We start from the raw sequence: 288,358 nt of genomic DNA, 5'->3' as shown, positions 1-288,358 counted from the left end.
AAAGAAATAAGACTCTGTATTGATCTTTTAACACATATGCTTGCTAACAGAGGAATTAAGGTTACTCCCAGTCAGATGGAACATTTTATACAAGAAATACGTCCATGCTTTTCTGAGGAAGGAAAGGTGCCCAAAAGGTAAATGTAGAGGCATGGGAGAAGGTAGGCCCAAGGAGCCTTATCCTTACCCCCACTGCAGCCTTTCCACCCCGGGAAAGTGCAGGATTGTCAAGCTCTCCCTGGGGTGATAGATCAGGACTCAGGTAATAGCGGAAAGCGCCAATCCTACTCTTAAAATGGATACAAGAGAGAATTTGGGGTTTTTCTTTTTAATGCCTGCTTTTAAAAAATAAAAAAGGGGGAATTTGCAGGGAGCCGGTCCATGCTTGCTGTTTCAAAGGACCTGGACCCGCTGGGGTTGGACCCCAGCACTGCACCTCAACTCCCCAATCGGCCCTGCTCTGAGCCCAACCAGGGGCTGCACCTAGGAATTGGGCCTGCCCTCTGCCGCCAGGGAGCAGGCCTAAGCCAGCAGGTCGTTATCTCCCGAGGGGTCCCAGACTGCGAGAGGGCACAGGCCGGGCTGAGGGACCCCCCTGCCCCGAGTGCACAAATTTTTGTGCACCGGGCCTCTAGTAATTTTATAAAATAAATTAAAACAAAACTAATGGGTTATCTTTTTTCTTTCTTAAAAGAATCAATTACAGTCCTGCCTGGTTTGGAGAATCATTCCATGCACCAACAGGTCACTGGTCCCATCCTGGTCAGGGCACATTTCTTGGTTTCTTTGTTTCGGTTAGATCCCAGTGTAACAGGAGGCAGCCAATTCCTGCATATCTCTCTCTCTCTCTCTCTCTCTCTCTCTCTCTCTCTCTCTCTCTCCCTGCCCCCCCCCTTACCCTCTCTCTATAATAGGTAGAACATATCCTCAGATAAGGATTTAAAAAAGAATCAGCCCAACTGGCATGGCTCAGTGGTTGAGCATCAACCTGTGAACCAGGAAGTCAGGGTTCGATTCCTGGTCAGGGGATATGCCCAAGTTGCAGGCTCAATTCCCAGTGGGAGGTGTGCAACTTAGAAACTATGGTTAGAGCAACACTGAATATAGTTAGATAAATTATAATCCATCTATATATATAAAAGCCTAAGCAACCAGCTGACTGGCTGGCAGCTATAATGCACAATGACCACCAGGGGGCAAACACTCAATGCACAGGCATGGAAACATGGGACAGACTGATGAATCTCAGAGGGAAGGAGGGAGGGAGGAGGGAGGGAAGAGATTAACCAAAGATCTTACATGCATACTAGAGGCCTGGTGAACAGATTCATGCAGCTGTGGGGTCCCTGGGACTGGCTTGTGGGGATCAGGCTGAAACTGGCTCTCTGACATCCCCCAAGGGGTCCCAGATTGTGAGAGGGCTCATGGCAGGCCAAGGGACCCCACCAGTGGATTAATCCTTGCACTAGGCCTCTACTATATTATAAAAAATAATGGGTATGGAGACTACACTTAAAAATGTATATTCAATTTAACTCAATAAGTATGTATTCCACAGTGGGCATATAGTAGTTAAGAAGTCAGATACTATCTCTGTCCTTAGGAAGCCAAACTTTTCATGAAATTGTAAATTGTAGCTACAGTGTGATTTCAGCAGGCAAACTTTGTTAGCATGTGTGCGAATAATTAAATGAAAAATAAAGGAAAATATTTTGTGCCTGAATTTTAAGGCAGTGAGTAAAATTTTGAATGATTTTTTTTATTTGTGTGTTTTCTACAATATTGTTTAGGCAATACATTTAGAAATGATAAATTATGACTAACAATTACTCAATCCATTGGCACTAACATATTTTTGAGTTCTATTAGGTAACAGGTATCATGGTAAATATTTCACTTATATTTTCTTCTATAATCTTTATAATAACTGCATATGTTGAACTTTATCTTTAAAAAAATCAAGTTATTTGTCTAAAGTTAAACACCTAATAAATGGCTACATCCAGCATTGAGTGCCTATTTCCAAAAGCTCTGCTCTTAATCACTATTGCTAACTCATTGGAGAAGGTCCCATTTTCTCTGTGGATGTTCTATACCTCACTTAATTTCCTGTTGCTTTCATGCTGACATTAAACACTTAAAATAACTACCCTTAATCTGGCTGTGACCAGTGCAAGGTCTCCAAAGGGGTTTTCTGGCCCGGTACCAGAGATCCCAGATGGGAAACCCACACAAGCTGCCCCCCCAGGCCTACTTTGGCAGCATGTATTTCAGTCCCAGATGGAAACTGCAAGTGAACAAAACCAAACTTAACAGCTCAAATATGCAGACTTAATTCAATTCAAATTCTTTTATTTTAAGTTAAATGTTTTAAAAGTTAAAATCAAAGGATGGATAATTGCTTGGTTAAAATTTTTCCATGTTGCCTTTTGACTATGAAATGTAGCCCTCTAAATCATAGCGACTAATTGAAAAATAATACTGTTTTGGCATACATCTTCCCCCTTTAATAAGCCACTTTCATGGGTTTTCCCTTAAGTCTTTGTGTTTTCCTCATTTATTAAATCCTTATTTCACCTGATCATGTTTGATACACCATGTACTCATAATCTGATAAGAAGGCAAAAGATTTTTCTCCTTTCAATAATGCGGTAAACCCAGATGGCCACAACAATAAAATTATATATTTATATTTTAACCTTAGCTGTAGGGGTTAGGTTCCCCCTCATCAGTTCCTGGTATTCAAATTGTAATATTCCCAAGGATGTAGCATTAATATCAGCACTAGGAAATGTTCTCTCTTCCACAAATGGAAAAATATACTTTTTACAGTAAAAATGTTCTCAGCTAAATTGTTATGCCATCAGTCATCGAGTTGAGTAACTTTGGGCAATTTATATAATGTCTCTGACTTTCAATATCAGAGTAAAGGGACCAAGGGTACAGATGGTTTTATGGATAAAGATCAGCTTATAAATGAATTTTTCCATTAAGCCAATAGCTCAGATTTTTTTTCTGCAGGAGAAATTCTGTCTCAGTGGGAGGCTTTGTTCTCTTTCATAAGCCCTGACATTGATGGCTATATCTATGTGATGCGCTGTGTCTGTAATGACGACATGAAAATCTTTGTTTTGCTACCAGGAGCTTTATGTGTCCACATATATGGTCTATATTCTCTTTGATAACTTCCCACTTATTTGATACTGAATGATCCTCCTCTGGCTCAAAAAAGTCTTACTTTGGGGTTTACATTTTACAAAAAAAAGTATACCTCTATTAAATAGAAACTTAAATATATAATGTAAAGTAATTTAAAATCATCTCTCTACCTCATGTGGCTCCATTCCAAAGTGCAGGATGCCCCACTTGTCTTACTGTAGTTCCATATAGTTATTTTATGCACATGTTAGAGATCATGTGTGAATGCATGTTGAGAATGGAGACCAAAAATTACCAAGTAGTAAATGGAAGAGGTTAATATTCACATTTTAGGAGGATTCACCTAAAGCTACCTTTAAGAGGCATTTCTCAATATATATACAAGATGTACTGTTATTTCAAAAATATTTTTAAATGATTCTTCCTGCCCTGCACGTCATGCTGTTACAGTAAATCTAAATATTAAACTAATTTGGAGGAAGAGATTGAACCTACAGGAAGAAGTAAATTATGGAAAATGGAAGTTAAACAATATTTGCTGTAAGTTTAACTCACAAACTTTATCTTTTTAAAATATTTTTATTGGTTTCAGAGAGAGGAAGGGAGAGGGATAGAGAGATAGAAACATCAGTGATGAGAGAGAATCATTGATCAGCTGCCTCCTGCACACCCCTCACTGGGGATCCAGCCCGCATCTCGGCATGTGCCCTTGACCAGAATCGAAACTGGGACCCTTCACGCCACAGTCCGATGCTCTATCCACTGAGCCAAACTGTCTAGAGCACAAACTTTATTTTATAGGGAAGATATAGAATTCTATTTCTGTGAAGAGTTTCATTGAATTATAACGTCTGACTCTAATTGCTTAGGGGAAATTAATAACTTCTCATGATTTTAATTGTCTAAGAAAATCCTTATCCAGGTCTTTGAGGAAGGTGTTTAGCTGAAGTTTCACCAAAGGGGAAGGAAAGAAGGAGACAAGTACTTGGACAGTGAGAGAGAAACAGCCAGAACTGCAGGTTCAGTTAGATTCTCTGAGGGTAGAGTTATGGGAGCGTCTGAGGACTTACGGGAACTTGAGCTTTACTTCCACAGAGAGAACTGATTGGGTAACTAAGAGAGGTCAGGCCATTGCACCTGCAGGATGGCTATTCCGTACAACTCTTTGCAAGTACCAGCAATTGTGCCTTTGGGTTTTAGCCTTTGAGCAAAAAGGGGCCCAGGATTAACATTCAACAGTGGCATCTTCCAGCGGAAGGAGCAGAGCTAGTCATGGTGAGCGTACTAGCAAAAGAACCATGAATTTTCCCATTATCCTGAAACCAAGTAAGCTAGCAGAGCACCATAATGAGTAATATTGGGTATTCTTCTAGGTTAGCTAAAAGGGCCTTATTCCAGGTTTAAGCTAATCTGGGAAAAATGTAAATGTGGCATTTCTCACTTAAAGATTTTATAGAATACATCTATATATACTACATGTAAAATAAGTTCTACTGTCACTGAGAAGCCACAAGTATTTTTGAAAACAGGTTACTTTGATAGATTTATAAAGATTTAAGTAGAAATCTTGTTTCCAAAGATGAAGCATTTTTGGTTTTGAATATTCAGCAAAAAGTATGTGATGTCTTGCAGGAGAAGGATTGAGGAGAATATAAACAATGATTTAAATATCAGCAGCAATTTCAGATGAATCTATGTACATGTTTGTTACATGGCAGAGTATTTGCATAACCACTCACCCACCCAACCACTGGGATTAAATCTCATCATATTTTCAGTTTAACAAATTCTCAGACCACTTTTTCTTAAATCTTTAGACAGATGTCAAGACAGTTAGGTGCTAGATATCTAAATGGAAAAAAATATGATTTCCTGAAATCTGTCAGCTCCTACTTTCGTATAATTCATCATAAATATTAATTATCTCTACAGCAGCAAAAGTGGTAGCAAAAAGATAAATCACTGTTTAGACAAAGCGAATACTTTATAACAATGTAGAAATATAAATATTTAAGTAAATATATTCTGAGTGTGCTACATGTAAAATTTTACCAAAACATTATTTATATACTTTTATTGTACAATTAGAAATAATCCCCATAATAAATATTTGTACATTTGAGACTTGTAAAAGATACCTCTTCTCTGGTACTTCAGAGCTTCTTGGCCTCATCTGTATCTTGCTTGTACCCTCTGCTATGGATATCAACTTTGCATAAATATTTATAGCACCGTTCCTATTCCTGTGCCATGTATCTCTTATTTTCTGCTCCCAAGACTCCCATTTATTGAAAGGCTTATGAAGCAATGGGACTTATGAAAAATATTTGACTATTACCTTTCTTGGATAAAACTCTGATAAATGGAAAATAGGAAGTACTTGAGTAATGTTCCTCCTCACCATCCCCAAAAGAGACTGTCCTGAGATGCAATTTATGTAGCTTATTAGTAGCTAGAATATTAGTAATCAATTGCATTTTGCAGCAGCCAATTCAATAGCATGTCTAGTAATTGGATTTTCCTTTTTCTCTCCTTCACTCACCTCTTTCCCTCTTTCCTCACCCCTGCTCCCTCGTATTACACTTCGCAATAACATGGTCTTAGATAAGCCCTTCACCTCAGGCTCTGCTTTCTGTGAAACCCACGTTAAAACAAGACCTTCTATATAGTGGCCTGTGAATTGTTTATCCAGTTATTATATATTATTGAGACAGAAAATGTATTTTTAATCTATCTTTAATTTTTAAAGGTGCTATATATTCACATTATAAAAGAAAAGGTGGATTATTTAATTAAAATACATATGTACCTGTCTCTTGATCTGTTTTTGTTCATCAGTTTATGTTGTTCATTATATTCCATAAATGAGTGAAACCTCAGAGGGAAGGTAGGGGAGAGTGGGGGTAAGGGGGGAGATCAACCAAAGGACTTGTATGCATGCATATAAGCCTAACCAATGGGCACAGACAACAGAGAGGTGAGGGCATGAGTGGGGGGTAGCGGGCCAATGGGGCAATAAGGACACATATGCAATACCTTAATCAATAAAGAAAAAACTTATAAAAAAAAGAAACATTTTTTTTTGCTCTTTCTATAAAATATGCTATTTTGTGTAAAATGATAATCAATCTATTTTATTTGGAAGAATAAACAAATAAATTTTTACATAAAATATATATATGTATCATATCTTTTTAATTGTCAATGTATTCATATTATGTGCGCTTCTATAAATGAGGATTGTGTTTAAAAAGTGTATAATTTTTTAAAAAGCATTCCGTGCACATAAAGCAAAACCTATATAAAACATCACAAAATGGAAAATGAACAAACAATTAATTACTAGTATTAAATATTTTTGGGAGTTCTAGTCCACAATGATGACAAGGAAAGCTCCTGAATGGAGAATCACATCTATAGCTACAAATGGAGCAATTTTCTCAAAAAGAAATCCAGAACTAGCTGAGTAACTTCTACAAATTGAGCAAACAAGAAACTACTAAAAAAAAAAGAAATAGAGCGTCGAAAAGTCTGAGACACACTCTGTCACAAGCCCCAGCCTGACCACAGCAACATGCACAACTCCCAGCTTCTCCCTCAGGGGCGAAGGGTTTGGGCACAACATCAGTGCCCCAGATTTTTAGAATTCCACCTGAGAGAGGAACCCCTGAAATACTAGCTCTGAAACTTGATAGTGTTTGTATCCACAAGAACCAGAAGAATACAACAAACAATGAATGAGTTCTTAATGGGCTCAGGAGGACTCGCCGTGGCTATCTCCCCAAGGCTCAGTGCAGAGGCTAAAGACAGAATTTACCTCCATAAATATCAGCTTTCCTTCAGAAAACCTCGACACCTTCCATCGCCTTGCAAGCAAAGTTCCTACTCATCATCAGCTCAATACTCATGGTCTTCTACAATATATCCCCAACCCACATTTCTATTGTCTACATTTATTTTATTTAGCTTACAATGACTTCCCACCTCTTATTTTATGCACTCATTCTAGATTAATGATACCTAAATAGAGAAGAGACATAAAATAATATTTATCTCCTTTTCTGTTGTACACTGGAAGCTTCTCCTGCCTTTTGTTACTCTAAATTTTTGTTGATTGAGTGATGAGAGAGAGAGAGATTTGTTGTTCCACTTAGTTATACATTCATTGGTTGTTTTCTGTATGTGACCTTTAGGGATGACATTCTAACTAACTGAGCTACCCAGCCTTTTGTAACTCTATAAAGAATCATCTATGGTAACTTTCAGTCTGTTGTTAGCTGAACAATATTCTTTACCCCAAGGCAATTATTTCCTGATTCCAAGAATCTATGGATGCCACTTCATAAGGCAAAAAGAGACTTTGAAAATCTGATGGAGTTAAGAAGTTGAGGTAGGAATTACTGTGAGATTCTGGATTATGCACATGGCCTGATGTAATCACAAGGGGTCTTATAGGAGGGGTGCAGCAGGAGTCAGAGCTTGAGAAAAAGAGCCTGTGATGATGAAAGCAGAGATTGGAGTGATGCACTCTAATGATGGAGGAAGGAGCCCCAAGCCAAGAAAACTAGATGGCATTTAAGAGCTAAAAAAGCCAAAGAAGTGAGTTCTCTTCTGGTGACTCCGGAGAGAAACAACCATGTGAATACCTTGACTTGGTGTTAGCAAGTCAAACTGGTTTTGGACTTCTAGCGTCCAGAACTCTAAGAGAATGAATTTGTGTTGTTTTAAAACACCAAGTTTGAAATGCTCTGTTACAGCAGCAACAGGAAACTAATGTGGACTTTCGTACTTGGAAATGGGGTGCCATTGTAATAACGTCCTAAATATGTGGAAGTGGCTTTTGATTTGGGTGAGGAATAAAAGGTTGAAGCATTTTGAATATCATGGTGTAGTAAGGCAATATTATTTTAGAAAATACTTAAGTCATTGTAAACATACTATTGATAAAAATATGGATTTTAAAGGTGCCAATGGTAAGGACTTAGAAGCAAATGAGGCACATGTGATTAAAAATGGTAAGAGCCCTAGCTGGTTTGGCTCAATGGATAGAGCATTGGCTTGGGGACCAAAGGGTCCTGGGTTCAATTTCTGTCAAGGGCAGGTACCTTGGTTGCAGGTTCCTCCCCGGCCCAGGCCCTAGTCGGGGCTTGTGCAGGAGGCAACCAATCAATGTGTTTCTCTCACATCATATTTCATTCTGTCTTTCTATCTCTCTTCCACTCTCCCTAAAAACCAATGGAAAAATATTCTCGGGTGAAGATTAACCAAAAATAAATAAATAAATAGGAGGACCATTTTTGTATAGTGACAAACACTTCACTGAATTGCATTTTACAATTATGGGAAAAGCAGAACTTATAAGCTATGAATTTGGATATTCAATAGAGATGTGCAAGTAAATGTTAAAGGCATAGCCTACTTTGTTCTTCCTGCTTGTAGTTTAATGTGACAGGAAAAGACTCTTAAGCAAAAAGAAACCAGGACATGATTTGGTATCCTCAGCCTATCCTAATTGCAAAAGATGCTAATATTAGGTGATTCACTGTTAGGAAAGTGTTCACAGGAAAGACAAAGTGCAGTTGAACAAACTTTTGCTAGTGACTCAAAAGAGACAAAGATCACAATGTAGTTAGTCACACTGAGGTCTATTTGAATAGATTAGTAATGTAACCCATGAAACCTGTCAGCCCTATCAGAGAAAGTAAAAAGATAGAGATGGTTTATCTAGGAAATTCCTGTAGAGAAGCCTCCTGCCTATACACATGAAATACACAGGGGTTCACACAATTTTTGAGAACACAGAAGCACTGCAAGCTTGCCTAAATGGGACAGGGAGGGACTGAAAGAAGACTGTAAGGCCCTCAAAATTCCACAAGAAAAGAAATAAGATAACAAAAATAGTCAGTTTTAAATATGCTACCCTTCAGGAAAAAGGAAGGCTGTATTCCCAGTGTCCAGTTTGGCATGTAAGAAGCTGTCATTCTATCCTAACATATCTAAGAACTTGGACAAACTGAAAAATTAACAACTCTTTCTGGACCTGTCAGGAACCTTACATCACAGGGCCAAGCACTGTGCCTAAAATTGAGGAGACAGACAGGCAGATACAGACAATCCCACTTAATTGACAGAAATTTATTAGCAGTGGCAGGTTAGAAAAATCTAAACTGTTATTAAATTTATGGAGGCTCAAAGTGGATAATTCTGAGTTAAAAACCACAAGAGAACCCAAAGAGCCTACACCTTTTGAAAATTTTAGCTCCAGGAACTCTCTTTGTGAGGTTTTCATAGTAAAAATCAGAGAAAAATCCCTACTACTTCCAGCAGGGGGCAGAGAAAAGTAACCATTTTGGAGATATGCAAAAGCATTTTGTCCTCAATAAGGCCTGCCCCAATAAAATAAGTAAACAAAGAAATATAATCAATATGTTAGGAAAGGAAATAAAATAAAATCCCATTAAAAGCTTAATCAATAGAGAAAATCAATTAAATCAAAAGCTACATCTTTGAAAAGGTCAATAAAATCAATAAACCTGTAGACTTCAGACTCAAGAATGATATATTAATTCTTGCCTGGGACTCAAGCCTACCGGCCTGCTCTGAAAATTTTGAACTTAACCTCCTCCACAATTGCATGAGCTGATTCCGTAAAATCAATCTCAATCTCTCAATCTCTTTCCCTAATAAAAAGGCATAAATTAAAAGCATATGTGGCCTCTAGAAACATATTATCTAGAGCAGGGGTCCTCAAACTTTTTAAACAGGGGGCCAGTTCACTGTCCCTCAGACCGTTGGAGGGCCGGACTATAGCTTAAAAAAAAACACTATGAACAAATTCCTATGCACACTGCACATATCTTATTTTGAAGTAAAAAAACAAAACGGGAACAAATACAACATTTGTCTTTGCATGTGTCCTGCGGGCCGTAGTTTGAGGACCCCTGATCTAGAGACTCCATAAGGAACTGGAGTCAGCTGTGTTGCCACATTGAATACAGCCCAATGAATCTAATTTTGGACTTCTGGTCACCAGAATTGTAAATGAATACATTTGTATTGTTTTAAGTTTATGGTAATTTGCTAGAGTAGCCATAAGAAACTAATACAGGGTCTTATCCTTACTTAATTAGTAAAATATATCTGTCCTAGTATGTTGTTTTAGATAACAAAACCACACCTCTTTTTAAAGGACAAGTGTAATTGACTCAACCTGTGTCTCACTTTACATTATTTCAGCCCTCCTTTTCACTCTAGTTTTTACTATGTCATTAAGTGTACAGATCCAATTCATGGCAGCTCACCTCAGCTACACAGAGTAGCTTCACTTCTCTGCTGAGCTTCTCTTCCACTCCCCGTAGGTCAATGTCCAGAAAATTGTCAGCCATTGAGGGAGTTAAACCCTATGTGTCTACTTTTAACTAGTGTGGATGGCTGCTAGTGGAAATTATTTTCTTCTTCTGAAACTCAAGGACAGTAAAGAAACACTTTCTACTTGGTTTCTCTGAGGTATCTAGCAAGATGAATCCCCAGTTTTCCACTGTAGTTAAGACCTGATCGTTTATTTTTGGATTGGCTTTCTTTCTTCCCTTTTAAACCCTTCCTACTCCCACTTCTATCCCTTGGGATCACTTTCAAAAATAAACTAGCTGCATAAAAGCCCATACTTCGTGCCAGCTTTATGGGGAAACTAGCCTACATTGGTTGGCAACAGAAATAACCTTGGAAATCACACCATGAGAATAAGATTCTAAAACTAGAACACTCACCAGTCAGAGAGCAGTAAGGATGTGTTGCTGGCAGTAAGTAGAATGTGATAAGCCTTGCATGATATAGCATCAGAGTCACTAAGGATTTTACCAATTACAGATTGAGATTAGGTCAATGCAGGTAGGAGGTAAAACTTTAGCTTCTGTGGTAGTTTTAAGGGTTAACATTTTTATCAGTAGGCAACTGTACGTATAAAGTTGGTGATTTGACTGTTTTTTATTTACAGCTCCAAAAGCTTTAAGAAATAAAGTGATAGACTCGGGTAACTATGCTTTGAAAGTAAGAAGGCCTCCGTGACAACATTTTAAAAGGGCCTCCTTTCCTACAATTGCAAAGTAGAAGTCCAAGACTGACATATAAAGGTAGCCGCTAATTCTATACCTTGGTAGGTCTCTTATGCCAAAGACAAGGTGCTAATAGAAAAAAGAAAAGGGACTTGAGGTCTGCACTATTCGTTGGATTGTATAAGCTTGGAACCTTGAACTTCTAGATTCGCTTGACTTCTCAGACCCAGCACAGGCAGTTTGATTTGCTTATAATAGAAAAGATGCCTCTCATTCCCCGAGGTTCCTGCAAAGGCATCAGAGGCAGCTGCCTTGCAAGGTCACATTTGTTTTCACTAAAAAATGCCCCTGCCTCTCTTTTTTATCACCTCCTCCATAACAAATACAGACAGGAAAATAAGGCCCCTTATCAGGAATAGGTAGACAGGATAGGCATGGGGAGAGGGACAAGGGAGGGAGGGAGAGAGAGAATGAATCATTAAGCGAAACAGATAAAATGCTAACAATAGATGAATATACATGAATGTATATGGGTTTTCAATTTGCGATTGCTATTTTTTGGTAAGTCTAAAATTACTTCCAAATAAAAGAATTTAAAGTAGACATTTTCCAAAATGCACTTTAAAGAAATGAGGAAAAATAAGGCTCTTCCTCAAGAGATCCCTAAATGTTACATCTCTAAGGAGAGCAAGAGTTCAACAAGTATTCTTTGATTTTAGAATTTTAAGGGAGTTTAAAATCTTTTTAAGTTTATACTCAACATCCCAAACACATTTCAGGAATAAGTCTTAGATGATTAGGTGGATGGGTAGCTTTTATATCCAATAAAACATTTTTGTTAGACATGCCAGAGCAAGAGGTTGTGAAATTGCTGTGAGCTGGTTCAAAAGTAATCCAAGTCCTTGCTTGCATTCCAAACAAGCAACATCAAAAAGGAAGCCCAAGGAGCAGGTTGTTCTTTAAGTCATTGACTCCTTTGACCCTCAGAAATAGCTGAATCTTAATGGACAAAATAGTATTCATGAAATTGAATTTTCTAAAACCTTAAAAAGTAAGAAGCTTTGAAAATCTCCATAACGAATCACCCTTCTAACTTTAGCTAAACATTGATAGGAAAGATGTATACTTGTGATATCTGACAGGAAAAGAAAATTTAAAAATATGACTGAGATTATTTGTTTTGTTGTTCCAACTGATGAAATATTTCACCCACTTTTATAATTTACTGTTCAAATACAAATGGTGCCCTGGCAAGTATTATTCAGTGATTACAGAATCAGCCCACACACCAAAGTTATTCGGGTTTGAGCCCTGACCCCAGTCAGGACTGTATGGGAGGAAACAAATCAATGTGTCTCTCACATCAATGTTTCTCTCTCCTCTCCTCTCCTCTCCTCTCCTCTCCTCTCCTCTCCTCTCCTCTCCTCTCCTCTCCTCTCCTCTCCTCTCCTCTCCTCTCCTCTCCTCTCCCCTCCCCTCCCCTCCCCTCCCCTCCCCTCCCCTCCCCTCCCCTCCCCTCCCCTCCCCTCTCCTCTCCTCTTTTCCTTCCCCACCCTGCCTTTCACTCTTTCTAAAAATCAATGGAAAAAATATCCTTGGGTGAGGATTAAGAAATTACAAATGGTAAAATTCTTCAACTAATGCCATCATATTGGAACCATTTAGGATGTATTAATCTTTACTTCTCTAATCTGACCTTAAAATCTTTAGCAGCTCTTTCTTCTTTCTCTCACATTACCGAAGCAACATTTGGATTGAACCCACACAGAAAATGGCACCAGAGAATGCATGCAGAGTAAGGGGACAGAAATAGTTTTCAGTACTTATTCTCAACACAAAATCATTGATTATGAAAACAATGCATGCATGACAGTAACTTTGGAGGAGTCCAAAAGTTCAGTGGAGAGGGCCAAGCACCCTGTTAGAGGAAGAAAAATACAAGAATGGATACATCGGGGAAGATAAGAAAGTTTCATATTACCTGTGACATTCTGTCTTCAAAGCATCTCAGTGCCAAGAGAAACCTTTTGGGCCCCTGATTTTTCCATGGGGTAAAGTGAGATCATGGTGAGTGCCCAGCTTCCCCAGCCATTTGGGACACTGCCACTTCTTTATTGCCCTACCCAGGACACTTAGGGGATAATCATAGCTGAAGAAACTAGGGGTAGGTAAGATCACAGAAAAAGTGGTGGGGATTCACAACAGCCACAGAAAACTCAACAAAGGACACAGTTTCTACTTACTGATGACTTCTCAGCAGATGCCTTGCAGGCCAGGAGAGAGTGGATGACATATTCAACATGCTGGGGTTGCAAATGAAGAAAACTATACCCAGAAAAAGTATCCTTTAAAATGAAGAAGAAATAAAGGCTTTCTCAGACAAATAAAAGATGAGGGATTTCATCACCACTAGATTTATCTTGAAAATAAGACCAAAGGGTGCCCTTCAAGTTGAAATAGAAGGATGCTAATTAGTAATGGAAAACATGGAAGTATAGAACTCCCTGGTCAAAGTAAGTATATAGTAAAATTAAGAATACTCTAACACTATAATATTGGTGCACAAAATACTTTTAACTCTAGCATGCAAGTTACAAGGCAAAAGTACTAAAAATAATGAAAGCTATAATATTTTGCTGCATACACAATTCTAACAGATGTAAATTTTGACATCAACAACACAAAATGTTGGAGGGGAGTGAAAGTATAGAATTTTGTGATTAAAGTTGTTATGAGCTTAAAATGGACAGTTATAAATAGAAGATGTTTTATGTAAGCTAATAATAACCACACAAATGTGTAATATATATATATATATATATATATATATATATATATATATATAATATACAAAAGATAAGAGAAAGGAATCAAAGCATACCACTAAATAAGTCATAAAATCACAAAATCACAAATCAGGACAGCAAGACAGGAAGAAAAGAACAAATGAACTATAAAACACTCACAAAACAATTAACAAAATATGAATAATAAGTCTTTATCTATAAATAATTAAATATAATTAGATTAAATTCTCCAATTAAAAAACATAGAATGGGTGAATTTTTTTTTTTTACCATGAAACAAAACTTTTATTAACATTTTGAACAGATTCAGTTATTACTGAACTGGTAATTTCTAAACTTAAATTGGGGCAAATGGCTAGAATGCAGAGTAGTGCCATCACTGGCACTATGAATGCAAAACTGAAGAATTAACAGCCACCCCTCAGACGGAGGACCAGGTGCAGGGTGGACTCTTTCTGGATGTTGTAGTCAGAAAGAGTCTAGCCATCTTCCAGCTGCTTGCCTGCAAAGATGAGCCTCTGCTGGTCAGGGGGGATGCCTTCCTTATCCTGGATCTTGGCCTTCACATTCTCAATGGTATCACTGGGCTCGACCTCCAGGGTGATGGTCTTGCCAGTCAGGGTCTTCACGAAGATCTGCATACCACCCCTCAGACGCAGGACCAGGTACAGGGTGGACTCTTTCTGGATGTTGTAGTCAGAAAGAGTGCGGCCATCTTCCAGCTGCTTGCCTGCAAAGATGAGCCTCTGCTGGTCGGGAGGGATGCCCTCCTTATCCTGGATCTTGGCTTTAACATTCTCAGTGGTGTCACTGGGCTCCACCTCCAGGGTGATGGTCTTGCCGGTCAGGGTCTTCACGAAGATTGGCATTTTGACCTGTTAGCGAGTGCGAAAATACCGCAAGTCCAAACCCGTCAAGTCTCCTCAACAACAACACAGCCCCTACAACGTCTTAAAAGATCCAACAATATGTTGTCTACAAGAGACTCATTTGGGCTTAAGAACACATATAGGCTGAAAGTAAAGGGATGAAAGAAGATATTCCATGCACATGGTAAACAAAAGAGAGTAGAGGCAACTATACTCATATTATTTAAAATAGATTGAAGCACTGTGACAAGAGACAAAGAAAGTCATTATCCACATATATATATAAACTAGAGGCCCGGTGCACAAAAATTTGTGCACTCGAGGGGGTGTGTCCCTCAACCTGGCCTGTGCCCTCTCGCAATCTCAGACCCCTCAGGGGATGACCACCTGCTGGCTTAGGCCTGTTCCCAGGGGGATTGGGCCTAAGCTGGCAATCAGACATCCCTCTGGCAGCCCAGCAGCCCTTGGGGGATGTCCACTTGCCAGCGGGGACCAGGCCTAAGCTGCAGTCGGACAACCTTAGCACTGCTGAGAAGGCAGGAGAGGTTCCCACCACCACCGCTGTACTGGCAGCCATCAGCCTGGCTTGTGGCTGAGCAGAGCTCCTCCATGTGGGAGCACACTGACCACCAGGGGGCAGCTCCTGCATTGAGCATCTGCCCCCTGGTGGTCAGTGTGTGTCATAGTGACCAGTCATTCCCAGTCCTTCTGCTGTTAGGGTTAGTTTTCATATTACCCTTTCATTATATAGGCTAGAGGCCTGGTGCATGGGTGGGGGCTGTCTGGTTTGCCCTGAAGGGTGTCCCGGATCAGAGTGGGTGTCCCGCTTGGGTGCCTGGCCAGCCTGGGTGAGGGGTTGATGGCTGTTTTCAGGTTGGCCACACCCCCTTTAGGGTGGGGGTCCCCACTGGGATGCCTGGCCAGTCTGGATGAGGGGCTGAGGGCCGTTTTCAGGCTGGCTGGTGACTGAAGCTCCCAGCCTCTCCTTTTTTTCTTTTTCTTTTTTATATTCTGGGGTTTGTTTAGCTTCTATAATTGCAACTTTGTTGCCATCACTGGAGCTAAGAGCCGGCTCCAGCTCTGTGGCCACGGCCTGCTAAAAGCAGGTATCTGGGGTTTGTTTAGCTTCTATAATTGAAACTTTGTTGCTTTCGGAGCTCAGAGCCAGGCCTCGCCAGGCGGGGAACCTTGGCTTCCTCCATCACTGGAGCAAGCAAGCCTCCTGCTCGCTTCAGCTGCGTGGCTGCTGGCCGCCATCTTGGTTGGGTTAATTTGCATATCATGCTGATTAGCCAATGGGAGGCATAGCGAAGGTATGGTCAATTACTATGTTTGTCTATTATTAGATAGGATATATATATATATATATCATATATATATGATATATATATATATATATATATATGATATATATATATATATAGCCAGGGGCCTTCACATCCAAAAAAACTGAACAGATGACTGAACAAGCTGAGTGGGGTGACCAGGCTGGCAGGGGGGTTAGTGAGGGATGACCAAACAACTGAACACCAGGCTGCGTGTGGTGACCAGGTCAGCAGGAGAGTTAGTAAGGGATGACCAGGCTGGAGAGGGGGAGCAGTTAGGGGCGACCAGGCCAGCAGGAGGGGAAGTCAGGGGAGACCATCCTGGCCAGGGGGGGCGCATTTGGAGGCGACCAGGTTGGCAGGGGGGCAGTTTGGGGCAACCAGGCTGGCAGGGGGTGGCAGTTAGGGATGATCAGGTTGGTAGGCAGAAGTTGTTAGTGGTGATCAGGCTGGCAGGGGGTCCAGTTAAGGGCGATCAGGCAGGCAGGCAGGTAGCAGTTAGGAGCCAGCAGTCCTGGATTGTGAGAGAGATGTCCGACTGCCAGTTTAGACCCAATTCCCAGGACATCCCCCGAGGGGTCCTGGATTGGAGAGGGTGCAGGCTGGGCTGAGGGGACAACACCCCCCCTCCCCGCATGAATTTCATGCACCAGGTCTCTAGTATAATGATAAAGTGATTGACTCAACAAAAAGATATAATAATTGTAAATATATGTGCACTCAACATTGAAGCTAGATATATTAACAGATGTAAAAGAAAAAATAGACTGCAAGACAATAATGGTAAGGGACTTAACTACCACAGTTTTAATGAATGTTAGATCATTCATGGGAAATATCAATGAGCTAACAGCAGACTTAAATAACACTATAAACCATATGCACCCAACAGACATATACAGAACATTCCATCCAACAAAAGCACAATACACATTATTCTAAAGTGTGCATGGATTTATCCTGTATTGATCAAGATTGATCATATGTTAGACCACAAGATAAGGCTTGCTAAATTGAAGAAAATTGAAATAATACCAAGTATTTTGTAGGACCATAATGGATGAAACTACAAATCAATAATCAGAAGAAAATTGAAACATTTTTTAAATGTGAAAATTATACTATACACTCCTATACAATCAATGAATCAAGGAAGTCTTTAAGACAAATGAAAATGAAACAGAACACACAAAAAAACTTTTGGATGTAACAAAAGCAGTTTGAAGAGAGATTTTATAGTGTAAATGCCTACATAAAACAAATTTAAAAATCACAAATAAACAACCTAACTCTATACCTCATGGAACTAGAGAGAAAATAACAAACTAAGCCCAAAGTTAGTAGAAAGAAAGAAATAATAAAGATTAGATTAGAAAAAAATATTAGGAAAAAATAGAAAATAACAAAATTGAGTTGTTTTTCAAAAATGTAAACAAAATTGACAACACCCAGGAAAAAAAGAGAAAAATCAAAGAAACAAAATTACAAGTGAAAGAATAGACATTACACTACTACAGAAATTCAAAGAATTATATTAAACAGCTATAAAAATTATACAACAAATTGAATCACCTAGAAGAAATGTACAAATTCCTAGAAACATAGAATCTGCTAAGACTGTTCAGATTTGTAGAAGAAATGGAAAATCTGAACAGTCCAATAATGAATAAGAGAGTAAATCAGTAATCAAAAACCTTTCCACAAAGAAAATCCCTGGACCAGACTGCTCCACTTGTGAATTCTATGAAACATTTGAAAAAGAATTATTTTTTTTCTCTCAAATTTTCCCAAAAATTGAAGAGGAAGGAACACTTTAGAATTGAAAACTCATGTTCTGAGAAATATATGTGGGACATTTTGAGGCCTAGGTTGATGTCATATTCTTCCAAAGAGAATTCGTATTTGCTTCTGCCTGGTGACCAGGGTTATTTTCAGCCTGGAATTTTTTTTAAATAAAATTCTGAGCTTATGTTTTGTTGGACCAAACAGAGTTATAACTCAGTAACATAACCATACGAGAGCCAATTTATGTTTGTAACTTTCCAGATTATTTTTTCTTTTCTTAACACTCAAAGTATAAAAAAGGTACATTTTCTTTCTATTGCTTTCTGAACATTAACTTTTTTCCTTACTCATTCTGTCATTAAAGCTGTGATTATTTTTAGTCTCAGCCTATGGTGGTGTTTACTATTTGAGTTTCTACTTCAACAGGCCCTGGACTTTATCTCATGTGTCCATCATTCCACACAGTCTTCAAAATGGCAGTCCAAATGTCTTTGGATAAAAGTCCCCTCTTGAGATTTCTAATCTCCCATGATTCCTGCCTTAACTTTGGTTTGGGCCTTTGATTATGTCTCATGATATTATAAACTTGTCAAAAATTCACATTTCAAAAATCATAATTTATTTGCTTTTATTAGAAGGATTATTAATTGTATAGTATTTACCCATAAATAAAATAATATATTATTCTAACCCCAGATGAATTTAAAGCTAACCTATATATTGATAAGATTTATTTATTTATTTATTTATTTATTTATTTATTTATTATAACATTATACCACATACCATTCTAGGCACTGGCAATACAGAGTAAATACAAACAATTCCCAAACTTTATGACTAAATAAATAATAAATAAATAGGTCTGGGGGTTTCCCTTTATAAATTATTTTTATCTATATCTTAAACCATCATGAACTTTGCTTGGACCCTGACAGGAAAAGTAAAGAAAATAAAGTAAAATGGTGAAGGAATTGACTTGTAGTTTTCTTAAAATAAATAAATAAATAAATAAATAAATAAATAAATAAATAAACAAACTTTGAGTAAAAAAGTTAGCAATACAAGCAAAAATGTTAATAAATTATTATTCATCTGAATAATAACTTCAGCTTAAAAAATCCTATCTCCTCACTTTACCAATATGAAAAAAGAACAAAAAGATGACATCAGTAAAGAAAACATGTGTTTTACATGAGATAAATAGCAGTACATTTATTGTTTGGCCACTGAACTATTTTACTTCTAATGTTCGTAGTTGGTAGGGACCCTGATTGATAAGAACAGTCATGGTATATCTTGAGATGTTAGGTTTGTGTTTTGTTTTTGTTTTCAGCTGATGCACGTGATATGTCAAGATACATTCCCTCTGCCCATGTGATTTTACTGTGACTATGATGGATCATCCCCTGCATTTCTATGTTCCCCATCAAGAAGGTGCCTCAAAGACCCCCACTATGCTTTCCACAAAGCCAAGGAAATTGCTCTGTCATGTTCAGACACAGCCTCTTGGTACAGGGGAGTTAGTACTATTGAAGGAAACCCTCAATCAACAGAGCATAGAAGTGGGTTAATTAATGCTCCCAGGATTTTCATTCATTCTAGGGGCAATTCTGAGGCACAGCCAGGTTATTTTCTTACATAGGCTCAGAAGAATTATGCCCTGATTCCCATATTGATAATGGTTTTTTATCCCTTCTCTGTCTCACTTTTCCCACTTCATCACTTCTGATTCCTGGGATTTCAGATGCTTACTTTATGGTTTGCTTTGGAGAAAACTCAAATTGAGGGACTTGACAATGAAAATGGCCCTAGAAATCAGATTCTCAGGATGAAATTTGGAATTAGATCACTCACCAGGCCAATGACCATGATATTGTTGGAGTTAAGGGGGTGGTAATTACTTCTCACATGCTAAGAATCTGTTTCTGTGGTGGATTGGGATATTAGAGAAGCACTGACATATTCAACAACTCAGATACCTAAAAGATATAAGGGCAATAGTAATTTTTATTATTATGAAGTAAGCTGGCTTTTGATCATTCCTAGAAGCCTTTAAGAAAGAGAAAGACATGATCAAGTCAACCCACAACCAACCCAGGGAAGACTGTGAAAGCTGAAGGCCTCCACAACAGCATTTAGAGATACTCTCATGAACAGTAAACTAACCTTAAACACAGGTCCAGAATTTATTACAGTGACAGAATTGCAAACAAGGTTCAATGTGAAACTGAAACAAGTGCACTCTGATAAAGTCCAGGCCATGGTGGAGAAGGGGTTTGACCTTGAGACTTGGGAATTCCACATCTTAGGAAAAATTGTAGAGGTTAATGTTATCATCAAAGATTCTAAGTATGCAGGAGTGGTGATCCCCCATTCAATTAAACTGTACAAAGCCTACAAAATCAGGTGGACCACGGCAGATAACAGAAATAAGGTAACTCCCACCACATGGCAGGATCCATTCCAGCTATAGCAGCTATAGTTCCTTACTGGAAAGGATCAAGATAGTTTCTGACACTTGATTTGCAATTATTTGATTTGGACAATGTATTTTTCTCAATCCTCATCAGTAAAGAAAAATAAATATTTTACACGAGATGGGTAGTAGTGCATTTATTGTTTTGCCCCTGAACTATGTTTGTTCTCTTAATCTTCATAGTTGGCAGGGACCCTGATCATCTTAAAATTCTATGCAATATGATGCTACTCTACTATATTGATTCACCATGCTAATTGGATTGGGTAAGAAGAAATGTTCGAGCACTTCTGTAATTTTTCTGACTTCAAGAATTACAAAATACCATGGCTTCAGAATACTAACTGCGTTTCTTTTTATGTATTTGACTTTTAAACTTATACAATTTTGGTACATTTTGAGATGTTAGTTTTTTTCTGAATTTATAAACATTTATTCTAGAGTTATTAAACATACTAGAAGTTCTCTACTTGAAAATGTCTTCACAAATATTTTATGTGCACACCTATTTTATCCAGTACTATATGTTTTAACTTATAAAAACATAATTAAATGTATGTTTGATTATTTAATATCCATTGATATTCTTATATTTATACTAGTATTTCTTGATATTTATCATCATATCAGAGGCCCAGTGCATGAAATTCATGCACGAGTAGGGTCCCTAGGCCTGGTCATTGATCAGGGGCCTTCCTCTGGCTGCTGGCTGCCAGCCAGTGCCTTCCTTCATTCCGTGCCACCCCCTGGTGGTAAGCGTACTTCATAGCGAGTGATCAAACTCCTGGTCTCTCAGTTGAATTCCCGAGGGGACACTTTGCATATTAAGTTTAAAAGGGAAACTATGATAGATTTAATAGTGAAATCACATCAATTGTACAGATTGATTTGAGAAATTTTAATAACGATTAGACTTTATAATAAAACTTTCTGCACCAATTTTATATATTTTTAAATGATTATTTTACATAAATTATGCATATTTTCTCATTGGGTTAATCACTAAACCTTTTTTATTTTTCCCTTTGTAAAGACAATCTACCATCATTAATAATATATTTTTGTTAAAAATATCAATAAATGAAGCACACCAGGAAATAAATCCTGGAAAAAAGGTATTGCATTTAGTATGTAAAGCTGAGCTTTATAAACTTTAGTGTGTGGAAAAGAAAAGAAACAATAACAGTGAGGGTCCTTGATATTACCTAGAGAAGCAATGGAGAAGTAATAGGTTTATTTGGTCTGGATAGATGAGAAGTTGCAAATTCCTTCCACTGGAAAGTTTTTCAATGTGAACAGAATAGATATATCTGTGGTCATGAGAAATACAATTGCAGTGCAGATAGACATCTCAAGGTAAGAGATGTTGAAAAGCATTATTGTAAATTCAGTTAAAGATAGCACAAGCTGCCCTAGAAGGTACTGAATTAGTTCCCTGCCGTTGGCAGTTGTGCAAAAGTTGGCTGAGATTACTTGGAAGGGTGTATGTGAAAAAGATGTTAGTGATAGTTTTAATTTCTTCCAGTTGTAAGTCATTGATATTGTGGAATTTATAATGTAGTTGATTTATTCTTCACTTTGATGTTCTCCTAATTCCACGGAGAAAATTTATGATCTTAAAAAAATATGGTGTTCATCATTCCCCTGACAGCACTGCTTCGGTTCTGATTCAGCAGGCATTTTGTGGGCCTGCATAAAATTGCACCTGTAATGTATGATATCCTTTGAGGACACAGCCCTTATTTAAATTCCTTTAGGGTTGATGTTAAAGGGAATGCTTTCAGCTGATGTTTTGGATTTGATTCATATTCTTAAATGCTCTGATATAATTTGGAAAAGCCACCTTTACATTCCTTTGCTTGTAAGCAGAATAAATCCCTCAAGACAAAAACCAAGAAGGATGACTGACCTAGCTCAGCTTTTGTGCCTTTATTTGTTGAGGAAGTTGAAAGTGCAAGGGGACTGATTAAATCAAATAAATAGGTTGGGGTTGACACTTTGGGTAATTTGTCCATTTCCCTTTGTTTGGTCCTTCTTCTAAACACTGCCAAGACTGTTGCCATGCAGACAAACATGACCGTTTGCTGGTAAATTATCACTTTTTGGAAACTGAGCTAACACTAGTTCCTCATTTCAAAAAAAAGTGAAAGTTAAGTCCAATGTAAATACTTAACAGCCCACTCCTGTTTGTGTTTCGGTTGGGTAGTTTAAATGCCTTATGAATTTTGTTTTCCTCACATACAAAAACAGCTGATACTCTTAGCCTCCAACTCAAAACTAACTTCTTTTCTGTTGAACACAGTGCAATTTTTGGCACAGATTTTAAGAAAACATTTATTTTTATAATTACCATTAACCTATACATTTCCAAGCATTTCTCTGGGTGGCATGGTGAATAAAACAAATCACACTTCAGCTTTGTTCAGTAAATGCAAGTATTTGTTGAACTCCCACTGCACTCCAGGGCCAATGCTGGCTTCCAGGGAAAGAGAATAAATCTAGTTTCTTGCATAAAATTGCTTACAAATTAATTGGGGGTAAAAATAAAGAGGCATAATTCATTATCAATTCAAAACCAAACCTAAGTGGCACAACAAAGGGATTAAATGCCACAAGTTTCCTGAGAATGAGCCCCTTTCATTAGGAAAGATTTTGTGAGCTCAGAAGGTCAATAAGGTTTGAATCAGAGATCAGAGACGGGGGTGGGGAATGAGGAAGAGGAATCAAAGCCCAATAATAGACAAGTAATATGCTTTCTAAGTGAGTCAAATGCACTAATGAATTTTAAAAGGCATATGCTTTAGTCTACTGCCAGGTGAATATTGCCCTTTACAGCAATTATTTTTATAACTAAATTAGGTCATCTATAAAGGCTTGATATTTCGGGACACTGGAAGCACATATCACTACATAAATCTCCAGAGAAGCCTGACCTGATACTGCATATAATTGAGACATTCTCATTTCCTTTAGGGAGTAAATCAGTTGATTTTCAACTATTTTATTCACCTCTAATTTAAGTGTCCTCTTTCTAAATGGTAATTTGACCCAGAATACCTCTGAAATGTCTGAGATATTATCAATTCCTCAAGGGGCTGTTACACCTGCGAGTCATGATGAATTCAGAACAAGTTAATGACTTTTGGAAAAAAAAAATGTATTTGATGTGGTAAGATTCACTTCCAGGAAATCACTTAGCATAAAATCTAAAGGTCAGGAGGATGGAAAGTAGTAACATGATTGCTTAACATGGTTTTCTTTAGTAATAAATAAAGGAAAGCTTCTGAGTACAACGAAGAGATGCTTTTACAAACTAACATCAGAAAGACAGCATGATACAGTTCAAGCAGGACTGGGGCTGGAACTGGGAGACCTGGAAGTCAGTTCTGGCTTTGACACAGATGTCCTGTCTGACTAATCATATTACTCCTCCTGGGGCTTTCAAATTCCTCCTGTACTTGTCCAATGCAAGGGTTGGAGAAGATCAACTCTAAAATCATTTCAAGTTCAAACAGTGTTATCTCACCTTATCATGCATTTATCTTTTCAGAATCTTAATAGTGAGATTTAAGATTGAGGCCTGATTTGAGTTTATGGGCTTGAAAAGTTTGGAAGCAACTCTAGTAGTGAATTGTGCAAGTCCAGATCACAATGAGAATTGCATTAGAAATGAAGCTGAGAATATCAGGGATAAATCACTTGGCCACAAACCAATGTCTAAGAATCTGGTGCTGAAAGAAATAGTAACATAGAGATTTTGAATTAAATTTGAGGCTCTGTTTAAAGCCTTGAACTAGTAGCCAGGATTATGAAATCACAGGCCTAGCAGAGACTACTAGGGAAATTAACTGAACAAAGACTATAAAGTTAAAAAACAATGGAGTGACTAATTGTTCTTATTTTAATGATAACAATTAGGTTGATAACAAATGACAGTCCAGAAAATAGATTCAGCACCTAGAAATATCAGGATTGGGTAAAGCTTTCTAAAATATTTGGCTGACATATTCATTTTATAGATGGAGACACCGAGGGCCCACAGAGGTGTATATATATATATATATATATATATATATATATATATATATATCTATCTCCCCCCCAAATTCTTTGGGTAAATATCATCATCCACTTTTCCTTCTAATGGGTTAAAAAACTGAACTTTAATTGGCCTTAGATTTGTAGTGCACTTTCTCTGAGTTTTCTATCAAATTTCAATAACATTTTATAAATTTCAGTCTCAAAGAAATATCAAAGATATGATAATATTCAAAGTACACTATTAATGACAAATGAAGATAACAAGCTGTCAGATGAATCTGTATGTGTATTAAATACAAAAAAGAATGCAAAGAATAGACCCAAATCAGGTGTGTTTAACCTTAGGTAATGAAAATTATACATCATATCTATATTATTTCTTCCTTCAAAAATTAATTGCATACTTTAAATTTGCTCTGAAAGTATAGTGTGTGTGTGTGTGTGTGTGTATCTTGAAAAAAAAAAAAAGAGCTCAGATTGGTTTCTTAGAAGAGTTACTGTTTTTGGTGGTGCCCCTTGGGTTTCGCTGTTGAATTTCATGCGGTCCTCTAGTACCTCAGTCCAGCCTCTCTCAGGAGACTCTTAGTTTGTTCACTAGCCAGACTAGCAGAAATGTCAGGAGAAAACTTGTCCACAGACACATAGATCTAACAAATGTGAAAGGTCTAGAAAAACATTCTAAAAAATCATAGAGTCTAGCTAGCTCTTTGATTTGAATATTACTGAGTAGAGATATTTGTCTTCCTGGTTTAAAATTAAATACATGTAAATTTATGACACACTGTGAAGTTTTAGGTAAATTCCAAGGATGTTCTTAGTATATGAGCTTTTTAAAACGTATCTGTGTTTTAGAAAGAAGGTTCTGTTGTTGGAGTAACCTTACTTTCATTTATTTAAATTGGAATTGTATTGTCTCCCTGAAAATTGAACTTCGCTATACGGAACAGAAAAACACAAATGTTATAGGGATAATTCCATGAAGCTTCACAAATGTAATACTGAGGATTGGTTTGTAACCTGATTAGGACTTTACCAGGCATATAAATGAGGAAGGACCTCCCGGAATAAAACAAAAACAAAAAAACAAAAAACAAAAACAGTTGCATGTGGCAAGACACAAAATGCTTAAGGGTCTCACTTATTTGAAGCACAGTGAGGAGAGAGGTTACAGATGAGCCTGGAGATATAAGGTGCTGTAAGAAAAATAAAAAGCTCCTTTGATGAGTGTTTCCATTGTCTTGTTAGCAATGGAGTGGTAAACAAGGATTTTAAGCATGGGAAAGAGAGATCAACGCTGATCTTCAGGAAGCTAGTTTTAGAGAAAAAGCAAAAGACAGAGTGAGGATAAAGGAATCTGAAATTCAACATGATGTTGTTGTTGTTTTTTTCCAGAAGTCCAAGTGAAAAGTTATCTTTTTTAAGTAAGTCAATGAAAGAGTAGAGAAGAACAGGATGCCTGAAATATAACCAGTCAGATTCTATACTCTTTGGCAAAAATCTCTCTGGATTTGGATATAAAGGCTGGAGCGTCAGTAATGACCTTGAATTTTCTAGTTTGGGAAACAAGTGGATTCTACACCTTTATTCAAGACTGAGGCAACTTGATTGATGATTGTCAACAATCAAATTTGCACAAGTATATTGTCTGTTTTCTTTTATCAATTTAATATACTTATTGCTGTTATATGCTGGGTACAAACAGACTTGTAGGAATGCAGGTATTTCTCCACTCTAAGAGACTTAAAATCTACTTTGGGAGATAGATAGCAATACAGTGACACAGAAAGCATGCAAAGACAATTATGAGATCAGTAAAAAGATATATGTAGTGTTCAGAAGAAAGGCATTGATTCTGACTGCTCTGTAATTAAATTGAGGTCGGTGTCTCTGCAATTAAACTGTGAGGTCCTTGAGGTCAGGAGCTGGGTGTTATTCATCTTCAAATTGTGAACTTAGCACAGTATCTGACTCCTACTTGACATTCAGAAAATGTTTATTAATTAGAATTGGTTGTAAATAGGTTATTAATGTTCATTATTTAGAATTGATTGTAAATAGACAAGCTTGCTTTATATGAAACTTCAGTAAAGAGTAACTGTTAATCTCAATTAATTTCCTTATAGTCTAATAAAGAAACAAGGTGAGTGAAAAATAATTCAGTGTCAAAAGAATATGGATAAAAATGTTAATGCATAAGCAAAATAATTCAGAAGAAATGTATTTGTGCATGGGTACATCTGTGAATGAAGAGCTCATTTAACCAGTTATATCTCTTGGGCCTTCCCTCAAACATTTTGATAAGGAGTTTTTGGGATCAGGGTCTTAATCTCCTTTTTATTTTTTCACCAGTGAACCTGATATAAATTATCTAATTGAAAACCAGTGTTCAATGTAATTATTAGCTAAGTTAGACAGAATCACTTTCTCATTCAAACAAATAAACAAACCACAAATATATAAGGTTCACTGTCATGACCTACTTGGCCAGTTACAATCCAGTATGTCTCCTAAAGTTCTAATGATTCTGCCTTTGATTAACTCTAGCAAATTCATCACATTCTTGGAGTTTTTCATATAAAGGCAAACTCCCCACCTTATCATTACATGTGCCATTTTTATGAGTTAATTAGCTCACATGAAAAATACTCGAAAGAACTTGATGAGAATAGAACATTTTATTTTTTAAATGAGATACCCACAGACACTTTTGCTTACCAGTCATTAGATGAACTTTTTTTCTTTTATATCTGTAAGATGTCTGTACCTTTTTTCTGCTCCTATTTTAAGAGCTGAATCACAGGTCATAAACATATACCACTAACCCCAGTCTGTGTGCCTGTCATTTTTGCTTAATCCTATTAAAGCACCTCTTTTGGCTCTGGAGTAGCCAAATAGCAGCTGTTGCCTCCTAGGTTATTCTTCAGAAGAAAGTTGGAAAGAATCAGCTCTTTAATTAACATCTTCCATATCCCTGGTTATTTTTACATGATTTACTCCTCAAGGGTCTTGAAAATGAAGCCACACATTTCAGATGTGATGTTTGCTCACTAGAGACAGGCTGCCAGGTCCTTGGATTGGGATGATGTGCTTGCTGGGACATCCAACCAAGCAAAAGACTCACTCTCTTTGGCTGTGCATGATTCAGAAGCATTGGGATTTGAACAAATTGGGCTATGAAAATACTAGTCTTGGATTTCTATGGCTCAACTCTATTCCTAAAATAATGGGATTTCTCAGCAGGCATTGAAAAATCCTGTAAAAACACTTTAGACTTCTGAGCTATATTACTGTTATGGGCAATGTTTTCTCTGGGCTAGGTTCTTCTTTTGACGCTAAAGCAATTTCAGTACAAAAAAGAAGGGGAAGTCTCTCCATGCATATACCTAGCTTCTTCCAACTCAATAGGTATGCATTTCTTCTTAATGCATACCTTAATGACAGAATAACTGTTTCACCCTACTTTACAACATCCACAAGAAAAGGTATGTGTAAAAAAAATATTTCTCACTATGTAAAAAGCCACACTCTTAGAAAAAGTGATTTCATAAGATGTAAAATGTTCAGAGGGTGATTATCCCCAAAATATCATGGCATCAACATTATCAAAATTACTATTATTATCTAATTAAATAGGCTGTATTCAGGTGAATGATTTCTTCTTGTTAAGGCAAATATTGGTTAAGGCTCAAGCTTAGGGGTAAGTTCATGTTTTGAAGCTACTTTAAATTCAAAATTGCTGGCATTTTACTTAGAACGCTGTCCCCTATTCAAGGACAAACATCTGGGTTTCTGTATCTTCCTCAAATCCTTAATTTATTTTCTGAAAAGTGTCATTATCATCAATATCTCTTGAACTTGAAAATATTTAGAGATGTTTAAATACTTCAGATATATGTTTATTTAACAATAATAAAAATTCTGTTAAGCAGATATTATTATTTCTATTTTATACATCGGGAACTAAGGATCAATGGCATTATATATAAATCAGGGAGTAATATATATATTATATATATATTATATATACATATATAATATATATATAATATATATATATATATATATATATATATATATATAATGTCACAGGGTCAAGTCACCTATATATATTGACTTGAGTGAATTTATTAAGAAGAATTTATCCAAAGCAAATACAAATTGTACAATGGGAAAATAGGTAAATAGTATGAAGCAAAATTGCCCACTTCGGCCTTGTTAACTGACTGACACTATAGTTACCAAGACCATTTATTGCACAGTCACCATATATCTCTTGAGACTCTACAGCTCTTTACAACACAAAAGGCTATTTCAACCTTAGATTGTTTTGTTTATGAACTTGAAATTTTCATTCCAGAGTAAGGAACTCTTGTATATCAAACTATTATACTAAAACAAAAGAAAATAACAGAGTTGGGACAGAAGGTGGAAGTAAGAATGCAGAACTTGTATCTTGAGGAATCACAGTATGCTATTGCTGGAATAGACTGTTATACAGATACTAGAGGCCCAGTGCATGGATTCGTGCACTGGTGGGATCCCTCAGCCTGGCCTGTGCCCTCTCACAATCCAGAACCCCTCAGGGGATGTCCAACTGCCAGTTTCAGCCTGAACCCCGCAGGTCAGGCCTGAGGAGATTGGGCCAAAACCGGCAGTCAGACATCCCCTGAGGGATGTAGCAGTGTGAGAAGTGGCAGGCAGCTGGGGAGGAGCTGAGCCGAGGCCCCACACTGCACCACTCCCACTCATCCTAGCCCCACTGCACCTGCTGCCACTCAGTAGCGCTGCTGCGGAGGCAGGAGAGGCTCCCGCTGCTGCAGGTGTGCTCAGCAGCCATGAGTCCAGCTTCTCGCTGAGCGGTGCTCCTGACGTGGGAGTGCACTGACCACCAAGGGGCAGCTCCTGCATTGAGCATCTGCCCCCGATGGTCAGTGCATGTCATAGCAATCAGTTGACTGGGCATTCGGTTGACCAGTCATAATGGTCACTTAGGGATATATATATATATATATACATATATATATTCAAGGTCACAAAGAAAGCTGTCAACAGTGTGGGGACTTCTAAAAGATCTCCAGGTTCTATATAGTGCTCTTTCTACTGTCATACTACTTAATTTAGTACTCTTTCCACTGTCCTAGTATATAACTGAGATCCCTAAACTCTAAGAGTTAGATTAAAATATCCTTGCTCATTTCAAGCTGAAATCATAAAGTGAACCCTCCTACGATAAACAGTATTAGAAATAGATTTTTTTTTCAGCCATATGAATCTAGAAGGGCAAGTTTCTCCCTTCTACTTTCATGAGAGAATTCATCTAAAAATTTATCACTCTTCACCATATGATTACTAGTATTAATATATCACTTATTGATAGTGCCAATACTCAAAGACAGGGTTTTTGGGAGAAAGGTCTACTAGTGATTTTGTAAATAATAAACTTGTGTTAGCTGATAATCATTTCAGTCCTTACATCCATCATCATATTTACATTTCTATAATTAGTTGAAACTACTTTCATAAAGTTAGGTTTCCAGTTTAATGAAGTCATTATTATTAGTAAATTATAAACTTGAATTCTACTGATATATTTAGAAAGCATTAATTTTAAAAGAATACCTTTCTAATAGAGCCCTAATCTCAACCCATCGATAAGTACTGAACCCCCACTTTTGTCAAGTGACAGGGACTGTGAAAAGGTGGAATTCATGGACTTCACTCTTAAACAGCTAATGTATAATGATATATGATAATAGATGGCAATATATTACAGTTCAGGTAAATGTTATAAATTGTAGGAGCTCAGAATAAGAAGAGGTTGCTGTTAACCAAGGAGAGAAAGACTATGAGAACATGTCACTTTTTTTTTTTTTTTTTTTTTTACTAAAAATAAATTTCACTGCATATAGTGAACTTTACCTGTAAGAGTGAATCCTGATTTAAATGAGGACTTGAATTTGGGCATCTGAGTCTTAATTTCATTTCCCATAATACTTAAGGTCTTATTAGTCATACATTTATCAAAAACTTTAGGATCTAAGTCTCTCAAAAATCTATTTTTTCTCTTTGCTTTTCTCTCAACGTTATTTAGAGTCTACAAAAGAAATTGTATTCCCTTCAGTATACTACATTTGTTTTAGAGAATATATGAGGACCATAAAATATTTGAATTAAAGTTTGGACTCAATGTCACTAGCTCATTGCCACACCATCATTTTCTCACCTAGAAAACCAAAAGGTGAACACTTTAAAATTGATATCACTTCCCAATGGAGGTATGTTTTCTTCACAGTCCAGACATCAGTTCAAACATTTGCTTCTTCTTACTGAAGGGTAAAGCCTTTAGCAATAGTTTAACTCTTACTATTTACAAATATTTATTTAGGAAAGAAACTCAACAAATATATTGGGTAAGAGATCCCCCTTGGCTCATTCAATAGTCAAAGTTTCAGAATTCATAATGCAGAGATTCCTAATGATTCCAGAATAATCCTTGGAGAAGTTATTCCAGTATTAGTTGGGTTGGTAGGTCCCTTAAGTAGACAGCAAGCAGCTTTACCACCAAAAAAGTAAAAATTTTAAGGGCAAAGATCCTCACTGTTCACCCTGCTTCAACCTGCATGTACAACAAAAGCCACAGGCCTTAATAGCATAATATAGAGTAAGAACACAGACTTTGAAATTGAGGCCCATTACTACCACTAACCAGCCATAAATCTCTGAGTAATTAATTGTATAGAGAGGTAGAGGCAGTGCAATGCAGTGGAAAGACAATGGCTCTGGGAACCCAATATCAGCAGTCAGTCCCAGCTCCACCTCTTAGTAGCTGAAAATTAGAGCAATTACTTTACTTCTCTGTGCTCCATTACCTCATTTAAATATTGGAACAAGTGATAATATCTATTCAGTGGTTTTTGGATGGATTGAGTTAATATGATTGTGCTCTTAAAACCAGGACCTGGTAAACAATAAGCATTGGATAGTGTTATTATTACCATTACCAAATTATTTGACCTCCACCTTCCTCATCTATAAAATAGAAAAACAGATAATATACTTACCTCATATGATTTATATAATTAGAGGAAATGATGTAGTGTCAGCACACAGTGGGTCCACATTTTATCTATCATTATTGTTTTTGTTATTATATAAACTTTATATGATAAATGGGGCATGCGGCCCGCCAGCCGTGAGTTGACATGCTTGATATAAAGCATTCATTTTACTAAAATATGATATTTTAAAATATACTTGGTTGCCTGATGTAAATAATATGCATGCCAGTAAGTTCAGCGTTCTCTAAAGGTCTTGAGCCTCTTTCTATAACTAAATCTGGGTTTTCGTCAGAGCTCTTTCTGATAATTCTCTTTTCTGAGTAGCAAAGGAGCCTAAAGTGTCATTCAGAAGTTTAAGTGTTCTTTAATAGTACAGCTGGGCAAGAAAAAAAAAAGTTTACCTTAGTCTCAAAGATTGTCATCACATATCTCACCTCTATTTTGAAAGAATGACTCTCCTGGGTAACACATTCATGAAGGAACATTCAATGAAGACATTTCCTGTAGTGGAACTATGTAAGGAAGTAATACAAGAAGAAAAATGTAACAATTTGATTCATAGGAAATGTTGTTTGGATAAATCCACAGGGAAAAACACCATTTTTCCCTTTGGGGGATGGTCTTTTAGCCCTTGTAAAATATAGTTCTAGGAGTAGCCTTTTGATGATTGCTTTTTACTCCCCATTAGTCTTTAGTAGTAGAGTTTGTTTGTATAGAAATAAAATGTGACAGGGGTCAAAACAAAGTACTTTATGATAGGAAGGCCAAAGTCTACCCAAGGCACTAGAAAGGTTGATAGCCTTGCTTTTCAGTGGTTCTCAACCTTCGTAATGCCGTGACCCTTTAATACAGTTCCTCATGTTGTGGTGACCCCCAATTTCATTGTTACAAATTGAACATAATTAAAGCATAGTGATTAATCACAAAAACAATATATAATTATATATGTGTTTTCCTATGGTCTTAGGCGACCCCTGTGAAAGGGTCATTTGACCCCCAAAAGGGTCACAACACACAGATTGAGAGCCACTGCTTTAGATGGTAAATACTCAAATTCAGCTTAAGAAAAAGAGCCATCACATCTAAAGAAATGACGCCTGCGTACAACAGGTAGCAGAAAAGAAGGAAGCAATATATTTGTTCTGAAAGGATTTTTGCCACTTCACTGAAGTGGATACACTTGAAACCAGATAGTCATCTTTGCTTTCTGACAGCTTAGGTCAGGCAAAGAAACATAAACAGTGGGTTTAGGATATTCTAATGAATTTTCTTTCTTCTTAAATGGTTCAATGTGTATTAATTCATTCAGAGTTTCTTAAAGCAATAATAAATAAGCTTAAATCCACCACTTTTTAAGTTTGTGTAATACTTTAGTGTGATTTACTGACCAAAAAAGTTGGTAAGACATTCTATTAGGAATATAGATTAGACTCTGGCTCTTTTCAGGAGACACCTCATGTTTATTACATCAGCACTTAATCAATAGACTCTTGAACTAGACAATACCTATTTTCTCCAAATTAAGAAAAAGATGCTGACATTTTCAGTGAACCATCTGAGCCTAGGTTAACTAGAAGCTTATATGTATGCAAATATCAAATGTGGCATTTCCAGGTAATAAATTTGTAGTGGTATATTGATTAGTGGTAGCTTAATAGATGGAAAAATTGTCCGCATAGTGTTAATAACAGATTGAAATTGGCAAAAACGTTGAGCTTCATTTAACATACTGTGTTGGATTGAACAAAAACAAATATTAATCTTTTGGATTAATTTAACTGTGACTACTAATTTAGTTGCAACAGCATACTTAGACCAAATTTCCCTTTGACTTTATAGTAAAAAATCAGAAGATAAGCATCTTAAATGAAGGAATGAAATTGGTATATCCCCCCAGCGACATTTGGAGGACTTTTCTTAGGAAGTTGGACACATTCCAACATCAAACTCACAGGTGGAAGAACTGGGTGGATTCAACCCTAGAATTTTAATACACATCACAACAGAATGCAAACTTATTTTCTTCTTCCTCTCAGGTAATTCTGGGAAAATAAGGCACCTAAATCCCAATCTCAAACTGTCGTTACTAATCACAGACACAGAGATCCCCCAGGTATCCCAAGATGACACTTTAAAAGAGCAACTGTTTGCCCTCTTGCTTCATATGGCTAACACCGAATAGCTCAAATATTATTTTAACATAATGTTGCACATTAACTGTAGCGATATCAGTCCTTTTTTCCTTCGTCCTAACTTATAACTTTTCATGTCTCTGATGAAAATTTAATATAACACAGGGATATTTATCATATTTCATGTTAAGGAAACTTAAATGAGTAAATGTTATTAAAAAGAATGCACTCGCTCTCTCAAACAACATTCTCCAAATTATAAAGATGCATGCAAATATAGTCAGAGTTGTATCTCATGACAGGTGGATAAATAAACCTGAGATCAAAGAAATTATTTTTGTAATTCTTTAAGAGTTAAAAATCTATAGCATGCTGAGATTCTTTAGTATGAATGCTCACTTGCCTCCTTAGGAAATCTCAACAATCCAGAATGCCAGACTAATGAAGACCACTCAACTGAATGTCAAACAGTATTCAACAGTGTAGGGGTGAGGGAAAGCCACCATATGGAATTCTTTTCGAGAGGAAAACATAGATGTTCTATCTTTCCAGCAGCATAAGAGATAACTGTTCTAAAAGAGAAATGTGAAAAGGCATATTTCAGTTGACTGATTCTTTTTAGATAAAATGGCAGGAAGTAGACATGAAGCCTGTTTTAACTATAAAATATAAATTAAAGATCACAAGAATTATTTATTTTTTGCTTATGGATCTCTTGATAAGGAACATTTTGAGAGGAGAAACTATGCATAGTCATGTTTGGATTCCTACATGGATTGTAGGGAACCAAGTATGTGGTTACTATTCAGTAAATATTTGGACTTAATAATGTTATTCATCTTGATGTTCTATCCTTTAATACCGCATCTGACTATAATACATGTTTAAATGCTTAGGTTTTTTTAGAGAATGAATGATGACTACTACACTGCTTTTCAATTGCATATGCATCTATTGAACATTGTGGACCCAGTTTTATGATAATCCCTGGGTATTAAAAATATGAAACCAATCCCAGTGATAGAATAGAATCTCCTTGGTTGTCAAAGCCTGCTATATACCTGTTCATGATACATAGCTATTCCAGTCTTGCCCCTTCCCATCACTGAAATATGACAGAACTACTACTTGGCTTCCTCCAGAAGACAGTCTCAGCCATTTAAGGGGATGGGGAAATAGGCAGTAAATAATGGAAAGTATTTCTACCATTCCATCCTACATACAGGTTGGGTCAAAGAAATGCAAGACGATAAAAGAGGACGAAGTGTCAGCAAACAATGCAGGATAAGGGAAACATTACGCTTGACTCCCTCTGGGAGGAGAGCAAACATCAGAGCTCATGCTTGATTGCTCAAGCGTGACAGAGTGTTCTTTTATGGGTGAGTTGCCCTCCTGGTTGTATAGTGCAAAAGAACCGAAGCTCCAGGTGACAACATGACCTCCTTGCTACAGGCCCCTTTAGCAAAGCCCCCTTCGCTGAGGGAGGTCTTGGAAAACACACTGTTGGTGTGCATGTCACCTGTGTCCAACATCGTGTCTCAGCTATGGAAACATCTCATTGAGAAAAGAACAAAATATTTTAATGAAACATATTCATGAAAATAATATGTCTTAATTGGCCTAAGATATAATAGACACTTATTGAACACCTATTTTGTACTTGGCATGATGCTTATAATTGTATGTACAATTTCTCTCTTAATCCTAGTAACAGCCATATAGAAACAGGTGAAGAAAATGAAGCTTAGAGAGAAGTAACTTGTCCTGTTATATACCTAGGAAGTGGCAGATATGTTTTCCATTTTAATTGGACCTTTGAAATAGTCTCTTTCAGATGATGATTCTGCTGTTTTTTATTCTAATCCTCCCTGCTAGCACACACACACACACACACACACACACACACGCACACACTCACACTCACACTCACACTACTGCCAGAATGATCTCACTAAAGCAGAGATCTAGCTATGCCCTCATTGTTCTTTAAAAATAAAGTTTAGTGATGCACACTGCCACACCACTACCTGCTGAATAACCGTCACAAGCTTTCCACAGCTCATGAGAGAAAGTGCTCTGTTTGAATTCCAAGTGCTTCATAATATGGCCTCATCCTGAAATGTTTCCTTCTCAAAGATTTCACATGTCTCCCATGTATTTTCAGTAGTTTACTGCCTTAGGACTTTGTTCACATGATTTCCTTCATTTGAAGCACTCCTCACCCAATTCTACAACTGGAATACAAACCCACTTATCTTTTAAGACTCAGTTCAAATTTTACTTCATTTAAGACATCAAAGAACTGAGGAAAGATCCAAATACCTTCCTTAAGCCTTAAAAGATATAACCTTGAGGTGAACACTGTAAAAAGTTAGAGGGGTGGTCTCTGTAGATTAAAAAAAACACACATATACACAGAACAACAACAACAAAAACTGAGTTATACCACAGTGTATTGATAGTAAAAGCTAATAAACAACTGAATTCTGATTTGGGACTGTTCTCTATCTATCCATGTAAGAAATGTATGTTGTGAATCAATTCTTAGAAGTATCATAATAGTGTTCAAAGAAAGATATGTATCCTTTGAAGTTTCATCTCTGTAAATTTTTATTGACCATTTCTCTTCCTTTCCCCTCCTCAGGATTTTATCATAGATCCTTAAAGGCTAAAACATCAAAGAATATAGATCATGTCATTTTCCTAGTATCAATTAATTAAGGCACCCTAGCTACTCACTGAAACTGTTTCTAGATATCTCGGATTGTAAAATAATATTTGCATATATGCCTCACCTAAATTCTGTGTGAATCAAATTAATTTATTCAAAATGCTTATATATATATATCAAGCATTATGTCAAGAAAAAAAATATATAATTTAGACATTTTGTACTTTATTTTAGCTTTCACAATATTGTTAACTGTGGGTGCAAAAGCCTTTTGAAAACTCTAAAATGTTTCACATGTTTAGGGAATTATTATCATTACGGGTGTATAAGAAATACTTACAATACACACATTAACCTTTGAGGTTACTGCCCCAGCACCTCCATATTCTTTCCAACTATTTGTCCTTTAGAGAGGCTTCTGTACATGAGTCTATACAATGAGACCTATTGATTATTAGTCTCATTTACAATGACTTTCTTAAAATTTTATGTCTGCTTTGTCTTAGTTTCAGTAGTGATATTTTTTTCCAGAATATATGATTAGTAACATATCACTTAATACTCAAGGTCTAGCCCTTTTTGCTTTTGTAAAATTTTAAAATAAGTATGATTGCTTTTTATAGTTTGCCAAAGAGCTCTTTAGATTCATAGTTAAAATGTGATGGATCTGATCCACTCATGATATCCTTGAGGATAGCTTCCCATGGTGTTATTGCGAGAAGAAAGAAGTCCTTAACAGACCAGAATGATCAAACACTGCCATCTGACTGCCCATAAAGCTGTCAATCACTGTAAATTAAAAGTTAGACTTTCTTCACTAGTGTATTCATTCAGACTGAAGTGTTAGCATCACAGGTGAGGCAATAGGCTAATTAATAGTGTTTCTTTTCAATCATTAATTTAATATTGGTCTGTGGCAATACTGGAGTCTACCCCTACACACATGTATTAGAATTGCATATTTAGAAAGCATATCTTCTTATACTTTTGGGATGTTTCATTTCCAGTCCTTTCACTGAACCTATTATAACTCTTACAATGGACATTTAATTACCATGTTTTCATTTTCTGTTCTTTGCTTCCTGTGGTACATTTAAACTACACTTCTCTCACAGCAATTGGTATGCATTCTGGAAACAGAGTTCAACTTTAAAGTTGAATTAAAATCAAAAGAAAAACTCTTATGAAAGCAAATCAGCCTCCTCAAGGAAGTTAATTATATAAAAAAAATAACAAAATTTAAATGACATGTTTTAAGGTTTACTTTACATTTTTGAAAATTTTATCAGGGCTTTTAGAAGTGTTTAAAAATCATTTAAAACCCAAGTTTTAGAACAGAGGGCCATAGAATATTAAGCCAGAAATATCTAGAGAAATTGTTCTAGTTCGATCTCTGCACCTCAGAGATAGAGAAAGTCCATGGAAGCAACTTGACTTGACTAAGGTGACTCATCAACTTAGTGCCAAAGCCCAAGACCCCTGATGCAGTATTAATTCACTTCACTGTCTCATATCAACTGGGTTCTTAAAACCTCACTTGGTGAATTCATAAGAGTACATTCTCATGTGATAATTTGCTTCTGACATTTGTGGTTAAAGTAAGATGCAAATACACACAATGAAAAGTATGACATTTTAGATTCTCTAGATTCTTTTTCTGACCACCTAGACATTTATGTAGAAAATCTGAAAAATTACAAGGAGCAAAAAAGATCCAATTGGCATGGGGATTACACGGTAGACCAGAACTCTTGGGAAGTGATTTAAAATTAGTTCTTAATGATGACTACGAGGTAGTCACAAGTAGATGGTCATTCAAGGAGAGAGAAGAGTATAAGCAAAATCCCTAAAGCAGGGAACTCCTGGCACTTTCAAGGATCTGAAATAAAGTCATTATGATGGGAGAAATGAAAGCAACAGCTGGGAAAACAGTTAGAAATTTGCCTATGCAGCTCTTGTGGACCATGTTACGGGTTTATATTCTACTTTTTTTGTTGTTATATTTTAAAATTTTTTTAAAAAAAATTTAAGCAGAAAATGACATACTACAATTTTTATAAAATGTATAGGTTCCTCATGTGCATTATGTGTAAAGAGTGGACCAGAATGGATGTGAGATCATCATGTAGGAAGCTACTGTGATAACCTAGGAGAGCATGAGTGTGTGAAGACCAGAAAGGTGGCAATGGAGTAGGAGTAAAATGCACAAACTTGTATTTTAGTTTTGATATAGAACTAACATATTTAGAATGTGTTTCTCTGGCTTAAAGGATTGAAAATGTTCAGTTAAAGTAATGTACTCAGATAATGTTGTTTCTTAACTTTGAAGTGTTTTTTGAATCATTTCCTTCTTTATCCTATATACAGGGGTGGGAAAAAGTCGGTTTACACTTATAATACAAATAAATAATATAATGATTACTAAATAGTAATACAAGAATAAATTACGGTTCATGTACTCACAACTATAAACCTACTTTTGCCAACCCCTGTATATGTTGGAAGCTGTCATAATCTCACAAACTATCAGAGAAGCTGTTTTCTAGCCTTTTATTTGCTTTCTGGGCCACAGATCTTTAGTACAGTGACAATGGAATTAACCTCCCCTGTGTTCATATCCTGACGTATCCACTCAACAGTTATGAAAACATGGGCCACTTATAAAACCCCTGAAACCTCATTCCCACAAGGATGCGATTAAAACTTTCCACTCACCTACTCCCATTTTAGTTTGCTCTGAGGCTTAGTAAGGTAACATAGACATTCCAGTTTTTAAAAAAGTGATCACACACACCCTCCAATAAAACCCACTTAAAATACAGCAAAAAGATGTTTAAAGATATTACACACAAATGACAATATTGGAAGACAGTTTTCTTCCAATTTGACCAAAATAAAGAGAAAAACTAACATCATGCCAAGTATCTAAGCAAGTCACCTTGTAGGTAACGAACCCCAACCAAGTACACAGAGAATTCAGTCTGCTATGGGGGTCTCCACTACTAAACAGTAACAGACAACTGCCAGGGGTAGGCATATAGCTGAGGGAAACCTCTACCATAAAAGAAAAAAAGAAAAAAAAAGCAATTTGAAAGAAACAGAGCTTTTGTGAAGAGAAGCGACTTTGGGGAAAAATATAATTTTCACCTTTAGAGCAATAAGAAAAAGATTTTTAAAAAATTAAAAATATGAAATAAGGGAATTAAGGATTTCAACATAAAAGTTGAAAAAACAGACCTAGCTGGTTTGGCTCAGTGGATAGAGTGTTGGCTCATGGACTGACGGGTCGCAGGATCAATTTCAGTCAAGACACATGCCTGGGTTGCTGGCTCGATCCCCAGTAGGGGGCATACAGGAGGCAGTGATCAATGATTCTCTCTCATCATTGATGTTTCTATCTCTCTCTCCCTCTCCCTTCCTCTCTGAAATCAATAAAAATATACTTAAAAAAAGTTGAAAAAACATGTTCAGGAAATGGCCATAAAAAGAGAGAAAGAACAGCTTGAAGAAGAAATAGAAAATGGGAAAGAATTTTTAAAAATAGAGAATGAGTTCAGGAGGTCCAATACAAGTGAGAGGAATTCTAAAAAGAGACAACAGAGGAAAATTATCTGGAAATAACGAATTAAATTGACATTAAATGGAAAAAAAATAAATATAAATTAAATAAATAGAACTCAGGATACAAAAAGAAAAATCCTATAAGCTTCCAGAGAGAAGAAAAATTATACTAGATATTATTCACAATATTTGGATTCATAATAGCTTGGGTTTAATAAACAACACTGATGGCAAGAAGTAAAATTGAACAATGCCTTCAAATTCTTAGTTAAGTAATGAAAAATCTATAATTTTGTTCCAGCCTAATTGAAAATTAAATCTAAAGAGAAGATAACCATATTTTAGTTCACAGAAACTTTTCATGAACCATTCTCAGAAAGTTTTTCATTTTGTCTTTCCATTTGTCTTCACAGATTCAGGTGATCCAACACAGGAGACAGGTAAGGGGAATACCAGAATTATCCTGAAGGGCAATCCCAGGATGACAACTGTACAAGAGACAAAAAGGGCAATCAGCCCATATTAAACAATGTGACCCAAGAAATGGACACAATAATGGCTGTTACCACCAACATACTTTCTGCTCTGGTGGGACTGATTCAGATTCTTATCAACATAGACCATGTGCTGATGTCCTGGCTCTGACTTCTAGTCACTATTGTCAACTAAAGACATACACTGTACCTATTAAAATTTCCTGAGAGCTAGTAGTTGGCCATGGTGAGCTTAGAAGGAAAAAAAATAAAAAAGTCCACTACCCTGATTACATCCCATATATAGCTCATTTTGTAGATCTGCCTAATACCAGACTGTGAAACTTGCTTTATTTACCAAAGCTCATTGATTGTCTTTTTTACTGAATTCCCCCAAAGAAACACGTATAACCTCAAAGAGAAGCTAAAAACCAAATTATTACTCAGACTCCACCTGAGTTATCTTCCGCTAGGCTTCTTGATCTTATGGAGATGTGGCTCTTCTTACAGAGTTGCTTATGCTTCCTAGTCATTTTCTGTATGTATAAGATTTCATAGTTACATGAAAATAATTTTAAAAATAAATGTAGTATCCTAGAGAAAAAAGGTATGAGATATAAAATGCTTAGCATAGTGGATATATTGTAAGCTACCAATAAATCACAAGTAAAATTGTTATAATTTTTTGTAGTCCTTCCCTTCCCTGATATCAATTTTTTTCTAATACATAGTTTTGGTGAAAAATATGTTAAATAGTCATATTATGTAGCACATGTGCACAGAATGCCCTTTTCCTACCTCTGAGGAGCATAGCAAATTCAAACATCTTTGAAGTGTTAAGACAACAAAAAACCACTCAATTTCATTAATGTCCATACATAAGTTATATGTTAATTTCAATAAAAATATTTGAGGAATGACCTTTATAAAGATTTTAGTTCACATTCAAATAATTGTGTTCATGTTCCATACACAGAGAGATATAAACTAGACAAAAGATGCAGTAGAAAAAATGTACTCTAGCAACCAAGAGACCTTGAACCTAGATCTGAATCTGTCACTACCTAATTTATCACACTTGGCAAGGTCACTTTTCTCAGAGCAGCAGATTTCTTGTCTGCAAAATTAGAACTTTGGGCATTGTGCTGTATTGTGCATTGTCAACTTTACTAAGGCTGGGAACTAAATTTCGCAGCCTCCCTTTCTGTGTTTGGTCTTAGGCTAGAGTTCCCCAAAGAGAAACTTGTCTGAGATTTGGAAGGTCAGAGTGAAGCAGGTGCCATTACTTTTGGAAGGTTGCCTCAGTCTGGCATGGTATTAAGCAGTTGCAAAGGTGCCCAGTAGACCTCAGTGTATGTATTTCTTTCTGTTCTGCTTGTATCTCACCTTCCCTGCTGCCAGCCCTACTGCCCAGGCCCACCAGCAGAGACTTGGCTGCAGATTCACAGAGATGGCTGCTACACTGAGGCCTAGATTTCCAGAGACAGGCAGATTTCTATTCAGCTCAACACCCCCCCCCCCCCCGGCCATCCGTCGACACCCCCCCCCCCCCCCCGTGCTTCCCCCTGTGTGGTCCCAATTCACAGACTCAAAGTGTTTGCTATCTTGGATTAACATGAAGTTTGCTATCTTGGATTAACATGAAGTTTGTTATCTTGGATTAACATGAATATTTCTGTGTGTCTTCTTGTATCAGTGCTTAATGTGAATTGGTCAATGACCTTTTCTTGGATTGTTCAACTCTCCTCTAGACTGTAACGTCTTTAGTTCTGCCCACATTTGGGTAAAGTCTAATTTCTATAATAAATCCCCTATTCACATAATAAGTGATGATGAGCTCCAAGGCGCCTTCGGAATCAGATATTCTAGGGTTCTCGAATTCCATTTCAGACGTTATTATGTGATCCATGTATATCTCAGTAAGGAGCAGGAACAAATGCAAGCCCATTCACCGATTTCTAGCAGAAAACAGAGAAGTGAGATGTATTGTGAGTTTTCATGTGACTTCCCAGAACACCAACAGAGGACCGAGTGCTCGGATTTCAAATACTGGTACACAACCAATGAAAGGACTTACAATGCCTGCCTGTGGATTAAGCCAGCATACAGGCTCACCTGCGTAATATCATATACTTAGAGCACAAGTGCTAAAAAAAGAAATTAAACAAGACATAACAAACACTCCTATTCATGTTTCTTAAGTTACAAAGATAAAACGGAGACTAAAGATTTGTTCAGTGTCCAAGGCCACAGCTCTGTCCCCACCCCCAGCTCCTTCCCATTAGTCCTCAACTGTTGCAAAAGTATTTCACTTGTACCTAAAAGAGAACAATACCTCAGAAACTATTCCAAGACAATAAATCAAGAAAGCTGGTTTGTTCACATTTTTCTTCTTTTCTTTCCATTCTAAGGTAAACCTCCCACAGAGAAAGTAATGCCATGTGAGGGATTCAGCCAAATGAATGAAAATATATTTATTTCACTCATGGATTTCTTTTCTGTGGCACAGTTCCAATCAACAGCCCTGATGCGGGGAAAAGTGTGTGTGTGTGTGTGTGTGTGTGTGTGTGTGTGTGTTATGTGGCATGGTTCCTTAACTTTGTAATTGCAGCTGTTCAAACATTTACCAATTCATGTTACAAATAAGGAACTCACTGAAGCACAGAGAAGTAGCATATTCTTCCATCAGTTTACCATTTGTTCTGGGATTTAAACAAAATAAATTAAGAATGCATGTGGTTTTCACATAAACTACTTTGGCTTCTTGAAATCAATTCCAAAATTAATCCTTTCTTTGCGGCCTTCCTCTGCTAAAAGCATTCCGATTAATTGTGCATGCCACATTAATAATAAAAGTTAATATTGGCATTATTTTACAGTTTAGAAGATGCTTTTATGGACATAAAATAAATCAGCAAGGTATCATAACAAAAGACACTAGCTTTGGCATGCAAACATCCTTACTATTTGTACAACAGAATGGGTTTGCAGCTATTCTGAGCCTCTCTAGGTTTCTTACAAAATTTCTGTAAATCTTAAATGAGATCATACATGTGAAAGTGATTTGTGAAAGTTCTGGAATGAGACAAAACAGGGTATTAAATCAATTTGCATTTTATTTTTTTTTTTTAAATCTTTATTGTTCAGATTATTACATTTGTTCCTCTTTTTTTCCCCCATAACTCCCCTCCTCCCAGTTCCCTCCCCACCATCCGCCCTCACTCCCCACCCACTGTCCTCATCCATAGGTGCACGATTTTTGTCCAGTCTCTTCCCGCATCTCCCACACCCCTTTCCCCCCCAAGAATAGTCAGTCCATTCCCTTTCTATGTCCCTGATTCTATTATAATCAACAGTTCATTCTGTTCATCGGATTATTTATTCACTTGATTCTTAGATTCACTTGTTGATAGATGCATATTTGTTGTTCATAATTTGTATCTTTACCCTTTTCTTCCTCTTCCTCTCCTTAAAGGATACCTTTCAGCATTTCATATAATCCTGGTTTGGTGGTGATGAACTCCTTTAGCTTTTCCTTATCTGTGAAGCTCTTTATCTGACCTTCAATTCTGAATGATAGCTTTGCTGGATAAAGTAATCTTGGTTGTAGGTTCTTGGTATTCATCACTTTGAATATTTCTTGCCACTCCCTTCTGGCCTGCAAAGTTTCTGTTGAGAAATCAGCTGACAGTCGTATGGGTATTCCCTTGTAGGTAACTGAGTTTCTTTCTCTTGCTGTTTTTAAGATTCTCTCTTTATCTTTTGCTCTTGGCATTTTAATTATGATGTGTCTTGGTGTGGTCCTCTTTGGATTCCTTTTGTTTGGAGTTCTCCGCGCTTCTTGGACCTGTAAGTCCATTTCTTTCACCAGGTGAGGGAAGTTTTCTGTCATTATTTCTTCAAATAGGTTTTCAATATCTTGCTCTCTCTCATCTTCTGGCACCCCTATAATTCTGATGTTGGTACGCCTGAAGCTGTCCCAGAGGCTCCTTACACTATCCTCGCATTTTTGGATTCTTTTTTCATTTTGCTTTTCCGGTTGGGTGTTTTTTGCTTCCTCGCATTTCAAATCATTGACTTGATTCTTGCGCTCCTCTGTTCTGCTGTCGGGAGTCTGTATAATATTCTTTATTTCAGTCAGTGTATGCTTAATTTCTAGTTGGTTCCCCAATATAACATCGAGGGTCTCATTAGTTTTCTTGTAGATCTCATTAAGTTTATCGGCGGCTTCTAAACAGTTCTTGAGAGACCTTTAAAGTGTGGTTCTGAACTCTATATCTTCCATTGACAATTTTGTCCTGTTTCTTTGTCTCCGCATTTTGTTATGCTTCCTTGGTGCACCCCCTAGTGGTCTTTGTGCGCAGTCTTATAAACCTTGATTGTTGTAGCTAATTCCAGGGAGGGTTTGACCTCCAGGCCAAGTGGCTATGAGAATCAGCTGTGTCAGCAGTGAGAGAACTTCTGTCCTCTAGGGAGGTGCTAATCTGGCGTTTGCCTGAGGCTATCCGGCAAATGCCTCTGTGCAGGGCTTGGGCGGGGCGGGTCGCACAGGATCAACAGGGTGGGCCGGAGAGAGCAGTTATGGAGGCTCTCAGTCCTGTCCCCAGGGGCTCTGCCTCTCTGAGTCCCAGCACCCGCTGCAAAGCTCGGAGAGAAAGCTGCACTCGCTCTGACCGAAGCTAGGCAGTCCCGCTTCTCCCGTTTGCGTCTGGGTCCCTAAAGACTCGCCCGGATCTGGAGCTCAGAGTCTGCGACTCCCTCCCGATTGAAAACGCCAACCGCGCCCTCCGCTGCCAGCCCGCTCCGCGCACTCCGCACCTCAGAATTTGACTTCAGCACTGCGCCTCCTCTGAGTGTCCGTATGCGTTTCTCTTTCCTCCTAGTTGTAGGACTTCCACTCAGCCAGCGTTCCAGTGGTTTTGGGTGATGTCCGTTCCGTCTTTTAGTTTCACTTTTGAAATAGTTGTTCAAAGCAGCAAACTCCGGCGTTAACCTATGCCGCCATCTTGGTTCTCCAATTTGCATTTTACAAATGAGGAACAGCCATTAAAAAATTCACCCCAGATTAAATAAAGGTTTATCAGGGCCATCAATCCAAAGTTTTGACTCTGAGTATATTATTCTTTTTACTCCTTTTCACGGCCACTTATTTGTTAGTATTATTTAAAAACAAAAACTTTTTCTTGTTTACATTTTAGTGTGGACTGCATTGTTTCATAAACAAACTTTATTTAAGTAACATATTTAAAGGATTAAGAGATTAAAAGCAGGAGATTGATGCCCAGCAGGTGTGATTCAGTTGTTGCGCATGGTCCCATGCACCAAAAGGTTGCCGGTTCAATTCCTGGTCAGGGCACATGCTTGGGTTGTGGGCTCCACTCCCAGTGAGGGGCATGCAGGAGGGAGCCAATTGATGTTTCCTCTCATTGATGTTTCTATTTCTTTCCCTTTCCCTTCTTCTCTCTCTCAAAAAAAAAAAAAAATCAATAAAAATATGTTAAAAATAAAAGCAGGGGATTGAAACCAAAATTTTCTGAGTTTAAATCTGAGTTTTCTCTCTCTCACTAGCTTTGTGATGGAGTTCTTTTAACTTATCTGAGCATTACAAAACTTCCCACCCTTAAAATTAGGATACAATTAGCATTAACATCATAGGACTGTTTTGAAGGGCCACCCCATGTAAAGCACTGAAAATAATGCTTTAAGAAGCAGTCAATAATGTTAGCAATTTTTATGTAAATAGTCCTGTAAGGTGACTATGTTAATGTGATCAATTACCAGACTTGCCATTTATAGTTGCTGTGACTATAGCAACGTAACCGGTATCCTAGCATCCCAAAGAGCATTGGGTATGAGATGAGGAGAGCATGTGTGGAATAATGCTGACCTTATCACCAAAGCCTGAGCAGGACCTCTAGGGAGAAGCTCCAGCTTCAGGATGAACAATACCACCCATTGCTAGAAAGACCAGGATTATATTTGAATAAAGGCATGCATTACTTATGCATTCCCTTTTCAGTAAAACTGGAAGATCCTTGAAAGGGCTAGCAATGACTGGAAAATATACAAGATGAACTCTTTTTTACACTTAGAGCTCTCTAGAAACTTAATAAATGAGTCCTTTGATACAATGTATCTAATAGTAAATGCTGTGTAACAGAAACACAAATCCTAGAATGTGATGGTGGGAAGAGAGTTTAGTGTCCACCTAGGCACACCAATCCCCATCCCATATATTCTAATAAAAAGGTAATATGCCAACTAGACCGGGTAGACTGGACGTCTTCTAGACATCCTTCCGGACAAAGCCATGGTGGCAGGGGCCGAGGCAGAGGCAGTTAGGGGTGATCAGGCCAGCAGGGAGAGCAGTTAGGGGCATCAGGCAGGCAGGCAGAGGCGGTTATGGGTGATCAGACAGGCAGGCAGAGGTGGTTAGGAGCAATCAGGCAGGCAGGTAGAGGTGGTTAGGGGCAATCAGGCAGGAAGGCAGGTGATCGGTTAGGAGCCAGCGGTCCCAGATTATGGGATTGAGCCTAAACTGGCAGTTGGACATCCCCCGATGGGTCCTGGATTGGAGAGGGTGCAGGCTGGGCTGAGAGACCACCAACCCCCCATGCATGAATTTCATGCACTGGGCCTCTAGTCCAATAAATAACTTCCTCCCCAGCATCACCTATAAGAAATCTTCTAGCCCCTACTTAATGATTTGAAAGATAAGAAAATTCTCATCTCCCCAAGAAATTATCTTGCTATCTAATAATAATACATTTTTAGAAAGGTGGAATTTTTTGTTTTACTTTGAACACAATTTTGTTTCATGATAACTTCTAGCAATGAGAATTAATTTATAATGCAAATAGAATAATATTTGCAAATAATAAGACTGTGCAAAAGTACTATAAAACTTGTTTTTCTTTGGTGAGCAATATTTAAGCATTATGAAATAAGCTATATTTGGGCATTGTGATATGGTCCTGAAAATAGACTTTCTTGTCATTATCTTTTCCTTTTCACACTAGATATGACCCATATTTGTTCTCATTTTTGACCAAATGTCATGAGTCTAATTTATACCATTCATAAATGAGCCCATGGTTTGAGTGGACATTTATTTTCTCCTGCTCAAATTCATTTGTTGATGACAAATCTGTTTCTGCTTTATCCCCACTCTGACCTATGTTTTTGTTACTATTGAAAGCAGCCATCGAATAGACATGACCGTCTTTTGATCTGTGAACCGGACCCAGGTGATGGAAAGCTCCTCGCCCCATCCCCACCCTTGGAATGCACATGCTTCTTACTGTTTCCATAGCCAGAGCTGTTTCCAGAACAAAACCTTGAGTGTCATGTATTTCTGAGACAATCTGGACTGTAATATGTGACTGAACCCCATTCAGGCCTCTGTACAAACATAAGATTCTGGTGAATGGGTATGAAGATGTACTCATCTTACAGCTGCCTGAGACATGCCTCATATATAAATTCTCTACTTATCAAAACTGCCACCAACCAGTCTGGAGTGACCTGCCTCATTCTTTGGTCTCTCTTTGCCTCCATGTGTGAGGACCAGTTACAGATGTCACCCAGGGAAATTACTAGGTTGTGAACCAACAATTGGTGAGCAAGCCAGGAGATCAAAGAAGAGGTCTTGGGAAAATATTTCAGTTGGCCATCAACTTCTATGGGGCCAGGTGGCCCATGTGTTAGACACCTGTGGACTGCTGTGTGAGTACAGGGATGTCCCTCAAAATGCCACTGTTGTAACGTGTTTGTTTGAGGAACTTTATATAGTGCACTGTGGCAAAGGGAAAGGATGGGGTGCTGCAATGGACTGGCCTCTATTGTGGGCAGTTCATCTGGCCCCCAATGCCCAACTAAATGCTGCAGATACAGTGAAAGAAGAAGAAGAGCTGAAATTAGGGAAGGACCTGCAGTTGTCCATCACTGCTGGCTTTGGAGCTAGCAATCAAGGTGGGAGAGCAGAATACTAAATTGAAGACCTTAGCATGTCATTTTGCAAAGCTAGGAGGGCACGAGCTGCTATAGATGAAGCTTGGACCACTTGTAACAAATCCTGATTTTGATGCTTAGAGGTGTAATTCCTGGGTAAATTAGGAGAGCAAAAGGGAGGATGTTATGGGGATTGACAGTGAAATGGACAAATTACCACATGCTATCTGACCATTAAGATAAAGGAAACATCTAAATAGCAATTAACTCAGACTTCTGATAATAGAGAACTAGACCCTAAAACTCCCTAGGAGAAAAACGTTTATTCTTTCTCTGTCGCTTGAAGATGTAAACCTTATTACATCTTTAAAATGTAAATACCCCAGGAGATAACTAATATACTACCCACAGAGACTGAAGAAAAAAATAAATGTGGTGAAAAGAGGGTTTTTAATATCCAGACTGACTTTGGGTGGTGAGCTCACAATGAGATATACAGATCATGTATCATAGCAATGTACACTTGAAACCTATATGATCCTATTAACCAATGTCATTCCAATAAATTTAATTTCAAAAATAATTAAAATAAAATACAGACTGCTGTAGAAGCCTTCTTCACCTAAATCTGTCACAGCTTCCATAAGATTACTTGTCAAAGGCAAATGCAAATCTTAAAAGTCTCCTCCACAAAAAGCAGTGAAAAGCTTTAGCCATGTGAGTTGGTGACCTTAACTTGACACAATTTGGATTCAGTAGTTACTGATAAACTAGTCAGTTTTGTATGGTTGAACCTGATTCATAGCTAAAATTTTGGAATGGAAGCTATTAGATCTTTGTGTCTGTCTGACTATATGTCTATGGATGTATGTTATGTATGTGACATTTTTTTTAACCTCAAGATGGTATTCCCAAATTAATGTGTAAAGGAGCTCCAATTAATTGGCTTAAAATAAATGCTTATATAAATTAAGTTCTCCTAAAACTCTCAGAAATAGAGAAACTAACCCTAATGCTTTTGAGCTAGAATAATTCAAGAACTAGAATAATCTTCAGTAAATAACAGCTAGTTTTAGTTTGTTACCTTGATTAAATTAGATATGACTTCTGAGTTATTATTAAATTTAATGTAGGCATACAACTATTTTTTTTACCTGGGTTGACTAGTCATATAAATTCATATTTATCTCTGTTATAAAATGTGTCAGGAAAAATAATTTAAGATGATGGCTAGGTGTTTAAAGCCTTATGAAAATTTCATGAGTAACCTAAACTTAATTGTTAAGAACAAGTGAATTAAGTAGATGCATGAGGGTATAGAAAGTTGAGGAAAGACACTTACCTTGTATAATTAAGCTGGCTAAAATAGGATGAATTTGCTTTAAAAGATTTTAAAAATAAGCTTTACTATCAATTGTGTACTTACTTAAAACTAAAATTCAATTTTGCTTTAGCTCCTAGAACAGCGATTTTCAACATTTTTCATTATATAGAGGGCTCACAATGAAATATACAGATCATTAGTTATCACACTAATTACTAAAATTCTGCAACACACCAAAAATATAATTTTTGCCGATCTGACCAAACAAAATAGGTATAATTTTATTCATTCACACTGGATGTCTATTGTGCTGGCTGTTGTGATCTTTTTATTTAACAATCTAAGGGAAAAGCAGTCAGTCCCAGGACCAAATAGTTAGGTATCGCATGTTTTAAAAATTCTTGTGGCACATTGGTGCCTGCTATGGCAGACTATTTGAGAATTACTGTCCTAGAAGAGCAGGTATTCTTGGAATATTCGTCAACTTCTGATAAGAGATCATGAAAGGGTTTTCTTTGCCTTTTAAGTAATCTGCTTAGAAATAAAAGATTTTGTGTTTTATCAGATCTTTGAATATTTTAGAAAACTGAATCTTCTCAATATTAAAATAGTTAAGTTTTATTTATACTATATAGCCTTCTTTTTAAGTATTGGCCTTAAAATATTTATTGCCACTGTAATTAAAAACATAATTAAGTACTGTTTCAAAAAGATCTGTGATCCCAATTAGTTTGATATTTTTTGAACTCCCCCAAAATCAAATTCTACATTAAATGTTTTACTTTCTATAGTTGTGACTTGTTCCTCTTCTCAAGTTGAAAGTACAATTGATTTATTTTTAATCATTCTTTTTTTCCTAATTAATGAATTTTTAGCAAGATGGGGATAAGGACGCATATGTAATACCTTAATCAATAAAGAAAAAAAAAAGATGTTTTTGACTGCATCCTACATTTTTCCTAAATGATAAGATCATATGTCTAGATAATAGTCAACAGATCTTAGAGAGATGACCAGTAGAGCTGTAATGCAATGTAATTACCTTAACCTTAGTTTTCAATTCTTCTTTAATCAAACTTTTATTTCATTTGTCTTTGTTAACACTTTGTATATCTTTGGTTACCCTTTTACCTTTAATTATTATATTATGGTCAACAAATCTGATCTATAGTATTTTTAATTTTTTTAATTTATTCAAATTTTATAAATAATTTTTTTAATTTATTCAAATTTTATAAATCAGGTGGTTGCACTCTTTTTGTTGACCCTATAAGCTTAGACAGTCTTTAGCTGTATTCATTCTGCTATTTTAACTATCTTTTTTATTTCAGCAATCATGTATTTTATTTTTAAAATCTGATTTTTTGTTTCAAATAACCTGTTCATTTTTTTAAAAAAAATACATCTTTTTATGAATTTCAGAAAGGAAGGGGAAGGGAGAGAGATAGAAACATCAATGATGAGAAAGAATCATCAGTTGGCTGCCTCCTGCATGCCCCCTACTGGGGATCAAGCACACAACCCTGGCATGTGCCCTGACCCTGACTGGGTATCGAAGCGTGACCTCCTGGTTCATAGGTCAATGCTCTACCACTGAGCCACACCAGCCAGGCCAGCATGTTCATTCTTATAAATGCAGTATCCTCAAAAAATTAAAGTCATTAATTATACCTAGCCTTCTTCTGATTACTCAATTAGACCTAAAGTTTAGTTATTTTATTTTTGATGTACATATTTGAAAATCTGATTGACAAATATTGATAGTAGATGAAGAATTTTCCACTCCACCAAAAATCTTTACTGACATGAGTAGAAAGACATATCTGAGAAAATGCATACAGGAAGGTGTATTTCTCCAGACATTGCCAAGTCTGCAATTAAAACCTGGAGTCACTGCAGATATCTTGTAACTATGTAGGGAGGAGCCATGACAACATACCAATGATGTCAGAATAAAAAGAAAAAATGGCGAGGATCCAAGATGGCAGCCGACAGGATGGCAGACTGCAAGATAGTGTATGAGTCAGAGAGCAAAAGGAGAGTGCGTGGACGTGGGGGGAGTGTCTGTATTTGTGAGTGAGGGGCAGTTATATTCCACAGGACTGTTGGGGACTAGCAGATCAAGCTCCCCTGATCACGCAGCCTGTACTACTGCTGAAATCTCTCCTGGTGTGGCTGGCTCTGCCACAGAGACCATGCCATCTTGAAGGGGAGAGTGGCTGTGATCAGAAGCCTAGCCTTACCTTCAACCTGGGAAACCTCAGATACCTCCCAGGACCCTACAACTGCAATGACCAGGGACCAGCTGCCTCAGTTATAACCCCATGAAGACTGAGACTCCAGCCTCCTCAGCCATGGATGCCTAAAAAGTTTGTTCAGGGAGAGACAAAGTGGCACCAAATATGCGGATGGGACCTGTGCCTTCTCATAGAGCAGATAGAAGGAAGAGCTGAATCAAATAACATCCACCCAGAATTGGCAAATTAAACACAGCTGGTGAGGCAACCCATGGATGAAAAGGTCAGAGATTGCCTAGAGCAGTGGTTCTCAACTTTGGCTGCACATTAGAATCACCTGGGAATCTTTTTAAAATTCTGATTTCTAGGCCTTATCCTCCGGAAATTCTGTTTCTTTGTTACCAATGTTGTGGCCTCACCCCATAACAAAGAAACAGAAATTACGGAGGATGAGGCCCAAAAATTCAGGATTTTAAAAAGATTCCCAGGTGATTCGAATGTGCAGCCAACGTTGAGAACCACTGGCCTAGAGAGAGCTCTGATTCCTCAGATTCAGCTCAATATTTCTTGTTTGGGTGTTTGTTGTTTGCATTTTTTTGGATTGGTTGTTGTTATTTTTTTGGAGTTTTCTCCCATATACATATATTTTCCCCCTTCTTTTTTCTTCTCTTTCTTTTCTCTCTTACATTTTTTCCTTTTTTCAGTATCGTTTTTGCAGTCTTTTCTCTCTCATACCTCTATTTTCCCTGGTGGTCACCTTTGTTTGGGATTATTGGTATCATGAATACATTTGTTTTTTTGTGCCCTGTGCATTGTGTTTTGTGGCTTTAAGTCAACACATGAGAAAGACAGCTACATAACCAGACACCCTGAAAGGAGTGAACATAGGGAGACAATAGTACCCATAGGAAACAAAAGGAGGACTCACCAGAAAAGGAAATAGATGAAATAGAGGCAAGAAATATGTCAGAAAAATAATTCAGAGCAATGATTATAAGGACACTGAAAAGGTTGGAAGACAAATTCAACAACATGTCTAAGAACCAAGAGGAAATGAAAAATGACATTGTTGCAGTAAAGAACTCAATAGAAGCATCAACACTAGACTAGAAGAAGAGGAGGACTGCATCAGTGAGCTAGAAGACAGGGTAGGAAATAATAGCCAAGCAGAAAAGCAACTGGAAAAACAAAAACAACTTAAAAAACAAAAGGAGAGACTAAGGGAACTTTGGGACAAAACAAAACAACATCGCATAATAAAGGTGCCAGAAGGAGAGGAAACTGAGCAAGGAATAGAAAACCTGTTTGAAGAAATAATGACAGAAAACTTCCCTGATATTGGGAAGAAGAAAAAACTCACACAAGTCCAAGAAGCTCACAGAGTCCCAAACAAGATGAACCCCAAAAGACCAACAACAAAACACATCATAATTAAATTGGCAAACACCAACAACAAAATAAGAATCTTAAAGGCTGCCAGAAACAGAGAGAAAGTTACCTACAAGGGATCTCCCATTAAACTATCAACTGATTTCTCAACAGAAACACATCAGGCAAGAAGGGAATTAAATGAAATATACAAAGTCATGCAAAGCAAGGGTCTGAATCCAAGAATGCTGTATCCAGCAAGACTATCAATCAAAATTGAGGGTGAAATCAGGAGCTTCACAGACAAAAAAGACAAAAGGAATTTATTGCCACCTATCCAGCAATGCAAGAAATGCTAAAGGGACTGCTGTAAAAATAATAAATAGAAAAGGAAGAAGGAACACAGGCATAAAGAACAAAAATGGTGACAAGACAGGTACCTATCAATAATAACTTTAAATGTAAATTAATTAAAGGTGCCAATCAAAAGACATAGGGTAGCTGAGTGGATATGAAAACATGACCCATATCTCTGCTGTCTACAGGAGACCCACCTCAGAACAAAGGACTCACACAGACTGATGGTAAAGGGACAGAAAAAGGTTTTCCAGGAGAATGAAAATGAAAAAAAAAAAGCTGGGGTAGCAATACTTATATCTGACAAATTAGACGTCAAAGTGAAGGCCATAACAAGAGATAAGGAAGGCCACTTCATAATACTAAAGGGAGAATTTCAACAAGAAGATATAACTCTGGTAAACATATATGCACCCAATACAGGAGCACTCAAAATACATAAAAACAAACAAACAAACAAACAAACAAAAAAACTTCTGGAGGATATAAAGGGAAAGCTTGGCAGCAAGACAGTCATAGTAGGGAACTTTCATACCCCACTAACACCACTAGATAAATCCTCTAAACCAAAAATCAACAAAGAAACATCAATCTTTTTTTTAAATATATTTTATTGATTTTTTACAGAAAGGAAGGGAGAGGGATAGAGAGCCAGAAACATCAATGAGAGAGAAACATCGATCAGCTGCCTCCTGCACACCCGCTACTGGGGATGTGCCCGCAACCCAGGTACATGCCCTTGACCGGAATCGAACCTGGAACCTTTCAGTCCGCAGGCCGATGCTCTATCCACTGAGCCAAACCAGTTACGGCAAGAAACATCAATCTTAAATATCTCACTAGATCAGATGGAATTGAAATCTTCAGAATGTTTCACCCCAAAGCCACAGAATATACATTCTTCTCAAGTGCACATGGGTCATTTTCAAAGATAGACCACTTATTGGGACACAAGCAAAATCTCTTCAAATTCAAGAAGATAGAAATTATATTAAGCATCTTCTCAGATCACAATGGCATAAAATTAGAAATCAACTACAATAAAAACAATGAAAAATAATCAAACACCTGGAGGCTAAATAGCATGCTACTAAACAATGACTGGGTTACCAGAGAGATGAAAGAAGAAATAAAAAGCATCATGGCAACAAAAGACAATGAAAACACAACAATCCAAAATCTATGGGACATAGTGAAAGCAGTCTTGAGAGGGAAGTTCATAGCTCTACAGGCCTACCTCAAAAACAAGAAAGAATGGTAATAAATTATCTAACCCTACAAGTCAAAGAGTTAGAAAGAGAGCAATAGGAAAAGCCCAATGTAAGCAGAAGGAAGGAAATTATAAAGATCAGAGTGGAAATAAATGACATAGAGACCAATAAAAACAGTACAAAAGATCAATAAAACCAAGAGCTAGTTCTTTGAAAGGATAAACAAGATTGATAAACCTTTAGCCAGGCTCACCAAGAAGCAAAGAGAGAGGATCCAAATAAACAAAATCAGAAATGAAAGAGATGAAATAACAACCTATCCCACAGAAATGCAAATTATTATGAAAAAATACTATGAACAACTCTATTCCAACAAAATAAACAACCTAGATGAAATGGACATATTCTTAGAAAAACGCAAGCTCCCAAAATTCAATCAGGAAGAATTAAAAAAAAAAAACACACCTTAATAGGCCAATAACTACTGAAGCAGTGATTAAAAATCTTCCAGCAAACAAAAGCCCTGGTCTGGATGGCTTTACAGGGGAGTTCTACCACGCATTCAAAAGAACTAAAACCTATCCTCCTCAGACTATTTCAAAACAATGAAGCGGAAAGATCAATTCCAAGCTCTATCTATGAAACCAGAATTACCCCAATTTCATAAAAATCCTACAAGACTGCATGAGCAGCAAAATATCAGACATATGTCAGTGCAATATCTTTACTGACACAGCACCTATGGCAACAGAGACTAAGGAGAAAATAAGCAAATGGGAGTATATCAAAATAAAAAGCTTCTGCACAGCAAAAGAAACCATCAACAAAACAATAAGAAAGCCCACTGCATGGGAGAACATATTTGCCAATGATATTTCAGATAAGGGTTTAATCTCCAAAATTTACCAAGAAATCATACAACTTAACAAATGGAAGATAAATAATCCAATAAAAAAATGGGCAACCTAAATAGATACTTCTCAAAAGAAGACATACAGAAGGTTGAGAGACATATGAAAACATGCTCAAAGGCACTAATCATCTAAGAGATGCAAATCAAAACAACAATGAGATATCATCTCACACCTGTCAGAATGGCTATTATCAACAAATCAACAAACAATTGCTGGTGAAGATGTGGAGAAAAGGAACCCTTGTGCACTACTGGTGGGAATGCAGACTGGTGCAGCCACTGTGGAGAACAGAATGGAGTGTCCTCAGAAAGTTAAAAATAGAACTCCCATTTGACCCTGTAATCCCACTTCTAGGATTATATCCCAAGAAACCAGAAACACCAATCAGAAAGGATATATGCACCCCTATGTTCATAGCAGCACAATTTACCATAGCGAAGATCTGGAAACAGCCTAAGTGCCCATCAGCAGATGAGTAGATTAAAAAACTGGTACATCTACACAATGGAATAGCATGCCGCTGTAAAAAAGGAACTTTTCCCATTTGCAACAGAATGGATGGACCTGGAGAGCATTATGCTAAGCGAAAGAACCCAGTCGGAGAAAGATAAATATCACATGATATCATTCATATGTGGGATATAATGATCAACATAATTTGATGAATAAAAATAGATCCAGAGATAATGGTAGGGGAGGAGGGGTTAGAGATCAACCAAAGGACTTATATGCATGCATATTAGCATAACCAATGGTCACAGACACTGGCGCTGTGGGGGCTTGCCCAGGGTGGGAATGGCTGGGGCACTGGGGGGAGGGGGTGTCAACTGGGGAAAAGGAGACATGTAAAACTTTAGAAAAAAATAAATAAATAAATAAATAAATAAATAAATAAATAAATAAAGGCTCTAGTCCTTGATGTTGTTACTGAGTAACTGAGTAAAAAACCCTGGAGATGTTCTATCTATGGACTTGTCATTTTATGAATTGACTTTTTTTCACTTTTATATCCACTATGACTTAGGTTTTCTGTAACTAGAGCCAACATAATCTAAATCAATATGCTACCTCCTACAACCCATTTTCTAAAAATGAACTACAGAAGTTTTTAAAAATCATAAATTACATCATGCTACTTTTCTGCCTATACTTCTCCAAGAGCATCTCATCCTATTTAGAATAAAATCTAAACTCTTCCCTGATTTATAAATCCTTCCTGATCTGGCCTTGGCTTCCCTCATGGCTTACACATTTTAAAAAATATTTTATTGATTTTTTACAGAGAGGAAGGGAGAGGGATAGAGAGTTAGAAACATCGATGAGAGAGAAACATCGATAAGCTGCCTCTTGCACACCTCCTACTAAGGATCAAGCCCACAACCAAAGTACATACCTTTTACCAGAATCGAACCTGGGACCCTTCAGTCCTCAGGCCAACGCTCTATCCACTGAGCCAAACTGGCCAGGGCTATGGCTTACTCTTTTACCATCACCCTACTTTCTTTTATTTGGATCTTCAAATATTGTAAGGTCATTCATGTCTTAGGGCCAGCACACTAGCTCTTATCTCCTAGGAATGTCATTTCTCCAATCTTTAAATAACTTGTTTCTTTTTGTTTATCTCTCAATTAAAATATCAGCTTTCTGAAGAGCTCTTCCATTACTATCCAAATTATAGCAACCACATAGTAATTTTTCTACCATATTATCTTACATTAGTTATTTGATTTGCATATATCTCAATTAGATATATTGCTTCCTTCTTTTAATTGCCTGATTTTCCTTTTAATAGTGTAGGTTCCATAAGAACAAAGACATTTAACCACTTGTTCACTACAAACAGTATTCATGTCACCTAGCAGAGTGCCTGGCATTTAATAAGTCCTCAGGAAATAGTTGTGAACTAGATGAATCAATCTACTCTTATCTCCTAGAAATCCTTCACTGCCCTAATCAATGGTGGTACATTTCTCTAATTATTCCCACTGCTATGTATGTATTTTTATATCTGTTATATCATTTCATTAGGATTTGGGAGGGAGAAATATATAAATGCACATATTCACCAGCACAGGTTGATAACCACTGTTCTAGAGACTCAATTTCTTTATTTCTACCTAGCTAGGTAGAGAAAGTTGAGGACCAAATAAAATAACCATCCTTAAAATATTTTATAAGCTATAACTCTTTTTATATAAATTATAGATTTGATGTAAGGTCTGAGAGAAAGAGGCATGAGGACTCTATTCTTTTCAACTGAGAAACTGAAAGTTGCTTCAAACTGAGATAGAAAAACTAATTTAGGAGGAAAGACCAGCAGTTTAATTTTGGATGTAAGTTTAAGGTATCCATTAGATACTGAAATGGACATGTCAAGGGGACACTTGGATATAAGAATTTGGAGGATATGAGAGAGATTCAGCCTGGGGATATAAATTCGACAATTGCTAGTCTGCAGGTGGTTTTAAAGGTCGTGAAGCAGGAGGAAATTTCAAGGAAATGAGGCAGACAACAGAAGTTAATAGGTTCAATGTATGTCCCCTGGACATGCTGTTGTTCTGACATTGGGGGAAAGGGGAAAGTAAAGGATGCTGAGGAGGAACAGTCTGATAATAGAGACAATCCAGGACAGCATTATGCTGAAATCCAAGTAAAAATTTCTCCAGAAACATGAGCTTAGAACTTTTTCTTGATGCCCTTTGTAATTTAAGCAAGTGAACTAACTCAGTACCCATTCAACTACATCAAATATAAAACCAACTAGAGGCCCAGTACACAAAATTTGTGCATGGGGTGGGTATCTCTCAGCCCAGCCTGCACCCTCTCCAATCTGGGACCCCTTGGGGGATCAGGCCTAAACTGGCAGTCAGACATCCCTCTCACAATCTGGGACTGCTGGCTCCCAACCGCTTGCCTGCCTACCTGCCTGATTGCCCCTAACAGCTTCTTTCTGCCAGCCTGATCACCCCTTAACCACTCTCCTGCCAGCCTGATCAATGCCTAACTGCTCTCCTGCTAGCCCAATTGCCCCCAACTGCCCTCCCCTGCAGGCCTGTCCCCCCCAACGGCCCTCCCCTGCAGGCCTGTCCCCCCCAACTGCCCTCCCCTGCTGGCCTGATCGCCCGCAACTGGCCTCCCTTGCTGGCCATCTTGAGTTGGCCATCTTTTGACCACATGGGGCAGCCATCTTGTGCAAGGGTATGATGGTCAATTTTCATATTACCTCTTTATTATATAGGATACTTGCCACTGAGTTGCCAGGAATAAAAGTTTAAATGTTAAGTTGCTTACATAGGTAATCCATACATAAGCACACTAACATAAATTCAAAAAAGCCCCCTGCAGATTTTAAGTCTGAGTATTCCAATACATGTCATAGGACAGTAGAATTGAAATGTAACAAGGTGCAGGCTTTGACAGATACACAGATTTAAGGAACTCGAGGAAGCGTCATAGTGGCTCATGAGTAGAATCAGTGGGTAGGCTAAGTCACTACTCAGAGATTTGGAAATTTAATTCATATTTTGACAAAGATCTAATTGGATAGTGTGTCAGTCTAGTACAGTGGTTCTCAACCTTCCTAATGCTGCGACCCTTTAATACATTTTCTCATGTTGTGGTGACCCCCAATTTCATTGTTACAAATTGAACATAATTAAAACATAGTGATTAATCACAAAAACAATATGTAATTATATATGTGTTTTCCGATGGTCTTAGGCGACCCCTGTGAAAGGGTCATTCGACCCCCAAAAGGGTCGTGACCCACAGGTTGATAACCGCTGGTCTAATAGCTTAGCAATGTGTCACACTTTAAGTCAACTTAATAAAGAATTTGCACGTGTGTTCAAATGTTCAAGTAATATTTTGCTTTCCTACAGGAATCTTTCTTATTTTGAAAAGACCTGCTTATGCCATATTTTAATAGTGAAATCACCCATCACCATTAAAATAGGTTGTGAATTTCAGAAACTGAATTGGCAACAAACTTTTAGGTACATACAGATGACATGATATAAGACAGATACAACCATAAAGCTCTACATCAATTACACCATCTATGTTAAGTGCGAGAGGAGAAAAAATTAAATTTAAGGCCAACACCCACCACATTTTAACAACTCTTTTAAACAAAAATTCAGTCTCAATTCCAGCAAAATCTTGCCTTGCAACACTGGGTTATCTATCTTAGTTTGCCCTGGTGCTGACCCTACTGATATAGCTCACCATTTCCCAAGTACCAATTTGCTATTTACCTCCCTCACTACTGGCTGGCAATGCCCTCCAGTGGCGATTATGGAAAATGTCCCAATTCTCCAATGGACTATGAAGACTATGAAGAGATAACTGTACTGAAAGACTGTTGCCAAGATGTTTCAGCTGGAACCACTTTTCTTTACTTCCTTTCTTGTTTTATGTTTCTTCTGGCAATCTATCTTTCCTGGTATTTTTTCCAAACATTCTATCTTGACTTTATTTCTAAATATATAAATCTGTATCTCCTATCAACACAATCTTGAAAATTACTTACATGCCTAGAAATAATTTATGGCATATCGGGCAAGCAAAGTCAGACAGTATGAATGCTATTTTCAGCTTGTATAGATCCTAGAACAAAGCAGAAGATTATTTGAAGAAATTTTTATTCTTGAAGAATAAATGCCAAAACCGTATTCACAACATTCTTTTCCTAAAATATGTTGCCTAGTGACCAAGTTGAATCAATTGACAATTGATCTGGTAGGCATCTCAATAGACGGTCTGTTTGACTACCCTTTAGGAGGAAGAATAACGATGGGCCTGTGAAGCTCTGTCTGCCCAGGGGAATGGAGGCTGTGGCAAGGAGAAATCAGAGAGGAGGAGTGGAGCCAAAGATGGGAAGGAGCTATGTTAGAAAAATTAAGAGAGCAATAGAAAGGCTCACTTTAATTTGTTGACAAAATGATTATTTTTATGCACAAAACAGGAAGGAATAAGATAAAAAAGTATAACAGTAATCCATATATATATGCATATTTGCCAGGTTTTGTAAAGGTTGTAGGTAGAAAAGGAAAGAAAATAAAAGAGAAGAAAAGAACAATGAAAAAACTAGTTTCTGATTCTCTCTTTTGGCTAAATGCTAGAACTTCAATGCCTCCTATAAGACTACATGCATTGAGGAAGGGCCTTATGTGGTTGAAATATTGCATAGTCCTGTGGTAACAAAAAGATTCTCCTCTATAAGTGACAAATTGCTGACATTGAGGCTTTGGTTTGAGGAAGACTCAAAAGATGGAAATTAGCCATATATGTCAACCAAAAAAAAGGGGGGGGGCATCATGTAAATGCTAATATTTATGTCTAACCCCTTAACAATAAAATAGGAATTCGGAGTGCAGGAATAGCCATTCTCCTTTAATAAACTCTGAATAAATGTATATTGCACATGATCTAACCCCTACTTATTTTTGAAAATTTATCTCTTACAATGCACCTCTCTGTCAATATACATTTTTGTCTTTTTTGTTGTTGTTGTTCATCCTCATTAGAGGATATTTTTCCATTGATTGTTAGAGAGAGTGGAAGGGAAGGGGAAAGAAAAAGAGAAACATCAATGTAGAGAGACACATCAATTGGTTGCCTCCTGCACTTGCCCTGACTTGCATCCAAGGTACGTGTCCTTGACTGGAATTGAACCTGGGACACTTCAGTCTGCACACCAACACTCCAACCACAGAGCCAAACCAGATAAGGCCTTTTCTTTGTTATTTCAGGCATACTGAGCAGCTCATAATACTCTAGATGTTATCATTGGTTCTTACCTTTGCTACCTAGAAAGACTGTCACTTTCTGCTTTCATTGAGATTACTTATTCTATAAGTTTTACTTTTGTAGAGAGGCTTTTTGAACTGTCTAAGGAGGCTTTGCTTCCTTTGTTGCCCCCTCATGATACTTTATATAACCTTTACTTTTATAAAAGATACTAGAGACCTGGAGCATGAAATTCATGCACGGGGGGAGGGTGTCCCTTAGCCCAGCCTGCACCCTCTCCAATCTGGGACCACTTGGGGGATGTCTGACTGCCAGTTTAGACCCAATCTCTGTGGGATAGGGCTTAAAACGGCAGACAGCCCTCTCACAATCCAGGACCACTGGCTCCTGACCACTCACCTGCCTGCCTGCCTAATGCCCCCAACTGCCCTCCCCTGCCGTCCTGATTTCAACCCCAATGACCCTCCCCTGCTTGCCTGATCTCGCCCCTAACTGCTCTCCCCTGCCGACATGATAGACCCTAACTGCCGCTGCCTCAGCCCCCACCACCATGGCTTTGTCCGGAAGGAAGTTGGACGTCCGGAAGAAGGCCGGTTGACCCGGTCTAATTAGCATATTATGCTTTTATTACTATAGATAGATTATATAGGATAGGATTGCTTAAATGGGGAGGGGGAAGCCTTTTTCAGTAGGAGGAGATGCTCTTGGCAGACAAAAATACATAACCCCTATATCTGGACTGATAGCCAGCCATATGCACTATACTGCCAAACTGGTTATTAAAAAATTAAACTGCTTTCTTACACCTTACACCAAACAGCTATTGCCCTTAAAACCCCTCTTCAGTGCCCACCTTAGGTTCTGCCTTCGCAGTTCACACAGATTAGGTTCTGATTGGTTGGTTTCTATGCCAGTAAGCATCAAAAGCTCCGCCTCCTAGGCAGCCATTTGTTCCTTGCAGTTCACCCAGATTTAGTTCTGATTGGTTGGTTTCTATGCCAATCAGTGTCAAAAGCTCCACATCTTAGGCAGCCATTGGCTCCTCTGGGAAATCCAGAATGGCGCAGCCCTTCAGTCATGCCCCCAGTCTGCTACTGAGTGTATCTCTGGCTGCTCTGAGAAGTGACACCTCAGATATATGCTGGTGGCAATTTTGAATTTACATCCCTGACCTAACCTTCTTACAGTGCAAGCTCCATGAAAGCAAGCATTTGTCTTGTTCGTTCTTAGTTCACTCATAGACTTTATCTGTGTCTATGCATCTATGCTAGCACCACATGGTGACTGGTTGAATGTTCATTTCGGTCACTGCCTTTATATATAGATAGATACTAGAGGCCTGGTGCACAAAATTCATGCATAGGGGGCAGGGGGAAGGGGGCCCCTCAGTCTGGCCTGCACCCTCTCCAATCCGTGACCCCTTGGGGAATGTCCAAATGCAGGTTTGTGCCTGCACTTTTAAGAGATAACAGCTCCATTGTTGTTTCTTTCTTTTCATGCTTAAACCCATTAGAATTAGTAGGTATTCAAGGTGTGTATACATTTTGGGAGGGACACCCTATATATCTCTAGTCAGCGGTGAAAGGATTTGGAGCCCCCAGACAGGGAATCTCGCTCACTCCCTGAATGTCTCCCCACTCCGCTTTCCACCTTTGCAGGCAGCAGGAGAATCAATGTTTTTCTCTCATTAACTCGGAAAAGCATGTCCTGTCACCCGCTGCCCGGAAGGAGTGCTCTAGGCCCCAAGGGAGTGAGGCCCAGTCAGGGCAGCCTTCATTAATGGGTGCTGGCACCCAAAATGCACATTCCTCCTCTGCAGTCACCCTGACTATCCCACCATTTCTCTGAGAGAACAGAACTCCTCACTTCCTCTGGGTTCCTGATCTTGAATGCTGACTGAAGGCATCTCAGTGAAAGCCACCTGTGCACAGTAGGTGTGTCTGTCTGCACCTGCTCCTACCTCAGCACCTGCATTAGGCCCATTGAGGTAATCTTGTTGCTGTACTGGCCTCTGCAGGAACTGGGCATCACCACTCCACCCTCTCACTGTCATATCACAGGCACCTACCCTCAGCACCCAGAACACCCAGTCTCCAAAGGACATGAGCATGCTGGAGGGGATGTAGGCATGCTGGGGTTGATGGAAGTACAGCAAAGGGGCGGGGGGAACTTGCACGTACCTTTGTCCAGGACTGTTTCAGGTATGCGAGGGTGACAGTGGGCTGGGGGATGTTTGCACACCATGGGGGGAGGAGAGGATGTGTACACCAGAAGCCTGTGTCTTCTCAGATCTGCAAACCCCCATGGTGCAGCCAGGAGGACGTCAATCCAGCCCACCACGGTGGCTGTCCCTGTGATCGTGCACATTCTGGGCCAGGAGGCAGGACTTGAGCAGCCACTCCTCGGCACTGATGGCCTGCAGGTGCTACTTCAGCTCAGCCTGCAGGCTCTGCTTGGCATGCTCACGGCTGCCACCACCACCATGTGGGGAGTATAGGCTGCCCTCCACCAGCCCATCTCCCTTGCCCAGAGGTTCTTCGCACACGCTACCCACAGGCCCGGAGTAGCCTGGATGGGGCAGGATGCCAGCGCATGCTGCTCACCTGCCTGGAGTGACCAGAGCTGGGCGGAAGCCAGGCATCCTGCCCCACCCTGGTTGCTCCTTGCCTCCGCGCATTGCACACTGGCCTGTAGTGGCTGGGAAGGGGTGGAAGCCAGGCATCCTGCCCGGCCCCACCCTGGCCACTCCGTGCCTGTGCGCACTGCCCACCAGCCCGGAGCAGCTGGGGCTGGATGGGACAGGATGCCTGTCCCCAGCTAATCAGCGCCTGTGCACATTCACGCTGCCCATGGGCCCGCCATCTTTGTTGGATTAATTTGCATACTAACTCCTGATTGGCTGGTGAGTGTAGCGGAGGGACAGTCAATTTACATGTTTCTCTTTTATTATATAGGATTAATCACACTGTCTTAGAACTGTCTGGATATACAACTGCAAGAATATAGTGGCATGGTTTGAAGTTCACTTGAAAATTCCATGGGCCAAGGACCTGAAGCATGCATCCTAAACTAACCCACCCTTTGCCAATTACGTTGACTCGATGACCAAACCATGTCAATTCTATTTCATAAATGTCCCTAGAATCTGCGTTCTATTCTACCTATATTGCTACTGCCTTAACTCAAGTTGTTTTCTCACAATCTTTTACCTATAAGTCTTTGGTCTCAAATTCCTTCAGTCATCAACCCCCTCCTCCCCACTCCACCTAAAATTCCATACTATGACTAGATTTATCAATTAAAAACAAATATTGTCATCATTTTCTTTTTTAAATATGTATTGGATCTTTTTGCTAATTTTTATAGAAAAATAATTTATATAAAATGTCACAATTTTCTTTAGTAATAAAATAATACTAATTAATAAATAATTGGTAGTTTTAAATGATTTTTGTAGTGGCTATTGTTCCTCATGCACCAAAAATTGGTGGAATTCATAGTAAGTGTCCTGAAAATTATTTTAGAAACTACTTTGGCTCTAATATATTTTGCTGTTACACTGAGAACCTGTGATAGCTAATCTTTGCCTATAAGTTTCCAGTTACAATTCAATTCAGAGTAAATTTTTATTTAGAAAATGCAATGAGGTTCTCAGCAACATGGGCACTCTATGGTGTCTGTTCACTGTACATGTGTAGTCACAACTAGAATTACTGTCAGGATGATATCCTTTTTAAAAAGTTGGGGGTGGTGAAGGTAGAAGAGGTCATAGAGGGGAAAATGGTGGTGGAAAAAATAAATAAAATGAAATATGAAAATTCAGTTAAAAAATAAAAAGAACAATTAGTGTTCTGAAACTTGTGTTTCAAGCATCTACCACTAGGTGGAGCTAGATAAAACTATTTTTTAAAGCTATTTTCCCCACACAACCTCTATCAGAGAGTATTGTCTTTCTGTTCTGAATCCTTCATTTTAGCTGTTTCTTAGTAATTCCAGTAGATTCATCTCAGTAAAGGTGGTAGCCTAACATATTTGGGGAGTTCCTTTAATTTTCTCAGTTTCCTTCAAAACTTCCTACAACGCTGGAATGCCTCAATTTGAGACTGTGTATGTCAGAAATTAAGCTAAGTCTTTGTTCCTGTTGTAATAAAATAAATAATAAACAAACAAATAAACAAAAACACTCCTAGAAGAGGTAGCTAATTTGTCAAAGATTTTAGTCTAAATTTTCTCTGCCAGGGAGCTAGGGCCAGCCTATCCCATTAATTGGCCATGCAAGTTAGTAGGTGAGATTATGTCCCTAAGGGAAAAGCTAGCCTGGTTTTCTAGCCCAGCCTGGTATCCAGGACCAACAGAGCCAAACGGAAAGTGTAAGTTCAAGTCTTGGGAGAATTTTGGGGCTCAAAGTTCCTGGTGCCTTGTATGATTCCCATGTACGAATTCTGGGGTAGGACATATGCAGTGTTTCAGTAGGAAAAACTGGAGAATAAGTAGAATAGGAAGGGTATTAGATAAAGAGAATCCTGGGAAACATAAAACATTGCTACTGGATTGGTTATTTCATAGATTATAAGCCTGAGCAGCTAAAAGATATAGGGTCAGATTGACTCATGAATACCAAAAATTGAAGTGATCTTAGAAATCATATAATGCAGTGCTTTAAAAACAGGCTATGAGATTGTAACTTCTCAGAGTTTATTCAAATAGGTGAGGGTAATGAAAAAAGGAATGAGTGACTGGGTCTCTGGTCCTGTCCCCAATTTAACTAAGATGAGTTTTCTTTTATTTATTTAACTTACTCTGTTTCCATGAAAGATTGTCCTTTTGGGGGGTGGATATTTATATGTATGTATAAATTGTGAAAGCATTATATATTTTAGAAGCATTTATATATTTGTAATTATTTTACATAATGTTACATATTACATACATATAATAATATATAAATAATGATTTTAACATATTTTATATAATTTCAAGAGAGAAAGAAAGATACTAGGATATACAACTATAGGATGGTGAAATATTTTGAAGTTTGTTTTGCTAGTTGGTCAAACTCCTCCTCTCAGAAAAAGATTGACTTTTCCCAAAGCATGTAATTAGACAAAACAGTGAAGTGAACTTTGATGTTCTTGAAAAAAGAGTTTACTGAGGAAAACAGACAAGAGAAAGAAAGATATATTGGTCCCAAATCCAAATGTTGACCCATTTCCTACCCAAGGTGAGCTTTCTTGTGTCCAACTTGTGTTTTTAGAGTATTTTTTAAAATATATTTTTATTAATTTTAGAGAGAAAGGGAGAGGGAGAGGGAGATGAGAGAGAATTGATTAGCTGCCTCTGGCATGCCTCACACTAGGAATCAAGCCTGCAACCTGGGCATGTGCCCTGATATGGAATCAAACCATGACCTTCTGGTTTATAGGTCAACACTCAACCACTGAGCAACACCAGCCAGGCATTTTTAGAGTACTTTAGAGTTCAAAAATATTTCACACCCACCATCTTATTTAAGACCAATAACTCTTTGCTGGTACTTATCCCACTTACTTACATTATCTTCCCCCCTCCTCCAAGCTTTATTGAAGTATGTTTGATAAATTCTGTACATACTAAAGGTATACAACAGTATGTTTTGATTTATGTATATATTGTGAAGTGATTCCAACAATCAGCTTATTAACATAGATTATACTTCACATTGTTTGTCTTTTGTATCTGTGTGTGCAGTGAGAACATTTGAGGTTTACTGTCTTAGCAAATTTCAAGTACACAATACATTGTTATTAACGATTAGAGGCCTGGTGCACAAATTTGTGCACAGGTGGGGTCTGGCCAGCCCGCCCCGATGGGGGCCGATCTGTGGTGGGGCCGGCTGGGGGGAGGGTCTGTGGGTGGTTGGGGGGAGGCTATTGGGGCCCCGATTAGGTCGGTTGGCTTCCACAGTGTATATCATAGTGACCAGTCATTCTGGCATTCGTCACTTGGCTTTTTATATATATAGACTAGAGGCCTGGAGCATGAAAATTCATGCACTGGAGGGAGGGGTCTCTAAGCCTGACCTGCACTCTCTCACAGTCAAGGAGCCCTCAGAGGTGGGAGGTGACCTGGCAATCAGGGGAAGGCGATGCCCCCATCACACCTCTGCTGCTGCCACTGCTGGCAGCGCAAACCTTGGCAGGTCCTGGGCCTTGGGCGGCCCTGGGCAGCTGGGTGGCTGCCATCTGAGGCTTGCCTGTGCTTCAGGCCCATCCTGGGCAGCTTGGTAGCCAACATCCAAGGCTTTCCTGCACCTCGGGCTGGCCCTACACAGCTGGGGGACTGAGGGCGTGTCTGGCCACACCATGCACCTGCCACCACCCCTGGCTGGACTTAAAGCACTGTGGTACTAGGTGCCGCCATCTTTGTGACAGTGTGACAGTCAATTTGCATAGTCACTCTTTATTAGATAGGGTATTCACCATCCTGTACATTAGATCTCCAGAATTTAATTATCTTGAAACTGGAAGTTTTACCTTTTGACCAACATCTCTCCTTTTCCCCACCCCTCACCTAGCCCCAGTTAACTACCATTCTATTCTCTATAAATATCAGACTGTTTTTTGTGTGTTTTTTTATATATATTTTACATATAAATGAGATTATGCAGTATTTGTCTTTAGATGTCTGGCTTATTTCATTTAGCATAACACCCTCATGGGTCATTCATGTACGCAAATGGCATAATATAATATATATATATATATATATATATATATATATATATACACACACACACACACACACACACACACACACACACACACACACACACGTACATATGATACATATTATCCTATACAATAAAAGCCCAGCAACCAAATAGTGAAATGACAAGAATGACTGGTCAACCAGTCACTATGACATGCACTGACCACCAGGGGGCAGACGCTCATGCAGGAGCTGCCCCCTGGTGGTCAGTACACTCCCACAGTGGGAGCATTGCTCGTCTGACCAGGATGAGCAGCTTCTCCTGCTGTGGGCTGATCCCCGCAGGCCACACACCCCCAGTAGTGCACTAATCCCATGCACCGGGCCTCTAGTATACATATATATGTTACACTTATATATATACATGTAATATACATATTATACATAGATGTATATATACCTGTTTTCTTTTTCAGTCACCTATCATTTGACAGTCTGTTTCCATATCTTGGTTACTATGAACAATGGTGCAATGAACACAGTAGTGCAGATACTTCTTCAAGGTAGTTATTTTATTTCCTATGGACATATACCCAGAAGAGAGATTGCTGGGTTATATGAAGTTCTATGTTTAATTTTTTGAGGACCCTCCCTCCTTACTGTATTCTTCAATGGCTGTACAAATTTACATTCCTACCAAAAATAAACAAGAGTTCCCATTTCTTCATATCATGGAGATTTGTTATTTCTTGACTTGTTGAAACAGTGAGTCCTTTGTCTAGTAGGTGTGAGTTGATACCTCCTTGTGGCTCTGATAAGTATTGCCCTGAGGATTAGTGATGTTGATCACCGTGTCATGTATCTGTTGGCCATCTATATGTCTTCATTGGACAAATATCTATCAGGTCCTTTTCCTTGTAAAATAAAATGTTTTGTTTTTACTATTGAGTTGTTTGAGTTTCTTATATATTTTGGATATTTACTCCTTTCTCATATATATGGTTTGCAAAATTTTTAACAATCCACAGATTACCTATTTTTTTTTTTATGTTTAGAAACTTTGTAGTTTGACATAGTCTCACTTATTTATTTGACTTTTGTTGCCTTTGCCTGTGTTCTCAAATCCCAAAAATCATGATCTAGACCAGGGGTGGGCAAACTTTTTGACTCGAGGGCCACAATGGGTTCTTAAACTGGACCGGAGGGCCGGAACAAAAGCATGGATGGAGTGTTTGTGTGAACTAATATAAATTCAAAGTAAACATCATTACATAAAAGGGTACAGTCTTTATTTATTTTTTAGTTTTATTTATTTCAAACGGGTCGGATCCGGCCCGCGGGCCATAGTTTGCCCACGGCTGGTCTAGACCAATATTGAAGAACTAGTCCCTTGTGTTTTCTACTGGGAGTTTTGTAGTTTCAGGTTTTGTTTGTCTTTGATCTATTTTGCATTGTTTTTGTGTCTGGTGTAAGCTAAGGGTCCAATTTCATTCTTTTTCATTTGTATGTCCAGTTTTCGCAAAACCATACAGGGAAAAAAACCTTCCCTGTATGAATTCTTGGCTCAGTTGCCAATATCAGTTGATAGTGTGTAGGTGGATTTATTACTTCTAGGCTCTCTATTCTTTTCCATCAGTTTATATGTCTGTTGTTTTTCATGCCAGTATAATTACTGGTTTAATTACTATAGCTTTGTATACAATTTTAAATCAGAAAGTGTGATGTCTTCAGTTTTATTTTGCTTATTCAATATTGCTTTTTCTATTAGAACTCTTTTGTGTTTGCATATGATTTCTATACTTTTTAATTTGTTTCTGTGAAAAATGGCATTGGAATTTCGATAGAATTGCATTTAATCTATAAATCATTTTGGATAATATGGACATTTTAATAATAATAACTCATCTGATCCATGCTCATGGAATATCTTTCCATTTATTTGTGTCATCTTTCATTTCTTTCATCACTGTGTTACAGTTTTGAGTACAGATTTTTTTACCTCCTTGATTAAATTTATCTTAAATATTTTCTTTTTGAATCTATTATAAATGAGATGATTTTTAAATTTCCTTTTTTAAAATTTCTTTTTGATTAAGGTATTACATATGTGTCCTTATCCTCCCATTATCCCCCCAACCCTGATCCCCCCACTCATACCCTCCCCCCCTGTTGTCTGTGTCCATTGGTTAGGCTTATATGCATGCATACAAGTCCTTTGGTTCATCTCTCCCCATTACTCCCACCCTCCCCTACCTTCCCTTTGAGGTTTGACGGTCTGATCAATGCTTCTCTATCTCTGGATCTGTTTTTGTTCATCAGTTTATGTTGTTCATCATATTCCATAAATGAGTGAGATCATGTGATATTTAACTTTCTCTGACTGGCTTATTTCACTTAGCATAATGCTCTAGCTCAGTAGGTTAGAGCATGGTGCTAAATCTTTTTTTTTTTTTAAATAGTTTTTGTTAGTATATAGAAATGCAACTGATTTTTGTATGTTGATTTTATATACTGCAATTTTGCTGAATTTATTTACTAACTTCAAAAGTTTATTAAAGGAGTCCTTATGGTTTTCTCTATATAAGATCATATCATCTGAAAACACAGATGATTTTATGTCTTCTTTTCTTATTTAGAATCCTTGCTTTTTCTTCTCTTGCATAATTGTTCTGGCTAGGACTTCCAGTACTATGCTGAATAAAAGGAGTGAAAGTGGGAACCCTTTGCCTTATTCTTAACTTTGGTGGAAAAAAACTTTTAGTTTTTCAACATTTAGTGCAATGTTAGCTGTGACTCATTATATATAGCCTTCATTGTGGTAAGTACATTACTTTCATACCTAATTTGTTAAAAGGTTTTACCATAAAAGAATATTGAATTTTGTCAAATGCTTTTACTGTCTGTATTGAGATGACATGTTATTATTTTATCTTTTATTTTTAATGTGTTTCACATTTGATTTAGCCTTTTTACTTACGTTCTGTTTAGATTTTCTATTTTGTTCATGATTTAGTCTTGGTAGGTTGGTATTCTAACCTGTTTCTTTTATTTTGGATTTGATCATTGCCTTCTTATAACTTTAGAATTATTCCTCTTTTTCTAGTTCCATGAGGCTATAAAATTAGGTTGTTTATTTGAAGCTGATAACAACTTAACTTTGATTGTATATAAAATTTAAACCTTCAACTCTATGTGTTTTTTATTTCATTATTTATCTTTTTATATTATGCATTCATTTACATTATTATAGTTATAGTTATTTATAATACTTTGTCTTATATTCTTTATACCAGAACTAAATGTGATTTACACATCAGCGTTACAGTATTTGAGTATTTTGAATTCAATATATGCTAACCTTTATCAGTGTTATTTTATTTTATAATGGTTTTATGTTATTAGTGTATTTTCATTTCAGCTTGAAGAAGTTCAGCTTTTTTATAAGGTAAACCTAGTGGTATCAAATTCCTTTGGTTTGTGTTTGTCTGGAAATGTTTTTCATCTCTCCCTTATTTGCTAGATGTGGTATGCTTGGGTCGCAGTTTTTTCTTTTAGCACCTTGAGTATATCACCCACTCTCTCTTGGAGTGCATAATTACTGCTGATAAATTTGCTGATAGCCTTATGAAGGTTTCCTTATATGTGATGATTTTCTTGTCTTTTGATCCTTTCACAATTCTCTCTTTGACTTGGATTTTTGACAGCTTGGCTATCATGTGATTTGGTGAAATTTTCTTTGGTTGAACTTGATTAGGGAAACTTGAACTTCTTACACATGGATATCCATATTTATCTTCTTATATGAGAAATTTTGAGCCATTTTTAAATAAATAAGTTTTCTGCTCCAATTTTCTCTCTCTTCTCTTTCTGGTAGTTTCACAATATGTATGTATGTATATTCATCTACTTGATGTTGTTCCATAAATTCCATAGGCTTTCTTCATAATTTTTTCTTTTCATTTCTTCAACTAGGTAACATCAAATGACCTATATTCAAGTTTCTTCTACTCGATTGAGTTTGACATTGACATTCTCTACTGCACTTTAATTCATTCAGTGTATTCTTCAGCTCTAGTGTTTTTATTTGTGTTTTTTAATGATTTCTATCTTTTTATAGAACATCCCATTTTGTTAATATGTTATTTTACTGATTTAATTGAGTTGTTTATCAGTGTTCTGTTGTAGCTCACTGAGTTTCCTTAAAGTAATTATTTTGACATCTTTGTCCATCAGTTTGTAGATTTCTATTTCCTTAGAGTCATTTCATAAAAAAAAATTATTGTGCTCCTTTGGTTGTGTCCTGTTTTGTTTTTTTTTAAAATATATTTTATTGATTTTTTTACAGAAAGGAAGGGAGAATAGAGAGTTAGAAACATCGATGAGAGAGAAACATCAATGAGAAAGAAACATCGATCAGCTGCCTCCTGCATAGCCCCCATTGGGGATGTGCCTGCAACCAAGGTACATGCCCTGACGGAAATCGTACCTGGGACCTTTCAGTCCGCAGGTGGACACTCTATCCACTGAGCCAAACCGGTTAGGGCATGTTTTCTTTATTTTGTGCATTTTATAGCCTTGTATTGATGTCTGTACATTTAATTGAATAGTCACCTCTACCAGACTTTAGGAACTGATTTGAGTGAGAAAGACCTTATATCTCCTTATAAGACCTTATATCTCCACTTGTGGATCAGTGTGAGAGTGCTGGTTGGGTAGGATTCCAGCTCAGGGATGATGCAATTGTACAGTCTCCATGCAGCTCCATCTGCAGATTTTAGCATCGCAGAGATTGCAAGAATCCTCAGTAGCCTAGGCTATAGCTGAGGGCTTTTGTTGATGTTTTTGGTAGTGAAGAATGCTGGGGTCTTCCTGACATTTTTTTTTAACTCATAGGAGAAATGATGGTGAAGAGGATTTCCCTTGGAACTTGGTCAGTTTGTGGGTACACTCACATTTGCAGTGGCACCAGTATCGGATGCATAGTTTCCCAGAAAGTGGTCTGAGAGCTGGAATCTGAAGTATGGGCATGCTTGTAGGAACTATGACTCTCGGGATTGGTGCTGTGGTGGCTTCTGTGCCCAAAATAAGGTGTCTCTGCCACAACATTAGTGTGAGAGACACACTAATGTGAGAGACACAGGCACTTAGGGAGACGCCACATGAACCTGGGGCTGGAATGTGGGTGGGGGCAAAGATCCAGTCACTCTAGGGCCTGAGATACAGGCACTCCCACTCCAGTGGCTCCAGTGCCCTTGGTGCCAGTGCTGATGGAACAAGGTCCAGGAGAGCAAGTCTGCATGGAGCTGCCACAGCCCTGAGGGCTGGGGCATGGGCACTATTGCTGTGGTGACCGCTCTAGTGTCCTAGGTATGGGCACTCACGGAACGAATGTAAAATCAGGGTCTGGAACACTGGTGTGTGCAGTCAGTGTGACTAGGACCTGGATTACGGGTGTGCATGCAGTGGCCACGTCTCTGGATACCTGGATGGGTTGGAGTTAGGGGCAGTCCAATCCTATGGTGGACAATAGTGATTTCTTCTTGTGGGATGCAGCCAGTGATGGCGAACCTATGACACACGTGTCAGAGGTGACACACGAACTCATATTTTTGGGTTGATTTTTCTTTGTTAAATGGCATTTAAATATATAAAATAAATATCAAAAATATAAGTCTTGGTTTTACTATGGTTGCAAATATCAAAAAATTTCTATATCTGACACGGCACCAGAGTTAAGTGAGGGTTTTTCAAAATGCTGATACGCCAAGCTCAAAAGGTTGACCATCACTGGATGCAGCACTGTCCCCTTGTCAGGGGGTTCTGAGGCAGTGATGGTTGCTCATTACTTCAACAGCATAAACCTGCAGGTTTCCTCTATGGAACAGGTCATTGGGGTCTGTGCTGACAAACACTACTAAATACACTTCTGTCCTTTTTTCCTAGACATTCCAGATGTCTTAGCTATGCAGATCTCCCAAGCAATTCTTTCAGTGTGGTTACCCTGTTTTGTGCTCAATTATGTCCCTGCAGGTTCTTAGTTGGATTTGTGAATCCTCCCAAGGCTATTTTAATTTGTGACTATCTAGTTGGTTTGGAGGAGGGGCAAAAGCTGGCATCACCTGCTCAACTATCTTGCTGATATCATCACTACTTACTCTAGTTATTGTGATTTTGGGGTTTGTTCTAGTGCACTTATTATATGCTCCTTTTTTATTTATATATATTTTTTGCAGTTATTGGTTCACAGTAGAGTTCATGAACATTTGTAGAATATAAAATATCTAATGCCTGGCAAATAGTAGGCCCTCAAAAACTTTTTGTATATAATTGGTTTGGATAAAACATTATAATTTACAGCAAAGCTTATCCTTTAGCCTTCAGTGGCAAGAGTCATTTTTTTTTTAATCTCCTAAAGCTGTTTTAGGTGAATATGTATGATTCAAATATTCACTTCCATATAGGAATAGGGAGTCTATTCCTGCAACAAACTAAATTCATAGGCTTTGTGAGGGCCATTGCTTTGCCTAGAGCACCTCACTGACATGTATTCACAGAAGGAAACCACCCTAGCATCAGAATGAGCTAAGCAGGCTGTAGGTGTTGCAAATTAGGGCTCTAGTTGGGAAACCCACATGGCCCACCCCAACAAATAACCTCACAGCTAGTTTTAGTTAAATGCACAGATGTGTGTGGGTATTCCTTAAATAGCAGGGGTGGGTTGCAAGTTTAGACTGTGATATCTTGACTGTATGCTTTGGGGGAGTGTATAGGGAAAGAAAACTAAAGCAGAAGTGAAAGACATTTTAAGTTGGGATATGAGAGTAGGAGGAACTGAATATACAACAGTTAGTGAATATCATACTTCCCTTGCCATAACATTTAGATAGACAGAAATATAGATAAGTTTGTATGTATACCACACACACACACACACACACACACACACACACACACACACTACGTATATATTACATTATGCTCCTTCCCCTGTTCTGAGTAGAAAAAGAAAGTTGAATTTATTTGGATTTCCAATAAAAAAAAAAAGAAATCACAAAAGTATTCACAATTAGAACTCTAAAAACTTTTTATTTTATTTTATATTTTATTGATTTTTTACAGAGAGGAAGAGAGAGAGATAGAGAGTTAGAAACATCGATGAGAGAGAAACATCGATCAGCTGCCTCCTGCACATCCCCCACTGGGGAAGTGCCCACAACCCAGGTTCATGCCCTTTACCGGAATCGAACCCGGGACCTTTCAGTCCACAGGCCGACACGCTATCCACTGAGCCAAACCGGTTTCGGCAGAACTCTAAAAACTTTTACCTTTTTTTTTTTTTTTCTTTAAGAGGAAAACTTAAGGAGAGTAGTGTTATGGGAGCTGGAGCTGCCTGATCAACATTACAACACCACAAAGCACCGAGTCTTCATGGCACAGCCCACAGGGTGATAGCCAGTGGGGAGCCTGGCCAAAATTGGTGAAGTCCTGGGCAAGAAGCTGGAAGAAAGGGCTTTGACAAGGCCTGTGTAGTCCTTGGCCAGACCTTGTCCAGAAATGGCTATAGGACACATGTGCCACCAATACCAATCAGTACTTAGACTGCTTCAGGTGCCTCTGAGAGTAGTGCAACACCTTCTTGTAATGCTTTCTGGGGAGCTCCCAATCTCTAATTCCAGCCTTCAGTCTCCAGAGTTTGCAGCTGAGCTGTGGCTCGTCCCTGGTCCTCTACAAAGGAAATTATTGCTGTCAACTCACCTCCAACATCCTCTACGTTCTTTGGGGGAGTTCTCTCTCCTAACCATTTCAACTTTTTTTGAATTCTTCCTCTTGTATGCATCCCCCTTCTCCTTCCCATGCTAGTTTCAGGTCAGTAATTACCAGCTTTTCTGAGTGGATTCCTGGCCCTTTCCCACACTACTCCCTACTCCTGCCCCCCATCTCACCTCTGCCTGTTTTATGCCATCTGCCTTCTCTTTTGGCAAAACACTATCCATATAAAGTTCTTTAAATTAATAAAGTCAGTGGCCTAAAAAAAAAAAAAAAGGAAGGAAAACTATATATATATATATATATATATATATATATATATATATATATTTCTCTATCTGGTCTCTCTCTCTCTCTCTCTCTCTCTCTCTCTCTCTATATATATATATATATATATATATATATATATATATATATATATATAATAGAGGCCCAGTGCACAAAAATTTGTGCACGCGGGGGAAGGGGTCAGCCCGGCCTGTGCCCTCTTGCAGTCTGGGACCCCTCAGGAGATAACGACCTGCTGGCTTAGGCCTGCTCCCTGGTGGCAGAGGGCAGGCCCAATCCCTAGGTGCAGCCCCTGGTCGGGCTCAGAGCAGGGCCGATTGGGGTGTTGGGGCGCCGCCCCCTGTCATGCACAGAGCAGGGCGGATCCAGAGGTTGTGATGCCACCCTCAGTCACACTCAGGGCAGGGCCAATTGGGGGGCTGGGGCACCGCCCCCTGTCACACTCAAGGCAGGGTCAATGGGGAGGTTGCGGCGCCACCCCATGTCACGCACAGAGCAGGACCAATCAGGGGGTTGTGGCGCTGCCCCCTGTCACTCGCAGAACAGGGCCCATCAGGGGGGTTGGGGAGCTCCACACTGTCACTCACAGAGTAGGGCCAATAGGGGAGTTGGGGCACCGCCCCCCGTCACACACAGAGCAGGGCAGATCAGGGGGTTGGGGTGCTGCACCCTGTCACACTCAGGGCAGGGCCGATGGGGAGGTTATGACTCTACCCCATCGCACACAGAGCAGGGCCCGTGGGGGGCAGTTGGGGCACCGCCCTCTGTCACCCACAGAGCAGGGCCAATCATGGGGTTGGGGCGCCGCCACTGTCACACTCAGGGCAGGGCTGATGGGGAGGTTATGGCTCTACCCTGTCACACACAGAGCAGGGCCCGTGGGGGGTGGGGGGTTGGGGCACAACACCCTGTCACACACAGAGCCGCAGGGTGATCAGGGGGTTGGGGAGCCCCCCCCTATCAGGCACAGAGCAGGGCTAATCAGGGGGTTGGGGAGCCTTCCCCTGTCACGAACAGAGCAGGGCCAATAGGGAGGTTGTGGCTCCGACCCCTGTCACACACACAGCTGCAGGGCGACCAGGGGGTTTGGGCGCTGCCCCCTGTCACACTGATCCCAGTGCCGGGAGGCCTTGCGGCTCCGCTGATCCCAGTGCTGGGAGGCATATTACCCTTTTACTATATAGGATAGAGGCCTGGTGCACTGGTGGGGGCCAGCTGGTTTGCCCTGAAGGGTGTCCTGGATCAGGGTGGGGGTCCCTACTGGGGTGCCTGGCCAGTCTGGGTGAGGGGATGATGGCTGTTTGCAGCTGGCCACACACCCTTCAGGGTAGGGGTCCCCACTGGGGTGTCTGGCCAGTCTGGTTGAGAGGCTGAGGGCTGTTTTCAGGCTGGTGGGTCATGGAAGCTCCCATCCGCTCCTTTTTTTCTTTTTTTTTATTCTGGGCCAGCTTTAGTTCTGAGGCTCCAGCTCTTAGGCCTCTGCTCCTGAAAGCAGGTATCTGGTTTGTTTCGGTTCTATAATCAAAACAATGTATAACTCCAGGTCTGAGATCCCGGCTGGCTGAAAGCAGGTTTCTGGGGTTTTGTTTAGCTTCTATATTTGTAACTATGTTTCAAACTGCAGGCTCAGAGGCCGGCAAGGCAGGCGGGGAACATTGGAGTCCTCTGTCACTGAAGCAAGCAAGCCTCATGTTAGTTTCAAGCTGCCTGGCTGCCGGCCGCCATCTTGGCTGGCAGTTAATTTGCATATCACCCTGATTAGCCAATGGAAGGGTAGTGGTCATACACTAATTACCATGTTTCTCTTTTATTAGATAGGATGGGTTGGCAAAAGTAGGTTTACAGTTGTGAGTGCATGAAACAGAGATTTTACTTATATTGTTATTTATTTATTACTAGAGGACCAGTGCGCAAAATTCATGCATCTATAGGGTCCCTAGCAGCTGCCAGCTTCCAGCCAGGGCCTTCTGTCATTCCATGCCACCCCCTGGTGGTCAGCACATGTCATAGTGAGCAATTGAACTCCCGAAGAGGACACTTTGCATATTAGGCTTTCATATATATATATATATATATATATATATATATATATATATATATATAGTATTATTTATTTGTATTACAACTTTAAACAGACTTTTGCAAGCCCTGTATGGTTCTGGGAACCAAGGGGAGGAAATAAGTTCCATCTCAGTATTTCTCCCTGCACTCCAATTGCATAATTGGTCCTTCCTGTCACTACACTCTTAGGCATTACCAAATTAGAGTTTCTAGTTCCCAGAGAGGTAAACACTTTACCAAGGGCTACAATAATGTTTCTCATGAACTTGAAACTGTACCTATCACCTGCTTTCTCTGGCTCTTCATGCCAGTGGATCAATAGGCAAAATAAGAAATTAATGTAATAAAGGTGTGATCAGCCCAGATTATCAGAAGTTATATTTTCTGCTGTGTAATGTAGACAGGAAGGAGTATGATTGGAACTGTCATGTTGCTTATATACCCATTAATACTAGTTATTGTGACAATAGCAGCAACCACAGTCCAGGAAAGCAACTAAGGGCTTCAACCTCATGAGGCAAGCAACTCAGACTAGACAAGATACTGGCGGCAGATGAGGAAACTCTAGAATTAATACATGGAGAAGAAGAAATTATGACAAATATGAGTTACAACCTTACTACTGTATCAGGGTCTGGAGTATATTTAAGTACCTATCTTACCTTAAATCTTAATATCTCAGTGGTAGTAAGAAGCCAACATCTATAAAAAACTTGGTGACTGACTGGAGAAACATAAATGCATTCTATTACCACCAAAGTGGAGACTCCATATTGAGGTATGCAAGTCCATCACATCTCATTTATGGATCATATCAGAATTTGATCTCAGCTCTTCTATTCTATTATTATAATTACCACTAAGTGGCTCCACAACTTCACACATATAACATTTGACAGTACTTTGCACTTTTTATGCCCTACCTTGAGGCTTCCCTATCATGTTGGAAATGGGAAGCTGCGGGACCCAGAGGTGTAGGGAATTTAACAACTTATGGGGAAAATGCCTAATAAGAGTAAAGAGTTGGATATAAATGAATCATTTTTTTTCTTAACTATGATGAGGCTGTCCTGATTTTCAGCTTATTTGGCTTCTGGGAGGATAGTCTCTTGGGATTAACTAATCAGTCACACGTAGCAGTGTACTACTCAGTAACACATCCTTGTATTAGATCCCCCTCTTTCATTTCTACTCTCCCCTTGTCATTTATTCCTATGCCATTGAATCCCCTATCCCTGATAGGAAATATGATATAAGCCTTTATATTTGTCTCAGTTATATTTGTCTCAGTTTCCTAAGGAATCCAGGCTAGGACACATGGACAGTGCTTTTAGTCAATTTCCAGACAGTAATTGAAAGATGTTCCCATCTTGTCTGAAGACAGAGAGTTTTGAAGCCCTTCAAAGGGCTAGACAATAAAAAGATTTTCGTTCAAGAATTTCAGAAAAAATGTACACTGGAGTTACATCTGATACAGTACCAAGTTCCTAACCTGCCTCTAACAGCTGTCCTAGTTTTTAGGCTGCTTTCCTTTCCCCATATTAAAAGGAAAATAAGACAGAGGAGCAGAGACAGATTCAGAAGATGGAGTGGAGAAAGGTGAGAAAAAGGCCATTCTTTATGAATACCTGTGCAGGTGTTGATGATATGTCATCAGGGTCATCCCTTTCTGCCTGAGACACCTGGTTAGGTGAGTATTTGAACTAATTCATAGAATTCTCAGACTAGACCATCATCATCATCATCATCATCATCATCAACACAACAATGAAATGCCATTGAGTTAATGTAGAAACAAAAGATATTCTATGAGAAGAGTTTCATAAAATATAAATATATCTGTAGATAAAGTTACTGCTATTATGACTTCTCAGCTGAGAGATTCTTACCTTGTTTCTGTGGGCTTTTGAGTGAGGCAATATGAGATTAGAGGGAGGCATGGATTTTGAGAAGACTTGTGTCTCTACTACCTGCTTGATCTATATGCATGTCCCTTTATTCCTCAGAGCCTCAAGTTCTTCAGGAGTAGAATAATAATAATAATTCCCATTCAAATTCCCTACAGAGATGCTGTGAATATCAGTAAGATCATGCTGGTGAAAGCACTTTATCAACTATAAAGAGCATGATAAATATTAGATTGTATTAATATTTCCCCAATTATTCTATTAGGGCATTTTCCTGGTTGAAGAGGCAATTATTCTATATTATACTTAGCCAAGCAAATTACAAATATATAATTGCCTCCTTGAGCTATTAACAATTAGGTTGAAGTAAAAACTTTATCTTCTGAAAGTTGTCAGACTGAAAAATCTTTCTACATTATCACCATGGACTTTAAGATCACAAAGCCTTATGAGACATCTCTAGCCCACTAAGAACATATAGATGTAGTTATTTATGGGCTACTTCTTCAAATGCCAAATTCTTTAATAATAATAAAAACTCTTGCCCAGAGATGAAGTACAACTGATTTTGAGCTGAGAAAACTATTAAAAAATAGCTTTTGACAAAATAGTTTTAGCTTCTGTATATTTCAGTCTTATTAGCTTGAAAACATGAGTGAAGATAGAGTGGGGATTGACTGAAAGTAATGGAGTAGAAACAGCACATCTCCCTGCCCCGTCCCCCATGCTATTCTTTCCAATGACATCAGAAAGTAACTTTTAATAATGCCAAAGTATCTTCTTTCCCACAGGCATTTAAAACAAAATTTAATTTGATCTAAAATATATACTTAAATAACTTTTCAAAAACTTAGCTTATGACTTCCAGTTTCCAGTTACAAGTGTAAGGAGCTTACAAGTCACCACTCTATCCTAACAACAAGTAAAAAGTTGAACAGATTGGAAGATTAACAACTCTTCTTAGATCCATAAGAAAAGAGAGGCCACAGGACAAACTACTTCTTCCCCAAAGTTGAGGGATCGACTGATGTGTACAGGGAACTATAACTTATCAGAGCAGAGACTCCTGAATGGACACTGCCCTGAGAACCAATGCCAGGTGGGAAAACCTGAACTGTAGTTAATGAATTGCTAGAGGCTATGACAACTCTGAATTGTTTCAGTAGCAACTCTGAGAATTAAAAATTTCAGGGGACAGTCTTAGGAAGCCATCACAGTGTTATCAAACTTATATCTAGAAGTTCAACCAGGTTCATCATAGTAAATGTAGCAGAAAAATCTTTTAGGATTTTTGGCAGGCGGAGGAGGAAAAAAAAACATTTTGAAATATCCCAGAAAACTCTGTTCTTCTTAACAGACTCTCAGAAGGAATTAGTAATCAGAACTTAACCTTCTGGGATATTACCAGAATATTCCCTTAATTAATCTGGGGAAACAAACACCTAAACTCAAGCCCACCCCAGCCATTAAGGGATAGGAATAAAGTGAGAGACACGTGTAAAGTTCACAGTGCAGAGGCATTGGCTCACCAAAAGAGTGAGACCTAACTATAAGACAGAAAACACTTCCTCTCCCCCCACTCCTTCCCACCATGTAACTAAAGGCCCACTTACAGCAGTCCCTTTTACTTGGTACCTGATGTAAAGCCATGTAGGAAAAATTACAAGGCATTCCAAACAGCGCAATGCAAAAAGACAAAATAAGCATCAGAACCATGCATGGCAGGAATGGGGGAATCTTCAGACTGGGAATCTGAAACATTTTGCTAAGAACTTGAACAGCCAAGATGAAGAACAGTCTAAAACAGTCTAAAATGTAAACAGAGAGATGGAAATCCAAAGAAATAACCAGTCAGAGACATCAGATTAAAGAAAAAAACACTGTAACAGAAATAAATTATCCATTTTAAGAGGTCAATTGAGGAGGAAAAGGAGACATCTTTAAAACTTTCAAATTTAAATAAATTCAAATTAAATAAAATTAAACTAAAAAAGAATCCATTTTATAGGCTTATTAATAGATCAGACATGGCTGAGGAAACAGTTTTATTAAGGGGATATATCAATAAAATCCTCAAAAATGAAAAAGCAAAGAGAAAAAAAACACTAAAAAAACACAAACAGAACAGATATATAAGGAATATGGGACACCTACACATTGTAGCATATGCATAAATGGAAATAACAAGAAGGAAGAAAGGAAGGGACAAAAAAAATCTATACTAATAAAAGTGTAATATGCTAATTAGACCGGGAGACCTTCCAGACATCCTTCTGGACAAAGCCGTGGTGGCGGGGCTGAGGTAGAGGTGGTTAGGGGAGATCAGGCCTGGAGGGGAGGGCAGTTGGGGGCAAGCAGGCCGGCAGTGTGGGGCAATTGGGGGCAAATAAGGCTGGTGGGGGAGGGCAGTTGGGGGCAAGCGGGTTGGTGGGGGGAGAAGTTGGGGGCAAGAAGGCTGGCAGTGGGGGGCAGTTGGGGGCAATCAGACTGACAGAGGGGAGCATTTGGGGGTGAGCAGGCCAGCAAGGGGTGGGGGAAGTTGGGGCTGAGCAGGCCGGCAGTAGGGAGAGAGCAGGCTGGCAGGCAGAGTGGTTAGTGGCAATCAGGCAAGCAGACAGGTGAGTGGTTAGGAGCCTGTAGTCCCAGATTGAGAGAGGGATGTCCAACTGCCGGTTTAGGCCCGATCCGGTCGGACATCCCCCAAGGGGTTCCAGTATTTGAAATAATAAAGATCAAGACTTTGTCCCCAAATTAGTTAATAGAAAACTTATCCCTGGTATATATATATAACAAACCACAGATCCAAAAAGCTCCAAAAATACTTAGCCAAAAAATCTATAGCTCAGCATATCATTTTTAAACCACATAAAATCAAGGCTGGCAGGGGAGGGCAGTTGGGGGCGAGATCAGGCCGGCAGAGGAGAGTAGTTAGGGGTGATCATACAGGCAGGCAGAGGCAGTTAGCGGTGATCAGGCAGGCAAGCAGAGAGGTTAGAGGCAATCAGGCAGGCAGGCAGAGGCAGTTAGGGGCAATCAGGAAGGCAGGCAGAGGCAGTTAGGGGCAATCAGGCAGGCAGGCAGGTGAACAGTTAGAAGCCAGCAGTCCTAGATTGTGAGAGGGATGTCCAACCACTGGTTTAGGCCCGATTCCATAGGGGCACATTCCCCAAGGGGTCCCCAATTGGAGAGGATGCAGGCTGGGCTGAGGGACGCCCCCCATACTCAAATTTCATGCACTGGGCCACTAGTTATTAAATAAAAGACACTGATTCATGCTCACATAAGGGGAAATAATTTTCTCCTCCATATCCATATCATTTAAGTTCTAACCATTTTAAGATCTAATGGTCCCTTAAATCTGTGCACTTAAATCTGTGCACTTTTAATTTAGACTAGCTATTTCAATGTAAGTAACAGCTAGTATAAATTACCATCAATTCTCATCTGTATTGTTACCAAGATAGCCCCTTGACTGGTCTCTCTTCTATACTCTTGTCCTTTCCATAAATACTCTTCTTCCTGTAGCCTAAAAATCTTTACACAATAGTCATTTCATCATGTCCTTTCCTTTTTCAATAATCTTTTCATGGTTTTCCACTCTTAAGCTAAAGACCAAAATACTTACTGCAGTATGTATAACTCTGCATGATCTGGCCACTTTGATATTTTCAGCCTAAGTTTTAATTTGCTTCCCTTCACTCATTCTCTCTTGCCATACTGACAATTTCTAATGTGTCCTTGAGAACAAAATAATCTCTCTCACCAAAGCTTTTTCACATGCTATTTCTCCTATTAAGAATGCATGTCAACTTTATTTTCACCACTCTTGTACAAGTTAACTCATATGGAAATTCATAATTGAAGTTAATTGTAGCATAGTTAGGGAAGTTGTCTCTGAGTTCCTACATTAGTGAGATTTAATTTCATGAGACTATGCACATCCTCTTATAAAGCACTTGAAACAATTGTAATCATACCATCTACGCTAATAAAAGACAAACATGTAAATTTACCATACCTTCACTACACCTTAAGCCACACCCACCAGCCAATCAGAGCGACTGTATGCAAATTAACCCAACCAAGATGGTGGCCAGCAGCCACGGAGCTGGAGCAGGCAGGAGGCTTGGTTGCCCCTATGATGGAGGAAGCCAAGCTTCCCGCTTGTTGCAGCCGGGCTCTGAGCTCCACTCAAAGTTTCAATTATAGAAGATAAATAAACCCCAGATAAATGGCTTCAGCCGGCCGTGGCCACAGAGCTGGAGTGAGCAGGAGGCTTCCATCCCGCCTGCCTCAGGTGGCTCTGAGCTCTGCTTAAAGCAACAAAGTTTCAATTATAGAAGGTAAATAAATCCCAGAATAAAAAAAAGAAAGAGAAAAAAGGAGAGGCTGGGAGCTTCCATTGCCAAGGGGCTTGGCTAGCCTGAAAATGGCCCTCACCCAGACTGGCCAGGCACCCCAGTGGGGACCCCCACCCTAAAGGGGGTGTGGTCAGCCTGAAAACAGCCATCAGCCCCTCACCCAGACTGGCCAAACCTCCATGGGGTGAGGGTCCCCGGGTGGGGGGGCTTGACCAGCTTGCAATCAGCCATCAGCCCCTCACCCAGGCTGGCCAGGCACCCCAGTGGAGACCCACACCCTGAAGGGGAGGTGACCAGCCTGCAAATAGCCCCTCACCCAGGCTGGCCAGGCACCCCAGTGGGGACCCCCACTCTGAAGGGGGTGTGACCAGCTACAAACAGCCATCAGACCCTCACCCAGGCTGGCCAGCCACCCCAGTGGGAACCCCCACCCTGAAGGGGGTGTGACCAGCTGCAAACAGCCATCAGACCCTCACCCAGGCTGGCCAGGCACCCCAGTGGGACCCCCACCCTGATCCGGGACACCCTTCAGGGCAAACCAGACAGCCCCCACCCATGCACCAGGCCTCTAACCTATATAATAAAAGGATAATATGCAAACTGACCCTAACAGCAGAACGATTGGGAATGATTGATCACTATGACACACACTGACCACCAGGGGGCAGATGCTCAATGTAGGAGCTGCCCTCTGGTGGTCAGTGTGCTTCTACAGTGGGAGCTCTGTTCAGCCACAAGCCAGGCTGATGGCTGCCAGTAGAGCAGTGGTGGTGGGAGCCTCTCCCACCTCCTCAGCAGCGCTAAGGATGTCTGACTGCAGCTTAGGCCTGCTCACCGCTGGCAAGTGGACATCCCCCTAGGCCTGCCGGGCTGCCAGAGGGATGTCTGACTGCCAGCCTCGGCCCAATCCCCCAGGGAGCGGGCCTAAGCCAGCAGGTGGACATCCTCTGAGGGGTCCCAGACTGCAAGAGGGCATAGTCCAGGCTGAGGCACCCCCCTGAGTGCACAAATTTTTGTTCACCAGGCCTCTAGTAATTAATAAAAATAAAGATGAAGGGAAGTTTGCTCTTAGTAATGATAGAGAAGATTGTATCATTCTATCTTGCAGGTAATAATTATAAACATTGGACACAACTAAGAAAAAAACAATAGAAGACACTGAGGAGTGACAAAAAGTAGACAACCCTAGAGGTGAGTCTATCCCTGAAAGAAGGGGAATATTCCAGGTGAACTTTGTAGTAAGCAACTTTCTGCTTAAGGGAATGCTCCAGTTTGCACACAATCAAACAGTTAGAGTCAGACACAGAGTCAGTATTTGAAGAGCAAAGGACACTGTGTTAGGATACTGGAGTGGCTGGAAAGTGAAGAAGGGCATTTTTGAAAAGAAAGTTCTACAGAGGGAGAACTACAAAAATCTGTATATTATTCTACCCAAGTCTTTCACTGACCTCTACACCACATATATCAGGACAGAATCCAGAGAGCCCCAGGAGAGCAATATCTTGAAGGAGGAAAGTACTAAGCAGAGATTTTATGTGATGCCAGAGACAGGGGAAAATAGTTTGAACTTTGACTCAAGCTAACTGTTACAATAAAAATCATCATGTTTTCTTGGAAGATATGAACATTTAGTGTTTCTGCACATATTAGAAAAATGCCCAGTATGGTATAAAAATTATCAGACATATAAAGAAACAAGAAAATATGGTAGATAGATTTAAAAATCAGTACATACAGACTCAAAGATTATCTAAATTTTGGAATCAGTGGACAGAAACTTTAAAGCAGACGTTATATTATAAATATGTTCAACCACTTAAAAATACAGTTATAACTAATGAACAGATGGCAAATATTGGCAGACAAATAAAGACTTAATAACCTGAGTGGAAATTCTAGACCTAGCATTACAATATTTGAAATAAAATATTCACAGTATAAACTTAACAGCAGACTCAAGGTAGCAGAATAGTGTGTAAGTGAACTTTGAGATTGATCAATAAGAAATTCCAAGTCTGAAAAACAAAGAGAAAAAATGATAGAAAAAAGGAACAGAATGTCAGTTATCTATAAGAAAATATCAAATAATCCAATAAAAATATCACAAAAAAGTAAAGGCAAATTGGATGGAAAACATTTTAAAATAATGGTGGTTATAATTTCCCCAAATTTTCTATAATACACAAATTTAAGTCCAAGATAAAAAAATTCAAAAAAAGTCAGCAAATCTAAGGATGACAGATACAGAGAAAGCATACATAGAAATGTCATAGTCAAACTATAGTACACCAAAGATAAAGAGACTACTTTAAATGTAGACTGAGAAAAACAACCCATTACATATATATATCAGAACAATATGAATGTCGCCTCTCTTTGGCTAATACCACTGAAATAACTATCTCTATATATAAAAGGCTAATATGCAAAGTGTCCCCTCAGGAGTTCAACTGGGAGATTGGGAGTTGGATCGCTCACTAGGACGTGTGCTGTCCATCAGGGGATAGCGTGGAATGAAGGAAGGCCCTGGTTGGAAGCTGGAAGGCCCTGATGGGCTCTGATTGTCAGGCAGGCCTAAGGATCCTACCTGTGCACAAAGTTTGTGCAGTGGGTCTCTAGTTCTATATGAGGGGTAATATGCAAATTTACCTCACACAAGATGGCCACCACCATGTGTTGAAAGATGGCTGCCACAAGCTGGCTGGCAGGGGAAGGCAGTTGTGGGCGATCAGGCCAGCAGGGGAGGGCAGTTAGCATGACCAGGCCAAGAGGGGAAGGCAGTTAGAGTTGACCAGGCCGGCGGGGAGAGCAGTTGTGGGGGACCAGGCATGGAGGGGAGGGCAGTTGGGGGAGACTGGGCCAACAGGGGATGGCAGTTGGGGGCAATCTTGCTAGCAGGGGAGGGCAGTTGGGGGCAATCAGGCTGGCAGGGGAGCTGTTAGGGGGTGATCAGCCTGGATTGTGAGAGGGATGTCTGACTGCTGGTTTAGGCCCGATCCCTGTCAGTCCTAAACCAGCAGTCGGACATCCTCCGAGGGGTCCCAGATTGGAGAGGGTGCATGCTGGACTGAGGGACACCCCCCCCTCCACAGTGCACAAATTCCACACACCAGGCCTCTAGTAGTTTTATAATTATGATATGAGAGTGTGCAAAGTAAAAAGTGTTTTAATTATAATGTACTAGAGGCCCAGTGCAAAATTTCATGCATGGAGGGGGGGTCCCTCAGCCCGGCCTGCACCCTCTTGCAATCTGGAATCCCTCAGGGGATGTCCGACTGCCAGTTTAGGCCTGATCCCACAGCAGGATCTGGCCTAAACTGGCAGTTAGACATCCCTCTCATAATCTGGGGCCTCTGGCTCCTAACTGCTCACCTGCCAACCTGCCTGATCACCTCTAACCATTATGCATGCATGCCTCATTGCCCCTAACTGCCTCTGCCTGCCTGCCTATTTGCCCCTATTCACTCTGCCTGCCTGATCACCCCTAACCCTCGCCTGACTGCCTGATTGCCCCTAACTGCCTCTGCCTGCCTGCCTGATCGCCCCTAAACCCTCTGTCTGCCTACCTGATGCCCCTAACTGCTCACCTGCCTACCTGATCGCCCCTAACCGCCTCTGCCTCACCCCTACCACCATGGCTTTGTCCGGAAAAAATGTCCGGAATGATGTCTGGAAGGTCATTCAGCTGTCTGGTCTTATTAGCACATAACACTTTTATTATTATAGATGCCACATGCTGAGAACTTCTTTCTCAGTCTTTTAAGTGTAAATAGTCATGTACAATGAAGAAAATTTTACCCTAATATAAGGTCAGTATACAATTGTAATTTATTTAGAACCCTTTGGGAGTATTCTTTCTACACCTGACCTACTTGAACATAGTCCTGCTAATATTCTAACCAGTCAGGTTACTGTTCCCACAGTGCCACTACATCATCCCACATGCTCCAGGGAGCACCAACTCTGGCTAAATATCAGAATAAAAAACTGAAGATGTGTTTGAAAATCTTAACATCTCCATGTGGGAGGTTCATATTCTAAACAGTGGTTTTAATCTCTCTTTTGATTTTTATCACAAACATGAGAAATTGGAAGATGAAATAGCATCTCTAAAATATCTATTAACAAAATTTTATATAAAAATGTTTACATATAAAGTATCCTTCAAAAATAAAGTAAAATAAAGAAAAATTAGATAAACAAGAATGAGAGAATATCCTTCCAGTATACATACACAACAATAAATATAGAGGGATATATTTTAGGCTGACTATAATAGACATCAAATTGAAATGTGGCTCTAAAAAAAAAAATGAAGAGCACATAAATGATAAATATGTGAGTAAATATAAAAGACTATGTTTTCCTATATAATGTCTTTAAAATACATGACTGTTTAAAACAAAATATTATAACACTATCTTAGGTTTTATGCAGTATTTATGTATAATAGGTAAGACAAATAGCACGAAGTGTAAGAAATAATAGTAGAAATATACCATTTCAAAGTTCTTGTAACACATTTAAAGTGTGAAACATTACTTCTAAGTGTATGGTGATAAGTTAGAAATATATATTCATATCTCAGAGAAACCACTAAAATATAATACAAAGAAAACCAAAAGGAGGATTAAAATGGAATGCTAAAATTTATCTGATTAGCTCCAAAGAAATAAAACATGAAAAATGGCAGGAATAGAATATTGGTCAATCTAAATCCTACTACATTAATAAATAAATTAAAATAAGGGGACACTCCATTTAAAATACAGACTGAATATAAATGCAAGATAGCCATATATTATCTATGAGATATATTTAAATGTAAAGATACATTTAGGTTAAAAGTGAAAGGATAACAAAGACCTATCTATCTATCTATAGATAATGATAAACATTAAAACTCTAGAATGACTGTTCTAATATCAGACAAAATTGACTTTAAGGAAAAAAAGTACTTCCACAGATTCAGATATTTAATCATTACAAAAAAGGTCAGTTTAACCCGAAAACATAATAATCCTGAATGACTAAGCATCTAATAATAGTGCTTCAAAATACATGAAGAAGAAAACTGATAGAACTAAGGAAATATTGACAAATCCATAGTCACTGATGAAGATTTAAAAATACTCTGAGGCCTGGCTGGTGTTGCTCAGTGGTTGAGCATTGACCTATGAACCAGGAGGTCAGGGTTCGATTCTCCATCAGGGCACATGCCTGGGCAAAATTAAAGGTTGCCTCTGGTGGATGGGGCAGAGAAGGGACTGAGAAGGGGCATGAGGAAACTTTCTGGAATGATGGCAATATTCTGCATCTTGATTAGGGTGGTGAAGTAATACACACACTGATATTTATAAAGATAAATGCTAAATATATATAATATATAATTTCATCAATGAATCCATGTAATATGCACATTTTAATTTGTGAAAATTGTATCAAAATAAGTTAAATTTTTTATACAAAGAGAAAACACATATTGCAGAGAGGATAGTAGTCATACAAATGACTGCTATCTTCTCACCAGAAAGACATTTGTAAAGTTTTAAAGATGAACAAACCCAAATTGTTTACCTTGAATTCTCTACTCAGTAAAAATACCCTTTAAAATAAAGACATTCTCAAATAAACAAAATCTGAGAGAATTTTTTCCAGCTGACCTACACTATTAACAACTTTTCAAAATGCTAACTGAAATTAGGCTGATAAAGAAAAGATACCAGATGGAACTCTGGATGGGCAGGAAGAAATAAAGACCATCAAAACAGATAAATATCTAAGTAAACATAAACAGACTCTTTTATAAAGTATCTCATTTTTAAAAAATATAATTTTATTGATTTCAGAGAGGAAGAGAGAGATAGAAACACCAATGATGAGAGAGAATCATTGATCGGCTGCCTCCTGCACCTTGGAATGAGCCCGCAACCCAGGCACGAGCCCTTGACTGGAATTGAACCTGGGACCCTTGGGTTCACAGACCAACACTCTCTCCACTGAGTCAAACCAGCCAGGCCTAAAGTATCTTGTTTTCATAAAGTATCTTAATGTTTTAAGTTTAAAGCACTATTAACTATTTAAATAACAGTATAATATGACATATCTTATGTGGAAGTAGAATGTAAGACAACTGGAATATGAGTGGTAGGAGGCAAAAATGTAATTATGTTAGGATTCTATAAAGTAATATTCCATAATATTACTTGAAAGTGAACTGTGAATACTTAAATATATTTATTCTAATCTCTAGAGCAACAAATAAAATATAACAAAATTGTTTAGCTAAAAATCACATATGGAGGATGAAAAGGAATACTTAAAATGGATTCACTTTCCAACCCCTCTCCCCCCAAGAAAAAGGTAGGGAAGAAAGAGTTGAGGAACAAAGAATAAATAGGATAAGTGGAAAAATATATATAAATTACTGCGTTACATGAAAATGAGCTAAGCACTTCAAATAAAAGGCAAAGACTGTCAAACTGGATTTTTAAAAGACCCAACCATAAGCTTTTTACAAGAGACACACTTTAAATATAGAGCATAGAGAGGTTGAAAATAATAGAGTAAAAAATAAAAATACATTACACAACACTAAATATAAGAAAGTGGATGTGACTATATTAATATCAGATAAAGTAGGCCTTAAAATATAAAGCACTACTGAAGATAAAGAGACACATATTATGAGAAAACAGTCAGTTAAGAAGATATAACAATCTCAAATTTATGCACCTAATAAGAAAGAGACAGAACCCTTATTTCCTCTGGATGTTAATGTGATTGGAGCAAATGTTGGGAACTTCCACAGTTATAATATTCATGAGTAAGGCCTGCAGTGTTAGATTGAAGCCAAGACTTAGAACAGCAAAGTTAAGAGACAGTAGGTATCTATGCAAGACACTTGTTTGCACAATGAAACCATTAGTTATACCTCACTGGGTTCTGCTTTATTTCTACACTAGAGGCCCGGTGCATGAATTCGTGCATGGGTAGAATCAGGCCACCTGCCCTGATGGGGGTTGATCAGGGCCAGGCTGGCAGGGGGGAGGGGCCACGCGGGAGGTTGGGGGGCCCATCGGGGCCCTGATCGGGCTGGTTGGCCACTGCAGTGCTATCATTCCAGTCACTTGGCTTTTATATATATATAGATGTCCAGTTTTAAGTGAATCAATGTATTTCTTTATTGGTTAAGCCAATTTTGGAAAAAAATATCGTATTTATAATCAAAGACATCGTATTCAAAACAGTGAAAATTAAAACATAGAATTGCTAATTTTCTTTTATCCCTCACTCGAGGATATTTTTCCATTGATTTTTTTGAGAGAGTGGAAGAAAGAGGGAAAAAGCAGAGAGAAATATCTTTGTGAGAGAAACACATCCATTGGTTACCTCCTGCAGGAGCCCGACCAGGGCCTGGGCCAGGGAGGAGCCTGCAAAGGAGGCATGTCTCTCTGACCAGAATCAAACCCTGGCACCCTCTAGTCTGCAGGCCAGTGTTCTATCCACTGCGCCAAATTGGCTAGAGCTACTATTGCTCACTTAAATAAATAAAATAAACATAATTCTGCAAATGAATTAGAAAATCAGTTCTCATCAGCATATCTGAGGAATCTGAGAGTCTCTGAGGCACTACTGCACAAAGCCAGTACTGGTGGAGGACTGCGTCTTTCTAAGATCCTCAGTGTCATATAGGCCCACTGGGAAAAAATGTGGATTTTATGATCATATGGATTCTTCCTTTTGAATATTTTAATTGTAACTAAATCAGCATTTTGAGTGAAACAGATAGTCTTCACTAAATCCCTAATTAATCTTCAAATCACCACTCTGATATCCTGGTCTCTCTGAGTAAACCTCTTTTACCATGGCCAGGTGGAATTAATTCTCTTTCCCATGCACCTGCTTTTCTTCTTCTATTCTTGTATCTGTTACTTTGTATTGTAATCATTTTTCCCTTATTTATCAACTCAACCAATCGAAGAACCTTGAAGATCAGATTCATGCTTTACACATCTTTATATTCACCATATCTAGTTTAGTGCCTGCTTAAGTGAACATATGTGAAATAAATTGAATTGAATCAAATGAGATGAAATCAAATCAGATCAAATTTATGTATATGTGCCAATATTGATTTTTTTCAAACCCACCATTACGGTTTCTTGGACCTAAATATGAATATGTGCAGTTAAGTTTTTTAAATGTAATGCAATGAAGACCTCTTAAGCAAAGTGAGTTTATTTTAATGATGTGTCAGTAAATGCTGAAAGTGTGCAAAGGAACCTGGAATATTTGTTTCCAATATTTATTGGAAACCCTAGGTGTGGGGTTACCAAGAGGCATCTAGAAGCAGGAGTTATTGACCTTCACCTCATTAATCTGCTACTATTATGCACTTACTGCTTCTCAGAAGAAAAAGGAGACATTCAAAACATTAAAAGCACTAACATGTTATTTAAAATACCCACGTACTCAGCACTCACACTTGACAACTAATAACATTGTTATATTTGTTCCAAATCTCTTCTTCTTTCCTAAAAGAAACAAAATACTCCAGATAAAGTTGAACTCTTTTTTACTCATTCTGGGTCCCATTTCTCTTCATCCTTTCCAGAGGAGCCACTAATAAAAATTTAGAGTGCAACCTTTCCTAATTTTTTACTTACAATGTATGTACAGTAGTCCCCCCTTCTCTGACAGAAATACAGTGGGGCCTTGACTTACGAGTGTCCCGACTAACGAGTTTTTTGAGATACCAGCTGTCTCTCCGGGGATTTTTTGCCTTGAGTTGATAGAGTAATTTGAGTTAACGAGCTCCTTAACAAGCTCCTTAACGAGCTCGGTCTCCGACAAATTAAACTAGTAAGTCAAGGTCCCACTGTACATTCCAAGATCCCCCAGGCAGTGGTTCTCAACCTTCTGGCCCTTTAAATACAGTTCCTCATGTTGTGACCCAACCATAAAATTATTTTCGTTGCTACTTCATAACTGTAATGTTGCTACTGTTATGAATCGTAATGCAAATATCTGACATGCAGGATGGTCTTAGGCGACCCCTGTGAAAGGGTCGTTGGACCCCCAAAGGGGTCGCGACCCACAGGTTGAGAACCGCTGCCCCAGTGGATACCTGAAACCATAGAGTACCTAACCATATATATGCTATTTTTTTCTGATATATAGATACCTAAGATTAAATTTAATGTACAAATTAGGCACGGTAAGAGATTAATAACAAAAAACTAACAATAAAATGTAACAATATACCGGACTGTAAAAGTTATGGAAATGTAGTCTTCCTCCCCAAAAAGACCTTAATGTGCTGCCCTCACCCTTGTTAACACATTTTTTTTTCACAATTTCACATAGGCATTCCATTCTTACCTTAGATCTTAGCAAACTCAACATGCTTTCTTTCTTAAGCAGAGAACGTTCACTTTTTCACTTAAGGGAGCACTGTACGCTTCTCTTCGGCATATCTGAATCGCCAGCATCACTCTTGCATTTTTGAACCACTATTAAGTAAAATAGGGTTACCTGAACACAAGCACTGACATACCGCAGCAGCCCATCGGATAAGGGAGTGGGCTGCTAAGTGAATACCAGGCGGGAAGTGCATGCAGCGGGGAGGCGCTGGGAAAGGAATGATTCACATTGCACTGGCCACGCGAGATTTCCTCACACTGCTACACAGCACGGCATGCAATTTAAAACTTAAGCATTTTTTGTTTCCATTTAAAATTTTCGGCAGATAAGGGGGAAATACTGCGCGTATATGTGCATCTCCATAATGCATACATTATTTTTATCATCTGAATTTGTGTGATCTCTTAATCATGCTTTTTTACACTGTCCCTTTGCTGTTTTTTAATGGACTGATAAAATTGTCTTTTTATCTGCACCATTGATATTCCCATCTGTTATAATCTACTACTTTAAAAATTATGTGCTTAAATTCCTTTAGTGGCTTATTAAATTTTAACATACCTAAAATGTTAAGTTTAATTTTTCTAAAACATAAAACTTAATATTTCTATCTTTCTCCAAAACAAGATATGTCTACTTTAACAACCGTTTTAATACTCCTCTCCAATCTTCCATCTGATTATTTACTATTTTAATTCCACCTCACATTTCTACATCCATACACAAAATAACTGTTATTTTAAAATTCACATTGAATGCTTATGTTTATTTATTAATATGTTGATTTAATTATTTGCACATTTTTGCTTCTTGCATACTACTCCTTCCAGGTTTACATTTTTCCGTGCTGAAATATACTTTCTATTTATAAATTCCATTTCATTTAGCATTGGGTTTTTCTTTTCTTGAAATGTTTTTATTTCTTCCACATATTTGAATTATGGTTTACCTGAGTATATAATATTAGGATGACAATTTTATTTTTCCCCTCAGCATTTTAATAACAGTATTCCCAAAGTCAGCTAGCCTCATTTTTTTCTGATAATATAGGTTCACTGATGGTCAAAACTACTTATTTTTGTATTATTAATTTTTGTTCTTTTTCCTTTTTATAGCTTTGATTTGTTTTCTTTGGATCACTTTGAGCACTTTATACACATAAACACACTACTTTTAAAGTTTCTTTCTTTCCTGTGATCCCATACAGGCATACTTCCCATCTGTGAGGATGTTGTCTGCCTTTATACGAGTACTTTTCAGGTCTGGAAGAAAATCTTCAGTGGCCAACTTTCTAGGGAATCTTGTTCACATTCTGTGTACTAGAGGTTCCTCCATCAGCATAGTTACATCTGCATAGGCCCTATGGGCGGGCTGGTTTCATTCTTTAAAAAATCTTTATGGTTGAAAGTATTACAGATATCCCATTTGGTTTCAATTTTGACATCAGTTTTTCTACTTGGGGGTCTTCCAAATAGGTATCAGCTGGTATAAATTTGGGCTGCACACAAAATAGGATTAAGAGCTCACTCTTTTATCGGTGACTTGGTTCTTGCCTATTGCCTCAGGAGCTATTACTCACTGGACAGAGATTTTATGATTGTACATATATACGGAACAGCACTTATTTAGCTTCTGATTTATACTACAGTCCTCACTTTATTTGGGGACTGAAGTCTTGACCAATTTTTATATGTAGCAGTGAAAACTCAAGCCACTGATGCATATGTCCTTACACTCCCAGAATCACATGCTTCAACTCTTGCTCATTGCTAAGGATCTGTGAGTATTTTTCACTTCTGGCATCTGGTTATTTCCCTTTCTTGCTTGATAGCCTATTTGACTGTTGTTTTTTTTTAATTTATTTAAAATATATTAGCTAGTATTACTTTGTATTTGGAATAAGATCATGAGCTTGTGCTCTATTAAGTCTATTCTTTAGCCAGAAGTCTGGTTCTTTTATTCCCTCAGTCTCTGCCTTTTTTGGATTGTCTGCCTATTCAATAGCCATAACCTGTGAGCAGATATTTTATGCTAAACCACATTATATCTTAGCAGCCAGTTTATGAATTTTCTGCTCTTGCGCCAGTCTAAATTAGTGAGCTCACTCAAAGAACAGCCTAAGTCAGCTTCTGCTAGCAAAGGCAGTTGGCTGGGACTTGAAAAGATGTTAGGCCTGGTCGACCCTGTTATTAACATACTTAATATACTCTGTAATATAAGTGTCAAAGTGATGAAATGAAAAGTAGCTTGGATATCACTTAAGAAATAAAAGTTAGCTGCACATAATAGATATGCCAAATTATTTTTTGAAAGAGTGACTACATCAATGAATCAACGGCCTATGTTCATTTAAATGGCTCTTTGTTCATTTGGCTTGTGCAAATGTTTTTCTATTCCTCAATTTCCTCAACTTTCAAGTAATGAGAATAAAATTGGCTCAGCTTCCTTCACAGGTTGTTATAAAAACAGAATCATAAGAAGATAGCGGAAATATTTTGAAACGCTAAAATGTTATATAAATGGGAGTTACTGCTGTTGCTATTGTCATAGCATAACAGAAAGTCGTATTTTGATTCATAAGAACCATCTATGTATTGTTGTTATAACCTGTGATTTGTAATGACAAAATAATAAAGCTTATTAATCATCAAGCCATTCTTGATTGTACTTTATTATTATACTATATCAATGGTGCCAAAAATATCATCAGTCATTTGAGTTGTGTTGATTTGAAATGGTAGGAGGCAGCCTGATTTGTGAAGAAAACTTACTCTTTGGAGCCAGGTTTCTCTGGTTTCAGAATACTAGTTCTGCCACTTTAGAGCTGTTTAATCTTGAGCAAGTACGTGTTTTTTTTCTGAATCTTAGTTATCTCTTTTTGAAATGGGAGTAATTATACCAGCTTCTTGTTGTCTTGAGGGTGACTGAATGGCATCATGTATGTGAGTGAGAAAAGGTAAATCTTACTACCCTTATCTCCCTCTCTCTCTTGCCAGGCCTCTGCTGCTTCCCAACACAGAACTTCACAGCAAATTCCAAGGTCAGAGAAATTGAAAAGAACTATGTAAATAAAATATTTTCTTGTTTTATTCTTTAAAAGAAAAACGCCCAATAAATATAACTATTTATAAAGTACACAGCTATGTTTTTTGTGGGTTTGTTTCATATAGTTTTATCATTGTAAACCATCAGAAATGTACTTCAAGTGATGGTTGCTGTCTGTGTTTAATTGAGCTTGATGGCTGATCACTATGGCCTGTTTCATGCAATTAACGTAATTCCCTCAATGATTTTGAATGCAGATATCTAGCTGAGGATGTTCCAAGAAAAGGTGTGTGTGGCAAAACAGTGTAGTTATGGACACAGTGTTGTTTATGATCATACTATACTCCAGAGGAAAAAATTGTTTTACTTTTATCTTCTCTTTTAACTCTAAAAGATAATGTGTTGGAAGTGGCCCAAATGCCCATCAGTAGATGAGTGGATAAAAAAAGCTGTGGCACATTTACACAATAAAAAAGAAGGAAAGCTTACCTTTTGTGGCAGCAGGTATGGGCCTGGAGAGTATTGTGCTAAGTGAAATAAGCCAGTCAGAGAAAGACAAGACCATATGATTTTACTTATATGTGGAATCTAATGAATAAAATAAACTAACAAACAAAATAGAAACAGACTTAAGGATATAGACAGCAGATTGACAACAGTCACAGGAGAGGAAATGGGAGCTGGGTGAAAAAGTGAAAGGATTAATCAAACAAAAGTATGATGATTATAGGAGGGAAAAAGAGGTAGGGGGAGGTAGAAGAGGGTAAAGGGGGAGTAAATGGTGATGAAAGGAGACTTGACTTTGGTGAATACACAATAGAATATACAGATGATCTTTTATAGAATTGCACACTTGAAACCTATATAATCTTATTAACCAATGTTACCCCAATAAATCAATAATTTTAAAAAAACTAATGTGTTAACACAAAAATAACTAACATGATATGCCTTTAATGTACTTTCAACCTTGGAAGTTAATTAATAATTTCAAAATTGAAGACATTTTCTCTTTGCCCTTTCTGTGTCACCCTTCTCTGTTCTGCTCTGGGTTGTTGCTGAAGTTACAATAATGTATTAATTAATTGATTCATAGTTCTGAATTAAAATCTGAAGTTCCTGAATAAAATATGTTGAAAGCTCTTCCTGAGGGTAAGCAGTTTGATAAAATGTAAAAAAAAAAAAAGCAGATTTCCTTTGTAATACTTTGATTTAAAACTTTTCTTGTTTCTCTCAAGGGCAGGTATTGTCTTTAGATTATGTGACTTGTATTGAATACGGGAACTGTCATAATTGAATAAACCTTTAACTGTAGACTTTGGATAGCTCTCACAAGGAAGAAAAATGTCCCCTTAATTATCTTTGGCTAATTCTCTCTGCATTGATGGCCTGACTGCTTCTATTCATCATATGGGTAGCATAAATAGAGGGTAACAGCTGAGAATGATCCTAGACAAGGTCTTTCCTCACCACTGTCTAAGAGATTCATTGTTCCTGTTATGGGTCCTGGGAGGCCCAATAATTCTTAGGAGTTTGGACAGGACTTCTGACTCTCCATTATATATAGTGATTGTTTTAGTTATGGTTATTTTATTTATAAATGGAAGATACCCACTCCAACTGTCTTAAGAGCGGAAAAAAGAAATTTATTGGTTTACATGATGGAAAATTCCAGTGATAGAAAATGCTTTAGATATTGCTCAATATAGGAACTCAAAATAAGTCTTCAGGAGTCATGCTCTCTTTATCTCTTGGCTCCTCTTTTTTCTCTCTCTTGGCTTCACTCAGGTGATCTCTTCCCACAAAGAAAAAAAGGGTTTTAGCAACTCTTAACCTCTGTTACCCCATCAAAAGATCATTTCCCTTTCTGGAAATCCCAATAGTAGTCCCAGTTTAATTTCTTCAGACTGATTTGGACCATATGCCTTTTATAAACTAATTAATGAGGCCAGAACAAAACGTATTGATTGAGTGGGATTACATCAGATTCCCTCTTCCAGATCTCACCCCACACCAATCAAGGATTGAGAGAAGCAAAGAACTGAATGCTCTGAAAAATCAGAATGCTATTCCTGTAAAAAGAGGGTATGGCTCTGTGGTTGACAAAAAAAATAAGAATGTGCCTTAGTCATACAATTGTCAAACAAGTGATAGGTGTATCCAGCCTCAAGTAATGACCAAAGGTCTATAAGGTGAACAAATGGTTGTAGGAGGTGAAGGAGTGGGCATTGGAGGAAAAAGTGCAGACAGACATGGGGAATGTAAAAGAGTATAATAGTTCAGAGAAATGGGTGTAGGTTGTTGTGGCTCAACTCATATTAACATCACTTCTGGCAGGGGCAGGGCACTAAAGACACTGGGCATTCCAAGTATAACACATTTAATAGTTATAGTGTGGAATAGACAAGTTAATGTCCAATAGTAACTGAGGATGGCTTGATCATTACTTCAAAATGGCTTATAAGGTGCCTATCAAGTGTGAGACCTTGGAGAGTATAGAAAAACTAAGCAACAAAAAATTTAGGCTGTCAAGGAACTATTAGCAGGGCACTATAAAACATGTAAACTAATTATTATATACAGGGAAGGAAATACAGAGCTTGATTCTTATCCCACACACGTCCATCTATATGGTTCAAGAGAGCCCCAGAATTGTTTTTGCTCCTGGCAAGAGCTCTGCATCTCTCTAAACCCAGCACTCACCCTCACCACCTTTTTCTTCCTGGAATTGGCTCAAATCTTATTATGCTCTGTCCCTGTTTGCATTAGTTATAACCACAAAACACCTACGACTCCCTGGTCATCCCAACAGAATTAAACTTTCCTCCTCATGGGTATCTTTATATCCCCTCTTTGACTGGATCCAATCTCCCATTCGTTTCTCCTCTTGGGTCAATCAGAAAAATTTCATCATAGGTGACACCTGAACCCAAGGATCCCAGAACACTTACATCTCCTGCATTACAATGCAAAAATGGTTCTTGCCTATTGCTTATCTCATTCCCTTCCCCTCTCCACCCAGTACACCACTTTCACCAAGCCCTCTGGAACTCACAGTCAGTTCTCAGCAGAATTTCTGATATTCTCTATCACTTCTCTTTTTACTCTGATGAAAGCTGATTTGCTCCTGAAGATACTTTTTTCTTCTCTATCCTTCTCACGTAGTCACTGTTTTATATCCATTCCCCCTATAAAACCCACCTGGCAGTTATATATGTCCTCCTTCCTCTTTGTTGCTACTTCTGGACCATTATCCTTCCCTCCTTTATAAATTCTTCCAGCTTTAAATTTCATGTATACTAACCTGAATGCAACCACACACCAACTCCTGATCTTTCCCTCTCATTTTATGATTTTGACACCTGGCTCACTGTCACTCCCTCAAGAGTATTGCCTTACTTCGTGTTGACTCAAAAAAAGAATTTCACATGAAGTATATTTCCAATACTTTAACCACTCAATTTCTTGATGTCCTCCTCTCCAGGTGTCCTATCTTTAATCTCTCCACTTCCTCCATTATCTACCTTTAATGTTATGAGACTGAATAATTTTAATTTCTTCATAATCTCAATTTCAAGCACTTACTCTCTGTCTGTCATCTCCTACCTATCTAACCTACTTGATCTACTACCCTCATTTTAACAATATTTTGACCTTTCCAAGAGTTCCAGTCTTTTGCTCCTACAACTTTACATTATTCATAAACTTCCTCATGTTATCACTTCACTCCTTACATGGCTTATATTTCACAGTCAATCAACATGATCATATCTTTACAGGCATTCTTTTTTTATTTATCTTTATTGTTGAAAGTATTACAGATGTCCCCTTGTTTCCCATTCACCCCTCCTAGTCCACTCCTGCCCTCCCACCCCCACTTCCGCCTAGGCCTTCACCAGACTATTGTCTGTGTCCATGGGTTATGCATATCTACACTAATAAAAGAGAAAAATGGTAATTGGCGTACGGCGATACCTTTTTCATTGGCTAATCAGGGCTATATGCAAATTAACTGCCAACTAAGATTGGCAGTTAACTGCCAACTAAGATTGGCAGTTAACTGCCAACAAGATGGCAGCTAATTTGCATATGTAGGCACAATGCAGGGAGGCAAAAGGGAAAGCAGGAAGAAGGCCCCTGCCACTGACAGTGATCAGAAACCCAGGGGGGAGCTAAGAGCTGGGGGGGCAGGGCAAAGGCGGCCCTGGGAGGATCGGAGAATCAGGTGCCTTTGCCGCCCTGGCCAGTGATAGCAGGAAGTAGGGGTGGAGCCAGCGATGGGAGCTGGGCACGGTCGAAGCTGGCAGTCCCAGGAGCTAGGGGTCCCTTGCCTGGGCCTAAAGCGAAGCCCACGATCGCGGCGCCCCCCGCTGACACTGCAGGTCCCCGCTGCCTGGGCCGGATGGCTAGGCCAGAGGTGTCAGGCCTGGGCAGGGGCGGAGCCTGCAACCGCGGGGAGCTGGGGGTCCCCTGCCCAGGCCTGACACCTCTGCCGGAGGCCTCAGGCCTGGTCAAGGGGCCGATCCGGTGATTGGTGATCAGAGGGTGATGAGGGTCAACTCCTCTGGCTGAGGCGTCAGGCCTGGGTGGGGGGTGGAGCCGGGGATTGGGGGGATATGATGGTCCCCTTGCCCAGGCCTGAAGCCTGGGTCAGAGGTGTCAGGCTTGGGCGGGGGGTGGAGCAAGCGATCAGAGGGAGATGGGGGTCCCCTGCCCAGGCATGATTCCTGGGCCAGAGGCCTCAGGCCTGGGCGGGGGCCAGAGCCAGTGATCGGGGGGAGATGGGGGTCCCCTGTCCAAGCCTGACACCTCTGGCGGAGGCGTCAGGCCTGGGCAAGGGGCCGATCAGGCAATTGGAGGGTGATGGGGGTCAACGCCTGAGGGCTCCCAGTATGTGAGAGGGGGCAGGCTGGGCTGAGGGACACTCTCCCCCCCCCACACACACCCAGTGCACGAATTTCGTGCACCGGGCCCCTAGTCCTATATAATAAAAGCCTAATATGCAAATCGACCGAATGGCAGAATGACTGGTCACTATTATGCGCACTGACCACCAGGGGGCTTACACTCAAAGCAGGAGCCTCCCCAGCCCGCAGGCTCCAGGCCAGCCATAGAGGGTGCCAGCAGCCTCCCCCCGACCCATGGCCCAATGGGCGCCCCGCAGGTCGGCCCTGATCACTGGCCAGGCCTAAGGACCCTATCCATGCATGAATTTCATGCATCGGGCCTCTAGTATGTATATAAATTATATGGTTAATCTAGTCCAAGCTCCCCATCCCCACCTTTCCTCTGCGATTCCTCAGTCTGTCCCATGTTTCCATGTTTTTGGATGTTAACCCTTTATCAGATGTATCATTGGCAAATATATTCTTCCATACAGTAGGCTCCCTTTTCATTTTGTTGATGGTTTCTTTTGCTGTACAGAAGCTTTTTATTTTGACGTGGCCCTATTTTTTTATTTTCTCCTTTGTTTCCCTTGGCTTAGGACAGGGGTGGGGAACTTTTTTTTTTTCTGCCAAGGGCCATTTGGATATGTATAACATCATTCTTGGGCCACACAAAATTATCAACTTAAAAATTAGCCTGCTATATTTGGTCAAACATTTAATTAACTCACCCCTTAATGCCTTGGCAGGACCAGACCAAATGATTTCATGGGCCTTATATGGTCTTCTGGCCAGATATTCCCCACTCCTGTCCTAGGATATGTGTGGGCAAACATATTGCTGCAATATATGTCTGAGATTTTGCTGCCTCTGTTTTCTTCTAGGATTTTTATGGTTTCACGACTTATATTTAAATATTTTATCTCTTTTGAACTTGTTGTGTATGGTGTAAGTTGGTGGTCTAGTTTCATTTTTTTTTTTTTGCATGTATCTGTCCAATTTTTCCAACACCATTTATTAAAGAGACTATCTTGACTCCATTGTATGCCTTTGCCTCCTTTGTAGAATATTAATTGAGTGTAATGGGTTGGGGCTATTTCTGGGGTCTCTGTTCTGTTCCATTGATCTATATGCCTGTTCTTGTGACAGTACCAGGCATTCTTAATCCCCATCCTAGTTAAACCCATCTCTCTACCTATTTACCACCTGAATACATGCAGCCAAATGTGGTAAACACACAGACACACACACACACACACACACACACACATCACACACACACATGCTGACTGATCTCATAGCAATTTCATGACTGTTGTCCTTAAATAGACTCTTATTGCTCCCCAGAAATAATGCTACTTTGCCCAGGACCATTTACTTTCTTCCTATGTGATTATTTTATATCTGGCCATTTTGTTTCAAATATCCATTACCCAACTCCTCTCCTCCCATTCTCATTCTAGATTGATTAGCTTGATTATTTTTTCCATTTAGAAAGCAATAGAAGAGAACCAGAAAGGTAGTCCTCAAATTCCCAGCACTACGTCTACTCACCTACCAACTTCACTCCTGTTTCTCTGCAGTCTGTGCTATTTAAGGAAACCCTTCCACCTATGCACTGGATTCAAGTCACACAAAGACATTCTTCCAGCGATTTTCTTCTTCTGTCCTGCAGCTTTAATTTTTCCTCTCTATCTGTCTATCTGTCCACATGCATCCAAATATGGGTGATGAAAAACATACATGTATGCTAACAATAAAAAAAAAACCTAAATCTTCATTCTTCCCCCTTCATTAAAACTGCTACTACTCCATTTTTCCACTTGCTTGGGCCAAAACTATGAATTTATCTTTAGCTCTTCCCATACTGTTATATTCTTTTCTAATATGTCAGAAAATCCTGCCAGCTCAACTTTTTAAAATGTGTGGTGTGCAACCCCTTCTTACCACTCTTTTGCTAATGTGCTGATTCTCATCTCCATCACCTCTCATTTAGTTTACTGAAGTAGCTTCTCACTGCATTCTGTTCCCTTATAATTTACTAGAGGCCCGGTGCACGAATCCGTGCACAGGTGGGGTTCCCAGGGGTTAGGGAGGCCAAGATGCAATCAGCCCTCCGGGTGGGCAGTGGGATGGCCATGCTGGCCCGGGATCTGGATCTGTCCCGCTGACATTCATGCAGCTTGTCGGGAGCCACCTGGCGGCCGCTTTTACATTGTTTCCTCCTTGAAGAGTGTCTAGGCTAGGGAGGTGAAGCAGCCACAGTGCCTGGGGCCAACTTCCAGTAGGCCGGCAGTGCTGTCTGGATTGTGTCAGCAGCGCGGGCCCATTGGTGCTGGCCGGTTCTCTAGAGATTGGACCTGCAGGACTACTGAGGGAGTAAGTGGCCAACCTCTGGCTGGTGGGCCACTGGGATGGGTCGGTCAGCTGAGTTGAATTGGAATGTTGAGTGCATACATGGGAGCAGAAAATATTAAGTTGCTGAAACTCGGGTCAGTACAGAAACTAGAGTGCCTCAAATTCAGGGTAAAACAAACCAAACCAAATTTCATCTTGTAGGAACTGAGATGCCACAGAGTCTTTGAGAAAGATTGATTTGGTGCTGGTGTACACAAGAGTTTGGAGAGGGGAGAATGGAGTCATTGAGGACAACTCAAAAGCTGTTATGAGAGGTAATGAGTCCTGAACCACAGTAGTGGTGATAGCATGGAGAGGAAGGCTGTAAGATGTATTGTCTTATAAGAGTTTTATTGACCCATAGAGAAAAAAAATATATATTATGCAGGGCATGTGAAAGAACTTTTTTCTCTCTCTTTTAAAAAAAATTTCCATTTATTTTTGGCTAAGGTCAATGTCATTTTTTTCAATATGAAAAAAAAAAAAACCCAGCAAGTTCAATACCAAACAGATATTGGAAGTGTAGTCTAGGACAAAACCAATGGTAGAGGGAAAGGCAATAGCAAAAGAAGAGGTGATATGTAGCCAAAAGAAAGAGGGTGTCCTGTCCTCTCTCCTATGCGGAATGACTCCAATATTTAGGTGACAGTACACACCTTTTCATACATTCGTTAGAGATTGATGGGCATAAAGAGAATGAGGTCTAGGTCTTTCTTCTGCCCCTGTAAGGTAAGTGCTGGGTGTTTCTCTACTGAAAGTCACAGCTGCTTTCAGTCACACGCCACACAGATACCCCTGGTTTCTTTCTTTTTGGGGGCTTAGGATGGTGTTTCTAGCACACAGTCCCTAAATGGGATCTGGATGAGATTCAGCTTCTTGGAGAATTATCTTGTAAACAGAGAAGAAAATATTAACTGGACAGATGAGAGGAATGGGCGCCAGAAGGAAATACAAGGTTACCCCAAATGGCAGAAATAAGATTTCCCAGAGCGGAAAGAGAGAGATGACATTCAACAAACAATGAATATTTATTGTGTGCCTATTTTGTGCCAGGCACAGTTATAGAACACCCCTAAAAGAAAAGAAGGACAGGCAGAGATGAAAATTCTGAGGGGGGTGGGATTGGCAGTGGAGAAAGAAGATGGAAGGAACTGGGAAACCTGGGTGACAGAGTATAGCCTCAGGCCTCCTCTTCAGACTCCTCACTGAAATCCTCCTCCTTTTCTGGGGTGGCATCCTAGTAACTCTGGTACTCAGAGATGAGGCTGTTCATGTTGCTCTCAGCGTCTGTGAACTCCATCACGTCCATGTACCAATGGAGGAAGTCCTTCTTATGGAACACAACAGCCAGCTATTCTGAGATGCGCTTGAACACCTCCTGGATAGCTGTGCTGTTGCTGGTGAAGGGGACTGCCATCTTCAGCAATAAGGCGGGATGTCACAGACAGCTGTCTTGACATTGTTGAGGATCCATTCCACCAAATAGCTGCTATCCTTGTTTTGCACACTGAGCATCTGCTCTTCCACCTCCTTCACGAACATCTGCCCATGGAATACAGCAACCATGGTGAGGTGTCGGCCTTGGTGGGGTCACAGGCAGCTATAATGTTTTCGGCATCAAATACTTGCTGGGTGAGTTCGGGTACAGTGAGGGCCAGGTACTGCTGGCTTTCATGGCCAGTTAGACAGGAAAAGCGAGGCATGAAGAAGTGGAGGCATGGGAAGAGCACCATGTTGACTGGAAACTTGTGGAGGTCAGTATTGAGCTGGGCAGGGAAGCTAAGGCAGGTGGTGACACCACTCATGGTGGCTGAGAGAAGGTGGTTCAGGTTCCCATGGGTTGGCATGGTCATCTTGAGGGTGCGGAAGCAAATGTCATAAAGGGCCTTCTTATCAATGCAGTAGGTATCATCAGAATTCTCTACCAATAGATGGACAGATTGGGTGGTGGTGTAGAGCTCAACCACAGTGTCAGACACTTGGGGTGAAGGTAGCACACTGAAGGTGTTGATGATGAAGTCAGGATATTCTTCACAAATCTTGCTGATGAGCAAGGTGCCCACTCCAGAGCCTGTGCTCGTGGGTCAGCTGGAAGCCCTGCAGGCAGTCACAGCTGTCAGCCTCCTTCTGCACCACATCCAGGACTGAGTCAAACAGCTAAACACTCTCTGAATAGCAAATAGAGTCCATGGTCCTGGGTTCTAGATCCACCAAGATGACAGGAGGAGCATAGTTCCCACCTGTGGCTTCACTGTAATATACGGAGCTGCAATCCAGCTGCAGGTTTCTCTCCCCATGGTAGATGCTGGTGAGGTCCATGCCATGTTCATACTGATCACCTCCCAGAACTTGGTTGCCACAGTCATTGTCCTGGACCTGCACCATTTCCCTCATGGTTCAAATTAAAACTTTTTGCTCAACTCAAAGCGTGTATGGGCAAGAAAATAGGTAATATTTTTCTCTGCTGCTGATCACACGCTTCTAGAGTGGGACATGCTCCCGAAGCTAGAGCAGTGAGGTCTGAGTGCAGGTCAGGAAGGTTCTGAGAGGGAGAAAGGGGAGGGCTGAGCGAGGCGTGGAGGGAAGGAAGGCAGAGTGGTGTGTGTGTGTGCGCGCGCCAGCTGGGGGTGGGAGAAGGGCATGCACCAAGCTCTGGCAACTTGAAAGAACTTATCTCTCTGTGTGTCTCTCTGTGTCCTTGTCTCTCTCTGTGTCTCTCTGTCCCTCTCTCTCTTTCTATTTTTTCAATCTCTTTTTTCTTTATTTTATTTTATGTTTTAAAATCACCATTTAACCCCCTATATACTCTTCTACCTCCATACCCACCCCCTTCACCACTAGCCCAATTCCCTTCCCAATCACCACACTGTTGTTGGTGTCCATGAGTTTTTTCTCTCTCCCTCTCTCTTTTTTTCTTTTTTTCTCAATCCTTCCACCTCCATGATCAACCTCCCAAATCCAGAACTGCCAGCCTGCTCTCTCTGAATCTGTCTCTGTTTGGCTTGTTAGTTCAGTCTGTTCATTGAATTCCACATATGAGTGAAATCATATGGTACTTGTCTTAAGTGACTGGCTTATTTTATTTAACAAAATTCACTCCAGACCCATCCATGCTGTCACAAAGGGTAAAGTTGTATTATTATTATTATTATTATTATTATTATTATTATTATTATTTTACAGCAGAGTAGTATTCCATTCTATAAGTATATCATAGCTGTTTTATCCACTCATCTACTGATGGACACTTGAGCTGCTTCCAAATCTTGGCTATTGTAAATAACACTGCAATGAAAGAACTGATCTTTTAATTACCAACTGACCCTGAATCAGTACAGTGCTTTATTTTTTTAATATCATTTGGATTTTGAGAAAATAAACAGGTTTCCTTTTTTTCAGAATTCCTTAGCCCAAAATACTCTGTGGTACACTACAGGTAGAGAATGTTTATCACTGTTATTTTGTGTCTATTTAATAGCAAGCTCACAAACAGAACATCTGCCCATGAGCATGATGCTGATTCCAGCATCAGCTGTTATTGCAAATTGAGTGGAGCAGAAATGGGAGTGCTTAGTGTGAGGGTGGCAAGTAGGCCAGGCATGGCGCAGCTGGGGCTCTTTCCACCCCTACTTAGTCATGGATCATCTGTCCTCAAGCAATGCCAAAAGCTAAATTTAGTGGTGCTGGGTGTGGTATTGGGAGCCCCAGGATTCAGTATTGGAATTCATTTTATGCAGTGTTGAGGAAGTTTAAAATGATGCTTTAAAATTATTGCATCTATAATGAAGGGGAGATGGAAGAAAGAAGCAAAGCTCTATTACTTTGTTCACATGCCATGATAATTTATTTAAGGGAGCATTAATTAAAAAAAAAAAAAACAGTTGTATGCTGGCCATAGTGCCAAGTGCTCAAATTAGAGATTCAATATATAGTTATCTATCCATGGAAGCTTACAGAATATCAGGTATAAGAGACTTATAAAAATTTATAATTAAAAACAACAGCCAGAAGTATAGTGACAAATACAAGTACATAGGAAGGAGTATCTGCCTCTGCATGGGAAAGCTCCATAGCTTGAAAACATTTGAGCTGAATGTGAAGCATTGAAAGAGTTCTTAGGTTCATAGGTGGAGGGAAAGAAGAGCAGGCATTCTAAGCATAAGTAACATTAGCAAAGGCATATAGGGCATAAAAGTATAGGGCATGTTCAGAAAATAGAGTGCTTATTGTTTATGTAGATTGAATTCTTGGAATTCTTAAGGACTCTGAAAGACATTTTGGAAGTAAGATCCATAACAGTTGGCAAGCAATTGACTTAGAATGAGTGGGAGGAGCGATCTCTTAGATTTTTAAAAATTTTGTGCAATTCCACCAGCATCTTATAGAGTTATGAAGGATCAAATTCCCTAGACATCTGACTTTGAATTACTTCGAAGGAATCCTGAGCAGTACCTTGAAAAACACAGGAAAGTCTTGCTTTATTATTATTATACCAACTCCATGAATGTAAGGAAAACACATAGTGATTCTTAAATTGTATTGATGGGGAAGCTGTGGTACAATTAGTGCTTTACTGAAGGTCTCATAACAAAAGAATTAGAGTTTGGATTAGAACTCAGACATCTTAATTCCAGAGATTTTGCATGTAATTCCAAAACCAGGTTCCATTACTTATTTATTTACTTGGCAGGATGAAATACATGGGTATCTATTACAATAGGAAGGTTGCTTGGGGTTTGTATGGATAAAATATAAGGGCATAAAACCTAAGAAGGTAAGTGTAATGTACAAAATAGTGAGCTTGGAAATTGAGACTCAAATTGGTTTAGAGAAAATAAAGGCACCAGAGTTCAACTATGAACAAGCTTTGTGTAAGCTTAATGCATCTTCTCACAGCTACTGGCCCCCGACAGTGACAGAAAACAGATACGGGAGAACAGAAGTTAGCTGTTAGCTCTAGAAGTGAGAAGTGCATGTTACAAGAACTAGGTCTAAATAGACAAAAGCATTGCTTATGAGTCCTGAGTAGAAGTATTGCACCTTTTAAAAGTTCTTCCTATGTTCCTAGAATCTGGATGTTGGTGTGTATCTGAGCGGAAGGGCAAAGATGAACCAAATAGGAATAGAATTATAGTAAATAGAATTATAACATCTTACAGAATTTCTAGTTCAACTCTACCCATTTTGAGGTCTCAGAAGTCTGAGATGTCCAGGAGAAATGACTTGATGATTAAATTATAACCACTAGAGGCACGGTGCACAAAATTTTTGACTCCAGAGAAAGCAGTTGCCTGTTCATCCTTTCTCTCACAGTAGCTACTTTTTGAAATTAAACAGACACTGCCAATCTCTTTATACGTGAGCCCAGAATAAAAGTTCTATTTCAATACTCAACCCCCAGAACAGAAATGTGACTGTCCAGCTCCATTTATCCCATCCATTTGCAGTTTTCAGATCTGTTTGCCCCATTGCCAGTATAACAGGATGAGGAGAGCAGGGAGTAGGAGGGGAATTAAAAGAGAAACAGACACAGACAGAGAGATACTAGGATTGTGGATGATGTAATACTCTGTAATTCTATAATCTTTCACCAGGAAGAAGACATTTCTAGCCAAAACAAGACAGTTAGCTCTCCTTTGAGTTGTGGTGCCACTGTAGCAAGTTAGCTTACCAGGTTAGAGATGAAGTTAGGAAGGTTAAGAACCACTTACTTTTCTTTTCTGGACCTCAGTTTATTCAACTGAAAAATACAGTTGTCCCTCTGTATCCGAGGGAGATTAGTTCCAGAACCCCTGCAGATAATGAAATCCACAGGTACTCAAGTCCCTTATATAAAATGGTGTAGTATTTGCATACAAACTACGCACATCCTCCTGTATACTTTAAATCATTTGTGGACTTCTTATATTATCTAATACAATGTAAATGCTATGTAAATAGTTGTTATACTGTATTGTTTATGGAATAATGACAGGAAAATAAACCTGTACATGCTCAATACAGACATAACCATCATAGGCCTAACTACATAGTACACATCATCAATGCAGCTTTACTTTCCTCTGAATGTTTTCTATGACAGTTGATTGAATCTGTGGATGAAGAACCTGCAGATATGGAGGGCCTACTATAAATGGCTGTCTATGTTACAGTGCTGGCTTTAAAGGATGTCCACAAATTATTTGCTACTTCTCCATTCAAAATATAGAGCCAAACATCCAATAGAATATTGCACAAGTAATGATATGTGACTTTGGAGACTAGGCTATAGAGGGCATGGAGGCTTCCATTTCTCTCTCTCTCTCTCTCTCTCTCTCTCTCTCTCTCTCTCTCTCTCTCTCTCCTGCTCTGGGAAGAGACAACTAATATATTATGAGATACTCAAGTAGCCCTATTGACAGGTCTATACGACAAGGGATTGAGAGTTCCTACCCACCTCCAGGTGCCTGCACATGGAATGGATCCTATAGGCCCAGTCAAGCCTTCAGATGACAGCAGCCCTGGCCAACAGTTTGATAGCAACTCCAAGAGTAACTCTAAACCAGAACTATCCAACTAAGTCTCTTCCAAATTCTTGATTCACAGAAAATGTGAAGTATTCAGTGCTTGTTTTAAGCTGCTATGGGGTAATTTGTTATATGGCAATACAAAACAAAAAGTTATTTTTGAACTTTTTAATCTTTCAGAGTATATGATTTTATTTTAATCTTTAGGCTTTGGAGTCATATGAAATTGTATTGTTTATTTCTTAATGTTTTGGTTATAAAAAATCACAGTTAGACCAGATGATTTAGAAATTATTACCCCAGTAAGCTAAGGTATTTCTCTTGGTCCTCATCTTTCTCCTCTGGCTTTCTTTGATAAAATAAAAATAATATTAATGATACCACTACCAAATATTTAATTTACAGATTTTATAGTTTCACATTTATTATATAATTTTACCCTTATAACAAACCAATGAGGTAGATATTATATTATTCCCATTTTATAGATAAAGAAATTGAGAACTTGAGAGCAAAAATGTCTGATTGAAAGTCACACAGTAAATAAAAGAACTGATACTCCAATTCAGGTCTTCTGACCCTAATATAATATTTTCTCACTATATTAAGAATCTTTATAATAGAAAGAATCATACTATTTTATTCCCAAACTCTGGCACTCACCCACATTTTAGCTGTACAGTTCAATATTTGAGAATTTTTACATGCCTTCTTTCTCTTTTACATTACTGAGTTTTGTAAATTAGTAAATGGGCTTGTTTATTCTCCATTTTTTTCTTTTGGTTCTTCTAAAAAATCATCTAATTGTCTTTGAGTACAGCCTTTGTTATACCTTTAACACTTTATCCTATTTTAAATGATTGATAACATGGATGTAATAAATACTATGGTTCTAATATCCTTTGGCTAGCCAATTGAGTAACTACATTATTTTTATAATTTTACTGTCTGTATTTTGTTTTTGTCATATAGTAGAGGCCCCGGTGTATGAAATTTATGCATGGGGAGGGGTTTCCTCAGGCTGGCCTACACTCTCTTGCAATCCGTGAACCCTCGAGCAGGCAGGAAGGCAGGCTGAGTGTTAGGGGCGATCAGGCAGGCAGGCTCCTTCCTCCCAACAGTGGACTCTGCGAGGAATAGGACTCTCTCTTCCCTCTTGTCATGGTCCAGTTTGAAGGCTGGCCACACCCCCGAAAGCGAGAGACCCAGGGTTCTGCAGCACCCTGGCGGCCCGGGACCCACAGGCCCTTCTTGCCACCACACCCCAGTGGCCTAGAGCCCCCAGACCCTTCTCGCCCCCGCGCCTCCGTGGCCCCGAGGTTAAAGACCCTTCTTGCCACTGCTGCACCTTGGAGACCCGGGGCTCACAGACTGTTCTTGCCACCGCCACACCACAAGGCCCAGAGCCCACAGACCCTTCCCGCCTGCATGCCTCAGTGGCCCGAGGTTAAAGACCCTTCTCGCCCTGCCGCTGCTGCCGAAACCACCACCACGACCACCGCGCCTCAAATGCCCAGGGCTCACAGACCCTTCCCACCTGCATGCCTCAGTGACCCGAGGTTAAAGACCCTTCTCGCCTCAGCCGCTGCTGCCAAAACCACCACGACCACCACGCCTCAAATGCCCAGAGCCCACAGACCCTTCCCGCCTGCATGCCTCCGCGGCCAGGGGCCCGCTGTTCGGTAGTCCGTCCTGGTCATGACAGCCCTAAGCTATTATTTGTATAGATTAAATAATTTTATAATAAGATGTAAAAAATAAAGAACTCAAATCCCAGTATTTGACAATGAGTTTTAAGTTTTTCACTTTATAAAAAAAGTCTAGAACTTGTTTTTACTTTTTCCCTCCAAATTTACAATGTCATCTTTGATTTTTCATTGAAGCATTTGCAAACATTATGAGGGTACTTAAGGCAGTTATTCTTTACAAGATTACACATCTGAATCATTTGGGGAGATTTAATAATCTGGATGGGCCCCAAATATGTACAATATTTTAAAAGATGATGTCCAATTTCTGGTTAAGAACAACTTGTGAAAGATGTTTAAAAACATGGTACTAAATTATAAATTAATTGCAAGTATGTGGCACAGTTTTTGGCAATAGAAAATCAATAAGTTGTTATGAATATCTTTGTGTCTTAAATGAAAAATAAATAAACATATCATATTTGATTTTGTTGTTTTTTTCTTCCAATAAAGCAATGGAGTATTGAAATTCCTATCACCTTGAGCAGATAAAAATAGCTCACTATCTGAGTTCAGTTTATTTGTAACCTTTCTGATTTTTTACCAGTAGTCCATTTCAAAGAGTTAGTCTTCCCATTTAAATATTTTTCAATGTTTTGAGTGGCCGCAGGTAAAAACTTTGTAAATTATTCTCTAGAGAATTTTGAGTGTGTTAATTATCTCATCGCTACATTAGCAATACATTTTTTCTTTGTTCAGCATTAAAACTTATTAACATAGATCATGGTTCCGTAAGCACCGATCTTCACCAACCCAAAGAGAGTTTTTCCTCATGATCAAATTATACTGCACAACATTAAAGAAGTCATACAAAAACTCGAATCTTTAATATAAACATAGAATTCAAATAATAAAGAGAGCAGATGCATAGATAGCAGTGAACTTCATAATACCCACACCAGCACTCGTCTTGTTCTTCATCTGACTTTTAGCATGTTCAGTTTGAGTTTCCTATTTAGCTCTTCAGATAAATGGATCAAGTGATACTTTCTAATGAGTGTGTTACATGCTCTGTTGTGTTCTAAATGTCTATAATTCTTCTGAGGCTCCCTGGATATTCAAAAATAAAATGGCTCATTGGCAGATAGTTTGAGCATCACTTTTGTTAGAGAACTAACTACAGTAACTGATTGGAAATGAACTGAATATAGAAACATTCTAATTTTTAAAAATGCTTCCTCTTAACCAGAAACTGTTATTATTACTATGCATTTTTTCAACAACTTTTCTTTAGGAAATATTTATATACAAGGTCTACTCTTCTCTGTACACTCTTTTTATTCTTCTTCCTCAACTACATAATTTGAGACTTTTGGCAAACTGAAATGGGTTGTTGGTAGCAAAGTTCTTCTATTCCTTTATTATCAAAACTAGAGGCCCAGTGCACGAAATTCATGCATGGGGGGCGGGAGTATGTGTCCCTCAGCCCAGCCTGCACCCTCTCCAATCTGGGACCCCTCAAGGGATGTCCAACTGCCCACTGGGATTTGGCCTAAACAGGCAGTCAGACATCCTTCTCACAATCCAGGATGGCTGCTTCCCAACTGCTCGCCTGCCTGCCTGCCTGATCACCCCCTAACTACTCCCCTGCCAGCCTGATTGACATCTAACTGCTCCCCTGCCGACCCAATTGCCCCTAACTGCCCTCCCTTACCAGCCTGGTCTCCCCTAACTGCACTCCCCTGCAGGCCTGGTCACCCACAACTGCCCTCTCCTGCTGGCCATCTTGTGGTGGCCATCTTTGACCACATGGGTGTGGCCATCTTGTGTGTTGGAGTGATGGTCAATTTGCATATTACCTCTTTATTATATAGGATATGTGATATATCTCTGTTTGAATGTCTCTTGCCACCTTAGGCAATCTTAATATCTTATTCTTAGAAAAAGACAATACTGTGTATTCCAGTATTGTTCTAGTTCAATTTTCTCTTCCTAGCAGCATAGGAAAGCTGCATTTTCCAGCTTTCTCTCTGACTAGATTAGTACTCATAGCTGGTTTGTGGCAATGAATTAATTGCAAGTGAGACTAATAAGTGTAATATTTAGGCTGAAGAAAAGAATAGCAGGAAGCTACACATTTCAGATGGCAAAGCTACAGAAAAGTAATCCCCATATGCTGGACATGTAGCATAAAAACAAATGTTTTGTTATATGTAGCTACTGAAATATTGGGGTTCTTTGTTAGTATAAGATAACCTATGTGATTCTGATTATTACATATGATGATTATAATTCTACCAGGTTCCAGAATTCAGTGTTTGATGTTCCATATATTAAAAATGCACTCTATTAAGCACTCTTTATCCAACTGTCTCCTTGTGCTGAAGCAATTCCAAGGGCTACACATGCCCTACATTTTCATCTATTGCCTGTAAAAACCTTGTTAAAGGGATGATTCGTAGTCCTCCTTGGCTGGAGAAAATCAGAGCCTACAAGGGTAAAAGAGGAGTTAAAGAGAAATAAAAATTAATGGTTCTTAAACTTTTTATGCATTAGAATCACCTGGGAAGTTAATTTCTAGTGCAAATCTGCCCCACTCTAGAGATTATCATTTAGTTAATCTTTCATGGGGTGAATAAATATTCTTTTCAGTATAAGCCCAAAATGGATCTGATGTGGATGCATAATGGAATACACTTTAAGAAGCCTTGGACCAGACTCAAATAAAGCATTTATTCTCTTATAATGTGAATAATAATATTTTTAAAAGGGGGAAAGTTTGAAAGACTTCTCAGAAGTAGAAATGTGACCCATGGAATACCTTATCTAAATTATCAAGCACATAATATTAAATTTTGACTTCTAGATAATCTCCAGTAACTAATAAATCAGCCCTTCTGAGAGAGAGGCTTGCCCTGGGGTCTTCATTGTAAGATACCCCCAAATGATTCTTAGACACATGAAAGTTTGAAACCATTGCCAAAGGGATTATTTGTCCTTCTGTGCATAATTTTATGATTAGTCCAATTTATTATTCCTGAGTTTGGCATGAACATTAGTTCAGGAACATTAGTTTTATCAACTTCTTCAACTCTTCACACTGGAAAAGGATATATTATTACTATAGTTTTTACCAGTTGTAAGAGAAGATAACTGAAACTCACAGGGTAAATCACAGCTGCTAAAATATTAAATTTGCTTTTCAAGGAAAATGGTGAACATATTTTTATTTTCCCTTAAGAGAAGTACAAATTATTTATTTTGGGATAAAAGTTATATAGCATGATCATAGATCCCGGAAGATACACACACACAAAAATGACTCTACTTTTAAATTGCTTAAACAAATGTTACAATCATTAAAAATTGAATTATATAAAACCTAATATGACAGGGCCAGATAACACATCAGAAAATTAATATGACATTTTGTGTGTGGGTTTACATTAACTGCCATTTTGATCTGAATGCATAATAGTTCAGATTAACTAGTTCTAATTAGGTAACTTTGTAATAGAAATACTTCCATTTGAATCTTACAGGAATAATTCTAGAATTAGCACCGGATGAGGTGTAATATGCTTAGATTAGAAGACCAACCCTGTCACTAATTGGCTGTCATTAGAAAAATCACTTAACTTGGATAATAAGTTCCTGTTCTGTACTGCTTTTGTGCATTTTGTTAGAGTAAAAAAATAGTGGTGTATGTAAAATCAATTTTTAAGCCATAAATTATAATGCAAAGGTAAGTTTATGCAGCCATGAAGGTGTTTTTACAAGGGGTAAAGGCCAATACTTACTGAGCAATTACAATGTGCCAGGTACTGTGCTAAGCACTTACATGCATTATATTTTAATGCCCACAAATCCCAGTAAGGTTAACAATATTATCTTCTTTTTAACTAGCAGGAGATTAGGGTCCAGATAGCCCATGGTCAAACTGTTAGGAGAGAAGCAGAACTCACATGCATCTCTACTTGACTGAAAACTTGTGCTCCTAAATAGCTAATATTTCTATGTAAATAATATCCATTTAATTTACAATCCTATTTCAATTATGAATATACCAATGACCAATGAGGAAATTTTATTTTATTACCAATTGCCTCACTGAAATATATGGCACTGAATATTCCATTCAATTGTAGGACGTTGGGTCAGATACTAATAACATAACCTTCTGGCCTTTGTTTTTGCAATAAAAGTATGGTCTATTATCTTTTTGATCCCTGTATAGTTAATGCCAAAAAGCCTGACTTTATACTGCTTACACTGTACTTATACTGAGAACACCACAATTATCTCACTACTTGGTCATAAGAGCTCATGTTTCATTTTCATACCTCTGTCAAAAGTCCTTTCATTTATTTTTCTTCACTAAAAAATAATCCTATATAATAAAAGCATAGTATGCAAATTGTCCCTACAACCAGAAGTTCATGCAGGAGTTCGACCGGGGGCAGGGCCAGCCAGGGAAAGGGAGGGAGGCCCCGGCCAGCAGCAGGCAGCTGTTAAGGACTCTACCAGTGCACACATTTTGTGTACTGGGTCTCTAGTTCAGGAATAAGACTGATTATGGATAAAAACATTCTCTTCCTTCTTAGGATATGGAGTGACTTTCATTACCCACTATTCCCAGATTTGGAGAGAAAGTGCTGCCTTCCACGTGAAGATCCTTGAACACACATCAAAGATGGATTAATCTCTTCAAGAAGGAATACAGCATAAAACATGGATGTGCTTTGACCATTTCCTGCTGGATATTTAGGTAGAGTGACCTGTCATTTTTCATTAGAAGTTCCATGATTAGTAACATTTACTCTGGAGGGTCCTTATTATTTCATCTTTTTTGTTTGTTTGTTTGTTTGTTTTAACAGGAAAAGGACCTGACAGTTTTTTGTTTCATCAGAGAAGGGATATGCTTTTCTCTCTAAGAGAAGTACAGAGATAAAACTTGCGGGTTTTTTCTCCACCCCTCATTCACAGTAAGAGATTGGGAAAGCCTGACACTTATTGGGCCATAGCTCACTAGTAGCTTAGACTAATACATTGATGGTGCCTGTGTGGTATAGCCTTAGCTCTTTCTAGTCTGTTTCCTTCAGGAGGGGGAGATTATGCTTCTAATTTCCTTACGGTAGACACACCAGTCAGGAAACCTCTACAGAGTGAATGGAAGGCACACTATTTTCAGAGGACTGTTAGGTTAGATCAGTCCTATTGTGAGGTTTTAGATATTTTCAATTTAGGAAGGGAATAAACATCTCTTATCATTTGCTTCTCTTTTCTCTTATCTAGGATTGCCAGGGACATTTGAATCTGCATTTGGACTTACATTCTTTGGGTGGATATTGTAGTTCTGAACGTACAAACTAGTGGACTTCAGGCTGAATATGTGTTTGTGTATTTTGCTTTCTTTTTCTTTTTTTTAAGTTTAAACCATCTCATAAATAAAAAATTCTATAAAATCTGAATTTTTAGATTTTTCTTAATAACAACTATGTGCCAACAACGTGGCTAAATCAATGACAAAATGAAGATGGAGCTTAGTAGAGGCCACTCCCTTTTTAAAGAAACAAATACTCTTTAATTACCTACATACCCAATAATCTATATTACCTCCCTTACTGGCAGGTCAACTACTATATATCTTCTACAATTGTTTTAAAGTGTTTAGAGTAAATAAGCACCTAACTGTACCTATGTTTCTTTATATATGGGCCCTTCCTGGAGAGTATGTATATTATGCTTATATATAGCTCCCTTTTTTCTTTTTCTTACCTTCTGATTCTTGTAGGCACTTAAGTTGATGATCCCTTCTCAGACTCCTGAATGGGAAGAAGGGATTCATGCACAAAACTCTACACTAAACCCCTAACAATACTGAATTTTTCTGCTATCAATTCTAAAAATATAATGAGATTTTTGTATAAACTTCTATTTCATTTGAAATATTTTTTCACTTTTATTTTGGTCCTTTCTCAGATATCTCCTAATATATACTAGAAAGAAACTGAAGATATATCTCAGCTTTCCTAACATCTAAACCAAAGCTTGATTTCCTGAAATGGAATAAATACTCTTCACATATGAATTTGAAAGCCATAAAAAGTAGAGAAGAGAGAAAGAAGGTTAAAAATTTCTTAGCACAAATTAAGTCACATAAAAATATAACTTTATTGATGCTAACAACTTTAGGCAGTTTAGAGAACACTAGTTTACAGTGAGACAGAGAACACCATGCATCCCTGTGTGGGTATGTTTGGTTCTCCCAGGGAAAATGTGTTGTAGGTTTTCTGTTGCTCTTAGTCCTACAGCTTCCACTAGAATAAACTCCTTTCCATAATGTTCCTTTGGATATATATACCTTGTAAGTGTCATGGCCCACATACACCTGACTGACTCATAACATGAGAGGTTGATCAAAAAGCTCAAAGAAAACATTTAAATTCTTTGCTCATTTTTAAACCATTGGGGAAGACAGGGGTGACTTTAGGTGACTTGCATATACTGACCTTCTAGGGGCCAAGAAGAGTGTGCTCTTCTGAGGCCATTAGAGGCAATAATTCTGGACGCAGGTTCTTCAGGTCTTTTGTCTCCTAGAAATAAATAGTTTATAAAATCAATAAAGGGGGAAGACAATCTGCTTGTCCATTAATTGATAAAAATGTCAATTATTCCCATGGTTTCATGATACAAAAAGAGCTGGTAGAGGCAACAGCTACCACCCACCACATAGTAATTATAAGATATAAAAGTCATTGTTATTAGACAAATCCGTGAAATGGTGAAGAGCAAGGGCTGAGATCTGGGGAACAGGGGTTTCCAATCTGGTACCATTTTGTATCCATTGAGTTTCTGACTCTTGGGGAGCAGGCTTACAGAGGTGTGTCTCCCATTGTGGCTGTGTGTGGATCTCTGCCCGGCTCTTGCTCCTAAGTTGACTCTCTCCTTCACAGTAGGTGACACAGCAGCGACAGGCTGCAGAAGGTTTTCCTCTGTGTTTAGACATTGTGCCCGAGGCAGGAGAGGCACCTGAAGCCCTCCCTGAGCTCTGGAGTTCTGGGGGCTCTTTCAAACGACTTCTCCGCCTTTGAACATGGTCCAGACTGATGTCAGACTGAGAAGAACAGCTCTCATTCCAGCCAGAGCTGGCACTCAGACTTCTCAGGGGAAGAGCTAACCGCAATGCCTTCCAGAATTTAGAGCTGGAATGTTTGGATTTTTCTCCTTTCCAGCTCACAAAAGACACAGACTCCTTCAGCTGTAGGATGCCTGGGTGTGGATGCTCAAGGGGACGATACTCAACCACAATGAGCTTGGTGGCAATGGAGTTCTGGCACATGACACCCAGTTTAAATTCCAGCATGCTGATGCTCTTTTCTGTCACATAGTCTGGGCTCAGGACAACAATCATCCTTCGGCTCCTCTGAATGAAGTCAAAGACTGCTTCCACCGTATCTACAGGAAAATGGAAGGATAGGACAATGCCTAGTGAAAACATATACAGATTTCAGCTCATCATTGTCTCTCCTACAAAGGACAGGCAACGAATAAATCTTCAAAGATGAGAAATTAACCACTTCTGAAACTAGCAACTCATTTCAGCTCTGTATGTAAAATATTTCCTGGTTTGAAATATTCTTCTCTATCACTTTTATCTGGTGGCACTAGATCAACATCCTTAAATATTTGAAATATTGCAACTATTGTGATCTCACTGTATTTTATTCTCATATCTAGGTTAAATAACTTCAGGATTTGTACCTTATTACTCATTTGACATGGTATCAAGTCTGTTCCCTACTTTTAGCATTTGCCTGTGTATAATATTCAGTTTATATATGTGTTTCTTAAGAATAGTATCTTGAACTGGACTAAGCACAATGCTCCAGACACAGTCTGATCTTTAAAGAGCAAAGGGATTTACCGTCTTGTAAGATCCACACAGTTATATATCTCGATACTTAATATTTTTTGGATACAACATCAGAGAGTTTATAGTACTGACCTTGTTGTCAACCCAAATTCCTTTTGTAAAATTTGTTTGTGTGTGTGTGTGTGGTTTAACAATAACTTAAACGGGCAAGAGCATTTAAAATAGGTAAGAATCAGTCAGTTAATTAAGACTTCTGGCAAAGCATTCAATTCTAATAGTTACTGAGATGGATTTGAACAGATCCCAATAGGAAAGTTCTTGAGATAAAAGCAGTGCTTAACTGTTAGATTTAAGAGCTTAAACAATGTTATTTTCTGAAGGAAAAGAATTCCAAATGTATAAATCACAGCCATTGAAACTCTGAAAACAGGTACTACAGACATACTATGAGGTTGAGTACATATACTTTAGGGGCCAGTAGTGAAATAGTCATGGAGAGACATTTTAGCTTGTGAGGACAAACTGAAAGTTTGCAGTGAAATTGGTCATGATGAATTTGATGGGAATGAAGGAACTATGTTCCTTACCAGATTAGTTCTTTTCAATTAGTGAATTTAACGTGATTTTGAAGGGAAATTGAAAGAGCGATTTTAAGAACTTTGAACTGGATTTATAGAGAGCAGTGTTTTGAGAATTCTTGTTTCAATCTTGTGAGAAAAATCTATCACTTATCTTCAAAGGCCATGTGCACGTGCAAGCATGTTGTGTAAATTCTTTTGTTCTGTCGAGTTCTGCTCAGAATCTTATGTAGCCCGCCTTTCATAAACCTGAGACTGTGAGAATAGGATGTCTACTGCTTCTTCCGTCTCTTGATAAATACGATATACCCTTAAAACAAAATGGATAGTTTTTCATCACAAAGAACTTGTGATGTGTGTGTGTGTGTGTGTGTGTGTGTGTGTGTGTGTTTACACTTCAAAGTAGCCCCTGGGAATCCAACTGTTGAAAACAAAACAGTATCATAGTCCTCTAAAAAAGAGAGAATGTGGCTTTTAAAAAAATTATTAATATTACCTGAAAAGTGTGAGGTTTCCATTTGAAAGAGGGAAATGCTAAAGAAATAGATACGTATCGTTAAATTCCAGACTTTGATGAGTGGATGTAGGAGATGCTTCTCAGGTGGGGTGGGATATCTGTACCTAGGGGTCTTCACAAAGTACTCTGAAAGAAGCTATATCCTTTATGGCATATTTTAAAGTCTTACTGATTGTCAATATTTCCCATCTGAGGATGCAAATTATTTTGATTTTAATGCTGAAGATTATTGGAGAGGAAGTTGCAAATTAGGTCTTTATGCTGTTTGGCTCAAAAAAATGAGGTGTGGCTGTAGGGTGATGAGATTGGCTTTTTGTGTGATAGTAAATTGGTTTTCAAATAATTTTTCTGGACTAAAATTCTTCAAGGAAGAAGATTCCTGCTGTTAAAATTTATAGCCTCTCTGAAATTCCCCTTCAATTAAACTAGGCCTGCAATTTTGTTCTTTGGCTAGGTTATTGGTGTATGAAACAGTAAGAAGCTTCTCTCTCTCTCTCTCTCTCTCTCTCTCTCTCTCTCTCTCTTTATTAAAACTTGAAGTGTAATGAAATATGGGGGGCCACCTAATTTGGAAGATAGGTCTGAATTTAAATATTGATCTCTCCAATTATCTGTTTTTATCTTAATATCTTTAATTATGAATTTACCCATCTATAAACTATATAAAGTAAGATCAAATTTAGAAGGTTGTTAAACAAATTAGAGATACCTAAAGGTAAATGTCTAGCAAAAATAATAATCTTAGTATGCGAATTTATGAATTATAAATTTTAAAAATTCTTTATTTTCAGTTCAAAATACATGCGGATAAAGAATGTTATTGAACCACTTACTCTCCTAGACCCGTGGTCGGCAAACTGCGGCTCTCGAGCCACATGCGGCTCTTTGGCCCCTTGAGTGTGGCTCTTCCTAAGCCTTAGGAGTTCCCTAATTAAGCTAATAACAATGTACCTATGTATTTAGTTTAAGTTTAAAAAATTTGGCTCTGAAAAGAAATTTGAATCGTTGTACTGTTGATATTTGGCTCTGTTGACTAATGAGTTTGCAGACCACTGTGACCTAGACCATTGTTAAAAATACTTTTTATCTCTTGGGTAGAAACAGAGAAATAAGACGGGCTAGTTGTTGAATAGTATCATATTGTGACTTTACTTGTGTCAGAGACCTAGTGACATCAGTGAATAACTGAAGAAAATACTTGAGTGTTTTTAACAAGGTCAGGAATAGCTAGGTAACCACAATAACCAAATTACTGATACAGACACTGTTGTTATTGAAACTAAATAGTCACCACTATGTTCCAGGAGGTCATTTGGTATGTCCAGGGTTGGAAGAAACTTCAGACTCGTCATCACTTATCTAATGAGGAAAGCCCATTTGCAAAATCTTAATATGATTCATTAAGTCTCTGCTTGTACACCTCTAGTAATGGGGCTCCAGCATCTCCAAAGATAATGAAATACATTATTGTTCAAGTCTGCTGTTAAGTCATTTCCTAACTGAGAAGTCTGTTTCCATATAATCCCCATCCATTGATCCTAAGTCTACTCTTTGGAGATAGCCTTGAAAGTGAAAATATTTTCAGTAGGAAAATTTTTACTCATCTAACCAGTTTAGTTATAAGAACTCAATAAATATCCTTAGAATAAGTGAATAGGAAAACAATTTTAAGCAAGAAAGCTTCCTTGCCTTTATGAATTTAACATTATTAACTCAGAAGAAAATCATTTCCAAATATTTATCTGATTTACTTGAAATGTGATATAAATGAATTTTTGATTCATTCCTGCAAATTATATTCTATTAACTAAGAGCATAATATTAATTAACTTATTTCATTTCAAAACAACTGCCCTGGGGTTGCAATAAAATGTAAGATATTTCTATAAACTACCCAAGTTCCAAGTTGAACAAAAAATAACAGACTGTGTTTTTGTTTTGAAAGAACTTCTCTCTCCCTCCTGTCTCTCCCTCTCTTGCCTCTTTCTCCCTGTCTCTCTGGCTATCTAAACACACACACACACACACACACACACACACACACACACACCTAGAATGTTAGAGTCATGCATTTTACTTAAGTAACTCCTTTACTTGCATGTAAAAAAAATTTCTTGAGATGAAGTTCCCATTTTTTTCAGATTTCTCTCAAAAGAGAAACTAATTAGTACAATTTATATTTTTTACATGTATCATTATTTTTATTCTCATTTATTATGCCCAAACATGAAAATAAAGACATAAAACACATGCACAAAATAAAATTCAAAGCTGAAAATAAATGGTTTATTTTTAAAATAAACAAATTTACAAATCAAATAAAAAATGGAAAATACAAAAGTTTATGAATAAAATAAAAAGACAATCTTAAATATTAAAACCTATGGAAAGAAAACATATAATTAACAAGTGGAGTGATGCTTTTGTTCCCCAACACAATGGAATGCTTGTTTATTAGAATCCTGGAGAATCATCTAAGTTATAATACAGAAGAGAATTAAATAAATTTTATATTATTGTGTAATTAGACATTCTATATCATGGTCCTTTGTTAACTTGGGTGCAGAAGGTCTTTATATCCCATATCTGAAACCATTAAGGTTTTTTTTTTAACCTTAGAGACATGCTCTTTTGTTTTGTCTTTAACATGAGAAAGAAATTCTCCCTGCTTTCTAAATTATGTTTCCCCATCTTCTTCAAATATTCAGTATTAGGCATCTTCTGGGACATAAAAAAACAAACAAAAAAGCTTGAAAAATTATCTTAGAATGAGACACATCATGGAAATTTGAGATGCTTTTGATTTTAGCATTTAGAAAATCTCAGTACCAAAGACAAGAATATAAATAGGGGGAAAATGTCAAGATGTTCCTAGGGGCACAGAACAGCCTTTAGGATAAATATTAAATTCAAATGTGCAAAAAGAATGCAGTATTGGCAAGAGAATGGACCCTTGGTGATGGGACTCCCCCCCCCCCCCCTCCGCCTATTTACCTAAAGCTAATGCAAGAATTTGAAATACAAAGCTTATCTGGAGTCAAGTCTCTCCTGGTCTTGTGAATGAAGGATTGATAGGAGGAGTAATTGTGGTTTGTAGCAAGGGAAAGCATTAATAAGGCTAAAAATGTTAAGTTCCAGAATGACGTCTAGAACAATTTTATAGTCATGCTTTTATTACTAAAATAATCAATAACTCCTCTATAAAGAAATCTGCTGAAGGACTTTTAACTGTAAAAGATAGTTTTAGAATTGCTTAACAACATTCATACTATTGAATAAGGATTTCCTTAAATTATGAATAACGGTGTTTCACAGGATACTCAGGCTCATTTATAGGCTTTTTCTTTTCTTTTTTATTACTCAATAGTCCAAATAGAGATTTATTTCTCCAGTAGTTGAGCACTGAGATTCACATAGCTTAGTTGTGAAGTATATGTGCCTCAAACATAGTAGAAGATCAAATAATGCCAGATGATTGGCTACTGCTTAGCGTGACCATGGAAGATCTGTGCACAACAGATTCCACTGAACCCAGATCAGCTCTAGCAGGAGTAAATTATGCACACTGATTTAGGAAAGGCAAGAACTAACAACAGCTACCACTATGATCTGTGAAATCACAAATAATGTTAATGTGTAGAAAACACTAACACAAAAGCATTACAGTAAAAACAATTTAAAGTTTGGACAAGAGTTCCAGTGGCTTGTAGTACTGTGCTAATGACTAAAGTAATATGCATATATATGTATATATATATATATATATGTGTACATTGTATATATGTATGCATACATGCAAATATAATTCATGTATGTATATATGTATATATATAATTCATGTGTATCTATATGCAATTTAGATACACATATGTATATAATTTTGTGTGTATATATAAATATATACACATGTATATGTATTTATATTTCACTCTGTAAACTCTAGACTAAGTTTTCACTTTTCCAAGTCTTAAGAACAGTGAAACTTTACTAAAAAACAAGCTAAGACAAGTTACATTGACAGTGATCTTTCAGCTGACTTGTTTGGAGTGGGTAAATAAAATAGGGACAATACTAAGGGTTCAGTTAATCCTTTTAGAGTATTAATGCTAAAAGCAGCTCTCAAGGTCACTGAGTTTAACTTTCACACTTTAAAATGAGAAGAGAGAAACAAGCGAAGAGAAATCACTTTCCTAATATTCACATTAATAAGGCTGAGATTAAAAGACAAATGACCAAACACTCTGCTCTGCTCTTTTATTACAAGCCAGAAAATACCCTCAAAGAAATTTTCCATTATCTCACTCTATTAGCACCATTAGGATAAACTTCCTATCAAACTGAACCAAGTGTGGAGCCACTTGTAAACTCCGAGTGGCCGACATAAGCAAGTTACAATAGAGAGGGAAGATGGAATGATAAACATGGGCTGACCTACAGATAGTCAGAAGTTTACTACAAGAAAAAATTCTATTTTTCAAGTTGAAAAATATGCCATCATTTACCTGAGATAGAGGCACATGGGGATATAATAGGAGAAAATGCAGGCAATTATAAATCAATTATAAGAATCTTAAATCAATTATTATAAGAATAACTTTTAGTAATACTGCTTTGAATTGTCCAAGGGGGTGTCAGTCTTACTGTGATGGCTTGTGGTACAGCAGAATGAGCAAAAGAGCTCCTTATCCAACTAAAGTATATTCAGACCCTGATTATCTTTTTAATAGATGAGTAATAATAAAAGAAGAAGAAAACTATACTTAGAAACTCATAATGACCCTATTAACAGATGACTTATCTTCACGGGGTCTTTCAAACCATAGGCAAAGGCAGCCCTATAATGTTAACGAGAGAGAGAGAGAGAGAGAGAGAGAGAGAGAGAGAGAGAGAGAGAGAGAGAGAACATGTAAGAACAGTAATAGAGAAGATGCAGAAGAAAAAATTCACATCATCCAAGTCTTTACCTGCAAAGAACATAGTGACATTGAACACTGGTAACAGACTGGTGGCATGATCATTCTAAATCTTAGTATTGCCTGAGGAAACACAACCAGTCACCCTGAATTTAACCCCATGGGGAGGCTTCCATAGAATTGTTTTCTGTCCATGAAACAATACATTGGGTATCAAGAAGGTTTCTTCCTTCCTGGGGTACCCAGGGCTCTGTTTACCCCTTTCATTGTCCCTTTCATACATTTTTCAAAGATGAGTAGGAGAGACCCTGCTCTCCACTTCTAGACCACCTGGAACTTTTCTTCACTGGCATGGCCACCTGCAGCTGCTTCCAGAACCTGCCCTGTGGATACTTGGATTTTTCCCCTTTCCATTTAATGACCGTGAGCACCGTCTTAGCCCTCTTCAGCTCTTTCACCTTCGTCTCCTTTACAGCTTTGTACTGTACTAAAATGACGTTGATGTTTCCCCGAGAGGCCATGTTTTCTAGGCCAGCCTTGAGCTCCAGAAGGGCTTGGGTTCCCTGGAGCACGTAGTTGGGGCTTAGGACAACCAGGAGGCGTCTGCTTTTCTGAATGAAGCTCAAGGTCTCATCTGTGACAACTGGGAAAGAAAACACCATGGGGATTAGTGTTGGCCAAGAACTCCCCAAAAAGCATGGGGATTGAGGAGCAAGTGTTGGAAACTTAGGGCATCAGCCTAAGAGTTGAGGTGAAACTTCTGACCAAGAACACTTTGAACAACCTCATCCTTAGATCCTTTCACACTTCTCACTAAATGCCACTCTCCTCAGGAAGAATAGAAACTATATGCACATTCCAACCCAAAAAGAATTCCACACAGGACTGAAGCCAAACATACTTCCAGGACATTGGTCTTTAAAAGCGTGAATTGGGACATCAAGGAATATAAGTGTGGTACTGAAATAAATTTTTTTCAAACCACGTGGCATGTTGGGTCCCATCCAAAGCAGCTCCTAAGCCTTCTCCCCACAAATACCCATGTATCAACTCCCCAGGGCGCATGAGCATTTATTAATATATATATACCAAAGAGTAAAAAATTATAGAAATTCATTTTCACAGATACAGAACAGCAAGAGCAAGAATCTTCATTTTTTTTTTTTAAAAAAAAAAGTCCTTCTCTATTACCAAACATGCCCCAACTAGAATGTCATTCGAATAAGAACTTTAAAAAACATCTAGCCAATGAAATGGCATTTTGGCTGGCATCACATCCTCAGCTCAGCTTTCTATTCTACTCTCTGCTCAGGGGCTAAATTAATCCCTGGATTTTTCTGCTTAAACTCCTATCATTACGAGGAAGCCATGTGTTTCAGCAGCTGCTGGCTGATACGTCTGCCTTCACTATCAGGCAAATGCTTTCTTCAGGTCAGAAAAGAAGGGAGAGCAAGAAAATGTAAATGCACCTTTAATTTTATTTTGTTGTCAGGGACTTTGAGTAGTTCCTGCCACTAAATTCTTGGGGATAATCCATCTTGAGCTTGCTTACCAAGGACGGTATAACTCTTTATCTGGGGTTTAGATAGGAGTCAACTCCAGGGAAGGCACTAGTGTTGTAGAAAACTATTTCATGACTTACCATACTTTCCTAAGTCATCATTTTAATTCCTTAATCTTCATAGAAAAAGAGGCAGTGGAGGAAAACTTTCTATTAAAATAGCATGAGCAGCCTGGAGGTGAATCCAGGAATAAGAAATTTTCTACTCCAAGTAGTGTTGCTGGAGGCTGACCATGTGTAGGCATGGAAAGAGACCCACAGGCAAAGAGGTCTCAATAAGAAGAGCAGGGAAAACATGAATGATCACAAGGATCAACCATCAAAGTAGGATGTAAGAGTAATTATGTAGAACTTGAATTCTTCAAAGAATTATCAACCCCTATTGGAGGGTCTTACATTGGTGTTATAGTGTGAATCTTTATATAATTTTTTTACACAATAGATCAATATTTGTTGAACAACTGTATAAATGAACAAGTGGATGAGTAAATGATTTATAATTTTAAGTCTTAAAATGAGTGGAATTTATCCTGTAACTATATAATCAAGCCCTGATTTCCTTGCAAAATTATACTAAAAGAGATGTCCACTGCAGAACACAAGCAAGAGGGGCTTTTGGATGATGACTGGGGAGATAAGTGATCCAGCTATTTCGACATGAGAATAAACCAGTGTATTCTGTAGGAGGCTTAAATTGAGGCTATTCACAATTAGTCATATGACATTTAAAAAACAACAACATGTGAGGTGATTAGTGATTAATGTAAACAGTATTTTAGGGGGAGAAAATTAGTTTGTTGTGCTGAAGGTTAGAGACATTGCATACATTTTAACAGTACAAAGATTAATAGTGGGATGCTATTATGTATTTATAAAACAGACTCAAATGAACCATCACCTTATATGTTACTGGGTGGACCTGAAAATTAGAGACGTACTTTTATTTTAAAACATTCAGCGATTGAAGTTTCTTTCTTTTTAACCTACTAGAATACAACAGACTTTTGTAAAATTTTAAACTATCTCTGAAACATGTAAGCTGGTGGAAAGGAAGAAACTGACCTAAGGGAAAGGAGAATTTGAGTGGCTTTGATTTGCTGGAAAACAAAAGTGAGGAAAGGGAAATTAGCAAATGCCAAAGGGAAATATTCTAATTATTATCAGTGAGAAATATAAAGAAAAATTCCATGCACTCTATTCTGCAACTCATTTTTTGTAAAATTGGGTAAACCTCAGTCTTTGTAAAATTGTTTAAACTCAGTCTTTGTAGAAAAATTCTGGGAAAATTTAATGCAGATTAGCTAAACCTTCTAAAAATTTAAATGTAAGTAAAAAGGATGTTTAAATCTATGACATTTTATAGAGCTCTCATCCACGTGCATCCAAACTTTTCTGAAATTAAGTTTTTAAAACTTAGAAGAGGGAATATTGTATACCATAAACTGCACTTGAATAGTCTACACCTTACGATGAAGTTTATCCCTATAGATTCTCTGTCTATTGTATGACACGATTGGACATTAAAAGTCCAAACTGCCAACATAGAGTTCATAGTGTCAAAATTCTCACCCATACTCTACAGCTAATGATCCCCTTTGCCTTGCAGGGTAGCATCACTTGTGCTCATCTGAATACCTACTTCCCCCAGGCAGACTGTCTCTGTCAAAGATGCACAGCTTATATCCAAATTCATTCTCCAAAACTCCACGGAGGGTCAGCAATACAAATTCTTCTTCTTCAGCATTCCTTGCATAGGATACATAAATATCATATTCCTTCCCATCTAGAAAAAAGAACATGGATCCAATAAAAATTAGGAAAGTTTTCTTAAATCAAACTTTTTCAAATTAGACATTCTCATTGTTTACAAGTACGAATTATCTGACAAATTTCAGTGTGATTTTTCAGGTAAAATGGCTATTTTAAGGTGTAATTCCAAGTTTCATCTGATGTGTCTTCTACACTCCTCTTACTGAGTTCAGTTTCTATGGTGGACAATCAATGAGGCTTGGCTCATTCCATTATGAGTTAGCAGAACCAGGAAGTAAATAGTCAATCATAGGTGCTGGCAATTAATACCATGCAGAATATGTCTACTGTACTATTATGTCACTCACTAATATGTTAGGATTATAAATTCAGCAAACCTTTTAGAAATGGTCTAATTATACCTGAAAATAACTGTAATTAAAATATATATGTAGATTCAATAAACCAACCTTTCCCAATGTTACCTAATTATAAAAATCATCTCTCATTAAACACATTAGGATCTGTGACCCCGCCACAAACCTACTGTCACCAGGAAATTACACATTAGAACAGTACTGCTTGAGCTTCAACGAGTACATGAACAACTTAGGAATACTGTTAAAATATAGATTCTAATTCAGAGTAAGGGTCTGGTTTAAGATACTGCTTTCAATAACTTCCCATGTGATTCTGATGCTTCTGGTGCATGAATCAGCCCTGAGTACAGAGTGTGGACCTGCACTTCCCAGGACAGTAGCCACAACCAAAGCAGATATTGAGCACTTGAAATGAAGCTGGTCTGAACTGAGATACACTGTAAGGGTAAGATTCAATACATACTGAAGTTTGAAGATTTTTAGTACCTAAAATATCTCTATTAACTTAATATTAATTACAAGCTAAAATGTTAATATTTTTAACACCTTAAGTTAAAAAGATACATTATTAAAATCTTCACTTTCCTTTTCCTAATATGACAACTAAAAAATTTCAATGACATCTGTGACTTGAATTATAGTTCTATGTGGACAGTGCCAATCTAGACTATGTTCCATATTGAAAAACTAATAATATGTTTTAGAAAAAGTAGTAAGGGCTGAAACAAAAGGTAGTCTGATTTAATGTTCCAGGAAAATGTAGATATTATCGAGCCAACATGTTTTGTAAAGATGACACTAGAAGAGATTTACATCAAACTCCCATTACTCACCTAAAATGGTTTCATCTGTTCCAAAATGGGCTCGGTAAAATAGGACCATCTCCAGCCAGTAAACATGGTAAACAACAATGAGAATCACCACGAGCAGGACTGTGACTCCAAAACCACAGGCCAGTTCCACTGTGTATCTTGGAGCAATCACTGGAGTAAACAACAAAGAAACAATTGATGTTACATGGTGATCAGAGCAACCCATCATCCTGAAAATAGTTGGATAAGCCAAGCAGCTGAGCCAGGCACCTGATTTGTGTGTGTGTATGACAAGCAGAGATAATATGGTAGGGGTCAGCCACTATGTTTTAATACTAGATGTGAAATATTTCTCTTTTTGTTTCCAGTTATTGGCATAGAATGCATTTTTAACCATTAGATGATTCCAATAGACTGATGATATACAAATTAAAACAGAATCTTTGCATTGGGAAGGATTTAGAAGGTCATCTAATTCAATTTACAATTGGATGCCTGACTCTCCTCAAAAATATTTTTGAAAATGTATTTTTATTTATTTTTAGAGAGAGAGAGGAAGGGAGAGGGGCAGAGAGATAGCAACATCTATGAGAGAGAAACATTGATAGGCTGCCTCCTACACGCCCCCTATTGGGGATCGAGCCCACAACAAGGAATTTGAACTAGTGACCTCTTGGTTCATGAGTTGATGCTCAACCACTGAGCCACACCAGCCAGGCTCAAAAATATTTTTGGAAAGTGCAATTCCATCCTCTGCTTTTTCCTTCTCTTGGGATAAAAATATTTAGTACTACCTGGATCAGCCCATGATACTGGTAGAGTTTTAATTGTTGGAGCAGTTAAATGGAACAAAATCTTGATGTGTTTCCTTCCATTTGTCTTAATTTTATCTTCTTGTCCAATGCCATATGGAAGAAATTTAATTCCCTCTCCTTTATATTTGGAAATAGGCCTCAAAAATTTTATTCTCATTGGGCAGAAACAGGGTATCCACCAAATGCTCAGTCAGTGTGTGTGTGGCTCTGAAAGTATCTCTTAGGTCTACAGTTCTAGGATACACAGTCCCAAAACTGACTTGCAATATCGAGCTATGGGCAGATTTTTTTAAAATATATTTTTTATTGGTTTCAGAGAGGGAGAGGAAGAGAGAGATAGAAACATCAATGATGAGAGAGAATCATTGATTGGCTGCCTCCTGCATGCCCCCTACTGGGGATCGAGCCTGCAACCTGGGCATGTGCCCTTGACTGGAATCAAACCTGGGACCCTTCAGTCCACAGCCCAATGCTCTATCCACTGAGCCAAGCCAGCTAGGACAGGGCAGATTTTATTATATTGCAATTTGTGTACAAGCTTGCTTTTCCACTCTCTCCCAGTCCCCACTAAACTACATATTTATAGTCATCTAGCTACAACTTCACAATAGTGTTGTACAAAGATCTCTGGAATTTGGAGTCAAGTAGCCTCAATAATTCCAGCTGTGAACAAAATTCTAGTATATCTTGTCTCAACAAACATCACTTAAAATGTTTAATTGCTCAAAGATGACTGATCTCACCATCCTGCTTAATAAACCTCTCCTTCACAGCTGGATTTATTGAGGCTCCCTGACTCCAAATTCCAGATATCTTTGCACAACACTACTGGAAGTTCAATTAGTGGTCATATACTAGTGGAAAGGTCTCTTTTAAAATAGGTGTCTTATCTTAAGGGGAAATGGAAAGCAGCCTGGAACTCAGCCTAAAGTTCTCTAATTAAAGGCCAAGTCATAGTTTTAAGTTCATTATCCTAAACTCGGCATACTAATCTTGTGGCAGGTATAGCCTGGGACTCAGCAGTGCAGAATTATTATAGAATTCGTTTGTATGCGTTCCATGAATAATGGTGCTTTAAAATAAGAAAACTCCATTATAAATGCCAGATGCTATGTCAGTGCAGTTGTTGAGAATTTACTAAGTTCAATTTGGATAGCTGGCATGAAAATTGCTGTGTCCTAGGTATTTCTGAGTACATGTTATGTTAACAGCACACCGGGGTAATTCCCACTGTCATCTTCATTATTTGCTCAGTTATTTTGGCTGCCTCTGGGTCGACATTTTATAATAGGAAGAAGAAAAAAAAAGAGGTCAGTGGATGCAGTTACCTGAAACGGTTTTTTCAAACATTAATAGATATCGACCCTGGCTGGGTAGCTCAGTTGGTTAGAGTGCTGTCTGGATATTCCAAGGTTGAGGGTTCAATTCCAGGTCAGGGTCCATACAAGAATTAACCAATGAATACACAAATAAGTGGAAAAACAAATCCATGTTTCTCTCTCTCTCTCTCTCTCTCTCTCTCAAATCAATCAATAATTTTAAAAAATTAAATATCAATAGATACCTTGCTTAATGATCAAGAGTTCAAGTACCCTCATGCTATCTTCACTTTGTTACTGCCTATTTTATTTCTAGTAGGGCCTTTTAATTTTACTTTGTATCATACAATTACATGTGCTGTATGTACAGATTGTATTTTGTAGGGTCATTTGATGATATTAGGAAGTTCTTAATGCTATTTAACTAACTGGATTCTTAAAATAAATAATCCACAGCCTAAATTACTAAGTGGATTAAATCACATGCGGAAAGTGTTCTAAAAAAGTTTCCCCTAAAGCTTTGCTGGCTTGCAGGGACGGGTGATCCTCAGCCCACATTTCCTGTCTGCCCCAGATGTACTGTTTGATGCTTTGGCATAAAGATTTTACTCTGATGCAATCCCAGACTAAAGGATTTCCAATTAGGAAGGGGTGATGCATTTTGATCAGATTGGGCTCTGAAACTGCATCTCTCTTTGGTCTCACTCATAATCCATTTCAAGATGTCACCAAATTTAGCCACTTGCTCTGCTGTTACTCCCTGGATCAGCATTCCCTCCATCCCTTTTGCATTTCTACAGTAAAAACTAGCTCCAAAGCCTAAATTTTTAGCTAACTACCCTTGGTGAAACCAGTCCAACATAACAACTCTAGTCTTTTTTCCTGTTCCAGGTTATGGGTCTACACACTTGTTTGTCCTTGGAAACCTAGGCTACTCTCATCATCTTCATTATCATAGTTGGAACCTTGCTGTCCCCTTGAGTCTCCCAACCAAAATGCCAGCTGCTTGGACTACCAAGTATTCCCTCCCTATTCTTTACTAAATTGCTTCGACTTCTCAAGACTTTCGGAGCTGCAGCGATGATCATTTTCCTGAATTACAAAGAGAATGCTTTATTTAAATGATAGTAACCCAGAAACCTATGACTGAATGGCCCTGCGGACCTGATTTGTTTACTACCATAGTGCATTACAACTTGCACATTCTGGACCTCTTCTTATCTTAGAGGAGTAATTGGTACTGGAGTAGCCTTCTCTCCATCAAATCCAAAATAACTGGTAGAACAGGAGTGTGATCTGCGAGAGAAAGGGCACACAAAAGGTGAGCCCCACACTCACCCTGGCTAATAACCTCAAGGCACTTTTTGGACTGCGGCACAGAAGGGGGAAAACAGAAGTACATTAGTCATCCTGAGCTGAGGCGAGAGGAAGTTGAGTTCAGGACTGTTGAACATGTAGGCCTGGGTCCTGAAGGAAAGAAAACTGTGTAGAAATGGAGCTTTAGAAATCCACAAGCTTTTGGAAAAATACAAAGTTTTGCATATTAAGGGTGACTCCTTCCCAAGGTCAGACAAAGAATAGCTACCAGTGAAGGGAAAATGATCAGGGAAGATACAGCTACTAGAGAGCTGGGAACTGAACAATTCTAGGAGCACATGCAGGGGTGGGACATATTTGAGTTAAAATTACTCAGGTATTAAGTAGAAATCTCAGTTAGGTTAATAGGTCCAATCCTGCCTCTAAGAAAAGGCTATTTTAGATCTACTCTAGCAATGATAAGCAAGATGCTTCAGAAAATAAGCAAGCTGTTATATAAGTAAATTAACCAACTATTAGAACAAAACACAAATTCAGACACTCAATAATGTAATATGTATAATGTCCAACATACATTTAAGAATAATCTAGGCAGAATAAAACACAAAAAAATAAAAAAGACCCATAGGTAGAAAAAAATAGCCAATATAAACAGAACCAGAGTTGATAAAGCTGATGGAACTAGCAGATAAATGCTTCAAGATTAGTATTGTAACAATAGAGGTGATGAGCACAGAGGGAGTTATTGCAGCCTCCCCACTCCTCCTAAAAGGCTAGACCCTGGGGCCCCCCTGGCTTGCCTGCCTGCTGTGGCCAACAAGGAAGCAACCTTTGATGACACAGTGGAAGAACATGTCAATAAAATGTACAAAATATGGAAAAAGAACACTATTTGGTGAAAACCCATGCCTGGAGTGGCCCAGCCTAACTGCATAGTGGCTTCCAGATGTAACCAGACCAGAAGGGAAAAATTTCAGCATTCAGCAGCTTGTCTAGGGACACACAGCTTGGATAAACAAAACCACCTTGTGATAGCCAGTGTGCAGCTCCCTAACGATGATGCTCAGTTTGATGCTTCAACCTATAATAGTGAGAAAGGAGAACTTGGAGGTTTTGGCTCTATAAGTGTAAAACTTGAAATAGAAATCAAGATCAACCATGAAGGAGGAATAAAAGGGCATGTTATATGCCCCAGAAATCTTGCACCATTGCAACAAAGACTCCATCCAATGATGTTCTTGTTTTAGACTACACAAAATGGCCCTTTAAACCAGTTCCTTCTGGAGAGTGCAACCCAGACATGTGTCTCCGTGGACAACAGAAGGAAGGCTATGGCTTTCTTGAAATGCAAATTTCAGTGGGCACTCACTTAGATGACCACAGCACCTGCCTGTGGGACATCAGTGCTGTACCAAAGGAAGGAAAAGTCGTGGATGTGAAGACCACCTTTACAGGTTATGCAGCAGTAGATGTTTCCTGGCATCTGCTCCATGAGTCTCTGTTTGGGTCAGTTGCTGATGATCAGAAACTTATGATTTGGGATATTCTACCAAACAATACTTTCAAATCAAGCCACTCAGTGGATGCTCACACTGCTGAAGTGAACTGCCTTTCTTTCAGTCCGTATAGTGAGTTCATTCTTGCCACCAGGATTGGCTGATAAGACCATTGCCTTGTGAGATCTGATAAATCTAAAACTTAAGTTGTATTTTTTTTTTAACCACATAAGGATGAAATATTCCAGGTTCAGTGGTCACCTCCCAAGGAGACTATTTTGGCTTCCGGAGATACTGATCACGGACTGAATGGGTTTTAAATAAAATTGGCGAGGAACAATCTCCAGAAGATGCAGAAGATGGGCCGCTGGAGTTGTTGTTTACATGATGGTCACACTGCTGAGATAGCTGATTTCTCCTGGAATGCCAATGAACTTTGGGTGATTGTTCTGTCAGAAGCCACTATCATGCAAGTGCAGCAAAGAGCAGAGAACACTTATAATGATGAGGACCCTCAAGGACGCATGGATCTAGGACAGTGGTCTTAGATACATCTGCCTTTGTGATTTTAGACTCTCCCTTTTTTTCGCTCAATCCTGAGATTGATTTAGCATTGGCTTTGAGACACAGGCTTTGTTCAGCTATCCCTCTATAATAGTTACCATCAATAATGCTATTAGCCCAAACTGAGGGTGTTTTCTAAATATTAACTTGGGGGACTTGATTCAGCAAAGCCACAGACTTATATTTAAATTTTCTTGAGGTATTTTCTAGTAACAAAGATCTAAAGTAGCCACCAAAAAGGGAATATCGTGTGTGGTTATTTTATTTCATTTTCTTATCCTATAACCCCAAGTTTTTCAGACTTGTTTAAGTAAAGCCTAGAAGTGAGTGAGGAATAAAGTGAGGTAGGTTTCTGAGCCATGAAGTATAAGTACTGCAAGATGTTGTTTTTATTCAGAAATTAGGGGAGATTGAAGTCATATAAATTCTGACTCTGAAATCTTCACAGTTGTATTTCCAGGATGCACATGTTCCTGTGTAGACCACTCTCCTCTCAGTTTTGTGAGTTAAATCAAAACTGCCTGATTATTTTTCCCCACACATTTTGGTTATTAGTGTAATTCTTGAGCTACTTTAATGTTACTTGTTTCCTTTCTATAAAATTAAAAGAAAAACAGCCTTGGGACCACAAAGTTGTAAAGATATATGTTCTCACTTGACAGGTACACTGTCCAATTGTGTTTGCTTGTTTGTTTGGTTTTTGTTTGTTTTGTTTTGTTTTGTTTTCAGCAGTTAGTCCTTGACCACTAGTTTGATACTATATCTGTTTTGGGTGACCTGTTTCACCAGCAGGCCTATGACTAATTCTCTATGACTAATTGTATAAGTAATTATAATGGAATAAATTTGGTTTTCTACATAAAAAATAAATACAAAATGAGTATTATAAATATTCTTGTTGATTTTTTATCCCTACCCAAGGATATGTTTATTGATTTTAGAGAGAGAAGAAGGGAGATAGATAGATAGAGAAACACCAATGTGAGAGAGAAACATTGATCAGTGGCCTTCTGTATGCACCCTGACCAGTAATCAAACCCACAACTTGGGTATGTGCCCTGGCTAGGAATCCAACCCACAACTTTTTGGTGTACAGGATGACACTGCAACAAACTGAGCCACTGGGACAGGTTTCTATTTTTCAAAAGACCATGAACATTATAAGAGCCATTAGGAAATATCAAAATAGAAGTTTTGATAATGAAAATTCAAAAACTAAAAAATGATATTTTCAAATTAAAAATGCTGATTAGACATTAGAAATAAATGACCAGTGAACACTAGAAACTATCCTAAATGAAATACAGAGGGAAAGAATGATTAAATAAAAAATAATGAGAACCTCAGTGATTAGCGGGACATCAAATGTGAGCGTTCTATCCTAAGTTTAATCGCAGTACTAGAAAGAAAGGTAAGAATGAATGAATGAAAGGATGAGCAAAACATTTACCCTTTGTGACAACATGGATGGACCTGGAGAACATTATGCTAAGTGAAATAAGCCAGTTAGAGAAAGACAAGTAACATATGATTTCACTTATATGTGGAATTTAATGAACAAACTAAACAAGTAGGCTAACATATTTGGTGTGTGTGTGGGGGGTGGGGTGGGGAGGGTATTCTGGAGGTGGAGGGATTGAGCAAAAAGGAAAAAAAAAGGAGAGAAAGAACTCATGAACATGGTGCTTGTGGGAGGAGGAAAGTGGGTGGAGGTGGAAGAGGGTATGGGGGGATAAGTGGTGATGGGAAAGGAAATAAATAAATTAAAATAAAGGGAAAAAAAAGAAAACAGCTAACTTCTTTTCAAATTAAATTAAAAAATATACTCACCAAACCAAGAAATTTAAAGAACCCTAAGTAAGATACATACAAATAGAAATATCTCACGGATATAATAATGTAATTTTGAAAATCAATGAAGAATAGAAAATCTGTTTATTGGATGCAGTTATCACTTCACATTCCTGAGGCCATTCATACTAAACCATCTAGCACACACTTCTGTGAAAGGGGATCTACTCAACTAGCTCTGCTGGATAGACTTCTTCTGCATAACTCTTAGATTCAATATTATTTTAATTGATTGCATTGATCTTATCCAGCTGACAATACATTATTAATTTATGCCAACCTCCATAATTGTTTCTCAAAACACAAGTCCCACAAAATGTTCCATGCTTAGGGAATCTGGAGTCAAATATATTTGAACATAAATCCTTCCTACTATTTCCAACCCCCTGCAGATATTCATACCAAATGGTAGTATGCTAAAGATGCTAAGGAGCCCTGAACTAAAGTAATTTGATCAATTTTGTTTAACCTATACTTTAATGATACTGACTTGACTATATAAGCCTTTGTCAAATAATACCTATGAAAATCTGTGGAAATAATAAGAGCTAACATTTATTATGAATTTAATGTACGTGTATATATGCCAGTAACTGTGCTCAGTACTTAAAAGCAACCTTATGAGGTAGTGTTATTATTTTGCCTACTCTAAATAGAAAGACATTGAAGCTCAGAGAGGTGAAGTGTCTCTTCCAAAGTCACAGAGTTGGGATGCATAAAAACCACTATCTGAACATAGGCCATCTGAGTCTAGAGTCTTAGAGTGTTCTTAGGAAGAAACTTTGGGAAACACTGTCTTGAACATATAGCTGAGTATTTTCTCTTTACATTGACTTCTGAGTAACAGAGGCAATAATTAACCAGAACCAACCTACTAAAACTCCTTAAGAGGCATATACACTTTCAACCTTCGCTATTTAATTTCAAAATTGTAATAAAAATGTTACAGTGAAACTTTTTTTCCACCAGCTTTATAAAAGGTTTAAAATGAAACAATTTTGAATTAACTTTTTTTAAACTTTTGATGTAAATATTATGGGCACTAACAAGGGGATCCGAAATAATTCTGAATGACTTGGTTGCAGGTGTGATAAATCATCATTATCTGCTTCCAGATTATTGAAAAACATTCTTGAAGGTATCAATTGTCTGTTATTATGAAAGAACCAAAAATATTTTAAACATGTTCTGTTTCAGGAGAAACAGCTCACACAAGAAAGCTTCATAATTTTTATTTATTGTAGAAAAATATAGTATATCAACATAGAAATCATTTTACATCATTTTAAGTCATAGTTTAAATAATTTTGTGTTAGCAATTGTGGCTAATGGTATATTATAGTCTCACTTGAATACTGATACATAGTGTTTAAAGTGATCATTTTAAAATTATATTTCCGATAATAAATATTTAACATTTCACTTCACTTGCATACAATTACTAGTAGATGGTTGCTACTTATGTTTCATTATTATAGCTAATGCTAAGAATATTGATTGGGGCCATAATTCTTTGTGTTATTTATTCATGAAAAATTCCAAAAACACTAAGTCATAGAATATGATCATTTTTATGACTCTTAAACTCTGCCAGCAATGATTTCTAAAAGGGTTTTTACAATTCACTAACAACATGTGACTCTTTTATTATATCTTTGGTAGCCTTAAATATTTCCTTTATTTTTCATTTTCATAATTATATAGATAGGAAATTATGCCTCATTATCATAAACATGGATTTTTTTTTAGCCACATTCAGGCATTAATTACTAAAATTATTTTGAATATATTTGCATAGATGGAAATTTCCCTCAAGATTTTTCATTCAACTTTGATTCATGACTATGTGGTAGATGTTGTGGTTAAGTGCTGGTGCCCAGGTTTTCAATGTCTTCTCCTTTCCCTGGTCACCAAAACGTTACGTCAGAGTTCCCAGATTCCTCCGCTGAGGGCATGCATCCATTACCTTTCTGTTTCACCTTGGCTGGCTGCTCAACCTCCCCTTTGCCATTTCTAGCATGACAAACATAGTTGCGTTTGAGATCTTCAGCACTAACTTTCTTGATGCTCAGAGTCATAGTTCTTGTTTCATCTTCCAGAACAGCCACACTCACACTGGAAAGAGGGGAAAGAAAATTAGAGCATTAGTGAGACTCAAGGGCCTTGTGCTGTGTGTAAATCAGTCAAGCAGACAACAGAGAGCCATTAGGTGAGGGCAGATAGAATGGCCATAAACTGCATTGCCTTGGAATCCAATGGTTGCAAAAGCTTCTGGATTATAGTACTATTCCTTACCATCTATACTAGACACAATCCCAACACCTAGATCAATTCTCAGCGTTGGCATCACACTATAGATGTAGCTCTCTCTAACTCTTTCAAAGCAAAATGTCTCCTTGCCTAAAACTTCCAAGGCAGAATGCTATCTATATTGGCTTAGAGAGAAGCTTCTGATGCTAGACCCATTTGGGTTTTGATCCAGGCTTTGCCACTTATTGACTGAATCCTTTTGGCAGAGTAACTACTTTCTCCATGTTTTGAGATGGTCATTTGTAAAAGAGGAAAGTGGCAATGCTTACACAGTGCATTAGATTCATTAAGTTAAGAAATCTGAGGGTTGAGTATATTAATGTGCAAGTATTAGAACAATACTTAATAAATATTCATATTATTCATATAGGCTATCATGATCCCTCAGTAACAACTTATCCATTTCACGGATCACCAAAGCTTTGATTTTTAATCCAAGCAGACTATTTCAGTCAAAATGCCAAAATTTCCTGGTTAAATCATCTATACTAATAAAAGGGTAATATGCTAATTAGACCGGATAGACTGGACGTCTTCCGTACGTCATTCTGGACATCCTTCCTGACAAAGCCAGGCCTGGGTGGCACTGCCCGGGGTCCTGGGTGCCTGAGGCTGGCTGGAGGAGGGAAGCCTGGGTCCTGGGTGCAGGAGCCAGGGCAGAGGTGGTTAGGGGCGATCAGACAGGCAGAGGGGTTAGGGGCAATCAGCAGGCAGGCGAGTGGTTAGGAGCCAGCAGTCCCAGATTGCAAGAGGGATGTCGACTGCCAGTTTAGGACCAATCCCGCAGGCGCAGTCGGACATCCCCTGAGGGATCCTGGATTGTGAGAGGGTGAAGGCTGGGCTGAGGGACACCCCCCACCATGCACGAAAGGAGGAGGAGCATGAAATTCGTGCATGGTGGGGGGTGTCCCTCAGCCCAGCCTTCACCCTATTCAATCTGGGACATCCCTCTCACAATCCAGGACTGCTGGGTCCCAACCACTCGTATGCCTGCCTGCTTGATTGCCCCTAACTGCTTCTGCCTGCCAGCCTGACCACCACTAACCACTCCCCTGCCAGCCTGATAGATGCCTAACTGCTCCCCTGCCAGCCTGATTGCCCACAACTGCCCTCTCTTGCCAGCTTGGTCACCCCCAACTGCCCTCCCCTGCCAGCCTGGTCACCTCCAACTGCCCTCCCCTGCCAGCCTGGTCACCCCTAACTTCCCTCCCCTGCCAGCCATTGTTGCCCCTAAACTTCCCTCCCCTGCCAGCCTGGTCATCCCCAACTGTCCTCCGCTGCAGGCCTGGTTGTCCCAACTGCCCTCCTCTGCCGGCCAACTTGTGGTGGCCATCTTTGACCACATGGGGGCGGCCATCTGTGTGTTAGAGTGATGGTCAATTTGCCTATTACCTCTTTATTATATAGGAGATATATATATATAATTCATATATATATGAATGAAACTACTGAGTAAGTAAACCTTGTGAGCATAAATATATCTAAATCTAAGCAAGTCAGAGATCAAGTACTTTGGGTCTAAGACCAAGATTTAAAATCCCTTTGAACTACTTTTTCAAAAAGTAAAAAAAAAAAAAGCTATTAAAACTGACCAATAGCCAGGTTCTCCTTCTGAAAACGTTTAGTGTCAGTCAGGGGAATTTGGTTAAAAACTGTAGTGGGTTTAGCCCAAGTTTAATGCACTGCTCAACTGTAAACAGTGAGCTGTGTTTTAATAGCAGCAAGGAGGAACGCCATGACTTTCATTATTATTCAATCATTATGACAAAAGCACAATCCTCAGAATTCTTCAGGTGATCAGTAATTCTCCCTCTATACTTCTAGCCATGTCTTTCATCTATTCCTTCCGCCAACACTGCTCCCATCTCAGCAAGCTCCTTCAGCACCTTTAAATGTGTTCTGCTGCTCTCACCACCAGGCATTTGCACATGATGTTTTCTTTACCAGGAACATTCTTTAGATGTCTTTATCTAGTTTATTTATACTCATTTCAAGTATTTTTTTAGGTACGGTGAGATCTGAGAAGCATTACCTAATCCCCCAAAATGGATTGGACTCCCCAACTCAATCTTCCCATACTATGTAATACCTCCCAGCTGCTGCATGTATCAGATTAAAGTATTGAACTTTCTGCTCTATCATTGTTACTCCTATAGAATCTACTCAGGTACCTGAGGCAATGAAAGCATTTTATAATATCCGTACAAAGTCTAAGTTTACTACTAGGAAAAAAAAATTTTGAATTCTAGAAGTTTTAGTAGCCGAAGATCTAGTTACACATTGGTGATAAGGCTTATGGTCTTAGAACTACTTTGTCTGTAGTTGGTTTGCTACTAATTTTTATTCAGTGTTGCAGTGAACCAATTGCCCTCTTGTAGTTGTATACTTCATTATGGGGGATCCTTTGTCTTCAAAGACCCATATTTTCCTCCTTGCCAACCCAACTCCCTTTTAAAAAAGTCATTTTATTTTGAAACAAAGTGACCCAGCATGTTATTTTAAGAGTGAAGTATATATTGCCACCCCACCTACTTTAAAACTAAAATCTAGAGAACATGAATGTATTGAGTCAATATGAAAAAAAAAATCACTATCAATGATAAATGTGACATATGTGTTATGTGAATTAAGAAAGAGAACAAGAAAGAGAGAAATACATGCTTACTGCAAGACTAGAAATGAACACAATGATCTCAGGCACAAATGCTTACAAGGCCCAAACTCCAGACTTGAGAAAGAGAACAGGGCCACAATGACAGGATTCTATCTCTCCATCATCTTATATTGTGACCTTTTCGCTCATATAGGATATGCTACTTTCAAGTAGGTGTCATAAATGTGTGATCATCAGATGGCACCTGGGCTTCCAATTACAAGTCCAGGAATCCTGCCTTGGGATGCAGCGAAAATCTTGCTGATTTTTGTTAGTGAGGCAAAAATTAGAATTTTTATTTGCATTGATTAGTACACAGCGGAGTGCATTAGTCAGGGACAGCCTTAGTCACGCCCTTGCCACCATCAGTGATACCTTTCATCAACAGTTACGTCAACAGTGGTGTCATCTGTCTTTTTCCCATCAATAGTCCACCAGACCTCATTGCGAGAGTCCTTCAGGTAAGTGAAAAAGACTTTACAGGGAATGAGCAGCTCCTCTCCTAAAACAAATAAACAAGTTATCCCTTTAGTTTGTAACCTTCACATGGCTATATTGGTTCTATTCTGACTAATCAGAAGCTACAAATGTTACATGTATCTATAACCCTACTTCTCACTAATTCTCTAGTGGGCTACCATTAGGTGATGTACCATACTTCACTGCAAAATAAACAAACCAAGAAAAGAAGCAAAGCAGCTTTTATAAAATTATGAGAATGGCCATCTTTTAATACAATCTACGTATATTTTAAAATGTATTTGTTCAAAAAGGCTCTGATAACATCCTTTTTAGCCCTAACCCTCTATGGACTACTATCCTTTGTTAAGTCACTCAGAAGCAAAGGATGACTAAGAAAAGGTTGTCCAGATCTTTGTCCTTGGCCCAGAGGCGATGGGATGGCGCCGAAGCTGAGGGGACTGTCTGGACAGGCCTCACCGGGACATGCTTCAGTTATCCGGGTGCAGCCAGTAAGTCTGAAGACAATTTACATGTAGAAATTCTACATTATCCTTCTGAGATGGAATATGAGGTTGGGGGATTTCTAGGCAGAAATGGTAATAGAAGTAATAATAATAAAAATAATAATAAGCAGCACACTCACTGAGAATTTTTTATAATTTACTAGGCTAAATAGTTTTACTTATTAATGTTATCATTAAATTTTAACAAACAACTAGGAGGCATTTTTTTTATTTATTTTAATTAATTAATTAATTTTCCAGAGGGCAGCATACACTATTTTTAGCTATCAACCAGGCCCCCTCAGGGCCCAATTCCCAGAGCTCCAGTCCCCCCACCCCGCAACCCCCACTTCCTGAGCAGAGGGGACTTAGTGTTGGAGTTGGCCTGGAAAAATGGACAGGGGATGCTTCTTGAATTCTCTCAGGCCTCCCTCACCCCCTTTGGCACCCAGGGGATATCCTGGAGGTAGGCAGCCTTCAGGTGAGTTGATGGCAGCCTGAGACCAAGCCCTTTGCTCTCTCAGGTTTTCAGGGATACCCAGGTAGCTGTAGCTGCTGTGGGTGGGGTTGGGTCCCAGGCTGCAGGAGGCCCCTAGCAGGTGGCAAACTTGCACTGGATGCGCTTGTACCAGAGCAGTTCCTGCTCACTGCACTGACGGAGGGCTCCAGGCAGGCAGTGGCTTGCAGCAGGTCCTCCACGGTGAGCAGCAGTGCTGAGCTCCTGGGCTCCAGCCCTTTAGGAGGCATTTTGAAAATGCATGTTTTACAGATGTGAAAACTGAAGCTTCAACATGTCAAATGCCATGCCTCGATCAAATTGTTAATAAGTAGCAGACCAGAATTTGACCTAGAATGACCTTCTATTCCTAGATGCCCAGGACAGTTCTGTTGTATGCTTGCTTTCCTAGTTATTAATACCAACTGCTTTCACTATCAAAAGGTGTCCAGGTTGAAATGATAAATTATATTGTCATCCTGATTTGAACCCAGGTTTATCTCCCTTAGTGCTCATACTCCATCCTCTCTTCCAATGTGTGGTTTTATGCCTTCCTCTCCAGTTTTCTATATCAATATAGTATAGAAGATAAAGTGACATTGGATTCAGGCATGCTTTTGCAACCATAATGTGATGAGTATATGGAATATATCTAGATGATTAATAAGTGTTTACCCCGATTGCAGGAAGAATGTTTATATTACTACATAAAGCCAGTACTAAATCAAGAAAATTTGGTCCATTTGGGGCTGTGTTCTTTGTGTTTTTACAAAGCACACCACTATTTGAAACCTTATCTTAATATGGGGGGTACTGTTGTTCTCTACCTATGTTGGTCACTGCCTCTATTAACTTTAGTACGTTTTAAACAGATGTTCTTTTATCACTCTCACTGGGTGTTTGTTTTGAATTTTCGTAAAAGATGCAATTCAGAAAATGTGAAAAATTTTCTGCAGTTTCCAGCTTACCTGTGGGAGGCTCTGAGTCAGAAGAATAATAAATAAATCATACCTTATTTGATCAGTTACAAGTAATATTTCCCTGGAATGAAAAAAATCTGAAAACTAAAAAGAGACCCAGATGACCATAGCAAATATTCCGTAGTGTTCTGAATCAGGACTTATTGGTTGTATCAGATGTTACCTATTATATTCCCAGTCCTGACCACTTTGTAGTGGAACAGAAGCTTGAAGGAAGCTGTGCTCATGCTGCAAGCATGGCAAACCAAAACCCTATGCAAGCTCCAGTTTACATCAAAGAGAAATCCCTCCTGGGCAAGGGCGGGGGGGGGGGGAGAACCTGCCCGCAGAGGAAGAAGACAGCAGCAGCTGCTGAGAGAGAAGCAGAGAACCCCTGAGCTCCTCATGAGATCCAGGAGGTAGCTAATGCACGGAGCTACCATGATTTCTGACAACATCAATTTCAATGCCTGTGTTTTTTTGTTTGTTTGGTTGGTTATTTTTGTTTTGTTTTGTTTTGTTTTTTTACCATAGCCCTCTCTTCTCTTGTGTTAACTTCGGTGGCATTTTATTCCTTATAATTAAGATAATCTAACTGAAATTCAGAGTCCACAGCTGTAATTACCTGGTTCTTTCTCGTAGACCACAAGATCATTGGGTAAGTGGATCTGGGGGGGCAATGCAGAGTATGGAGAGCCTGTGAGAGAGCAAAGAACAATGGGAGATGATGTTAAGTCATGAAGTCTTTGTCCCTGTTAACCTACTTCAAAAATATTATCTTCTGTGAAGCCTTGCCCAACCTTCTGGCATGGTTTGTCAATTCTTCTTGAGAAGAATTGCAGTCAATAAGCCTGAAGACAATTTACACATAGAAATTCTACATTATGTATCTGAGATGGAATATATTCACTATAGAGTGAATTATAACATTTTAGTCATACAAAACAAAGAAACAAACATAATACGTTGATTATCCTCCATATTTCAGAATAGAATGCTTAACCAGTGTTTTCACTTTCCAAAGCTTACATGAGATATAGTCTTGTCAGACTACATCATAATTAATTGCTCTCCTGTTTTGCTCAATTGTTTCTTTTCTACATATTTCTCTTCAACATTCCCAGAGTGTCTAGTATAAGACCTAATTAAGTAAGTACTAATGAATGAATGAGTATATGGAAAATCCAAAATCGCAATGATGAGTCCAGCCCCTAAGGGTACCTGATATCCAGTTATCAGTTAAAGGTTCATTCATAGGATCAATGCTCTTTATAGCATTCAGTATTCCTAAATTGAATGAAAAATATCCTGAAGGAGATTTATATTGTATTATTTAAGAGTAGAGGCTTCAAAGATTTTATGACCAATAGGTGTTCTAATCCCAACTTGGTCATTTACTAACCACATGACCGTTTTTTAATAAATCTTCGAAAAGCTAATTTTCCTCATCTCTAAAATGAGAGTAATTAAACTCATTTTACAGGTTCATTATAAGAATTAAATTAAGTTAAATTATCTTAATTTGGGGGGGGGTATTGTTGTGCTGCATATTAATTAAGTGATACACATTAAAGCACTCACTGCATTTAAATATATATATTAGGAACAACTGCCAACATGAATATAAGGTTAGATTATTCATTTGACTTTTAAAGTCCATTCTTGTTAGGCTCCAAATTTAGTCCAATTTTTCTTCTGAATTAGTTCCCAACTCAGCACTATTCAGAAAGTAAGCAGAGAAAGAAAGTGGTTACAAAAGTGTTTTATTTGAATTTTATTTGCACTATGTTAAATTTGTTTTAAAGAAATACATAAGCTGCATCTGGTGTCAGACTGGTAGCAAAAGCCTTAAACAAAAAGTAAAAAACCTGGGCTTTAGAGTCACTTCTTCTACCAATGCACTGAACCGCTCTAGCTAAGCAGGTTGCTTTCTGTTGTTGGGCCTCAATGTTTCCATCTATTAAAAGATAGGATTTTCACCCCCCACCCCCCAAAAAACAGTGCAAATACCTTATACCAATAATTTACAGAAATTAAAAAAAAGATAATAAATTGCCTTTTTCTTTAAAAAAAAATGGGGTTTCATAAAATCTCACTCTGATATTCTCTAATTTTAATACAGTTGGCACAGTGGTATTTAGGGTTCTGCTCTAAATACCACATATCCCGACACTGGTTCTCTTGGTTGTGGGTTTCACAGGGGTCTGTAGACATTGTCCGGTCACTTCCCCAGTTTCCCATCCCCTCTTCTTTCAGTTCAAGCCAGTGGTTGAACACTGCATGCAAATACCTTGAGCATTAACTACAACAGCAGTACATAGAAATGCATAGTTTATTTCATTCTATTAAAACAGATTGTGGACAATGATATTAATTACTCTTCATTACTATTCAGTCTCCACGGTTTGCCTGTATATTATGTCTAATATTCTCAGCTATCCTGAATGGTAGGTAATCTAAGTCCCAGAGTACAGATGAGGAGGCTGAGACCTTTGAGCAAAATCATGTTGCTCTTCAATGGCAGTAGCATAGTTTGGACACAGATCTGTCTGGTATTCCTTTCACTGCCTTTACTTCACTTATTCACATAGTCACTCAAGAGACCAATAGTTACCAAATGCCGACTGTGTATGTGGAAATGCTAGAGGCTCTGGGGAGAGTGCAATAAACAAACAAGCAAAAAACATAAGCTCTTTTTTTTTCCTCAAAGATTTTATACACTTGTTTTTAATAAACTATTAACAGAAAAAAAAACACCAAGATTATTTCATTTTTATCCTGCACACATAATACAAATCATGCTTACCTACCACCTTTACAGCCAGAGTCCTGGTGAGATTGAATGCACGCCCATTTTCTGGATATGTAACAACACATGTGTAATTTCCATTATTTGAAAACAAGGCTAAAAGAAAACTCAAGTTCATGCCTTCAGGTACTACATTATGAAAGTCCTGTACTTTTTGACATCCCTATAAGAAATAAAAGAAAAGATGTTTTCTATTTAGATACATGCATACAAAACATACAAGCACATGCACATAGGTAATTTTGCACAAAATATACAAATATCTTTGCTGGCTGCACCTTTTACTAAGCTATTCTGCTCAACTATTTGACAATGTTTCTACAAAGATTAAGTTCCGTTATCTTTTCTGCAAAAGAAAATTAAAGTTCTGAACTGAGATATAAATTCAAGAGCACCAGCTTCCTGTCTCAGCATCCAGTATTTGGATTCTGGGAATCTCATTATTAACAGTGAAGCAAGGTTAAAGTATTGAAAAACAACGAAGGTAACTTAACTGTTTGCTCTACTATTTAAAAGAACACACAAGTATTTTTCATTTCTTCACTGTTTATATTAACTCAGGAATCCAGTCACTCTGCTTGAAAACTAGGCTTAATTTAGATGTCTGATTTTAGCATTCTTGATCACTCTGTTGCAGCACTATATTGGTCATGTACAAAAATTTTGGTATTTTTCTTCTATTTTTCCTATGTGCTGAAATTGGGTATTACAGACTCCAGATCTAAAAACAAAATGTATTTTTTATGAGTCTTACCAATAATTCAGCCCAACCGGCATGGCTCAGTGGTTGAGTGTTGACCTATGAACTGGGAGATCATGTTTCGATTCCCGATTAGGGTACATGCTGGGATTGCGGGCTCCATCCCCTGTGTGGGATATGCAGCCGATCAATGATTCTCTCTCATTATTGGTTGTTTCTATCTCTCTCTCCCTCTCCCTTCCTTTCTGAAATCAATAAAAATATATATTTAAAAATAATTCAAATATGACAAAAAGGATTAAATATCTCTAAGTTCCCTTAGATCTTTAAAATTATGTGAGCCTGTTACTGGCTTGTACTCTCAACTTCCTATATTCACATACTTAACTTTAATTCTCGTATACTTAAGGTTTTCTTGCTTCAATTCCTGGAGCATATGTTTTGAAATATGACAGTTACACAAAGTGGTACATTTTGTAATTCTTTGTAACAGGAAATATGTCTTTTAAGAATAGCACTAAAAAGATGATTCATGTGGGTTATCATCACAAGGAAGCTGATATATGCTCAGTTAAGTGATTTTCTAAATACAATTTATCCTGTTTTGATAAAAATGCTTCTAGACACTTGTCACATCAGCCAATGGTTTCAATACTCTTAGGTTATCACAAAGTATAAGGCCACAAGGACTGTATTCATAATGAATTTATGTCAGATTTGGTTTAAATCAAGTTTAGACTATCTTTAGAATTCTATTTTAGTTTTGTGATACCTTCTATTTAAACAGTTCAAAGCTATTTCTCTCATTTGTTAGCTTTTCCTTGTTAAGTAGACAAATCAGACTAAATATGTTATAGTTTTACAAGTAGAAAAAAATGAGATAGAAAAATAAAGAGATATTCCAGGTAACACAGTGCAGAGCTAAAACTCAGTTTTTTAGATAGCTCAGTAAAGATCTTTAACTAACTTCTTATTTTTTTATTATTATTACTAGAGGACCAGTGCATGAAAATTCTGCACTGAGGTGGGGATGGGGGTCCCACTGCAGGCTCGATCCCCAGTAGGGGTCGGGCTGGAGGCAGCTGATCAATGATTATCTCATTGATGTTTCCATCTCTCTATTCCTCTCCCTTCCACTCAGAAATCAATAAAAAATATATTAAAAAATAAAAAATAATCCTATATAATCCTATCTAATAATAGAGAAACATGGTAATTAGCCATAACTTAGCCACCCTTCCCATTGGCTAATCAGCAAGATATGCAAATTAACTGCCAGCCAAGATGGTGGCCAGCGGCCACACAGCTGAAGCAAACAGGAGACTTGCTTGCTCCAGTGATGGAGGAAGCCAAGGTTCCCCACCTGCCACTGCCGGCCTCTGAGCTTGCACTCTAAGAAACAATGTTGCACTTATAGAACCTAAACAAACCCCAGAAACCTGCTTTCAGCGGTCAGAGCTGGAGCGAGCAGGACCGCAACACTGTTACAATTATAGAACCCAAACAAACCCAGATACCTGCTTTCAGCAGCCGAGGTCTCAGAGCTGGAGCCGAGCCTCAGAGCTAAAGCTGGCTCTCAGTTCCAGTGACAGCCATAGAAGGTAAATAAATCCAAGATAAAAAAAAAAGAAAAAAAGGAGAGGTTGGGAGCTTCAGTCACCCGCCAGCCTGAAAATGGCCCTCAGCCCCTCATCCAGACTGGCCAGGCACCCCAGTGGGGACCCCCACCCTGAAGGGGGTGTGACCAGCTGCAAACAGTCATCATCCCCTCATCCAGGCTGTCCAGGCACCCAAGCGGGACCCCCACCCTGATCCGGGACACCCTTCAGGGCAAACCAGCTGGCCCCCACCCGTGCACCAGGCCTCTATCCTATATAGTAAAAGGGTAATATGCAAACTGACCCTAACAGCAGAAAGACTGGGAATGACTGGTCACTATGACACACACTGACCACCAGGGGGCAGACTCTCGATGCAGGAGCTGCCCTCTGGTGGTCAGGTTGCTCTCACATGGGAGGAGTTCTGCTCAGCCACAAGCCAGGCTGATGGCTGCCAGTACAGCGATGGTGGTGGGAGCCTCTCCTGCTGCCTCAGCAGTGTTAAGGATGTCCAACTGCAGTTTAGGCCTGCTCCCCGCTGGCAAGTGGACATCCCCCGAGGGCTGCCAGGCTGCCAGAGGGATGTCTGATTGCCATCTTAGGCCCAATCCCCTGGGGAGCAGGCCTAATCCAGCAGGTGGTCATCCCCTGAGGGGTCCCAGACTGTGATAGGGCACAGGCGGGGCTGAGGGACCCCACTCCCTGCCGAGTGCACAAATTTTTGTGCACTGGGCCTCTAGTCTATATAATAAAGAGCCAGGGTCATAATGACCATTACCACCGAAGGCTCAACCAGACCGGAAGTCAGTGCTGGGTTGCTGTGGTGACCCAGCACTGACTGGGGCCGATGCAGGCACCCCGACCCAGCATGTGCCATTGGCCAGAATCGAACCTGGGACGCTTCAGTCCACAGACCGATGTTCTATCCATTGAGCCAAAGCTTTAACTAGCTTCTTAACTAAGAATAAACACCTCTGCTCAGCAGTTAGTTGAGGCTGGAAAAATTATAATGAGACATACAGTTACACATACCACATCATCTCGTCTGGGGTGACCTTTAGTAATAAGATCATATAGCTTTGAAGTGCATATTTCCATGATATATGATCTGTATATTGAATTGGGTATCCACCACCCATAGTCAAGTTATCTTTAATCACCAAATATTTGGCCCCCATAACTAGTTTTAACCAAAAGAAATTAAAAAGTCTATTTCAAAGCTATCAGACCTATATAGCATGCAAGAAAAGGAAATGAAGGAAATATTTTACATTCTGAGCTTTGTGGTGGGGGTGGCTTTAGGGCACTGTTGAACCATTAACTCTGACCTGTAGTGTGTGATGAGCTCTCTCTGTTTCTTATAAGCAGATATATCTCTAGGCCCTTCAGCACATAGACCTGAGACACATGGAATATTTTAAACATAATAAACTATTCCTGAAAATGAAGCCTGAAAATTATCTTATAATTTCAAAATCATTTATTTGGAATCCAGAAAAAATTGGAACACAGATCTGGATACCAAAAGAATAAAAAAAATATTTTCAAATGCAAGAAATCACTTAACAGTAAGTGGATTTCCACTATGAAGCAAACACTTGTCTGACTAGAAGACAAATTATCCATTTAGTTGATCCATCAGTTCCTCATTCTGAATTCAAAAGAGAAGTTAAGCAGGAGAGCAACATTTCAATGGCATAATGGTAGTTATGGCAACCTATCATGACAAATAGGTAAAGAGCGAGAGGAAATACATCATGTGGTGAGATGTGGGTGTGATTGGGGGAATGTCTTGACTAACTAAGGACGAATATGTCCATCCCATACCAGTGGTCGGCAAACTCATTAGTCAACAGGGCCAAATATCAACAGTACAATGATTGAAATTTCTTTTGAGAGCCAAATTTTTTAAACTTAAACTATATAGGTAGGTACATTGTTATTAACTTAATTAGGGTACTCCTAAGGCTTAGGAAGAGCCACACTCAAGGGGCCAAAGAGCCGCATGTGGCTCGCGAGCCGCAGTTTGCCGACCATGGCCATACACCATTCAAGAACTGTGTGAAGGCATGGAAAATGGAAAGGACACAAGTCCTAATCTGTAGGTATGTATAGTCTCGTGGTGAATTGCAACAAATACTATGGAAAGCATATCAGGGCCAGGGAAGATCAAATGGGGGAAGATCAAACAGAAAACATTCATAAAAACTTCACAGAGAAGAAAGATTTGAGCTCAATCTTAAAGGATAAGTAGAATATTAACAGATTTTAACTAGGAGGGGAGACATGGGGGAGTGGCACTGGAGGCACAGGACAAAGTTGTAACTTTCCTGAACTCTAATAGCATTTTGCTTTCTGTGTCAGAACTTAACTAACTTTATATTATTTTTAATGTTGTAGATTTTTTTCAATTGCAGTTTATATTCAATATTATTTCTGTTAGTTTCAGGTGCACAGCCTAGTGGTAAGACCATCAAATACTTTACAAAGTGCTCCCCCCACCCCAGTATTTTCAGCACCCCCTGGCACCATACATAGTTATTACAATACAGTGGGGCCTTGACTTATGAGTGTCCCAACTAACGAGTTTTTCGAGATACGAGCCGTCTCTCGGCCGATTTTTTGCTTTGAGTTGCGAGCTAAAATTCGGGTTACGAGCCAGCTTCAGATACCCCACCGCTAGTTGGCGCAGCGAACGTCACAGTGAATGCCACAACATCAGCCCAGTATCACATGTCTCACTCGTTCACTTTTTGATTTGACATATGAGCAATTTGAGTCACGAGCTCCATCACGGAATGAATTAAACTTGTAAGTCAAGGCCCCACTGTATTATTAACTATATTTCCTATGCTGTACTTTGTACTTAACTAACTTTATTACAGTAAACTGTTCTCATGTTTGTCTCTTCCTCTAGAAAATTTACACCTGTGAGGGCAAGAGGTGAGGGTGAATGAGTACTGTACGTCATGGCTGGCAGCTGGCAAAATACTTAACACATGGTAAATGCTCAGTGCATTTGTGCTGCCTAATCAAAAATATGAATGAGAGAAGCAAAGACAGAAGATACAGAGTTGATAGCTCATGCAGTATGATAACAAGAAGATGACTATTCAAAATATAAGATATGATATATGAGTGAGTTGTAGGATGGAGGGAGAAATGAGAGTAAGGATATAAAGAATTTAATGGAGATATAAGGTTAGAACAGTTAGGAATATCTATTGAAACTTTTGCACCAGAGATTAAGTTGGCATAAAATAATCATACTTATTTACAAAGTCTCTTAAAAACTCTTACCAGTCACTTTTAATGCACAAAACTAAAGGCATTTCATTGTTTAAGCAACTAATTTTTACAAAATCTCTTCTACATGGCAGGCACTGTGTTAGGGGCTTGGCATAGAGCAGGCATTAAACACAGAAATGGCCCTTATTACCATGGAATTTTGCAGTCCAGTCCAATTCATTCAATTATTTAATCAATTCCTAAATACAAAGTTCATTGGCTTAGCTTTATGCTGTGTGCTTGGTATTCAAGGGAAAGAAAAAGAGAGGTCACTATCTAGTTCAGAAGAAAGAAGTGCAATCATTATAGTAACAAAAATGAGAGATAAGTTAAGTGCTATCAAAATAGAAAGTGGATGACTCATTCAGCCTAATTAAGCCTCAAGGTCTCACAGACATTTCAACTGGGTTTAAGTTTAGAGGATGGATCTTGGGTCCTCAGAAGCCCTGAAATTATATGTCAAATCATAGATGGATAGATAGATAGATAGATAGATAGATAGATAGATAGATAGATGATAGATAGATAGATAGATGATAGATAGATAGATGATAGATAGATATACTAGAGGCCCAGTACACAAAATTTGTGAATGGGGGATGGGGGTCCCTCAGCCTGGCCTGCATCCTCTTCAATATGGGACTGCTGGCCCCTAACTGCTCACCCGCCTACCTGTCTGATCACCCCTATCCCCTCTGTTTGCCTGTCTGATCACCTCTAACTGCCCTCCCCTGCCAGCTTGATATACCCTAACTGCCTTCTCCTGCCAGCCTGATTGCCCCCTAACTTCACTCCCCTGCTGGCCTGATAGCCCCTAACTGCCCTCCCCTGCTGGCCTGATTGCCCCTAACTGCCCTCCCTGCTGGCTTGATCGCCCCTAATCCCCTCTGCCTCAGCCCCTGCCACTATGGCTTTGTCCAGAAGGAAGGCAGGACGACTGGAAGATGTCGGGTCGACCTAGTCTAATTAGCATATTACCTTTTTATTAGTATAGATATGGAATTCAATGTGTATAGTTTGAAAGAATATATGGTACATATTTCCTTCCTACCAGAGATGAAAAATCATGATAGGGAAACTATAGGGAAAGGAAAGAGACAAAGGAGCAACCAAACAGTTGGGATCAAACTGAAAGAAGCACTTTGAAAATAAAGTCTATTACGTGGACCTTGGACTAACTTGTCTACAATACTAGTATGTGCTATGCCAGTAAACGCCAAGCCTGGCAGTCAGAAATGTGCTTTCCTGGTGGCACTTTGTCAGAAAAAAGCAGTTTCCCATTTTCTGAGAGAGATTTATAAACAGTATCTGACCAATTCTGATTAACTTTACAATGAAATTTAGAGGTGAAGGTAATACACCAATTTTAATGATTATACTAAGTATAAGGACAACTAGCTTTTCACAGATTGGTCTCCAGAATGATATCCATTCTCCTAAATATCAGTTAGGGCTTTCAGCAGCTGGTATAAATGTAATATTCAAAACACCTAATAAAATTGTTCCTCTGATCCTCAGTAAAAAAGAAAAAGGGTGTGGGGGGGACAATTTCCTTTGTTTTTATAAGTATCTCAGTATGGAAAAATCAAATACCCAATTACAACAAAGAGGAAGATAAATAATCCAGCAATTTGAAAGTTGGGATGGCTTGCTATAATTTAAAGCCCACGCCTCTCAGTAAATGTAATAATAATAATAATAATAGTAAAAACAATAACAAAATTACACCTGTGTCTTTACTGCTAGCTATTCCCATATTCCTACATGAATAAACAGGCAACCTCCAATTTATACACATGTCATTTCCAATTTATACATGTGGCTACTTGAAATTCAGTAAATGACAAACCATGGTGTGCTCTCCAGGCTTGTTACAAAACCTGGCTCATTCAACAAACATTTACTGAACATCAATTTAACTCACATGATTGTTGAATTAGAGCACTATGAATTCTGGGTCCTGAATGAGGAAGAGCCTGCCATGCAAATGAGAGGAGGAAAGACAGAAGACATGCCAACAAGGAAAATGCAATCCTGCCCCATTTCCCTTGCAGTTCTGGAACAATTTTTTTTTAAAAAAAATTTCTGTTCCTTCTAATCTGAGTTTGTCTAAGGCCCCTCTGATTTCCTGGGACTCTCTATCCATGGGTTTCCTTGTGTTCCACAGTTCAGCTTACAACTCAACCTGTGTTCAAAGACTACCCCACCCTTCCAAGTGTCCGAAGACTGACCACCCTCTCAGTGTCATTTCTGAAGAGTATAACCTTGAAACCAAAACAGAACTAGCCTGAAATCCCAGATTCTCCACGATCAGCTAGATCGCTTTTGAGTAAGTGATATACCACAGTGTAAAAGTATGGACTCGATATAAGGTTGAATCTTGGCTCCTAGCTCTGTGACCGTAAGCAAATATCTCAGTTGCTCTATCTTAACTACAAAATGGAGAGCACAAGATAACTTACCTCATGTTAAGAAAATTAAGTTAATAATCTTGTGCTCTATTGTTTGCCTCTCTGGGACTTGGCTTCATAATCTGTGAAAGGATGACATCTACCTTGAAGGATGGTGATGAGTATTACACGTAACATATAAAGCACCTAGCACAATGTATTTTACAAGCAAAATGCAACAACTCTTAGTTTCCTTTTCTGTCTTTCGATTTATCAGATTTCGTCATTCGGCTAAGAGGAAGAAAATTGATGAAACAAATTAATGTGTCTTTTAACTCTCACACGGTTATGTGTATTAGAAAAAGAGACTGTTTTTACAAAGTCAAGGCAGAGAATCCAGTTTATAATAATTGAAAGAGTCTACTCTATAAGGACGAAGGGAGTTTCTGTAGAAGGTAGAAAATAGAAAGCAACATCATCATTGCTATACAGTGATAGGAGAATCCAACCACCAAGAACTCTGATTTTGTACCCAGGATGGCAGAACTCTTAGGATTTATGATTTCAGTCAAATACCCAAGTATAGAGAAATAAAAGAGGTATGCCACAGACCAAGAGTGACTTTTTATAGACTAGAAATGATGGCTGGTCACCTGTTTCTTCTTAGGCATCTGAACATTGTTGGTTATCTGCCATGGAGATGGTTTGACCACTATGACTTTTGTTCTCAGTCTTCTTTCCAGGCTTTCTGTTTTCATTCACCCCAGGAACACTCTCTCTGGATTTTGATCTTAGTTTTTAAGGGCTCCAACTATCATATAGACGCATCCAATTCTCTGACTCCAACTTTGACTTTTGTTCTAAGTTCCAGATTCACACATATGTGCCACTACCTACTGGCCACTGCTACCCAGAGGTCTCACAGACACCTCTAACTCAATAGGACATTATCTAAATCTTTCACTTGCTCCCCAAACCTGCTCCTCCTCTGCTATTTCATACCTTGGTTAATATCACTGACATCCTTCCAACCAGGAAAAAAAAAGAAATCTGGGAATCATTGAAAATACAGAGATAAGTATGGCATAATTTTGCCCTCAAGAAATAGTCAATTTCATAAAGTCGATGCATGTAAATTTCTCCCTGTTTTTAAAACAAACAATAAATTCTCTTTGGAACTTGTAATTCTGCTTTTCAATAAGAATGTAAATTATTCTTATTTATAAACTTCTCTTAAATTGTGAGATCCTTTGGTAAGAAAATAAGATTAAGTTTTTCAGACTATTGAGTATTCAAATTATAAAAAAGTGAATAGAACTAGAGATAAGAGACTTTGATAACTAGATGAACACATTTAAAAAAATTGAAGATATACTTATTGATGTAAAGTCTTTATATATAAAAGCCTGAATGACCGAATGACCAGTTGACTGGTTGCTATGACATGCACTGACCACCAGGAGGCAGACGCTCAATGCAGGAGCTACCCCCTGGTGGTCAGTGCACTCCCACAGCCAACCTCCTGCAGCTGGCTAACCTCCCCTGGCCGCTGACCAACCTCCCGTGGTTCCTCCCCTCAGCTGACCAACTTTCCGAGGTCCCTTCCCGGAGCTGGCTGGCCTCCCCCATTGGCCCCAATGTGGGGGGGGCGCGGCTGGCCAACCTCCAACGTTCCTCCTCTCAGCCGGCCAGCCAACCTCCCTCGGCCCCTTCCCCCAGCTGGCTGGCTCCGTCCCATCGGCCCCAATCACCGGCCAGGCTGAGGGACACCACCTATGCACAAATTCATGCCCTGGGCCTCTAGGTGTTAATACTACTCTTTAAATTATTTTTACAATGAAAAATGACAATCATGGAAAAAATACACAATGATCCCCTGGACCCAAACCTAGTCTCAAAAGTAGCAATTTAGACTATGTCTTATTTCATCTATACCCACTCACTGCAGCCTAAGATATTTTAAAGCAAATCACAGATATTGCATAATTTCATTTGTAAGTATTTCTATGTATCTCTAAATGATAAGACTCCTTCTGCAAGCATAACTATAGTGCTGTTATCACAGTTTAAAACAGTAATAATAATTCATTGATGTCATTAATATTCGGTTCAGATTGTCCTGATTTTCTCATAACTTGTTTTATAGTTTATTTGAACAAAGCATGATCTAAGATTCTTACACTGCAATTGATCTTAAATCTCTCTTGCTCATTTTCTTTGTTTCCTTCTTTCTCTCCCTCTCTTTTTCTTAGTTGTTTTATTATAAAATACAATACACAAAAACTTGAAATTTATGAGTCAATGAATTATTATAAAGCAAACACCACTCAGGTTCAGGAGGAGAATGTTGTCAGTTACTTTCCAAATGTCCTATGTCAATCCCAGCTCTTTTGCAACCTGCTGAAGTAGCCACTACCTATATATTTTTATAGTAAAATCACTTCCTTGTTTTCTTTTTTAATTGTATCATCTATAGTACATCCTTAGACACTGTAGTCACATCCATTTTCAAAATTGTCATATATGTTTCTTTTTAATCAATATGTTCCCACAATATGGTTTTGTTTTTTCTTGCAGAATTTCTGTTGAATAACCCAAGGCATTTGGCATATAGTTTTCCACAGTCCAGATTTTGCTGACTACAAACTCGTCGTACAGATCAATATATTCTTCCGTTCTCTATATTTCCAGCAAAATGGCAGCAGTATCCAAAATCCACTTGGCACAATTATAGTTAATACTGTTCTTTCATCAGAAGGAATATGCCTGGTTGATACCTCTCTTGTGATGGTAGCTGTCATTGATGCTTAATGCTTAGATTTAGTGTCATTGTGGTTTCAAACTGATTATATAATTTTATAAAAACATACTTCTATGCACCATTTCATAACTAAATGTACATTTCTTATGGGAAAGGCAGAATAAATACTTGACTTTTCCCCTTTATTTACTAGTCTACTTTATATGATTTTGGTATATACATTTTATCCTTCTTATTTTTATTCAGCATTTAAGTTTGATTTAATATTTTTTCTCCCACTTTCTGTTAATCTGAAGGCATTATCTAGTGTATTCATTTGGTATTATGTTCCTCTTAGTTTAGCTTCATTTCTAAAATGACTTTCTTCTAAGCTGTTACTGAGTTTTATAACTTCTGGACTTTTATAATTCAAATTTATTTGTTATTCTTCTCATCTTGTAGCATTTCTTAATTTTTTGGCTTATTTTTTAAATAGTGGGTTACAATATGTCCTTCTGGTATGCTTTTTTTTTTTTTTGCAGAATGTTATTCTGCTTCCTATTCTCCTCTTTCTTATAATTTTGAATGGGAGCTTTACCTTATTGTTCATTTTCATGGGAAACTAGTTTGTCTGTTTTTCCTGAGTTTTACAATCTGGCAGGATTTTCTAACTTCAGAGAGATTCCTCTTCAAAAGTATGGTTTTGAGATTTCCTGACTGTTCTGCTGCTCCCATTCTTCTCTTCCCTTCCTCTCTACAGGATGGGCAAAAGTAGGTGTACAATTGTTTATATGAAAAATAATACAATATTTAAGAAATAAGAATACAAGAATAAACTCTGCTTCCCATACTCACAACTGTACACTTACTTTTGCCCCTGCATTATCCTGATGCTGTCTACTTATGATTCCACTTCCAGCCATTTCTCCTCACTGTGAGTAGTTGTTTTGCAGAGTTCCAAGGCACCAAAACAATTCCAAACCCTTCAGAATTTCCTACTATTGGCATCTTGGGCCCACCCTTCCCAATTTCAGCTGATGTTCCTAAGGTGGCTCATCATGCTTTCCAGTGAGTATCCATGGACTTTTGACCCCTCAAGTCTGCCCCATCCCACACTACTTCCACCTACTCCTTTTCCCTATAGACACTAATGTTACATAAGCTTGTGGCTTGACTCACTTGTTTTATTGAAAGTGATTCGTATGGATAACTTAATATTGGGTTTTGTTTTAAATGTTGTTCAGGAGTTTGGCTTTGGCTTATGTGGATATTTGAAGAGGTTAAAAAATTAGGCAGCTAGCTCAGCTGGCATGGCTCAGTGATTGAGCATCAACCTATGAACCAGGAGTGCATGGTTTAATTCCCAGTCAGGGCACATGCCCATGTTGCAGGCTCAAACCCTAGTAGGGGTGTGCAGGAGGCAGTGGGTCAATGATTTCCTCTCATCACTGATGTTTCTATCTCTCCCTCTCCCTTCCTCTCTGAAATCAATAAAAATGTATTTTTAAAAAAACAACAACTATGGAGCTGTTGTCACACATGCCACCTTCTAACACTATCATTTGTTATTAAACACTTCCCAAATCCCTGAGATGTGAAAGAGACCACAGGTGGACTGTGTCTATAAATGAGGGCAAACATGAAATACATATAAGTAACAAAATACTGACTAGTTTAGGAGTTGAAATTCACCAGATGAATTAGCAGCTCCCAACCTCGCTGGGCAGAGTGGAAGTTGGCAACATTTCTCAAATTGTATTTCAGAGGAAGTTAATAGAACCAAGGTAGTTATAATAGTCCAGTGAACATAATTTAAGGAATGCTGGGTTGAGGCAACGTGTCCTCCAGCACTTCCTTTAAAATGTCATAAAGTGAGGAAGAAGATAAAAAATTGTATGAAGTCACTAAAGAATATATTGAAAAATCTGACTAGAAAATTTTCAGTTTCCACATTAACTCAACAAATAATTGTTGCCATTTGGAGAGGGCAAAGTGCCCTCCAGTTTGCTTACCATATACCAAGTGATGGCTGGTTTGACACTGGAAGGAAAGTATCCATCTATATTTGGACAAGTGATCTTCTGAACACCATATTCTATGTACAATTTATGCACTGGGATTTTCATGGGAGAATTGAAGCAGCTAGCTTTTTGGACAACTTCCAGAGGAAATGCAACTTTGCTGCAATATGTGGTATTCCTGAAAAGAGAAATATGCAATAAATGGGCAGACTCATTTGCATTTGTTTTAATGCAGTAAATACATTAAAGTAAGCTAAGTGAACTAATGCTATGCATTGAGACTTTATATGTGCAAGTTCATGTAAGAATTAAATATGTGTGGAAGTATTTCTATATAAATTGACATCATAGAACAAACACAGACATAGTTAATTACTATTGATATATTAAAATAGTTATATTTTTAGATATGTTTCTAAACATGTTATGTGTTTGTATGTACATATATGTATGTATGTATATGTATATTTAATTTTACCCTTAAAAGATTATTAATAATATTCTGTGCTGGTAAGGCAAAGGTGAGTATACCATTAACTCATGGCTGATAATCATATAAACAACCTTTAGAAAATAAATATGGTTCTAAAACTATTCTTAAAAAAAACTTAGTTTTTGCCCTAGTAATATTATTTCTGGAACATTTTTCACATGGTAGAATTATGGAAAATGGTTATAGAGAGAGCACATGATCAAAAATGTCCATCCAGTGCTATATCAGCAAAGAAAACATTGGTATAAATAGAAAAATCTTTTTTTGAAAAGTGCAATGAAATTATGGTGCAACCATTCAAAGTTCTTTTACAAATCTATAAAAAAGTCAAGCATGAAGAAAAAAGTAACAAACACATAAAGCTTAGGACTCTTGTTATCCCATCACCTCACTTTTCACAAAGAGGTATTATATGTGACCCTCTATGCACCGCAAATTAGATCTCTAATTCTCTGAGCACGTTGGACATTTCCTTGTGTTCATTTGCTATTAAGTTCCTCTTAGTTTATCATAGTTCAAACAAGGGTACGACCATGAATATTTTCTTATAGTCTCTAGTACAGTGTCTAAACTTTCAGTAGATGCTGAATAAATATTTATTAAAATGAATGAGACAGAGCCCTAGCCATTTTGGCTCAATGGATAGAGCATCAGTCTATGGACTGAAGGGTCCCAGGTTCCATTCAGGTCAAGAGCCCAAGTTGCAGGCTCTATCCCCAGTAGGGGGGGTGCAGGAGGCAGCTGATCAATGATTCTCTCTCATCATTGATGTTTCTATCTCTCCCTCCGTTCCTCTCTGAAATCAATAAAACATATATTTTAAAAAATTAATGAGATAGATATAAAACTTGTGTGTGTATACAGGAAAGCAATAGTGAAGCATTAATAATAAAAATAACTGATTTTTTTAAGGTGATGACTAAATGGGCCCACACTTTTAATAATTTCTATTTAAGGTTTCAAACACATATTAGATCCTCAATGACTCATGAATTAAGTCTAAATACAATGGAAGGTGTGGAGATATTCATTCCCCTCACCAACATGAAAGGAGATATTGTTTAAAGATAACTTGTAACAAAGTTAATGTGGTGGAAAGGGAGAGTGGCAGGCATGATCTCTATCAAAAAATAACAAAATGGGGAGAAACTAAGATGGCGGCATAGATAAACACCGGGAAATAGTCGCCTCCCACAACAATTGAAAATTAGCCCAAAGGACGGAGCAAACATCGTCCAAAACAACAGGAAGGCTGGCCGAGTGTAATTTCTACAACTAGAAGAAAAGAAAAGCACGCTGAGAGCCAGAGGAGCTGCGGAGGCTGAGTGCAGAGGTACGGCGGCGGCTCGGGCGCGCGGAAAGGGGGTGGCACCTGAGGACGCGGCTGTCTTTTTGAATCACAAGCTCCCGACTGCTCTGATCTCCGGTTCCGGGAAGTCTCTGGGGACCCAGGTCTCATACGGGGAGAGGCGGCTCTCTCAGGCGGCAGCGGGCGAACTTGAGGGCCGCTTTCCCTCAGAGGTGCTTGCAGCCATTGCAGGGACACTGAGACGCGCGACTCCGGGCGCGGAGAATCAGCCATTGCTTCTTTCTACGCCCTTTGACTCCCTGAGACCACGCCCCACCCAGGCTGCGGCAGAGGCTTTTGCATGTGAATGCCCCGGCCCTTTGCAACCTGGTAATTACCTAACTGCAGCTGGGCCAGCCAGACCCGGAACTTCCAAGAGAAGGCCCAAGGCCCCGCAGCGGCTTGCATTGCTTCACAGCTGAGCCTCTTCGTAGTTCCTGCTGTGTGGCCTCAGGCAGGGGCTGAATTAGCACCTCCTTAGATCCAGGAGCCACTGTACCCAGTGGTCAGAGGGGGACCATTCTCCCACTTCAGACACAGCTGCTTCCCACAGCCAATTGGCCTGGAGGTCAATTCCTCCCAGTGATCCTAAAACAACCAAGGCACCAAGAGTGCACCAAGAGTGTCCACCCCAGGTAACTGGGGAGGCTGAGCCACTGGGCCCTACAGGACACCTGGCGCGCAGGCCACTCTATCAACACAGGGAAGCAGCCAAAATGCGGAGACAAAGAAACAGGTCACAATTGGCAGAAACGGAGGAGGACAGACGACTGGATATAGAGTTCAAGGCCACGTTTATAAGGTTTGTCAAGAATTTTATGGAAACCGCCGATAAATTTAATGAATCCCTCAAGGAGTATGGTGAGATCATGGAGGTCATGAAAAAGGACCAACTAGAAATTATGCATACACTGACTGAAATAAAGAATACTTTACAGAGATCCAACAGCAGACAAGAGGATCCCAAGAATCAAGTCAAAGATTTGAAATGCAAAGAAACAAAAAATACCCAACCGAAAAAGAAAAAAGAAAAGAGATTCAAAAAATATGAAGATAGTCTAAGGAACCTCTGGGACAACTTCAAGCGTACCAACATCAGAATTATAGGGGTACCAGAAGGAGAGAGAGGGCAAGATATTGAAAACCTTTTTGAAGAAATAATGACAGAAAACTTCCCCCACCTGGTGAAAGAAATGGACTTACAAGTCCAGGAAGCGCAGAGAACCCCAAACAAAAGGAATCCAAAGAGGACCACACCAAGACACATCATAATTAAAATGCCAAGAGCAAAAGATAAAGAGAGAATCTTAAAAGCAGCAAGAGAAAGACAGTCAGTTACCTACAAGGGAGTACCCATCCGACTGTCAGCTGATTTCTCAACAGAAACCATGCAGGCCAGAAGAGAGTGGCAAGAAATATTCAAAGAGATGAATAGCAAGAACCTGCAACCAAGATTACTTTATCCAGCAAAGCTATCATTCAGAATGGAAGGTCAGATAAAGAGCTTCACGGATAAGAAAAAGCCAAAGGAGTTCATCATCACCAAACCAGCATTATATGAAATGCTGAAAGGTATTCTTTAAGAAGAGGAAGAAGAAAAAGGAACTCTTACCATTTGCCACAGCATGATGGAACTGGAGAGCGGATAAATACCACAAGATCTCACTTATTTGGGGAATATAATGAACAACATAAACTGATGAACAAGGACTGATCCAGAGACGGAGAGGCATTGATTGGACTGTCGGGCCTTGGAGGGAAGGTAGGGGAGGGTGGGGGCAAGGGGGAAAGATCAACCAAAGGACTTATATGCAAGCATATAGTCCTAACCAATGGACACGGACAACGGGGGGGGGGGGTGAGCGGGGAGTGGGGGGGTAGAGGGTACACATATGTAATATCTTAATCAATAAAAAATATTAAAAAAAAATAACAAAATGTCTACCAGGAAAAAGTATTCTATGGGTGAAAGTTATAAAAGGTAAATTTTAGTTTAATTAGATACATTTTCTGATTTTTTAAAAAAGGTGATGAACAGTGATTGACCTGACTTTTATAGCTCCAAAAGTCAAATCTGGATGTCATCTTAATAAGGTATTAAATAAAGAATAGGAGACAGAAGATGGCGGCCGACGGGATGCAGGCTGCAAGATAGTGTGTGAGTGAGTGAAAGGAGAGCACGTGGACATGCAGGGAGTGTCTGTAATTTTGAGTGAGGGACATCTATATTCCACAGGACTTTTGGAGACTGTCTGGTCTCCCCTGGCCAGGCAGCCTCTACTACTGCTGAAATCTCTCTTGGAGTGGCTGGGTCTGCTGCAGAGACTGCACCATTTTGAAGGGGAGAGCGACTGTTATCAGAAGCCCACTATTACCTTCAACTGGGGAGACCTCGGATACCTCCCGGGACCCTACAACCACAACACCCAGGGACCAGCTGCCTCAGCTGCAAACCCACTAACACTGAGACTCCAGCTTCCCTGGCCGCAGGTGCCTACAAAGTGGGGGAGACAAAGCAGCACCAAATACAGGTGGGCCCTGTGCCTTCTCACAGAGGAGATAGAAGGAACAGCTGACTTGAATAACATCCACCTGGAATTAGCAAATTAAACACAGCTGGTGAGGCAATCTGTGAAAAGTCAAAGATTGCCAAGAAAGAGTCAACGCAGGAAAGAGAGAGCTACATACCAGACACCCAGAGAGGAGTGAACATGAGGAGACAAAGAAACAGCCCCCATAGGAAAGAAAAGCAGGACTCACAGGAAACGGAAGTAAATGAAATAGAGGCAAGCAATATGTTAGAGAAAGAATTCAGAGCAATGGTCATAAGGACATTGAAAAGGATGGAAGACAAATTCAATAATATGTGTAAGAACCAAGAAGAAATGAAAAATGACATCACTGCAATAAAGAACACAATATAAAGCATCAACAGTACACTACAAGAAGCAGAGGACCACATCATGAGCTAGAAGACAAGGTAGGAAAAAACACCCAAGCTGAGCAGAAACTGGAAAAAAATCTTTAAAAAAAGGAGGAGAGCCTAAGGAAACTGTGGGACAACATGAAACGAAACAACATCTGCATAATATGGGTCCCAGAAGGAGAGGAAACTGAGCAAGGAATAGAAAACCTATTTGAAGAAATAATGACAGAAAACTTCCCTGATATTGAGAAGAAGAAAACACTCACATAAGTCCAAGAAGCTCACAGAGTCTCAAACAAAATGAACCGAAAAAGACCGATTCCAAGACACATTATAGTTAAATTAGCAAACACCAATGACAAAGTAAGAATCTTAAAGGCTGCCAGAGAGAGACATAAAGTTACCTACAAAGGGTCTCCTATCAGACTACCGACTGAATTCTCAACAGAAACACAGCAGGCCAGAAGGGAATGGAATGAAATACACAAAGTCACGCAAAGGAGGGGTCTGAATCAAAGAATACTCTACCCAGCAAGGCTATCAATCAAATTTGAGGGTGAAATCAGGAGTTTCACAGACGAAAAAGGACTAATGGAATTTATTACAACCAAACCAGCAATGCAAGAAATGCTAAAGGGACAGCTGTAAAAATAAGAAATAGGAAGGGAAGAAGGAATACAGGCATAAAGAACAAAAAATGGCAACAAATAAGTGCCTATCAATAATAACTTTAAATGTAAATGGTTTACCTGCCCCAATCAAAAGACATAGGGTAGCTGAGTGGATAAGAAAACATGACCTACATCTCTACTGTCTACAGGAGACCCACCTCAGAACAAACGACTCACACAGACTGATGGTAAAGGGATAGCAAAAGGTTTTTCAGGTGAATGGAAAAGAAAATAAAGCTGGGGTAGCAATACTTATATCTGACAAATTAGACATCAAAGTGAAGGCCATAACAAGAGAAAAGGAAGGCCACTTCATAATACTAAAGGGAGACATTCAAGAAGAAGAAATAACTCTGGTAAACATATATGCACCCAATACAGGAACACCCAAATATATTAAAAACAAAAAAAACAACAACAAACAAACAAAAAACTTCTGGAGGATATCAAGGGACAGATCGACAACAATACAGTCATAGTAGGGGACTTTAACACCCAACTAACACCACTGGATACAACCTCTAAACAAAAAATCATCAAAGAAACATCAATCCTAAATGACTCACAAGATCAGATGGAATTAATGGACATCTTCAGAACATTTCACCCCAAAGCCACAGAGTATATATTCTTCTCAAGCACACAGGGGTCATTTTCAAAGATAGACCACATATTCAGACACAAGCAAAGTCTCTTCAAATTCAAGAAGATAGAAATCATATCAAGCATCTTCTCAGATCACAATGGCATAAAATCAGAAATCAACTACAATAAAAACAATGAAAAAATCAAACACCTGGAGGCTAAATAGCATGCTATTAAACAATGATTGGGTTACCAAAGAGACCAAAAGAAGAAATAAAAAGCATCATGGCAACAAGTGACAATGAAAACACAACAATCCAAAATCTATGGGACACAGTGAAAGCAGTCTTGAGAGGGAAGTTCATAGCTCTACAGGCCTACCTCTAAAAACAAGAAAAAATGGTAATAAATTATGTAATCCTACAACTGATAGAGTTAGAAAGAGAGCAACAAGAAAAGCCAAGAGCAAGCAGAAGCAATGAATGATAAAGATCAGAGTGGAAATAAATGACAAAAAAACCCAAAAAACAATACAAAAGATCAACAAAACCAAGAGCTGGTTCTTTGAAAGGATAAACAAGATTGATGAACCTCTAGTCAGGATCACTAAGAAGCAGAGTGAGAGGACCCAAATAAAATCAGAAATGAAAGAGTTGAAGTAACAACTGATCCCACAGAAATACAAAGGATTATAAAAAAAAATACTATGAATAGCTCCATTCCAACAAAATGGACAATCTAGACAAAATGGACCTATTCTTAGAAAAAACAAGCTCCCAAAACTCAATCAGGAAGATAATAAAACCTGAATAGGCCTATAAGGACCAAAGAAATTGAAGCAGTGATCAAAAATCTTCCAGGAATCAAAAGCCCTGGTCCAACGGCTTTACAGGGGAGTTCTACCAAGCATTCAGAACTAAAACCTATCCTCCTCAGACTATTCCAAAAAATTTAAGGGGAAGGCACATTTCCAAGCTCTTTCTATAAAGCCAGCATTACCCTAATTCCAAAACCAGATAAAGACACCACGAAAAAAGAGAATTACAGGCCAATATCCTTGATGAACATTGATGCTAAAATCCTCAACAAAATTTCGGCAAATTGGATCTAGCAGTACATTAGAAACATCATACACCATGACCAAGTGGGATTTATTCTGGGGATGCAAAGATGGTACAATATCTGCAAATCAATAACTGTGACACATCACATGAACAGATTGAGAGACAAAAATCACATAATCATATCAATCAATGCAGAAAAAGCATTTGACAAAATCCAACACCATTTCTTGATGAAAACTCTCAGTAAAGTGGGAATAGAGGGGTCATACCTCAACATAATAAAAGCCTTATATGACAAACCTACAGCCAACATCATACTCAATGGGAAAAACTAAACTCGTTTCCACTGAGAACGGGAATAAGACAGGGATGCCCACTTTCACCACTCCTGTTCAATATAGTACTGGAAATGCTAGTCATAGTGATAGGACAAGAAGAATAAATAAAAGGTATCCAAATTGGAAAAAAAGAAGTAAAACTGTCCTTATTCACAGATGACATGATACTATACATAGAAAAACCCAAAGACTCCATAAAAAAACTACTAGACCTAATAAATGAATTTGGCAATGTAGCAGGATACAAAATTAACACCCAGAAATCTAAGGCATTTTTATACACCAATAATAAACTCACAGAAAGAGAAACAAACAAACAAAAAACCAATCCCATTTACCATTGCACCAAAAAAATTAAGATACTTAGGAATAAACTTAACTAAGGAGGTAAAAGACTTGTACTCGGAAAACTATAGGACATTGAAAAAAAGAGATAGAGGAAGACATAAACAAATGGAAGAACATACCATGTTCATAGATTGGTAGAATCAACATCATTAAAATGTCCATACTTCCCAAAGCAATCTACAGATTCAATGCAATCCCCATTAAAATACCAACAGCATACTTCAAAGATCTAGAACAAACACTTCAAAAATGTATCTGGAATAAAAAAAGACACTGAATAGCCACAGTAATCATGCGAAAGAAGAACAAAATTGGAGGGATCACAATACCAGATATTAAGCTATCTTACCAAGCCATAGTTCTCAAAACTGCCTGGTACTGGCACAAGAACGGACATATATATCAGTGGAACAGAACAGAGAACCCAGAAATCGACCCAAGCCATTATGCTCAATTAATATTTGACAAAGGAAGCAAGAGCATACAATGAAGTCAAGACAGTCTTTTCAATAAACGGTGCTGGGAAATTTGGTTAGATACATGTACAGAAATGAAACTAGATCAACAACTTACACCATACACAAAACCAAACTCAAAATGGCTAAAGGACTTTAATGAAGATGGGAAATCATAAAAATACTACAAGACTCTAGAGCCATCAAAATAGCAGACATATGTCTTAGCAATATCTTTACAGACACAGCTCCTAGGGAAATGGAGACTAAGGAGAAAATAAACAAGTGGGACTACATCAAAATAAAAAGCTTCTGCACAGCAAAAGAAACCATCAACATAAGAATAAGAAAGCCCACTGCATGGGAGAACATATTTGCCAATGCTATTTCAGATAAGGGTTTAATCTTCAAAATTTACAGAGAACTCATACAACTTAACAAAAGGAAGATAAATAATTCAATCAAAAAATGGGCAAAGGACCTAAATAGACACTTTTCAAAAGAGGACATACAGAAGACCAAGAGACATATGAAAACATGCTCAAAGTCACTAATCATCTGAGAAATACAAATCAAAACAACAATGAGATAACATGTCACACCTGTCAGAATGGCTATCATCAACAAATCAACATAAGACAAGTGCTGGTGAGGATGTGGAGAAAAAGAACAAGGAACCCTTGTGCACTACTGGTGGGAATGCAGACTGGTACAGCCACTGTGAAAGACAGTATGGAGTTTCCTCAAAATTTAAAAATGGAACTCCCATTTGACCCAGTAATCCCACTTCTAGGACTATATCCCAAGAAACCAGAAACACCAATCAGAAAGGATATATGCACCCTTATGTTCATAGCAGCACAATTTATAATAAGTAAGATTGGAAACAGCCTAAGTGCCCATCATCGGATGAGTGGATTAAAAAACAGTGATACATCTACACAATGGAATACTACGCCACTATAAAAAAGAAGGAATTCTTACCATTTGAACAGCATGGATGGAACTGGAGAGCATTATGCTAAGCAAAATAAGCCAGTTGGAGAAAGATAAATATCACATGATCTCACTCATATGTGGGATATAATGATCAACATAATTTCATGAACAAGAATAGATCCAGAGACAAATGGCAGGGGAGTTGAGGGGGGCAGGGATAGAGAGCAACCAAAGGACTTGTATGCATGCATATTAACATAACCAGTGGAAACAAGCACAGGGGCAGTGGTGGCTTGCCAGGGGTGGGAATGGCTGGGAGGTGGGGGTCAACTGAGGAAAAAGGAGACATGTGTAAAACTTTAGACAATAAATAAATAAAATTAAATTTAAAAAAGAAAGAATAAAACCCTGCTCGTGGGGCTCAATGTTTGAGCATTGACTTATGAATCAGGAGGTCAGGGTTCGATTCCCAGTTAGGGCATATGCTTGGCTGGGATGTGCAACAGGCGGACGATCAGTGATTCTCTCTCATCATTGATGTTCCTCTCCCTTTCCCTCTCCCTCTCCCTTCCTATCTGAAATCAATAATAGTTTTTTAAGAGAAAGTATACAAGCAGTAGAATCCTATAAATTGAATCTTATCCTGATGGCCTAAAGACATCAGGCTATTATTTCAGTGGTTCAGTTTGTCATTCTGTTTAGGAATCACCTTAGGACAATGAGAAGCTTCTGGTGCCTGCACCAGGCAAGTATAATTTTAGATTTTTCTTTAGAGACATAGAAAATAGACATGCAAACTGAAGAGACAATCTGAAAATGAATACATAACATTAAAGGTATACTTAGGCCTTAACTGCCATGTATCTCTGCTCCTATAATGTCAGAGAAGGCTAGAAAAGTTTGGGGAAGAGCTCTAGCCCATGGTCGGCAAACTGCGGCTCGTGAGCCACATGCGGCTCTTTGGCCCCTTGAATGTGGCTCTTTCTAAGCCTTAGGAGTACCCTAATTAAGTTAATAACAATGTACCTACCTATATAGTTTAAGTTTAAAATATTTGGCTCTCAAAAGAAATTTCAATCGTTGTACTGTTGATTTTTGGCTCTGTTGACTAATAAGTTTGCCGACCACTGCTCTACACCATTAGAAGGTTGATTAGGAAAAGGAAATAGATTCTGAAGCACTAGAATGTATTGTATAGTAGAAACCAAGGTCACTCAGAAAGTGATTGATGATCCCTTCCCAGGTAATTGCTAATGTCCATGTGGGAATATTAATGATTAACAATTGTCAAAAATGGAAAGGAGCTCAAAGGACATTTAGGCTGACTTTCTTATGCAAATATCAGACATGTATTGACTTGGTTATGGTCACCAGCTAAGTAGTGGCAGAGCTGGGATGGTAATCTAGGTTTCTGTCTTCTCATCCAGTACTCTTTCCACTAATAACTTTTCTAACTTTTCCTACAAAGTACTAGGGTATAATGTACACTTGACTATTTGAGACTCCTTGAAGCCCATGCACCAGTTTAGAGTCCACTCCAATAAAATTAAACAGTCATGTGAAAGCCTCAGAAAGGCCTTCAGCGTTTCTAGGGACTCCCAAGACCCCAGTGATCAAAATGTGTTTCTGTGATAGAAATTAGGTCCTTCTTCACTTAATCATTACACGGTTTTAATTTATCTAACACAGTCCTAGTTCTCTATCAGAGAACAGTTAACACCTCTGAGTGACAGGGGCATCAGAAGAAGGTTTGGGTTACCTATTGTTATGTTATTCTAAATTGTTGCATTGGTATAGGCCCTGAATAGTGTCCTCCCAAAATTCATATGAGGAAGACTAACTCCCAGTACCTCATAATATGACTGTATTTGGAGATAACTTTTGAAAAGGATAATTAAGGTCAAATGAGGTCATATAGGTAGACCCTAATCCAATATGACTAATGTTTTTAGAAGAGATTAGGACACAGAAGACACGGGGAGTGGGGGAATGGGGGGGTAGGCAGAGGGGACCATATGAAGACATGGAGAGAATACAGTCATCTACAAATCAAGAAGAGATGAATGAAACCAACCCTGTCAACATCTTGATCTTGGAATTCTAGCCTCCAGAACTGTGAGAAAACAAAATTTTTATTGTTTAAACCACTCAGTCCATGGTATTTTGTTATGGCAGCCCTAGAAAACCAATGCACTCATTAAATAGTAGGACACAATGTAAAAAAGTAATTCCATAACACAGATGGGAGTTTAAAAGACAAAGTAAAGCCTGGAAGCCAAAAAGAACTTTGGGGGAAAAAGTAGCCAAAGAACTAAGCTTTAAAATGATTATTCTTTAGAAAGGCTTTAGTTTAATTTTTCCTCCTCAGAGCAAAAACATTAATTGGCAGTAAAAGAAATATAGGTATATTGTGGAGTAACATGCAAAATTTACATGAACTTCCAAGAAAAAAGTGAATCTGAAAGAAATGTTGCATACTGATAGAGTGCTTTGCATTATATTCTTAGATCCCCAGGGATATGGTGCCCATTTGCTTCTCAGGGGAATTTTGGTAGAAAAATTGAAAAGCACTGTTCTAAATATATCTGATGCCTCCCAGATAGTCTTCCTTCTATAAAAGGCACCTCCATGTTTTATTCCGTGCCAAGCACTTTGAAAGATGACAATAGCAGATACAAATGGGTTCTACTCCCTGCCCTGCTTGTTGTCTAGAGCAGTGGTTCTCAACCTTCCTAATGCCACAACCCTTTAATGCAGTTGCTCATGTTGTGGTGACCACCAACCATAAAATTATTATCATTGCTATTTCATAACTGTAATTTTGCTACTGTTATGAATCGTAATATAAATATCTGATATGCAGGATGTATTTTCATTGTTACAAATTGAACATAATGAAAGCATAGTGATTAATCACAAAAACAATATGTAATTACAAATGTGTTTTCCGATGGTCTTAGGCGAACCCAGTGAAAGGGTCGTTGGACCCCCAAAGGGGTCGCGACCCACAGTTGAGAACCGCTGGTCTAGAGGAATTGATGCTTCCAGGTGGGACAGAAGTGTAGGCAGCTTCCAATGTCAGGGAAAGGGGACAAATAAACAAAGCTCTCCCTTTAGACAACCTTGCTATATGTCAGGATTTGAAAAGGAACCACCTACGAAGAATGTTCTCAGAAGCACAACCATTTCTCCTCACACATCTTTTAGCCAAACTTAGCTGAGCCGCTGAGGTGAAGTGTTAGATGCTTCCTCCCCCTCTCCAGATTCATGGCACATACATCATCTGGATAAAGGCCTGGGGACTAAATGCAAAAGACCATGTCACCATCAAAAGTCAGACTACCTTAGCATGCAGGTGTAGTTGCCCGTGTCATTGAGGAGGGTGGGCCGGAACCAGAGCACGTCTTTCTCCTTACTAATGCGGTTCTCTGGGAGACGGAAGTTAATTGGCTCCTCAAGGTCCCGGTCCTGCCTAGTCCAATACCAGATCAGAGTAAGGCCAGCTGAATGGGCTGTGCTGTAGTTATATTTCAAGAAGTGTTCAAAGAGTGGGCACTTGATGCGAGCTGGCTCATCTTCAAACACTTGGATCTGCCTCATGGTATCTAGTCCCCAGTCATCGCAGCGTTCTGGAACAATCAAAAAGAAAAGGCAGATGAGTCACCTCACACTTTCTCTCCAGATACCCAATCTTTCCCAGGAACTTCCTTCTCTAGTCATCTTCAATCACCTCTCTTTAATAACTGCATATAACAGGCACCTGTGAAGTGAAGAAATGACTTTCCCCTTATTCCTTTACCATTTTATGACTATCTCTTGGCTAATAATTGGATTTAATAGTTTGATCCCACTGAACTCTGAAAGAAATGGGGGAGAATCTCACCTGAAAAATAAGTCATGTAGGGATCTCATGGGGCAGGGATCTCAGCTGTTACATCACACTCCCTTCTCTTTTGGAAATTGAGACATGCCATTGTATACAAGAAGGATCATTTATTCTTTAATTGAGGGTTTAATAAATGCCTGCCATGTTCCCCCTTAGCTTAGTTAAGCCTGTAAGTACAATAGTGAGCAAGAGCAGACATGGTTCCTGACCTTGTTGAACTTACAGTCTAGTGAGGAAGTACTTAGGTAAGTACTACTTTACAACTGTGATAAGTGCTAAGAAGTGCTTGGTGTTATGAGAGCATATATATTTGTAATAATTGGAAATTTGTGCTAGTGTTGCTCAGCCATGAAATAAATAAAATGTTACACAAATGGTAAAAAGGGCTCCTGACTTCAGGGCTAGATCTGAGCTCTCCATTAGCAATAAAACCTGAGCCACATTTGTAATTTCAGATATCCTAGTTGCCACAGTAAAACATTTTAAAAAGCAGGTAAAATTATTTTTGCATATTTTGTTAAACTTGATATATCCCAAGCACTCTTAATACACTAATGAGCTGTTTTATATTTGCATTCTTTTTTTTGGTACAAGTCTTCAGAATCCGACGTGCTTAACACCTACAGCGCATCTCATTTTTAGCTAGTCGTGTGTGTCTACTGGACACCAGGTTAGAGAGCAGGCCTTAAGAAGTCAAGAGGTTTCAGTGACACTCATACGGGAACAAAGGCGCTACAATTTCAATGACTCAGAGTCAAATACATCGATAATGACCTTTATAATTTATTTTTATAATGAAAAGTAATCACTTGTACATACTAGAAAATGATAATAAATTACCTTTTTATGATATATGGATGGAGAGTTCTAGATCTCATCACATGGAGACAAGAACAGAGAAACCAGGGGTGATAGAGTATTAAAAGGTCCAAAGCAATCACCTTAAAACAGTTTTCTTTTTTCCTCACAACCCTTACATACTTACATATATTCACATGCATATGTGTGTATGCATTTTTAACTATGTAATATTCCCGACATTTCAGCTGACATTAAAACTTTTCATCCTAAGTATAAACATTAAAAATATACCCTAATGTTATATTTTAAGTAATGATCTTTTAAAATAGTTATACCACTTTTTAAATTACAGTCAATTAAATAGTGATTTGCCATACACCAATATCCACCTAAAATATGTAAACAAGCTTTATTTTAACCATTGGTAATTCTATTCTGTTCCTTTTTCTCCTTGACCTTGTATTAATTCCACTATCTTCATACATAATCTTATTTTAATAAAATAGATTTCTGGTATTTTTTTTACTTTTTTATTACTTTACTTTTCTGTGCAATATACAATGCTCTTTGTTGAAAAGTTGAATTTTATTATGATTGTAATATATACAACTTAAATAATACATAGTATTTTCAACTTTATAAGTATTTAGTAAATATAAAATTATATTGGAAATCATCTCTTGATAATAATCAGAATGGGCTACTTTTGAATGAAAGGGGTTAGGCATTACTTGAAAATGTTTTATGTATATGTAAGCATTGAGAAAATCTGTCCATAGCCAAGAACAAAACAGGTTTACTTCTAGCAAGGTTATTCAGTCTTTAAACTCCTTTAGAGTTTTATGCCCCATTTATACTTTTATCATAACAAATTATTTTTAATGACCTATCACTTAACATCTCTGGAAGATAAAGTTTGAATAAACAGACCTAATTCACATTCCTTCCTATATCCACATCCTCCGCTCTCCTTTCTCTCTCTCTCTCTCTCTCTCTCTCTCTCTCTCTCTCTCTCTCTCTCTCTCTCTCTCTCTCTCTCTCTCCCTCTCTCTGCCATGTGAGGACAAAGTAAAAAAAAGCCCTTTGCAAACTGGGGGGAAAGTTCTCACCAGACACCTAATCTGTCAGTGTCTTGATCTTGGAATTCTCAGCCTCCTGAACTGTAATACATGTGTGTTGTTTAAACCACCAATCTGTGGTATTCTTTTACAGCAGCCAGAACTGACTAAGATATCCAGGAAAACCTGAATGAGAGACCACCAGCAACAGGAGACCACCAGCACTTTCACCAGCACACTGTCTGGCCTTTCACCCCTGACCAGTGATGCAAGAGCAAGCCATGCTTCTGTTAGCAGAACTGCCTACAGATCCTGAGAAAAATACATGTGTAACGAACAAAATGAAGCTTGTCACTAAAGTTTATGGTTGTTAGGCAATATTTTGGGGAGGGCAGATAATGGATAGAACAACTAAATTAGTGGCTACTTTAAGTTTGATAAAAGCAAAGGATTTGAAGCTTTATAACTTGCAAAGGGATTTGTGAGTATGTAATAAATCTCTAAGTAAATATTATATCTGGAAAGTTTAACAAACTGACTTTTCTAAGACTCAACAAATTGCTTCTACTTATAATTGCTTTCATTTAGAAACACCTTTTGAAATCCATTATACAGAGAAAGAAATGTGAGATCAAAATGTTGTTCACATCAATACAAACTTGATTCTAAAATATTTTATAAAACATCTACCTTATCACATTCTTTAAATTATTTTCAGTAAAACTGCAAAATTGCAGAATTAGCTCATTCAATTTATAGAAAAATATAACCATAGTTTTTTTTTAGATAACTATGTCAGACTATATACATGCATCCAATTTCATTCCCTTCTGAAACTCCACAAAAACTAAAAATTACTTTTCAAGACATAACCCCAAGTGACAGCAAGGATGGGAGAAAAGGTAACAGCAACATCAACATGAACAAGTGGTAACAAGCTTAGCCTATTTAGAATGAAAAACCCTGCCAGCAGGGAAAAACTGGAGAACAAGCCAATCAGCAATGCAGAATACAGAAAAGACCCAGGAGGAGCTATCAGTAGCAACATAAAAAACCATCAGCGCTGTTCACCAGTATTCCTGGGTTCGCTTCTACACATAGTGTAAGATTACTAGTATACTTGCATTCCCTCTAAAGTAAGGATCAGCTACTTGAAGGGCTATGTTCCCTTTCCTGCTGGGTTGGCAAATATGAAAGTATGGAGAATGAGACTCTCTTAGCTTAGATCCCTTGATATGGATTATATATAGCAGAGCTTTGTTATGCTAAGTCATATAAAATAGAGGTTTGCTTTTCACCAATATGAATAATCTATTCTATCCTGGCAAATGCAATCAGTTACCTCAAAACTGAGGACACAGCAGAGGGTGGTGAAATAAGGACAATCAGATAAAAGCTATGCCAAACGTGACAGCCTTTGCTCTAACTCCACTCTCCGAGCACTCAGTAACCTTTCCCACCCAGCTCCAAGGATGAAGTGGGGAGACCTTTACCCACCAGGCAAAAGAATGAATGAATCTTCTACGGAAAATGTGGCTAGCTTCAGAAAAAAATGTAGTACTCTTAATATCAGTGGTTCATTAACAAATTGCACCGCCACACCATCCAACAGAAAAGCTCAAGGTTAACAAGCCTCACATTCATATTTAAAATATTTTTAATTTAATTTTTCAATTACATTTATATTTAATATTATTTGTATTAGTTTTGTGTGCAGCACACAGTTGTTAGATGATTGTGTAATTTACAGAATGGTCCCCTAGCTATTTCAAGTGCCCACCTGGCACCATACATAGTTATGACAATATTAATGTCTATATTCCCTAGGCTGTACTTTACATCCCCATGACTATTTTGTAACTATCAATGTGTAGTTCTTAATTCCTTAGCCGTTTTCAGCCACCTCTCCAATCCCTTCACATCTGGCAACCATCATTTTGTTCTCTTTATCTACGAGTGTGTTTCTATTTTTTGTTCATTTATTTTGTTCTTTAGATTCCATATATAAGTGAAATTAGATGGCATTTGTCTTTTTTTTTTGGTGGGGGGGGGTTGTCTTATTCACTTAGCTTAATACTCTCTAGGTTCTCCATGCTGTTACAAATGGTAAGATTTCATACTTTATTAGTAATATTCCATTGTATAAATCACTACTTATTTTTTTTATCTATTTATCTTGGGTTGCTTCCATATCTTGAATATCGTAAATAAAGTTGCAGTGAACAAAGGGATGCATATAATCTTTTGAATTAGTGTTTTGGGTTTCTTCAGATATATTCTCAAAAGCAAATCCCTATTTTCTGTGACTTAGTATAACAAAGCTCTGCTGTATATCATGCATATCAAAGGATCTAAGCTAAGGGAAACTCATTCTCCGTACTTTCATATTTGCCAACACAGAACAAAAGGGAACATGGTGAAATTGCTGGGCCATATGGCAGTTCCATTATTAATTCTTTTAGGAAACTCCATACTATTTTTCATAGTGGCTGTAATAATTGATAATCCCACCAACACTACATGAGGGTTCCCTTTTCTCCATATCCTCACCAACACTTGTTTGATTTATTATGACAGCCATTCTGACAGGTATGAGGTGTTAGCTTGTGGTTTTAATTTGCATTTCTCTGATGGTTAGTGACTTTGAGCATCCTTTCATATGTCCACTGGCCATCTGTATGTCTTCCTTGGAGAAGTGTCTCTTCAGGTCTTCCACCAATTTTTATTGGATTGTTTGTTTGTTTGTTTTTTGGCATTGCATTGTATGAGTTGTTTATAAATTTTGGATATTAATCCCTTATCAAATGTATCATTGGTGAACAGCTTCCACCATTCAATAGGATGTCTTTTTGTTTTGTTGATGGTTTTCTTTGCTGGGCAAACAGTATTTTAGTTAGATGTAGCTCCATTTGTTTATTTTTCTTTTTCCCTTGTCCAAGCTGATATGTCAGAAAAAAATCTTGCTAAGAGAAATGTTAGAGTATATTGCTTATGTTTTCTTGTAGAAATTTTATAGTTTTGAGTCTTACATTTAAGTATTTAATTCATTTTGAGTTTATTCTTGTATATGGCGTAAGAAGGTGGTCTAGTTTAAATTTTGCATGTATCTGTCCATTTTTTCAACATCATTTAAAAAAGTTCTTCCATTTATTTATTTATTTATTTATTTATTTATGTGCTTATTTATTTATTTATTTGTGTTTAAATATTTTAAAGTGTGTTTCTTATTGACTGAATTTGGTTGGGTCTTGCTTTTTTAAATCATTTTGAAAATTTCTACCTTTTAATCAGGTTGCTTAATACACTTACATTCAAAGTGATTATTGACATGGTCAGTTTTAAATTTGTCATCTTCAATTTTTTCCTTTTTTTCTTTATTTTTTTCTCATCACCATTTATCCCCCTTATGCCCTCTTCCACCTCCACCCACCATTTTCCTCCCAACAATCACCATACTGTTGTCCATGTCTATGAGTTCTTTCTGTATCACCCCCCTTTTTGCTCAATCCCACCCTCCCCCCAATCAAAGTCTGTCTCTATTTTTATTTTTTTTGGTTAATACTCACCTGAGGATTTTTTAAAAAATATACTTTTATTTATTTCAGAGATAAAGGGAGAGGGAGAGAGAGAAGGAGAGCAAGAGAGAGAAACATTAATGATGAGAGAGAATCATTGTTAGTCTGCCTCCTATATACCCCCTACTGGGGATTGAGCCCACAACCTGGCATGTGCCCTAATCAGGAATCAAACCATGACCTCCTGGTTCATAGGTTGACACTCAATCATTGAGCCACACCAGCTTGGCATGAGAATATTTTTTCCTTTGATTTTTAGAGAGAGTGGAAGTGAGAGGGGGAGAGAGAAACGTTGATATGAGAGAGACACAATGATTGGTTGCCTCTCACACAGACCCCAACCTGGGTGGGGATTGAGCCTGCAACCGAGATATGTGCCCTTGACCAGAATGGAACCCTGGACCCTTCAGACCCCGGGCCAACACTCTATCCAGTGAGCCAAACCAGCTCGGGCTATTTTTTTAAATAAATATATATATATATATATATATATATATATATATATATTTTTTTAATTGAATTTTAGAGGGAAGGAGAGAGGGAGAGAGAAACATTGATGTGAGAGTGAAACATTGGTAGGCTGCCTCCTGCACACCTCTCCCACCAGGGATCCAGCCTGCAATCTGGCATGTGCCCTGACTGGAAATCGAACTGGCAACCTTTTGGTGCACAGGGCAATGCCCAACCAATTGAGCCACACCAGCCAAGGTGAATAGACTGTCTTTACCCCATTGTATGTGGTTGCCTTCTTTGTCATCTATTAATTGACCATATAGGGGTAGGTGTGTGGCCTTAATTCTATTCCATTGATCTATGTATCTGCTTTTATGCCAGTACCATGCTGTTTTTAGTACTACAGTCTTGTAGTATAGTTTGATATCAAGTGGCTTTATACCACCAACTTCGTTCTTCTTCCTCAATATTGCTGTGGCTATCCCAGTCTTTTGTGATTCCATATAAATATTTTGGATTATTAGTTCTAGTTCTATGAAAAATGCCATTAGTATTTTAATAGGAATTGTATTGAATCTATAGATTGCTTTTGGTAGATGGACATTTTAATGATGTTAGTTCTTCCTATCCAAGAGCACAGTAATGTTTCCATTTATTTGTATCTTCTCCAAACTCTTTATTCTTTGTCTTGTAATTTTATAAATACAGGTGTTTTTTTTTTACTTCCTTGACTAAATTTATTCTTAGATATGTTTGATGCAATTGTAAATATAAGTGTTTTTTTTTTAATTTCTTTTTCTGATAATTTATTATTGGTATACCAATTAAAAATGGAACTCCTATTTGACTCAGTGATCCCACTTCTAGGAATATATCCCAAGAAACCAGAAACACCAATCAGAAAGGATATATGCACCCCTATGTTCAGAGCAGCACAATTCACCATAGCTAAGATCTGGAAACAGCCTAAGTACCCATCAGCAGATGAATGAATTAGAAAAGTGTGGTACATCTACACAATGGAATGCTATGCTGCTGTAAAAAAGAAGGGATTCTTACCATTTGCAACAGCATGGATGGAACTGGAGAGCATTATGCTAAGTGAAATAAGCCAGTCAATGAAAGAAAAATACCACATGATCTCACTCATTTATGGATAATTAAGACCATTATAAACTGATGAGCAAAAATAGATACAGAGGCAAAGCAACATTGAACAGAATGTCAAACTACAGCGGGAAGGCCGGGGGGGTGGGGGGGGGGGAGGTAAGAGATAAACCGAAGGACTTGTATGCATGCATATAAGCATAAAAAATGGACACAAGACACTGGGGGGTATGGGAGGCTAGGGGAAGGTAAAGGGGAAAATAAAAAAGGAGACATATATAATATTCTTTGAAATACTTTAATAAAACAATTTTAAAAAATACTACCAATTTCTGAATATTTATTTGGTATCCTGATAAATTTACGAATGCATTTATCATTTCTCTCAATTTTTGGTGGTTCTATATATCTTTGGGTTCTCTATAATCTTTAGGGTTCTCTAGAATTTTTAGGTTCTCTATATTTAGTACCATGTCATCTGTAAATAATGACAGTTTTACTTCTGCCTTTTTAATTGAGATAGGATATAAAATGACCATATAGCATTTTCAAATGGGATTTATTCTTTGGATGCAAGTTTAGTTCAATAATCACATATTAATTAACATAAAATGCCACATATTCAAAATGAAGGATAAAAATCATATGATCATGTCAATAAATGCAGAAAAAAATGTTTGACAAAGTCCAGCACTTATTTATGATAAAAACTTACAGCAAAGTAGGAATAGAAGGAACTGTATGATCATTTTACTGTATTGTTACATTTGGTTTGCTAATATTTTGTTAAGAATTTTTGCATCTATGTTCAATAAGAATATTAACCCATAATTTTCTTTCTTTGTAGTGTCTTTATCTGGTTTTGAAATTAAGAGAATGCTAACCTTGTAAAGTGCTTGGGAGTTTTCCCTCCTCTTGAAATTTTAGGAATAGTTTGAGAAGGATAGGTGTTAGTTCTTTTTTGAATGTTTAGTAAAATTCATTGTGGATTTTTTAATTGGGAATTTTTTTTATTATTGTTTTGATTTCATTGGTTGTAATCTGTCTGTCCAAGTTTTCTGGTTTTTATTAATTCATTCTTGGAAGATCCCATTTAGAATTTTTAGTCAGCTTTTTAAGAAATTCTTATAAATGAACAGATAGCCCCAGAATACATCCAAAACAAATCTTGACCATGAAAGGTAACATCCAATGAACAATGTAAAAGAAACTTTGAGGAAGCCAAAATTATTCAAAGAAAAAATATTTAAAAAGCAACCATTACTAACATCCTCTAAAAAATGAGGGAACTGCTAAATGAATGAAGCAAGAACAGGATGATACAACAAAGAAATATTCAGAGAAAAGAAAAAGCTCATTAAAGTTAAAAATATGATTGCAGACTGTTAAAAAGTAATAGATGGGTTGTTTGAAAGTTAAAGTTGAGAATTTCTTAAAAAGAAGAGCAAAAATAAAAAAGACAAGAAAATAAGAAAACCAGTCCAGGAGTCTCATCATCTGAATGATAGGAAACCCAAAGGAAAATAAATTTTTAAAAAAAGAAAACTCTCAATTAACTAATTCAAATTAATTCCAGAACTAAAATATATAACCTTCCAAGGTAAGAGGACCTGTCATTCCCACTGTACAGTAGATAAAAACAGACTTACACCACAAAAATATTTTTTAAACTAGATAAAAGTTATATAATCCACCAGATAGTAAGAAAGAGGTAGAAAATGGTTATATACAAAAGACCACATATCACAGTGGTTCTCAACCTTCTGGCCCTTTAAATACAGTTCCTCATGTTGTGACCCAACCATAAAATTATTTCCATTGCTACTTCATAACTGTAATGTTGCTACTGTTATGAATCGTAATGTAAATATCTAACATGCAGGATGGTCTTAGATGACCCCTGTGAAAGGGTCGTTTGACCACCAAAGGGGTCACGACCCACAGGTTGAGAGCCACTGACATGTCAGAACAGCTTTGGAACATTCACACACAAGACTGTACAGAAATGAAGCAATTCATCTACAAGAAAATTATTTCTGATCTCTATCTAAACCCAACGAAATCATCAAGTGTGAAGGTAACATTTTCAGACACATAAAGACCAAGTAATTTGATAGTTCATGTGCTCTTTATCAGGAAGCTTCTGGGGGATGTATACCATCAAGATGAGATAAAAAATGAAGAAAGAGGAAACAATATGATCACGGAATAGGGATCTAATGCAAGAGAGAGAAGAAGAACCCCTGAAGAATAGTGAAGGAGATCCCAGGATAACAGCTATGCAGCAGGGTTTGGTGATGGATCGGTGTAAGTAGGAAGAAATGGAAAGGTCCAAAAAAGTAATAATTTATAAATGATAGATTGCCTAGTTAAATTAGCAATGTGGAAAATTATACTGAAAGACAATTGAAAATTATGAAAACTGTTACTAAAAGATACAAATTAAAGTAAGCATATGAAATCAAGGCCATTAATAACTTCAAAACCAAAGTTAACATAATAACAGTTCATTAATATGTGAAGACATATTAAATAATTATTAATTCAACCAAATATTGTTATGCTATTATAGAGAAAGGGATGGAGAGGGAAATAGAAGGAATGGCAGTTTGAGAGAATTATACATTTTGTGTAATTTAAAAAGTGAAGAAATAATGCTGAAATTAAAAATAAAAATTTACACAAATTGGTTAGTAAAATATAGATCAGAATCGTCATAAGAAATATATAAAATAATCAAAAAAGTGGTTGCCTCTGAGGAAGATAACTAATGGGAGAAAAATGTCAAAGAATGAAGAATACAATTATATTGTTTTTTTAATATATTAGCTTTAAAAAAGACATCTCTGTGTGTGATTTGCTTTAAAAAAAATTAAAATGTTAATAAAGAAAAGAAAGGATGGAATAAGGAAGAAAGGAAGGGAGGAAATATCCAGTATGGCATACAATTGGCAAAGCCATTCTCAGTGTCAAACCATTCTAAGTATACCTACTTTCTGTTAGAAAATAGTATCAATTTCATTTTTAATTCCAAAATTGTATTAGTACATGTTGGTATTACTGTCATTCACTTTTGAATTATTGTGTACTAGAGGCCTGGCACACAAAATTCGTGTACCGGTAGGGTCCCTTGGTCTGGCCTGTGATCAGGGCTGATCTTCCGCAGCTGCTCGCAGCTAGCCCCGCCCCCGGTTCCCCATTCCCTATTGGGCAATCAGAGCCTGCCAGCTGTGGGGAGGGACTGAGAGGTTGGATGTTCCTGCCGTTCACCAGCCCCGCCCTTTGCCACTGGTCGCCCTCTATGTGGGGGGCGACTGGCGGGGTGATTTGGGCCCTGCTCACTTCCACTCACCTTGGCCTGCACTGCCTGCATCCACCGCCACCCACCCCCGGTTTCTGTTCCCCATCAGGCGATTGGAGCCTGCTGGCCGGGGGGAAGGACTGAGAGGTTGGCCAGCAGGCCCTGATTAGGCAATCAAGGCCTGTGGGCTGGGGGCAGCTCCTGCATTGAGCATCTGCCCCCTGCTGGTCAGTGCACATCATAGCAACCAGTCGTTCAGCCATCCAGTTGATTTGCATATTTACACTTTTATACACATAGGTAAGTTAAAAGAGAGAGAGATACACAATTGGACAGCTGATAGATTTGGAACTTCACCATATTAAGTTTGTTTTCTGGGTATAATAAAATACTACTGCCGAGTAAGATTCTGAGAAACCAAGATGGCGGCATAGGTTAACGCCGGAGATTGCTGCCTCAAACAACCACTTCAAAAAACAACTAAAAGACGAAATGGACATCATCCAGAACCACAGGAAGGCTGGCTGAGTGGAAATTCTACAACTAGTAGGAAAAAGAATATCATACCCAGACTCAGAGGAGGCGCAGTGCTGAAGTGAAATACTAAGGTGCGGAGTGCACGCAGAGCAGCCTGGAGGCGGAGGGCGCGGTTGTTGTTTTCAATCGGGAGGGAGTTTCAGACTCTGAGCTCCAGATCCAGGCGAGTCTCTAGGGATCCAGACTCAAACGGGAGAAGCGGGACTGTCTGGCTTCGGTTGGAACTCGAAGGCAGCTTTCTCTCCGAGGTTTGCAGCGGTTGCTGGGACTCTGTGAGGCAGAGCCCCTAGGGACGGAACTGAGAGCAGCCAAAACTGCTCGCTCTGGCCCGCCCTGTAGATCCCCGAGGACCCACCCTGCCCAAGCCCTGTGCAGAGCCATTTGCCGGATAGCCTCAGGCAAATGCTAGATTAGCACCGCCCTAGAGATCCAGCACAGAAGCTCTCCCACTGCAGACACAGCAGACTCTCATAGCCAGTTAGCCTGGAGGTCAAATCACCCCCGGTATTGACAACAACAATCAAGACTTAACTACAACAAGACTGCGCACAAAGACCACTAGGGGGTGCACCAAGAAAGCATAAAAAATGCGGAGACAAAGAAACAGGACAAAACTGTCAATGGAGGATATTGAGTTCAGAACCACACATTTAAGGTCACTTAAGAACTGTCTAGAAGCCGCCGATAAATGTAGTGAGATCCTCAAGAAATCTAATGAGACCCTCGACGTTATGATAAAGAACCAACTAGAAATTAAGCATACATGGACTGAAATAACGAGTACTATACAGACTCCCAACAGCAGACCAGAGGAGCGCAAGAATCAAGGCAAAGATTTGAAATGCGAAGAAGCAAAAAACACCCAACCGGAAAAGCAAAATGAAAAAAGAATCCGAAAATATGAAGATAGTGTAAGGAGCCTCTGGGACGGCTTCAAGCGTACCAACATCCGAATTATAGGGGTGCCAGAAGATGAGAGAGAGAGAGATATTGAAAACCTATTTGAAGAAATAATGACAGAAAACTTCCCCCACCTGGTGAAAGAATAGACTTACAGGTCCAGGAAGCGCAGAGAACCCCAAACAAAAGGAATCCAAAGAGGACCACACCAAGACACATCATAATTAAAATGCCAAGAGCAAAAGACAAAGAGAGAATCCTAAAAGCAGCAAGAGAAAGAAAATCAGTTACCTACAAGGGAGTACCCATACGACTGTCAGCTGATTTCTCAACAGAAACTTTTCAGGCCAGAAGGGAGTGGCAAGAAATATTCAAAGTGATGAATACCAAGAACCTACAACCAAGATTACTTTATCCAGCAAAGCTATCATTCAGAACTGAAGGTCAGATAAAGAGCTTCACAGATAAGGAAAATCTAAAGGAGTTCATCACCACCATACCAGTATTATATGAAATGCTGAAAGGTATCCTTTAAGAAGAGGAAGAAGAAGAAAAAGGTAAAGATACAAATTATGAACAACAAACATGCATCTATCAACAAGAATCAAGTGAATAAATAATCTGGTGATCATAATAGAATCAGGGACATAGAAAGGGAATGGACTGACTATTCTTGCGGGGGAAAGGGGTGTGGGAGATGCGGGAAGAGACTGGACAAAAATCGTGCACCTATGGATGAGGACAGTGGGTGGGGAGTGAGGGCAGAGGGTGGGGCGGGAACTGGGAGGAGGGGAGTTATGGGGGGAAAAAAGAGGAACAAATGTAATAATCTGAACAATTAATTAAAATAAATAAATAAATAAAATAAATGTAGTAAAAAAATAAATAAAATAAAATAAAAGACTACTGCCTTCTATATTTCACAAAATACATTTTTTATGTAGTTCCTAAAGGCATCTCTCTCAAGAGCTCTATAGTATTTGTTCAAATTTGGATGATGATAGAGGTAACCACACTCTGCAATATATCTCAGTTCAGATCACCCCAACTGACAGTTCTGATTTCATGACTCGTTCTTCTCCTTCATTTTTTGTTGTTTGTTTTGTTAATCCTCACCCAAGAATATTTTTCCATTGATTTTTTTTAGAGATAGAGGGAGAGGGAGAGACAGAGAGAGAAACATCGATGTGAGAGAGACACATTCATTGGCTGCCTCCCACACAGGCCCCAACGAAGTCCAGGAACTGAGCCTGCAACCGAGGTATATGCCCTTGACTGGAATCGAACCCAGTACCCTTCAGTCTGCAGTCCAATAGGGCACATGACTCATTGTTAAAGGGAACACTGGTAAATTGGAGAGGGAGAGGAAGTCTTTCTGGAGGTTAGTGGTATCTTAATAAAAGGAGACTTTCTGACACTAATATTACAAATTGTCACTTTGTTCTTAGAGGTCTTTATAGCACTGTGCAATAATTAAGGGTAAGACAGATGATAGGTGATAAGTGAATTTTGTTTTTGTTTTTTTGTAAAGTAGGATAATGCTGGTTGTAAAATGAAAGATGGAAAATGAAAAACCTAGTACAATATTGGAACCATAATTATATACTCGGACTAATTTAGGAAGAAGTATGAAATGGGATTTTGTTGATCACTAGGGCAGACTGTGGCAGAGACTGGCTAAATGTTCATTAATCCTGTTTTCTCTTTCTTGGCCTATATGAAAACTACATATCCTTAGCAATTGGGTTGGGGCCACGTGATTCAGTTCTAGCCAATGGGTGTGGCAAGAAATGCTATACCACCTCTAACTCCAAGCATAATCTTTGGTGCTTTCTCTTTCCTTTACATGAGACCTTGAAGGCCAGAAATTTCTGAAAAGAGACCATCAAAAGATGGAAGGATCCTGGATCCCTGCCAATTCTCAGAGCAGAGATACTCAAGAATGCCATCTCACTTTCAAAGGGTTGCAACTGAGAGAAAAATAAATCTCTATAGTGTTAAGCCACTGTGATTTGGGGGATATTTGTATATCTTGACTAATAAAGAAATGCAGAATTTTTCTTTCAATAAAATAATTTCATACATCAAAAGCAGACACTTTTTCAAATGGCATTTGCTAAAGGGCTCTGCAAACTTAAATTTAAATACTGATCAATAACCAAGATTTTGGGCCAATACCATAGGTTTAATATCTTTTCAACCAAATTAAATGTAATATGGTTTAAAGGAGAAAAGAAATTACCTTCTAGGTATCTCCTTTTTGGAATGTTTCATGGACCAAATAATATATCTATAAAAGAGCAAGACACTTTTACAACACATATATTAGTATTCATAAATGTTAGCAAAAATGGTATTATTATTGAGCTTCCTCTTCAGAGTATTTGCCCATTTGAAATTAGTTCTGTGAGCTTTTAAGTTTCTCTAGCCAGCCACCTGAGGGCATTTTGTCAGAGCTTTTTAAATTATTCAATATACAAATAAATATAAAATTAATGGCATCAAGTTAGAGTGCCATGTAATTCCAAATTAATTATATGATTCTCTGCAGGCACCAGCAGAAACAAAGACTGTAGACAGGCTGTTATGCAAACACATTTGTCTCCAATAACAGCAAAGGGCTAATGAATTATTGGCATAGTGAATTACTTTTTGGTTTAGAATGTCCCTTCTTATCCAGTCTACTCCCCGGTAGAAGGCCTCTCTGAATTGGCCCCTGAAAATGAGGAACTACAGCGTCATCATTTCCCTCAGCCAAAGGATTTCTTAAGGCGGAGGCTTGATAGCACAGAGGACTAATGGAAATGTGCAAAGCCTTGCAAAGCCAAGTCACTGGAAAATCCAACCCACGCTCCTGACAGCAATTAGCATTTATATAACAGGGTATACATTTTAACTAATTAATCTCACAACACCCTCTTGAGCTTTCAGGCCCATTCCCACATTACATGCCAGAAAACAGAGACAGAGAGATTAATTGACTTACTTTTGCCTGAGTGGTAGCACAAATAAAAGCTGCCTGAATATAGATCTAGGATGCTTGTCCTCCATCTATGTTCACACATTCCAATCAAGATGTTTCCCACAGAAAAGCCATTCATATATTTGTATTTATTAAATATTTACTGAGAACCTGCTGTGAGCAAGGCATTGTGCTGGATGCTGAGGCAGATATAAAAAATCAGGAAGCTTGGGTACAGAAAAAAGAAAAAGTTTAAATATCAGAAGACCTCATGTGGAATTAATTTCTATATGTAATTATTTGCCCTGTGCTATATACTTGCCATGTCATCCTGGGCAAAATACTTCTTCTCTCAGACTCAGGTTCTGCATGTATAACATGGCTATTTTATAGTAGAGAATTCTTTGTATAAGAATTCAAAGACCTGGCATATGAAAGAAGCTCAGTACATATTAGCTGTATCTACCTGATAAATCTGAATGGGTCCTTGACCACCAAGAAGTTAATCCTATATAATAAAGAGGTAATATGCAAATTGACCTTCACTCCATCATGCCATCACAAGATGGCTGCACCCACAGCAGAGGCAGGGTTCCTGTAACACAAGATGGCTGCGCCCACAGCGGAGGCGGTGTTCCCGTAATGAGCCATAACAAGCGATCAGCAGGCCTGAGGCTGTGTGGCACCAGGCCAGGGCAGGGGACCTGAGGCTGTGCCCCTCCCCCCCACCTAGTGGGGCTTGACAGAGGACCTCAGGCAACAACCCCCACCCTGGAGTTAGGCCAGAGGATCTCAGGCCACACCCCCTGACCCGGTGCCGGGCCAGGTTACCTGAGACCATGCCCTTGGCCCAGCAGGCCTTGACAGGGGACCTCAGGCCACGCCCCCAGCCTGGCAGGGTTTAACAGGGGAACTCTGGCTGAGCCCCCCACCCAGTGGGGCTTGATGGAGGATATCAGGCCACACCCCTTTCCCTGGCACCAGTCCGGGGGGGCCTGAGGCTGCGCCCCCCACCTGGTGGGGCTTGATGGGGGTGGGGCTGGATGGGTCTGGATCTTGCCCAATGGGGGTGGGGCCGGCCAGGTCTGGGTATCGTGGGATTTCGAGGTGCATGCAGTGGGCAGGGACTTGACTCTGGGTTTCATGGCGTGCCCCAGACTCTGACAGGAGGAATATTTTCCTATACATTTTATTAATTTTCTTTCATCTCTGACACTTCTATTATATAAAAAGGGCAAACAGCAATATTAAAATATTTCCTCTAATTCCCTTTTAATGTGCACGAATTTTGTGCACTGGGCCACTAATAATTTTATAAATAAAGAAAGAGATAGACAAAAAATAAAATAAATGAAAATATCTGGTGGAATGATCCAATGGATAGAATGGAATTTTAGTCAGGACCCTAGTAACTATCTTACCTAATAATAGACAAACATGTAAATTGACTGTACCTTCGCTACACTAACGAGCCAATCAGGAGAGTATGCAAATTAACCCAAAAGCATGGCAGTTAATACGTAGGCTCCAAGCAGTGGAGTGAAACCTGATGGCCCGGGGGCCGGAGCAGTGAAGCCTGGCCTGTGCCCTCTCACAGTCTGGGACCCCTTGGGAGATAACGCCCTGCTGGCTTAGGCCTGCTCCTGGGTGGCAGAGGGCAGGCCCATCCCAAGGTGCAGCCCCTGGTCAGGCTCAGAGCAGGGCCGATTGGGGAGTTGGGGTGCCGCCCCCTGTCATGCACAGAGCAAGGCGGATTGGGAGGTTGCGATGCCACCCTCAGTCATGCTCAGGGTAGGGCGGATTGGGGGGTTGGGGCACCGCCCCCTGTCACACTCAAGGCAGGGTCGATGGGCAGGTTGCGGCACCACCCCCTGTCATACACAGAGCAGGGCCAATCTGGGGGTTGGGGCTCCTTACCCTGTCACGCACAGAGCAGGGCCCATCAGGGGACTTGGGGAGCTCACCCCTGTCACACACAGAGCAGGGCCCATCAGGGGTTAAGGAGCTCCCCCCTGTCACTCACAGAGTAGGCCCGATAGGGGAGTTGGGGCACCACCCCCTCTCACACACAGAGCAGGGCCGATCAGGGGTTTGGGATGCCACCACTCTCACACTTAGGGCAGGGCCGATGGGGAGGTTATGGCTCTACCCTGTCACACACAGAGCAGGGCCCATGAGGGGGGTGGGGGGAGTTGGGCGCCGCACCCTATCACACACAGAGCCACAGGGCGATCAGGAGGTTGGGGCGCCTTCCCCTGTCAGGAACAGAGCAGGGCGGATAGGGAGGTTGTGTCCCTACCCCCTGTCACACACAGAGCCGCAGGGCGATCAGGGGGTTGGGCGCTTCCCCCTGTCACGCTGATCCCGGTGCCGGGAGGCCTCTTGGCTCCGCTGATCCCGGTGCTGGGAGGCCTCGCAGCTCTGCTGATCCTGGTGCTGGGAGGCATATTACCCTTTAAATATATAGGATAGAGGCCTGGTGCATGGGTGGGGCTGGCTGGTTTGCCCTGAAGAGTGTCCTGGATCAGGGTGGGGGTCCCCACTGGGGTGCCTGGCCAGCCTGGGTAAAGGGATGATGGCTGTTGGCAGCTGGCCACACACCCTTCAGGGTGGGAGTCCCCACTGGGGTGCCTGGCCAGCCTGGGTGAGGGGATGATGGCTATTTGCAGCTGGCCACACACCCTTCAGGGTGGGGGTCCCCACTAGGGTGCCTGGCCAGTCTGGGTGAGGGGCTGAGGGCTGAAGCTCCCAACTGCTCCTTTTTTTCTTTTTTTTTTTATTCTGGGCCAGCTTTAGCTCTGGCTCCAGCTCTGAGGCCTCTGCTGCTGAAAGCAGGTATCTGGTTTGTTTGGGTTCTATAATCAAAACAATGTATAACTTTAGCTCTGAGATCCCGGCTTGCTGAAAGCAGGTTTCTGGGGTTTTGTTTAGCTTCTATATTTGTTACAATGTTTCAAACTGCAGGCTCAGAATCCAGCAAGGCAGGCGGGGAACTTTGGTTTCCTCCCTCACTGAAGCAAGCAAGCCTCATGTTAGTTTCAAGCTGCCTGGCTGTCGGCCGCCATCTTGGCTGGCAGTTAATTTGCATGTTGCCCTGATTAGCCAATGAGAAGGGTAGAGGTCATACGCTAATTACCATGTTTCTCTTTTATTAGATAGGATTATACTAGGGTCCCTAGCAGCTGCTGGCTGCCAACCAGAGCTTCCCTTCCCCTGGCTGCCTGCCACTACCATCCCCTGGTGGTCAGCGCACATCTAACTTCCGGTTGGTCGAACGCCCACCCATGGGGACAATTTGCATATTTGCCTTTTATTATATAGGATTATATTATATTAGAGGCCAAGTGCACAAAATTTGTGCACTGGCTGGGGCCGGGGGTGTTATCCCTCAGCCAAACTTGTGCCCTCTCACAGTCTGGGACCCCCTCAGGAGATAACGACCTGCTGGGTTAAGCCTGCTTCCGGGTGGCAGAGCAGGCCCAATCCTTAGGTGCCTGCCCTGCAGCCCCTGGTCGGGCTCAAAGCAGGGCCGATTAGGGAGTTGGGGCACCACTCCCTGTCATGCACAGAGCAGGGCGGATCAGGAGGTTGTGATGCCACCCCCAGTCACGCTCAGGGTAGGGCCGATTCGGGGGTTGGGGCACCGCCCCCTGTCACATACAGAGCCGAACGATCAGGGGGTTGGGGCGCTCCCCCCTGTCACACACAGAGTAGGGCCGATCAGGGAGTTGGGGAGCTCCCCTCTGTCATACACAGAGCAGGGCCAATCAGGGGATTAGGGAGCTCCCCCCTGTCATGCTCAGAGCAGGGTCGATCAGGGGGTTGGGGAGCTCCCCCCTGTCACCCACAGAGTAGGGCCGATAGGGGAGTTGGGGCATCGCCTCCTGTAACACACAGAGCAGGGCTGATCAGGGGGTTGGGCACTCCCCCCTGTCAAACTCAGGGCAGGGCTGATGGGGAGGTTGCAGCTCCACCCTGTCACACACAGAGCAGGGCCCATGGGGGGGTTGGGGCACCGCACCCTGTCACACACAGAGCAGGGCCGATCAGGGGGTTGGGGCACCTTCCCCTGTCATGAACAGAGCAGGGCGGATAGGGAGGTTGTGGCCCTGCCCTGCGGCTCTGTGTGTGGTCACACACAGAGCCGCAGGGCGATCAGGGGGTTTGGGCGCTGCCCCCGGTCATACTGCTCCAGGGGCCAGGAGGCCTCACTACTCCGCTGATCCCGGTGCTGGGAGACCTCGCAGCTCTGCTTGACACCGGGGTAGTGAGGTCTCGCTGCTCAGCTGATCCCAGTGATGGGAGGCCTCACTACTCCACGGGTCCCGGTGCTGGGAGGCTCCGCTGATCCCAGGCCAGGAGGCCTCACGGCTCCGTTGATCTCAGTGCTGGGAGGCATATTACCCTTTTATTATATAGGATAGAGGCCTGGTGCATGGGTGGGGGCCAGCTGGTTTGCCCTGAAGGGTGTCCCGGAACAGGGTGGGGGTCCCACTTGGGTGCCTGGACAGCCTGGATGAGGGGATGATGGCTGTTTGCAGCTGTCACACCCCCTTCAGGGTGGGGGTCCCCACTGGGGTGCCTGGACAGTCTGGGTGAGGGGCTGAGGGCCGTTTTCAGGGTGGCAGGTGACTGATGCTCCCAACCTTTCCTTTTTTTCTTTTCTTTTTTTATTCTGGGATTTATTTACCTTCTATGGCTGTCACTGGAGCTGAGAGCCAGCTTTAGCTCTGAGGCTCGGCTCCAGCTCTGAGACCTCCGCTGCTGAAAGAAGGTCTCTGGGTTTGTTTACCTTCTGTATTTGAAACTTTGTTGTGACTCCAGCTCTGAGATCCCAGCTGGCTGAAAGCAAGTTTCTGGGGTTTGTTTAGCTTCTATATTTGCAACATAGTTGCTTAGAGTTGCAGCTCAGAGGCCAGTGGCAGCAGGCGGGGAACCTTGGCTTCCTCCATTAGTGGAGCAAGCAAGCCTCCTGTTCGCTTCAGCTGTCTGGCTGCCGGTCGCCATCTTGGTTGGCAGTTAATTTGCATATCGCCCTGGTTAGCCAATGGGAAGGGTAGTGAAGTTATGTTTAATTACCATGTTTGTCTATTATTAGATAGGATTATATTATATATATTAATTATATTAATTACTATTATATTATATTATATTATATTAATTATATTATATTATATTTCAGGGTGGGGGTGGAAATAATGGTCCTTAGATTGGTTTGAGAACAGAACCAGTCCCTTTTAATGTTGCACACTGAAACCCCATGTGAATGAGTCCACTTAAAAAACTGTCCTTTCATTCTAGTTGCCCTATCTAAGCCTGAAGGCAGAGACTAAGTCTAATAGAAGTGCAGGTTTTATATCCATTCTGGTAATTTTGATTAATTTTGTTTTTCTATTGGTACACAGGGCTCCTCAGGAAATGTTAGCCTGGCACTATGATTCAGAAAGAATCCAAGATGTGAGCAAACTGGTTCAGCTGGCAATTTTGAATGAGTGTCATGAAAACGTGTAGGCAAGTTTCTTAGGAAAAATTTTAGAGTGCCAGACACTAACCATTAGGGATGGAGATAACAGACATAATTCAAAGAAGCTTTGACATGCCCTGGCTTTATTAATTCATTTAAAAAGTATGTACTGAATGACCTATCATGTGTCAACTACTAAAGTTGGTGCTCTGGACACATTTGTGAGCAAAACACAAGTCTCATGGAGCTCACCTTCTAACACAGGGAGACTGACAATAAACAGTCAAAATGCCAAATAACAAAAGTATAGAGCCTATTGGAATGTGGTAAGTCAATGGCACAAAGCAAAACATAGAACCTGTTAACAGGGTTCTGGAAAAAGGGATTGGGGGAGAGGGGAGTGTCTAGAGTATGCTATTTTAATAAAGGTAGTCAGGGTATGTCCCTCAACTATTATAAACATCCATTTCCACATTCAAAAAATGAAGCTTGTACTAATACAGAGCAGTAGTGAAAACAGAATGAGCCTAGGATATAAAGTACCATCGAAACTGAAGTTCTATGCACATATTAGTAACAAGTAAATTATGAACTGCCATTTCTATGGGGAAATTACTTCCTCTCCCCAGGTCTACAGTAGAGACTGCTAGCTACCGCCCATTTACGATGTCCCTATACTGCCCTTTTACTAGACTATGGGAATTTGCAGTTGGGCACATGGCCATTCAGAGTAAAGGCCGCCTTTCCCAGCTTTCCTCTCACTTGTAGGTGGTCAGCTAAGTTCTAGCCAACCCACTATGTTTGAAATCATAATGTGATCGATTCCAGAAACCTTCCCTGAGAGACACTGGCATGTTCCTGTGTTTTCTAGGCTCCTGCTCCATCTCATTACTTCCATCTTGCTACATGGATATGACAGTGGGAGTTGCACTATGGATCATAATAATGAGGGACACACCCTAAAGATTGTGGAATATGAAAGTGAATAAAGAATGGAGCTGCCTTGCTACCCTGAACTTTCTGCCTCTAGGTTTTACATGAGAAATAACTTTTTTTTATCTCCTTACTACTCAAAGTGGAGCCCTTTATCATTATTATCATCATCATCATCATCCCCTGGGAGCTTGTCAGAATTATAGACTTTCAGGACCCATCCAAACCTTCTGAATCAGAAACTACAGTTTAACAAAATCCACAGGTGATTTCTATGCATAGTCACATTGGAGAAATATTAGTTTAAAACCATGATTTTGAGTCTTCTTATCCAAAGCTGATCATCATCCTTACTGATAACAATATCCTATTCATCTGTTATAAGTGAGTTGTTGAATTATTTCTGACATTTTATCCACCCCAAAAGTCTATGTCTTTTTGGTTATTATTTACATTTTAAAATATATTTCTTTTTGTTCCTCAGTAGGAAAAAAATATTTAAAATATCTTAATATTTTTCTAGCAGTGTCTTATTAATAAATCACCAGTTTTCAAAAACATCTACAAACTACATCTCCTAGAGTATGATTTAATATGGAAATAATATTCAGAGGAGAGCTACTCAAACAAAGGTTTAGAAAATGTTGCTGAAATTTGATAGTTGTCAACTAAGTCATCAAAATGAGAGAAGTTAGGGGTGAGTGAGGGAAGCTGGATCAGACATTCTCATGTTGCTTGTACTGTTCAACAACACTGAGTTAATAACTCAACAGATGGACCAGATAATTAGACATACCTTACTCCCACCAAAAAAGGGAGTTTTCTTGATTGAGTAATTTGAATAAAATAAGAAACAACCCTGAGTGGTTGATAGGATTTGCCAGATACGGAAAAAAATATCAAATTCAGAAAACAGGCTGGGGAAGGGGGAATCCAGAGCTACAGCTTCAGTTCTGTAGGGGTTTCAGTGTTTGTTCCTAAAACAATTTTTATTCCCAATAGTGTTCTCTTCCCTCCTTCAACTCAGAGCATGTATCTTTACATCATCCTAAAGACTGCTATTTTATATCAATTAAAAGTTATATGCCTGGCTAGTTACAAAATAAATAAAAATAATGTAGAGAAAATCATTACCAGGCAAATGTGAAAACAAAGAAAATAAAAAGAAAGAGGTGAAAAAGAAAAATTAATCCTAACATGAAAACAACCACACCTATAAAGCTTGAATTTAGAACATATACTATAGTGGGTGATACATAAAGTTATAAAATCATATTATCCAGAGGATGACTTAGAGTTGGGGTCTTTCAGAACCTAATTATTGTTACAGGACCAGGACTCTAGGATTTCGGAATGATTTTGTTTTTATTCAATACTGCCATGTGGAGTTCCTCTCTTAGCTTGTGAACATGAATGTTACTTTCTTTTTTTAAAATATGTTTTTATTGATTTCAGAGAGGAAGGGAGAGGGAGAGAGAGATAGAAACATCAATGATGAGAGAGAAGCATTGATCGGTTGCCTCCTGCATGCCCCACACTGAGGATCAAGCCCGCAACCTAGGCATGTACCCTGACCGGGAATGGAACTGTGACCTTCTTGGTTCAGAGGTCGACAGTCAACCACTGAGCCACACCAGGCATGAGTGTCACTTTCTACAAAGTTTCCCTTGTGGCAGAGGAGTTGAGAAAAATCAATGAGTTCTCTAGAGAATTTTACAGTTCCCAGGTCGAGAGGGGCTTCTGAAGGTCTGCAGGCTCTTTCTTGGTCCCCATCAAACCATTTCACAACGGGTTACTGGAGATCCAACAAAAAGACCTATAATCATCATGCATTAACGTCCAAGAAGGGTCCAACAGGCACCTTCCCACTGCTGTGCATAATATGAAAGAACATGGAATAGCATCATCTAGTAGCCGCCTAGAACAAACTCTGCGTCTCTCATCACAGTGGCAGTGGGGGTTAGCAGGCTGCAGAATGGATGCTGGGTGTGCTGCCTCTGTACCAGGGTTTCATTATTTTATTTTTTAAAAAATCACTATAATGAACTTCCTGGCACAGCTGAAGGGAGTGATTTTCTTTGCAGGATTGTTGTGACAATAAATAATTGGGCTTGTGTCCAGTGGGGCACAGTACATTGGAGAAACTCTACGCAGCTATTAGCTGCTTTTTATGAGATTTTTTTTCTTTTCCCCAACCAATGTTTTCTAATCCATGGTTGAGATGTAAAGATTCATATTATTCTCATATAATAATCAGTAGCTTTTGCTCTCTCTATTAATAAATACATAATATTTATTCAGGATCCTATGAGTACTAGGAGCTACACACAACACATAGACAAAAACCTGGTCTCCATTTTGAGTTTCCACTAAGAGACAGATTTTCAGTGTTGAAAATAAAGGTATTTCCCACATTGGCATAGATGTGGTAGACCTGGTTGTAACCTCTGGCTCCAGTATAGCTCCACTCCACAGATGAGGGGAATGAAGCTAAGAAAGGATAAAAGGGAGATCTGAGAGATGGGTCAACAATACAGGGTTGGACAAAAGTAGGTTAAATTATCAGCCATCATACCCTAAAAGATAAATCATAAGTAAGGATATGAAATAATAACTGACAATAAGAAAAATACAATATAAATAAAATAATACAATAATTAATTAATAATAATACAAGAATAAGCTCTGTGTTTCATATACTCTAAAACCTACTCTTGCCTCACTCCTGTATATCATCGAGATGGGAGGGTCCAAATCAAGCCTTATATCCCGAAATCCCTTTCCCTTAGGAGTACACAGTAGCTAGTGTCTGGAGTCTGACAATCCAACTTCAAGTCTTCATTCTGACACCTTTGAGCCATGTAAGTATGTGCAAGTGAATTAAATATTCCTGCATCTCAGAGAAGACTGGTTTTAAAATTAAAGAAGACCATACTTCAAAAGTGTTTAGAAGAAAGCTGTTCAGTAGTTTTCACTATTATTATTACACTAGAGGCCTGATGCATGAAATTCGTGCCAGGGGCTCGGCCTCTGCCACCTCTGCCTCCTCTGCCTCGGCCCCCGCCTGCCATGGCTTCATCCAGAAGGATGTCTGGTCTAATTAGCATATTATGCTTTTATTATTATAGATTGATCTCTTTCTTAATTCCAAACTAGGTATGGCCAATTTCAAAACTGAATATGACCCAACAGATGTTGATAACATTTAACCCATGGGGACTCACCTCAAACAAAATGTTTGAGAGTGTTAGGCTACAAGCGAGTTTTGAAAACATTTAGAGCAACCATCTCATTTTACACATGAGGTAACGAAGTCCATAGAGCTAACATGATGGATGACTCAGAGCTCACAAATGGCAAGCGGAGAGTCACTTCTTTTCAATCCAAATGTCTACTACATCATCCCAGTAAAATATATACGTTCTAAATACATATCTGCACAAACATTCTCTGTTGATATTGGAAATGGAAATAGTGCAATAGTATATATATTCCTTTTCAAAGCAGAGGCTGAAATAGGCAAAAAACAAACAAATTCAGGAAGATTGGAATAGATAACATTAATAATGGGCCATAAAAGATAACTTTGCATGCATTCAATGTGAATAAGCCATGCAATTGCTCTTTCCTCCCTCTGATTTTATAGGCCAAGAAGCTGCTATGGGTCTTGTCCTTGAGACTGAAAGTAAAGTAGGTGGTGATGCTGTCCATAGTGTGGCACCTGGGAAAGAATGATCTTAGACTTCAGTGTTCTCATTGGTAACAGTACATACAGCCAAATACGAAGCTAATAAAAGTACCTATCCCATAAAACTGTAGAAAGTGGTAAAAAAAAAAATCATACACAAAAATACCACATGCTCATCCTAGCTGGTTTGGCTCAGGGAATAGAGCTTGTCCTGTGGACTGAAGGGTCCCGGGTTCGATTCCAGTCAAGGCTACGTGCCCAGGTTGCTGGCTCGATACCTAGTGTGGGGCATGCAGGAGGCAGGCGATCAATGATTCTCTCTCATCATTGATGTTTCCATCTCCCTCTCCTTCTCCCTTCATCTCTAAAATCAATAAAAATATATTTTTAAAAAATACCACATGCTTGGTACCATAGTAAGAACTTAATAAATTTTAGCTACAATAATTATGTTGATTTTTACAGATGAGGAAATTAAGACATAGAAAGATAGCAGGGGAGGTGAATTATTGTATAAATTTGTTTTTGATGTGTGTTTTTTGTTGTTGTTGTTTTTTGTTTTGTTTTGTTTTTGCATTTTACCAGAGCCACAGGCAGAAAATCCAAAATTAAGATTTAAGTCCTAAAATGTAGAAAGCAGACTAGGCGTGAACTGACTCTATCAGCAAAGGTAGTTCAAGCAATTGCTTTCCTTTCAATAGCATGAAGGGAATTTAAAGGCCTCCAGGTACTCAGTGGTTCTTTATCCCCTGCATCCCCACATCTCATTTCCCAACTGGAGGGTCAAGGAGGCTAGTTCAGTGACAGTACAACAGAGGCTTTCAACTTTCAGTTAGGAGTTCTGTGCTGTGATTTCCCAAATCAGAATTTTAGCCATCTTCTATGCACAACTACAAAGTCAAAAGAGCATCTTGTGAGCCCTGCCAGCAACCACCCCAGCAATTCTCAGGAAATCGCCTGGAGTGAAAGGGTGTCTGAGATCTTCATCACCTGCCAGAGGAAGAGATGAAGGCTACACTCCTGCCACTGCATTTAAGAGAGGCATCGCCTGTGATATGCCAGCACAGTCTCGTTCAATTTTAATAATGTGTCAAGCATGTAGATTTTTCTTGAAGGCTAGTAATGACAAGCAGGAAACAAAAGATTCCAAGAGAAAATTGGGTGAAGCAAGCATCAAAAGCTGAGAGCATGAGAAATGGGCTTTGGGGGAATGTCTGGCAGTGAATGCAGAAAGGGGCCTTACAACAAATCACCCAGTTCCATGGCACTTTATACAGATAAGGCTCTGAGACCAGGAGGCTGAAGGAAGGCTTGAGTGAAAGACTGGGTTAGTAGCAGAGGCAGAATGAAACCTTCCAGATTCTTGATCATTTGTTCCGTATCACACATAACTTCTGCCTATGAAGCCAACTACAAAAGAGAGTTTACACTACACTGACGTCTGGCTTTGGTTTTCTTTTCTCCTGGTTCATCAGAGGTTGGATTTTTAGACCTATATTTACATTCATCATCTTGACTCCCTATAGTCTTGAGGTTGAGAACATCTGCCTCTTATATATCTATTGCTGAAGAGAAATCAGAAGCTTGGAGCTCACTTTTCTGAACTCCCGAGTTCTAAAATATAGGAAGCAAAACAGGAGAAGGAACTTTCCACATATGAACCACCATTATTATTATTATAACTACCGCCACCACTATTGCATACTTTCCATATGCCAGATATTAAGTGTTTTACATTTAATATCTCTCTTAACTCTCAGAACAACTTTTTCATATGGTTTTATTATTGTCCCCATTTAAGAAATGAGAAACAGAAGCCATTGATAAGTTAAAGGATATCCATACGATCACACGATGCTAAATTAACTGAACAAGGAGCCCATTAGACTGAGGTAGGTCTAATAAGTAAGCAGCCTACCTAAGCATACCAAAACCTAAGCCTATATGTAATGCCTCAAGGTCAAGAAATGGAAACCCAAGGAAACCAATCACAAACAGTCAACTAGGCAAACACTTAAGCTATAGCCAATCAAGTAATTTCCTTGCTTTGCTTCCCCTTGTTTATAAAAGTGTTGCCCTGAATTACTGTCAGTGGAGCACTCCACACCACTTCCAGTTTGGTGCTTCCCAATTAGAATCAATCTGTGCTCAAATACACTCTTAAATTTGTAAGACACCTCAGTTTCTCTTTTAACAACAGCAAGTAAGTGGGAGAGAAGGATTCTAAGGCAGATCTGCCTCATTTCAAAGTCTGACATTTAAAACTGACTGTGGCTGAGTAAGTTCCTTTTTTTTTTAGATTCAGTTTTCTCATATATAAGAAGATAAAACCAGATGATCTCTAACCCCTTCCTTCCCTATACTATGATGGGTTTATAACCAATGCTGATTTCACAAGTATTTTTCTAGTTTGAATCGTCAAAATGTAAAATCAAGCCAGTTCTACAGGACAAAGAGTGGGGTGGTTTGGGTGGGGGATAGATAATAGAAACGGAAGAAACTGAGTGAGTCTCTTTAATGAGGAGCATAACACCCTTGCTTAGCGGTTCCAAGCATCAAAAGGCACATGTGACAGCCAAGAGGCAGTGGGGCAGATCACATCTGTCTAAATTAGAGAGTGTCGTTATCTAGTCTTGTTTCCAATGGAGACTCTGAAGCTTTCTTCATGCTCAACGTTCCCTCACAACACCCACTTTTAAAAAGCAGAGGAGTCAGAAATGTCAGCTTATCCTCAAAGGCAGCTCCCCCAGGTATTAGCTGCCTCTGTCTTATTAAGTATAGTCAGGCATGACTCAGCTCCTCCATCAACTGTCTGGGAAGGAGAACATTTCATGCTGGTAGAAAATCACCTTAAGCAGAACAATGGAAGGCATTTAAGGTAGACAATTAGAGCTGGGTTGCTTACTCCAAATCAAATCACCCTTTGCCTATCCTAGACAGAAGAGTATAATCACAGCCAATAGGGAAACAAGGCTGCATCTGTTTAGAACACATCAGATCACCCTGTCACCTCCAGTAACAATTATCAGCCTCTCAGACACCTCTTCTGTCTGGGTCACAAAGCAAGGTGAACTGTGGGTTATGTCATATCCTTCAATCAATAAACCTTCAGTGTGAACTACTACATGCAACAGTTTATAACAGGCTCCATTGCAGAGGAATAAGATGCAAGGAAGGCATGGACTCTGCTTTCAAAGATCTCACTATCTAGAAAGCATGGACAGACAGGCAAACAACCACAATGCAAAGCAAAATAGCGTAAATGCTAAGAAGAAGAAGCATGTCATAAGAGGCAAAAGGAAGTCCATTCTGTGAGAGAAGTGTGTATATATATTGGGGGAGAGGGGGTTCAATGAAGCCTTCACAAAAGAGATGGCATCTGACTTAAGCCTGAAAAATGAATAGAGTGTGAACTGACAGATACAAGGGAAGGAGTCCAGGCTGATGGAGCATTGTAAGTAAAGGCAGAAAGGGTGAGGGAGTTGTGCCCAGTCCATCAATCAGCTGGGTCTGGATTACAGGGTGTGTTGTGATTTATTAGAGCATGAGAATGGGAGAATAAGGTTCTACAGGGTAAGAAATTCATATTTTATCTTGGTAGAAACCAAGAGTCACTGATGTACTTGAAGAATGAAATGATGCATGGCAATGATAACTATGGAAGAAGTAAAGACTGGATTGGGAAATGTGATTGGGCCCTGAGGATGTCTGATGGATCACACATACCTGCAACTCCACACTGTTAAGAATGGCATATTTTATCCATTTGTCATGTCTGCTTTTACTTACATACTAGTACAGTATTCCCTAGCCATCTTAGTTCTAGGTACTTACCCAAGAGAAATGAGAACTCATGTTCAGACAAATGCCTATACACAGATGGTTCATGCAGCCTTAATTATAAATGCCAGAACCCTGAAGCAACCAAAATGAACTTCAACTAGTGAACGAACAAACAAACTGTGCTTTATCTGTATGGTGGAAACTTCTTGGCATTAGGAATAAACTTTTAATACACTTGACAATATGGTTGTATCTCAAATGCATTATGCTAAATGAAAGAAGCACTTAGTTCCATATGATTCCATCTATGTGACATTCTGGAAAAGACAGCATTATAGGAACAGAAAAGAGATTAGTAATTGCTAGGGATTTGGGGTGAAAAAAAGGTTGACTGAACAGCTGCAGTATGAATGACATCTGAGTGGTGATGGGGGGGGGGGGTGTTAATGTAATTTCTCACCATCCTATAGTAGCTACTACATGGCTTGCAGCTGCCAAAATTCACAGACTCAGTATACCAAAAACTGAATTTTACTACATGCAAATAAGAGTTAATAAAAAGTAAATTTTAAAAGGTCAAAAGTTGCACAAATTAAAAATTAAGACAAGTCATTCCAACCTTATATAGGGATTTGTGTCTAGTTGTAGCCACTGGCAGGGAGCAAGCTTTCAGTTCTGGACCCACTCTGCAATGCCCTTTTCCACCCATCTCCACAGTGTCAAACTTGCACAAATCCTCCAAGACTTACCTTGGATGCTAGTCTTCTAGATATAGCAGGCTGCTCTCAGTTTAAAACAATTTCCCTCACTTCTAAACCATGACAGCAGTTTCTCTGGACCTCCCTGTGACACTAACCACTTTCCTTGCATAATTATTTGATCCCCTGCCAGATTCTGAGCCCAAAGAGAGGGCTTGGGTCCTGGTCATCCCGCACAGTGCCTAGCACATACAGTTTGGCGGATATTTGTTCCTATGGGGTAGAATGCGGTAGCTCACTGCACAAACAGATCAATAACTGCACAAACATAAAAAGTCTTTGCTTCAGAACCCCCTATATATTCCCTACGTTCTCCATGCAAAATAATCTCATAGCTTGTGCAAAGAATGACATTTTAGACATTTATTATAACTATTTATTCATAAGTTCAAAGCCTCCTGCTAGGCACTGAAGATTCAGAGGTGTGTGTTTTTCCATGGAGTTTTCATTCCAGAGAAGGTGACAAATATTATATAACTAGTTAACTAGGTAATTAAATAAGTAATTGCATAATTAATAACTAAGTTGCTTTTGAATGAGTACCATGAAAAAGAAGTACAGGGTAACATAAAAGTGCATATAACAGAGATCATATTGAGCCTGAATGCTTGGAGGTGTGGGGGCGATATTCCCTGAAGAACTGGTTTTCAAGCCCAGTGCTGTAGAATAAGGGTGTGAGGGGCAAAGGTGAGAGGAGAGTGTGTGAAGGCCTTAGATTAGAAAATAAGACAAACAAAAAACACTATATGTGAATATCTGAAAGGATCTCAGGGAGCTGAATTGACAGAATCAAGAAAGAGGAACACAAAGAGGTTAAAGCAATAGGTAGAAACCCGAACATAGGGCAATATAGGCCATGGCAAGAAATTGAAATTTTATTCTAAGAATAATGGGAAATACTTTCAGAATTTTTATCAAAGGAGATACAAAATTTAATTTACCACTTTAAATAGATAGTGCTGGTTGCCATGCGAAGAATGGATTGGAGAGAAGAAGAGTGGAGGAGGAATAGCCAGCTATGAAGGTACTAAAGAAAAGCCCAAGAGTGAGATGGTGTGTCTTGGAAAGGTGGTAGTTAATATGGAGAGCAGGGGACAGTGCCACATGCAAGACTGATATAAAGTGCAAAGGAAAAGAAAGGCAACTTGGTTCAGAGGCTCTTGAACCTCATACCTACAACTGCAATTAAGGAATCCTCCAGGGCTAGAATCAGAAAGAAGTAAACAGTTTTACAGATGAGAAAACACAGATTTGGAAAGGTTAAGTAGCTTGCTCACAGTCACCCAGCATATTAGCAACACAGTTGAACCCACTGTATCAAGATCTTTTATGTTCTTTGTGTTATTTCTCATTTATACTTTTTAGAGCCTAAATTCGACCTCTATTCTTCATATTTAAAGCAAATAAAATAATGGTTCCATCCACTGGTGATGGTGAATCACAGGGCCCTCAAAAAATTTACATAAAAAGCACAGGAGGTTGTAAGTAGCATAAAGATAGAAACAGGACCTCTTTTGTTCATCATTGTGTTCCAAAGCCCAGCTCATTAAAATATCTCAATAAATCACTGCTCAATGAAGAAATCTATTTTCTTTTGCAATTATATTGAAATATAATACAAATCTCAATTAATTTAGAGAATCAAAGCAAAAGTATGTGTCAGAGAATCATGAGACCACAGACGGGTTTCCAAGCAACTGGTTTTGAAGAATATATGAAATCTGCCTTTGAATTCTTAGAAAGTCGAGAAGTAAATAAACATCTGCAGTAAATTAAACCCTTCTGGGCAAGGGCTTGATTGCATTTGAAAATGTGGATTCTTGTGCATTAACACCCACCTTTGGAAGAAAAAAATCTCAATCGTAATCTCACAGAGAACCAGTTGGTCCACATGCCAAGCATGAGGTGTCAGTTCTCAGTCTCATTCCACAGCATCTGCTTCCTTACTTGTTTTGCTGGTTACAGAAAAACTTCAAAATTTATTATTTGGTTTCCATAACAACTCTGTGAGGTATGTAGGGCCACTATTATCATCTTCATTTTATAGATAAGGACAGAGAGTCACATGGAATCAAGATTTGACTTGAGTCCAGGGTTTGGTTTGGTTTTTGTCTCTACATTATACATGTATTGTGAATTATTGGGGACATTTTCTGACCCAGGACCTTTTCTGAACTCCTATGTCACTGAGATTTAAATGTGTCACACTAACACAAAGAAAATGCTCAAATGTTCCTCTCCTGAATCAGAGATTAAGGGGCTGAGTCCTGGTAAGACCTCTCAATTCACCATGATTAGTTCTTTTTTTGATGCAGTATGTTTTGCCTTAAAAAACCATTCTGGAATGTGGCTGTGGTATTGTACCCAACCTGAGACTCATCTGCTTTACAATACTTCAAAACTACTTCTACAGTGGTGCAGCCACTTTAGAAGAGAATTTGGCAGTTTTTTACAATGCTAAACAGTTACCATATGACCCAGAAATTCCACTTATAGGTCTATACCCAAGGAAAATAAAAACATGTTCACACAAAAGCTTGTACACAAATGTTTACAGCATCATTATTCATGACAGACAAAAAGTGAAAACAATCTAAATGTCCAAGAATGATTAATGGATAAACAATGGAATATTACTGATTAATAAAAGACAATGAAGTACAGATATTGTACATGCTACAACATGAATGCACCTTAAAAGTGATAAATGAAAACATTATGCTGAGCCAGTTGCAAAAAGCCACATATAATGTGATTCCATTTCTTTGAACAACATCCAGAATAGGCAAATCTATAGACAGAGAGTAGATTCCTGGTTTCCTAGGGCTAAGGGAACTGGGGAGAGGGAATCTGTATTGGCAGCTAATTAATACAGAGTTTCTTTTTCCAGTGATAAATATGTTCTTAACTTAGTTTGTAACATGACTGGTTTCTATTGCTTTCAACACATGGACTCTTTAGAAAAAAAACAAAAACACATAAAATAAATGATGTCCTTAGTAATGAAAGGGTTGGGATCAGTAGGTCTACCAGGAAAAAGAACAATGGGTTGGGGACTAGAAGACAAAGATTTTAGTCCTGGTTCTTCCGTTTATTATCTCTATGATTATGGGTAAGTCACCCAACCTCTCCAAGTTTCTGCTTCCTGATCTGTGAAATGGGAATAATAATATAAATTTACTAATGGCCTGGTGCACAAAATTTGTGCATGGGGTGGGGAGGGGATTCCCTCAGCCCAGCCTGCACCCTCTCCAATCAGGGACCACTTGGGGGATGTCCGACTGCCAGTTTGGGCCCAATCCCACAGGGACATCCCTCTCGCAATCTGGGACTGCTGGCTCCTAACCACTCACCTGCCTGCCTGCCTGCTGGATAACCCCTAACTGCCTCTGGCTGCCTGATTGCCCCTAACCCCTCTGCCTGCATGATCGCCCCTAACTGCCTCTGCCTGCCTGCCTAATTGCCCCTAACTGCCCTCCCCTGCTGGCCTGATCTTACCCCCAACAGCCCTCCCTTGCTGGCCTGATCTTGCCCCCAACATCCCTCTCTGTCTCAGCCCCCACCACCTTGGCTTTGTCTGGAAGGAAGTTAGACGTCCGGAAGATGGCCGGTTGACCTGGTCTAATTAGCATATTACCCTTTTAGTAGTATAGATAGATTGTATAGGATGGGATTGCTTAAATGGGAGGGAGGGTGCATTTTTCAGCAGGAGGAGATGCTCTTGGCAGACAAAAACACATAATCCCTATATCTGGACTCATAGCCAGCCATATGCACTATACTGACAAAGCGGTTATTAAAAAATTGAACCACATTCTTACACCTTATACCAAAAGGCTATTGTCCTTAAAACCCTTCCTCAGCCCCCACCTTATGTTCTGCCTTCACAGTTCACCCAGATTTGGTTCTGATTGGTCGGTTTCTATGCCAGTCAGTGTCAAAAGCTCTGCCTCCTAGGCAGCCATTGGCTCCTTACAGTTCACCCAGATTTGGTTCTAATTGGTCGGTTTCTATGCCAGTCAGCAGCTTCGTGCCTATCTCTGGGCCTGATCAGAGAGGCAGGGCTGATCAGCAGCCCTCACGGAGCTCTGAGAGAAACAGAGGCATAGCTGCTGGTGAAGCCCGGAGAAAAAGAGAGAGGCAATGGCTGATCAACAGCTGCCATGGAGGCTGCAGATCAGACCCTGACTCTCTCTTCAGGCCTCTCTCTGGGCCTGATCTGCAGCCCCCTCAGCAGTCAGTGCTGGGTCACTGCACCCGCAGCAGCAGCAGTCAGTGCTGGGTCGCCACGGCAACCCAGCACTTAGTGCAGTACTGACTTCTGGTCAGTTGAGTCTTTGGTCATTACAGACCCTGGGTTCTTATATATTAGGATGGTTATTCTGATGATCAAATAATGCATACATTTTTATACTATAAAACACTAAATGATGTCATTCACTGCTGTAAGGATCAGGTGGCACAATGATAATGTGAACTATATCTGGTGCACACTCTATTACATATGCATATTGCATAAAGAAAGGAAGGCATACTGACAGATGAAATAGTACTTATTTCTTTAAAAACAAAATAAACTAGCCTGGCTGGCATGGCTCAGTGGTTGAGTATCAACCTATGAACCAGGAGGTCATGGTTTGATTCCCAGTCAGGCACATGCCCTGGTTGCAAGTTTGATCCCCAACTGCCCCTCCCCCGTCACCCCGCGCTGGTCTGGTTGCCCCTAACTGCACCCCCGCCAGCCTGGTCTCTCCACACAGCCTGCTGTCCGGGCGTCCATCTGGTTGTTTTGGGCATGATGGCCCTGGCTTTTTATATATTAGAATAATCACATTGTGATATATTCAAATGATACATAAAATTATTTTTAAAGGAGGGAAATAAACTCAAACATAACTAAACTTTCTAAAGATAATCAGTTAAAATTTGAGCATATTTTACCAAATGTTTTCTACATATATACACAAGTTCTGTGTGGTAAACCAGCCAGGGGCTAGGGGTTGGGGGCTGATTTGCAGCATCCGCTTATCAATTTCCATTGGGTAAATACTCTCAACATGGCCAGTTTCAACTACCAATGATTTAACAACTGCCTCACAAAATTCCTGTCAATTGAAGAACTGGCTCTCATAAGCCAGAACATCCAGCTTCACCAAATAACTGCCACTGATAAAGATTTCAGGGTAATCCTGCTAAATGCTACCTATGTTTAAACTCACTTTCATGTCAACAAATAGAAATTTATATTACACTTTTGATGGCTCAGTAGTATTTATTTTATTGCTATAATACTTTATTTAAGCATATTTATATTGATTTCAATGTTACCTATGTTAGAAGTTGTAAGAAAAATATAGTTGTGAATACATATTGATGAAATTGAATGATTATTTCCTTATGATATCGTAGTATGTGTGGAAGGTTTATTATGAGGTCAAAGAGAGGTACTTTTGTGTATTTAAAAGAAATAGGCAAGGACTTCTCCACAAAGTCTATTCCAGGTACACTCATTCCCACAGGATATGAGAATACCAGATGTGGACTTTAAAGCACTGAATCCTGACCAATGTAGGATTGTTCTCTTTAATCATTGCTAACCCAATGGGTAAGAATAACATCTCACTGTTGGTTTAATTTGCATGTATCTTATCCATGAACTTGAATTTTTTTTAGCGATCGATTTATTTTTAACATTTTTGAACTGATCTCTCTCTCTCTTCTTTCCTCTCTCTAAAATCAATAAATAAAATTTTAAAGAAAGAGGCATTTCATGCTAAAAGGTATTGGAATGAAATATTCAAAATCATGAAAAGCAAGAACCTACAACCAAGATAACTATATGCTGCAAGGATATCATTTAAAATTGAAAAACTAAATAAAGAGCTTCTCAGATAAAAACAAAAACAAAAACAAAAACAAAAAACAAAAAACAAAAAAACTAAAGAATTTTATAACCACCAAACCAGTATTAAAAGAAATGTTAAAGAGTCTTTTTAAGAAACAGAAAAACAAACAAACAAACAAAAAAACAACAAAAAGAAAACACAGAGGAACAGTTATAAAGATTAAAATGGCAATAATACTTTTCTATCACTAATCACTTTAAATGCAAATGGCTTAATTGCTCCAATAAAAGACATAAAATAGCTAAATGGACAAGAAAACAAGTGAACCTCCTATCAGAACAAAAGATAAATGCAGACTAAATGTAAAGAGATAGAAAAATATATTTCATGCAAATAGAAATTAAAAAAAAAAAACGGGGTAGCAATACTCATATCTGACAAAATAGATTTTAAAAGGGTCTATAACAAAAGACAAAGAAAGACACTACATAATGCTAAAGGTGAAAATCCAATCAGAGGATATAACCCTTGTAACTTTTATGCACCCAAATAGGATGCACCTAAATATATAAAGCAAATCTTGATGATATAAAAGGAGAGTTTGATAGTTATACAGCCATAATAGGGGATTTTAGCACTCCGTTGACATCAATGGCTAGATCTTCTAGACAAAAAATTAGTAAGGAAACAGTAGCCTTAAATGACACACTAGACCAGAAGGATTTAATTAATGTCTTCAGAGCATTTCACTCCAAAGCAACAGAATATACATTCTTTTCAAGTGTACCTAGAACATTTTCTAGGATAGAATACATGTTAGGACACAAAGTAAGTCTCAGTAAACTTAAGAAGATTGAAATCATATCAACCTTCTTCTCTGACCATAATGGTATGAAACTAGAAGTCAATCATAAGAAAAATAACTGAAAGACACACAGAGACATAGAGGTTAAATAATGTGTTACTAAACAATGAATGGGTTAACAACAAAATCAAGGAAGAAATTAAAAGATACTTTGAAACAAATAAAAATAAAAACACAACAACCAGAAACCTATAGGACACAAGAAAAGCAATCCTAAGAGGAAAACTCATCCAGCATTACAGGCCTATCTCAAGAAACAAGAAAATCTGAAATAAACAATCTAACTTTACACCTAAGGACCTAGAGAACAGCAAGCAAAGCCCAAAATAAGTAGAAGAAAGCAAATAATAAAGACATGAGCAGAAATAAACTAAATAGAGTATAAAAGCAACGATAAAAAAGATCAATGAAAATAAGAGCTGGTTCTTTGAAAAGATAAACAAGATTGACTAAACTTTAAACAGGCTCATCAAGAAAAAGAGGCAGAGGACCCAAATAAATAAAATTAGAAATGAAAGAGAAATAACAACTGGCTATATATATTGCAAACAACTACATGCCAACAAATTGGACAATCTTAACAAAATGGTTGCATTTCTAAAACCATACAATTTCCCAAAACTGAATTAGAAAAAATCATAAAACTTGACTAGACTAATTACAACTAATGAAAATGAAGCAATTACAAAAATTCCAAATAAACAAGAGTCCTAGACTAGATGCCTTTATAGGTGAATCTTACTAAATATTCAAAGAAAAAGTAATACCCATCCTTATCAAACTACTCCAAAAAAAATTTTAAAGGAGGGAAGACTCCCAAATTTATTTTATGAGGCCAGAATTATCCTAACTCCAAAACCAGATAAAGACCCTACAAAAAAAGAAAATTGTAAGCCAATAGCCCCGATAAACATAGATATTAAAAACCTCAAGAAAATATTAGCAAACCAGATCCAGCAATATATTAAAAAGATCATACTACATGTGCAAGTGGGATTTATTCTGGAGATGCAAGGTTGTTACAATATCTGTTAATCAATAAAGATGATACATCACATAAACAAAATGAAGAATAAAAATCACAGTTTTTTTTTAATAGATGCAGAAAAAGCATTTCATAAAATCCAGCACCCATTTATGATAAAAACTCTCAAGTGACTTCTATCAAGACACCAATGGTATATTTCACAGAACTAGAACAAATATTCCAAAAATTTATATGGAACTACAAAAGATTCTGAATAACCATGGTAATCTAGAGGAAGAAGAACAAAGTTGGAGGAATCACACTACCTGATATCAAACTATACTATAAGGCCACAGTAATAAAACAGCATGGTAGTGGGACAAAAACAGATATATAGATCAATGAAACAGAATGGAGAGCTCAGAAATAAACTGAAGCCTTTATGGTCAATTAATATTTAACAAAGGAGGCAAGAATATTCAATGGGATATAGTCTATTCAATAAATGGTGTTGGAAAATTGGACAGATCCATGCCAAAAATGAAATTAGACCATCTTCTTATGCCATACACAAGAAAAAACTCAAAATGGATTAAATACTTAAATATTAGGTTCAAAACCATAAAAATCCTAGAAGACAATATAAGCAGTAAAAACTAGGACATTTCTCATGCAAGTATTTTTTTCTAATATAATTCCTCAGGGAAGGGAAAGAAAAGAAAAAATAAACAAATGGAAGTATATCAAATTAAAAAGTTTTTTGCATGGCAAAGAAAATCATCCACAAAATGAAAAGGCAACCCACTTAATAGGAGAACATATTCACCAATGATACACCTGATAAGGGATTGATATCCAAAATTTATAAAGAACTTATACAACTCAACACCAAAAACACAATCCAATTAAAAAATGGGGAAAGGATCTGAATAGACATTTCTCTAAGGAGGATATCCTATATAATAAAAGGCTAATATGCAAATTGTCCCCTTGGGAGTTTGACTGGGAATTTGACTGCTCGCTATGACATGTGCTGACCACCAGGGGGCGACGTGGAACAAAGGAAGGCCCTGGCTGTCAGCCAGCAGCTGGGGGAAGGAAGGCCCAGATTGGCCCGGGTCGCCAGCCAGGCCTAGGGACCCTACCCATTAAGGAATTTTGTGCACTGAGCCTCTAGTATGTGTGTGTGTGTGTGTGTGTGTGTGTGTGTGTGTGTGTGTGTGTGTGTGTATAATCAAGTTATGAAAAGATGCTCAAAATCACAGATCATCAGAGAAATGGAAATTTAACCACAATGAGATACCACCTAACACAGGGGTGGGCAAACTTTTTTACTTGAGGGCCACAATGGGTTCTTAAACTGGACCGGAGGGCCGGAACAAAAGCATGGATGGAGTGTTTGTGTGAACTAATATAAATTCAAAGTAAACATCATTACATAAAAGGGAACAGTCTTTTTTTTCAATAGTTTTATTCATTTCAAACGGGCCGGATCTGGCCCGCGGGCCGTAGTTTGCCCACGCCTGTCCTAACACCTTGTCAGAATGGCTATCTATATATATACTAGAGGCCCAATGCATGAAATTTGTGCAAGGGGGGCTCGGTCCCCACCTGCAGTGGTAGCTGCAAGCCTCTGCCTTGGTCCCCGCCCACCATGGCTTTGTCCAGAAGGAAGGATGTCCAGAAGGATGCCCAGTCTAATTAGCATATTATATTTTTATTATTATAGATAAGCTAAGTGACCAGAATGACAGAACAACCAGAATGAGTGAAACAACTGGTTGCTATGACATGCACTGTGGCGGTTGCCTGATTGGGCCCCTGATCAGCCCCCTCCAACCTCCCGCAACTCCTCCCCCATGCCAGCCCAGCCCTGATTGGTCCCCATGGGGTATGCTGGCCGGAACCCACCAGTGCAGAAATTCATGCACCGGACCTCTAGTCATCAATAAGTCAACAAACAACAAGTGTTGATGAGGACATGGAGAAAAGGGAAATATTGTACACTGTTGGTGTGATTGTAGATTGGTGCAGCCATGGTGGAAAATAATGTGGAGTTACCTCAAAAAATTAAAAATGGGACTGCCATATGACCCAGCAATTAAACATCTGGGAATATACCTGAAGAAACTGAAACACTAACTCAAACTTCTTTAATGATGCTTACCTCTGATAATATATCTGGAAAGACCTTCTCCATCCAAATATTACAGTAGTGTGTACATATATTTTCTTCTAGTACTTTTAGGTTTAATTTATTTTTTTACATTAAAAAAATTTAATTAAATCAAGAATTATTTGGGGGTAAGGCATAAGATAAAATATTATTTTATTTGTAAAGAAATTATCCCTGTCTTGTTCCTGTTCTTAAAAGAAATGATGTTAGTGTTTGCCAATGAGAATGATGTTGGCTGTAGGTTTGTCATATATGGCCTTTATTATGTTGAGGTATGATCCTCCGATTGCCTCTTTGCTGAGAATTTTTATCAAAAATTGATGTTGGTTTTTGAATGCTTTTTTCTGAATCTATTGATATGATCATGTGATTTATGTCTTACACTTTGTTTATGTGATATATAATGTTTATTGATTTACGAATATTGTACCAGCCTTACCTCCCTGGAATAAATTCCACTTGATCATGGTGTACGACCTTTATAATATATTGCTGGATCTGATTTGTTAATATTTTGTTGAGGTTTTTAGCATCTATGTTCATCAGGGATATTGCCCTGTAATTCTTTCTTTGTGGTGTCTTTATCTGGTTTTGGAATTAGGATATTCCTGGCCTCAAAAAAAAAAAAAAAAAGCAAAAAAAAAAGCTTGGAAGTATTCTTTCCTCTTGGATATTTTGGAATAATTTGAGGAGGATAGCTGTTAGTTCTTTGAATGTTTTCTAAAATTCCCCTGAGAAGCCATCCAGATGGGGGCTTTTGCCTAAGAATAGGAACAAGGCAGGGATGTCCGCTTTCACAACTCTTATTCAACATAGTACTGTAAGTCTTAGCCACAGTGATCAGAGAAGAAGGAAACATATAAGGCATCTAAATTGGAAAGGAGGAAGTACAACTGTCATTATTCATGGATGACATGATATTGTACATAGAAAACCCTAAAGAATCCACCAAAAAACTACTAGATTTAAAAAAATGATTTCGGCAATGTAGCAGAATACAAAATTAACACCCAGAAATTTATGGCATTATTATACACCAATAATGAATTCTCAGAAAGAGAAATTTAAGAAGCAATCCTATTTACCATGCAACAACAAAAAAATTAAGATACTTAGCCATAAACTTAACCAAGGAGGTAAAATACCTGTACTCAGAAAACTACAAGACATTGACAAAAAAGATAGAGGAAGATATAAACAAGTGGAAGAATATATCATATTCATAGATAGGTAGAAGTAACATCATTAAAATTTCCATACTACCCAAAGCAACCGATAGATGTGATGCAATCCGTATTAAAATAGCAAGAGCATATATCACAAATCTAGAAGAAATACTCTAAAAATTGATATGGAACAAAAAAAGACCCTAAATAGCCACAGTAATATTGAGAAAGAAGAACAAAGTTGGAGGGATGACAATACCAGATATCAAGTTATGATACAAAGCCACTGTACTAAAAACAGCCTGGTAATGACACAAGAACAGGCATACAAATCAATGGAACAGAACAGAGACTCCAGAAATAGAGCCAAACCATTATGCTCAATTTATATTTGAGTAAGGAGGCAAGAGCATAGAATGGAGAAAAGGTAATCTCTTCCATAAATGGTGTTGGGCACAGTTGGCATGTCTCAGTGGTTGAGCTTGGACCTATGGTCAAGGCATATGTCTTGGTTGTGGGCTCAGTCCCCAGTGTGAGGCTTGCAGGAGGCAGCTGATCAATGATTCTCTCTAATCATTGATGTTTCTATCTCTCTCTCCCTCTCCCTTCCTCTCTGAAATCAATAAAAATATATATGAAAAAAAAATAAATGATTTTGGGATAATTGGATAGGTAAATGCAAAAAAAATAATGAAACTAAATTAACAACTTACACAATACACAAGAATAAACTCAAATGAATAAGAGACTTACATGTAAGTCCTGAAATCATAAAAATCCCAGAAAAAAACATAGCCAGCAAAATCTCAGACATCTCTCATAGCAATATGTTTGCCTATACATCTCCTAGGGCAAAGGAGACAGAGGATGAAATAAACAAATGGGACTACATCCAAATAAAAAGCTTCTGCACAGCAAAAGAAGCCATCAGCAAAAGGAAAAGGGATCCCACTGTATGGGAGAACATATTTGCCAATGACACATAGGAAAAAGGGTTAATATCCAAAATATATAAGGAAATCATACAACCTAACAAAAGGAAGATAAAAATCCAATTAGAAATGGAAAAAGGACCTAAATAGATACTTCTCCAAAGTGCACATACAGATGGCCAAGAGACATATGGAAAAATGCTCAAAGTCAATAATCATCAGAGAGATGCAAATTAAAATGACACTGAAGTATCACCTCTTACTTGTGAGAATGGCTACCATCAATAAATGAACAAATGACAAGTGCTGGCAAGAATGTGGAGAAAAGAGAACCCTGGTACACTTCTGGTGGGAATGCAGACTGGTGTAGCCACTGTGGAAAACAGTATGGAGTTTCCTCAAAAAATTAAATATGGAACTGCCATCTGACCCAGTAATCCCATTTCTAGGAATATATCCTAAGAAACCTGAAACACCAATCAGAAAGAATATATGCATCCCTGTATTCATAGTAGCTCAATTTGCAATAGCTAAAATCTGGAAATAGCCCAAGTGCTCATCAGCAGGAGAGTGGACAAAAAAGCTGTGGAATACTATGCAGCTGTAAAAAAAGAAGGATCTCTTACCCTTTGAGACAGCATGGAGGAACCTGGAGAGTATTATGCTAAGTGAAATAAGCCAGTCAGAGAAAGACAAGTATCACATGATCACACTCATATGTGGGTTCTAAAGAACAAAATGGATCCAGAGACACAGAAACATGGAACAGTCTGATGAATCCTAGAGGGAAGGCGGGGGTGGATGGGAAGGAAGAGATTAACCAAAAAACGTATATGTATATATATATACATAACTTATGGACACAGACAATAGTATGGTAAAGGCCTGGGGCAGGGAGTGAGTGTGGGCTAGAAAGGGTCAATCGGGAAAAAATGGGACATCTGTAATATTTCAACAATAAAGATAAATTTAAAAAAAAGAAATTATCCAAATGTCCTAGCACTTAAAAACATCTTTTCCCACTAACTCTGGATGCTACCTTGGGCAGCTGCCAACTACAGAACTGGCTTATTTTCTTTTTTGAATTCCAGTTTTACTTCAATTTGATTCTCTAAGGATTTCTTACCAACACAGCAATTCATTTTAAATGACATTTATTTTTAAATTCATCATTTCTAGCTGCTTTACAGCAAAAGGGTCATTTAAGAGACCTTGTCCACCATACTGAGAGAAACTGAAATCTTCTCCAATCTATTTCCCACATGGGAACTAGTAGGAACATTTAATAAAGAGATAATGTCAGGGTCCTGGCTCAGTCCTTTCAATGACTTTTTGTCGCAGGCAAGATCAATGTAACACCCTTAATAGGTACTGGACCCTGCCCACCTCTCCCTTTTCATCTCCCTTCCCCCATTTCTTGCAGGTCCAACAACATTGGCAGCATGGTCATTATACCTCACACATACCATCCCATTGCCTTCTGTCTACTTTGAATATAGATGGCTCTTTTTCATCCTTCAATGGGATATATTGTCCAATTGCCTTCCATCAAAATAATGTCCCATAACCTTCACTTCTTAAAACTTTTAAGAATCTGCTTATGTGCTTCTTTTATTCTGTCCTGAAGCTTCCATAATGTTACAATTTCCATAAGGGGAGAGACCATTTCTGTCTTATTTACCAATAAGTATAGGCAAGCACAGTGTCTAGCATATATCCTATAAATAAATGAATGAATGAATGAATGAATGAATGAATGAATGCAAAGTAGCTTACTCCTTTTTACATTCCTGTAGTACAAAGATTTGTACATACAGGTGCCCAGAAAACATCTGCTAAGCTCAATTTCAGATCTCATCTTAAATAACCAGATTCAACCCATGTGGAAGTTTTATAGATCTTTGACCTGTTTCTTCTCAATCATAAAGGTGTATCCTCAAATTACAGGAAAATATCATCCTTCTGTGATAAAAATGATTCATGCTTTAAAATGGGTAATCATCTATGAAAATACTGATTTACCTGGGACTGAAAGGGATTTGTGCATTAATCCTGAACCAATGTTCAGGTTTTCAATTCTGGAGAGTCTACAGTGAGTGAAGTAACATACCTATCTATGCACGGAGTGGTGACAATGCCCCAGCTCTATCCTATGTACAGTTGCTGAATGTACATGACAGTTTTTCTAGTTGTTCTATTGCCACACACATACACAAATGTGACAGCTTCTGTGAAAGAGAAAACATTCCAGCTCTATCCAGAATAAAATGGAACTTGGAATGAAACCACCATCAAATTTCAAAATATATGCTCAATCACTCCCAAAGTCTAGCAGAGAAAAAACTGGTATCTTTAGACTGAAAATAATTATTTAGAGCTATACACTAAAAAACAACAACAAACAAACAAACAAAAAATCTGAGCCACATGAAAGCATCATTTACTAATGAAGTCTGTTAACACTTAGGAGGAGGAGTAAGAGGAGGAACTGTGCCTGCTATACCTGGGTAAGAATGAAAGATGTGAAGTTACAGTTAGCACCTCTGAGTTAGCCACAGGGGAAGCCAAATGACGAATGCCAAAACAACCTTGCAGCATACTGAAGTTAACAGCTTCTCACTCCACTCAAACACACTGTTTCTGTACTGAACCATCTTTGCTTTATCCATCTGTCATCTTATATAGAACTGTTTCCCTTTAGGAAATTGTGTATGACCTTGGAAAAATGTATACCACCTGAATAGATACAAGTGAAGTGCACTGTATATGTTTCAGGAAGCGTGGAGTAAATCAAATAGAAGTAGTATTTGCAACATGAAAAATCACATCCTATATTCTGTTGTTTTTGGGTTTTTTTTCTAAATTGGTTGAATGTTTCCTTTCAATTTTATGTGTTCATATAATCAATAATTGACAGACAGCTTGGTCTGACATATTTAAAATGTGGAATGTTTTAATTATAAAGAATTCACTGGCAACATGATATAGTGCCGGTAGGATGCATTTTATAGTCAAACAGGTATACAAGTTTTACCACTTCATACTTATAGTAAACTATTAAGTTAATTTAAGTTTTTAATTCAGTTTTCTGAATCTTAACTTTCTTGCTGGTAAAGACAGACTAATATCTATTTCTATCTTATAGGACTGTTCAGAAATGTCCCCCAAAAATATATACACACTTCAATAGCTGATTGCTCAATTGATATTTCTTTCTGTTCAGATTTAACCCATTGGAATTAATAATGATTCAAAGTATGTATACATTTTGGGGGGACACACCCAATATAAATATATATATGTATAAAAAATACACACATATCTACACTAATAAAAGACCAAAATACTAATTAACCATACCTTCGCTATGCCCAAGCCATGCCCGCCAGCCAATCAGAGCGACTATATGCAATTAATCCAACCAAGATGGCGGCCAGCAGCCATGGAGCTGGAGCAAGCAGGAGGCTTGGTTGCCCTGGCGATGGAGGAAGCCAAGCTTCCCACCTGCCCTGGCTGGCTGTGGCCTCCACAAAAGGCAACGAAATTTCAATTATAGAAGCTAAATAAATCCCAAATACCTGATTCCAGCCAGCCTCCACTGGGACCTTGGGTGGCTGGGGGCTGTGGCCAGCCTGAAAACAGCCATTAGCCCCTCACCCAGACTGGCCAGGCACCCCAGCGGGAACCCCCACCCTAAAGGGACTGTGGCTAGCCTGAAAACAGTCATAAGCCCCTCACCCATGCTGGCCACACTCTCATGGGGTGAGGGTCCTTGAGGGGGGGCTTGGCCAGCCTGCAAACAGCCATCAGCCCCTCACCCAGGCTGACCAGGCACCTCAGTGGGGACCCCCTACCCTGAAGGGGCTGTGGCCATCCTGAAAACAGCCATCAGCCCCTCATCTTGGCTGGCCAGGCACCCCAGGGGGGACCCCCACCCTGAAGGGGCTGTGGCCAGCCTGCAAACAGCCATCAGCCCCTCACCCAGGCTGACCAGGCACCTCAGTGGGGACCCCCCACCCTGATTTGGGAAACCATTCAGGGCAAACCAGCTGGCCCCCACCCATGCACCAGGCCTCTATCCTATATAATAAAAGGGTAATATGCAAATTGACCCTAACAGCAGAGCAACAGGGAATCACTGGTCACTATGACACACACTGACCACCAGGGGGCAGACGCTCAATGCAGGAGCTGCCCCCTCATGGTCAGTGCACTCCCACAGGGGGAGCTCTGCTCAGCCACAAGCCAGGCTGACGGCTGCCAGTACAGCGGTGGTGGTGGGAGCCTCTCCTGCCTCCTCAGCAGCGCTAAGGATGTCTGACTACAGCTAGGCCTGCTCCCTACTGGCAAGTGGACATCCCCCTAGGCCTGCCGGGCTGCCAGAGGGATGTCTGACAGGCAGTTTAGGCCCAATCCCCTGGGGAGTGGGCCTAAGCCAGCAGGTAGTCATCCCCCAAGGGGTCCCAGACTGCAAGAGGGCACAGGCCAGGCTGAGGGACCCTCCCAAGTGCACAAATTTTTGTGCACCGGGCCTCTAGTCCTATATAATAAAAGGCTAATGTGCAAATTGACCGAGCGGCGAAATGATTGGTCACTATGACGCGCATTGGCCACCAGGGGCAAACGCTCAATGCAGGAGCTGCCCCCTAGTGATCAGTGTGCTGCCTCAGCGGGAGTGCCGCTCAGCCAGAAGCTGGGCTCACAGCTGGTGAGCGCAGCGGCGGTGGCAGGTGGTAAGGAGCGAGGGGTCCCAGACTGTGAGAGGGCACAGGCCGGGCTGGGGGACACCCCCCCACCCATGCATGAATTTCGTGCACTGGGCCTCTAGTATATAATAGTTCAATTAATGTTATTTCCCTCACATCCTTTCTCTTCCATTACACACTCTACTAAATAATTATTACCAATTTACAGAGAATTAGAGTAAAAGAGATTTAAAGCCATGCTTAGCTTAGCATGATCTTCCTTTAGTAATTAAAAAAAGAGTCAATACTGCATAATGCTTCATGGCTATTATTGCAGTCATCAATTATCTCCACATTGTAGATGAGAGGAAGGACCTTTTTAGTAACAGAATATTTATAGCAATAAAGGTGAGATCACCAACGAGTTTTCTCTAACAAAGAAAGCAGGAACAGCTCGACCAGCATGGCTTAGTGGTTGAGCATCAACCTATGAACCAGGTCACGGTTTAATTCTGGTCAGGGTTGCAGGCTCGATCCCCAGTGTGGGGTGTGGAGGAGGCAGCCATTCAATGGTTCTCTCTCATCATTGATGTTTCTATCTCTCTCTCCCTCTCCTTTCCTCTCTGAAATCAATAAAAATATATTTTAACAAAAGAAATCAGGAACAGCCCTGGACAGTGTTATCCACAGTGGTTGGAGCACCAACCCAAGGATCAAAGGGTCACGGGTTCAATTTCCAGTCAAGGGCATATACCTCAGTTTCGGGTTTGATCCCCAGCCCTGGTCCAGGCACAGCTGGGGACCCTGTAAGAGGCAACCAATGGATTTCTCTATATATATCTCTCCCCCTCCTCCCTCTTGTCCACTCTCTCTAAAAATCAATGGGAAAAATGTCCTCAGGTGGGGATTAACAGAAAAAGAAGAAGAAACCAGGAACAAACACCTTATCTCACTTTCTTCCTGAAATCCTCCTTAGCATCTCACCAAGATCATTGAATGCAGTGGGAGGGACTCTTCCAACATTTTCATTTACTAATTGCTCTATTCACATTTCCATGATTTCATTTTTTCTCCAGACATGCATACACCCTCTTTCTAGATCTGAATACAAGCTCGGTTTCTACTGAGCCTCAAGAAATACTTTGCTACTAGGAAAAACATTTATAACTCAGTGTCAATTACAAACAATAGCAGACTGTTTCTACCTTAGACTTTATGAAAGCAAAGTGCTAAAGGAGATTCAGAGTCCTATCTTCTTGCTTGCTATCTCCTCTTCCTTCATTATCATGAAGGCCATGCACAACTCTTTGCCTCCACCACCTCTGTCTTATACTTCCTTCAGAATATAAGTATTCAGGTTGACAAAGCCATATCCTTGGAGAAGCTGCTGGCTCTCATGGCTGGAGGTGCATTAGACTTAAGAAAACCTCTATAATATTCAAGGATTCTATTTGCTTTTATCATTTTAATATACCAGGAAGGAGGTAAAGAATCAGAATATCAAAAATACTAGAAAAAATGAACTGTTCAATAAGGATACCGTCCACTGCAAAGTTCAGAAAAATGGGGAACCACTTAAGTTTAGTACTTTAAAAAAAGTTATTTTGTGATCTGAAACAGTATATAGCTGGGTTTGCATCAAATTTAACAAGTCCCTCTGTGAAAACAGTAATAGAGTCTTATATTTCAACTATAGTTCTACTGAAAGTTTAAGTAATTAGGAATCAAATAAAACCCATGACATTTATTAATAAAGAGCTGTATTGATGTAGAGAAACCACTAGTGACTGATGGATGTGCTCTCTTTCTGTGCTTTTTTTTTCTTCTTCTTTTGAGTGTCTACACTTATGATGTAGATGACACTGATTCCAATGAGGAAACAATAGTTGGCAAATACTCCTCACTTGGTCCTTCTCATTGGTATGGCAAGCCCAAAATTTAAAGGGAACACAATGGTCTCTTAAATAAGTGAACAAAAAGTGCAAACGTCAGTACCTCAGTATACATAAAAAAAATGCACCCTCCTGCCTATCTCAAGAGACACTTCAAAAAATATGAAAGTATCTCAGAAGGAAAAACAAAAATCAATGGGCTGCCCTGGCTGGTGTAGCTCAGTTGTTTGGGCGTAGTCTCATGCACAAAAAGGTTGCTAGTTTGATTCCCAGTCAGGGCACATGCCCAGGTTGCAGACTCGATCCCCAGGATGGGGTTATAGGAGGCAGCCCATTAATGATTCACTCTCTTTGATATTTGTCTCTCTCTCTCCCTCTCCCTTCCTTTCTCTCTAAAAATCAATAAAATTATTTTTAAATGGACTGACTGACTAGCAGAGAGCTTTAAACTATTATTTGAGAACCTACAAACACTGTAGGAAAGTGATATTTATTCCCCAATAATGTACAGCCATAACAAGAGTTTTGATTCAGATGGCAGAAGGAGAAATGAAATTCGTGAAAACAACAGAACTCAGCCAAGTCTAGGTTACTGAGGGTGGGTATATTTTATTTCTTTTCTCTCATTTTCTCAGCATCTTGTATTTTCATTGTTTCTACTTGACTCTAAAATAAGAAAGGACAAAAGAAGGCATTCTGTATATTACCTTTTATGTTTTTGGATGACCATTCCTTGAAGTTGTTGACTGAGGTTCCCAGATTATTTGTAAAAGGTATCCATTTTGTTCTCTGTCCCTCAAAAATAAATGAGTAGCAGCACCAAGCGGATTTTAAACTAAAAGAATCATTGCATTGTTATGTTGAGAGTGGATATACATTTTATTTTCTAAACACATTATCAGAAAAATAGGCAAAAAAATTAAAAACAGTGAAATGAAAATGGGTGATAACTGGCTTGGTGTGATTCACTGATAATCAAGATGGTGATTTGATCTCAAGATGGCAGAGACAAATGTTCTGTGGGGAGTGGGGGTGGGGATGCAGAGACAAAGGTGATTTAAAGGGCAGAATAAATTCCTATAAATTAGACATTGCCACCTATAATCATATACAACCATTTATTACCTATAAAAATACTGGTTTCTCTTAACAGCCACGTAAGGGATGGGTCAAGTCATTTTTCTAAACAAAGAACTAACCCTGTGGAAGCAAAAAGCTGTTCTGAAGCAAAAAGCTGTTTTATATTTGTAAAGTCAGCATCAGGCCAATAAACTGTGGTGCATAGATCTCTTTTCTATCAGGCTCCTGACCCTCAGGAAGTATAAGTAACTTAAAAATAAACATCAGTATGTTTCAAAATACAAATGCAGTCAAAAAAAAAAAAAAGGAAAAAAATAAAAGAGAAAAGATATCTGCTCCCAAGATGCAGCATTTAAAATACAAGAGGGTATGTTACATTTCTGATAACCTTTAGGTCTAAGAAAAAAAAAATGAAACGGTATTCTTCAAACATTCCTCAAATGTTTGGACTAAATTGCATAGAAAGGAAGGGTGTTTAGGATGACCAGCCATGAGCACCAGACAGACTGAATGTCACAGGTACATCCAAGTATGGAGTTTTTCAAAAAAACACATTCAAGTAATATGAGGCCGCTGGGCCTGGCAATAAATGGAATCCTCTTCAAAGCTGAAAGAACCATTACATAGCATTGAAGATATTACATGTCTTCACAAAAGTAAGACACAATTAAAAATAAAAACGAACTAACCAACTCTACCTAGAATACATTCAACACAAATATTCTCTTTCCCTGAAGGGATTCCTATCATCCACAATCTGTTCCCAACCTACCTTTCCAGCTTAGCATCTAAATTGCCTTCACACCATCCCTTCATTGCACTGCACTGTTCTGTTCCCAAATAACAGATGTATTTTTTTCTTGACAAGAACAATTGTTCTTTGATTGAGAAGTCTTCCCTGATAGGTTCCTACAGAACTAGTAACATTATCGGCTCTCTCAGGGTATTTTATTGGGTGTTTAATTTTGCTTCTTTCTTTTAGACTTTACTGTAAGATGCTTATAGTAAGAACCTTCCCGTATATGCCCTAGACTCTTTAATATAAAATGATCAAACACGTGATCTTTAGAATAAGGTGAAATCTGTAAGATAAACACTTGTCATTAGAAACCACCTAAATGGGAAGAGCGTACACTGTGTGTGTGCATGATGTATAACAGCCCTTATCCTCTTTAATACAAAAGCAAGAAGGCAGCATTGGTTGGGGCTTTGCTGTTGCTGGTTGGTTGGTTGGTTTGGTTGGTTGATAAGGATGCCATGTCACGAAGTGATTTAAAGACATCTTCCTGTCATTAAAAGCTCACAAAATGAAACAGTCAGAACTTAAACCAATGTCTCTTGACTCCTGGTGAAACACAGTGTTTTTAGTATTTGTTTATTTTGCACTGTGTAAATTCACTCTCAAGTCAAAAGATTATTTCCACCCTCTGCAAATTTCTTACACAGAACAGAAAAGAAATCCAGGGATTTTACCTGCATTAGCAGAGCAACGTCCTGAAGGAAGGGAATGTGATATAAAGAAAAGAGCTCTGCCTTTGAGTAGCAGCAGCCTTCAAGGTCAGCTCTAGTAGGTGCCCCATGAGCACTGTTACCTTAGGCCACCTCCCTGGCTCTTCATTTCCTAAACCAGTGGTTCCCAAACTTATTTGGCCTACCGCCCCCTTTCCAGAAAAAATATTACTCAGCGCCCCCTGGAAATTATTTTTTTTTTAATTTTAATAGCAATTAAACAGAGATATATGTATTAATGTTTCTACCTTTTTCGTAAAATATAGTAAAGAAAGGTGTAAATTAGAAACATTGAAGTTTGAAATTATGAAACTATTTATTGAACTCAGAATAGAAAGGTAATCCAAAAAAGTTAAAACAAATGCACCTGTGGCCATCACCGCCCCCCTGGATCGCTGCAGCGCCCACCAGGGGGCGGTAGCGCCCACTTTGGGAATCACTGTCCTAAACTATAAAATGGGCGTGGGATTTTCCAACTCCACACCTCCACAGTGTTTTCTGCGACATTAGTGATAATGTGTGTGAAATCTAGCCCTGCACCTGGCACACAGTCAACTGTTTGCTCACTTTTAAATAAAAAGCTAGGTTCAAATGTGAGTGTGTATGTGTGTGTGTGTGTGTGTGTGTGTGTGTGTGTGTGTGTGTAGAGAAGAAGATGCATTGCTAACATTTTTGGAGAAGAAAGTGCATCGCTATCATTTTTAGGTGGTCTGTGCAGCAAATAATTTTGATATGGCAATATTTTTAAAATTCGCCATACTATCTGGGGTGCTGTTTTCACTATCTTTCCAACTAGAAATCACAAGTTCCAAATATTTATTTCTACTCTGAAGACAGCTTTTATACTTTGACTTTCTAACATGCTGCCAATGAAACGCCAAAAGAGAAATGTGTGACAAGTCAAAGTTTGCTTGCCTTTGGAATTCTTGCAAAGGAGAACTTCTTAGAGTTTAATACTGAAAATGCTTAATATGGTAATAAGCAAAAATGGGAATATTGAGTTTTAAGCATAGATTACAGTGATTTTCATCCTTAAAAATAATATATTAAATAATAATAATGATATATTAAGGAGGTCTGGGGTGAGATACTCCTTATCTAAAAAGCACCAAAACCTATGACTGAGTGGTTCTTTAACAGTGAGCAAAACCTGTGACCCCTCAGATCTTAATCTTCTTCCTAAACTGTATGCTAGTGGAGTCCAAGGGGAGTATATTTAGTAAGAAGAACATGCATCTTGGGAACTGAGGAACTGGTTAAAATCACAGATGTGCTAAGTATCAGCTATGGGACTTTACATAATTCACTTAACCACTGTGATCTTTTTTTCTTGTAAAAAAATGGAGTTTGACTATCCTATCCTTGCTTAGTTTTCCCATAACACTCATTATTTCTTAACATTGCCTGACTATTCCATGGTCTGGGTGTGAGAGTCAAATGGCATAGAATATGTAAAATGCAAAGTGCTTTTTTAGCAAAGGGAGTTTATTATCACTGTACCTAACTACCACATCATAATTACATTATCACTATTATAATTATCCACACTTTAGGTCCTTAAAAGAAAGTAAATGCTTGCTTTTGATTATTTGCTTTTATCACCACCTGAAATGAAGATGATGCTCCCATGTTCCTGAGCAAATAAGGAAATCCCACACAGTACTGCTAACAGAAAGACCATGTTCTAAAGTCAGAATCATGTGGCTTGAAGTCCAACTCACTGCTCTTGAAACACATTGCATGGAACTCAGGTTTTGATGTTCTTATAATTCATTTTTACAAATATGAGGCTTCCCTAAAGAGGAGGAGCCACATGGAAGGGTCCAGAACAACAAGATAAAACTCTTACTAATATCATATACATTTACAGTACTCTAGGGTTCTCAGTCTATCTCTCCTCTGTTACATACATATCTTTTTGCTCCATTCAGAGGGGTACCTGACACAGAAAGAGCTGCATTGTAATTGGGCGACCCGTGGAGACAACCACCAGGGACTCAGATCCAAATTTAGGAGCCTTTATTAAGCTGGCCAGCAACTGCAGTTCAGCCTCTGCTTCGGCATGGTGCTGTAACTGTAGTCGCTGGCCAGCTTAAAAAAGGCTCTTAAATTTTGATCTGAGTCCCTGGTGGTCGTCTCCGCGGGTCACTCCATTACAGCATGAAAGACCAACAAGTCTGCTGACATATATGTCATCATAAGAGGTGGCACCTTGCCCTAACTGCTTTGGCTCAGTAGATAGAATGTCGGCCTGAGGACTGAAGGGTCCCAAGTTTGATTCAGGTCAAGGGCATATACCTTGGTTGTGGGTACATCCCCAGTAGGGAGTGTGCAGGAGGCAGCTGATTGATGTTTCTCTCTCATCAATGTTTCTAACTCTCTATCCCTCTCCCTTCCTCTCTGTAAAAAAACAATAAAATATATTTTAAAAAAGAGATGGCACCTTGATGCGTGAGAGGTTGGTTGATCCCCCATCCTGTGCAGTAATCCCCTCACCCCCAGAGCCCAGAGACAGTTTCCTCTTTTATTTTTGTCAACACTTTCTTTTTGTTCCGCTCCTCCAACTAGGAAGTACATCACTGACACAAACACAATATACCTTTTCATAAGGAAGCAAATGAATATGTGCCAGATGGGCTGAGGGGATTACAACATGTTTCCTGCTCCCATGGTGACCCAATGGAGCTGGTATGAAAACTTATCTTATTTGAGAAGTCAGCTTCCCCAGCAGAATTATGAGTCACAGTTTCTGGGTAGAAAGCTCACTTTCCAAAGGAATTTGGGGTGGGGGAGCTCTTTGGAAGAATTACAGTAAAGGTCATTCAGATAAGCAACACTGCCAAGACCACTGGGGAAGCACCAGCACCCACCAACTTCTGGGACTTCACTGTTCTCCCAGCAGAAATAATACAGTCACCTCTCTCTTTCCCTTCAAGGTGAGGCAGCATATCAAACCACATTGATGGATCAATGGTATGAATCCAAATAAGAAGTTCCATTATAAAATTAGCCAATTTGCCTAAAAAATAGATGTGAAAGGAATGTATATAAGAGAGAGAGAGGGAGAGAGGAAGAAGGAAGAAGGAAGAAGGAAGAAGGAAGAAGGAGGAGGAGGAGGAGGAGGAGGAGGAGGAGGAGGAGGAGGAGGAGGAAGAAAGGAAGGAAGGAAGGAAGGAAGGAAGGAAGGAAGGAAGGAAGGAAGGGAGGGAGGGAGGGAAGTAGGATGGAGATTGGGGGAAGAAAAAAGATAAGTAGGAAAAGGAGAGGGAGTAGGAGAGAACAGAATGAGTTAATACATCAATGAGTTATGAGAAAACTAAAGTAGGATAGGATAGATAATGATTGGCAGGGCTACTTTTAGTGAAGATGGTTAAGGAAGGCCTCTGTAAGCATAGAATTAAATCAAATAAGAACAAACTATGATCAGGGTTTATATTCAGCATATTTAAAAATCAGGACACCGTGGCACTGACCATCAAATGGAGCACTCACTAAAGCCGGATATATGCCAGTCTAAAAAGCCAGTAGAGCTATATAGTCATGTATCCCACCTGAATATCAGCCCTGTATAATATACACTTTCATCTGTGAAGACCCCAGGGGCCAACGAGATTGAAAGTTATCTCTCCTTCTCTCAGCGTTGAGCTGTACTCTGTCCTAGTTATGCCTCTCCTTTAGTGCTGTTTTTGTTTTCTAATAAAATGCTTTAAGTGTCATAGCAAAACTAAAAACGACCAGAAAATATCATTAGGATGGTAGGAGGACTCAAATCTATGTCATGTGAAGAACATCTGAAGGCATATATTAGAGAGCATGGTCATGATTATATGATCACTGTTTTAACATTTGTGGAGGCCTTTCACATAAAAGAGGAAATAAAACAATGGTATTCAAAGTATGGCCAAGATTTTTAGGGGAATTACACATTAAAAGCTTTTTAAAATTAAGATATCTAGGTTCCTTGCATTAAAATTAGAAAACCATTGGATTATGTATTTTCTATTTAAATCAATAAGTTGAACCAAAGAAATGTATGGAAATGACATATAGACAAATTTGTTATATGTACTAAAATCTAAAATTTTATCAGTCCAAAGATATAACCGGTTATAATAAGTTAATCACTAGTTAGAGATACTAGAAAATAGTTCTGAATAGTAATTCTGGAGAAGAGAGGAGACCTGAAAAGATAAACTTTCAAGTCCCTTGTAAGTCTGATTTCATTTGATCCAGGCCCATGATGGTTGAGTTCGGTAATTCAAACTCAATAAAAGCTTTGGATGGCTCCTCTTATGAAGCAACACCCAAAGAAAGATTGAGCCTGACCAGTCTTTCTTTCCTATATAGAAGCAGCATGACAGAAACCTGTCATTATTTATTTGTTTTTATAACATCTCAATTGACTGTTACCACCAAGGCCTTCTCCACCACTGGCTCAGTTTGGAAAACAGTGCTACTATCACTGTCATTTCTTAATAAACTATATTATTTTCTCTTAGTTCATTTTCATAAAGACTGAGATAATACACTATGCATGACTTGCATTTCAGTTGATTGTCAAAAGCCATTCACTTACCCGAGGCATCGCTTTGCAAGATCCCATAGAAGTAGAGACTCATTACACACCACAGAAGTCCCATCTTGTCCATCTAAATACAAAGGTAAGGGAGAGGACTCATTACTCTCAGTGCTTAAATAATATTTAGTGCATATGCCTACTGACTATTGATCGGGAACTATTCTGACAATTTTACAATATTAACACATTTAATTGTCAGAACCAACCAATAAGATAGGTTTTTTTAAAAAATATATTTTATTGATTTTTTTACAGAGAGGAAGGGAGAGGGATAGAGAGTTAGAAACACTGATGAGAGACAAACATCGATCAGCCGCCTCCTGCACGCCCCCTACTGGGGATGTGCCCGCAACCAAGGTACATGCCCTTGACTGGAATCAAACCCGGGACCTTTCAGTCCGAAGACAGACGCTCTATCCACCGAGCCAAACCAGTCAGGGCAATAAGATAGGTTTTTAAAAATCCCTGTTACAGATAAAGAAACTGGGACAAGTTTAAATCACATAACCAAGGTCCTCTGGGTAGAAAGTGGTAGAGTAATAATCAAACTCCAGCAGCTTGGCTCTAGAACCCTTCCTTCTTTTCTTCTTTTTTAATTAATTAACTAATTAATTAATTGGGGTGACATTGATCAACATGAACATGTAGATTTCTGTATATTGCACATGTGCCCAATACCCAAAGTCAAATTTTCTCCTGTCACATTATATTAGGACCCCTTTCTCCCACCACCTCCTTCCTTCTGGCAACCACTACATTGCTGTTTGTGTTCATAAGTTTCATTTTTATATACCACATATGAGTGAAATCAAATGGTTATTAGCTTTTTCTGACTGAGTTATTTCACTTAGCATAATGTTCTCAAGGTCCATCCATGCTGTTGCAACATGGCTGAGTGGTATTCCATTGTGTATATGTACCACATCTTCTTTGTCAGTTCGCTATCTTGGGACACTTTGGTTGTTTCTTTGACTTGGACACGGTGAATAATGCTGCAATGAACATAGGGGTACATATATCTTTGCAAATACATAATTTCAAGTTTTTCAGGTATATACCCAGGAGTGGGGTTGCTGAGTCATATGGTAGCTCTATTCTTAATTTTTTGAGGAAGACTGCTTTCCATAGCGGTTGTACCACCAGCAATGGACGAGGTAGATCCATTTATTAATCTGATATATAAACTGAACTATAAATACCTATTTAAAAAAACACTCTGGATTTTTTTCATTAGAGTCACATTCCAGCAGATGTTTGATCTTCTTCCCTTCTTTACATTCCTTTGGTCTATTCCCAACTGGAAATATTTTATAATCCAGGCAATTTTTCTTCTTCGTGATAAATAGGAAATCTAGAAATCCTGAAATCTGACTTGGTCAGAATTCCACCACACTATGAATTTATAGTAAAGGGAAATATATAAACCACATGCCCTGTTGTGGCTGCTTTCCTCTTCTCACTTGAAAAAATAAATGATGAGTCTTAAATCCAATTTCTGTGATCTTGAGCCTCTCTATTGATAACCCGCTGAAACAGTCAACCAGCAAGAACCATGCCCTTACTCTTGGTTGTGTGATCTTTAATGCAGAAGGCCTGAAGATTTAACAACTCTGTGAAATATTTATTTCCCTAATGCCCTAGACCAGCCGTGGGCAAACTACGGCCCGCGGGCCGGATCTGGCCCGTTTGAAATGAATAAAACTAAAAAAAAAAAAAAAAAAAAAAAGACCGTACCCTTTTATGTAATGATGTTTACTTTGAATTTATATTAGTTCACACAAACACTCCATCCATGCTCTTGTTCCGGCCCTCGGGTCCAGTTTAAGAACCCATTGTGGCCCTCGAGTCAAAAAGTTTGCCCACCCCTGCCCTAGACATATCTGGCCCCTGGTTATAAATATTGAAATATTTGCATTACTGAAAAATTTCATACTGTAGATCTCCCTTTTCACTTTTGAACACAACAGTCATATTTAAGGGTGCTTATCAGAGGTCTTGGATATGTGTCCAGATCATATTTCTAATAAGTGACACAGATGAGTTTTATACCCATATCTGGCTAACTATAAGACTATTATTATCCAAACATTAGCATATGTCATAAGCTTTACAACCACAGGGACCCACCAGTCTTAAAAGGTCAAAGAGTTACTTGATTAATAGGGTGACCATGTAACAGCATTTAAATGGGACACTTCTAAGAATATTATACTGAAATAATAGGTATAAACTGATACTGTCCAAGAAATCCACACAGTGTGTAGTCACTTTAAAAGGCAATGCAAGTTTCCAACCCCTATCACCTCTCTTGACCACACACCATCAGATATCTCTGGTTCATACTGTGTTTCCTCCTTTAGCATGACCATACACAAATCAGGTGAGTTGATTATATCTTAATAACTGTTTTATTTCGAAGATTAAATGTCTTTTTCTTATCACCACCATTCCCTTCCTATTCGTATACTATTACCTTAGGGAACTCTTCTCTCCATCATTCCTTTGTTCAATAAAACATATATTGAAGACTTTCTGCTTATACGTCTCTTCGATATAACTGTAGGGGCCTCTAGTAAGTTAGATGCATGGCCTCCTCTCAGGACACTTCTTTCCAGTAGAAGAAATAAACCACATGCAAACCACTTCCATGCCATCAGCTATGAGCAACACACATGCAGAAGCTCTATAGGCTATGTAAAGATTTAGCAGGCAGACATTCCAGCACCAGGCAGAGTTTAGCAGAGCCTTAAAAAGTGTACACAAAATAACTGCAGTACAGAGTAAATAGTGACAAAATAGTCAGAGAGGAACAGATAAGTGTAATTGAAGATTAGCAAAAGACAGAGATGACGCTAGCTAAGGCAATCAAAGAAGACTAAATGTAAGAGGCAGCTTTTGAACTAGCAAGAACTGGTTTGGAAATTTAAAAGTGAGGCAGAATGAAAGTCTGTGGAAAGGAAGCTCAATGGAGAATAATGCTCAAAGATAGGGAGAAATGGACCATAAATAGGAAATAGTCTATAAATAATTCAGTTTGGCTCGAGCACAGGGTATTAGGAAAAGTACTATACAGAAGATTTTGTTGGAAAGCAGGAAGAGTTAGGATTACAATATAACATGGACTTGAGTAGCAGCTTAAGAACTTGGAATTTAATTTTAACAGCAAATAGGGGAATCATTGAAGGATTCTGATTAGAGGAGTGATATTAACATCCAGTTCTGCCTAATGGAGATCATTCTTCCAGGCACGTATTAGATGGATTGCCACTAAATACTGTCTTGAAATCATTTTGGCTCCCTAGTCTGTCATCCCAGTAATTGTTATCCTCCTAGCTTTGTGTCATCTATAAACTTGATCAGCATGCCACCTAGGTCCTCATCCAAGTCATTAATTAAATTAATTAATAATTCTGCATTAATCCTTGTCAGTGGAGAGCAACTAGATATTTCATTTCAGATTCAGGGCACAGAACTTTCAGCCCTAATACTATTCCTAAAGCAACACTTAGAAGACATTCTAATTAGGGTGATTGAGGACCTTAATTGATATTCTCATGAGTAACTGGATTATGCCAGAGGCAGCAAGGAGTCAGGTCACCAAGGTAAAGCTAATCAAAAGATAACTTGTGTGCAAAGACAAGTCCAGGGTCAGTCTGGCCCTGTGATGAATTAGAATAAAGCAGACTGAAAAGAAAATGTGATTGTGTCGGCTGTTTTTGACAGACTAAAGGTACTGAGGTTAGTGGGAGGAGGTTGGCTGGTCTGCGACCTCTCTAAGAAGGCAGGTTCATTTAACATCATCTTGCATTCTGCCTAAGAATTTTATTATTGTGACTAGTAATACACTTTTTAAAAAATAGGGAGTATTTATTGATTTTGAGAGAGAGAGAGAGAGAGATTTGTTCTTTCACTTATTTATGCATTCATTGGTTGCTTCTTGTATACGCCCTGACCAGAGACTGAACCTGCAGCCTTGGCATATCAGGCCAATGCTCTAACCCACTGAGTAATACACTTTGGTTCTTGTTTCTTGGGGGGAGGGAGTACTGGGTATTTGCAGAGATGGAGAAACTGTCAGAATGAAAATAAACCTGCCTAATGACACATGGTTTCTCATGGTCTGAATTACAGTCTAGCTTTAGATTACTGTGGTAGACTTTAACAGACTCTACCCTTGCTTCAGATGATTGAAATTTTATATAATAAATTTCCAGTTAGCCTCTCTTGCATTATCCATTTTATTTACTATATGATCACGTTTATACTTCCTTTCTGAGGTCTTGGTACTTCTCTCATAGTCAATGCCATTGTTTCCTGGTATATCAACTTGGATGCCTATATCACCTAGTGAGAAGTTTTTTTTTTGTTTTGTTTTGTTTTTTAATATATTTTATTGATTTTTTACAGAGAGGAAGGGAGAGAGATAGAGAGTCAGAAATATCGATGAGAGAGAAACATCGATCAGCTGCCTCTTGCACATCTCCCACTGGGGATGTGCCCGCAACCCAGGCACATGCCCTTGACAGGAATCGAACCTGGGACCCTTCAGTCCGCAGGCCAACGCTCTATCCACCGAGCCAAACCAGTTTCGGCGAGAAGTTTCAAATATGTACTTAGGTCTACGCTATCAACAATGTTAATAATGACAGCTAACATGCACTCAGAACTTTATCATCGACTCCTGCATATGAAGCTTTCTATTTTCTGCATTCTCTAGGTTCAATAAACACTAGGGTCTCATCTCTGAGTTAGCCCTGGATTCTCTCACTGAGCAGCCAGTAACAGGCTAAAACTAGTTTTGCTTCCCCAAGGATGGTAATTTTTCTAACTGACCACTTGCTCAGCCTTTGTTCTGCACATCAGCATTTCAATAGTCCACAGGACTGATTTCTCCCTCAGTTTCCTGATTCCACTTATAGCTCTATATTCAGATCATGGCTACTCTTTGAAGCCCATGAGCCTGGTCGGGGCTTGGACCTTCAACCTGGTGTTTTCAGCACTTTTCCAGGAGCCTGCACCCTGTACCTTGTAAGGTCTTCTCTGAGCTGGATAAGCCTCTTGTAACCATGAAGCTGCTATCACCTGCTTCATTCCTGACCAACAGATGCCCTTTGCTACCACCTGCCTATTGAAAACGTGGCCACTAACACCAAGGCACAAACCTGGCAGGTCATCCCTGTGTGAGGTTAGCCCTGCAGCCATATCGCTTGCTTGAGTCCTGATCCCACCCAGGTCCTTTTTCCCTTCTCTAACTTACTGAGCAGGTCTTGTACAGCTATAACAAATAAGTCTTTGAAGGACATAGGCCAGATTATTAATTATCCCATTTTATAGAAAAGGAGATAGCATTTACTTAAAAATCAGAGGTATTTTCATCATCAATTTTTTATCTGTTTTCTAGTTTTTTGACCCATTAGAAGGGTCCTTGTGCAGAATATTCCAGAATCTAGGATTTATTAATGAAAAAGTTTCAGCAAAGTGACATGAAAGGCTCTGATTCTGGGCCAAACAAAGCAAGCAAACTCCACCCTGTCATTATCAGTGAACTGCAGTTGTAAATTTAGGAATAATACGTGGAGCAACTATTTGAGGACTCTAAAAGTTAAAGAATGGCACATTATTTTCAAGTACATAAGAGTCTCCCCATGCACCAGAAAACACACCTTAACACATTTAAAAGAATTAAAGTCAATCTTCTCTCTACATAATTAAACAAGAAATCAATAAAAGAAAAATAACAGGATAATCTCCAAACACTTCAAACTTAAGAAATATAACTAAATAATCCATGGATCAAACAGGGAAGTTAGAAAATATTTTGAATTGAACAAAAGTGAAAGAAACAGCATATCAAAATAAGCGGGATGCAGTTGTAGAAGTGTGTACAGGATAATCCAAGAAACTACAGGCCTACATTAAAAAAGAATGACTTCAAGCCTGTAATCTAATCTCCCATCTTAAGAACTTGGAAAGAGAAGAGAAAAATAAACCAACCAATCAAAAATGAAGAAAAAAAAAAGAGTAGATACCCCAAATTTTAAGACAGAAAAAAATAATAAAACCAGAAGTTGGTACTTCGAAAAGAACAATACAATTGCTATACCTCTAGCTAGGTGAACCAAGAACAAAAATAAAGTACATATCCCTAATATCAGGAATGAAAGATGATACATCACTACTGGTTACATTGGCATTAAAATGGTAATAAGGCAATGTTCAAATCCTTAGGCACATAAATTCCACAATTTAGATGAAATGGACAGACATCTTAAAAACCACAAACTACCCAAGCTCATTCAAAATAAAATAGATCCTTTCATTGATCCTATTACTAAAAGAAATGGAATTTGCAGTTAGTAACCTTCCAAAAAATAAATTCCCAAGCTTCAGATGATTTCACTGGTGAATTCAATCAAACATTTAAAAAATAAATAACATCAATTCTACATAATCTCTTCCAGAAAATAGATGACAAGACAGTTACCAATCCACTTTATGAGACATTACTCTGATTCTAAAACTTGCCACAGACAGCACACAAAAAAAGAAATCTATAGATATCTCATAACCAAGCAGAGTTTATTCCAAAACGCAAGGCTAGTTTCAGTATTTGAAAAATCTAAGAAAGAAAGATCCCATGATCATATCAATTGAGGCAGGAAGAGCATTTGACAAAATTCCACATCATTCATAATAGAAAGAAAACCTCTCAGCAATCTAAAATTAGAAGGGAACTTCCTGAAACCAATAAAGAGCATCTGCAAAGAACCTACAGCGAACATTGCATCATATGTTGAAAGACTGAATGCTTTCCCACTAAGATCAGGAGCAAGGCAAGGATGTTCATTCTTTGTACTTCATTCCCGAATTCTTAATCAGTGCAATAAGACTAATTCACAGATGACATAATTTTCAACATAAAAAAAAAATCTTAATGAACCTATTAAAAATAGAAATAAGTAAAGTCCCAGAATATGTAGTTAACACACAAAAGTTAAACATATTAATATATACTGGCAATGGAAAACAGAAACCACTTTTAATAAGGATGGTTATAATAATTAAAACAAAAATGAAATATTTAGCTTAAAGTCTAACCAAACCTGTACAAGATCTGTATGCTGATATTTATAAAACATTGATAAAAAGAAATCAAAGAAGAACTAAATAAATGGAATTATGTGGTTGGCAGAATGGCCCCATGCCTTAGATCCCTGGAATCTGTATGCTATCTTACTTAACCAAAGGGATGTTATAAATATAATTAAAGTTATGAATATTAACGTAGGAAGGTTATTCTGGATTATTCAAGTGAGCCCAGTCTATCACATGAGCCCTTAAATGCAAATAACTTTCTCTGGTTAAAGTCAGAGAAATGCAGCAGAAGGACAAAGCAGAGAAAAGCAAAGCAAGAAACGAACTCAAAAGCCTGTGAGATTTAAAGACAGATGTAGCAACATGTCAAGGAATACAGGTGGCCTTACAGAGCTGACAGTCAGTAGGAAACTTCAGTTCCACAACCACAGAAAACAGAATTCTGCCAACAACTCTGGAAGTGCATTCTTCCCCAGAGAGTCCAGAAAGGAGCCCAGCCTTGCTGACACTTTGACTTTAGCCTTGGAAAACCCTAAACAAAGACCAGATAAGCCACACTGTACCTGGATTTCTGACCAACAGAAATTGTGATATAAAAAGAGTTGTTTTAAGACACTAAGTTCTGTTAATTTGTTATAATAGTAACAAACAATAATACAATAAACATAGCATATTCATGAACTAAAAGTCTCCACATAGAAAAGCTGTCAATTTCCCCCCAAAATTAATTGACAGATTTAATGAAATTCCAACAAAATATCCTAACAAGATTTTGCTTACAGATAAAGTCAAGCAGATTATGAAATTTATATGGAAAGAGAAATGCCTTAAATATTAAAAGCCATTTGAAAAAGAAGAATGAAGTTGTAGGAATCACACTAAACACAACCCAATTTTAAAATGTCAAAAATCTTAAAGAGATACTTTACCTAATAGGATACAGCTGATCCCCCTTATCTGTGATTTCACATTCCATGATTTCAGTTACTGACAGTCAACCATGGTCCAAAAATATTAAATGGAAAATTCTAGAAATAAACAATCCATAATTTCAAATAGTACACCATTCCGAGTAACTTAAGGAAATCTCTCACTGTCCCACTCCATCCTGCCCACGATGTGAATCCTCCCCTTGCCAGCGTATCCTGCCTGTTGGTCAGTTAGTGGCCCCAGTGCTTGTTTTCAAGTAACCCATATTTTACTTCGTAATAGGCCCAAGCACAGGAGTAGTGATGCTATACTAGTAAAGTAATGAAGCCGTAAAGTGCTTCCTTTAAGTGCAAATGTGTGTATCCTACAGAGAAAAGAAAACATATTATATTTAGGTTTGGGTACTATCCATGATTTCAGGCATGCACTGGGCTTCTTGGAACATATCCCCCTTGAGTACAGGGAGACTTACTCTATTCAGAAGGAAAACTGACACATGAAAAGATATTCAAGTCATTAGCCATAAGGAAAATGCATATGAAACCCTCAAAAATAGATACGACTACACAAAATACCAGTGCTAAAGAGAATACAGAGCAACTGGAACTCCCTACTGCTGAAACTACCAAATGGTACAGCCCCTCTGGAAAATAATTTGGCAGTTTCTTATAAAGTTGTACATATTCTTCCCATAGGGTCTAGCAATCCCGCTCCTCAGGATTTATCCAAGAGAAGTGGAAACTTGTGTTCACACAAAAACCTATACACAAATGTTCACAGCAGTTCTATTATTAATTTACCAAGCCTGGAAACAATTCAAACATCCTTCAACAGGCAAATGGATAAACAAACTCTGGTGCATCTAAAAAAAATAGACTACTTTTCAGCAATACAAAGTGATGAGCTGTTGATAACAACAACTTGGATGAATCACAAAAGCATTGTGCTAAGTGAAAAAAGCCTGTCTAGATAGGTTACTATCTGTCTAATTCCATTTAAATTACATTCCCAAAAGGACAAAACTAGAGTGACAGAGAACAGATCAGGGACTAGAGGTAATATGAGGGTGTGACTGTACAGGGATAGATAGCACGAAGGAGTTGTTTGGGGGATAGACCAGTTCCGTATCCTGACTGGGGCAGTGGTTAAGTGAATTGATACATGAGTTATTATTCATAGAGCTGTAATTCAAAAAAGTCTACTTTATTGTATATTGATTAAAATATATTTTAAGTGACATGATCTTTCTTTTAAAAATATCCACAAATGATCTGTGAACCCCTCTAGATAGTTTAAATAAAGCTGTTTTAACCTAAATATGGTTTCTATTTTCAACGTTTACTTTAAAAATAACAAGAGTCCTGTCATTAAGTACTGAATGTTCCAGAAAAGTCTAGCAGTCCAGGAACATAGAGAGATCAATGAATTATCCCAACTTTCAGCATATCAAGCCAAAGTTGTTAACCTTGATACAATCAGCAGAATCCAAGTTCACACCAGAAAACATTAGCTATCGCCTCTCCCTTTCTTTCTAAATACCTTCAAAGTCTTTGAAAATCTGAGGAGACATATATAACATTACATACCACCTGCAGTCTTTCAAAGTTTGGAATAGGATATGAGCAGATTGATTCCCTTTTGTTCTTTAATATTCTGAATAGCACCATGTCCTGTGGAGTGAGGGAAGAAATATCACAAAGAGAAATAGAACTAGTTTTTCAGTGAGATGAAAGTGAAAGAGAACTGAACTTAAGTTCTAAGTTTAACTGTTTGATCTTGGACAGCCTCAGAGAAGAAGAAAAGAATATTCACAGCAACCACTTAGATAGATAAAGTATATTTCCTGGTCACTGCACTGATGACTAATTTAAGATAGTCAAGCTAGGCATTCATGTACCCTTTTCAATGAGGACAAGAAGAGTATTTCAGTGTACCCTTTTCCTAGTGGGTGGAAAATTTGATGATTAACTTTTCTGTACTTTGAGATACTGAAGCAGGAGTTTTGCACGGGGGTGATAGAGACTAATACTTGCCTCCTCAGTTGTTTTGGGAGGAGTGTACTTGATAATCCCCGTGGAGTGATTAGCACAGTCCATGAACATAGTATCTCTCAGTAAAGGCGGGGTATCATTAATTCTTAGTAAATGAGATAGTGCACTTGAGAAACTGTGAAGCAGCAGACAAATGGGAGCTACCATTAACATTATTTACAAAGAAGAACACAAGTTAATTTTTTGAGTTGACTATTGACCATTGGGGAAAAAAAAAACTTGCCATGTCCTACACTTTGTTTATTATCCTAGGTCCAAATCTAATGCTCTGTTTTCCAAATATTTCAGAGAAGACAGGTATGGTTATGTCAGGCCTCTCTATCTTACAGGAAAGCCACAATTGTTATACTATGCTCTACACTGAATTTTTTCACTTTTCAGTTAAGGATGTACAACATTGTGATTAGACATTCATATACCTTATGAAGTGCTCATCCCGATAAGTCTAGTACCTATATAACATCATAAAACTTGAACATGGAGAAATCGTGGTCAAGAAGGTTTCTCTTCTCTATTCTCAAATACTTTTTTTTTTTTAATGGAAGTAAAAACTTCTGCCCTGACTATCTCCTAGGACTGTTGTCAAGGACCGAATGCTGTGACATGTGAAAGAAGGCTTTGTAATTATAAAGTGCTATAATTACACAATAATATAAGGTGGTGTGACATTATAAAATACCCTGGGATTTTTTGTTTTGTTTTGTTTAAATTTGAAAGAATCCAAAGTGGTGAAGACTTTAAAATCAAAAGGAAAATATGCTATAAATTGCTTACTTTATAACTTAATTTAATTGTTGGATTGCTTTTGGCAATATTGATAGGCAATTGTAAGATTGAAGTTTCTAAAGTCTGGTCATGTTCTATTTCTTAGTGTGATGATGGTTGCATGATGATGCATTTGTAAAAGTTCATCAATCTGTATGCTTAGTATTTATATACTTTACCATTAATATGTCATGCTTGCATAAAAAGTCTGGAAAAACTTTTGCTTGATTGAAGTTAAAGGATGGTTTAAACCAACAGGGAAAGGTTAGTAAAAGGCACTGGACAACATTATGTACAGCCTTTTAAATAAAGAAAGCAGCTTAAAATCCAACACAGAATGTGGTAGGAAGTCATCTCGGGGAACTTTAAGGCTGGGGGAGGGGCTAGATATTTATGATTAATATATGTAACATTTCTTCTAATTCACACAACATCTATTTCTCAAGCTCTGGGCAAAAAGGAGGGGAGAAAAATGTCCCTGTCCTCCTGGAACTGTTGGTCCCACGGCAAGGGAGCAGCATCGCAGAAGACCTCTCTGCTCTCCGGGAAACTGCGATGTCAGGGGAAGTTCAAGTAGAGAGCTGGGTGGTATTATAACCCACCACTGACACAAACCAGTCACATCACCTTCTCAACCAAGATCTAGTCTCCTCCAGGTTAGGAAAGTCATCACGTTTCCCAGCATAGAGTAGCTTCTTAGCCTGAGGTTTTCTTCCTTTACATTTCATATAACAACATTGACAGTAATAACCTGATTCAAAGGAATGGTCTGAAGATCACGATCCTGTCTGTGAGGCTCTCCAGAGAAAGACACCATCTGCAGACTGTTAGAGAGGCCACAGGCAACAAAACTGTGGTCGAGCTTTCATAGATTTCTCCATAAAAACTGTGCACTCCAGCTCCTGCATTTACAGAATCAAATTTTGTTCAAATCAAGAAGTATTTATTGGGTCTTTCTTTCATACACTTTAACAGAAACTGCAGTTTAAAGAAATGAACACAACAGTTTTTATAATCCCAGATCACATAGTTTAGGAGCAAAATCGGACTTATAAATACAAAAGGAAAAAATAGAGAAAAGAACAAATCGATGATCAAGTACACTATAATCACACTGAAGTGCTTGATGGAAATGGCCATATCCCATAGTGTGCACTCTGCCAAAGGACCAAGTGGCCAAACTGAATTTGAAAAGTAACATGTCAGATAGCTCTGTCTTGAATACTCACAGAACACATTAGCCTTTAAAAGCTCTGGTAATCTACCAAGTAAATATCGTGGTTGACTTGTTTTAACACTGCATTAACCGTGTTATTTGACCATGAACCCCTCTTTCATGCATTCAACCTCTCAAGGTTTCATTGGGAATACTGATAGAGTGAAAGCTCTAATGAGAGAAGGGAGAACCCAGGCTCTAATTCTCAGATCAATTCTCAGTCTATAAGATGCACATGCTTCCCAAAATCATTCAACTCTACTTGAGACGAAACTGGCAACCAGAGAAAGGAAATTAATGCTAACCTTCCCACAGATGTCCTTCCCCTCTGCATCCTTTCCCAGTTCTCTTTATCTTGCCGCTGGCTGAAGTACAAAATGCCTTTTCTAAAAACTGGGCAGGTATCTGTTTCTCCTTTAGAGCCCTTGAAGAATTTCTGTGCTGATCTGTTTTATTTAGGTTTTTCTCTTTTCCCATCCCTTTCTGGACTAGAACTCCAAGTTTGTGTCCACAGTACACAGCCCAATGCTTTTGTACAATAAACACATAACTGTGGGGTAATAGGGGAAAAAACAACAACGACAACCTCCTAGGACACAGTCCACCTCTGTTTAGTTTGCTGTTGGTCACTCTTGAACTGTGTGCCCTGGAATAATTTACTTAACCCCTGTGGATCCTGGCATCCTTATCAGTGAAATAGTATAACAAATATTTGCTTCATGAGCTGCTTTAAAGATCAAATTAGATTTGATGGAAAAGCTTCATAAACAGTGAAGAATGATGCAGATATGAGGTGTTAATGCTTTATTTTTTAATATATTTTATTGATTTTTTTTTTTTTTACAGAGAGGAAGGGAGAGGGATAGATAGAGAGTTAGAAACATCGATGAGAGAGAAACATCGATCAGCTGCCTCCTGCACACTTCCTACTGGGGATGTGCCTGCAACCAAGGTACATGCCCTTGACCGGAATCAAACCTGGGACCTTTCAGTCCACAGGCCAACGCTCTATCCACTGAGCCAAACCAGTCAGGGTGTTGATGTTTTATTTTATACAGGTAATCACATGCACATGAGATTCCTGAGCTGGGCTAATGGTCGTCCACAGGATACAGTCTTCTCCAGGGATGGCTGTAAACAGATGTGACTTCTCATCAAGATCCACTGCCTAAAAAGTGAGCCTGCCTTAGACATTGGACTGGACTGGATCTAAGCCATTCTTGGTCTCACAACACAGTCGGCTATCCTTTTACAAGAGCATATCCCCATGTTATCTTCCTGCTTCTGTCAGGAGAAAAAAGATCGGCTTGCCAGGGATCATCTATCAGACCAGAGCATCACACATCACATGCCCACCTGCTCAGGGACCTGGAAGCATCAGCAGCTTCAGCTACTCAAACAGCCCTAAGGGCTCCTCCTTATCAATTACACAGACAAACAGAGCAGGGAGGGGGGTGAGTCTGGGTCCCAGTACTGACTTTTGTATTAACTGGCTGTGTGACTTTGCCTCTGCACTTAATTATCCCGGTGCCTCTGTTTCCACAACTAGTTTGATTAAGAAGAGTTAAAGTCAGCCCTAGCTGGTTTGGCTCCATGGATAGAGCATTGCCTGGGGACTGAAGGGTCCCAGGTTCAATTTCAGTCAAGGGCACATGCCTGGGTTACAGGCTCAATCCCCAGGAGGGGGTGTGCAGGAGACAGCCAATCAATGATTCTTTCATCATTGATGTTTCTCTCTTTCCCTTTGTCTCTGAAATAAATAAAAATATATTGTTTTAAAAAAAGAATAAAAGGAAAATGTTACATTAGAACTTTCACGGAAGTCTCACCGCATACCTGACCGACACTGTGCCAACTGTGGGAAAACACGGGGACCTCAGGACAGCCTCTGCCTTCAGGCTTTCTGTCTGCTGGAGAGCAAGGCGCACCAGGTATCCTCCCACCCCCAACCCCAATCGTCCCTGAAATGCAAAGACAATACTCCAAGTCTTCCTGGGAACACATAAGCCCAAAGTAGAGAGCTTTAAAGAAAATCCCATCTCTCTGTATCTAAAGTGTTAAAGAAAATCCCCTTCTGAACTAACACTGAGGAGTTCTGTGTGAGTCTGTGGCCCTGCTGAGAAAATTCTATGGCTTCTTTCACTGATTTTTGGACACCAGGATCATCCTGACAGATGGCAATGGGCACCCACCAGTCCTGTAGTCTGGGATGTGACCTCAGTCCACCAACTCGCTCTGGATGGAGGGGCAGGCTGGGGGCTCTAGTGCACAGATCTTTACATACGTATTTGACATTCGGTGACTTTATTGCAAATAAAGCAAGAGCACGCAATTGCCCTTTCAGCAGAATGAGAAATTCTGGGAATTTTATAGGGCTATTATGTATTGATCCATAAAGTGCTGAAGATTCAAGTGACCCTAATTTCAACAAGTATGCCTTATCTTCACCATACAGCCACTTAGAAAAAACAGTACCCTCCCAGAGAGGTGCTCAAGCAGTGTGCAGTGGGAGCTTTGAAAATGCTTTGACAAGAAAATTAAGCAAGAGGGTGAAACATATACTAAAAATATATGTATACTGACAGTACAAATGAGGCATTTTGTGGATGCACCATAAGCCTTTCAGGAGCTTTCCCCTCCCCCTCCCAATGCAAAGCTAATGAACAGTCACTGAATACCTACTATGTGGACCTTCTGTGCTAAATGCTAAAGGATGAAACAGATTTTAACATGCCCAGACATCCAGGAACTCACAACCTAGTAGGGATCTCCAGCATGCATGTTGCTAATTATAACAGTGTAGTTAAAAGCTGAATTCTTTGAGTTCAATGCTCCAATCCCCGCCTCTGCCACTTAGTATCTGTGAAATATTTAGCAAGTTACTTATTCTGTCTGTGCCTTAATTTCCTCAACTGTAAAATAGAGAGAATAACAGTGCCTACTTATCTGTTTGTTGACAGAATTATATGAGTTAACATTATATAAAATGCCTAAAAGAATATTTGCTGTTATTTCTTTAACTGTACAGAGCAGTTTAGCTATATTTGCTATTATTAAGTACTAGAGGTCCAGTGCACAAATTCATGCCCCAGTGGGGTCCCTTGGCCTGCCCTACGGGATCAGGCCAAAACCGGCTCTCTGACATCCTCCAAGGGGTCCCGGATTGCGAAAGGGTGCAGGCCAGGCTGAGAGACCCCACCAGTGCATGGTCAGGACCAAGGAGGGACGCAGGAAGTTGGCCAGCCAGGGAGGGACCGCGGGAAGGTTCCAGGGCATGTCCAGACTGTCTTGCTCAGTCCTAATCAGCAGGACCCCAGCAACAAGCTAACCTACTGGTCAGAGCATCTGCCTTCTGGTGGTCAGTGCACATCATAGCGAGCAGTTGAGCGGCCTTAGCATATCATTAGCATATTATGCTTTGATTGGTTGAACGGCCAACCCAATGACCTGGCACTTTTATTATATAGAATATAGGATACAAATGAGTCCAAGCATCATGCTCTAAGGAAGGAATCACTAGCATTTTAATATGGAGAACAGAATTATGAAGGTATGGAGGGGAGGAGACCTCTTTGAACAAGATGGGCTTTACTGCTGCACTCCGAAGATGGGTAACACTCCAAAATGTATCCATGCAGTAAGAAATGCATTTTAGGCAAAATTAAAATAAAGTAAGCCTTACTGTTTCCACTGAACATAGAACAGGAAGAAAAAGTTGTTGAAAAATTCTAATTAGATGGGTATTGTCTTGTAGTTATGAAGTCCCTAACACCATGGACCAAGCATAGCAATTAGAAAAGGGAATTTTATTCTGCACATAATTTCAAGGGCATACGCTCCTTGAAGCTGCTAATCATATCAATGCATGGTGACCACATTCTGCCCTAGGTAGCAGCACCAGCCATTAGAGGAGTCAACAGGACATTACCCAAGCAACTGGGCCATAACAGGCATGTTTGATTATGCTGACTCTGCCAGATGAAGAATGGAAGCCTTTCTCATTAGCACAAAAACTACATTTAAAACACTTTGCCATTCACAAAGTTGTTGTTTCCCCCCCACACACACACACATATATTCATTTAAGCCTCAGAAGACTGCCAGCAGTTTGGTATTTAATAGCAATCTCATTTTACAAGAAAGAGGACTGATTTCCCCAAAGTGGCACAGATAATAAATGGTGAAACTGGTGTTCAAACTCACATTTCTTGACACCAAATCTCATGATCTTTCTGCTCTGTGCTCCCTCTCTGCTCCTGCTGTCATTACTTTAAACATTTGTGTTAGAGATATGGGGGCCCAGAAACACTATTTTCAGAAAACACTATTTACAGAAAAAGTAGTGATTTCCCCGAAGTGGCCCAGATAATAAATCGTGAAACCAGTGTTCAAACTCAGACATCCTGACACCAAATCTCATGATCTTCCCTGCTATACGCATCCTCTCTGCTCTTGCTGTCATTACTTTAAACGTTTGTGTTAGAGACATTGGGCCCCAGAAACACTGCTTCCTACTGGAGTCCCAATGTCTGTCTTCTGCTTAGCAAACAATCTCAGCATCTGTCATGTCCTAAAGAAAACCCCCTGTTGCTCCATGCCATTGATCTGTAGCTGTCGCCAACAACAGGACCTGAATGCCTGCCGTGGCCCAGGGAATTTTAAATAAGAAATCAATGAGAGAAGCTGGTAAGTGGTTCTGTAATTGTCTAGGGGCAGATAAAGCCGTGGTGGAATAATAATCATATCAAAATGCTGGCTACATGAATGATCCTGCAGTGAATTACAACAGGGGACTTCAACTCCAAAGCCTCAGGTGGCACATCTGCATAATTAATCTTACTCTGCCATAACCCCACAGGGTCAGCGAGATCTGCATTCTGCAGCCGAAATTACTGTCTTATTATTTCAGTCCCCTCTGGTGTTTCTTCGGATTTAGGAAAATAATATAAGATGTAGCAGCTCTGTTGATAGAGACAGGGTTTAAAGGATCGCCAAGTTACAAAAAAATCCTCACATTAATCTTGTTTGGTAGACAAATGATGAATTCAATACATCTGTCTAAATGCAAGGCTATTGATATTTTTTTGAATTATATTCTTGGATTAAGTTAGACCTTCTGAAGGCCACATATTGATCCGTATTGTCCAGCGTGGGCTTCTATAGAATGCTTTTAAAAATATACAGTCGGTCCTCAGGCTATGTAGGAGATGCATTCCTGTGGTGCAACGTAATGCGATGTTCACCTTTAAGTAGGAACCCACTTACATAAGCATCTATGGCACGCACATGGGGCACATACACAGTAGTACTGAAGTAAAACAGTAAAAAAATAAATAAATAAATAAAAGATAAGTCTTGACCTTTATTTGTGGTAAATAAATGATAAAAAAAACATAAAGCACATATGTACATATGTCAAAATGACGGAACTTTTTATTATATAAATAAATGGGAGATGGCGATGCAACCACAAAACAACCTACATCGAGTCCAACGTAACCCAAGGACTGTCTGTATATGTTTTAGTATTGTGCCCTCATTTTAGAGAAACATTGGGTGATTAATATTAGGTGAAAATGAGGTTAAAAGTTATCTTTTTCTACAGGATTTCTGGGGGTCTTTAGAATGCTAATGTACGCTGTGAAACTAAATTACTTAGGAATCATTTACAGTGTTCCTCAAACTTAATTGACTTTATGAATCTCTGTTTAGAATATCTCTAAGCACTAGGATTCTTGGCAGAGTTTAGAAATGCTGACTGAGGTTCTTTCAGAAAAATAAGGGGTTTCATCTGTATAAGGCAACAGACCAAGCTGGAGAAATTCCTGTAAATTCTCTCATGGGGCATATTAGAAAAAAACTCCTAGTGAGATAAGGGTCATGAATTCTTAATTGGGGGGAGAAAGTGGGAAATTCAAATCAATTTTCTAATTTGCTGAGCTATCCCTGTGGCAAGCTGATGTAGAAAAAAATATCATAATGGTTACCAAAAATGAGACATAAGACATGCTGCTGATTTAAGTATAGTGATGTTATGCTCGGTCAGTATAACTAATTGGAGTTACTTATGATTTCACTTCTAGCATTTTGGATGTTTGAAGCCTGTTCAAAATCAGAACATTAGATGCCATGGAGAAAGAAAAGGAAAACAGGGGAGAGCTATTATTCCTCCAATTATAGAAGGAAACAGTACAGATGACGAGACCCAGTAAATAACCCCTTTCCCTCTGTGACCTTAATATATGCTAAAAAAAAATTAGAAGAGCTATTATTTTTAATTGTCTGCCCTTCTCTGAAAAGAGAGAAAGATGAGGAAATGCATGGGTTCATTAGGCTGACCTAAAAACCAGTAGTAGTAGGTTTTTTTTGAACATATATACCCTTTCCTTTCACTGATGCTTGAAAACAGACTAAAATATCATTCTCCAAAGTTGCTCCCCAAAAAGTTTACCACATCACAAACAAGAAGGTGGTAAAAGCCTCAGGAAAGTTTTCAGGGCTGCGAGGACACTTGTAAAGGCTGACTGATGACAAGGACCAAATCGATTTTCCCACACAGCTCATCTTAATTCTTTTCCCCTGATAGCCTTCTTTCACCATTCTGGATTTGGTGTCAAAACTCCCCTATCCAACCCTTTCTGCTCACTCCTCATATAACCTGGACTCTGGCCACAGGTGCACATAGAGATGGTGCTATAAATCACCCCTTCCCCCCCTTCCCTCTTAATCATCCCTCTGTCTGGAATGCCCTGCATGCTCATCTTCACGTATACAGACACTGCCCATCCTTCAAGATCTATTTCCAAAGCCATTTCCTTCATGGTACCTCCCTTCTTCTCTTGGCCAGATGTAATGTATCCTCCCTACAACTTTCTCTCTGGTCCCATTAATGTCATTTTTTATTCTGTACTGCAATTAAATGTATATGTCTTCTTTCTTGAGACCCTTCCCTCTGATGGATGCTTGTCTCAGGGGCCAAGCCTGAAGCCGGGCACACGGAGAGTGCTCAGCGCTGTGCACTGAATGATTGCCAGCTTCTGTATGGAGTAGCAGATCATCTGCCCGTGGCAGGGTGTTCCTACAGGCTGCTCCCCAGTCTAGGAAAATACCATCACTCTTTCCATTGTTTTCCACACCTCCGGTCTCTCAACACTCATCTTCTTCTCCAGATCATCTTCAGGGAGTTGTGTTCTCACCGAAATCTGTCAGTTTACAAGAATACCCTGCGATTGCCATCTGCTTTGTCAGTGTAAGACTTGGTTATGCCTTATAATACGCACATTTGCACTTATCCTGTGCTTGATGATGACATTGAACAAGAGAAGATCCCCAGTGACTCCTGCCCAGTGTCCACATAGGGGACTCCTGGGACTAGCCCTGGAATATTGTTGAATTTTAATTCACGGTGTCTGATTCAACATTACTGCTGCTCATTATTTTTTTGGCCTGCATGAAATTTCCTGTGCATGCTGCTGCTGGGGAAAAAGGAAAGTCCCTTCTTCCTACTGGATATTTTCCAGGAGATGACTGTATTTCTAACTAACCGCTCCAAAGCTCTGAGGAAGCAGCTAGACTTAGAAAGTAAAAGCCAATGAGAGAACATAACGAAGATGCCTTTGGACCCTTTCTATCTCTCCCCAAAATGTGAACTCTAGAGATTTTTTAAATATATATTTTTATTGATTTCAGAGAGAAAGAGAGAGGGAGAGAAAAATAGAAACATACATGATGAGAGAGAATTGTTAATTGGCTGCCTCCCGCATGCCCCCTCCTGGGGATCAAGCTAGAAACCCAGGCAAGTGCCCCGAACAGAAATTGAACCATGACCTCCTGGTTCATGGGTAGATGCTCAACCACTGAGCAACACCAGCTAAACAGCTCTAGTTATTTTAGAGTTATCAGGCAGTGGAGGTTATCAGGCAGGCCAGGAATATGTGTGGGGAGGAGAGAACCCTCAGAAATTTCACTTTGAGAACAATATCTGTTCATTCAACACATATTTTCCAATTCCCTGCCAGGTACCTTATTCAACAGAAATAGTCCACACTTTGACAGTATACCCAGTGCTTCTTTTCAAGTCTTATGTTATTTGATATTCACAACACTTATTCAGAAAGGAATATGATTTTCCTGTTTTACAAGATGAAGAAATTAGGTGCAAAAAGGTGAAGTGTCTTACTCAAGCTATCATAGCAATCAAATAGCAAAGCTGGGTTTTAAATAAGGTTCTCTGATTGCAGCAGATCGTCAGCACCAATGCTTTTACATCTTTCTCCCTGGTGCCCGTGGTTGGCTAGAAGCAAAACAGGGGAAGGAACTGCTCCTTATTTAGTTTGCTGTGTATCACAAAATACAGCAAAAGATTGATTAAGAAAGATAAAAGACTCACTAAAGCAATGGTAGTAGAAAATGTCAACCTACATAAGTAAAGTCCCAGAATTATAAGCAATAATATTTTACTAAAAAAGCAGTTTTTATTACTTTGGAAATAAATGAAGTGACACAAATGAGACATTTCTGGGAATGGCACAGACTTAGATTATTTATAATTAGTGTACCATCTCATGAATAAAGGGGGCACCACATTCAACATTTTTTTGTTTTTGTTTTTTATTGTCTAAAGTTTTATATATGTCTCCTTTTTCCCTGCTTGACCCTCCCCCCTCTACCTCCCACAACATTCACGGTTGTAATGTGGTTTTCCCCCCATCAGTTTCCCAAGAAAATACTTTTGTATTTCGAATCCTGGGCAAAGAGACTCTTCTTTCCTCTCTATGCAGTTTCCTTTTTATTCAATTTATTGGAGTGACATTGGTTAATAAGATCATATAGGTTTTAAGTGTACAATCCTATGATACATAATCTGTATATTGCATTGTGTGCCCACCACCCAAAGTCAAATCATCGTCCATCACCATATATTGGTCCCTTTTACCCCTTATTATCTCCCCTCCCCGATTGCCTCTGAAAACCAGAATACTGCTGTCTGAGTCTGTGAGGTTTTTTGTTTGCTTGTTTTCTTGTTTGTTCATTTGCTGCTTTCAGTTTTAAATCCCACATATGAGTGAAGTCATATGGTTCTCAACTTTTTCTACCTGACTTATTTCACTTAGCATGATATTCTCAAGGTCCATCCATGTTGATGCAAATCGCTGTGGTGGCCCCTGATCTCATCCAGGTAGTTTTTAACAGGTAGATTAAAATGCTAATGGTGGCCTTTGCCAGGGGTTGAGGGAACAGGAAGTTAATGTCTAAAAAAAGGCACAGTTTCTGTTGAAATTTGGGAAGATGTAAAAGTTCTGGAAATGAATGGCCATGACAGTTGAACAGCAATGTGAATGCACTTAATTTAAAATGGTTAAAATGGTAAGTTTTATGTATATTTTGCCACAGTAAAAAAAAAAAAAAAATTAAAAAAAATTTAGAAATGTGAATGAATTTTCAAATCAGATTCCAACAGGAAGGTATATAATTTGTTACACAAGACCAAAGACAAACCTCAGCTGAATCTCTGGTTGATCATAAACTCAGAAAAAAACTAAGACTTAAATTCTGAATTGCATTAGTTAAACACATGAAAATAAGTTCTAGGCTCTGTAAGAGCAAATACAAATTAAAAATACAAGGCTTCATTCTTCTTGTTGAAAATAAGAGAAATGATTTCCCACTGCTCCTTTTTGTCAGAGCATTTGTTTTAGAAAAATACTAATTATTGGGTACTTTCTCATCTCTTTCGATAAATCCTTTTGAAGACTCGATAAGTCTCTTGTCCACTTTGTGCCATAGAAATGTCTTTCTCAGACCTGGGGATCATCTTTTTGAAATGTAAGCATCAAGATAGGGGTGATATCTCCCAGTCTCTATGGGAAGGCAAGAACCTAAATTCAGTGGTGCACCTTTCTCCAAGTTACAGAGTCAGATCCAGCAACCCCATCTCTGAGTGTTTATCCAAAAACATTAAAATCGGGATCTTGAAGTCATATCTTTACTCCATATTTATTGCAGCACTATTAACAAAAGCCAAGATGTGGAAAAAACCTAAGTGCCCATCCACAAATGAATGGACAAAGAAAATGCTATAATATTATACAGCCATAGAAATGAAAGGAATTCTTCAATATGCCACAAGAAGCATAAACTTTGAGGATATTATAGTAAGTGGAATAATCCAGTAACAGAATTAGAAATGCTGCATGATTCCACTTATATGAGTAACATAAAATAGTCAAATTAATAGAATCAAAGAGTGGAATGGTGGTTACCTAGGACTGGGGGAGGGGGAGATGGAAGTTAAGAATCAATGGAAGCTAAATGAGCTCGTACATTATACCTACAGTAAAAAATAATGCATTGTAGACTTAAAATTTTGTTAAGAGTGTAGATCTTATATTAAGTATTCTTATCACAATAAAATACAGTTAAAAATAAAGATATGAGAAGTTTTTTTTTTTTTCCTTTGGATAAAGCTAATTAAATAAGATAGGTAGTCATCCCTATTACCAAGTAAATTCAGGATGGACTATGTGCTACAAATGATGCTCCCAAGTCCTCTAACTTAAAGACAAGTTATTGGTCATCTTGAAAACTCATGTGCAATAGGTTGCATGGCTTTATCAAAGGGTGACATTTCTTTCTGTCTTTGCAGTCTCTTAGTGGCTTGCTTGTGATATGCATCACATCTGGTTTAATGCTTATTCAAAAATAAAGGTATTTTCTTTCTCTCATATCATTGTGGAGAGGATTTTTTGGGTTGAGAAGTTTTGCTTTTAATTTTATTTTCCCAATACCTCCTAAGCCTATAACAAGTATAAAATTTACTACAATAAATTTTAGGGGGAAAAAAATAACTAAAGCACAGACACACACAAGAATGAAGACTAATTCTTGTTATTGCAAGCTAGCAGCAAAACAAGAAGAAATGGTCAAATAAATTTCTGGAAGGAAAAAATAATAAATTTTAAAATAATGAGTTAGTATTGAGATCTTGAAGACCAATAAATGGTTCATTGTATATCCAGGACAGGAAGAAATTTCCCTACAGACAATCTCATAGGAAAGGTTTGTAAAATGCCTTCCAAACAGAATTCTGTGCTTTTTGAGGCTTTTGGCTTCAGAATCAAAATCACACCAACATTAGTCCATCAAAGACAAAAAAAAAAAAAAAAACAACAACAACAACGGAAGGACAAAAGGGAAAAAGAGGCCTTGTGATGGAGGAAGGTAGCAAGTGAGATGGAGAGAAAAAGAGAGAGGATGAGAATATGACAGTGAACAACAGTAACCAGTATTCATAGAAACTAGTCCTTCAATGCTCTAGTAAACTTCCTGCCATTTCTGCACATCCAGTACCTCCTGGATTCCTGTGAACAAAAACTCTGTGATAACTGTGTTGCATGTGCGTTAGTATGTATCCTCTTTTACCTTGTATTGCATCTACTGTCTATTTCATGTGAGCACCTTAGTCTTGAAGGGCAAACTAGTTGTGTTTTACTTTTATAATTCATTTTTTGCATCCACTGAAATGCCACATGGAGAACACAGAACTAGAAAATATCTTCTAAATAAATAATAGAAATAGAAGTATTAAAACAATTTTATAATTTTTTTAAATATATATGTTTTTATTGATTTTAGAGAGAGGAAGGGAGAGGTATAGAGAGATAAAAACATCAATGAAAGAGAAACATCAATTGGCTGCCTCCTTCATGCCCCCTACTGGGGATCTAGCCTGCAACCTGGGCATATGCCCAGACAGGGAATCGAACTGAATCATATGTTGATGCTCAACCACAGAGCCACACCAACAGGGCCAATTTCACAATCTTAACAAAATGGATGAAAATAGAATTACATATTCAACTTTATTTTTACTAATAGGAAGAAAATCACAAGATCCACTGGACTTGTTCTTATGTAGGTTAAATTATCATCTGGTTACTTATTTTATTTATAATTATATTATTTATACTTATATTTATTTTACTTATTTTATTATTATGTTTATTGTATTTATTTCATTTAATTCTTTAATTTATTTTTTATATTCATATTATGTTTATTATAATTTTACTAATTAGTTACACTCAGCTGTTTGTGCAGGATCATAAAAATCACATTTTGTAATACAGTGTTGATAATAGGAATAAGGAGTGAAATAAATAAGAAAACTATAAAACAAAGATGTAAAACTAGAAGAGAGACAGAAGTGACAGATAAGAAAAGCCATTATGCCGGGGAAAGTAGGAAAGATGAGGATGGGGGAGAGAATCTATAAGGGGAGATAAAAAAAAAGCCCTTTTGAAATTATGGACCTTCTCCCTTTCCAAGTTTTCAAAAAGCAAATATAATCAACTAAACAATATTATTTTCCTGAGATCAGATGTATCAAAATCAGATTCTGGACCTTACTCTGACCTTGTGATTAGGCTTCCAATTCTGGAAACAAACAATAATGCCAGTTGTACAACTATAACCTTATTCATAAAATATCAATACAGTGTTTCCCTGTGCCTTAAATATCTGCCCTTGGACAGTAAATTCACATAAGCTTCGAAAAGCTTAAACACCCCATATCACTGTGGCAATTGTCAAAGAAGTGAGAGGAGAAAACAGGTTTGATAATGGGGTGAGCCCTTTTATACCCAGTCTATAAAATGTAACCACAGCAATGACAGAAGTGAGACAATTTGAAAGCTTTCTTGCTGACAAGAATCACGAACATATCCTACATTCCTGTATTTCCCTCACATTCCCCTCCTCATTGAAAGCTCAGGATTGCATTCAAAAACACACACAGAAGAGCCTCAGCTGTGTGCAGAGCCATCCACTGTGCCCTGAAGATGAAAGATGAAGACAGCCCCCATCACAAGGCAGTCTATCAGAATCCACTGCCACAAAAGCAATCAAGTGAGAGGCAAAGTTGGGTATCTGTTCTAAGACAGTGCTTCTCAAATAGTAATGTAAACAAGGGTGATCTTGAGATCTTGGTGAAATGCAGGGTCTGATTCAGTAGGTCTAGGTTGGGACTCTAGAGTCTACATTTTCAGTCAAACCCCAGAGGCTGATGTGCTATTGCGTCACACACCATAGATTGAGGAGCAACCTTTTAAGTGACAAAGTGTAAATAATGTGTTACAGAAATGCTAAGAAAGGAATGATTGCTTCTAGTGGATAAGTCTAGAGATGAAGACCCTGCATTTAAACAAGTTAAACAGGTAGAGATGAGTGAGTGTGTGTGTGTGTGTGTGTGTGTGTGTAGGTGGGTGGGTACCAGACAGAACACAGAAGAAAGGGGAGGAATGAAGAAGAAAGAAGAAGAGAGAGGAGAATCCTATCTAATAAAAGACAAAAAGGGTAATTAACCGTACCTCCGCTATGCTTCCCATCGGCTAATCAGGGTGATATGCAAATTAACTGCCAACAAAGATGGCGGCCGGAAGCCACGCAGCTGAAGCGAGCAGGAGGCTTGCTGGCTCCAGTGATGGACGAAGCCAAGATTCCTCGCCTGCCGTGGCCTGGCTCTGAGCTCCGGAAGCAACAATGTTTCAATTATAGAAGCTAAACAAACCCCAGATACCTACTTTCAGCCAGCCGCGGCCTCAGAAATGGGATCGCCAATAATGGTAACAATGTTTCAATTATAGAAGGTAAATAAATCCCAGAATAATAAAAAAAAAAAAAAAAAAAACAGGGAGAGGCTGGGAGCTTCAGTTGCCCACCAGCCTGAAAATGGCCCTCAGCCCCTCACCCAGACTGGCCAGGCACCCCAGTGGGGAAACCCACCCTAAAGGGGGTGTGGCCAGCCTGAAAACAGCCATCAGCCCCTCATCCAGGCTGGCCAGGCACCCCAGTGGGGACCCCTACCCTGAAGGGGGTATGACCAGCTGCAAACAGCCATCAGCCCCTCACTCAGGCCAGCCAGGCACCCAAGCAGGACCCCCACCCTGATCTGGGACACCCTTCAAGGCAAACCAGCTGGCCCCCATCCGTGCACCAGGCCTCTATCCTATATAGTAAAAGGGTAATATGCAAACTGACCCTAACAGCAGAAAGACTGGGAATGACTGGTCACTATGACACACACTGACCACCAGGGGGCAGATGCTCAATGAAGGAGTTGCCCTCTGGTGGTCAGTGAGCTCCCACATGGAGGAGCTCTTCTCAGCCACAAGCCAGGCTGATGTCTGCCAGTACAGCGGTGGTGGTGGGAGCCTCTCCTGCCTCCTCAGCAGTGCTAAAGATGTCTGACTGCAGCTTAGGTCTGCTCCCCGCTGGCAAGTGGACATCCCCCGAGGGCTGCCGGGCTGCCAGAGGGATGTCTGATTACCATCTTAGGCCCAATCCCCTGGGAAGCAGGCCCAAGCCAGCAGGTGGTCACCCCCTGAGGGGTCCCAGGCTGCGAGAGGGCACAGGCCAAGCTAAGGGAACCCCCCTGCCGAGTGCACAAATTTTTGTGCACCGGGCCTCTAGTAAATTATAAAAAGATAAAACAAGTTGAACAACGTTCTAAACTCAGATATTTATCAGAAACCAAGATATCTGTTAAGACTAGAATGTGATCTGCAGGGAAGCAGATAAGGAATTATGGGAAGTAGGCCTAGAATGATAAGCCAGCGGAGAAATGATGGGCAACTTATATATATTTGATCCTGAGGGGTAAAAGGACATCTAGTCACCAAAATAGAAGGCAAGGTCCAGCTGTAAAATAAATTATGCAGAATAAAACATCCTAGAATTTAGGTTTGGCATAAAGTTACTTATATTCCACATTTTGATATTTATAACTAAGTACCAAATCATTATTTCTTTTCAATACAATTGCCTCTCTGCAAATCACAGTGCATCTTCAACTGAATAGCCTTTCTCCAAATGAGATTATGTAGGACCAAAACAAACTATGGTCTGTCCCAAGTTCCTTAGAGTGTCTGATAATCAGAACCCTAAAATCAAGCAGTGGCTCAAAGAAATCACAAATCATTTATATTTATTCTCAAAACTCAATAATTTCTAGAAACAGGTCATAATATAATATCCTGAGAAAGGAAGCTAAATGAGACTATAAGAGTGTATAGGGTTTGCAAAGCTAACTAGGGGTACCTAGAAAAGCAGAGTACAAAGTCAGTGCAAGGTAGCAGGGGATGGAGACTCACATGATGCCTAGGAAATTCAAGTAGTTGCCAAACCCTAATGGACAAGTTCATTGCTGCCTTTACCAACATTATTAATAGCAAGAAAGGGAGAGAGGGAGGGAGTGAGGGGGAGAGAGAGAGAGAGAGAGAGAGAGAGAGAGAGAGAGAGAGAGAATATATATGATATCTATAATATCTATGCTATCTAAGGTAAATACATCTAATAAATTCTCAATCAATATGTCTATTAATATCAGTAAAATCTGTATGTATAGTGTTATGACTCTTTGCTACAGGCTGTGTCTCTTTTATAAGAGGATCCAGGTTCTTTCCTTAAATAAGTCTGAAAATACTGAAAAACATAAAAATGTAAAAATCACCCATAGATTCAAAAATGAACAGATATGTAATAGGGCAAGTATTATATAAAGCTAGTAGTAGAAACTAGGCAGTGGTTATAAGGGCACTTACTGTAACATATTTTCAACTTTGCTGTATGCTTTAAAATTTTCACAGTAAAATATTGGGAGAAAGCATCTAGAATCTTATTATCCCCTTTAAAAAATTTTATATTAGATAGGAGAGGAAAACATTATGTCCCCTTCTCTCTTTTCAGTATTCATAAATCCCACTCCTAACATAATCGCATGTAACTCCTAGATTCAGATTTTCCTATCTTTTCATATTCTTTTATCATGTTTTACAAAAATTGAAACATATGTGAGTTTTCAAGTGGCTTCTTTTATATAACGATGTATCATTCACATTTTTCCAGATCAGTTCATATAATAGACTTCATTCCTTTAAATAGCTAAATACAATTACATTGTCCAGTTATATCACAGTGTATTCAACCATTTCCCTACTGATGACATTTTGATTTTTTTTTTTTTTAATTTGCTCTTTTTTGCTCTGGCCAGTGTGGCTCAGTTGGTTGAGCATTGTCACTGGTTTGATTCCCAGTCAGGCACATGCACTTGTTGTGGGCTTGATCCCGGCGAGGGGGTGAGCAGGAGGCAACCAATTGATGTTTCACCCTCTCATTAATGTTTCTCTCCATCTTCCTTCCTCTATCTCTAAAATCAATAAAACATTTTTTAAAATTTATTCCTTTCATACTTATGATTTATGCTGATTTTCCTTTAGCATTAATAAAAAAAAAAAAAAGGCCATTGAATTCCTAGCATCTACTCAGAAGACCACAGTAATAACCTAATATGATTCCGATGTCTAAGAAGCTTAACTGCTAATAAAGGTGGGAGTTGCAAAACAGAATAAAAGGCATATAGTTATACCTCAACAACTAGTACTCAATTACTAGTCAGTGTCTTAGTGTCAATTATCAAACAAATACCCAGTAGACAACTATGCAAACCAGTGCTCTAAATGCAACCAGAATGAATTCTTCCTCAGTCTAAAAAAATAAAATAAAATAATGAACCAATGTTACTTATAAGTCAAAGCCTTAGATCCTCATCCAAGCTCTCATGCCAAAGCAGAAAAGTGTGCATGATTTGGGTGGGAGGAAAATACTTTTATAAATAAGTATGTAGGTTGATGTCAGGGAAAAAGTTGAGCTATTAGAAACAAAGAAATAAACCCTAGTAATCTCAGGGTCTGAGGCCATTTAGTGTTAGAGTCTTACATAGCTCCTAGGGACAACATTATGCATAGTAAAAAATAATTGACGTTTAAAATCATTGCCACAAATTACTAATTAAAACTACAATTTCTCAGGATACTCATTATAAAACAGCTGTGTGCTATGGAATACACTTCAGAGACACATGCTATTAAAGCAGTCAGAAGATCCTTGATCATCGAAGATCTCAGGAAGGCTTTAGACCAGCCGTGGGCAAACTACGGCCCGCAGGCCGGATCCGGCTCGTTTGAAATGAATAAAACTAAAAAAAAAACAACCTGTACCCTTTTATGTAATGATGTTTACTTTGAATTTATATTAGTTCACACAAACACTCCATCCATGCTTTTGTTCCGGCCCTCCGGTCCAGTTTAAGAACCCATTGTGGCCCTCGAGTCAAAAAGTTTGCCCACCCCTGCTTTAGACCAAACATCTTTCTTAACAAAACAAAAGCACAAAGATAACATGACTGATCCAAAATCAGTTGGTTGTTGGATATAATCATATCTATAACCAGAGTAAGTAAACCTTAAACTACTGTGTTGGTGGCTACCCCATGATTATGAAAACTTAACTTTCATAATACTCTATACCAGAGGTCCTCAAACTTTTTAAACAGGGGGCCAGTTCACTGTCCCTCAGACATTCCACACATGCGCAGTGTGGGCCCGGGACGAGTCGGCTGCTAAGCAGGACAGGCAGCGGCGGCAAAAACACCCGGTGGGCCAGATAAATGTTTTCGGCGGGCCGCATGTATCCCGAGGGCCATAGTTTGAGGACCCCTGCTCTATACAGTGGTTCTCAACCTTGGCTGCACATTAGAATCATCTGGAAATCTTCTTAAAATCCTGATTTCTGGGCCTCATCCTCCCGAAATTCTGTTTCTTTGTTACTAATGTTGTGGCTCCACCCCATCACAAAGAAACAGAATTTCTGGAGGATGGGGCCCAGAAATCAGGATTTTAAAAAGATTCCCAGGTGATTCTAATGTGCGGCCAAGGTTGAGAATCACTGCTCTATGACCTAAAATGCACCTATCACTGAGTATTTTCAGAGAGCTGAGGTTTTACCTTAGGAAAGACTCTGATGAGAAATGTGAAGGTGAGTAGTCCTGGTGGGGACCCAAGAATGAGTTTTAAGGAATAGTTCCACTTGGAGAAGGTGGACCTCAAAAACCTATAAGAAAGAAAGGCATTGTTGTCCAGGAACAAAGGTGCACAAAAGGGAACTCATGCCCAATACGTATATCTGAGGAATATAAACTATATATATATATATGTTCGGGTCCAGCCCCAGCAGGTCCAGGGGTTCCCAAAGGTGTGGACAGAGTTGGTGAAGAATGAAGGACATGCAGGCAGCGTTCAGTTGATCAGCATAGCGAGATTCTTTTTTTATTCTCCTATTACATCTGTATTTATACCAGTTGATTTTAATCCTATGCATTCTATTCCAAAGATTAGGGCATTTGTTATCTCCATTCCAAGGTCACTACTCTATTGTTCTGTTAAACTACAAGGAAGTAACTGAAGGAGATTATCCTAAGTAAAGATTATGTAGCTTAAGCATGATTGTTTGTAGTTGAAGTGATTAATTACCCGCCTGGCACTTAGTTAAGGGGTTTATTCCCTTCCTTAGTCCTGTTAATCCCTAACTCCAGGAAAAAATCCCTACCTGGGGAAACAACCTTTCTCAGAGAGGTGACCTTGGTTAAAACACATAGCGCCAAGAAGGGGAGCAAACATATTAAGAACAGCATGACATATACACCAGGTCCCTTGAAACATATGCTGCAGCGACTGTGTCAAGCAGCAAGGATGGACCGGCTTATGGCAAATTCCCCCTTTTTTATTTTTTAAATGATAACGCCTATAAATCAGCAGCCACCTCTCGGATTGGGTTGTTTAAGACTCGGAAGACCTGTTTGTGACTTTGCCAACAGGTCAGTCCAAGGCTTAACCCTATATCAGCTCCCTAGACAGATAGATGATAGATAGATAGATAGATAGATAGATAGATAGACAGACAGACAGACACACAAACACACACACTAGAGGCCGGGTGCATGAAAATTCATGCACTGGAGGGGGGCGTCCCTCAGCCAGGCCTTCCGCCTCTCACAGTCCAGGAGCCCTCAGGGGTGGGAGACGACCCAGCTCTCAGGGGAAGGTGATGCCTCTATCGCACCTCTGCTGCTGCCACTGCTGACAGCACAAGCCTCAGCTGGCCCTGGTTACCTGAGCCTCAGGCGGCCCTGGGTGGCTGGGCAGCCACCATCCAAGGTTTTCCTGCACCTTGGGCCGGCCCTGGGAGGCTGGGGGACTGAGGGGACTGGGGGACTCTGGAGGCAGGTGCCCTGGCGGGGCTGATGGGACTGGGTGCCACCATCTTGTGGCTGTGGGTGCTGCCATTTTTGAGAGTGGGCAGTCAATTAGCATTCCCTCCTTATTGGCTGTGCACACTGCCATCTTTGAGACAGCATGGGGGTCAATTAGCATATCCCCTCTTTATTAGATAAGATAATAAAGAGTTAATATGGTAATTAGACCAGGCAGCAGAACAGCCTTCCAGAAAGACCAGTGGGCAGGGGGAAGGCAGGGCAGCGGGCTGAGAGGCAGCCGGGCCGCGACGGCCTGCCCTTGAAGAATTTCATGCATTGGGCCTCTAATATATATGTATGTAAAATCTCCATGCAAGCATGTTTTACTGGTTACCCAAATCTCTTGACTCAATCAACTTTGAGAATTTAGCCTGTTTCTTTTGCTAAAGACTCATCATTGCTAAGTAAATTGAACAGGCTATATATAACAAAATGAATTGCATAAGGAGTCAGGATATTTGAATTCAAGGGTCTGTGGGACTCTGAACAAGTGCTTTAGGGACATTATGGGGAAAATGAGTGAACTGAACCTGATGATCTTTACCAGTATGCTTCTTCCTGGCCATGATTCATGGTTCTAGTCAGATCTTAGCAAATAGAAATGAGGCACATAGGGGAAATCCAAATACTACCCTATGGTATGCAACACAAAGTTTCATATATTTGCCACAAAGACTTATTATAACAAGGCATTTTTGAGTTCTTTCTCAGAGGGAAGGGGTGAGCGGGTGGGAAGAGATTAACCAAAGAACTTATATGCATATATGCATTACCTATGGGACACAGACAATAAGCTGATGAAGGTTTAGTATGGGGAGGGAACCTGGTGGAGAGAGGCAATGGGGGGAAAAATGGGGAGCATCTGTAATATTCTCAACAATAAATTAAAAAAAAAAAAATAGATAACTTATTTTCCCAAACTCTTTCCTCCACTTGGCTGGTTTTCAATTCTCTCCCCTCTATCTATCTTCTTATCAAGACGACCTCTAGAAAATCAGAAAGGGACTTGGAAATCAAATAATGTTATTTGGGAAATAGGAGCCCAGGAAGGAGAGGGGACTTTCGTGGGTTAATGGCTCACTTGTGAAAACGTGAAACGCTTTTGATTCCCAGTTCAAGCCTTTCTGTAAGGGACCTATGCTGCCTCCCATCTCTGAAAAACTACTAGAAAATATAACTGTCTCCTTAAAGTAACACAGCATTTACCCTATACCCCAGGAAAGAGTCATGTCTAAACAGGCAATGACCCTGTGTCAACAACAGACAGCTACTTGGGCCCAGGAGCAATGAGCAGGCTGCTCAGGGCGCAGCTGCTGTTCTTTTCCCATTGCTTTGTGAAGATGTACGGTGTACATGGGAAATCTTGGCCAAACTACCTCCAGGCAGTGTGAAAGCAGATCCCTAAGGAGTTCTTATAAGTATGAAGTTTTTATCATGTTTATTTGCTGGAGACAGTGGGTTTATCTGACCTCAGATGGCTGTGAGTTCCCCAAGCTTCCTTGTAAAAGAGAAGACTTCACAGTTTAACATATCCAAACATGATAGATTTCAGCAAATCATACTTAGCTACCACATTCTATGGAAACACATATATATTTAAGCGGGTTGGGGATTGGTAAAGTCTTTGTAAGTCCTGAACAGGGAAAAATCACTGTATTTAATTGAAAAGAGTTGTCCATTTTTAGTTGCAGCATGGGCCAGCATGCCCGGCTGCCAGTTGGGGTATCTCTCTTTTTATTTTTTCAAATCAAAGCTGCTAATCAACTGTTGAACACTTTCTGTCATTGTAATACTGGCTCCTTCAAGAACTGAGGAATTGTCTCAACTCTGACATTAAATCAAAGGATTATCATTTTTGAACAGCAAGGCTTTCAGATTAGTAGTAAGCCAATTTAAAATGGAAAAAGAAAATAGGGAGTAAAAAAAAACAAAACACAACAACAACAAAAAAAAACACGGAGCTTTGCATTCCTGATGCCCTGGCTTGCAAGCAGCTCTCCTTTGAAACGGCAAGAAGAAACTGCTCTCAAAGACCTATTCTCACATGCTGCCAACTGCAGAGGGAACATTTTTCAGGTGATGCTTGTCTGGTCCAACTCGAACTTGTCCTAGGGTGTGTCTTCATTCCTCCAAGAGGTCTGCCCTGGGAAGGATTGAAAAAAAAAAAAAAATCCAGAGCTGGCAGCCAGTGGGAGGTTTTTCTCCACGGATGTGTACCTCCCACGTGCTCTGGTCACAGACACGACTGGGCTGGTAAGAGGGCCCAACGGATCCGTGCCAGGCCCAGCACAAGTCTCCCATTCTGACACAGAGCACTGCCAAGAGGGACGGAACCACATCCTTCCTTGTCCTAAGGTCCCTTATTAAATCGAGTGGTTGTTCAGACAGGGGAAGCACGGGGGGAGGGAGGAGGCGACATCACTAGTTGGTGTTAATTATAACAAGGAGAAACCTTTATTCCCAATATGAACTTTCTAAGTGAATTCATGACAGAATCCCAAGACCGGAAAGACCCTCAAATGTCATTTAGATTCAAACTTCTTTTTCCAATGTTCAAATCTGCCTGTAACATCTTTGCCAAGTGAATATCTAGGCCCTCTTTCAATATCTTTAGTGATGTTGAACTCTGATTACCAACTTAGTTTTCATATGACCCGAACTGTAATGAGTATCTCGTTATATTGAGTTGGACTCTGAGCCCCTGGAATCTCTACCTGTTTGTCCTGGTTGAGGTCTCTGGTGCCAGGTCAGGAAAGTGCCTCTCGCTTAAGAGGAAACTTTTGGGAATCTGAACGCGGCATTTCCGTGGCTCCACAGGTCTCATTTTTGAAAATGGGAGCTTAGAAATTTTGAAAAGCACTTTTTCCCCTACTCGCCTATCCAAACCTTAAAGTCAGAAAAGCATGCTGAGGAAATAAAAATGCCTTCAAAATAAGAGAAAGTCGCTGAACAAAAGAGAAAAGGAAGTAATGAGAGACCAGAAACTCCAATGACTGGTGCGCTGCCTCACCCACGCTGGTTTCTGAGAACTGTCAGACAGATCAGTGTAGTAACTAAACATCTGTTACAAGATGCCCATGTACATGTCAGCAGATTGGACAGAAGCAAAGCACGAGGTTTCAGCCTGGCTTTTGAGTCATGCAGGCCAGGGCTTAAATCCTCCGTATCTGCACAAGCATCTTAACCAAGCTGAGACTCGATGTCCTTATTGGTGGATGGATCCGTCAAGCACTTCCTAGAATTGGGTATGAGGACTACAGGAAATAATTTTATAAAGGGTCTGACACATAGTTAGCACTAAAATTTGTTATTGTTTTATTACTAGAAGGCTAGCCTGTGATTCTCCCAGCTTTTCCCTGCATATAAATTCAAGGAAGCAGGAAACCCATAAGTCTGGCAGGGAGAAACGAGGCCAGTTCTCACGTGAGAGAACCCGCAGGAGAGGCAGCATACTACAGGAAAATGTGCTTGCACTTGTACTCGTGAGGCCAGTGGCAGACAGGTTGGGCTGGCTCTAAACTAGGCACATCCCTCTCAGGCTTCTTTGCCAGGTCGGGTTTAGCCTTTTAACCCTAACAATCTACTAGTCCCAGAGAACTGGGGACTCTGCTCAATGGCAGCTGGAAAAACTTGAATTCTCTTGCTCCTCCTGAGCCATGGCTCTACATCAGCGGTTCTCAACCTGTGGGTCGTGACCCCTTTGGGGGTGGAACGACCCTTTCACAGGGGTCGCCTAAGACCATCGGAAAACACATATATAATTACATATTGTTTTTATGATTAATCACTATGCTTTAATTATGTTCAATTTGTAACAATGAAATTGGGGATCACCACAACATGAGGAACTGTATTAAAGGGTCATGGCATTAGGATGGTTGAGAAACACTGCTCTACATCAATAACTGCAACAATCCCAGATGCCCCAACGCACAGCCCTGAGGTTGTCACCCCAGTCTAACAGGCCATAGGGATCCCTCTAGGGCAGTGGTTCCCAACCTTCTGTCGGCCATGCCCCACCTAAGCATCTCTAAAATCCTGATGCCCCCCCCTGTGACATATAATTCTTATTATTCAAAAAGTGAACTCCTATTCACGTGGAGGAAGCCTAAAAGGCCATTAACTTGGTCTAAACAAACTTCCAAAGAACATAGCATCCATGAAAGAGAAAAACAAAAGAACAAAAGGACAGTTGAATTACTGATGAAGAAATCACTAATTGTTAATAATTGAAATAAAAATGCCTTTACAACAGGAGAAAATAGCTGAAAAAGGAGAAAAGGAAGTAATAAGAGACCAGAAACTCCAATGACTAGTGCGCTAGCTCACCTAAGCTGGTTTCTGGGAACTATCAGACAGATTAGTGTAGTAACTAAACATCTGTTACAAGATGCCCATTTACTAGTATATGTCATAATAATGATATGAAGTGATATAAAAAATAGCAAATAAAATTTCAAAACATATAATAAAGAACTGAAATGTATAAATATGTCACAATATATATTTATACTATAGGCCCGGTGCACGAAATTCGTGCACTGGGGGTGGGGTTCCCTCAGCCCAGCCTGCCCCTTAGTCCCGGAGCCCTCAGTGGATGTCCTACTGATGGCCACAGTCTGGCAGCAGAGGCTCGGAGAAGGCATCGTGTGTGTGTGTATGTGTGTGTGTGTGTGTGTGTGTGTGTGTGTGTGTCTGCTGGGGGCCTGCCCCCAGCCACACCGTGGAGGCTTGGAGCAGGCGCCCCTCTCTGTTGATCTCTCAGGCTCCTGGCCTCCACTGCGTGTTGTACTCTCCCTTGAGCTGTGGCCAGGGTGGGGCTGCCCTTTTCTGCTCCGGGATCAATGCAGTGACCCAACAGCAGGTGCACACGGGGGCTGGCTGTAGGCCACCTTTTCCTGCTCTTGGATCCCCGTGGCGACCCAGCAGCAGGCGCACATGGGGGCTTCTCCGGTCTTCGATCCCTGGGCAGAGGGGGCCAGGGAAGAGGCCGGCGCCGGCAACCACCTCTTCCCTGCCCCCCTCTGGCTTCTCAGATCACTGGCTAGGGGGCGGGCAAAAGAGGCCCCGGTTCTCCGATCCAGGGCTGGGGGGCAGGGCAAAGGTGGCGCTTAGGGCCACCTTTGCCCTGCCCCCAGCTCTTGCCTGCTACCTGGGTTTCTGATCACCATCCTTCCCCTTTCGCCTCCCATCATTGCACCTATGTATGCAAATTAACCACCATCTTTGTTGGCTGTTAACTGCCATCTTTCTTGGCAGTTAATTTGCATATTGCCCTGATTAGCCAATGGGAAGAGTAGCGAAGGTATGGTCAATTACCCTTTTTGTCTTTTATTAGATAGGATACTGTATATGAGGCTCCTAGAACTATAAGGAATGCAAAAAATTCACTGTTAATAACTCACTCTCGAATTGCCCCTCTTAAAAATCAAATTGTCCTCCTGTGGGGCATGTGCCCCACATTGGGAACCACTGCTCTAGGGGGATAGAGCACTGCAAGGGTGCTCTGGGTGAAGGATAAGGCATTTGCGTTCACTTGTTGGCTGCTGAACTCAGAGGTGATATAGCACCCGGTGTAAGTGTGTGTTTTTAAATAAGTCAAGACAAGTGAATGAGTTCTGCTGTGTTTTGACAGGTGAGGAGCCAGAGATGTGTTTTTTAAACATCTAGGAGTATTTGCTTGAGCGCTGACAGAGAAGACTTATGGAATGACCGAGTCTAAAGATGTGCGACTCTCCTGGGGATATTAAGATACCTGCTCAGGTATGCTATTTTGAAGGCTTTCCTCTTTACCCTGTCTTTCAATGAAAGGCAGTGAAAAATCCTGCAAGAAGGTGAGAAATCAGGCAACTACATAACACCTGGGTTATGAGGAGTCTGCTTTCTGGGTGGAAAGAGATCTTAAAGGTAACGAAGCCCAAAAATCTAAGCACAGACTGAGAACAGGACACAGCATAACCAGTTACGTGTCCCAAGAAGATCATCAGGCAATGATGCATACAGTGAAATGGAGGGACAAACATTAGGAAGGTGTCCATCGAATCTATGGAACTGCAGTGTGTGCTCTTGAATCATCAAGGGCCAAGTGCTTCAGTTTTCTCACTTACACAAATTCAAACCAAACTCACCTTGAAGTCATTGTCAAATCAAATGAGATAATGGACATGTAAGTAGTGTGCAAATTGGACAGACATAAGGGACTACTATTACCATCCAGTAAAGCCAAAAGCCATTATGTTACTAAGTGAAATAAGTCATATTTATTTGTAAAACAGCTTCCTCTCAAAATGATACCTACATGGTTGCATAAGCCAATTTCATTTACAGTTGATGTTCCAATGACATATATACCCTCTCTTGCTCTTTCTATAGTGGAGGCAGCATCATCAGGGAATTTTAAAGAACAGTTATCTAGATATGCCATAATCCTCTATAAAAATAAAAGCGTAATATGCTAATTAGACCGGACAGCTGAACGACCTCCCAGACGTCATTCTGGATGTCCTTCCAGAGGAAGCCACAGAGGCAGGGGCAGAGGCAGAGGTGGTAAGGGGTGATCAAGCAGGCAGGCGAGCAGTTAGGGCCAATCAGTCAGGCAGGCAGAGTGGTTAGGGGTGATCAGGCAGGCAAGCAGAGTGGTTAGGGGTGAGCAGGCAGGCCGGCAAGGGGTTAGGAGCCAGTGGTCCCAGATTTTGAGATTTCTGACACAGTCGAACATCCCCCGAGGGGGTCCCAGATTGCGAGAGGGTGCAGGCTGGCCTGAAGGACCCTGCCCCCGTGCATGAATTTTGTGCACTGGGCCTCTAGTCTATAATAATAAAAGGGTAACATGCTAATTAGACCAGACGTCTGCTCAACCACTCACTATGACGTGCACTGACCACATGGGGGCAGATGCTCTGACCAATAAGTTAGCTTGCTGCTGGGGTCTGGCTGATCGGGACTGAGTGAGATGGGCTGGACATGCCCTGGAGCCCTCCTGTGGTCCCTCCCTGGCCTGATTGTGCACTGGTGGGGTCCCTCAGCCTGGCCTGAGCCTTCTCATAATCCAGGACCCCTCGGGGGATGTCGAAAAGCTGGTTTGAGCCCAACCCCACAGGCCACTCCCTTTGGGAGGGCGCCAGATGCAGGGCTTATGGCTGGTGAGCATTGCTGCAGCAGCGCGAGCCTCTCCCAATCGATTGGGACTGATTGGGCGTGAGCCTGCAGCTGGCACAGTGGGGCCAGGATGAGCGGGAGTGGCAGGTAGGAGCTGCAGGTGGGGTTGGACTGTGGGTTTCAGCTTGATCCCTGCAGGCCACCCAGAGGGACCCTACCCATGCATGAATTCTTGCACCAGGCCTCTAGTATATAATAAAAACCTAATATGCAAATAGACCAAATGGTGGAATGACCCATCGCTATGACATTCACTGACCACCAGGGTGCAGATGCTCAATGCAGGAGCTGCCCCCAGCAAGCAGGCCCCAGGCCAGCCAAGGTGGGTGCCAGCGGGGGTCCCCATTCATTCCGCCAGTCGCCCCCAGGGAGGCGACTGGTGATGGTGGCAGGGCAATTGGGGAAGAGGGACGGCTGGAGAGGAGGCTGACATCGCCCCCCGATCACCCTGCAGGTTGCCTCCAAGGTGGGTGCAAGCAGGGGCCCCATGATCGCCCTGCTGGTCCCTGCAGAGAGAGGCAACTGCGGCGGCAGTGGGGGTTGGGGCTGGCGAGCAGGCGGCGCCAGGCCAGCCAAGGCAGATGCCAGCAGGGGCCCTCCAACTGCCCCGCTGGTTGCCCCACAGATGGGCCCTGATTGCCGGCCAGGCCTAGGGACCCTACCCATGCATGAATTTCATGCACTGGGCCTCTAGTGACATTATAGTTGACAATATTGGCCATAGATCAAATCACCTTGGCTTGCAATGCACACCAAAGACTCTTCATTCCCAGGATAATCCTGAACAACCTCTTATGATGACTCTGAGCCACCACTTTTGGTGGAAGCAGAAGAGAGCTCTGGGATGCAAATTTTATTACCTGGATTATTACAACAGAATCATGATTAATTGCCCCACCTACCCCCTTTCTGAGTTCCAATGCTATGACTTCCAATGCCAGAGCTGTCTAAAACAGGGATCTGGTAATGACTCTCTTGCTTAAGAATACTCTGTGCCTTGCCTTATAGGATTAAGTGCAAATTCCTCAACAGGGCATTTAAGAACCTCAGCAATGCAGCCTCAGCTCACTTTTTGAAAGTCTGACCTTCAGTGACCCCATTGAGCATACCATCTCCCAATTCAACTGGCTTTCCCTCCTTCAATTTATGTTTTCACCCTGTTTCCTATAGTTGGGGTATCACGTGTGGTTTTTAACTGTGTCCACTTAAACTGGAATTATGTTTTCCAGAATTCCCTTTCTGGTATGGTTCCTTGTTTGGGTTTCCCACAGGGAAATCTGCATGAGAGATGGATGGGATAAGCAAAGCGGTAACCAATGCTTTAGGAAGGTCCTTCTAGTTCTCACACACATGACTGCTGACCTGGAGGCTCACCTCCTAGATGGGGGCAGCAGTCACACTCACACTCCTTCATCTCCCTTCGACTTCTCCAAGTCCAAGGCCAGGCAGGTGTGAAGCTCCCTGGCTATGTGCACCAGCTTTCTGCCAGGTACCACAGATCAGGGGTTAGCTAGAGTGAGAGACAGTTCAGGGGTTCAGTTTGTCCTCTTGGGTTCCAGATTACTCTCTTCTACTTCACATCCAGCTTTTCTTGCTTACTGTCTGCCTACCACAGACAGAGCAACAGTCTCCCCCAGACTTCTTTACCAGCTCCCTCTTAGGGTCCTTGGTTAGTAACTTTTATCTGATTTCCCAACTGTCCTTCTTGGGGGCTTTAATTGCCCCCAAAGCTTCTCCCACATTTGAAGATCTAATTCCTATGATAAATTCCATATTCCATAACATTAATCCATTTTATTTCTGCTCCTCTGGTCTGACCCTAACTCATTCTCCACTCCTCTCCACTGATGTCTGTCTAAAACCTATCATCACTTCAAGACTCATTTTAAATACCACTTCCTCATGAACCCCTTCCTGAGTGACAGTGTTTTCCTCTGAAACATCAGAATGCTTTACTATATATCTTTTACTGGCCATATACTCTCACCCTGTTCCAAAAACGACACAAGTTGTACTATAAACTCCTGTGCATATCTTATTTTCATAAGGATTTATAAATTCTGATCCTTCAGGGGCTGTGTTTGTGTGACTGTATGTTAATCTCCAAAACTTGCCGGCATCTTGCCTACAGGAGGTTTTCAGAAAATGTTTATTGTCCAAAAGAGCAAGTGAACTGTCCATGCCACTATTCCCTTTTGAATGACTGGGTAACTGAAACCCAGTGCTACTGTATACGTACGTGTGGTATAGCCTCACTTATAGCAGACTATTTCTATAGTCATTTTACCTTTCCATTCCCTTCCCTTAGAGAAGAGACAATCTAGTCCAAATTCAACACTGTTTATTCTTGTCATACAGACAGTTCTAACCAAACTTGTTAGCCGGCTCCCTAGTCAATAGTAAAGCAGAAACAGCTAATTGAATAGGGAATGGAGAGAAAATTGCTAGAGCAAGACATGCTGAAAGCAAAATAGCAGACAATGAAAGAGAAAGGGCAGGAAATTTATGAGAATCAGATTACACAAATTTAAAAGTATACCAGTCAGGGACCATTTAGTATAGGGGGCCCCAAAATTTGTATACTCATACTTTGAATAATTATTAAAAATACATTTCATTTTCAAAATTGAGCTACCAGTTATTAAAGTGTGTTTTCATTTTTGTGGGACACCCTGTATGTGTAAAGGATCTCACCTCAATAAATTCTAAAGGAATTACAATTTATTCCAATAAGCTGTCCTGAATCACCAAGATCAATACCACATATTTTAGAATAATATCCTTCTTAAATTATTTTTAAAGCAAAAATTTTAAAAGAAAGTTACATATTGAAATTTACCCTTTAAAAAAATCTCACAGCAGCTCTGATTCTCAGAAAGAAAAAAAAAGAGATTTTAAAAATATTTGTCATGCAGGTATCCAACAAATATGCAGTGGGTATTAGCCATATAATTCAGTCACTGTTTGCGTGCGTGCGTGTGTGTGTGTGTGTGTGTGTGTGTGTGTGTGTGTGTGTATTGCATACAACTTTCTTCAAAGGAAATAAATCATCAAACTTGGGAGATGTGGGAGGATCAAAGTTAAACCTTTTAAATACCCCATAAAGAAAAGAAAAAAAGAAGACGAAGAAGAAGGGCATTGCAAATTGACACAATATTAGTTTCTTACAAAGAAGCAAACACATGCAGCCAACAAATTGGACTCAGTTCATTGTTACTAGCTTCTTCTAGGGTAAAATAAACATTAGAATGACATTTCTTGCCTTCTCCACACAACCTTTATCTTATTTCTCTGCCTAACATCCCATCACTGCAGGGAAGTTCCCTGGAGCCTCCAAAGGTGTCGCAACCCGGCACCACTTGCTTTGGAAGAAAAATGAGGCAAAACACTACTAAGAAATAGTTGATTTTTCTCATCAGAGTCCCCCAATACACACATGGAGGCAACTATGGTACTCTTCAATTTTTAGTTTACAACTAAAATTTAAAATTCACATAAGGTTGCAATAATGATTGAATGAGACCATGAACTTAAAGCACTCAACCCAGCCCCTGGCACACATGAAAACTGGATCATTATTAGTGATTATGATTAGCAAGAGGTCCTAGATGTCCAGCAAGCTCTGTAAAGTAGCTGCATTAAGTGTTATCCAGGGGAAATGTGAGTCCTCTGTTGTTTTTTTCTTGTCACTCAGAATGTTCTGTGGCCATCGCTGGACTGCAAAATAACGTTCCAGCAAGCCAGGCAGACTGGAAGAAGGATGGGCAGCATTGGCAGTCTGCCTGCAGGTACGTCTGAGGAGAGACGGGGCTGTCCTCCAGCACCTTTGCTCCCAGGTGGGTTCCACAGGACCGGCCCTTCAACCTGGAGGAGTGCCCTGCTGAAGGCAAGGTGCCAAAATGGATCCTGGAAGAAAATTAACATCACAACTGGAAAACTGCCCGCGTATGTAAGTGTAAGCATATTTGGGGAGGTTATTTTATTTCAAAAAATAATTTTAAAAAACAGCTCAATGGACTGCGCACTAATTATGTTGCAGGCACTGTGTTAAGCACAATAGGTATATATTTAATCCTAACATCAGTTTTAGCCTTGTGCCAACAATACAGATAAGGAAACAAGTTTAGAGATGTTGAGTAATTTTACCATAGCACAGAGGTAATACTAGTAATAGCATTACCCTGCCCAGGTTGCCTCAATTTAAAACCCACATTTTTACCACCATTTGCTCATGAAATGATACAATTTGAAATAGGCCATACATTCATTCACTGATTCAGTGCATTTATCAAACTATTCTTCCGTATGAGGCATCATAAAAGTGGACAAATAGACCTGAATAAAATATTCATTGGTTTAAATTGCCAAAGTTCAAATGCTAACTCTACCAATGACTAACTCTATGACCTTGGGCCTCAGTTTTTCTCTTTAGAAAAATGTTGATTATAAATGTTGAGTCCCTCTGCCTAATAAAGTTATTCTGAGGTTTCAATAAGCTAATATTTGTAAAGCACTTGAAGGTTTCCTGGCCAACATTATCAAACTACTTTTAGCTCATATTAAGAGGTATGCATGAGACTACATATGCTAATGTCAGTAAAGACTTCATGGAGGAGTTCTACTTTGTTAAAAAATATGTTTTTATTGGTTTGAGAAAGAGAGGAAAGGAGAGGGAGGGAGAGATAGAAACATCGATGAGAGAGGAACATCCATCAGCAGCCTCCTGCTCGCCCCTACTTGGGATGAAGTCCACAACCTGGGCATGTGCCCTGATTGGGACTCAAACCTATGACCTCTTGGTGTTTGGGTGGATGCTCAACCACTGAGCAACACTGACTGGGCAAGGAGTTCTACTTCTTGAAGAGTTAGGAGCCAATTAGACTGGTAGAGCCAGAAAGAAGAAATTGATCTTATGTAAAATTACATTTGCATTTTACACGCTCATTATTTAGTACAGCAGATTTCAAAAACTGGTGCCTACAAATCTTACAAGGAAATAGCTCTAGGTCCAATATTTTGGGGGACTGATTATATAAAACTCCTACACTAGAGCTGTAGAATTTCCAGCTGAACTGAAATGAGCAATAGTGATTGTATACATTTTCATCTATTACTTAGTACATTTGGAAATAAGGATGATATCATTTTTAAAAAGGAAATATAATCTGGTTTTACCTATTTTAGTATTTTTCAAGACAGTCTACTTGGAAAGAAAGACTATGAATGACACATAAATGAAACCAAATTTTCTTCCTTGACTATTCTTAGGAGCCTATATGAGATCAGAGTAGTTTATCACATCTTATAAATAAATTCTATTTTTCTTCTCTCTCTGTTTAGCTCCAAATATGTCAAACCTACTCACCATCCTGCTTTAGTCCTTTCAGAGACTTCCTGCTGCTTTTTGCATAAAATCCCAATTCCTTAACCATGGCCAGCAAGACCAGGCTGCTCTAGCCTCTGTTTGCCTCAGGACCTTATTTCCAGCCCTTCTCTCCCTCTCACCTGGCTTCAGCCACCTCAGCCCTGACCCCAGACCTATTCTGGTTCCTTCTCAGGCTTTTTCCTTAGTTCAAATGTCACCTGCCCAGAGGTGCCACTCCTGACTCCGCTATTTAAAAATGTGCTTCCTCCCTCCAATGCTGTTGTTCTCATTACTGTTTTAGTCTCAGTAGCTTATTTCTTATCCTGAAATCACTTTTAATCCTTTTGTTTAATTGTTTGTTGTCTGTTACTCATATTATTCTTGTGTTCTCTCTCCCAAACTATCCTTATAGTAATGCTAATAGCAAGGACTCACTTTAACACACACACGCACACACACATTTTTAGATCAATATTCTAAATATATGTTCAAAATTCTAAATACATATGCACATATATGTATATATGTGTGTATAAGTATATATGTGTACAAAACATATTTTTATTTCATATATACATATAATTTGTTTTCTTGTCCAATTCTATCTACTTCATTCTACTCCTTGTGAATATATAATACTAACATCTATAAATTTATTTATTCCTCATTTACTCATGATTTAGGCAACTGCTATTCAATAGGCTCTATTTTAAGCACCTGGGATACAGTAGTGAGCAAAACAAATGTCCCTGCCCAAGTGGATTTTACATTCTAGCACAGTGGTTCTCAATCTTGGCTGCAATCTTTTTAAAAAGATTCCCAGGTGATTCTAATGCGTAGCCAAGGTTGAGAACCACTGTAATCTAGCAGGATGGAGTAAGCAATAAACAATTGACAGGCTACAAAAATTAATTAATTAGTATGTGGAAGCTAATAAGGTGGCAACTGCTATGGCAAAAGAAAAAGTAGATCAAGGGAGGGAGGTCAGGAATGGCAGGGGTGGAGATGGGAAGCAGGATGCGGGACAATTTTGTACAGAGCAATCAAAGCAGTCTGCACTGAACACATTGAGCAAAGGCTTCCAGGAGATGTAGGAGTTAGCCAGGCCCTTACGAGGTTGATTGAGACAGAGAGGAAACAATGCACCAGAGGAGGCCTTGAAAGGCATTTTAAAGACTGGTTTGTGCATGGATTGAAATAACATGTTGCTACTTGTGCCAATCACTGCCTGGGCATTTCATATGTATTAACTAACTTAGTTCTCACAACAACCCAATAAGTTATCTCATTTTATACAGAGAAGTTAAATAACTTGCCCAGGATTACACAGATGGAGCCAGAATTTGAACCTATGTAAAAACACTCTAGACCAGGGGTGGGCAAACTTTTTGACTCGAGGGCCACAATGGGTTCTTAAACTGGACCAGAGGGCCGGAACAAAAGAATAGATGGAGTGTTTGTGTGAAGTAATATAAATTCAAAGTAAACATCATTACATAAAAGGGTACGGTCTTTTTTTTTTTTTAGTTTTATTCATTTCCGGCCCGCGGGCCGTAGTTTGCCCACGGCTGCTCTAGACCCTTACAATATATACTACCCTCAGGTTAGAAAATCCTAATCCAGAGATTCTCATAGTTCAGTGCAGAGATCCCAGATACCTGTTTCTTTAACCAACTCTCCAGATGATTCGGATGCAGGTGGTCCAAGCACCAGAATTTTATCATTGGTCTAATTCCTCCCCCACTGGAAAGCTTTCCTGATGTTTTAATATAAATATCACATTGACTCCCTATCCTTTACCATCCACAGTGTTTGCAAACTGGGACAGATTTCTTTAGACCAGGTAAGTCATCTACTCAATATATTCCCCCTCTCCATCTGATTTGCATCAAATGGGTGTCTTTGGGGTCAAAAGAAGTGCTAAATGAAGTAGTGTGTGCCTTCTAAGTAGCAGGTATTAAGTGCTACGGACTTAATACATTTTATCTTACTTTAACCTTTCAAATGAATAGATAGATAATCAATAGATATAGACAGATATAGATATATGTCTATCTATCTAGGACATAGCTAGTGCATGCTTATTACCATTTCACAGATGAGGAAACTAAGTCTGGACCAGCTAAGCAAGCCTTATCTAGGATTCAAACCTACTCTGAATTCAAAGCCAGCCACCTTTTCCCTACCCACTCTATCCATCCAGTCCCTAACCCTCACCATTATCTCTCTCTCTGAAAGTGAAAAGCTGAAGTCTAATTTTCCAGAAAAGTGCTATTTAGTGTGTATTACCACTCTCAAATATCCATCATTTCTGTAAGTTAAAAGGACTCCTATATTTATTTCAACAAGAGCTAAGCTTCTTCCATGGGCACTAAATTAGCTCAAAAACAAAACAGAAAAGATGCACTCATAATGCTAAAATCGAAATGAAAGCCAAATATTCTATCCCTTTATTTCTTTGTAGAAGATTATGGTGATACAGAGCTTGCTTTATATAAAAAGGCTCTCTTTTCACTTCCCAAACAGTAAATGTCAGTGTGCCTCATCCAGCCATCTATTTTCTCTTCACACCCCCAAACCTGGAGCCTAAGGGGCACACAGTTGGCAGGTCATGGGAATGTGGCCAAATCACATCTTAAGGACATAAAAGGTGTCTGTGGACCTGACTCCTAGTGCAGTGCTCAGTTGTGATTCTCCCTGAGGCCAAGGAGGTTGCTGGCTATCTGGGACTTATGTCCCCATGCTATACCAAGCAGATGCCGCTCTGGAAGGAAGAGTATAGCTCTCCACTTAGCTCTTCGTGGCATCTCCTAAATCATTACTCTGCAGGCACAAATTCCTAGAACACTGTACTTGGAGAGCACCTTGTCCGAATTCCTCATGTTAGAGGTAAGAAAAAGGACTCAGAGAAGGAAAGCAACTAGCCCAGTACCAGGGCTGATGGACTGAATGGTTTAAAGGGGACAAAAAACATAACCTTGAAGTTAGAAAGCTAGGGTCCAAGTCCCAGCTCCACTATTTACTGGCTGTGTGGCCCCAGAAAATACTTAGCCTTTCAGACTCAGGATGTAAAATGCTGTTGGCAACATTTGCCTTGATTACCTCAGAGTCATTGCAAATGTGTGTGTGTGTGTGTGTGTGTGTGTGTGTGTGTGATAACAAGAATTTTTAGGGCCTACACTTTCATATGAATAAAAATTAAAAACTTATTTGAATCTAGGTCTCCCACTTTCCAATCCAGTATGATTTGGGCATGTAACCAAATATCACTGTAGCTGTTGATCATAATGAAGGTTAAAATCCCCTGCACCAGGCTCTTAACAAGGTTGTAGCATATGATCGACACCTACCAAAAGCATGATAAAATGGTTTCATTATCCCCTTTTCACAGATGGTGAAAATAAAGCAGACCTAGGCCAAGTAACTTGTCCAAACTCAAACCAGGCAGGTGTACTCTGATACCAAAGCTCAGGATGTTACACAGCCATAATTTTAAGTTACTATGGCATGTTATCATAACTGGCTTATGAAACTGGGTTATCTAGGAAAAGAACATGTTCAGGTATCAAAATTTATAAAATAACTGGCCCTTTTGTCTGTTGCCTTTAGCATTGATTGATAAAGAAGGAAGCCAGTGTAATTATAAGGACTTACCTGTCAGACAGGTAGAAACCACAGGCATCTCCTGGATATAAACTAGATATAAATGGTCATCGTCCTTATGTCCAGTTATATCCAATAATAGCTGGACTGGTGTGAATTCTTCACTGCTTTTAGAAATCTTGAGATCGAAGCCCATTGCAGCTTCCTACTTCCCTGAAAACTTCCTACTTTCGCTCAGGTAATTTATTTATGACACTCGACACTGGTCTTGCTGTCAATACCTGCAAGCATGCACTTCAGTGTCATCCTTCACTGAGTTTGCTGCAAAACTCCCTTTCTAATTAGGATAGAAATGTCTTTTTTCACCACTAAGCCAGTGATGTCTAACCTTGTTAGAATCTATGACTCCTTAGCATTTCTGATTTTGTGACCACAAAATTAAAGGAAGTTGAAGTTACATTATTAGTCTGTAGAGACAGCGTTTGAGATAATGATATGAGAAAATCTGAGAAAACTAGAAATCAAGGCTGGGCCTACCTGGCATAGTAGGAATCCATCACCCATTTCAGCTGGCACCTGTTATGTACAGGCACTGTGCTAGACATGGGGCAGGATACCTTGTGCCTTCAGTGTTTTAGGTGACAATCAGGGACTTGGAGAACACAAAGGGACATATGACTGGCCCACAGTGGGGAAAAATTCATAATAGAGATAGAAGATGTTATCACGTCCCATAGACTGGGAAAAACCAAGAAAGAATTTGGGCAGCATGTTTGAGAATGGAACAGGGGCAGAGGAGAAGAGCAGCGGAGAGGTGTGATATGAGGATCCAGGAGGAGAAGTTTATGAATCTAGCTGGAGAAGTCCTCAGATTGAATGGTGTAAATGTCTAGTAAATGTCGTCTAGTAGACAAAAAGGCTTTGTGCTCAGGCACACACTGGTTCTAATTCTTACTAATTGTATAACCTTGGGGGAAGTCTGCAAACCTGTCTGAGCTTCGGTTCTTTCATCTGTAAAAGGCAGGCCACATGCCTGTGTGAGAGTCATTTTTATGTTTAAATGAAATGACAGAAGTGCATGCACCAATGAATGTTATTTGCCTTGCCCTCTGCTTTTTGACCAGAAAATAGATCTCTTGAGGTAAAACAATAAGGACATTTTCCTTTTATTCTTCTTTCCCCTTTTATCCTTGACTTTCACAAACAGAAAGGGTGATAGAATTTGAGTTGGAAGGAATCTTAAAGAAAAATAGCTTATCAGACCAGAAGACCCTTAGAGATCATCTAGCCCAGCTCCCTCACATTTTAGGCCCAAAGGTACAGAGACTTACTTCTCAGTCTCAGGGTAAGTCAATAAGAGGATCAGAATGGGAGGATAGGGATTGGGGCGGGGGGACGGGTGGTAGTCAGTCCTCATGCAAGTCCTCAATTTTAGGTCTTTCCCAGTTCTAAACTGAAATGCATGGATGAGTGTCAGCATTGGTACTGGCCCTCGAGCTGTCTCAGAAAACACATAGGATTATTGCAAAGAATGAATGAGACGACATATATACAACATTGGTTCAAACCATGCTAGAGTTCAATAAAGGGTAGCTATTAAACTTTGATTGACACAATTTAACAGACTAATACATTAAATGAGTTGGTGGCAGAAGAAAGAAGTTGTGCTTACTAGATGGTTCCTTTGAATAAGGTGCTGACATAGGAACTAAAGCTTCTAAGTAGGCATCCGTGTTCCTGTTTCCTAGCTAGGAAGCCGAAGTTCAACTCAATACAATAACTTGCCTCAGGTACCTGCCAGACTCCAGGACCCCACCCTGCTTCAGCTGCTCGAGCTGGTCAGAATAAAGCCAGGCTCAGAGATGGTCCCCTAACAACCCCATCAGTGTAAACCATGCATTCGCATTTTCAAAAAAGGAGAAAAAAAAAGAACTTAGCAACAGTAGCTAACCTAAATTAATCCCCCAAAATATCAGATACCAAATGTTCTGTAGCCTTCCTGTTCTTTGGGGTTTTTATTTCTCCCACAGAACAACTTCCAAAATGGGCAAAGAGCACAGTAGGTGGCTCTCTTTAATATTTCACGGGCAAGGCGACAGTGACTCACCAGATCCTACATCTGTGTCACCAGCAAAAGCCTCAGAAAGTTGAGCAACAAATGAAATTGTGTGTTATGTTGAATATAACCTGTTTGTGTGTGTGTGTGTGTATGTGTGTGTGTGTGTGGGGGGGGGGGTGTGTGTATGTGTGTGTTTTGTTTTGTTTTGTTTTGTTTTAATTTCTGTGTCCTCTGCTGGCTTCCTCCAGCCACATTCTGCTTTTCTAACTGTGTCAGGTAAGATGATGCTAACTGCCTACCTTTAAGCAAAAGCAAACACGCTCCCAAATGCCAAAAGCGAGGAGCAAAGCATTTCTCACAGAAATGCATTTGCAAGCTTGTCTGCTTGCTGCAAAGCAGAGAAACCCGATGGCCTGTAGGGAGTCTCAATGGATAAATGGCCCCATTGCCTGGACGGGAAACAGATCTGTTCATTTTCCTACATAAGCCTGCAGCCATCCGTTTCCACGGAGAGGACCGAAACTCCAGACCAGTGATCAGCGCCACCAGCAAGCAGTGGTGTTTTCTGCAAAAGCTGCCTCTGCTTGCTGCTCTCTATATTCTAACTTTACCCACAGAATTGGAGAAAGAAGTGAAAAAAGCTAGGAGTGCTACCGTCACTCATGACATCTGTTCCTCAATCTTCTTACCACCCTTCGAATTAGCACAACGAAGACATAGGGATGAAACAACTCAAAACAGGAAGGAAAGCGTGACATAATTCTGAACTTTATGTCTTCATAGTACTGTACCTCCTAGGAATTGAAGGTGTATTACATCAACACAGGAGAGTAGGAAGCTGCCTTAGAGATCATGGCTTTGAAACTTCCTCTCTTGAGAGCTGGCCCTGCTAAAATCAACAGAGCATGTTTAAGGATTGTTCCCTTTGCAAGGAAATATCCTCTTTGAGACAAAAAGGATACCATGCAATCTCCAGCCAAATAAGGTCCACCTACCAACTGAAGTAAATTACTAAATATCTCACTGAAGAGGCGACAGGGTGTGACAAGAAAAGGCTTTAACTAGAAATCAAAATGTGTAAACCATATTCTCTGCGCTAAAGCTTAATAACCATGTGACCCTTGGCAACCTCTCATTTCTCTGAATCTCATTTCAGTTTCCTTCTCAACAATTGAGACCAGCGAAGAAGGGACATCATTTAATGAGCACCTACTCACCACATGTACTTTTCATCATCCCACTTAATTCAGTCCTTACACAAATCCTTTTGGGGGTCAGCTTATTTCCTCCTCCCATTTTGGGACTGGCTAAAGCAGACACTCTAAATGGTGAAATAAATTGCTCAGTATTACCTACCTGCATAGAAATTAGAACTGAAATTTGATATGAGCACAAAACCTGAGCTCCTTCCACTATTAATATTCCTGCCATGTCCTTCCTTCTCTCAGGGCTATTGCAAGTAACAAGGAAGATAATATATAGGGAGCACATTGAGAAAATGTTAGATATATGTATGATTTAGGTAACAAATAACATGGATAAGAAAGAAAGGTATAACTGGGTATCTTTATTTTAAAGAACCGGAACCAAAAGGAATTAGCTTCCAGTCTGCCTTCCATCCCCTTGTTCTGACCTTACTTTGAATATTTTCCTTTCCCCCACAAGTCCCTGGTCTCTCAGGCACGCGTTCAGATGTATCCTGGCCAGCTCATCACAATGCATGCACACGGAACAGGCTGCCGGAAGCGAGCGATCCCACCTCTGCCAATGCTTGCTGCAGGAGGTACCTATAAAGGGGCACCACCAAGCTCTTGCCTTCCCTCAATATGGATCGCACCCCCTCCCATGCACTCATCAATGCCACATGCAAATGCAAGGGACTGTGAAGCAGCCAACTATAAACGCTGGATGCTCAATTCAGGCACTTATGGCATAGCCGAGAGAGAAGTCAATCACTGTATGAAGTCAATCAGTATAAAATCAATTGTCACCAGCAGGTAGGGATATAGGTGGAACACTATTTCATTTTAAAATATAACAATAAATTTAAAAAAGAAGACTAGTGAAGGCATGTCTGGGTGTGTTTAAATAAGGTGAGCTTGTGTCTGGAATTTAGCAGCATCACTAAATAATCCAAAAGACATACATGGTAATTTTGTTGCTGTTTTCCTAGACTAACAAACAATATAAAGTTGCTTGTTTGACTTAACAGGAATAAAAGGCTTACATGAGTCTGTCACATGAAGGAACTTTCGACTTCTCTTGCCTTCCTATCTCTCACCAAATTCAAGATTCTTTTTGCCAATAAAGAATCCCCCAGATCAGAGCTTCACCAACCCGAGGGTTGGCCTGAAAACTAGTAGAGACTGGCATGACTGAAAACATTTACCAGTATAGTCCAAGTCAAGCATTCACGATTGAAGGAACACGTAGAGAGCGTTCAGAGAGCACTCGCCGTTCAAACTCCAAAGAACAAAAAAACACAACGTTCCAGATTTTTTTAAAAAGTCACTCTAAGGTAGTATGAAATCACCTTTCTGAAAAACCCACGGTCTCCAGTGTTACCATAGAACAGTATTTACCACAGCTGCCATCAATCTCAACCTGACCAGGTGCCCTGGACAGGCACCGAGCTAAACATGTTCTTTGAATGATCCCATGCCATCTTCCTAACTACCCTAACGGCTCATCATGACAATTATAATCTCCATCTTGCGGCTGGGGGAAAAAACAAAAACAAACTAACAAAACAACAACAACACCCCACACTTCGGTGTCAGAAAGATTGAATAACTTGCCCAAGTTCACACAGCTAATGCGAGGCAGAGGTGGAATCAAAACGAGGCAACTGTCCTCCCTCCTCCAGGGCTTCTAACCCGAGGATCTGTGGAGCACAGCGGCAAATGCTTTGAGAGGCGCTGTGGTTCACAATTTCACAACCAAGGTTGGGGACTGGCTCTTAAATGGCAGAAGTTTGCTTTTATGTGTGCGATGTTTCTCCTGAGCTCAGCTTCCTTGCTCCCTCCCAGTACGCAGAAGTGAGAGGGGCTATGGCTCCTTAAAGCCAGCTGTTCTTCATCCAGGGGCATCCTATCCCCCACCGGACCCCCAGCTCGGCTTCCTCCCAGGGCTGGAGAGAAAAATGTGGACCATCGGAAGTTACCGGCGCCCGGGCGTCCTCACCTCTTCACGGACTCCACCAGGAGCCTGACAGACACCCTCGGAAGGGGCATCTTCCTGAGAAAGCAGGTCAGGGGAGGAGGGAGAGAAGCTGCAAGGAGCCTTTCAACTGGCTGTCACAGCTCCAGGCTGGGAGCGATGTGAGGGAGGCTAGGACACACAGCTGTCTTCTATCCCAGCCGCTCACAGCAGCAGCGCTCCCGAGGAACCGGACAAACCCAGGCGGGGTATACCAGGGAAGATGCCCTAAAGGGCTGGAAGTGGGGTGCGGAACCCCACAACTGCGTGACTTAAATCCCTACAAAGCAAAGATGGGGCTCTGGACAGTTGGGTTGGAGTCCTGACCACAGCACTAACTAGCTGTATGCTGTATCCCAGCTGCTGCCTTGCTCTGTGCCTCCGTTTGCCCTCTGGAGGGGAAAGAGGGTTGAACGAGACGGTTTGTGAGAATCCTTCTCCCCGGAGATGAGGTGCTGGGTGATTCCTCCGAGCCCTCACGGACAGCGCGAGACTCACCTTTCTTGGCAGACGCAGTGGGCGCAGCGAAAGCGGCGAGGATGGATGCAGAGTCAGAGTCGCCCCGCGCCGCTTCTTTCCGTGCGTCTGGCCAAAGCCCTAGGGACCCTGATCCGGACAGTCGTCCCCCAATGAGCCTCTTACTTTCCGCCGTACTTTCTTTTTTCCCCCTTTGGGGCTCCTCCCTCGCCGCGGCACGATTGGCCGCTGCCAGCGGCTCTGGCTCCACCCGCCGCCTGGGTTCGCCAGCCACCCGCGCTCTGGGCTTCCCGGAGCTGCGGCCGCGGGGCGTCAGCGAGGGCGGCCCCGCCGGCGGCGAGGAGGAGCCGCGCGGGGCGGGTCCGCGGGCGGAAGCGAGGCTGAGCTCGGCCTCGTTCCCTCTGGCGCCCCGCCACCGCCTGGGCTGGCTTGAGCGTGCAAGGAAAGGAGAAGGTTGGTCCTGCAGCCTGGTCCTGTGCCAGGCGCTCTGGGAAGATAGGCCCCCACCCTACACTTAGATGCACACACGCGCCCACTGCGAGATTGTGGTCTCACAGGTAAGAGAGACGCCACCCGGCCTTTCCTTCCCCGCTCTGTGCATTTAGCTATGCTGCACCAAGGCTGTGGACCCATATAGGCTACAGAATCTGAGCGCCTACCATGGGGCAAGCACAGAGCTCCACAGGAAGTAACCGAGTCAATCTGGGTGGCCCCGAGCACTCACTCTGCTACAAGCGACAGTCCTGGGAACAAACGACTGGTCAGGACATCAGGACTGAATCCTGCATTTTCCACTGATTTTTACCCAGTGCCTAGCACAGTGCCTGGCACAAAGAAGGCACTCGATAAATATATATATATATATATATATATATATATATATAATCTTTTGAGATTAATTCCTTCCGCCACAATTATTTTGTTCATATACTGACTGAATGAATGAATGAACAAAATAATTGTGGTGGAAGGAATTAATCTCAAAAGAATTATTTCCCTTTTATTCATTCTCATTTGTCCAGGTTTCTACAAGAGCCCTCAGGCGCCCTCTCCCACTCTAGATGGTAGTCTGTATGATCATCCTGAGAAGCTTTATAATGGCTTTCATTAAGTCAACTCCTTTATTCAAGAACCTGTGGTTGCTTCCTGGTGGTAGTCCTGTCTGGCAGGCCCACAAGCCCTCATTTCTGAAATCCCTAACAAAGGCAATCTACCAAGATGACTTGTCTCTTTACACATGCCTTGCCCACCACCACCTCCTTGATTTTTCTTTTGCTCTTAGAGTTACCTAATTGAACCTTATTAATTTATGTATCAAAAAAAATAGATCCAGAGAAAGTAATTAAGGAGAAGGCGGAAAAAAAAAAAAACATGAAAGGGGAAAAAAGCATCTGGGAAGTAGCAGGTGGCAGTCTCTATGTACCTGCTGATGATGGATAGCAATGCAGAAGTCAGACACTGACCCTGGCATCAGGGAGCTTAACTCCCCAGGGCAAATCACAGTAGAATCAAAGCAGTAAAAATATGTGTTATTTTCTGTATTTATATCACTTATGAAAATCAATGCCAATAAAGTATTTGTCTCTGGATACCTTGTACATAATACTTGTCACAACATTGTTACTGAACCCAAAACAAAATATCCAAAAGAATTTTAAAAGTTACCTTTGTAAAGCAAAAATAAGACTGTTCTTTGATTTATTATTCATTCATTAAATGTATTCAGGGCATTGATTTTCTTTTTCTTATATAAAACACCAAGGAGTTATATAATATGTGCTTACAATGGTATGGGCACTCTGCATATATTAGCTCATTGAATTCTCTCGATAATCGATAAGGTACTATTATTATCTCCAATTTACAGAGGAGGTATATGGAAGTTGTATTGTGCCCAAGGCCACAGTCTGCAAGTGGAAAATGCACAATGAGAACTGAACTGAGGCTGTAGGTCTTCTTACTTCTCACCACTTCGCTGTTGGTGTTACGTGCTTCCTCAAATCATCCTGAGAGGGAAAGGGGAGGGGGAAGGGGGTCCTAATATATGGTGATAAGAGAATATTTGACTCTGGGTGGTAGGAACACCGTGCAATATGCAGATCTTGTAACATAGAAACCTGCACCAGAAACCTCTATGTTCATGTTGACCAATGTCACCCCAATCAATTTAATTAATTTATTTTTTAAAAAGTGACTCTGTCCCAGGTACATGCTGGTGATTCAGAACTGTAATAGATGTGGCCCTGGACTCCCAGAGGCTACTCATAGCTTAATAAGGATGAAAAGCATAGAAACAAATAATCATAGTATTATATATTATAATTTGGAGACAACATAAACAGTTGGGAATAAAAATAATTAAATAACCATGCTGTGTACTCATACAATAAAGTATTTGCTGTCATAATCAACACATTATAAAAGCATATCTACAAAGGAAATGGCTTATAATATAATTAATAATACTATATATATAAAATTATGGAAACATATGGACAGTAATTGAAATTATTGTATTAAGATTATGGGACTATAGACATACTTTTTTTCTTTTTAAAAGTTTGCTTAATATCAAAATGTTAAAGTAAAAAATAAGAAAAATATTTTAAAACTCACCTAACAGTGTTGGATGTGTAGAAGATGTCCAATAAAATATTTTGAAGTTGTTTGGAGTATTTGAAAAAGCATTATTATTCTTTTTTACCCTCTGTAACTATCCTCCACATCTTTTTTTTTCAGGTTATTTTTCATCATTTTGCCATAGCTATAAAGGGGGCTTCAGAATTTTTCTAGTTTCTTGAACCCAGTCCAATCATGCTTTTGTCCCTAACACTCTATAGTCAAGGCATCAAATTTCTTCTCCTTTGCTAAATGTAATGGTCTATTCTTGGTCACCATCTTGACTTACCAGCAGCATAAGACAAAGTTGATGAATTTCCCCTTCAAACTTCCTTCTTTGACTCCTTGTTTGTCATTCATTTACTCTTCAGCTCCTATTTTGTTGAATCCTTCCCCTCTTCATAATCTCTGAGGGTTAGAATGTTCTACCACTCATTCCTTGTCATGTTCATATTCCCTTCCTGGGGAATCTCATCCAGACACATAGCTTTCATAAATATCCACATGATAATGACCTTCAAATTTAAAGCTACAGTCCAAACTCCAGAATATTGCCTCCTTTATATCTCTTCTTAGATGTTTCATATGTGTTTCAAAGTTTACATTCTCAAAACAAAATCTTTATTTCTACCCCTCACCAAACCACCTCCTCCCCCAGTTTTCCCAACTTGTTAACAAACACCATCTTTTTCCCAGTTCCTTAAGCCTAAAAGTTGGATTCATGATCAACTCCTCTCTTGCTCATATACAATCCATCAGCAAATCTTCTATTTCCTCTAAATTCACAATGCGTCTCAAATCTGACCTCTATTTCTCTGCTCCACCATGTCCACCATAGTCCAGGCCCTGTCCTCTCTGCCCTCCCTGGTATCTCTGCTTAAATTCTTGCCTCCAGAGTTCAAGTCTTTCCTCACACTTCAGAGTAATCCTTATAAATAGAATTAATAATAAATACAGACTAGTGGGAAAAGGTAAAGAACTTGGAACAAGACTGCCAGGTTCAAGTTCAAATTCTATAGCATAGTAATATGATACACTTAACTTACTTAACTATGTTGTGCTTCTGTAAAATATTAATCATAATAATAATAATAGATAAAATTAAATGAGTAAATATAAGTAAAACACTTGGAACAGAGACAGTCACATTTCCATTGAAACCTTACCATATCAAATACTGCTCTTTATATTTTGCTACCTTAATTATGTTATTATTTAATTTATTTGTTCATTGAATATCTCTTTCCTAGAATGTAAGCTCCATAAGGGTAACATAATGATTCTATATCAAATAGATAGTCCTTTGCACATAGCACTCGTTCAATAAATATTTGTTGAATTATAAATTCAATCCAAAACTCTCATGGTTAAACTAAGACCCAATGATAGTGACTAATTTCTTGCTCTCATCCTTTGATTTACATTTTTTGCAAGGCCAGAATAATATAATTGAAAGAGAAGTAAAACAAGAAATAGCTTTTTTTTTTTTTTTTTTTTTTTTGGCTGGGAGTAGGGTAAAGAAAGTACAGTACAGAGACATTTTACTTTACGTTTTTGGAAGGAAGGTGAAGAGCAGGACTGAGCCAAAAGCAAAAATGTGAAAAAGGGAAAAAGCAATTAAGCCACCTTCTAAACCCTTTTACATTTCCACCTTTTACACTTCTTAGCCATTTTTTTTTTCCATCCTCACTCAAGTGCCATAGAGTCTCTCTAGAGAATTATGGGAATCTCCCCCAGGTTTGCCCCCTGTTTCCAATTCATTTCTCCCTCTCCCTTCAGTTTGTCTGGCTAGGTTTGGGACAACAAACAGATCAAACAAAGTCATGTTAAAGTGGAAATCCACCTGCCTTGTCACAGGCACATGCTCATGTGCCCAAACACATATATCTAACTATTGAAATGTAAATAGCTTGAAAAAGAAATTTAGCTATGCAGTGGGAGGTTTTATTCATTCATCTCCCTAGCAGGCTGTGCTACATGCAGCCTTGGAAGAAGAGAGACAATGGAGAACTCCTGGATCCCGTCCAGAACTCTGTGTGCATGGGGGTAGAGGTGAGCCCATGAATGAGCGTTCCTTCCACATAGAGGTGTCAAAGATAAACACAGCTGGACATTAGTTAAGGCTGTGGAAACAGATTTTATTCAGTAACTACTGACAGTAAGTGAAAGAGCTGAGCTCCATTCCAATTTGTGCAGAAGAGATTTGGGCATTTTAAAAGGAGAGTGTAAAAAAATAAAATAAAATAAAAGGAGGGTGAGGAAGGAGGAATGGTAGGGGTTCAATAGAGTCATGAAATGAAAACGTGCAAAGGGCTGGTCAATGTGTCTGCTGGTTGGCTGTTATTGAAGTTAGGAGTCTATCCTTCCACAGAGACTGGGAGTCAGAGGCCCTCTCCTTCCTGACAATTGTATCTCACAGGGATGGCTCTTGGGTCCTTGAGACAAAATACTTCTGCATTGTAAGAGATGCATATTCACAACTGTAAGCACTTTTTAGTAAATGCTCTAAGAAAGGGGAGGTCAGAGACCTACCATCAGACCTTGGCTAGAACAAATAGCAAATTTCCCTGGCAGCCTTGAGCTTCCTGAGGCAAGCATTTGAATGGGGGGAGAGGAGGTAGGGTCATCATAAGCAGCCTCATGCTACTAGAAGCCAACTTAAAGTTCAGTCAAGCCTCTTAGAGCAAGGCTCTGGATGGAGTTGTTCTATGCTGAGAGTTCTGCAGTTCTCAGAGGTCACCTGTCGTGAGAGAATCATCATCCCATTCTCCCAGTTGCTTCTCCTTTCAAACTGGCTTCTCTTCCTTTGGAATGCTGGTCTTCACGTTGATGCTCCTCTAGCTTCATCACCACAGGAGTATAGCTAGATGAGTGACAGGGTGGCCGGCAAAAACATGGTTTCCCTAAGACAGCTGGTGCCGGGGACCAATTCCAGCATGTCATAATTTCAAGAGTTTCATCAAAAGGTTGATGAGACTTGGGGACTCAACAGGGTTGAGTCACACATGTAGTCACCTGTTGGGAATGGCAAAAGGCATTTCCCCAAACCTGAATAGGAAACTGATGGTGGCTGCCAGACAGTTAAAGGGCATCTTAATCTACATGTTATTGCCTCCTACTGGCCAAACACCTGAACAGCCGTAGGCTATTCCCCAAACTGACAATGCTTCTGTACCCTTTGAAACCTTACCCTTTGAAGTGTATTATCTCCACCTTGCCTTAGGACAAATTGTGTTAATAAAAGCAAGGGTCCTAGACAAGGAGGGACTCTTCAGTTCCTTTAGCTGAAGGTCCTCTGACCCCCAATGCCTTTCAAAATTATATCTCGTCTCAGGACTCTTTATTAGTCTCTGGATTCCTATGTCATCTGCGCACAGCCTTTTCCA

The 288,358-nt window shown here is 39.4% G+C and overlaps 2 protein-coding genes and 2 pseudogenes across 5 annotated transcripts; 1 reads left to right on the top strand and 3 right to left on the bottom strand.

Annotated features, from left to right (window-relative positions):
- Window positions 1-14,273: 14,273 nt before the first annotated feature.
- On the bottom strand, window positions 14,274-14,963 carry LOC308516379 (polyubiquitin). The gene has a single exon (XM_081087328.1). The coding sequence runs from the start codon at window positions 14,884-14,886 to the stop codon at window positions 14,497-14,499; it is 390 nt and encodes a 129-aa protein (XP_080943454.1). The 5' UTR covers window positions 14,887-14,963; the 3' UTR covers window positions 14,274-14,496.
- Window positions 14,964-105,528: 90,565 nt separating this feature from the next.
- LOC308516186 (tubulin beta chain-like) lies at window positions 105,529-106,848 on the bottom strand (annotated as a pseudogene). Its single transcript has one exon. The product of its transcript is annotated as a tubulin beta chain-like (transcript).
- A 10,566-nt stretch (window positions 106,849-117,414) lies between these two features.
- Window positions 117,415-282,636, bottom strand: IL1RAP (interleukin 1 receptor accessory protein). 2 transcript variants are annotated; one of them, XR_013995721.1, is made up of 13 exons: window positions 282,375-282,636; window positions 229,287-229,359; window positions 173,730-174,015; window positions 161,211-161,397; window positions 148,480-148,645; window positions 146,299-146,370; window positions 143,629-143,755; window positions 140,257-140,405; window positions 130,950-131,099; window positions 129,627-129,770; window positions 119,422-120,000; window positions 119,055-119,138; window positions 117,415-118,367 (listed from the first exon to the last, which is right to left on the bottom strand). XR_013995721.1 is itself a non-coding variant. In XM_081087030.1 (12 exons), coding segments are annotated over exons 2-12 (1,935 nt in total). In that variant the 5' UTR covers window positions 282,375-282,636; the 3' UTR covers window positions 118,698-119,136. The 2 variants fall into 2 exon arrangements, 1 of the variants encoding a protein (XP_080943156.1); XM_081087030.1 differs by lacking the exon at window positions 117,415-118,367 and having other exon boundaries at window positions 118,698-119,138.
- On the top strand, window positions 134,058-138,269 carry LOC308516866 (histone-binding protein RBBP4-like; annotated as a pseudogene). Its single transcript has 2 exons — window positions 134,058-134,080; window positions 135,101-138,269. The product of its transcript is annotated as a histone-binding protein RBBP4-like (transcript).
- Window positions 282,637-288,358: the final 5,722 nt, after the last annotated feature.

Source organism: Myotis nattereri (assembly GCF_964212035.1).
Source record: "Myotis nattereri genome assembly, chromosome: 3".
Taxonomy (NCBI): domain Eukaryota; kingdom Metazoa; phylum Chordata; class Mammalia; order Chiroptera; family Vespertilionidae; genus Myotis; species Myotis nattereri.
Note: the sequence above shows the minus strand (reverse complement) of the source record. Positions and strands in the feature narration are given on the sequence as shown.

Coding starts and splice junctions, on each gene's coding strand:
- LOC308516379 (XM_081087328.1), bottom strand. CDS start 14,886: ATGCCAATCTTCGTGAAGACCCTGACCGGCAAGACCATCACCCTGGAG.
- IL1RAP (XM_081087030.1), bottom strand. CDS start 229,359: ATGGACAAGATGGGACTTCTGTGGTGTGTAATGAGTCTCTACTTCTAT. Junction 161,398..173,729: donor AACTACACCTGCATGCTAAG/GTAGTCTGACTT, acceptor TTCTCTTTTCAG/GAATACCACATATTGCAGCA. Junction 148,646..161,210: donor CAGCCATCACTTGGTATATG/GTAAGCAAACTG, acceptor TATTTCTTATAG/GGATGTCAAAAAGTACAGGA.